This window comes from Enoplosus armatus, chromosome 20 (genome assembly GCF_043641665.1).
Source record: "Enoplosus armatus isolate fEnoArm2 chromosome 20, fEnoArm2.hap1, whole genome shotgun sequence".
Lineage (NCBI taxonomy): Eukaryota > Metazoa > Chordata > Actinopteri > Centrarchiformes > Enoplosidae > Enoplosus > Enoplosus armatus.
The window spans coordinates 6,484,739-6,773,096 of record NC_092199.1 but is presented as its reverse complement, the minus strand read 5'-3'; the positions used below and the strand labels follow the sequence as shown (position 1 = coordinate 6,773,096).

At 41.6% G+C, this 288,358-nt stretch overlaps 7 protein-coding genes and 2 long non-coding RNA genes across 11 annotated transcripts; 2 read left to right on the top strand and 7 right to left on the bottom strand.

Moving 5' to 3' along the window:
* Positions 1–8,353: 8,353 nt before the first annotated feature.
* mmp21 (matrix metallopeptidase 21) lies at positions 8,354–12,005 on the bottom strand. Its single transcript, XM_070926914.1, has 7 exons — positions 11,866–12,005; positions 10,805–11,724; positions 10,153–10,292; positions 9,905–10,046; positions 9,508–9,765; positions 9,199–9,371; positions 8,354–8,659 (listed from the first exon to the last, which is right to left on the bottom strand). The coding sequence occupies exons 1-7, from the start codon at positions 12,003–12,005 to the stop codon at positions 8,354–8,356; spliced, it is 2,079 nt and encodes a 692-aa protein (XP_070783015.1).
* Positions 12,006–12,447: 442 nt separating this feature from the next.
* On the bottom strand, positions 12,448–15,292 carry uros (uroporphyrinogen III synthase). 2 transcript variants are annotated; one of them, XM_070926917.1, is made up of 10 exons: positions 15,238–15,292; positions 14,694–14,777; positions 14,470–14,553; positions 14,263–14,359; positions 14,024–14,098; positions 13,507–13,581; positions 13,327–13,410; positions 13,110–13,195; positions 12,918–13,026; positions 12,448–12,823 (listed from the first exon to the last, which is right to left on the bottom strand). In XM_070926917.1, the coding sequence occupies exons 2-10, from the start codon at positions 14,754–14,756 to the stop codon at positions 12,738–12,740; spliced, it is 759 nt and encodes a 252-aa protein (XP_070783018.1). In that variant the 5' UTR covers positions 14,757–14,777; positions 15,238–15,292; the 3' UTR covers positions 12,448–12,737. The 2 variants fall into 2 exon arrangements, with proteins under 2 accessions (XP_070783018.1, XP_070783016.1); XM_070926915.1 differs by having other exon boundaries at positions 12,928–13,026.
* A 383-nt stretch (positions 15,293–15,675) lies between these two features.
* Positions 15,676–18,717, top strand: bccip (BRCA2 and CDKN1A interacting protein). The gene is made up of 7 exons (XM_070926988.1): positions 15,676–15,816; positions 16,263–16,337; positions 16,444–16,524; positions 16,621–16,707; positions 16,846–17,033; positions 17,519–17,687; positions 17,956–18,717. The coding sequence occupies exons 1-7, from the start codon at positions 15,676–15,678 to the stop codon at positions 18,124–18,126; spliced, it is 912 nt and encodes a 303-aa protein (XP_070783089.1). The 3' UTR covers positions 18,127–18,717.
* A 685-nt stretch (positions 18,718–19,402) lies between these two features.
* LOC139303464 (putative pre-mRNA-splicing factor ATP-dependent RNA helicase DHX32) lies at positions 19,403–25,746 on the bottom strand. The gene is made up of 11 exons (XM_070927296.1): positions 25,486–25,746; positions 24,369–24,562; positions 23,302–23,674; positions 22,970–23,209; positions 22,795–22,888; positions 22,490–22,639; positions 21,469–21,660; positions 21,126–21,266; positions 20,125–20,315; positions 19,847–20,037; positions 19,403–19,601 (listed from the first exon to the last, which is right to left on the bottom strand). The coding sequence occupies exons 1-11, from the start codon at positions 25,744–25,746 to the stop codon at positions 19,403–19,405; spliced, it is 2,226 nt and encodes a 741-aa protein (XP_070783397.1).
* Positions 25,747–29,050: 3,304 nt separating this feature from the next.
* LOC139303061 (disintegrin and metalloproteinase domain-containing protein 12-like) lies at positions 29,051–91,924 on the bottom strand. The gene is made up of 23 exons (XM_070926761.1): positions 91,819–91,924; positions 82,635–82,756; positions 80,987–81,060; positions 61,672–61,750; positions 57,745–57,821; positions 55,895–56,081; positions 51,272–51,337; positions 50,595–50,666; positions 50,077–50,246; positions 49,501–49,585; positions 47,417–47,565; positions 40,620–40,797; positions 38,128–38,217; positions 37,716–37,911; positions 37,523–37,631; positions 36,758–36,956; positions 35,341–35,418; positions 33,800–33,908; positions 33,435–33,570; positions 33,244–33,358; positions 31,877–32,119; positions 29,229–29,410; positions 29,051–29,120 (listed from the first exon to the last, which is right to left on the bottom strand). The coding sequence occupies exons 1-23, from the start codon at positions 91,922–91,924 to the stop codon at positions 29,051–29,053; spliced, it is 2,892 nt and encodes a 963-aa protein (XP_070782862.1).
* Positions 91,925–95,850: 3,926 nt separating this feature from the next.
* On the bottom strand, positions 95,851–98,950 carry LOC139302867 (uncharacterized). The gene is made up of 4 exons (XR_011598930.1): positions 98,926–98,950; positions 98,615–98,678; positions 98,000–98,090; positions 95,851–96,113 (listed from the first exon to the last, which is right to left on the bottom strand). It is a non-coding gene; the product is annotated as an uncharacterized lncRNA (long non-coding RNA).
* A 1,652-nt stretch (positions 98,951–100,602) lies between these two features.
* On the bottom strand, positions 100,603–102,736 carry LOC139302919 (uncharacterized). The gene is made up of 3 exons (XR_011598933.1): positions 102,720–102,736; positions 101,007–101,159; positions 100,603–100,689 (listed from the first exon to the last, which is right to left on the bottom strand). It is a non-coding gene; the product is annotated as an uncharacterized lncRNA (long non-coding RNA).
* Positions 102,737–113,505: 10,769 nt separating this feature from the next.
* dock1 (dedicator of cytokinesis 1) lies at positions 113,506–278,189 on the top strand. Of its 2 annotated transcripts, XM_070927702.1 has the most exons (53): positions 113,506–113,652; positions 132,021–132,104; positions 132,504–132,544; positions 132,663–132,718; positions 133,348–133,444; positions 134,022–134,170; positions 134,800–134,935; positions 136,414–136,571; positions 137,204–137,285; positions 137,787–137,922; positions 139,108–139,180; positions 140,932–141,071; positions 143,350–143,475; positions 143,851–143,975; positions 147,393–147,491; positions 148,298–148,370; positions 151,603–151,706; positions 152,287–152,470; positions 158,273–158,370; positions 160,134–160,223; positions 161,663–161,763; positions 161,873–162,001; positions 163,972–164,080; positions 165,241–165,252; positions 165,904–165,974; positions 169,455–169,561; positions 174,750–174,877; positions 177,224–177,319; positions 220,878–220,979; positions 222,464–222,558; positions 237,123–237,201; positions 238,096–238,196; positions 243,099–243,157; positions 243,771–243,919; positions 245,035–245,120; positions 245,504–245,660; positions 246,325–246,365; positions 246,755–246,845; positions 249,077–249,196; positions 250,478–250,567; positions 250,819–250,923; positions 256,189–256,330; positions 256,573–256,654; positions 258,633–258,717; positions 260,446–260,532; positions 262,321–262,497; positions 263,812–263,895; positions 270,186–270,323; positions 271,524–271,666; positions 272,312–272,510; positions 274,539–274,716; positions 275,891–276,042; positions 277,338–278,189. In XM_070927702.1, exons 1-53 carry the CDS (start codon positions 113,610–113,612, stop codon positions 277,431–277,433), a joined length of 5,685 nt encoding a protein of 1,894 aa, XP_070783803.1. In that variant the 5' UTR covers positions 113,506–113,609; the 3' UTR covers positions 277,434–278,189. The 2 variants fall into 2 exon arrangements, with proteins under 2 accessions (XP_070783803.1, XP_070783804.1); XM_070927703.1 differs by lacking the exon at positions 165,241–165,252 and having other exon boundaries at positions 140,992–141,071.
* LOC139303854 (inhibitory synaptic factor 2A) lies at positions 184,126–209,489 on the bottom strand. Its single transcript, XM_070927704.1, has 4 exons — positions 209,457–209,489; positions 198,576–199,821; positions 193,399–193,470; positions 184,126–184,309 (listed from the first exon to the last, which is right to left on the bottom strand). Exons 2-4 carry the CDS (start codon positions 199,814–199,816, stop codon positions 184,126–184,128), a joined length of 1,497 nt encoding a protein of 498 aa, XP_070783805.1. The 5' UTR covers positions 199,817–199,821; positions 209,457–209,489.
* Positions 278,190–288,358: the final 10,169 nt, after the last annotated feature.

Below are 288,358 nucleotides of genomic sequence, written 5' to 3'. Positions count from 1 at the left end.
TCCCAGCAAGATTCCTGCCTATTGAGTATTCCAAAATGTAATGCATGAACATTAAGGAGGAGAGCGCTTCCCCTCGAAAAAGACATAATTCTCTCATGCCTGACACACCACTTCCTGGAGCATAGGTTAGAATACACGCCACATCCTTCAAGGTGAAAAGCATGTAATATTTATTTTACTGATGCACTGTTTGGTACATATAAAAAAAAAAGACATTACCAACACCAGCCAGAGGTTGTAACATAATATAATCTCTCTGACACTGACATATGAAAAACATTCCTTAGCTGACATTCATGAATAATGGCAGCTGTTTGGAGAAGAACAACTCTGAGGTCTATTTTCAAATAGGTCTCAGCTGCGGTGCTGCAAAACAACTATCCTGCTGTTTGTGTTGAGCGGAGAGCTGTCTAGAAATGCATCTTTCATGAACACAGGATACCTGTAAACCTGTATGTTTAAGAAAAAACACACATACACCACAGGAAGGAACGGAGGAGAGGATATTTAAATCATGATTTGACTACACACACAGACAAATAAAGAAATGGATACTTCACATTGCAACACGATTTCGTCATGTGTCACAGGATGGAAACATGATGTTTCTATTGCAGCAAACATGTCAAAATTTTGTAAGGCTGCCCCAGAATAGAATCTCGGCGGTGAGAGTGGCAGTTATTCACTGAGTCCAGGATGAGTGTGAAAGGGTGGCCTATTCTCTGAGTGGGCTGGGGGCCTTGTTAAGGGTGGCAAGCATACAGGAAGTCCAGAGAGAGCTGAAGCCCTCGTAAGACCAAGTGAGGACAACATATCAGCCCTTTCCAAGTGACTGTAAGGCATATAGCTGTTGTTATTTTTGTAGTTGTGGCCATCATTTTCTTGTGGTTATGATATGGTAACTGCAGAGATCTGGGAACATGGCGGCATTGCTACAACGAAGTCGGATGTGGCAAGAGACACGAGCGGTCAGATGATCAGACAAGTTTTAAAAAGACCTTTTCCTCAGCAGACATTTTGACTTGTTACTGTAAGAAAAGCACGGGTGTTGACATTAATGACATTAATGATTGCTCCATCCTATTAAAGTGTGCCAACAAGCCATGACAGTGTGAGAGTAAACCAGCATCACAATTCCAGGACCCTGAAACTGAAGCAGCTAAATGGAATACAACCACCATTTATTTTATTATTTACACATATGATATGTCAAAATGTCTATAAGGCCTATAAGCAGTGTAGCCCAACAAAATACGTTGCTTGTAACTGCCCTATAAAACAAATATGAGCATTTTCTGATGTGATCATACTTTCTACGGCCACTAGAGGGCTTTGTCACTGTAACGTTAACAAATGTTTTGTTTAGCCAGATTCTCTAAAGCGCACCAGAAATGTTGATGATGACAACTACAGTATGTATGGTACATTAAAGTTAAACCAGGGAGAGTGTTAACTGTTTGGGATAATTACAAGGGACAGTTTGGGTATTAATTTTATCGTTCGCCTTAATTTTCTTTTCCAAATAAGTTTGGTGTTGAGTGTTTGCTTAAAACCTTTTTGATCATCAGAGAGCTCCTGTTTCTTACCTTCTTTTTAGCAATGTCGCCTTGTTCCCAGATCTCAGCACTTGGAGAGTACAATGTTGTTATTACAATACTACAAAAATAAATCCGGAGTTGTATTTAACCAGAATTATCCTATAAGTCTAAGGCAGCTATCAAAACTTTGATGCAGGAGCTAAGTGAAATAACCGGTGAACAGAAGCTAAAATGGAGGTTGTGTGATTTGTTGTGGTTGTTCATTGCGTATGAGTAGAAGATATGAACAGGCTTTAACGCTTAGGCGGGCTGAAAGTTAATCAATTCTGGAAAAGATGGAAGATTTCTGCAAATCTGACCATTTTTAAAAAAATTGATAATTGAAGTTGATAATAAAACAGGACTGTATTTGTATACATTATTCATTTTCATATTTTCCTACAGTCTAAAAGACATATGATATAGAAATATAGAAAATGTCTTCCGGCCCAAATTTAGGCTTTAAGTGAAACCTGGACACACACACATTCACACACTCACACACAGACTGGCATGTAACACAAAGTGTGACACCCTTCCCCCCAGTTAAGTAAGGGACTGTTCATACCCAACCATCACCCCCCCGAGTTAAACCCCATCTGTTCCTCTGGTAGAAAAGGGAGGAGAGAGAGAGAGAGAGGGTGGAGGAGAAAGAGGGGTGGGGGTGCTGAGGTGAGGAGAAAATCAGGGTGGGATCTGGAGACAGTCATAGGAGAGAGATGATGGTGGAGGAGGAGGAGGAGGAGGAGGAGGAGGAGGAGGAAAGACAAACCCTGATGCACGGCCACTTGAAGAATTCCTTGTTTGGTACGAGTGAATGTACAAGTAGTCTCATAAGCAGATGTGTTTCTGTGTCTCAGAGGAGAATAAAAGGGCTCATCAGATGTAGGCAATTCTGTTGACAGGTGGTAACAGCACCAAGCCATATTTTGTATGAGTGCATAAAGTTGGGACTTGTGATCACTGCATCAACAGAGACACTTGAAAGTAAATAAAATGACTCTATTGCTGCTACTGCTGCTGATGTACAAATTAATCAAAAGGCTCGTGGTGACAGCAGTGCTCCTTGACTTCTTGCAGACTGACTTGTTCACACGAATTACAAAACATATTTTCTCACTTGTCTTTATATCCAGTCATGCAGATTGTTTGGGGATATCTGTTTTGAGATATCTGAGATTCCTGTTGGCACCCGAATACAATGGAGGTGAAAGGAATTTCATTTGCTGCCTTAACAACAATGTGTCTGTCAAGAAACAATGTCCTGTTTATGGGATAATCCACACCGTCACTGTGTCAGCAGTTTTCAGTGGAGCTACTTTCTGGCAAAGAAATAGTCCCTTTAGAAACTGTCTGTATGGCTAGATACCACTAGAGGTTTTTTTTTGTAAACTGACATTTAAAAAAGTCAAGTAAACAAAACAGGTATGAAACTTGAAGATAGCTGAAGCATTAGATGCTCATTTTCATTTTTCCTCCTCCTTGACAAAGCCTGCCATGGCACGTACGTTTCCTGTCACTTTCCCAGGCTCCAAATGGATGTGGCAGTCGGGCAGTCACTTCTGTGTGGCCAAGCGTGGGACAGCTCGTCCCTCCCCCCTTGACCTGCAGCTGCCACTCAGACTGACATCACCAAAAAGCCCCTTGTTTTGTCTCTAAAACTCCGCCTAAACCAAAGGTTAAGGTTCAGTTTGCGGCGAGTGGGAGAAATTCCTCTGGGCAAATTACTGGGCCGACTGCGTTTATTGGGCGGATTGTTTGTGGCATGACAAACATATCCTTTTCCACACCCACTCTATTTGTTTATCAGGTATTTAGTCAATACCTAAATGCTGCATTATGCATGAGGCTACACAATGCTTAATTACTCTTGCATGATTTGGATTCCTCATTCAAATTAGTCTGTGATGATACATGGGTTATTCTCAAGAGGAGACATGTAATTACTGTACTATTTCCATTTGGCATAGTGACTCCTGCTTACACGTGTATCCAAGCAGGGATATAAAGTCAAAGATACTTGTTTTGTCATCTAAAAAAATGTTTTTACTGCAGACTTACACTGTTTTCCGTCACACAAAAAGAGGCTCTTCTTCTTCACGGTATAATGATGGCATGAGAGCTCGGTTTGTGAATTCCAAATCCTATTTACCTCTCCTCAACATTAAAGATCCTTAGTGAGGAGCACTTTGCTTGAAACTATTTGATGATAAAAGCTTTTGAAATATTGATTTGAATGTGAAATTGAGAGGCAGTCGCGAAGGCATCAGTCAGTGTTTTTCTCTTTTAATCCGAACTTCTTTATCTGAGGGCAAGAAGAGAAGCTGAAAGGGAGGAAGGAGGACACATGTGTGGGAACATCTGTGTGCGTACGTTTTCTTGTGAGAGTGCACATGTGTATGCATTTGTGCAAATGTGGGTGTATGTTTGTAAGTGTATGTGCAACTACATGTATTCCTGTGTGCATTTTAATGTGTGTCTCTTTTTGAGTGAGGTGAGAGACTGCTTGATTTTTGAACCACTGTAAACAAGCCAGAGCCTTGTTAACGATGCCACTCAGAGTTAATGCGCAAAACAACTTTCAACTCAAAATCCGCTTTTCAGGAAAGTCTGAATTCCACACTTATTACTGCAGAATAAATGCTGATCCGCACTCTACCTCAGTGTGGCGGTGGGATCTTTGGCAGCAGCTACAAATTCCCTTTCAAACATTGTGAAACATGGCGAAACATAGCGCATAGCGTGTGTATACCCAGGTAAATGTATTTCCATAATCTGTCATTTCAGGAAAAACACGCACACACACCAAACACATGTCAAAATTTCCACGGCAGGCCTCTGACATCAGGGGACACACACAGTTTGCGGTGAGTAAATGTAGTAGTCTTATTCCGCTCTCAAAATAACAAATGATACCCATCACAAAGATATCAACTGATAAAACCACAAAGATACCCCAAAAAACTACACATTGACAACCCAATATACAATATAAGCATTCATCTAAATTACACATTTCTCATACTACAACGAAGAAAAAACACAGGTATACGTAGAATTTAGTTCCCTGTTACATTTCAGACCAAGAGTTAAATCAAAATTTCAAATACATTTATGGGGTAAATGCTAAAGATGCATATAAACATGTGAAAAAATCAATAGATTGAAAAATGAATACCAATGTGCCATAAAAACTAGACACTGACAATTGCGGGTTCATACAGCAGTCCTGAGGCCTAGTTGAGCTACTTGTATGTGTTGAGGTTGCCCTCTACTGGCCCTCGTTTCTGTAGCATGAAAGATGCGTTTACCTGCTTGAAGGCATAAATTTATGATCCTACATTTACATTTTAATACAGCAGTTACAGCAGACTTCACAGTGGGTATAGATGCTAATCTATGGCCTGCCAAAGGTGCAGTGTAGTTTGATGAAGATAAAGTGCTCGTGTGTGTATATATATATAAATATGTAAGTATTTGAAAGGGTTCAAATGGAAATATGAGAATGTAAAGAACATATATTTTTATATTGTCTCCAAACTTTAGGATATTGTCTTCTTGTTTATTTGATGTGTTAAGGATAATGTTTTAATACTCAACTGTGTCTGAGAAAATAACCTGAGTGATGTCACAAGATATCTTGGCCCCTGCTGCTTCAGTTTCCACCATTCTTTTTTAAATGTATCTCCTGCAAGTCCCTAAACTTTATGGAAGTGGAGTACGCCTTTAAATTGATAAATGAATGGTAAAATACCTGTTCATTAGGAAAATGCATTGGCAGCGTCTTGTCAGACGAGGTTTCATGGTTAGGTTGCGTTGCATTTTGACTCAAGGTCAAAAGGGTCAAGTCAAGTTGAGATTTATCCCACTGTTGCCATATAATACAACTTAAACTGTGTAACACCCCTTTGATGACAAGACACCAGACAAATAAGTGGGTCTAAATTTCAGTTGGTGGGACACAATGCGTGAGGGGGGAGGAAATATCAAGGTACACCAGAGCTGGGTGAGGGAATGACACGCAGGATGTTGTTCCGTCCTCATGAGTCCTCTCCATGGCTACTGATCAATACTCTTGAAGTAATGGAATTGTTTATTTCTTTTCCTGATGAGGTTACCATTTCACTTGCTCTATTTCTACAAGGGCAGGCCGTGGACGGGGCATGAAAGATTTTCACTGTATTGTGTGAATATCATGACATGTACAATGAATAAAGTCTCAACTCAAGCATACGATAAATTGAAACTATTCAATATCTTTCCCACAAGGTGTGACTCACAGAAAAAATGACATCTTTTCTGTCACAGGGGAAATCCTGGAATTGTTTACTGTGTAAATGTTCTATGTTCCATGAACATATTGAAAGCGATATCATCCTTGAACTCACTATTAATTCAACCCTAGAGATCTGTGACAACAAGGATATCCGTGAAAGGCTGGAGCTCACAGACGAGAATGTTGAAGATATATTTAAATGCAACACGCTACTGTATCTATGCAGCAGTTTGTTGAGCCAATCCCATGGCACACACAAAGACACATTACTGTATGACACTCAGTTGAAATGATACTAGGAATGATTTATTCCCATGTTTTTCCCGCTGCTCTGAGACAGAAATGAGGCAACAGCACTGCAAGTTATTTCCACATCTTGGCAGAACTTGGGAGATTTTTGTTATATGAATGTGCTGCAGGAGTTTGGTCCCATTCTTCTGTTTCTGAAGTGCCTCCCATGTGGATTCCTGTGCCATGACACAGGTTTTTGTATCTCTTCAGGGCTGCTGCGGCTCGGGCTCCATCAGCATGACTGATCTCATTTATCCTAGTCGCATCCAAAGAGGCCCGCGGTGTGGGGAAGGGAGCTTCAATAGCAGCACTGTTAGTGCAAAAAGCACAGATCATTGAGCTGTGCAGCATGGCAGCCGGGGACTCGCATGTGTGAATAACAGTTTGTATTTAGGATTTCTCTGTATGGGGAACTCTGGGGTGCTGGAGATGTATGGTGCTTCATAATGGGATAAACAAACAGATCATAAGCCTCCACTGCATTGCATCATCTTATGTACTGGATTCAATGTTAGTCTATCAATAACTCCTGCTGAGATGTCAACCACACAGCAATGCACTGCAGCAACAAACATATGGCATATTATTCAAACAAATGTGACGTCATTCTGAATTACGTAATGCCTATTAGTTCTCTTGGAGGGATAATATGCATGTAAATATTGTAGTAATTTTGACCTCTACATTTTTAAGTCAACTTGAACTAAGAAGCCAGAAATGATGCCCACTGCTATTCATTCACTCAAATCCTAGATACCCTGGAAATGATGAGGAATCACGGAATATTATCTGAAAAAGACAAGCACACATCTTCAGCTGAGAGAGACAAACATTAATTTGTATGCCGTTAATGCCTTTACAGAGAGAGAAGCTCATTCTGTAAACGCGTGAGCAGACTCACCATCTCATGACATCCGTCTCTGTAGCCCCACTTGCCATGACATTTTGTTCCTTTGCTTGTAATTGATTTCTACTTTAATTTATTAATATAGCCTATGGAGCGCCTGGAGCACAACGCTAGTTATCTGGGGCCCACCGGGAGCTTAATCTCCTAAAATGAGCTGAATTAATAAGAGTGTTCAAGTAACATATTGATTACAGAATCAATGTCTGTTTCTTTGCATCGCGCTCAAATGATTACTATAAAATTGAACAGCATTAAGTAATATGGCAAGTCCTTTTTTCAATCATTTTTATTCAGTCTTTTCATCTCTCTCTGCTCTTTTTTGGATTGATAGCATGTAAATCTTTAACCATAGCTTTCATAACAAGAAGGATTTCAAAGAAACGGATCACTAGATAGATGTTTTCCACCACCTCCAGGTTTTTATTGATAAAGCTTATATTGTTTTCTACCAAATCAGCTCAAAAGCTCGTTGCATTGCAAGAGATGAATCACGAGCACGCATGGGATTTTTGTAAAGGGGAGTATCATGGTTTCCGGGTCACATGATATTCTTTCCAGCCTGCACACAGCTATGACTGCAGGTGATTTATCACGGGGCAGCGAGTGGATCTCGTGATAACTTTGTATCCTTCATACCAACATGTTGCCGAAATAAGAAACAATCTGAATGAATCCCTATTGTTAATCCACTGTGTGCAATATGTATAATGATGTACATTTTTACATCTTTATATAACATTTCTTTCTCCATAGCATTATGTCAAAAGACCACATGTTTTCATTCTATTTGTTTGCCCAGAAACCACTCGGTCTTCTGAATACATTTCCATTTTTATACATGCATAATAGTACAGACACTTTTACGTGTGTTTCTTCAGTATCTGACATGAGAAAGTATTTCTTCTTGTTGCATAAACATCCCCTTTTCTTTGCATTGTGCCATTCGAAAGCAGTTTCTCCACAGTGCACTTAAGCACATCAAGCCTAAAGGAGAGCAGCTCAGCAAAACAAGGTGTCTGTATAAAGAATGAGTTAACATTCTATAATTAAGTTTATTCTCAATAATGCTCTAAATATCTTCATCATAAGAGATCCTTTAGGAATGCTTTCATGCCAATATGCATTTGGCACAGAGCAGCTGATAGATTAATAACCAGCAGAAATATTCAGTTGTTTTTGTCTTTCAGGCCCTAAATTATAGATAAACATGACATAAAAGCACATATGACAACACACAAAAACAGTTGAATCAGTAGACCACCAAGTGTCAGCAGGGTTTAATGAATCTCTGCTTCAGCAACCTCAGCGGGTTAGTTTGAGTGCAGTGGGATGAACGTTGCAGATGTCGAACCAGTGCTGATCCACCTCCTTGTGTGGCAGCAGGCCATTTCGTGGCAGAAAGGGCCGGCGCCAGCGATTGCGGCTGCCCACCACCTGCCAGAAGCGCGTGCCCTTGAGTAGAAAGATTGCATTGTGGGTGTAGGAGAAGTAGGCAGCGTCGATGTTGCCATCTGGATGGTCTCCGCTCTCCACTGCGGGGAAAACATCTCTGATGTTTTTGGGGAAGCCTCTTGCCAAGCTGTTGGCATCCACGTTGAATGCGTACACCTGTTTGAACAGATAATTGTTTTGCCTCTTATATAGAAATCAATTCAATTACAACGCACAAACAAATCACAGAGGAAGTGTTTGTTTGCATGAATACATTCCCTCATAATGTTGAGATACAATGAATTAGCTTGGGCATTCGTCTTAGCATATTGTATATTCACTTGTTCTACAAACTAGTATTGTTAGATTACAAATCACATAAGGACACAGTAGCTGTAATGACAATGAATTCAGATTCAATTCAGATTTTGACAAAGGGTCCCTTTACAAGACAGGGCCACAAAATGATTAATGGGAAGGTAATAATGCAGGGCCCGCCTTAGTTGATATTATTATATTATATATTCCCTGACAAATAAGCAATTAATTGTATTACCAAAACTTGACTCAGAGTGAACCTGGGACTGGTGCCTGGGGGCCTTTTCACACAATCCCCAAGTCTATTGTTGTTTCTAACTAATGAACTAATCTATGTGCATCCTATGCACCTCCCCACTTATCATGCGTCAAAGAGAAGATAAGGATGCAATTCTTACAAGAGTGTTTTTGAAGAAGTAGATGTGGGAGTCCCTCCTGTCATAAAAGGCTGTGTCAATGGGACTGAACACCCCCGGGAAACCCTCAGAGATTAACCTCGGATAGCGGTGACCTTCAGGGTCCTGTCTGAACACCTGGTCATTCTCATTGTCATACCTCCAGAACTGAGTGCCTGTACACAAAAACAACATCCACCACATATATATTAACAGCTATTTTATGACAATGATTACCCTACTGGAAAACTACAGAGAATGTCTGTACGTACAGTATTTACATATGTAGGCTAGTACTTTTTTTAGGCCTACCTTTAAAGAAGTAAACTGCATCTCTTTTTCTGGACCACACATGCACATACGCATCTACTCCGTCCACAGGGATTCCACGCCAGCCAATCTGCAGCGCCACTGGATCTCCATAGCGTGTTCGGTTATTTCTGTTCTCATACAGCCAGTACCAGCCGTCTCTAATGAAATAGGTGTTAAAGCGGATGACCACCTCCCCATAAGGTGTCTTCTCCTTTCTGATCCAATCAAATACAGTGTTGAATCGACCTTTACAGCCACCTGGGTTCAAACACAAGAACATTATGGAAAACAAATTGGTTTTGTTTCAGTCTATTACTGTAGTAAGTATGTATATAAACCTCTGTTTCTCTCTGGGTCTGTGTGTATGTATCCACTAGATGGAGCTGTTACCAAGTACCATAGAGGTGCTGTATGGCTTTCCTGTCCAGCCAGTCCATCTCAAAGCCTGACTCGTTGGGCAGATAGCTGGGCTGCATTATAGAGCCAGGTCTGTAAATGTGGGGTAGACCCAGAACATGGCCGATCTCATGAACTGCCACCTAATAGAAAAAAGATAAAAAAACGTTGGTAAAATGAATGAGCTGTAACTGATTCTTTTTAAGTTATAACATCTCATGATCCCTGATCATACTGTTGTATGCGTACTTTGAGAAGGCTGATCCCACTGCCAGCATTGGGACCAGTGAAATGTTCGTCATCATCAAAGTGTATATCGCCCAGGAACCAGGCATGGGCAAATTCTTGACCAGTGCCATCAAACCTCTGATTGCAACCCAGATGCCTCCCTGTGTGGGATATAGTATCACAGAAAAAAGGTTTTGAATTGTTTTCTCTGTTCATTTGAATGAAACATTATCTACACACAGTGCAATATGTATAAATTAATCCATCCGGCTGTTCTGCAGTACAGACATAGAAAGCTTTATTGTACAAAACCAACACATTCCTGCTCTATGGAAGACTGATGATGGCTATTACAGCTGAAATATGTTGGTAAAAGCTATGGTATGGCTGTAGTCTACATTGCTCTCCAATAATGGCCAAATTATTTCATTTTATAATTTTACTGATGCACATTGGAGGAGCTTTTTTTCTCAAGTAATTTTAAAATGTGACTTGTGTATTTTCCATAAATATCTGAGTGAGTGAGTGAAAACCTCTGTAGTGTACTGGAACTTTACTTAATGTTGACATCATTTGATTTTTTATCAAATTGAAACACAAGATTAACCTTCACAGAGAAGTGAAGTTACCTTGAAACAAAGAGTAATAAAATATGATATAAATACTGGCCTACCTGTGCCAAAGCCCAGCCTGATATCAATATCCTCCAGTGGGGAACGTGTATCCTCCACAAACTCTAGCGGAGACACCTCACTCCACATCCTGAAGGCCAGTCTGAAGATGTACCTCTGGTCTTCAATAGACAACTGACTGCTGTAGCCTTCTCCTATCAACCTCCATTTCAACACCCTCTTCGAAAAGGCCATGTAACCTGTTTCACTCACCTCTCTCTTGTGCCTGTTTTTGGATACGAGAGTGGCAAGGTGACGTTTCCTGCGTCGCACTGCTTCGCTCTGACGGATGTTCATGCTGGTATTTACCATTTGACTGTCCGTGTTGATATCATCTGAGCTGTTTAGAGAAGTGTTATTTAAAATATGATCAAATAAGTTAAAGTCTTCTGTGTAATTCCTGCTGGTGCCATTGGAAATGCCTGTGAGAACACTTTCTGTTTCATTCAAATTGAACATGTCATCTTCAATGGAGTTAGAAGTACCAACAGAAGAAGTGTCACTGATTATATCACTTGTTGTGTTGTTACTGTCAGTCTCATTAAAAGTGTCACTGGAACTGTTTTCAATATCTGAGGCACTACTGTTCTCAGATGCCACAGGGGTGTTCAGGTCAGTCTCCTTGTCAGGGACTCCACATCTCGGTTTGTTCATTGCCATCTTGGTGGCCTCATCAAACACGCCAGTGACAAGCAGGCCAGATACCCTCTGAAACTCTTCCAGTGCTGAAATAAATGCTTGGCTCTCAGTTAGACTGTTGTGGTCATCTTGATCACCATCCCGAGGAGCATCCCTTGAATGATGCACTGAGGTTCCTTCCCGGATCGTGTCTTGAAGGTCATCCAGGAAGTCATCATCGAAAGAGGTGTCTGAATCTTCAAACTGGATCTCCTCCCAGTTCACAGGCTTAATGAATCCATATCTAGAGAGGAATAACTATAACAAGGCATGGGTTACATTATATGGTTCCTATAATCAATCGTAAAATGTCTAATCTAATAGATGCTGAAGTTTAACAAACAGGGAGCACTTGGAAAAATGTTTTTTTACCTCTGCTGTGTACTTGTCTGTTATAACCTCAGCTTGGTGAGAATTAAGGGTCTGCACATCAGAATGATCCCGATTATGGAAAAGTTTCTCTGCATCAGCTGAGCTAATGCTCGTCCAAAAAAGCAAAGTTATCAGCTGGATAAAAGTCAGCATCGTGGCATCAGTTTACTCGTATGACTACGTACAAGTGAGATGGCGGCGAGTAAGAAGCCACAGTGCTTTATAGGTAGAGCCCGAATTTCTCCACACCCATCTAAAGGTGTGACTCCCTGGAGGTATCCCACTTTCCTCAGCTTTGTGTGAAAAGTAAACCTGTCTTTACTGTTTCCAACTGCTCAATGCGACTGAATTGTGTGGATATGTTATACACGCTCCATTGGTTTTAAATGCACTGTTGTTGACCTGTGGAAAGAAGTTAAAACCATCACTTTCATGTGGACAATAACAGTTTAGGGCAGCCATGACATCTGCCGACACCTGCTTTGAATGGGACACAAACACACACACACACACACTCACACACACACACACACACACACACACACACACACACCCACACTTGAGTGTTTTACAATGAATAACCACCGACCAAACCTTCCATATCATCACAATGACCCAAGTTTATTTTCAAAAACAAACGCTACATTCACCTTATGGAGCAAGCTTCACATAAATAGAATTATAATTATATTCTCTTACATTTTTTAGGCTTTTATGGCACAAAAAGCTACCTTTTCTACTTTTTCTCAGTGCAAATTAGCTGACAAATGACAATACATATTTTACATAATATACAGAATATACAAAGAGAGAAGATAAAGTGGATGGATTTAAGAGCCTGTGGGTGGTTACTGTAGAGCTTTGGCTATCGCTGCTGCCAGGTGTTCAGGTGTTGGCTTTTCTGCAGTACAGCTCACACACAGGCCTTCTGCAGTCATAGCGTCTTGTGTAGTAGGCCCTATAGCTGCAAACTGGAAACAAAAAAGTTGAAGTGACTGTCAGAGGCACTGATGACCTGTTAAGTACTGAAGATTCATGCATTATTTTATGCGTGTGAATATGTACCTTGCCGTACCTTTATTTGAGTCAGCTGTTCACCCGACAGCCTCCGCACCACTTCCAGGCAAAACTTCACTCCTGACGGACTGAAGAAAGCTATGCTGGCTGGAGTGCCCTGTAAATGCACAGAAACATGAACAGTTGCTACATTTAGCACTCTCTAGCACTCTTTGAAATGCAGTAGGAGTGGGGCTTTACCTGCTCTGTGAAATAGTTCTTTAGGTTTTTCTCCAGATCTGGATGTTCAGCTGTTTGATAGACAGTCAGGGTCTCCAGGGGCACTCCTGGAAACAAAGAAACAGATCCCCGCAGTGATAAAGGTAACGCAATTAATATTTTATAATTAGTGTAACCCCAGTGGGACTTTTATCACCTTGAGTTTTAATCGTGAGGCACAACAGGGGAAAATGCTTACCATTGTCCCTTAAAGCCGTAGGCAAGACTTCTCTTTTGATTGAGCCACAGGGGAAAAAAAGTGGCGGAATATTTGTGTCCTCTCCTATGATGAGAATTAAATATAAGGTCATATTAGTCATCATAAATGTTCTATTAAACTCAACTATGAAGATTGTGGGAGGATAAAATCAGATCATACGTTCAATGACAACACGTGATAGGACCTCTGCTGTCCCTGTGTCCTCACCCAAAGGGTTCAGACCTAGATTTCGTACTGTGCAGGAAAAAACACAAAAAGGATTGGGATTAATAAGATATGGAGTGTTGATATGACCAACGTGCTGCTGAATAATTACACAAATAAATGAGTTAAATTTATTACAACACATAAAAAAACAGACAACAAAGAAAGCTACAAAAGAAAGAAGGCAACGCAAACATCATGAAGGTGCTGCACCTGCTCGTTTTCTAAAGACCAAATACATCTGCTGTGTGTCACAGCAAACTGTCACTTGTGTACAACCTATTTCCAAATGACTGAGGGTGGTAACATCACTTCACACACTTCTGTCAGCACCAGGTTCCTGCCACACTCTGCCAGAATTAGCATTAACATAACAAGGGTATATATATAAAAAGCACAATGCACAAAGACAGATTTTGTTTAGAAAATCTATTTTAAGTGAGAAGTGTTTTCATATGTGACAACAACTCACCTAATGCAGCAGTTGCCTTCCCAACCACATAGATGGACTTGGCGTTCCACTTGTCTTTCACAGAGCTGTTCCATTCTGAATAAATAATTACGACAAGGATAACATTTAATCAAGGAAATTGTTTCAGATCGCAGTTAGCAGTCCAGAAACACAGTACACAGACATTTAACCAAACACATCCTTTCAGGGGATTAAGACCATTATAACAAATGAAATGCAATTCCTTTTTATTCTCTCACCTTCCCTTCTTTCTTCTGCTTCTAAGCACATCTTCACAGCCTCCACTGCTCTTGGACTGGTAAATATAAGACCTCCATGTTTTTCTGGTTGGAAAAGCTGAAATAGGAGGACATCTTAGACAACAGATATGTGACACATAAAGCAATACATATGAAAATACATGAATGAAACAAATGCTAGTTCAATACTGTAACAATGGAATTTACCTTATCTGACAAGGTGTTTAATGAGACAAACTTGAAAGACAGCACAGGAATTAGGGTTGCTCTATGTCCATGTGATGCCAGCTCCTGTGGGATCAAAATAATACATTTGAATTTGCAGTGAAATGCAAAGCATCAAAAGTGGAATATTGCACAACTGCTGAGAATACATATATGAACACAGTACTGTTATAAACAAGTGGATTTCGGATTTTAAGTGCATCTACCTTAATGTAAGGATCAGGTCCAGACTCTCCATCTCTTGGCTCTTTGAGAAGCAGTACATGCATCTTGACAAAGACCTTAAAATACTGGATTAATAAAATAAATAGGGAAGAAGAATGCTGCTGTCACAAATGCAGCCAAAGTCAGAAACTCAAACCTGCAAAAACACTGACAACACAGGGTGTGAAGGCACAGCAAGCTAAGCTACACCCTAAAACTGTCATGTGCAACCTGCTGATAACAATACAGTCGAGTCACGGATATTAGACTGTTATGAGGAGCAAATTAAAAAGCAATAATGCCATACTTTCTAGTTGAATAGTTGTTGCTAGCTAAAACGTGGTTAATGTCTTCCTGTGTGTTATTGTTTACATTAGCAAGACACACTGAATGACAGTTTTAGCTACAGCAACCGCCCCCTTAATATAAGCTGTCCGTTGTGCCCAGTGACAATAAGCGACTAATTTATCTTGCTCGTGTGGTACAATGATATTAACTACAAAGGATACTCAAAAAAAGACAAAATATTGTACGAAATTCATGTACCTTGAATTTTCCCTACAGCTGAGTGCACGACGACTTCAGCCACGGTCAAGAAGGGGAAACATAACATTGACTATTCGACTAACCTCCCAAAAAAATCCAATTGTATGTGGAAAAACTATTTTTTATTCCATAATATTTCGACGTAATAATTAGACTGTATAATGAACATATCTATTCATAACAGTAACATAGTAGTTTACGAACTGTTTAAATAACTGTGCTCCCCTTTTTCTAAAATGGTTTATTCCTCTCCATCCACCATTCCAACGGGCGACAAGCCAACATTGCGGCTCCGACCGTTGCTACGGCAAGTGGCAAGTCATGTACATTTGTAGCCATAATGGCGGCTTCAGAGTTTCAGTTTCCTAACCGCTCTGTGGCTGAAGTTGAAGCTTTGTCCCGCCCACTCAGTTGACACGTGTGTTGCCTGTTTGCAGCATGGCTTCCTCTGCGAAAAGGAGAGCAGTAGGTTTGGGTGAAAATCCCGAGGAAAGTGAAAACAGCTCTGATGAGAGTCCAGAGGAGGATGATAATTCCGAGGAGGAAGACAGCGAGGCATCCGAGGAGGAAATTGATGAGGTAAAAGAAGAAACAATTATTTGAATGTGAATGATGTGCATGGCCTTGCTAGCCAGCTATTTAGCTAGCTAGCTAACTCAGCTGTCGCGTAATGATAACCTAATGGTTATTTACTGTTGCTGTCAACCAGGATTGAAGAGATGAACGTTAGCCTACGTAAACTAGATAAACTAGAATATCTTATTTACGTAGGTTAGTAACTTTATCGAAGTATGACTAACTTTACTCGAACTTACCGTAATAACCTAACGTTAAATTAAAGTATTTTACAGTGCACGTCAAATCCTACTTGAGTGAAACTAAAATGACTAATTCCCTTCATAAGTACACGAAACAACTACTCGCTTAAAGTAACAAAAGTACATTTAAGTAAATACTTTTCTCTCAGGCATGCAGGTTTCTGTTGCTGTTAACGGCTCTTTGCTTCGCTGTTGTTCCACATTCAGGAGGTCGTTGTGGACTTCGAAGCCCACGCCATTTCAGCCAACGACTTCAATGGCGTCAAGAAGCTCTTACAGCAGGTTTGGGACAGTATTTATGTTTGCATCTAAATGACCATGCTCTTATGTAATGTGTTGAGAGTAAGCATGCCCTCACTGATGTCCCTTCTGTTATGTTTTGATACAGGTCTTCCTGAAGGCTCATGTAAATACGTCAGAGATGACAGACATCATCATTCAACAGAATCATGTTGGAAGTGTCATCAAGGTGTGTTGCTCAATAGTTTAATCTCAAATTTCACGAATGACTTTTCAGCAGTTCTAGTTCTAACATGTACTAACTTGTCCCTCGACTTTGTTCCAGCAAGCGGAGGTGCCAGAGGACAGCGATGATGACGACCCAGATGAAGTGTTTGGCTTCATCACTATGCTCAACCTTACAGAGAGAAAGGTAACAGCACTAGCACACATCAACCTTACCTTACAGACTAATTGGCAACTGTGGGCTCTGATAATGTAGGAAATGAAAACATGCAATGATGGTGTAGAATTTCACTGTAGGTGTGTGTGTGTCTGATGCTGTTGGCAGGGTGTGCAATGTGTGGAGGAAGTGAAGGAGCTGATCGTGGATCAGTGTGAGAAGAACTCCACCCACAGCATGTCGGAACAGCTGGAGCAGATCCTCAGTGACACCAGCAAGCCTGTGGGGCTACTGCTGAGTGAGCGCTTCATCAATGTGCCTCCACAGATCGCCCTCCCACTGCACAAACAGCTCCAGTGAGTTCTACTCTGTCCCCTTATGTCCTCCTTGGTATTTCCTTTCAGGGAGAAATCTACTCCAAATCCTGTTAGGCAGCAGCCAATGTACATTTTTGTTTTCTCTTTTTTTATGGTAATGAGAATACATTGTCAGTGTAGCATTTGAGAGCAAAGAGACATTACCACTAAAACTATGTACGTTTATGTATGTTTTTGTCACACCATTGCATCCTCGGAGTGACACTGGAGCAAAACTTCTAATCCTTCTAAATTCCATCTGCCTCTGTACCTTGTTTGAACTGCTGGTTGTTGCTGAAGCTGTGTTGTTGACTGAAATGGATACTTGACCTGATGGTGCTTTGTAAATGGGAAAAACCTTCAAAGATAGGTTAACTACTTTTTATGAATGCATGTTGAAAATTGGGAATAGTTACTTATGATTCTAATGGCTGAAGGAGTATCCGAAGCATCCTTGTTCATGGAAATGTATTTCTGTCCTCCAGGGAAGAAATAATGGAAGCTCAGAGGACGAATAAGCCCAGTGGGAGGTGTCACTATTGTCTGATGATCAGCAAGACCTGCAAAGAGGCGAGCAAGACTATTCCAGCCAGGGGAGGAGCTCCCAAAGAGGAATACATGTTTGTCAATGCAGAGGAGGAATTCTTCTATGAGGTAAAGTCAAGTAAATGCAAGTGGAGTCTAAGATGCTAACTAAATGTTTGATGATTTCCACCCGGGGATCAATAAAGTATTTCTGATTCTGATAACATTCAGGGACCGCTTTACATACAGTATTCGGATTATAACATTTTGTAGTTCTCTACCTCCTAATTTTTTAAATGTATTTGTACTTTGAAAGAAGAAAGGAGTGATATAAAACATTTGTATTCATGTATAAATATTCGTGCAGATTGAAGCATTGTCTGTATTCTCCTTACAGCAAGCCATCGTGAAGTTCCACTACTCTGTCCAGGAAGAGGCAGATTCCTGTTTGAGCGGCAGGTGGTCGTTCGACGATGTACCCATGAAACCTTTCAGGACAGTGATGCTGATACCAACAGACAGAATGCCTGCCATTATGGACAAACTCAAAGAATACCTAACTGTGTGAACCTCACAATAAACTTAAGACACCTATGCACACATTTAAGACCTTCAGGCTGGTTCAATATACTCTTTAGAGACTCTAGAAGAAAATGTTTTGGTACTGTCAGCATCACTAGTGCCAGTATTGTAAACCTGACATTTAGTACATGTTGCGCCATTCTGGTGTCTTTTTTCATTTGAGATTTTTACAAGTTCCTGGTTCAATTTTAAGATACAAGGCAAAAGAAAATCACCATCTACCCTGCTTACAATGCAGAAATAGCAATGGTTATATCATGTGAATATGAATGGAAATACAGCACTAAGTCATGTTTTTTTTAAAGACTTGTTTATAACAAGATTATGAACCAAGACAATTGAATGATACATTTTTTGTGTTGAGTCCAGTCTCAGCAGATGCAGATTTTCCTTGATGACATAACTTGAAAGCAGATTTCCCGGATTGTTGACATGAAATCGAACATACTGTAGTTATTTGTGAAAGCGGGAGCCGTATCCTAAATGGAGTTTATTTGTGCTGAAGCACCATTCTACCGAGGACTTTGTAATTATTTCTGTAGATCTCTTGCAACTGGTTATTAATAAATGCATTATATATCTGCACACCTTGACCATCATTTGCTTTCTTAATCGGGCAGCATGACGAGTCATACAGAACGTGTCTCAAAACCTTAAAAGAAAAGTATGCTAACTCCTCTGAAAAGGACAGCTTTGCATAAGAAACAAGGGAAAGGAAGTAGGTGGCATCAAAGTGTTTGACCATCTCTTTGAATCTGCATCTTCCTGGTTATGTGCACAGGACGTGTGATGGGATGTTTTTTTTCTCCCTTTAAAGTACAGCAACAACCAACATCCATCTGCAGCTACTCTGCTGCTCATTAAAGTCTAAAAATCGAAAACAGCCGCCAGGATACTCAGTAATTACAGACAGTGTTGTAGGAGAAAAGGGTGAGAAACAAGTTCTTCAGATGTTAGCACTCAGGAAAAAAAGATGCACTGGCACAACTGTTATACTGGACCACAACTAATAAAAGGTGTTTATGATTTACTACATTCTGCAGCATGACAACTCACTAGACAACACCTTCACCTTCTGAAAAGGTCACCGTGTGATAGAATCAATGTCTTCTTTGCGCATGTACATGTCACCATCAGAACAACCTTTAAGCAATGTAACAACATTACAGTCCCTGATTTGCATTGACTATAAACATTTTACAAGCACACATGCATTTGGTGACGAGATTACAGCCCAGATTTTCACATTTAGGATTTCAAGATCATTGAATCACACATCTGTCGTAAGTCTGCGGCACCACTGAACAGCCGCTGTTGGCATCGCTGCTGATTGCGGCGGCTTTTTGTTTCTCATCTTTACATTTTCTGGATCCATCTGGGTCCAACATGTCTTGCAGTATGTCTTTGCTTTCACTAGGGGGCAGATTGTAGAAGAAGTACAGTGGTACCATTTGAATGAACCTAAAATGATGAAAAAGATGAAAAACAAATTAGAATATGGTTAATACTTTTTTTTTTTATCGTCAACTACTGTGGAGATTTTAAGAGGATTAAAATGTGACAAAATGGCTCAGTTTTACTGTGATAACAAAAACAACAGTTTGTCTCACCAATGTGGTGCATGACAACACAAGCCATGATAACTGGTTTGATCTGGTTGTACACACGACATATCTGATAGTGAGCTGAAAAAGGGATTGACTCACACTTGAGGGGAAATTTCAGAGACTGTTCTCATGCAGTTGTTCTCTGACAGGGTGTACTCGTGGAAAACAACCCACTCTGGCAGCCCCAGCTTGTGTGACTGAGCCCCGTAGCTGGAGAGCGGGTGTACCTGGGCCATGTGCTTGTGTGTCAGAATGAAGTAGTTTCCTGATCCGTCCACATCTCGAGCGATCTACGAATAGCAAAGACACTGTAAAGTTAAATACAATTAGATTGCTGGAGGCAAATTCATTAATACTGATTTTTGGTTTCCATATACCTGCATGAAGAACCCAGCGAGCAGAGCTCTTTTCATGTTGTGGGTGTTGGTCTTGGTTCCAAAGGAGGGCTCAGAGATGGGAAGCTCAATCCTGTTCAGAGTGTCAGTCAACTCTGATCTAATGGCCTCAGCTGTCTTCAGGGTGGAATGATCCAGGAAATAGTCCTGGCACCACTTTTCAGCACTGAAGTCTGAAACATATGGTGAAGTAGAATTTTGGTCAAAAATCGTGCCACAGTATGGAACTTAAAACTAAAATTAAAACTATATTTAAAACTGTTCAGCTTGGATGAGGTCCATTAGTGTCTAATACAATTAAAACATTTTTGTTAGTTTCATTTTTAATTCCCAACTACAAACAATTGTAAATGGATGGGAAAAAATGGTGACAATTGAAGGGTAATATGATCTACGTAAACCCTCTATGTCAAGCACCCTTTTTAAAATTTTAAAAGTAATATGGCAAACATCACCGAGTTGACAGCCTCTACAAATCAGGAGACCTGATCAAAATGTCCTACTTTACTGTCTTGTCCTGAATGTACATTTTGCCCCTGGTGTTTTGTTTTTTTTGTACTTTTTTTTATTATTGTTTTATATGATTTCGATATCAGGCTTTCCTCTATTTCTTATTGATTTATACACATTATATTTAAAAGTAATTCTAAAATAATTTCTTTAAATGTGCACTTTGACATTGTCTCAATTTTTAAATAACCTCGTCTCTTTGTTTGATATTCTTCTGTTTTTAATTCCTTGTAAAAAGAAAAGCACTTTGAAAGTGCCTCTCTATGAATTGTCCTCTATAAATAAACTTGCCTTGGTTTGACGACACTAGGTTATATGTTACAAAAGTTGTATTTGGTTTTTCCACAGTGAAGAACAGATTCAGAAACACTGCAGTAAAGATGCATCAGTGTCAGTATCACGCTATATTGCGGCATGTTAAAAATGTACTGTTTTACTGAGTAGATTGGTTCTGTTCACTAACTGTGTCCTACATTGTTCTCTCTGGCTTTGTTTGAAGGCGTTGTAGATGTTTATGAGGGTGAAGTGATCGCCTTCAGGGTGCTGGAACTTTCTGTGACACTGGACTGCCTCGTGGGTCATGCCAGAAGGTGGCTCCAGGAAGCAGCTTGGCGCTAAAACGACAAGGAAACAACGAGGTCAACTTCACTGAGACAAGCCACTCTTACCGAAGACCATCTGGTTCGGTGTCTGGGAGAAACTTTGTACATCTGCAAATGAGCTACCGGTCCATCTGGTGAATCTACAAACCCATCAAAGGATCTTCACTCTTGTAATGAATCAAACTAAAGCTAAACACATGGCACATGCACGTACCTGACAGCATTGCCGCAAGCGTCAACATCTCACTCACACAGTCAAACTCGCAGGATGCTACCAGCGCTTTGGCCATCTGAGGGTCCAGAGGGATTTCAGACATTATGATGCCAATCTCAGACAAGTTGCCATCGTCATCTAAAGCTGCGAGGTAATCCAGCTCCTCCAACGCCTGCATGAGACCCTCGGGATCTGCAACAAGGAATGAAACAGCATGAGTTTGATACATAAATTCCATAAATCAAAAATAGAGAATATATTCACAAAATTGTCTCATCTCTGTAACAAATATTATCCTTTTGTTTCTTGCTCAGTGTATGTAACTTTTGTGGGGGGAATTACTCATACTTAAAGCGACTATATGTAGAATTCCCACTGGGAGGCTCCCAATGCTCCCACAGTGGTAGTATCCAAAAAGGACACTATGACAGACGAAAAAACCCACAAAGACTTCACCAATTTTCAGCAGGATTGTCTCATTTTGATGCCATCACAAAAGTTCAAAGTTGCTCTAATCACATAAAATCCTGCACTTTAAGTTTTCCATTTCCCAAATAACTTGCAACAAAACATAATGATGTTAGGGCAAGTAACTTCCAAGCCAAATTCTGCAGGAATATGGAGATATTACAGTATATTTGGCCTGTACTTCCTCTCTATTGTACTCGTCTGGTGCTGCCCTAACGAGACATGTTGCATAATCGTTAATGAGCTGGCCCCTTTTTAGCCTGTTCTGTTCATGTTAGGGTGGGTCTGAGCTCAGACAATAGTTAGTAAGCAGGGTCCTGTCAGCTCAGCTAAATCATGGCTGACTGGGCCCAAACAGCTACACAGAGCAATCTGTACTTCTCATCTGTACTTCCACTAGCCAAAAAAACCCTCCCACAAACACCTCTCCGGCTGCGTTTCAGGGTGCAAGAGAGATGCCGTGTGGGAAACAGCAACCTGAGAATAAAAATGATTTGTTATCATGAATCATGTTTCAATGGTAATGTTGTGCAGTTTCCACTAGCAGGCTAACCTGGTCTGTCGATGAAATCGCACTGCCCAAGGCCGGCTATCTCCATCCTTTTTAGGAAAAGGACGGTTGGTGTAATGTTGGACTCCAAGATCTGTGGGGAGTTCTCTGCAGGATGCTGGCTGTCTTCTGGATACAAGCAGAAACATTTACCTAGGGAATAAATGGAAGTATATTCAGGAAATGCACTTAGTTGTGATTTTACATGAAAGTATTTTACTAACTCTGATGTTATTCCTCCAGCAGACATCAGAAAGAAACATTTAATCTTTTAAACTGGTTCAAGATCATCCAACAGTCAGACTTACCTGTAGGTCCAGACAGCTGCTTACGTAGGTCTGCCTGACATTGACTGATGGGTTGGAGTACCGCTGAGTTAGCTCTTATTCTTGGATTGTACACCTACAAAGTCCAAACCACATGCCAATTAATGTCAGCATATCACTCCTTTAAGGTAGATATGTTTTGTTGGAAATAATGTACCATCTTTTTCTGGACTCCTGTGTCAATGACAAAGTTGACAGACTCTGAAAACCACCACATATCCTCCCCCTGTTGGGTAGAGAGGAAAACCCTCCTGGACCTCTTGGAGCCCGGTTTCTCAGGCAGGACAGGCAGTAGCCCTCCCTTGCCTGGGCACAAAACCACAGACACCATCTGGCCCAGCTCCGCTCCCAGCCTGGTGCCTTCTCTCTGGAGGATGCTGTGGGCACAATGAACCTCCTGCACAAGAGATTACAAAGTAGGAGAGGAGAAATGTGTTAAACCAACCTCAGCTTTGGTCCAATGAAACCACTCAAAAAAATATCTCCTACCTCAGATGAGGCAAAAAACACGACAACATCTCCGTCCTCTTTGGTTCGATGGATCTCCAGCACCAGCCTCAGTGCCGAGTAGAAATAGTCTTTGTTGCCGCTGTTGCTGTGGACCACCTCAGCAGGAGACGAGGCCTCCAGACTGATGAGCGGGATGCTGCCGTAGTGGCTCAGCAGCTTGTCGGTCATGGGTGGGATGGCGAGGACTACCACTCTGAGCTCGGGCCTCTGCAGCAGGATGTCCTTGAGGAGACCCAGCAGTATGTCTGTGCTACCTGTCCTCTCGTGGGCCTGGTCAATGATAATGACCCCGTAGTGCTCCAGAAAAGGGTCTGACATCATCTCTCTCAGCAGCATATCATCAGTGCAGTACCTGAGTGATAGTGGAGGTATTATAAAGCAAGACTGTAGCAATACCTCTGAGTGTTTAAATGAAGAATTAATGTGTTTTATTGCTTATGAATTCAACAAAGACTGTTATCTCTACATTCAAAAGTTACATAGACTCCCTTTAAGTCAAGCCCATGCTGTCTTGCTGACGTAGTATAGTATACCAGTATAGGCATTGTTTACAAAGCGAAATTAGTGAAAAGTGACATTTAGGGCCGACTAGTTTTTATTATTAGTTAGTCTATAATTATTTTTATGATAAATTGTTTGAAATTAGTAAGAAATGTTCATTACAGGTTCCCAGAGCCAGAGATAATGTTTTCAGTGACATAAAACACAGTAAATCCTCACGTTTGAGAAGCCAGAACCAATGAATGTTTGCCATTTTGGCCAATAAATTACTTGATATTGTTCTGTCGACAAGGTGACAAGTTTTTTTATATATGGTGATGAGCATAATAAGTCGTATCCCTTCAGTCATCTAGACTGAAGCAGAGTCTTATGTGTGTGTGTGTACCATCCATGATGTGAATGAGGAGTATAGGCAAAGGGACAGATTAAGAGTGACAGAGATGGTTTGTGGATGATATTAGAATGACATTCGAGTGTGCTGCTGCTGCTGCTGCTGCTGCTGCTGCTGGCAGTGAAGTAGAGAGGCTGAGAGCTCGTCAACAAACCTCAGAACAGTGTCGGAGGAGCAGCAGGTCTCCAGAGGGATGGTGTAGCCTACTTCATGGCCTATGTTGACGTCCATTTCATCAGCCACGCGCAAGGCCAGATCCACAGCCTGCTGTCTGTTGGTCTGCGTGCACACAACCATGCCGTGCTGATACTGAGCAGACAGACAGAACTCTGCACACCACTGAGGGATCTGACAGAGAATAAAAACGAAATGTTGTTCACCTTTCGCACTTTAGAGTAATAATTCTCCATCAAAAAGAACATTTTCTATTCACATAAACTCAGTTTTCAGCGGCAAGTATCCTTTCAGGCTTGTTGCAACAGCTTTTGTTTAAGCACACAGCAAAACAAACAGTGACAGGAGATATCCTATGGTATTATCGCTCATAATGCAAAATTGCTTTGGCAGCATGAGGCGGCTCCAGCGGATCAGGGCTTAGCAGCAGGAGGTCCCCTAACACCCCTGCTGGAGGCTTTGTGAAGCTTGACTGTCAGGCAGGCTGGAGCTTGGACAGCCTCACAGTGACACAACAGCATCTGCTGAGCTGGGCAGCCTGTTCACACACAAGCTCACATAATGGTACTCCCTCCATAAGTCAAGGCAAAAAAAATAAAAAATCAATGTCACAGGAATCAGAACTATGTCAAAGAGAGAATTTGTGCTGCTCAGTAGATAAACAATGCAATGCTGGAGAGAAAAACACAAATACTTCACATTTAAATCAAATCAAGGGCAGCAGACCTCTCACATTTGCTGTTGGCTGAATAGGCTGGACTGAGCATGTGGTGACAAACTGCATGCAAGTCATAAATTGGGTTATGCTTTGGTATTTGGGTCCAGACTGAAGGAAGTCAGGAGGAAAATGAGCAGAGAACAGATGGAAAAGTAAAAGGAGATGCACTATCCTTTAACTCTAAAGCCCCAAGGTCACAAAGAAGCTCCGAAATCAGACTCCATGTGGATGAGGGCAACTGAAGCATCTACTTTGATCGAAGTTGAATGTGAACTTTTCTTTAATAAAATCCTTCCGAAAGACACTTGCCACTTTTTTCATCCTTCCTGGTTCCTTCTTTCCAAATAAGATTTTCATATTAGGGACCATAGAGTCTTACCTGTGTACTCCTCCCAGTCTTCGCTGTCCCAGACACAATAACCAGTTGGTTGTTTACCAGAGCATCCTCAAACTCGCACCTGACCTTCCAGACCGGCAGAGTCTTCCTCTCTTTTAGTAATTTGTAGTAACGTGAGGAAAAGGGCAATCCATCGAACTGATTTAACTCCAGATCATCTCCAAAGCCAAACGAATCTTCCGCAGGACAATCCTGACTTTCAGGCTGAATGTCAGGCTCCGCTGAATCATTTATCTCCGACATGACACATATATATATATACATATATTTGTCAATCCCTACGAGAGCGCCCAAAGGTTTTCTACCACTCTAGCTACGGGTCCATTTCGCTTTTTGTCGGAAATATACAAAAACCGAACCGTTTCCGTCCAATACAACGCCGACAACAGAACCTATATTCGCCCACTTGGACGGGAACACGTGATAAATGACCACAATCTCTCTACTCTGCTTCTTACCGGAGAAAACTGTATTTATTAAGCTGTTCAAAGTTTCAAGTTGTTCCGTTTGGGGCTGGCTGACGCGTAGTGCGCACCCGGCGCGTAATTTCTCCCCAGCGTGGCTTCGCACGTGTTTTGATTTGCATTGAGCTTCATATTGTCCAGGAGCCTGTCATAATCGCCTGCTTATCCAGAAGAATCACGTGTAAAGTATATGACTGAAGCGATGACTGTGACGCCAATGTTCCCAAGTATCCTCAAAAAGTTATCTTCCCTTTTCATGCCACTTAAAATAATTAATACATGAATAAATCCATGCAAGTTTTGGTGGAAGTCTTTTTTCCTAATAATTACTACATATTACATTATTATAATTATGACTCAGAAGGCCTGTCTCAAGTCATAATTATGAGATACTAAGCCATAAATATGAGATGATATCTAAAAGTATGAGAGCTTTTCTCAAAATGATGAGATCATTTGTCATAATTATGGTGAACATTTTTTTTTAATAATGAGCTGTTGACATTTTCAATAGATGTGAAACACCTAATGGAACTACTTTAACTCACTCAAACACTTCAGTTCACTCATTCAACCTTTAGCAGGCCGCAGCTTCTCCACAAGGGAGAGCTGTTCGGTCATTATCAGTCCAGTCCCACACATGGATGAGGTTATCTGAACCTTTCTAAATATCAATGAAGCTCATTAAGGCAACCAACCATCAAACAAGCCCAAATGTCTCAAAGCTACTGTCTGTAAAAAATACATGCTGATTCACACTGAAGTGTAGTTCAAATATTCAGCACTAAACACAGAATTTAGGCAACCTACATGTCAAATGTTTTAAAATAGTTTTTGGCCTTTCCATCCAAACCCCCTCCCTTTTTTTTTTGAACAAATAAAGTCTGTCTGGAGCTGCGACTGTGTAATTAGATGATGTTGGCAGACGCTGGTTTCAGGAGCCTCTCATCAGTGACACCGTGTGCCCTCGTTATCGTGTGGACCTGCTTTCGATTTCTCATTAGCAAAGTTGTTTTTCTCTCTCCATACAGTTGTTGTTGAACATCCTTTTAATCACACACACACTTGACTCCATCAAGTCAGCACCAGTGAATCCTGATGGGCAACGGTGAACACACAATAAGCTCAGCTGCTTCAGATGTCAGTGTTAAATGGTTAAACCAATTTGAAACTTCAAACCTTTCTGAAAATAAAGACTGCTGTAAAATGTTAAATTACACTTATTTTGTAAAAGAAATGCCAGAAGCTCTTGACAGATCGATACAAAGCTATTGCAGATATATATGTTAATACAGAATGAAATGTGTCTTTGTATTCTTACAAAGTAGGACTGCTGGAGCGAATAACAAGTCAGTAACAAAAATGTTCAGTGTTTGAAAAACAGATTTACTAATACTGCATGAATGTTCAAAATACCAGACACTGACACTTTAAGTGTTTTCTTTACATATGATGTATCAAACAATCATTATAAAAAAAAAGCATTCTCCATGGAAATGTGTTCACCTGTAACACAACATATGAGGAACACATGGACATAACATACAGTCAGGTGGACTCAAATACTGTCTATTAGTACATGAACACATAGCACTGAAAAAAAGCAAAGTAAACAAAGCAATGCATGTAAAACTAGTGCAGTATTAAAAAGATAAAAGTATCAAAAGTAACAAAAGTCAGTTTTCAGCCAACATATTTGTGAACAAGAGCTGTGCTTATTAAAGGAAATGCTGCTCAGTGTGTATGTGTATGTATATATGCTGCATTGCAATCCAGTAAAACAATAATTCTGCTAAAAATAATAAAACATTTTTCAATTACCACAAATCCAATTTATGCAGGATATATTTTGTATCTGGCATGTAGGTTGACTTTAAAAACACGAATCTCAACAGCCAAATTAAAAAGGTACAAAAAATAGAAAATATTAAAATAAAAAAAAGTAACTGCCACCATTACTGGTGGCTCAGTGATCACTGAGTAACCACTAAACTTCATTTCAGTGGCAGAACTGAATCCGCCCTTTACCATCACAGAAACAACATGATTTAAAATCCACACATGAACACTGTAGCCAGACACTGGCTGTTTACATGTGAGTGCCTCCATGACGCCTGTGTGGCCACAACTTTAAGAAAGTACTTAGTGAATCCATAATTTAATTACAGAGCTTCACCAAGAGTCCTCACTGTAGACAGGCACAGAGGGAAATTCTCAGCAAATAAGCAGAGGATTATTTCAGAGAAGTTTACTCTCTCTGAGAATGCTTCCTTGATCTTTGCTCATTTTAGATCTGTGTTCAGTTCACGCTTCAGTACCCAGATCCCTCAAGTGAGCTTCTTGGGGCTTGTTAATGAAAAGGAAACGGCAATGACGAGTCACAATTCAACTTTTCGAAATATAAATGCAGAGGAAACAGACCTGAATTTCAGCTGTCTGTGAAAGAAACAGCCCATCTTCCCCAGTTGCAGAACACATTGCAGAACTGTTGCAGTAAAATAACTTTTTCTTTTTTCTGTGGTTGTTTCAAGCCTCGTCAGGCTGGCTCAAAACTGCGTTACCCTTCAAGAAAAACCCCATTGGGTTCCAAATGAACTACAAGTGTAGTCTGAAGTTTTCTCTGTTCTCTTCTGTCATTGCACAATACTCTCTTTTAACTCTTCCTGTAGTGTACAGAACAAAACCATAATGTAAAGGGTTCCCTTCATTAAAACACACTTCACAACAACATTTCTGCAATCACAATTTCACAGATTGGCTTTATTTTTATCTCCCATCACTCTCCTTAATAAAAAAAACTGTGAAACTGATGCAAACAACAAATTAAAAAACTCTAAGTTGCTACCGTGTAGTAAAAGTGTCTAGCACAGTGCACTGCGTGGCAATAAATACAGAATATAAATACTTTACATGTACCTGAGCTCAGACTCGTAGCACCATTCAGAGACAGAGCACCAAAGGGACACGGCAGATCTCCTGATTCAAAACTCAGAGAAGCCACCATCTTTTTAAGGTTTTCAGAGTTTTCATAGTGCAAATTCTTTTAGTGTCTTATCACAACAATGTCCCTTTTGGCCAAAGTCTCAGCTGCTGTATTTGACGTTGGCAATTATGCAAGGCTTTGGTAGTGTTGGCGGTTGCTTGGGACTGGGTCTGGAGGAGGGAGAAAAGTGGTACAAATATGTAAAAATAATCTCCCAGTGAGTGATACATGCAAAAACAGTTTGTTTTTTAATAAAGTTGGTGAAAGTTGGAACTCACCTGTTGGGGCGTGGGATAGGGCGCACAGGTCTGGGTACACCAGGTATTGGTGCAGGGCCACAAACAACAGAGGGCCCTTGGACTACATTGTGGCCCTGCACTGCAGAGGGACTTCGAACCAGACGAGAGCTCCTTGGATCAGCAGGAAGGGGTTTCTGAGGAGGACTGGGTTTCTCCAACTCCTGACAAAGAACAGACACATCCAAATAATAACTGAGAATCTCCACCAGGTGGCACTCACAGCCAGACAATCATAGCTCAGGCCTGCTTGCCGAGTCCTCCTCTTCCAGGCATCCCAGGGCTGCCCTGCCCATGAAACTTGCAATGAGGGGAGCTGTCATGTGGTTTTAATCTTCACTTAAAGACTGAGGTCATGATAAAGGCCTGCTACCTAGCCCCCATCTGGTCTCCATTCACCTCCTCCTCTCCTCCTTGGTCGCAGAGAAGCCTCCTCAAACATCACAAAGAGGAAGGAGCCAAACAATCAAACACATCAAGAACATCATTCCTTTGTCAAAGTCAAATTTGATACCCTAATTTAATGTTTTCCTTGAAACCTGCACGCTGTCTAATGCAGGATGTGTCTCTCCTTTGCACACATAAGGTCAAGTATCATGACAATCTTCACTATTGAAGTACTGCTACTAATTCGTGATGAATTAGCAATGGGGCCAAACTTGAGCTCCATCCAAAAATATCAGAACAATATTAAATGGCAGTGAAGTGAAATGCAGGCAGATGAAAAGAGCACATCTAATAAGGTGATTTATAGGCACAAAATGTTTCTGCAGCTTCAGCTTAGAATAACTAAATGCATATCTCACAAAACCCAAGTCTGTCTAAAAGAAGAAAAGTCTGTCTAAAAACCTCCTGGCTCCATCAGGTGAAGCTCTCCCATTAGACAATGCTTCCATGCCCCCAGCAGAGAGCTTTCACTGTGGGGAGAAAAAAGGGCTTTGTCAACGTCTTGGAGCTGCCAAACAGCTGCTGAAGATACTGTCATTGAAGTCTGCTGCCAATAGGCATCACTTTCAGTTTCACACTTTGACATTAAATGGAAACAGCTGAGATGGAAAATCTACTTTCTGAAGTGGAACCGCTGCCAAGAGCTGCTGCACTTTACCTGTTGTACAGGTGTATGATAACCAAGAACCTTTGTAAAACTGAATGGAGTTCTGTCTTTAAAGCACGTAACATACTTCTTTAGAAGACACTTATCGTTCATGCTGTACTTGCTGTGTACTGTTCTTTAGAGTTGCTGTCTGCATTCTTCAAAAGGTTAAATTGTTACCATGACCATTAATGCATACTGCCCTTGATAAATAAACAGTGTAAAAAATAAGTAAGTACCATAATAGTACATTATAAAAACACATCTATCAGTGAAAATCCAAGGAGTAAATATGTCATGCTCTTGATGGAATACTGGTATCATATGCTGTCATATCATTTATTGGCTCCAGAACAGTGCTGCATTTTAAAGCCAGACCTCCTCTGTGACCCTCCATTAATCTGGACTAGGCAAGAATGTCATTATGTGTTTAACACACCTCTAATTAGCCTGATACTGGTGTGGCATCGCTGTGACCTCAGCTCCCCTGTGGCGTCATTTTCAGTGCTGTCCTTAAATGCTGGACTGCGATCCCTGACATAAATTACTTAGGGCTACTTTTTTTTCCATCGTCCTCTTTTCTTTCTTTTTTTTATAGTTTTTTGCAGTTTCTTTTAGGGCTTCAGCTAATGATTATTTTCATCTCTAAATTTCTTTACCGATTAATCAATAAAAATGTCTGAAATACGTAATAAATGACCAGTGGCAACGGTGATATCTTCAGATTGCTTGTTTTGTCCGACCAATACTCTAAAACCAAGAGGTATTCAATTTACAATGATATAAACTGAAAAAAAGAACAAATCCACAGGCTTGAGAGGCTGAAACCAGCAAATAAAAGGACTTTAAAAATGTATTGATTATCTTTGATTAATCGACTCATTATCTCAAGCCTCCTCTGTCTCTTTATCACTTTGTCTTTCTGCCCTCTCTCTCTCTCTGGGTCCCTCTGCCTCACTTGCCCACAGGGTACAAGTCAAACTGGATTAAAGGCAAATAAGACTCTTTGAGAATCACTGAGTGAGAGGGATTTAACACCAGGAACCTCTGGCTTTCTCTTCCCCTCAACTTTGACAGTCTGCAATGCCATAACTAAACTCCATGGAATACTAGTGGCAGCAAATTTACCACCCTGTGATATTTGGACATACTTGCTCACTCCAGTTGCTGTTTCATCTTTTCCGTCACCCCACCCCACCCCTCAGCAAGTCTGGCTCCATTTCCATTATTTATGTGGTGGTTTGTATTGTAGAATAGAAGTCTCGCTTGGATGACGCTAGCTCCCGGGTTAACCTCGTTATTTTATGAGACTGTGCATAACTGTCAACATGCATATACTATATAGGACACAAAAGAACCATGAAAACGGTCGGCATCACAACACACGTCTGAAGGTGCAGTGAGCAACATCATTTCCCTGGTTAGGTATTATAGGCTGTAGTAGTGAGTAAAAGTTCCCAGACCCAGTGGACAAATTACAGTGCGTAACATCATCAAATAAAATGTTTCCAACCTAGGGAACAGGGAACTCACTCACCATGACCATCCTGCAGGAGTTGTGGCGTGACGCACTGCGGAACGACGCCCCCCTGGGTGCGACGTGGATGTGGGGTGGAGGCACCGGGGGTCTCGGCTGCCCCGGGCCAGGGGAGAGGGACAGGGTGAGAGACAGAGGGACAGGGTGGCTGAGGTGAACGGGAGGGCACTGGGGCAGTCTGCGCAGGCTGTGGGAGGGGTAGGGGGCTGGTGGGAGCACCGCCTCTGGCCCCCGGTGAGGAGGCTGCAGAAAGATGAAAGACAGAACCAGATGAGTCAGTCAGAAGAGAAACCGTCTGCTTCGTATCAGAAACAGTCATGTTAACCTCCTCCTCTCCCTCTACCGCTCTTCCTGACGCTGTCAAAGATGTATAAATCAAACGCTCCCACTTATCTGCTCACTATTCCCAAACTCCTCTTCAGGTAACCTATCAAAGGGAAACACCAGGACTGTGCCATGAGCACTCATTTGGCCTCATTCAAAGGTGGACGCAGCTAAAGTGCCCACACACACCCCCATTGAGACAGATCAGACATAGAAGAGAGCCAGTATGTAAACCTGGCCAGATGTGCACAGCTCAAAAACACACAGTGTAACACATATAAAGGCACGCACACATGCGCTCATGCCGTGGTTTAACACAGCTCCTGACAACTGGAAAATGACCTCACCTGCACTGTGCTTGCATCAAACGGCCTTACATCCTTTCTCTTCTTACCGTTGACCCCAAATGAAAACCATATGCTACTAACTGAAAACACCAATCTCACAGTAATGCACAACAGCTTGCCTCACTCGAGTGCCACCATGCAGCGCAAAAAGTCAATTCTGACACAGCTCCTCCATTTCAGCACCCCTAACTCAATCGATCACAGGTCTCTTCCCATTACAAAGCATGTCAGGGCAGTAATGGAGTAGTTAAGGCATGCGGTGATGTAGGCACACAAGTCATTACAGCTAAATTCAAGCTCTGTCTCACAATTATCAGCAACAGGATGACTTCATATCTCAAGTAAGCCGCCGCATCAACATTCTTCATGTGGAAAACACGCAGATAAATCAATTTCTCTCTTGACATGCAGCTGTTAATGACAAGAACTGTATTCAAGTGTCGCGAACACAACGTTCACCACAGACTCCATTATCACTACCTCCTCCACATGTCCACACAGAGAGGGAGGATTTAATTGGATTTGAATGAGCTGCCATTTGTGTGAAAACAACATGTCAATCCTGCTGAGTGATTTGTGAATATCATAGCATGGAACATCTGCAGATACTGTGGAAAAGTCTTGTCTATCTGCTAAAGAAGTCTATCTGTGTGTTTGTGTTTGGCCTGTCAAGTAAAAGACGTGTGATCTAGTGACCTTGAAGATGGTGGCGCTGTGTGGCAGAGGCGGGGCCGGTCGAGACGGAGACGTCGTGCTCACTGATGGAGGCTGGTTAGGAGTGGATGGTCCGCTGATTGCAGCGCTGACTGATCTGGAATTCAAAGAAGAAATTATAGATCTTCTAGGATACTTACAAATGATTTAATTATGATGTTCTGAAAAAGCACCTGAGCTTCTCAATCGGGTTCTTTTTACTGGTGAAGAGCAGGCCCAGTAGAGTCTTTCTCTTGATGCAGATGATCAGACCAGCTCCCAGGACAGTGAGGAAAGCCACCAGGATGCCCACTGTCAGATTACCGCCGTCTACTCAGACACACACGGAGGTCAGAATTTATCTGTACACATTTCTGCAGAGTTTTGTGATGAAAACCACAGTTTTAAGACTCCTAAGACTCATTTTGCTCATGAGGCATTGATATGTTACTGTTTAAATGCTCATACATGCTGTGCCCAAACCCATACCCAACATAACATGACCTAAGCTACAATAATTCAGTTATTTGATGTACTTAAGTTGCAACAGTTGACTTACCGGCTAATCTGATGGGGCCACTGTCCACACTCCCTCCAAAACCTGCCTTGTCACAGAATGGAGGCGCCCAGTGCGCCTCGCAGTGACAGTTTTTGTTGTTGTTGCACACCTGCAGTGTATTAAAAGGACAATTAACTGTTAGATGAGCCCAAAATGCAGTCATCAGCTTGTCTCTTTGATGCTACGGTTGAGTATTTGCATAACACTACACTCATTTAATATGCAGCCTCTGCACTCATCAGGCTGCAGTGCATACACTTGAGGTGACAAATGAGTTATGGTTATGAAATTGGATGCAGACTTGAGTGACAACACAAGGGCTGCAACTAATGGTTATTTTCATGATGGATTCATATACAGTTATTTATTGTTTTTCAATAAATCCATTAATCTACAGAATTTCAAAAAGAAGATAAAATGCCTGTCACAACTTCCAGGAGCCTAACTTGATCAGAGAAAGCAGCAAATCCTCACATTTGAGCGTCTGGATTTCTGATTGAGAAATTACTTTAAATTAATAGATTATGAAAACGATTCTTCATTAATATTCTGTCAGCATTGTTTCAGCACTAGACACAGCAGACAACAAATAGTCATTATGCAGATGCTCTATGTGCTGCAAAGAGTAAGCAGAGTCAACCACCAGCCATCTCTGCCAGCTCCACGTGGCAAAGACGTCAGGTATTAAAACCAGAGCAGACTTTTTGCCTTATACCACATTTTCTCTCTCTCTCTCTTGTCTTCCTGTCCTGCAGAGTTGAGGAATAGCAAAGTCTAAGAGGATTCCCCAGCAGGGTAATATGGAGCAGGTGAGGGCCTCTTTCCAAGGCAACATCTTGATCTAATCTGTGCATGCAGGGGTGCCCTGTCTCATAGAGGAGCAACTTCCTTTTATTTCTGTGAATAAAACAGACCTCAGAGCTTTATAGATAGGTCTTAAATCCGAACTAGACAAACAAATGTGACCGTATGATAACTGGAGATGTTTCATTTTAAGAGACAGTAAAAGCTGTAGATTTGATGAAGGAGCAACTTTAGCACAGTCACAGTCAGGGACCTACCAGTGAACTTAATACCGCAAAGCCACATATTTCATCTCAAACAAGGACCACCCATAGACGTTTGATGGGTGGCATTTAAGAAAAATCCAATATCCATGCTCCCCAGCTCAAAGTCAAACTGTGTGTCACTGCTCCGAGCGTTTGGTCAAATAAAGCCTGGCCTTCAGATTTCGACACAGTTTTTGGGACAAGGACGACTGCCTGAGAGTATGATGAATGGCACTTAAAGCTGAGCATAAATGAAGCCATTATACCTAATTGATTGAACCTTTCAGCAACAAGAATGATTGATTGCAAGGCATCGTAATGGCTCCCTACCCACCGTATACAGGGTATTCTGAACATGTTACAGCCAAAATGAGCTTCTGTGCGATTCTGAGTGATTAAGTAAACAACTAACCTCGGTGGGGACTGGTTTTGAGACAGCTATCACATCAGGTCTTCACAACACTAAAATGTGATGAAAGGTGCTGTACTCACCCCCCGACCACTGCACTTGGCCGAGCACCCATGCACACCAAAAACACTGACGTTCTGGCACTGACGATTCAGACACATCTGAAGCAGACAAAGACATTAAGAATTGACATTGTGAGCTCAAAGAGCATTTCAGTAATATTCTAAACCATTTAATCTTTTAAGGGAAAAGACCAACAGATCCAGCTTTCAATTCCTTTTAATTTGCCACTGACAAACCGCTTCAGCTATAAAACAGCATAGCATGAAGTATAATTATGTTAACACTGGGATTTTTCTTGTATTAAAGCTTTTTTAAAAGTTGTGTGATGTGGACTGTGGGCTCCTTAAAGGCACCACACCCAAATACATCGATGCTGAATGTGAAGATGAACTTGGCAGCACTGGGCACAGAGTGTAATGCCAGAACCCTTGACAGATGAGGGCTGAGGCTAGATCCTCCTTGAGGGTGGAGGCTCATAGAGAAGTAAATTCGACTAAATGGAGAAAGTGTATCATTGGAGTGACCAATGGCTGAATTGATGACCACTGGAAGATGCCAAATAGACTGAATAATGGTAAGTCAATTAAGTGTCTGCGGCTGTGTGAGTCTGAAATGACAAGAGGACACACCCTGAAGATCTTCTTAGCGCGTCTTAGTCATGGCCTGTCACTCCACATCACTTTTTCCACTCTTATTTCCCAGCATTTGGGCAATATATTTATATTGTGTTTTCACACAGTCTTACAGATAGATATCATTGCTATTTAGCAGTGGTGGTAGAGGTATTCAAATCCTTAACTCAAAGGATAGAGTCACAGTTTTGTCTTAAAGCAATACTCACATGCCCATATGTACACTGAGAAAGTTTTTGGTTGCTGCGACGGGTGGATGGGGGACAAAATAATATGAGGCCGCTAATATGAAGCTTCAGCAGTCCAAGTTAGTCAAATAAGGAGGGTATTTAGTTAAAAAATCCCGCTTTGTGGTGCTATCCCTCCACTGAATCTCAACAAGGAATCACTGTCCGGGGAAACACATTAGTTTAATAGTGGCATATTATCAAATAGAGTGAATTGTTAGCTGATGCTAACTTGTATTACTTCATATACTGTTTAGTAGTTTAATCCATAACAAGGTGTCAAATTATATAATTTCATACCTTTAATTTACCTACTTATTTGCAAAGCAGCCAGATCCAGCGGTCAGGTAAATGCAGTGGAGTAAAAAGTACAATATTTCTCTCTGAAATGTAGTAGAGTAGAAATATAAAGTAGCAGAATATGGACCTTAATAAAGTACTTAGGTGCAGTACTAGTACTATTAGTAATGAACTACTTTCCACCACTGCTAATGAGTCACTTGTAGGCTGGATTGATTTGTGTGTTGAATGTGTATCTGCACTGGCTGTCTTTAACCGTCACAGGCCTCAGCTCTCACCATTCCATCTCCACACTTGGTGCCCGTCAGGACCAGGCCGGGATCTGGCATGTCATCGCCCAAGTAGACATGTGTACCTCGGCACAGTATCCTTCCCCCTTCCTGCAAGGGGATATTTGTTTCTATGGAAACAGCGTTGGTACCAATTACTGGGCGGTTAGCTCCTCCTTGACACTGGATTTTGCCACATTTAGCATCTCTGCAAGCAGAATGAACAACAGGGAGAATAACAATGTGATAATTAAATAACATGTCACTGTTTTCCCAAATGTGTATATATGCAATTATTTTTTCTCTCACTCTTGCTGCCCAATTAGGGAAACTGCAGAACAGGCAGCTTGTTTGTTCTGTTTTCAGACCACAACCTGAGATTTTGTGACACATCAAGTGACGCTGTAACCTTCAATTAGAGAATAACTAATAATCCATGGTTTTATGTTTACATTTTCTGATGAATAGTTACGTCCATAGTAATTTTCTGACATTGTATAGACTCTATACAATGTCAGAAAATTATGAAGAAAGTCCCAAGTTGCCGGAGCCCACGAGATGTCTTTAAATAGCTTATTTATCTGACCAACAGTGAAATACACAAAAATTCTCACATTTACAGTAGGAGGCTTTTCAGCAAAAGTAAGAGTGTTCAATTATGTTAATCATTTCTTTACACAGAGCAAGTGCAGTATATGCCCTTCACTGCATTCCACAACTGCAACTATGCAATTAAATGCATTCATTGGTTTCTATGGCAACGTCAGGTCTTACCGCGCATCACATTTGGCAAAGGAGCCTTTGGAGTCCTTGCCACAGTTGCCATAGGGGTCTCCTGCTGAGTTGACCCTTTCAAAGCAGATGCCTGGAGCTGGCTTTGCTCCTACAAAACACAATGAAACACATGAAAAAGCTGCCGACCATTATTGATTCAGTGCAATGCAGCGCAAGGGGGCCCTCCACATACCTTGGCCCCACAGCGTGATACATTGCTGCTCGTGAGTCTGACAGATGCCGTTATAACAGTAGCCATCCTTGTTGTGGCAGGCGTGGCCGTCATGCAGGTAGACATTGGAGGGGCAGTGAGGGCTGGTACCGGTGCAGAACTCAGGCAGATCACAGGAGTTGCTGGATTCACGGCATGGAGTACCTGCCGGCTTCAGCTGTACTCAAATGTTGACAGCAAGCGACAGTCATTAAGACAAAGACCCATAGTGAAGCTTATACAAATGTGCGGTGAGCTTAAAAGGGGAAATATCTAGCAAATGTTGTTAATGGTGCTGATTTAAGTTTAAAGTTAATCAGAGAAAATATCAAGATACCTGTGCAAAAACTGTGCAAAAAAAAAGAATTGGCTGGCTAATCAGTATACGTCCTACCTGACAGTCTTGGCAGCACTGTCCGTGTGCACAAACAGCGTCGCCCTTAAGGGTGCAGGTGGTAGCATTGCAGCAGGGATTCATACATTCCTTCAGACGGAAAAGAAAGAGAAAAGAAGGCAAGCAGAGAAACAGAATGTTAGTGAGGGAACAAAAGTAAAGAAGAATTAACTCGGCACAAAGAGATCATATTTCACCTCACAGCAAATGCTCAGACTTTGTTATCAGAAGGGATGCAGCCCTAGCAGAACTGTGTTCTTTAGCAACTAAAAAACCTGTCAGAGGAAAGGAAAAAGCCGTTTCTAGTTCTCTAAAAACAACAATGTTTCCATCGGACAGGACTTAAAAGCTCATTTAGACCCCTGGAACCATGAGCTGGATAGTGAGGGAAAAAGAAAACACACTGCATAAAATCCCCTCTACAAGCAAGCACAGTATTGTGTAATCTAGACAAATTGGCTAGTATCAAACAAAACACTGCCAATGGTGTAAGCAAAAGATTTGGTAAGACACCATCTGACCTTAAAATGAGTAAAAAAAGACTTGATACAGCCAATGAAACCTCAGAAATTCAAGATGAAGGTTCTTGAAACTAGACTGTCTTTTAATTCAGCTCAATATAGCAAATCATATTCTAACAGCGCTATATAGAAGTATCGGAAAAGAAAACCCAAATTCTTCTGCTTCTTTACGTCAACACTAGAAGATTGTAACGCACACAGATATTTACACTACCCTCCCCAAGCTAATCACACAACCTCTGTGCAGGTAGGAATAAGCAGCACGGTCGTTATCGCAGTCAGGAATGAAACCTACACAGCTTGAATATCCTACGAAGAAAAATCAAGACCAGTTCCCATGAAACAAGACCAAAGAGTAACTTAAAACTCCCTGAAAATCTTTGTTGACCTCCAGTGGTTTAACTTCTCACCTTGCTGCAGTGATGTACAGGTGTACTCCAGGACCCGGTGACATCACTGTTGGGTGTGGTTTCAGATGCAACACTGCACATTTCTGCCCACACCCATCAGCGATATGCTGCCTGTGGTCAGAGGTGAAACAGACTTTCAACCAGAGAGGGCAGTGAAACACTGCTTTTCAGCCTGGTGTTAAGTTACTCTTTAATACTCAAATGTGAAAAGTGGTTGATAGGATTATTTATGTTGGATAATGACAACCAAAAAAGATTGAGTCATCCTAAATTAAGATATTACGACATTCTTGAATTTCCTTTTTACAGTGCAGAGAGAGAGACACACACAGTATTTGTACCACATCATCCCTGTAACATTTCCCATCTCACCATGGAGACCCATCTGTTTCATGGAAGGCTTTATCATGAGCCATGTCCCCGCACCTATCAGCAACTCTCTGCCGTCTGATACAGAAGGAAGCTAGCATTCAATCAAGCCTCTGAGTTTAAGATGTGTATGCGTGGGTGTACGTATGCTTGTGCTTGTATGATCTCACACAGAGGCAGGCTGACTGGACCCCCGAGGGTCACTTCTCTCCCTCTTGCCATTAAGCCGCGGTCTGAACATACTGTACAGCCGAGTGCAGTAAGAGTCGGGGGGAAGTAGATGACTGGAGCTGGCAGGGGACACAGCTGACATGATGGGCCTTCCAGAACTTCTTTCAGCCTGAAAACCATTAAGGGCCTTTCCCATGGTCCCCGGGGCCAAAGGAGGTGGAGGAGTCGCGCTGAAAAGAAGTAGCCAGTGATTGTAAGGAATAGAACCCAGGCTTTTTAATGAGGCTTTTTAATGGTGGAGAGAGGTGCTGTATGAGCATTCTGATCTGGCTTGGATTGGCATGACGCCGCTCAACTCTGTGGAGAGCTTTATTATCGCTGCTGGCTCAGGCCTGCGGGGCTTATGTCAGTTCTTTGTTTTGAAGGACAAGGCCACTTTCAGCCTGACCCTGGCTGAAGCTCACAAAAAGACTGGCTGGGCATAAAGGTGTAAACAAATCGCGAAAGACAACAAGGCATTCTCTCACATAGGCTGTTATATAATTCAAAATATCCTTCCAAAGCATAATTGATGTCTCCTTCATATTTCATGAATCTGTTATTGTCAGCCTGCCTCTGCTGATTGTCAGTTGCATCATGATAAACTGTTTTATCATCCAACAGTCGGAGCAGTTAGCAACGTGTGCCACCATTATGTATGTGCATGACAATGCAGATTCATTTAAATAATTCACCAGTTGACAGGGCGAAGCTGTCAGCGATGTTTCCTCTTAGTGAATTGTATCACGATCAGACAACCCTCCTCCTAAACACCTCTTCAGTGCACAGAATGAATAGATTTACACTCATATCTCTGAGCTCATTTTCTGAAGACTATGTTTGCATTACGAGAGCTGTGTGAGGTGAACTATTTGTTTTTACTTTAGGAAATGTTGGTTTGTGCCATGCTTCTGTCAGGAAAGCTACAGAAACCACCGCGAGCACTTGAGAGACAAGTATGCATGACCTATAGCATCCTCACCTCAAGTTCTCCACAGTCGCACTCCTCTCCCTCCTCCACGTAGCCGTTGCCACATTTCTGCCCACCATAGAGCACCTTGACCTCAGGCATGTTGAAAAGACACATCCCGACGCCTTTTTCAAAACTGGCTGTCAGGTCCTTCTTGCTGCAGCTGCTGAACACTGTGGGGAACGGATACCTGCGAGTGAAAGAAACATCTTGTGAGTGACACAAACAGAGAGAGAGGAGGAAGACGATTGAGATCCCCCACAAGGGTCCTCCTCAGTCTGATGTAATCAGTGCTAATCACAAAATCAATTAACCACTAGAGTTCAGCAACCTCTCCAAAGCTCTATCAACATGCAAACGGCACAGGGCCCCGGCGACTTCTCCCTCCATGGAGGGAGGGAGATCTGATAAGACATATCTTATGAGACAGCAGATCATAAAAACTCAAACCAAAAAGTGCTTCCTTCGCAAGACTTGCAACACCCATAAATTTGGGAGAAACTGGGGATGGTGTGTTTTTAATATTTTTTTTGGAGCGGACCGAGAGGGTGGTCTGCTCTGTGGGGAAAGTGCACAGCCCAAGGCTTTGTCTGCCAAAAGCTTTGTTACAGACCTCATGTTGCTTTATTGAGCTTTTCTGTGATAATATAGTGCCTTAGATGACAGTGTGTGTGTGTGTGTGTGTGTGTGTGTACGTGTGTGTGTGTGAAGTGTGCATGAATATGTGCAGATTGTATCTTGTTCCCTATGTGGCTCTTGATAAAAAAGAGATGCCCAAATGTTTCTTTCAACAGGTCCGCAACCCACCCAACAGCTGGACGTCAGGAGTAGGCACAGTCGGACCGCATGCCTAATTTGCTCGTAAAACCTTTGCAGTCATTCATTTGAATGATTTTTTAATATAAAATGTGTCCATTTCAGAGTCATTTACAATTCAGAGCTGCAAGGAAAGTCCAGATAAGCACATTTTCTGCAGAGTAAATCAAACACATTCCATATATTCAGAGCATAATGTATTTTCCAAAATGACAGCATGTAAAATTGGCTAGTTAGTGTTTGTGGTCCGGAAAATGACAGTGTTGAACGGACAGCAAACATGTCATGGTTGTAGCACAACTGGTAACACCTACAAATCTTTCAGTAAGCATATTTCAAGAGGAGCTTGAAATGCATAATTCATACACACCCTGAGCTGCTGTGACACCAAGGGATAACAAAGCCATGTAACAGTCCTGTAAATGCAGCTCATTGATGTGTTTATGAGTGGCACATGAGTTTAAATGGAGTGGAGGCTGAGCCTTGAACTCAGGCTCATTGGCTGTCTTGATATAGAAGCGGTAAAATAACACCTTTTATATCTGAGTAGGAGGCATTTCTATGTAGTCGACAACTCTTTCAAACTGTGTTTTTCTCTGATTGGGTTTCACATCTAATGTGGCTCTAAATATGTCATGACACTCTGTGAGTGATTTGACATGACCTCATTCTTGGCTTGCACATATCCCGCTGCTCTCTAACATCTCAATACTATCCAGAGGTTCTGTGAGGTGAATGTGGGGTACCTCGAAGCAGATCTCTAGACATGCTGGATTAAAGCAAAAGATCACAGTGGATTCTTTAATGAAATTAAATGGCAAGAGGAAAGAGCAATAAGGAAAGCTGTAATAACAGCCATTATTGCGCCCTCTTTTCCCCCTCCTCCCCCCTGAGCTCCTCTGGGGATCTTGCTATGATGAACAGCTGTCAAGGCTGCTGTTCAACAGGCAGGCCACTTCCTTAGCAACTGCTGTTGTTGATTTCCTCTTTCCCCCAAAAGCCAAAAATTGCTTGCTCAAGTTGCACCCCCTCTTTTGCTGAATTCATTCAATTTCCATGAACTCAGCCCTGCTCTTCAGTTACCAGCCCATGCAATCCATGACAAACACACTCACATCCCTGTTTTTTTTGGGGTTTTTTTGTAACTCTGAGATACATGAGAGGCTCAGGATCCAGCTGTTCTTTATGAGAGGCAATACAGAAATAATTGGTCTACCCTGCAATGGTCTGGGGGTGGGAGGAGGGATAATGGCTGTGAAAAGGCAGAGGCACCAATGAATTACAGTGGATGGCATTTAGCAGCTGCAGTCCCCAGGGCTAGTAAAGCAGAGCCAGGGCCATTCACGGTGGGCACATCTGGGGCTCATGGCGAATCTAGACAACCACTCATCCCATGGGAGTCTGGGCCACCACCTCAAAAGAAAAGACCCAGTATGACTCTGTGACCTTTGGGCTTGTTCTCATCCGGTCCTGGCTTTACAAAGGATGAGTTTGTTGTTGTTTGTTTGTTTGTTGTTTTCCACCTGGTTGTGCTCCAGTTCCATTATGGGATCTTTATCCTAAAGTCAATGTTTGACAGTTCTCCTAAGCTTCAGCTCCTAAGCTTCAGCTCCTAAGCTTCAGAGGTACATCAGTTGATGGTTGTACTAACCATTCATTGTGACTAAGCTACGGCAATGACCAAACAAGGCTTTAAAGGATCTGTGGGAGGTCTGGTGATAAGGAATCATTCCCATATCTATTACAGGCCTCTATGATCTGCCTCACACTGTGATCAGACTATAGACATCTCACAGCCCTGCTGCTTTGACAAGGGGGTAGATGAGCTGTGACAGGTAACAGACACTTTTGTGGAGAGTTCAAGAAGAATTCATTAAAGACATGAGCAATGGATTAAATGGTATCTCTGACGATTCACGGACGGTTTCTTTTGTTCCTGTTTCTACTTTCCATTGACCTGCTGTCTGATCTACCCTGTCAATCTAAGTTAAAGACCCCAGTTTTATAAAGAAATTAATCCAAGACAAATTCTTTGGCCATCCAGAGAAGCAGCAAAATTATTTTAGCGTTTTATACTTCCAGCATTACTTGATGACACAGCTACTATTGGTTGTGATGATGGTGATTCATTAACAAAGTGTTGAGCATGCATATCAAAAACACTTTTACAGGTACAGGATAAAAATAAATAAAATGAAGCAGAAATGAAGCAAAAGATCTGCAATCAAAAGATCAGTCTAATAAATTCTATTTATTAGGAGCAATACTGACGACCTTCAGTAATGAAAGAAAAAACACCTTTCTTGTTGAATGTTGCATGACAAACACATGAAGGTCAAGTTTATATATGATTTTGCTGCAGACTATGATCATAAATCCAAACATATTTCCTCAGCCATTCGAATGCTCTTAAGGCACGGTATCACATTAAAATACACAGAGCCCTTTAACCCAAATTTAGCTGGGCAGGGCTCTCTCCTCTGAGCCTGCCTGTCCTTGTGCTTCAGATCACAGAGAATGCCGGGAAACCCATCCAGCACATCCTGCACAGCCAGTTTATGTCACATCTTTTCAGCCATAAAACACTGATCGGGCTATGAATCAGATCTGCCGGCCTTTCCAATGACGCATCTGCCAAAATATTTTCCACCATCCTTGAGAAGATTTTTAGAGAAAATTCAAAATGTGCAAATATGGATTGTGACCCTATCGTCATTCTGTTATCACAATTTTATTACAATTTGGAAGACCTTGATGTTCTGGCACGAATGTGAATGTTAATTCAAACCTGACTGTGACAACTGTAACTATGACAAATATTTCATACTTGCTTGAGTAATTCAAACCCTCAGTTGCTTCACTACACATTTAATATTCATTTTACAGCTTCCTTTGTGCATGTAGAGCCTGAGCTCTGGGCGATGACATTAGGTGATATGATCTTTTGTGGCCTTTGGTGCCTGGCAGTCTGGCCTTCGTTGTAGATACTGAAGAGCATTTTCACATTGATTTCCCTATGGACCCAATTAAACAAGGCATACTAGAGAGTTCCTGTTCTTCAGCGGGGCACGGGTCACATTTCCATGGCATGCCTTGGACTCTGACTCACTTTCTGGGATTCCTGATTATTTTATGACAAAGGAAATATGTCAATCTCTGCCTGATGGTGATCCCGTGCTGCAGTTATCATCTTACTTAGGGCCTGACCCATGAGTGAATTAACCCTGTCTTAATACTGCATCCTGGAGTCTATCTGTCCATCAACCTCAACATTTTTTTATGGGAACATATATGTACGATATACATGTCATATATCATGGCATTTATAAAAGATGTACAGAAAAGAACAATAGAAAACACGTCTTAAAGCAGACGATCAAACCTAGAGAGGTGGCACAATAAAACTGAACGACAATTTTGCCATTCAAACACCAATAGCGGTGGAGCTGCCATGCATTCTGCATAATCAGTGTCCTGCTCACGGACACTTCAACAAATGGACAGGAGGAGATGGAACCTCCCACCCTGGGATTAATGAAAGACCTGCTTTACCTCCTGAACCACAGACGAAGAGAAGTGAACCCTGTGCAGGTCCTGCATTGGTCTCTGAGAGATATGGATCTCTCATGTATATCTTCCTCTGTCCATGGAGCAGCCAGCAGCAGCTCAGTTGTTGTGTGTGTGTTTCTGTGAGGACGAGAGACACCAGCCTGTTCTCATTTAGAGCTAATGGGGGGATAGAGAGATGGATGGAGAGGGGGACGCGACAATTGGCCGTGACCAATGTGAGCAGGAAACAAGCTGTGCTCTGTGCAGATGTGCAACTGGCACTGGGACAGCTTGTAGTTTTACTACCCCCACCACCTACCCTTACCCCCTCCCCACCACCCCGGTATAATAATGATGAACTGGATCTCATTATGTCCTCCGCTCAATTCCTGAAGCCACAGCAAGGCCAGGAGAGCTTGATGGGTATCTTTCTGTACATATCAGCGACAATGAAGATATTCCTGTGCTCTATTTGATCAAAATGAAATATGATTTAAAACAGGAAAAACAAAACACAAGGTACTCCTCACTGACTGAGTGTAGGCGAGTTTTGCAAGTACTTTCAATTATTGAAAGCAGGGGCTGGTAATCAGTGAGGCTTTTGTTCCAACTCATCCAAGTCCTGGCCTTGTGAAGAGGCATTCTGTATAATCGTATTGTGCTTTGAAAAGAGCTGGTCCCCTGCCTAGAAAAACATGGCATTCAATGCTATAAACAAATAACCGTAGCAGCCGGGTGATGAACAACATTCAGGTGATTGCAGCAGAGCCCACGTGTGTGGCCACATGGCTTTTTAAAGCATGGAACTGCAAGTGGCTTGAGCTGGACCCACGGGAGATGTAGTACCGCCTCAGGCGGAGTATAAAGAGCTGACCTAGAATTAACTGAGGAAGTAGAATGAGGGAATACAGTTCCTAAACATCCTTATTTAAATGTATTGCTTCCTTAATCCTGGATTAAATAGCAGAGCAGCAACATGGAGCAATAAAGAGGTATAGAGGGGTTTATTTTTGAAACCAAGGACTAGATCATTTCTTTCTTTTGTCAGCTTGAATGAAAAAAAGCACAGGCTCTGTGGAGAGCAGAACAAAAAACGAAATATTCATGTCTTATTTTATTTCTCACCAGTCTATGTTTGTTACAAACAACATTTTTTCACATTTAGAGAGGTTCTTCACTGCTACGTACGACTTCAGATTCAGGTGTTTTAAAGGAGAGGTGATACGTTTTCCGTACATAAAAAGTGTATAATAGACAGTTTTCAAAGGTATTTAACTATTTATTTGGAGCTGCAGAGAGATTTTCCAACATTAAAGTTGCATGTGTGTCAAAGAATAGAATCCCTCTAACTGGCTGTGTATAAGGAAGAGAAGGAGACAGCCAGGGAGGGGCAGAGTAGGAGAAAGACAGAAACAAGCATTTCTTGCTCTTTTTTTACGTGTTCATCTTGTTGCCAATTTTAGGACAAAGTCCTTGACCAGGGATACCCTCAATCAGAGTTAAATATAAATCTACATCTTACTGCTGTGCTGTTTTATGAGTCTATAATCAAGAATAGTGTTACCCTGTTTCTCATGGGTCTGGTCCAAACTAAATACAAAGAGGTTGTTTCCAGCATAAACACCAATCTGAGGCTCCCACAGACCACTAGACCTTGGGCTGGAACTGATACCCACTGTTTCCACCCAGAACATATCTATTCCTCTGCTCCGTCCACTACAAGATGTAAGATATCACAATCCATATTGAGCAACTATTTAATTACAACACCTCCTGTCTTGATATGTTGTTGGATACAACATAATTGCATGGACTTAATTTCTGTTTGCACATTACATTAAGTGCAATATCTCACCAACACACTCATACTTTGTGTTCCATATGTGCAATAGACACTCTCTGCACTGCTTTATTTAGTCTGTTGGAGACCAGCTACGTTGTGTCAGGATAAGTAAAACTGTACTGTTTGGGCCATGCACTGCCACTGAACCATTGGCTTCCCATTCTGAATGAGTCATATTGCCTCAGGGCATTAACACAGCTGTTGAATCTGCCATAAACCCAACGGGCCAGCAGTTCAACGGCATTATTTGCTTACCGCTCGACAGACAATAAATTACAAATGGAGAGCATGTGGAATAATGTTTACATATGATCACAATCTTGCCGTATTTAATAAGTGACTTAATTAATGCAAACTTAATGATGGTTTGACATTATGATGATGCATTTTGGATGGTTTTGGAGTTAGACGTCATTTGTAAAGCCGGACCAAAATCGGCCTCACTGGAGTGCACTGGAGCAGTGAACGATAGCGTATGTCCTGAGGCTCATGACGGCCAAATGGCTGAAATGCAATCTTGGATACTGCAGTAAGGAGTAAGGAGCCAGCTATCTTGAAGATCTATTGACGCTCAATTGTGGAGATAAACGCTGTGACTCACCCGGTAGAGGGAGTCATGATGCAGCCTCCACGATCCACTGTCACCCTGCAGCCACACCCCCTTTCTGGCGTGTCATGGTTCATTCCAAAGTTGTGTCCGAGCTCGTGGGCCAGAGTGACCGCAGCGCCTAGGGGGTTGTCCGAATGGTCCTACAAAAAAGATCAATCATGCAGACACTGAACTGAACTGAACTTCATCTATACAATATATAATCTAAAACCGCTTTACTTTATGAGATTTATCGAGTATATTTCTGGGCTATACATGACGCTATAAGCAACGTCTCACAATAAAATGTGCTCACTTTACAGTTCTGTTGCAGCAAACAATAGCTAATTAAAAACATAACAAATAATAAAAAATGTAATGCTAGCCAAATTGTTGTTCCCCACAGGACCCACTGGAGAAACATTACTCAAAACAAGTGAGTGTAATTGCATATTGCCAAGATTAGACAAACAATGCTGCTGGATCTGTGCTTATCAGAGCGTTTCCTCTGCTCGACGTTGTGGCACCGAAATGAGAAATGAAACAGCAGACTGCGGGCTGTCACCTTCAGCTTGCTCGGCAAACTTTGGCAGAGCCAGATGTGCTGCTTCATCCACACAAATAAAGACACGAACCTCCTCTGAGCAGAACTAGCAAATAAGTTGAAAGACAGGAGGAAACTCTCAAAGGACAGCTCGAAAATCACACAGCCTATCAGGCAAAGATAACTGCGATGAAAGATTGTGAAGATGAAGCTACAGTGACACATAGTGAAAGCTGCTGATGGCTGCGTTGCCGAGATTTCCTGCAAGGTGTGTAAAACATGAACACATGAAGACTCCGGATAAATAATGTAGCGGCAGCAGCTATCAGCTCTTCATGGATGCAGAGCTGTGCGTCAGAGCACCTTGCCTCTAGAGTCTTCCGTCACTGTGCATTATTCAGTAGTGCTGTGCGAGTCGAGCTGAGACTGATGAACTGCTCTGCTGGGGGCTTTTGAAAGTAACGGTCATCAGCTGTCAGTACTTGCCGCGATTCAACTGTGCAGCCTGGATTCATGCAAAAAAAGAAAAAACCCTCTGATTCTGTTTCCGGGAAAATTCCAGACACCTTCACTGACTGATGAGGCTGAAGTGCTCAAGAGGGCACTGCATGCCACTGTCTGTCTTCTGTTTCACCACACCAATGAAATTAATGTAACATTTGAGGCTGGTAAATGACGACTCCAGATGGTTTGCGAATCAATGTTTAAGATTTAACTGCCTAGAAGAATAACAATGAGACCCATTGGAGGAAGTTGGCTAATGAGTTCAAAGGTACTCTGTAGACGAAAGGAGACAACTGAGACAACCGGGTCGTGATTTGCCCAGCAGAAGAGTCTGCGGTTGGAGACTAATCCTGTATGTCTCTGACCTGATGTATGTGTGTTTGCAGAGCTCTATCATAATGACCAAGTCCCCACTTTACCATCTGGGAGGACAAGATTGAAGAACCATCTGGGGACTAGCTGTAAACCTTACCACCCGCCAGCCAGGCCACAAGACAAACAGCCACTCAGAGACAGAGAGTATAAAATAATAGCATGACTTGCGCTAATACAACATGACTTGTGCATACAGTATTGGGTTGCAGTTCTGTAATGGGTGATCATTTACGACATGCCCTGACATTTTCTTTTGCTGTGCTATGCAGTACCCTTAAATTCATTCATTTGTTGCACCTCATTAAGAAGCAAAGGTTTCCTCTAGTGTAATCAATACACTCCCTGACTTATCAGCACATTTAAGTGGAGGGTACTATGCATACGCTTGGCTTTCCTGGAAAAAGACTCGATGATGTGTGTGCCCTGAAGTTTATACAAGTTAATATCAACTCTGAAATTCTTAGCTCAACCCTTACACAAGAGACTCAGGGGAGAAATATGAGAGTATTATGTCAGACAGGAGGGAGGTGGAGAACAAGTCAAAGGGTGGAGGGCAGCAAGAGGAAGAAGGAAAGGATAAAATAAGTCTCTCCACACTATATACTTTATTTTGTACTCCTTTGCCTTAGGATCCATAGCATGAGTACATTCTGTAGCACATAGGTTTACGTACCATGACGATTCCTCCCGACTGCTCTGCTGTGCACATACTCATGATGGGCGCCATACCAATGGTGGTGCCCTGGAAATAGACCCCACTAAAGGGGAGAAAACAGAGGTCATCACATCATCGCCATGAAGTATGTCTTCACACATCAGCTGTCAAGGTAAAGGTCCCCGGGAGAGTTTTTGAGTGGCGTTGTAGAGCAATGTTGTGATGACTGCGGAGGGTTGTAAAGCAAATATGTAGTGGATGCTAGTGTTAGGTTAGCATTTCAAAGCTAATGTTTTTTGGGGACTTTCTAACATGTGCTGGAAACATTTCATTGGTTACTAACTAGGCCTGCATGTAAAATCACCTTATGTGTAATAGTCATCCTAGTGGCTCTGAGAGGTACGTTGGTTATGAAAACCACACACACAAAAACACACTGTAGGGTAAGCACAGGAAGCAGCAGTCATACTAAAAAACATCATATTTAATTTTGCTAAATAAACAAATAAAACTTTTGTTTCTCAATAATTTCAAATAGTGATATGCATTTTGGAACACAACTATTACATGTGTATGCTACAGTACCAGAACTACCTGATTAGCTGGGCGTTGTCGTGAGGCTTCTGAGGCAGCAGCTTGACCTTCCTCCAGTCTAGGAACTCGTGCAAAGTGGTGAAGGGATCCTGGGTGACGGGACACTTGTCCACGTCACTCCAGACCTCCAGGCCCACCAGGGCAACACGGATATTCAGAGCCCTGTAGAACTGAAGGTTGAGGGGAGGAGGGGTTAGAGAGAGATACATGGTTGCTGGTTAAGGGCTCATGATCTGTCTCTCCTAACATTACTCTCTTCACTGTACATTACTTATTAAAACACAAATTCTATACAGTAGTCGCTCTGAACAAATCGTTAAACATTAATCAACGTACGACTTTCCATCTGAATAAATCATCTTTCGCCTCTGTTTTATTAAGTTATGGAATTGATCATCCATTCATAATCCAATCAGCATCTGCTCGCAGGTCGGTTAATTTGCACCCGGTTTGGTGTGACCTATAATAAATCACATTCCTATCCCATACCACATCCCCTCTGTTGATTTGATTGTTACCTTGTCCACGTAATTGGCGATCTCAGCCAGCCGCTGCTTGACCTTCTCCATGTCCTTGCCTTGCTTCTGAAACTGAACGACACCAGACAGAATAAAGCAAGGGGAAAAAGAGGTGATCCACCCTCTTGAATGTTTATTATCATCAAAGACATTATTTGGAGACGTATTAACACTGTGTCAGCTCTAGAAATGTCTTCACAGGGTGTCCCAGAGCTGTGCTACAATCACTGTCATGTTAATTCCACTGGCGCTTCTGCTGCAGTTGCTATCATCAAAGAGCTCCTCAGTGGAGCTTAGGCTTAAGAGATAACCTCAACCACCTTGTCTTATATCCAGCTTTTATTCAGTTTCTCTCGCTCCAAAGTATGACATTGACCTATAGTATATGTCTCATGTCAGCAAGGAACACTTGCCCTCTTCAAGATCTTAAGTCGGAGATCTGAGATAATCCAATCAATAATGGAATATTCTCATTTGTGAGTCAAGTGGTCAAATGATATATGCAGAGACTGGACAGTGAAACAAATGAGTAAGTGGACACATCAGAGGCGACCACAAGGCAATGGTGGAGCCATCTTATCTACTTCTCAAGGGGATGGAGGGGCCATGCGAGCACTTTTCCTGTGGGAATGGGCAGCAGAGGGTGAAGAGGTCGAGACTGTGTGACCTTTGCTTACCTCTCGGTTGTCAGCCACAATGATCAGCTCCACATACTTGGTTGTAGTCTGGGCGTGGCGTTTATGCTGCGAGGGGTGAGTGACAGGGAGTGGACAGGGAATAGGTGGGTGTAAAGGAGAAGTATAAAGGGGAAGTGACAGGGAGGCAAGAAAAAGCAGTAAATGGGAGAGGGAATAGAGGGTATAAAAGGGACAAACCGAGAGAGGAAGAGAGATGAGGAGGAAGAGAAGAGAAGAAGAAGGACATTAGGAGGACACACTTAACTGCAGCTTTCTGGAAAGGGCAGCCTAAATTTAGCTAAGGGCCACTCAATATGGCTTTTCACCTGAACTACACTACACAAAAGGCGGCAGAAATGAGAATCAGCACAAAGCAATCAGCTACACCTCACGTCTGACCCGGTAAGAGCCGCTAAGGTCACACCTACCCCCAATAACACCGTACAGGAGCCCGCTTACTGACTAATAAATCACAGTTTTTGGACAATGCTGCCTGCACTGGTGGCAGTGCACAGTATAAAAACACTTGCACCCCCAGCTGGAGTATGGGCTAGTGAGCATATGTCCAAATAGAAGCAAACTGGTTCACACATAAAATGAAGAGTTTTCAAATCTCTTCAGACTCTTTTGGTGTGATCAAAGACTGTCACAGTCCAATCAGGGGTCAGGGGATCACCAAATATTCCCCCTCTGGGGACCATGAATGTCCGAACAATATTTCATGGCAATCCCTCTCGTAGTTGTTAGATATTTCGGTCTAGACCAACGTGGTGGACTGACTGACTGACTGGCATTGCCATGCCAAGAGCTATGGTGCTAGCATGGCTCAAAATATAAAAAATGACTACATAATAACAAAACTGTTAAAAAAAAGAATATACTAAAAAATATTCAAAAATTGGAAACACGGCTCTTGTCCATGGAGCAGATGCTGCTCTCGTGCTGTGTGTTCACAGCAACTCACTTTAACTGCACATGGGTCTATCTCACCTGCACGCGCACACACACACACACACACACACACACACACACACACACACACACACACGAGTTCAGTCTTTCCACTCACATACACGCAGATCCCATACTATCCTGCTGGCTAAGTGTTCTGCCTTCACTCTATGGCCCGCTTTCAACCTGAGCCTCTTTATCCTTGCTGGCCTGGCAGCCTGGATCCTCTCTGCTCTTATCTGCCTCCTCCATAGATAAGCCAGGATGGGCAAGTGTGCTCTAAATGCACCCAATGGTGATAACCAAGTGTCTAGGAGGCCACTGGAGAGGAGGCACACACATGAACACTATGTTCAATCGACTCAGTGAAGAGCATCCCTGTTCTTAAATAGATTCCAACGAGTTAGAACTGTAGGTGTGAATCTTACACCCATATTTTACAACATGTTCTTTTCGTTGTGTCTATAAAACTGAAACTATCACTGGAAAAACATGTTTTTTTTGCACCCAATTCAATAGATGTATATAAATAAATTAATATCTTCAAATGTTTCTTACAAACGTCTACACATTTATCCCGTTTTACACACCACTGCTGCTTCAATATCAGAGAATCAAGACGAAGAAAGAGGCCAGTGTTCTTGTACAATATATATGGTGAGGAGAATTTAAGAACAAAGGCCAGCTAACTAGCCTCAGAGCTTTGTACCACATCTCACATTTGTAATTAAGCAAATGGAACTGGCTCAGGTGTGGATGAAGATTAAAACTGAATAATGGAGCTTTGTGATTAGATTCTGGTCACCATCCACAGTTTCCAAAGATCAAAAATGAATCTCCATGCTCAAACTCTATTTAGTTCAGGCTGGCATCCAACTTAGTTCTTTCAATCCATATGTATTATAATCACTTCAGAAATGATCCCTCCACATGTTATGTTCCGCCCCAGTATTCAGTCTACCATGGAAATCAAGACACTCTCAAAATGCCATTGCATGTTCAGGTTTGACTTCTTGGACAGCCAAATTTTCCATCTTGTGACAATAGAGATTTGCAGGAACTCATGTTGTTGATGTGCAGTTCCTGTCAGCTAGCCATCATATCTCTCTACCCTTCTCAGCCACATCTGACTCTCATCATCCAGGGGCACTCTGCCAACACGCCTCTTTATCTTTAGACCCTCAAGCAGGGCGCATCGTAGCTTATCAAAGCAGCAGCAGCCGCACATCTCGCCGCCCCTGTGTAACATGCTGAGGTGAGATGCCACCAAGTACAGCAAATCAGACTTTAAATTCTCACTTAATGATGTACCTTCTCTTTGCCACAAACAAGGCCTCTCGCTCAGTGACAGTTGAAAATATCCTTCACTGTCTTATCTGCTTTCACTTTTTTTTAATCACACATGGGATTACCATGTTTGACCACCTCCCTTATAAACCTCATCTGTCTTCACTTAGTAGAGATGTTTTCCCTTCTAACTCTGATTTAAACATTGATAAATAAATGAAAGGGGACACTGTGATCAGATTAAAGCATATTAAAGTACATGGAACAAAATGCAGGAGAATTAAACCATATTCTTCACTCTGGTATAAATCATCATTATGAGCCTTCCTTTGTTATCTTATTCCTCCTGTGTTTCTGTCAACCGGGAACTTCTGCATTGTGCTGTTGTCAGGATTTCTTCACTTGTGCTGAATCTTGCCAGCACTCTAATCATCAACAGAAATCAAACAGTATAGTAAAACATCAGATATACCCTATTACTGCATGAATAAATAAAAACGAACAATGTGAAAGGATGGGATGTTTTAGCCAGCGCAGCCATATGTTTGGCCTGCTCCCTAAAAACACACTCAACCTCGATATAAGCTTAATGAAATGATTAAACAATTGCACAAATAAAAATCAAGGAAATGGAAAGTCCCTCACATTCATGCTGCTACAGTTATGATGTGTGTGCCTACCCTCCCTTTGGGTCCTTGAGCATCTGTTTCATCTATTACACCACCTATCTCGCTGGCTCTTTGTATTGACCTGATAAATCAGCCGTGGTCGTCCACTCCTGCCATCCTTCACCCGTCAGATAGAGATCACTGGAGTCTGTGTTTTCCACTTATCAGCGCTCATCATCTTTAAAGCCCTATTCCCCCTGAGGATAGAGACCATGGTCCTTGTGATTTATCCCTCTGCTCAGTGGGGTAGTAAGGGGCTGAGTGTAGGGTGGTGTTTTTAAAAAGCAATCTGTTGAATTCTGGATGGACGGGTCCTGCTGATGGCATGATGTATAAGCATGCAGTCTGATCTCACTTTCAGAGCAAATGTTGCCACTTAACCAATGTACTTTCCACAGGCGTTTATCCACCCCCGCTCTACATACACTCCAGATCCCTAATGGACACCGTTGGATCAGATGGAAGCAATGAGTGAATGAATAATTCAACAAGTAGTAGCATCTCAAATACATAGCAGGCCACTTACCAATATCTACAATGCAAATTATCTTTTTAAAGGGGGTTAAGGTGAGCAATATTTTATATTCTGTGCAGTTGGAATCCAAATACTGGCTATAATAACAAAAATCAAGTGAGACATTTTTCACTTTGGCTGACTGATACAAGATTGTCTGTCTTCACGTCCTTTTCAGAGCAGTGTGATCAATACACCATCTCAAAGATTTGAGTGGCAAACACAAAGAAAGGCAGAGGCAAAGTCCTCAATTAGTTTCAAATGCAGGAAATCTGGGGAAGCTTAATGTGATGAGTATAAAAATTGGTCATAGAAAAAACAAAAACATTCTTCAGCGCTCCGAGGTTGAGCGAGGAGCAAAGGCATGTAAAAAGCCTTCATTTAGTCAGGAGTTTTAAAGGTTAGAAACACCGACCTCACGAGGTCCTCAGGGTTGAACTAATAAAAACAAATTGATGACACATGGTTCACTAAACAGACAATCCGCAGGAAGTAAACATCAATTAATCACATAATGAAATGATCACCGTACCACTCTCTACCCATTCATGATCTATACCCACTTTTAGGGCTGCCAGTGTTTTGTATTACAGGAATGACTACACGATGTAAAAAGACCAACATTAACACCTATTATACATACACATAATGGAGAAGTTGGAGTCTCCAACTAACCGACCCTGCATGTCTTTGGACTGTGGGAGGAAAACTGTGCAGGCACTCTGGACCTGGTCTAAAACGACTTGTTTCAGACAGATGATGAACTGAAAGGCTGCATAAAGGGCCAGTATAAGATAAATAAGAACTTTTTTGAACTGTGAATCATGCAAAGCTGCTCTAGTATAATCCCAGAGTAAAAATATACAGCTGAAATGAGCAACAATTTGCATTAAAATACAAATTTTTTAATAAATATTTCTCTCTTTCTACCAAAGAGAGCCTGAAGACACTTTCATTTATGTAATGTTAAAAAAAGAGGTTAAGGTGCTGACCATGAGCCCTTTGTTGCATGTCATTCCCCATCTCTCCCACCACTTGTTTTCTGTCGTCTCTCTACTCTCAACCCAGTAATGAAAGAATAAAATACTTTTTAAAAAGAAAGACAGAAAAGACGTAAGAAATCTCGAAGATCAAATCCCACCATCAGTACAGACAGTCTACTTGTAGCTGGAGATAAAATGCAGACAGTTTAACAATTCTTACCCTTGTGCTGAAAGCCCTGAACGGGCCGCTGTCTGCATGTTCAATGGGATAGGATATGTTGAAATCATGGCCACAGGTGCCAGGAGCAAAATTGAGGTGTTCAGCCGTGTAGATCCAGTGAGTCCCATCAGAGTGATCAACAGATGGTTCCAGTACATAGGATTTGCCTTCAAGAGATATGAAACCCCTGCAGAGAGAGGAGTGGACCACATGGGAAGATCTCTGAGACACAGTGCCGCTTCATATTCTATTTATTTATTTTTCTATTGAATTTTCATTGTGGAATTCAAATACTGGGATTGCACTGAAACACATCAGGTACGCAGCAAATAAAGAAACTAGAATGTTAATCTTGATTTGGCTGAAATCAAAGTAATCCTGACTTCTCTGTGACGTCCTAACGAAACCAGAAAAGATGATACATGATGATGAGTGCACTCATCTGTCAGTATAATGCTGTGTAATAATAGTGGCTACCACTTGAATTAGCACTTGATGATCAAGTGGTAGACATTCTGCTTTAAGAGTAATAGTACCTCTTAGTTTTTTCCATTGATGCAGCCTTTGTTTCCTCTTTCTTTTCTCATGTTTTAACAGCAGCCTCTGTGATTTAAAGTGACATCCTCATGCAGTGAGTCTCGATAAACTGTGAGATTCTCACAAACCTTGCACAATATTCACAACCACATGAACTCATACTAAACCCCCCCGAAAGCCTGAGCACTGCCAACCCAAACCAAGATCAATTTGTCTCGCTGAGCCGAGCAATGTGTAGCTCTCTGTCAAAAAAGCTCTGTGCATCTGTCGTTTTGCAGACAGGTTGCAGAAAAACTGAAATAAATAAATATATAATATGACCAAGGTCAAAAACAAGGGCTTCACAATCAGCCGAATCGCGAGACAGAGGGTGTAGACTTTTGGCTGGTTTGTGAAAACATTCCTGATGGTTTCCAATGATATTACTGCAATCATTACTCCTGTTTGACATCTGCAAACAGACTGTTTCCAGCACTGACACTCCTCACTTGTCTAAAGCCTTACAAAATGTCAGGTTCACTGCTTTTTAACAGTATATACAGGGTGTCATCTCAGCTTAATAATGAGGCAAAATTCATTATTTGGAGTTGTTGACATGCCATTCTTCAGAGCTGAAGATTTGAGACTTAGGACTTGGTCAAAAGTCAGACTATTTTATTACAACCATGTCTGATTGTCGTACTTTTGGTGACAATTTTAATGGTTTTGATGACATTGTGCTCACCAAAGTAACTGATCAGAGAGGTTGTAAACAAGCCAACAGTTTGGCCACATTATCTAAACGTCTTGATTTAGAGGTAAATCTGAAAGTGAGTATCAGAGATGTCAGCAATTATCACTCCTTGCACAAGAAAAAATCTCTGTGCTCTGTTTCTTGTCCTATGAGACTTCTTTTCAGCAATGTGGACAGTGAGACAATGGCCTTGTCTCATATTCACTGATAGAAAATAATCGAGACAGTGCCAGGCAGGTCTTAAATGTCCACAAACCATAAATATCTAGTTATTAAAGAAAGAACTTAGTCTCAACTACGTTATGGTTCAGATCTGAAGGGTTACATCTTGATTTGCAAGGATATGGGTATAGCTAATGAATGGATAGACTAGATTTGGACTTGTCTTGAATGACATGAGACTTGACTTGATTTGAACTTGTCCCTAACGACTTGAAAACACATCTGGCATTGTGTTAACTGCTTTAATTCCCCCAGCATTCATTCATTTCTGGCTACTTCTGTTCTTTAGTTGATCACAACTTTAGACCAGAGGTATTGTCATGACAAAAACGCAAGAATGAGTATCTGACACACTTACTTAACACCAGCACAGGTACTAAGGCTGACGTCCGAGTTGACGTGACCCTCCACCTCACCGTGGTAGTAGCAGTTTGCCTGAGGGAGCACAAACAAAAAGACTTCAGTATTTAAAATTCAAGACAGGAAGAATGGGACCAGTGTGAAACAAAACATGTCTTTAGGTTTACACACAGTTCAACCACACCAGTCCCAGCTGATAACTGTGAAATGTGAGCAAATTAACTCTGGGGGAATAGCCTTCTGCAGGGTTAGCAGAAGCCATTGCCACTCATCACCACAGGCTAATGATGGCTGAAACCTGTGCAGAGTTTCACATTTCCCAGCACAAGTTTTGCTTGCTGCTGCGTTCCCAGGTACCTTTCATGGACCACCTGTCAAGCTGCAGCAGGGAGTAAAGAAAGTGAATTAAGCCCATGTTTATTGAACTAGGCCTGGCAGCAAGAGGGCGGGGAGGAAGTGTCTGGTTTAGAGTGAAAACAGCCCTTCTGCTACGGTTAGACGGCCTCACTCAGGTGAGGTCTGACCAACGGCCCTTCTGCCACCCTGTTCTGGAAAACAAGGAAATGTGAGTTTTCCACCCCTCTTTGACTACCTCTAAATATAGAGTGCTGGCAGTAAATTTCAATGTCCGGCCTCATTCAAGGTGGCTAACCTCTGAAGGCTGCTGATTTTGCATATTCAGCGTCTGAATAGGTTTCTGGTGTCAAAGCAGATCCTTACTTAGCCTTCCATCACAGTAATCCTGCAATAAAACAGATAAACCAATCAAGGTTTTCTCACTTCTGACATGAGCTAGTTAAAGCAGCATTGATAAATAGGATCTTTCAGTTTTACCCCACAAATAAGGTTGGGGGTTCACTAGCATTTTCTAAAACCTGGATCTAGTATTGAATCTACTTATTGACTCTGAATCAAATTAATTTAGGTTTAGCTTTCAGTGATTTAGAGTAACATGTTTTAAAATAATTTAATATTTAAAGCTGCACCTATTCGTATTTTCTGTTAACAATGGATCAAATGACTAGTGATGGACCCAAAGAGAATTATCACCCAACTCTGTGTGTTTTAGCATCGCTTGGCTCACTTTTTGGTTTTATGTCCTACAACTTTACTTTTTTGGTTCAGTGTTAACACTCTCACCAATGTCGTTTCAAGCCATAGCGGTGGCAAAACAGCAGCTGTTTTCAAGCAAAAAAGTTAGTGACGAGCTGGTGAACATGGAGGAGCATTTAGCAGCAGATCAATCAGTCCATTTCAGTGTAGTTGAGATTTGTTTATACAGTCAAGAATTTCTTTAACTTAGAACCACATCCAAAATGGCAACTCTCCAAAGATGTTTAAATACTATAATTCTCAATTAGTTAGTTGCAAGCAAATTGGACCAGAAAAAAATGGTACCAATAAACATAATCCATGCAACATGTATGTTTTTTCCCAAAATGTATTTGGCAAAACAGTTTTGCTGCACATGAACGTAATTTTTTGTAGACAGGGTTGAAAAATGGATTTAGCTATCGGGACCCAAAACCTACCGCTGAAAAAACAATATCTTATTCAGAGGACATTCAAGAAGTGGACCCAAAGCCTTGAAAGCGCTCGTCTGTTTGGCCACTTTCCATATCTCTACCTAGAGGTGTACTGAAAGAGAACGATCCATTATAGCGAGGTAAAAAGGTGCAAAGAAAGGACAGCCCATTACATGAAATATGAAATTTTAGTGTTATGGGGAGGAGCAGGGCTGGATTTAGTGCACTGAGTTAATGCTACCACCTCATGTTTCTTTGATGAGATCATGACTGTGATGCATCGATATAAGGGATATGAATAGACTTTTTGTTTCTAAGGTTTCTGCAGAAAGAAATGAGAAAGTGCTTAGGTCTTCATATCTGGAATAAGGAAGATTAATAACTAATACCCAGATTATTGTGGGAGGCAACCCGGGTGTGAACATCACATTGTTTATCATAACTATGCATTTATTACTCCAAGTTAATATCCATGCAAGTGATTCATATTCCCATTCGATGGCTTTTGTTGCTCAATTATTGTATTGTACGTGGACTAAGATTTAATGAGAAAGGGAGAGGACATAAAACAGACAGAGGGAGGACTGACTCACGCTGAAGTCACTCCCAGCAGTACCTTGCCTTTGACACACAACTGAACCCTCTAGATCCCTTGCCCAGATCACTATATCAGTCTCCTCCCTGCCGGCAGGACAAATAAATGAACTACGGATCAGTCTCCAAAGATCTGGTCGTTTCCAGTAAAAAGACCCTCCCATGAAGAGCTGCGGTCATGAGAGAGGAATGAGAGGAGGGATGGAGGTCGAAAGATCTCCGTTAGTCTCCAAGCTGGTAAGACACAGGTTACTGGTCAATCCATTACATTTTATACACCCGTCTATCTCGTGCAGAGTTCATCAGCCGATTAATCAACTCGGGGATCGACAGAAAATCACGAGGAAGTCATTTGATGCAAACATGACACAAAACATGTCACACATTTGTTGGTTCAAGCTTCTCAAATGTGAGGCTTTGCTGCTTTCTTCCATTTTACATCATTTTCATTTGAATATTTTGGGCTGTTGATCAAAACAAGCAATATGAAGGAATATTCGATAGCGAAAACAACTGTTAGTTGCAGCTCTACACCCATTTATCCTTCCATCTAAACAACCATGCATGCCATGTTCTAGCTGTCTAAGTTGTGGACTCTCAGAGTCTCAGAGTCCACCCTGAGCTGACCCTCTGCAACTCCTTCATCGTCTTTATGCTTTGGAATGGCAGCCCTTCTGGTGAGCTGGCCGAGCCCAGGCAGCGATGGTCCAGCTCTGGTCTCACAGCAGTCTCCAGTGGAAAATACTGTTCATTTTACTGTGTGGGCTGGACATTATTGAATTATATTAATCTCCTCTTTTGTGGATTTCAGCATATGTAGGCCAGGCATTTTGTACACAGACCTCACAGGCTGTCTATTATTATGCTTTCTGGGTATCTGAACAAAAATTGGATGTTTAATTGCTTTCCAAACTGCAGATGATCAAATCGCTGAACTCAGGCAAGCAGGTGGAAGCTTTGAGGCATAGAAACTGTTCCATGTGGTCCAGCAACATCATACTGTACATGTAGTTTCCTAATAGTCTTTCTGTTTCTGAACCTCAAAATAAATATCCTTCGATAGAGGGATATTTATGGATCCTTGGAAGATTTTCAAGGTCCCATATTTGAAAGGAGAACATGTTTTGCTGGGGAAAATCCAACTGAGCTTAATGAAGATGAGAAATATTTATCACAAAAAATCAAGCAAATCACAAGAAATTGGAAGTTGACCACACCCCAAACTTGAATGGTTGGGGGAAAAAAATACAATTCAGGAAGTAATTAACCCATTACCCAATTTTTCAATCTCAATTTAACAAGCTCATAAATGCAATGATAGATACTGAATATCTCCCTCTTCACTGACTTCTGACGTGAACCTAGATGTTCACCAATATTTTCTTGCAGACCTGCTTAACAAAGATTTTTTTGGGATGGTTTGAAGTTCATCCATTATAAAAGACTTGAGCTGTTCTCTAAAACGGAGTCTCTTCTCTGACCTCTGTCCGCCTTTTAATTCATCAAATATGAATCTGCTGGCAAAGAAAAAAAACGAAAATGGGCCCACTCACCTACACAGGCTTCTTTATGAGCAAGACTACCCAATTCCAGGCAGTTTAAAAGTGGGTCTAACTGCAACATCACTTTTTCCTTACTTCCTCACTGACCCTAATAGGAGAACCCAACAAGAAGAAGTGTTCCACAAAGGACCTCATAAGAGCTGCTGGGTGGGTCATAAAGAAAACATCACAGATTCAAGATCATAAGTTTTATAGTGTCAGCCTAAAAAAATAACAGAAAATGAAAGGTCGTTTAAAACCTACCGTGAAGTTGTGAGAGCCTGTGACCGCACTGCCATCTTCCAGGTAATGGGTTTCTGTATAGTTACTTGCAAACAGCCCCCTAGAAAGGACAAACAAAGACAGCAAATGCTCAGAATTGACCCTAAGGAGCTTCATCCTAAAAAAATCAATCACAATGTCTTAAGCCATTCCACCACTGCCAGACTTGCATGAAACATAAACAGTGTGATGTGATTTAAAACACTGCTTTAGGAGAGCTTAAATTGAATTGAGCAGCTGGGGGCATCAAGGAAGAAAATGGATACAAAACACCCCCCCAAAAAACGTTTTCTATTAAACTACCACTTTCACACCACATGCATGCACCGTGACGAAGCATTCAATATCAATCCATAATTCATTCCATGTGATACCGTAGATCAGTAATTAGCTAACACGTTGCACACAATGAGCAGATGGACATATGTGATCGGATAAAAATGGGAATTGTGTTGACAGGAAAACAGTGAAGAAATCACTTTACGTTACACACGGGAATCAATAACACTATAAAGTGACTCTGAGGTTACCAAGTGATCCATTTACAGTTTATATCTGCAAAGCACAATAAATCAACACAGCAAATCTCTGCTGCAGGCAAAGGGAGGGATTCTGCTCTGCTCTCTCTTTCTTCCTACTTCTGTAAAAATTGATGAAATGGCAGCACAAATTCAGGGGTCACTACCACGTAGGGCTGGGAAGATAACCGCAATCTTGTTTATATGGCACCTTGTTGCTTTTTTTCCTTTAATTTCGACCAAGTACTTATCTCCATCATAGCAATCTCAGTTTTGCTATCACTGCTTCGCAATTAAAGCTTTCCACCAGCCAATCACTGTAAGGCTTTTACTGTGAAGCAGCAGTTCCCTGTAGTCTTCGTCAATATGTTGGTAAGTGCTTACTCCTGGGTGTGCAAAATGATGTCAGCTGTATATAAAGATATGGCCCTTTAAGCATTTTTTGTCAGCAAAGTTTATATATTGCAGGGAGGATGGTAGAAGAAGACGGCTACAGTGAGCTCCAATATGTCAATAATACTTTCACCAACGTAAATGATGACTTTTTATCGTGCCGTTCCTGATTTTTGTCGTGCGGTACCCACATCATGGACCCTGATGATACTTAACTCTATGGAACTATCAACTATGTGGTTATTCCTCATATGCATGATGTGAAAATACATTTCAAAAACGACTGTTACACAAGGTCCCACTTACTTTAAACCCCATCTCATGGCCTTCCTCAGCTGAGGGAGTTGCCAAGTTGTCATGGAGATGGTTTGGTTGTTATGACGTGACCGGAAACAAGAAGTAAGTTGGACCTTGTGGTAAGAATTTATTTGTCAAGCTGCTGTTTTCATGGTCAAGAATGAACCCTCAAGCTCCACCGGCATTTTGTCCCCAAAGGAAATTAATTTTCAGTTGTCTGACTCACAATCGCTCCATCAACAGTAAATTGCTAAATACGATACTTTGTTATGTACAGCATAGAAGTTGATTATTTATTTTGAATCCGAGCAAAGTTCAGCTGTTGTCCTCCAAGAAGCAGCATACTACAAACTTTTCAAGTCTATAGGGGGGTGATTATTTGACACTTAAAAGATAGATTTTTGGTTGAGTACACCACATAACCGGCGGACTGTGCTGTGCTGTCACTGTTACCATCACAGCCCTACTACGATGATGGCTGCCCTTCTCGTCACCTGGGGAGGTTTTCTGAGCAATGCTCCTTTCTCTGGCGGTGGGGAGGACACTCAGCAGGAGGCAAGAGGACCAACAGCAGAGATACATCAACAAATGAGCTAAGATCAAAAAAAGCTATGTGGACCCCTCCTGGGTTCATTATCACAGCATGTGTGTTTGTGCTCATGATTTGTACAAGTGAGGATGAGGGTGTCTGCACCTTTATGGTTCTGTGTGTGTACATACAGCGAGTGCATGTACAGTATTACACTGCAGGACACCAGCAGATGGTTGGCTGGTGCTAATCCACAGCAGAGGAACAAACCTCAGCAGGCAGCTGGATTCTCTTACTGACCTCACCGCTGACAACCCAGCTGGGAGTGTCAGATGTAACAACCCAGGGAGGGGGGGGGTATTTTGTTTGGGAGCTGTCAGCATGAGACACAATGCTTCCCCGCCCTCCACTCCTCTGCAGAGCCAAAGAGCTGGTAATAATCATTGGATCAAAGCGAGGCCAAAGAGTCGAGAGAGCCAAATAAAATGATGTGTTTCTTCAGTCTTAATTAGGTCTGCGCTCTCGGTCGGACACACAACCTCAACATCTGCCCACAACAGACAATCCAGTGTGGTGTGTGTGTGTGTGTGTGTGTGTGTGTGTGTGTGTGTGTGTGTGTGTGTGTGCGTCTGCCTCACTGCTTGCCTGTAACACTGGGTATAAAAGAACATATTACAGACACCCATGTGTCATCCATATGTTACTTTTTTTGTGACTTTCAATGAATGAGCACCATCTTGCTCTGAGAGAGGAAACACTGTTGTTGCAGGAATTAAACTGAGTTTTAGTCACTGTAGGGTATCAGACAAAATCTTAGTGGATTACAACAAAGACATTATTGTCAGTCTGTGTAACAGTGAGAACACATACCACTCATTTCCAGTTGACTCTCGGTTGGAGCGTCCTTGAATGCACCAGCAAGGAGAGTTTTCAAAACAGACCCTGCTCACAACTGCGTGCAGACATAGTATTTATTCTATTTAATGTACGTTTGACCAAATGAAGACCACTAAGCAAGTCTCACATCTCTTGCAGTTTAGTTCAAATCCACAACAGGTTCACCTACAAATAGGAATGCCTTTAAGGTGGACCTTAGTCCCCCGGAACGAGGAGGGTTGAGATCGGTTCCAGGCAAATTGATATCACATATCATGATAATACCATTTGTATCATTGAGTGAACAAAGTGCAGAAACACAAACCCTACCAATGTACCCAGCCAACAACACTTGTGGGTGTCTAATCCCACATGGCAGCAGCAGCCCACTGTTTATCCATCAGTGGGAAGTTAATGAGGCGTGGGGCAAGGGAGGGGACAGGGTCGCGTCCCCCATTTAAAAAGCATTACCCACAAGACAGGCCTCCGTCTCCGGGGAGACGCACCACGAGTCAACAAGATGATGCCACTTTCCAGCTGTTAATGCCACAGAGCCTGTCCTGAGCGTAGGCAGCCTGACACCCAAACAACCACAAATGTGAAAAGTGTGAAAGTGTGACACAACAGGAGGTAAATATTGCGGAGATGTGTGCTACTGCTGCATGAACTCGTCTCGAAACTCCGACAGAGAAAAATTTGTTAACTTCTCTGCATCTGTTCGACAGGTACAATTCCCATAATTACAGTTGTTGTGTTTACGTGTTGTCATGCTGTCTCCAGGCTGAAAAAGACTAAATAACTTTTTGAAAGAAAATACATTAGGTTGGGGGAAAGAGTCAGATTTGCCTGTCAGTAGATTTGACAACGCAGACAGAAAGACAATGAAGTCACTTCAAGCTAATCCTGAATGCCAGCTACTAAATGCCACTTCTGTTCTTCCTGCATTCAATTATCATATTTCTTCTGCTGTATCTCTGTTCAACATTGTCAGCCTCTTCTGTCTGTCTTTGTATAAGGAAATAACACCAGGATTTACACAATGTCTTATCTAAATGGAATATATTCACAGACAAAAATAAATGTCAAGGCGAGCCATTCAAATACATTCCCTGTTGACAATGTTCTAATTGAGAAAATAGACCACGCTGACCTTAGAAAATTAATCTCTTTGGTGATTTATCAACAAATTCCATCAGTCTTTTACATGTGGTCTTCATTGTTAGTGTTTGCTCTCCTCTTACGCATGTAAAGTCAATGTTGTGGCGTGTGAGATGTATCAATTGCAACAGGCTCGATGACTTGGAGTTAGTGCCTAATCCATCAACAGCAAAAGGGGGGTCTCATTTGTAGGTGAGTGCTGCATATGACCTAGAAAGAAAGGTCCTGAATGTCAGACATTCCACCTGGCAATCACGCCGGAGAAAGAATTTTCCAGCTTTTATATGCTAATGTAACATCGGTTTTCTATTCATTATGAATACACAATTGTACATGTAGTCTCGTACTGAAAACTTGTGATGTGATTATGGCAATAACAAAACACAGAAGCATACAGTACAGAAACGTCAAGAGCTGAGCCGAAGTCACGCACAGGCTGTAAAAACACGTTCTCAGTAGGGGGGAGACTGCTTGGGACACTTTTGATTGAAATCTTGGGGGAACAACAAAAAACGCTGAATTGATTATGTGACTGCAGGCCAAGAGGAGAAACTTTATTGTGAGAGAGAAAGTGTTCCCTACAAAACTGTTGTTAGGTGGCTTAAAGAAGTGGAGTCAGAGGCGTGGGCAAAATTACACAAGAGTAGAGTCAACCTTGGCCATGCCGTGGGCAGCATAGATCTGTTCTATTTGGCGGAATATAAAATAGTACATTTTTCAGTCAGTAGTCACAAATGGGTTTTCGACTTGCTCTGTCGGACTCTCCCACTTCTCTTGATAAGGTATCCAACCAGGCTGTGAGTATAATTGTGCAAGGAAAAGGTTAGCACTTACATATTCTGTGACAATAACAGAAGCTCTTCAAAAAGTACATCAACTTCCTTTTTGGGAGTACGTAAAGTGAATATCCTTAATTGACTTGCTATGACCAGTCATTGACACTATAGCCTTCATTACTATTGTTGGAATACAAGGTGGATCAATGTGCAGTGATTTCCCAGTCACAGGCTCCGATATGTCTCATTAAACTCAGACAACCTAATCAGGGATTTCTGGACAAATCCTAGAGTTAACTATGATAAATGAGGAGCTAGGCATTAGGTCTCCGGAGAGCAAGTAGCTCTCTAGCACTTGTAAGCCCTGCTCTGTAACGGAAAGTTATTTAGAACAGATGTAAATATAAACATTTAGAGCAGATGAAATCATCATCAAAGAAATACGTTTCTTATAAAACTTAATCTAGGAGCTCCAATTAGTACATTGCTTTTCAACAGAGAGACTCGTGAGGCAATGTGGTAGTAATAATGTCCCCCCCGCTTTTATGTGGCAAGTGGCAAAAACCCAGCATCGTGTGGAAAAAGTGGGATCATGTGCATGAAAACCTGCAATAGTGCAAACCCCCCAAGCTAAAAAAACCTTGTCTCAGTGTTAGTAACATTTTTTTTCCAGGAGCAAGGGAAGAGGGCCAGTCTCCCTGGCTGTGATCTGTCTGACATCAGACAGCGTTGCAGGCCGGTGCCAAGTGGAGCAGAGAAGCAGAATTCCCCCTGCTTACCCTGAGCTCAATGCAACTCCCAGTCTTCACTAAGCATGTCATGAACAGAGCCGTTAGAGCATGCCAGCCAATGATTTCTGCTCTAGGAGGAGGGAGGATGGAGGGAAAAAATTGCAAAAGAAGTCAAGGCAGATGGTTTTGACTTTATTCATATGAGCTGCCATGTTCAGTATAGAGCTAACATGCAGCTTGGTGGCACCCCATGGCTCTAAGACCAGCAGCAGCGGCTTGTGTCAAGAAAGCCTATCGTGTTGAAAGTTATTTTACACAGCGAAAGCAGGTGAGGCTTTATCCCAGTTTCACCTTATCATAACAGCCTCTTAATGATTCTTTACACCTGCGTGGCATCCCAGACTAGTTAGTTGGTCAGTGAGACGGTCAAACAGAATAGCCATTAGTAGCAGTGGCATGCAATTATTGCAGTGACTGTCACCTAGAGATTGATGTGGTTAAGCCCACGCATGCCCTGTGAAATCAATAAAGTGTCATCTCTGTGCAATGTCTGCGTGATGGATGACTCCACAGGATCCCAATTACAGAGATGGGATGATGAATACCACCCCAACAATGGATAAGATAATTGGAATTAGGACAGAAATGCAACACTAATCTTTGATAAAGTGTGAAGATAATGACGCAGACTATACTGAGATACACAAATAAGTTAGTTACTATCAAAAAAATGTATTATCTAATTTCTTAAATGTTTTAATTTCTCATACATCCAAGATGGTCAGCTAACCAAAAGGTCTACTGCCCTGTACTTTAAGATAATATAGACTTGTATATCATATACATTAAGAAGACATTTGGATCATGTCCACTACTACAACTATGTAAAGGCTGCGTATGGACATCAAGTAAGACTTGTGTGTGATCGGTGGAGCCCAGAGAGAGAGCCCAGAGAGGAATCAGAGATGTGCTGATAGCAACCTCATATCTCCAAGAATAAGACTGTCCTCACCAGAAAAACGGCAGCATTAGAAAGACCTACAGTGTGTTTATGCTCTCCCATCGAGCGAAGAACACTTTCTAAGCAAAAAAGTTGGAAGTGATGTGATACTGTTACACCACCACAAAAGCTCTTAGGTCAGAGTGGATGGTGGATGATAACCGTGACCACAATCTTACCCAAGCAGTTACAGTTGCCTTAACTTTCAGCCACAGAGATTTCAGCCACAGTGGGGGCAGACCAGGAAACGCTCATGATTTGTTTCTGGAACTGGCACATGGGTGATTCTTGGAAAGCACGGACAAACATGTCATTAAGGTATGATGACTTGTTTTCTTTATGCTGTCCCTCAGCACAGTTGCATCCTGTGTCACGTTAAGAACACATGCTGCTGCCTCACCATATTAAGGCAACACTTTGTCTCTTGCAGCGCCACAGTTCAGTGAGGAATGACACATAGTCCAACCATTCCAGTCTGACAAGCACAATGAAAACCTGGCAAAGTAATAAAAAGCCATATTTGTTTAACTTCTCACTGGTTATTTGGTTTTACGACTTATCTCTACGTGTGGGCGTGCTGTAAGAGTCACAAAAGCATAACTACAACCAGGATAACTACAGGAAAAGTGGAACTTTTGTTCCTTCGCCTGTTGTCACTTGTCGACATGTAACATCAAGTCACATTTGGCTCTCCTGTGTTCTCTCATTACACCGCAGTGTTTTGTCAACCAAAGGCATGCATGCATGCGCCAAATGGTGTCTTTGAGAGCGATCACCCTGCAAATCATCACCCGCTCACTCATGGTTTACAACAGGGCTCTCTCATTTCTTCTAAAAAAGACATTAATAGTCATTTTATTGCTCATGATATCACGATCCTCAAGGGCCAGGGAAAAGTAATCACGTGTGACGCAGTGTGAACTCCACACAGTGCTCCACTTCAGGTCAAGTGGAATGTGAAGCTTAAATATTTCGTATGCTTTCAATTAAACAAGAGACAACAATTAAATTGAACTTGTCGGAAAACAAATAAAAACAGAAACATTTTGGCAGTTTGTCCCAGGTGGATGTTTTTTTTCTTTGTTTTTTTTTCATGGCATGGTCCAGTGACACTGGTATCTGAAACTAATTATGCCGGGTGCCAAAGCAGAAGTCTCTTAAATCGCCTTTGTTGCCGTGGATCACTGGAGGGGAGATCCTTCATCCTGCTTACTACTCCTATCTGCCCCCCGGGGCTTCTATTCCTCTGTGGCAGAGAAGGCGCGCCTCTGCCCTGCCTCTTCATCTTCCTCAGTACGAGCTCCGCCTGTGTGTTTGCGTGCGGGGGTGTGGGAGAGAGAGGAAAGAGAGAGCGTGTCCCCGCTTGTGTGCAGGAATCACTGCATGTGCTGGTAGCTCAGTGTGATTTATGCGCGCCTGTGTGGGAGAATGTGTGTGTGCTTGTACACACGCAGATATCGCTGTATGTGCTGTTTCCACAGCACGGATTGTGTTTGTGCTCCACACACAGCAGGCTCATGGCTTATAGATCATGCAACACATTCTTTTCTTTCAACACTATCAGCAAACCACAACACTCCTCGCATGATTTCCTAAACTACTTATCCAACCCTCAGTGCCTGCATTGGAAATCAGGAAGGTGTTATAGAACTGTGAGGCTTTCCTGAAGTATTTTGCAAAATTTTAAAAGGCCTGTTAACCCAAATTGCAGTGAAACTTTCACCGGAACTACTTTCTACGAAATAAATAGTCCCTGTAAAATCTGTTCACAGTGAGGTCTGTGAGTAATGAGGATACCGTTTCTGGAAAGAGGTGCTGAATTTAAATGTTCTTTCCCCTTACATTATTGCACCACAAACCTTCATTGTATTGGGAGCGGAGGCAGAAATCCCAGAGACAGATACCTCATTTTGATATTCATGTCTTCTAGCCTGTAGCAAAATCAGGCAATATTGAAAGCCTGCAGATGGAAATTGACTCGATTTAATTCACATTCCTCTCTGTGGATACATTCCAAGTGGCAACAATAAGCTTTACGTGCAGCCTCGAAATAATTAATTTCATCACATCTTCTCTGTCTGCTTTCCACATCTTTTTATTTGCTTTGTTTAGTTTTTTTTAGATCATTATGTGGGTTAAGGCTGAGAACGGGAGGAGGTACCGAGGAGGGGTGAATGCAAAGTCATTTTCAGGACGGGTCATGCAAATACAACAGCTCTGAGCTTTCCCATTAATTCAAATGGTTTGCAAAGAACTGGCCCAAGGCCCAAAGCTCATCCATCTATATTCATTGCAACCTCATGCTTAAACTAATGAGCAACTAGGGAACTTCAAACAATCAAGCCTATCATTCTTTTCGCAAGGTAAATGCACATGCAAAAAAACTGCATTTCAATTAATTAAATCTGTCTGTACTTGTACGCCCCCTTTTTTTCCTGCCCTTCTCCCCCGTCTTGCACACCCTCAGGGAAATCAAACAATTAAGGCCTGAATACAAATTTACTCTCCCTCCCTTCATGTCTCTCACCCTTGTGATTGTGTCAGGGAGGGAGATGCCCTCCCTCTTTCTAGTAAAAGTCTGATTTTGATGTAATAGCTGGGTTTGGTTATGTATCCTGACCCTGTGTTCTTTTAGGAGATGATTAAGAGGAAAAGAAGGCTACAAGATTAGAGCTGCAGGAGACAAACAAAACAGCTAAATAATTTAAAGAGAAATGAACATTAGTGTAACGTGCAAGGCCAGAATCCTCATGCATTTGCAACAGGTGTGGTGTGTACTAAGACAAATTTATTGGGCAATACAATACGTTTCCCAACCCCTGAGCATTCATAAATCTCTACCAGCTTTCATCCAAACTGATTTCTGCAGTGAATGCTGACAAAAGATTCTGTTATGTCACGCTTCTTTAAATCAGCTCTCGACACCATTTCACCCCGTTTCTAAAGTTGCTGAATGATTTCCCAATAATGCACTACTAGCTCATCGATCATCCATGGTCCATTGATCCCTGTAAGGAATATAGATCCTGTTGTTCAGCTGATGCACTCTGGACGTGGAACATTATTGGCTTTCTCTATGAGATTGTTTGTATACATCCCATCATATATCAGAGCGTGCAGATGGAGTGCACAGCTGGGGCTCGTTCATTTTTACAGCGTCGATGACCCATTGAGCATAAAGAGAAGGTGTGCGTGGTTGATTTGCATCCACATACAGAGTGTCCATTTATTAGGCCCAGGACTGTAGAACTTCTGAGGTCATGAGTCTTGCACCCCCCCCCCCCCCCCACCCCGAACCCCTTTAGAACATTTTGACCTGACACAAAAAACAAAGAGCCATTTTAATTATTTGCATTTTTCATATTTTAACCATTCAGTTAACTATTAACTTGTCTTTTGTATGAATTTTATATCCCAACGTGAAGGTCTGAATGATGTTTAACAGCCTTCTCAACACCGCTCTGCTGGGGAAATACTGAATCATTTATTTACTTATTCATTTAAGAATTAATTATTATTAATTGTAGAATGTTAAAGGAATAGCTCCAGCAGCTGGTTAGCTTAGCTTAGCATGAAGACTGGAAACAGGGGGAAACAGCAAGCCGACTCTGTCCAAAGGTAACAAACCTTCCAGCACCTCAAAAGCTCACTAATTAACACGTTATATCTGGTTTGTATAATTAAAACCTAAAGTGTAATGGGGGATTATGTGTGGGACTATTTCTTGGCTGGGTGCAGAGACCTCCTGGAGCCTCCAATGGTTGCCTGGAAACCTCACGATGACGACCCCAGACTACTGGCTCCAGCTTCATATTGAAGTGACAGGTATGAGTGGGGTCGATCTTCTCATCTAATGCCAAGACAGTGAATAAATGTATTTCCCCAAAGTGTGGAACGACTCCTTTAAGTAAAAATAGAGAGGACATGCTCTCAGTGTCCTCAGTGTTAGTTATGTTCCTGCATCAGACAACTGGATCTACTCCTGCCAACTATATGCCTTGTTGTTTTTCAAGGACAACATATAGCTTTTCTCTCAGCTCATGTGTCAACAAATGCAGTTTCCTGCTTAACCCTCTGTGAATTTACAACCTGCCCGTGACCCCTCAGAAACTCTGTTGATGATTTTAAGGCAACTGTGTCATGGACTCGGGCCTCGAGTCCCTGCACCCCAAAGCAGTCCACAGCCTCTTTATCAAACACTGGCAGCTCCTATTGTTGTTGGCAGCTCACTCCTGTCCCCAGTGCTGGAGGAATTAGGTGAGAGTGAGTGAGGAGGAGTATGGGGGCCAACCAAAGGAGACCCTGCCGTGTCCCATACCCCAACAGGGAGTTATTAGAAGCTGCTGACGGCAAGAAAATAAGAAAGGAGGGAGAGACATGAAGGCAGGTAGACATAAGAGGAGGAGGACTGCCTTCACACTTCATCTGACAAAGCAAAAACACCAGAAACCTCCAATCCAGTCATCACACATCCTTCCCCTGCCCCCGTCTACTCCCTGTGTGCCCATCTCTCAGCACTGTGGGGCCTCAGACACATAACTTTAATGACGAGAGGGATGGGAAACCTAAAGCATCTGCTTTCTGCATGACATGAAGATGGGGGGAAGACTCCGCGCTCCAGGTCCCCGACTTTCTCTGCACCATTTCCTTTTATCACTAAGCTAAATTTAGTGATGAAAGAGGCATTTGAACTCTAACTCCTACACAGGTTTCCCATTGAGTCTTGTGTGGATTTGAAATTTTAAATGAGTCAAAGCAGGAACACAAAAGGAAAAAACGAGAGAGATTCATCAGAAGAGATGCTACCTTTTAGGGCAAAAAGGGGAAACTGCTGCTGAAGCTTTTTGCTGTGCTAGTCAACTGGAGCGGATGCTGTTTTTGCTTTCCATCCAGCATTCATTTATCACAAGGACACTGCTCTGCGTGAGCATGTGTAGGGCAACAGAAGGGGAAAAACCCTCCTAGATCAGCTGAAAGAGACAGGCTTCCTTCAGCCCAAATTTGACCATCTGACTGATGACCACGCGTGGCTTCTTCGCTCAGTCAGTGACCCCATGCGCAGGGAGTGCTGGTCATAGGAAGGTCAGTGGACTGTGAGAACGGAGGGAACAGGATGGAGGACAAGTAGAGCGAGCTCTCCCTCCCAGCTGACATTAACTCAAACTGTAACGCCGGCAAATCTATTTGTCTGTCTGTCAGAGGGAGGATGGAAGCCAGGACTGTGAGCCTGGACTGATTATCTTTATGGTCAGCAGCCACAGAGGTCGAAAACTTTGGCGGCTTTTGTTTATTCCCTTTGGCACCCCGGAGCCTTGAGAAAATGAGATTTCACTCGAATTTATGGATAACGTTTGCTTAAATAGGTGAAAGGGAGAGATTGTGAGCCAGACAAAAACAGAATCTGATGGAAAGAGCACAGAAAGGAAGATGAAGACAGAGGGCCTTGGCTAACGGATGTTAAAACTAACTTTTAAAATCTAATGTCCTCTAATAAAGCCACATTTTCTGGCAATTCATTTTCAAATGTTTTTTTACACTGTCTTACACTCCTGTGTAAATTCGGTGTTATTCCTTATAGGTATACAAATCAAATATATAATGACAGGGTGTGTGTTCATGCTCTACTTTCATAGCTGCATTTCAGCAATACATGAGCCCCTGGAGGTAGTGATTTTATTGTACTTGCTTATTTCCCCCATGTCTACATGGAAGACAGGGGACGACAGCGTGTTTACAGGTTCCCAGTTTCCATGTTTGGCTATTGTTGTCATGTATTAACAGTGAAAAACCCACTGAAATTACAGCACTTTGTTGATTTGTCTTTTTAATTTCAAAACTAGTGAAATATTATGTTTGCTCGTTCGTTTGCAGGATGAAAGTTTTAGGATTAAAAAGACACATTTTGTGAGTGTTTGGAAAGTCATTTCAGCACAGAGACACAAAACAAAATGTGAATCCATTAATTCTGTATGCTGTTCAGTGATGCCACATGGTGCAATCTAAATGGTACTTCTTATGTCTGATCGAGCCATAGGGGAGTCAAAGAAAACACATTCACAGGTTGGATGCTGAGTTGGAAATAATGTGCTTACACTTTATCAGCCGTCTGGAATATGTTGAAAAGTCTTGCAATAAATGCTCTCGCGGATAAAGCCTTACATTATGCTCCATTAAATCTTAGAAAGAAGTTATATGAAGGTCTGAAAATGAAACACATGGCCTAGTCTACTTTTTAAAAAAACCCTCTGTTCATAACTTTTGATTCAATCTTATCTTAAAAGACGCGTAGGCGCCTGCTCAAAATGACAGACTGGAATTCGCAGGTAAAATAAAATGTGTTATTGTTCAGCCTTTGAATTATTACTTTAACACCAAAATCTTGCACCCAGAATCATAATAATGCAATAGAGGGCTCTTAAAAGATGACTCAAAAAGAAGATGGGCGATGGCTGTCTGGTTGTCTCTCCACATCCACAGTCCACGTGTTTCTAAAATCATGAGCACTACCTGCACAGTAAATCTCAGCTCCCAGGGCCTCTAACAGGTTGGTCGCAGACTAATGGTTAAAGAAGAAAGTTTGGATCCCAGCTGTGGAAACAAAATCCTCTCCCCCTCCCTCATCATCTGCCTGTGAGCAAGGCACCAACCCCCCAGTTACCTAAAGATGAAAGCATGATCAGAAAGAAGAAAAAACTGTATTGTTTGTCTTTTTAAACACATGTACACTTGACTGCTAAACGCAGCCTCAATAACAACCTCCTTCGAAAAAGAGAGAAAGGGTCCCGTAGATAGGCATCTTTATCTGCGGGACCCTCTGTAAGCTCTCTGGTGAAGATAAGTGGTGAATGATGGCTCGTCCCCCCAGACAGAAACTGCAGCTGACAGTAGGTTTCAATTGGCTGTGTGCTTTGTGGTGAAGGGAGAGAGGCTGAGGAATAGATCTACCAGCTGGAGTCCTGAGACCCCTGTGGCTCGTCTGGAAAAAGGCTCAGATTGGAAAGGGGAAGACCCCTATCACTGCACAAAAGATCGTTTTAGACTTTTCAGTCTAAAACTCAGTCTTTTAATTTTTTTCAGTTAAAAAAATGTGTTTTGCTCAGTGTTACTTTACTGTGATGTTTGACCTTCACTGTGCAGAGTATTGTACATTCACCATTCACTGTTGCTGGGTTTTTTTTTTCACATTCATCTGCTGAAGAGGGAAAGTTTCTCTGCGCTCACCTTGAATTTGAATTCAATCTCCGTCTAATTTGCAATTTACACGAGAGTGATAGTAAATTAAAGTACTTATTTAGATGCTATCTACAGTTTAGTGAGAGAGATAGTGACATCAGGTGAACGGGTTGAGTTGTTTTTGGACTTTGAAGTAAGCTTGAAGGTTAAGTTGGGATGGAAAGCTTTCTAGACCAGTAAAAACACATTTATACAGACACACATACAAAACAGAACTTTAAAAAGGACACCGTGCATGTGCATCTCACGCTTCTTCATCTGAAAGAAGGGACAAGCCGTTCTAGGAGCTTTCCAGTGTTACTTGGTGCCTCCTAATTAATTAGGAACATGGAGTGACGAATCCACCTTATTAATTACTGCTCTAAGCTTGAAAATAATTGGAGCTTCTGAGAAGGTAATTCAAAAGAGGGAAGCTCCTTCCAAAAAATTCCCTTTTGAAGGAAGTAGTTAAAAGGCGCAGGCTCTGGACAGAGACAAGCCCATTTCCATGGCTTGTCTTTGAAACTAATGAATCCCAGTATATCGTGGCCTTGCAGCCGCAAGGGTAACCAGAAAGGTACAAAGGCTAGAGTTAACCTCAGTGCATCCTTCTCTTGGAAGTAAGGTTTGGTGGTTCTGAACGAATTTTAGAACATGGTGTGTGTGTTTGAATTGCGCTGATGAAAGAAAGTTTACGTGCATGTTTGTCCACAGAAGAAAGAGAATAAATGAGCACTGGCACAAGCATGCAGAAAATCCAAGTTTTTGAGTGTGTTCATATATAGGAGTATATCTATTCATGCTGATGGTCAGTGAGTGGACTGGGCTGTTAGTCACGGGCAGGCATGTTCTCTACATTACTGTGGACAGGGCACAAATTCACCCACTATCTAACTGCCCATGCGTCTCTATTTCTCTGGGAATGCTTGGCTAATAGGTCAGAGGACAAGTTGATTATGCACTGGCAGGGGACAGATGTGACCAGTAGGCTTCCGATAAGATAATTAGGAGCAAGGCTCTTACTAGATGTCATCTCCACAGTGATTACAGGAGCATAGCAGGAAGGGGACATAGACACACACAGAGACTTCAAATCATCAGTTTTATCTTCATCTCCTCCCATTACTTAAAAATGTTGAATTCTCATGTCGTGCTCGTCTCCAGCTCTACAATAACAAGAAGAAGCTTTCATTTTATTTCCAGTTAAGCATCAGAGAATTGGATACTAGTGTTGCTCAAGAAGAATGGCAAAATCAAAATGGGTTTTGGGTTCAAAACGATTCATAAAACGCGATGCAAGTTTAAAACTAAGATGTGAAAGTCTGTAATGCTTTGTACTTTGTATTGTTGGCATGTTTTAAAACTTTGTCATACTGGTATAAAACTTTCGGTCTTAATGTAAGAACAACAGATGACCCAATAAATGTCATTCTATTGGTCAAACATCATGTCAATCAATCCAAAAATTCACCTTGAAGGAACAAGGGTAAAGTCAAGAAAAGAGCATGTTTTCATCTTCTAATCATCTAATGACTTGGAGAAGGATTTGATGCACTCTTGTCTCACTCCTGACTTGATTACAAGAGTCATTAGGTTTGACGTTCCTTAAACAATCGCTACAAAGGAAAGATTTTTTTCCAGAATGGGTTGGTTATTTGTGCGGCGTCTTTAGCCTTCTGTTTGTTCAGTTCCCCAGGAGAGTCTGTTTCCTGTCCATGTTTTCAGTGAGACACGAGGACGTCTTCATTGAGAGAAGCAACCGGTCACAGGCCAGCAGCAGTCCGGTCTGAGATATGGAGTCAAATAACATCCCTAAAATCCAACACGCAAACTGGGACAAATTGTGTCTGGATCCTGTCCAGGCTGAATGTTATTGTTCTTCCAAACACCAGAGAGATAGAAAAAGAAGTTTGCACCAAGGCCTTTCAATCAGGAAACATATCCTCTGCCTGCCCTCTGTCCAGGGAAAAGGCCAGATTAGAGTGTGTGTATGCACATCTGTGTGTGTGCTCCTTTGTGTCTGTTTGTCTCGGAGCAAAAAACACTCCACAAGATGGATAGCCAGCCCTCCAGGTTCCTTATGCTTAAGGCCAAACAACATGATGAGCAGGGAGAAACCCCAAGTGCAGGCAACCAAGAACATCCTCCGCCCAGCCGACGAGCCACAGGCCTCGTTTCAGTGATCCTGCAGTCCATTAGAAAGGGAAACGTGGATGGAGAGCATGCTGCCTGCTCAGCTTGGGACTCATCTTGATATGCCTGGAGGCCTCACATTCAAAGCCGCAAAGCAGCAAGGGTTGCTCGAACAGCTTGGCCAGAAGTGGTTCCATACCCAGAGGTCAAAGCTGTCCACAAGGCTTCATGGTTTCTCTCCCCCAGCAAGGGCAAGAAACTGAATAAATGAGTGCCTCCACAAAGAAATTAATACCCTGACATGAAATGGTAAATGGATGCATATTTATAGGATTTTCCTACCTGAGCAGGACAAAGTGCTTTATAAAGTCTCTCATTCACCCAAGCACACACACTCACACAACTCACATGCAAATGGATTCCTCAAAATGTAATAAAGGACCTCAACATTCAAGTAAAGGTGCCATTTCACAAAGCAAAGGCCATGTGAAGCTTCTGCTTAGACAGTCATCTACTAACGTAAATTGATCAGAGATTAGATGCCACCAGGGATCAGACACCGTGGAGCAGATGAGGTGATCAGGCTTACCTTATGAACATCCTTTTTGCCGTAAATGCAACAGCCTGTTGCTACGTACACGTGCACTTTTCCAGTCAAGCATCATTAATTGCTGAGTGACACTACATGGGTGCATGAAATGGCAGCATTTCCACATGGAGAGGGACTTGATATTTCAGGCAGCCATCTTTTGAACCATTTGGAGCAGCAGTTCGCACGGTAGACATGTTGCTCCAGGCAGCGTGCGCCCTTTCCATCCCAAAAACAGGCTGGAAAGGGTGTCCGGGGATGTTGTAGGAATATCTGACGCCTGTGTCTCCTGCTTCCGCAGTCCTTAATGCCAAGGAGCAGACACACCAAGGAATGCTCCATATTGGCTCACTAGCTTTGTTCTATCAAGGATAGTTTTTGTCATGTTGCAGGTTGTCAAAATGTCATCAGTGCCACTGACACTACACAGCTCACCATCAGAGTGAGAAACTGTGATTTATTACAAGTAGACATTGAAAACAGCATCTTCTAGTGAAAACACTATAATAATACCAAAAGACAAGGTAACATTTACAATGTCACACTTACATGGTTATTTTTTTTTAACCTGTCACTGGGAGGAGACCATAGAGGAATATGATCAATTGTGACTTACTATACACAGATATCATGAGGAGAAATTATACAGTATGAGGTCAATAGTTCATGACTTCTTTTGTGAGTATTTGTCTCTTAAATTCCGATTTGCCATAAATGGACTGATGGTAAGCGACAGCTCAGCAGGCTGGATGGATTTGAAAGATGAGAATATCTGAATTCTTTGTAAGAATATGAATAAACCCGACTGCTGTTTGCTGCTCAGATCTTAGTATTTCAGTTTCATACGTCATGTAGTTAATGGAGGGGGATTTTTATTCCTTAACGCTGTTGACTCGGAGTACTAATAAGAAGTTTGGTTTATTGGACCACTGTTACAACAGGGATCAAGCTGAAGGTGAGACGTAGTTCTAACCTTCACAATATGTCAGTCACCGTGCCAAAGTAACACATTGCAGAGATTTAAAAAGACAGTAGGTTGGCTGTTTCTACTGTTTTTGGCCTGTAGTTGACCCATTTAACACATTGTGTTAAATAAGAATAACTTAAGTTTTCAACTAATAGTTCACTAATGGTTCTCTATAAACCAGAAAGGGAGTCATTTCAAGCAGTTTGCGATAACATGCACCTCAGCTTTTGTAGTCGACCTCTACTATTCTCTATTACACTGCAGGAGTGATGTGAGCTCAGACACACACTGAGCATGTTCACCCCTCAATGCAACAGCAATGATCGCATTCAGCTGGCAGCACACCTCACTCGCGTTTTGTTGCCAGCAATATTTATTAAACCAAGAACAAAAATAAATCCGGGGGTTTAATACAAATCATTTCATTCTGGACCAACTTTTTTCCTCCTCTACTGATGCCGGCTGTGTTTGAACAACTGGATTTCATCAGCGGCACGCAGCCAGCCTGCCAGCAACCTCAGACAAGAACCCTCACTTAATGTCAGCAAAGCAGGTTCAATTCTGGCTCCGGTGCACTGATCTGTGGAGCAAACTCACTCAACAACACACGTCCCGTTCAAATCCACGTCCTATTTGTGATTCGTCTTGTCAAACACGCATGGCATAAAGTAGCTTCTTTTTTGAGGTAGCATTTTGACTTATCGCAGAAGTGTGTGAGAATCCACAGATGATGAAAATCCATCCCTTGCCAGTAGTTAAAACTTGTAGTCCAGACATGCTGCAAGTGTCGGGAGTAAATTCTGACAGATTGGTATTTGGAAAGCACAGATGTTTGTTTGAGTAAAGTCTGTCCATCATGCTCAAGCTTATTAGCAAGATCTAGATTGCACCTCTCCATCGTCTCTGCTTGTTCCTCTTGGCCCGGGGTTTGAGCTCAACTGTGGACTTTACATTTAATGCTATTGGACAGCGATGACAGCCACGCTGGATGAGGATCATGAGGGAGATGCATGGGAATACAGGTTGTTTTTCCACTGCAGCTGATCACCGGGGAAAAGTTCCCATTCTGAAATGAAATGTTTTTACTGCAAGGGAACGTAATTCCCTGCTATAAATGGGGCTGGTGAAAATTTGACAATCTGCAAGTCAGCTTTGCAAAATCCCCACCTGTGCAAAGCAGGAATGTTATTCAACAGAAAGACTAAGTGTGATTTCCCATCAAAATATTTTCAAAGTGGGTAAGCCATAAAATTGCGGTTGCTGGTGTTGAAAGCTTTGTCCCACAGTCTGCAGGTGGAATTTACATATATTAAGTCTGGAAAACAAGTGAGATTCATGGCTGACTCTGACATAAAAACCCATCCGCTCTCTCTCTCTCTCTCTCTCTCTCTCTCTCTCTCTCTCTCTCTTTGCTTTTCTCTCTATCAGACAGACAGCTCTGCTTGTTCCTGGTTGCTCATGTGTGGCAGCAGAGCTGGATGGAAAACATATTGCTCCATCAATCAAGTCCCATTCTTCTCAGCAACACACTCGACACGGCGGTTGTCTGAGACCGAGGCCACATTCAGTCAGCCCTTGTGTAAAAATGCAAAGATGACAAATAGTCCTCCAAACAGATTGAGAGCTACGTCTCTGTCAAACTGTACCAATTCCGATAAGCTGATCTGTTTCAAATGATGTTCCCCCCTCCTTGCCAGTCCCTTGACTGACACTGTGTTGACAGTATCTTAATATACAGAGCGAGGAGTGTGTGCTGTGTTCAAACAAAGCCTCCTTCTCCCCTGTGTTATACCAATAGATCAAATGAAAAGATAGAGGGAGAAGAAGGAGGAAGATGTCGGTTTTCATCAATGTCTGGGTGATGTATTCAGGAATTTCTGTCTTTCAAGTCTTTGTTTCAGCACACGAAAAAGACCAAAGCACAGAGAGCACTGCCATGCCCGCACTAGCAGTGCAAGAGAGAAAGACTTCCTCCTTCCCCTTTGCCTGTTATGTGTGACACACAACTTGGCTGCGGCCCCAGCTGTAGCCCCTGGGCAGTGCATATGTCACCCATTTGTAGTCCAGAAAGCACTCAGTTCCGAGCTCAGGCCAAGTATGAATGGAGGGAACACTTACTCGTTTTTCTCCAGAGCCAAGAGCAGCTGTTGACCTTCCGTTTCAATCAAGAGCTTCAGTGATGCAGGGTGACTCTGAAGAGACAACAGACAGGAGAAGGGATGAGAAAGATTGGTGCTGGAGTCAGGCAGACAGCATTTTGATTGAGGAAAGACGGCTCTGGTTGCTGTTGCAAGTGTTGCAGCATTGGTTAGCATGGTCAACATTTAAGAAAATAAATGAAATCAGTGCTATGTGTGGCAATAACATAAAAAAAACGCAAATAGTTAAAATCTCCATTACAATCCTCATGAAACTGTGACTGAGCCACCCAGCGCTGTGAGGAAACATGCGAGACGACTGTTTTCAATTGATGAGAGCAGTCGGAAATCCTTATGAAGCGACTTTGAATCTTAGAACAAGAGCTGAGAGGATTAGCTTTATGTTTCTATTCCATTTGACAGTAATCCCGCAGAAAGCCACGAGTCCTCGCGCCCCTGAGTTACAACACTGAGAGAAACCGTGTGTCATGAGTCAGATGAAGTGGCAGTCAAGTCGTACATCACTTCAGTCAGTCGTGCTGTGCAACAAATACGACAGCATGTGTGCACACGCCCACACACACACACACACACACACACACACACACTCATTCACATGGCAACACATAACCTCTCTCCTCTCGGGTGCCGCGCTCTCACTCGGGCCCAGAAACACAAAAAAAAATCTTCTGTCTCACATTCTCCATATCGCTGGGCAACCACACACACACACACACACAAACACATTTCACACACGTAGTTCAATCTGGGTCAACTGTGGAGCGCTGCTCTGGGTTAAGTCATCCATCACCCCCCGTGGAGAAGAATGTCTAGTGGATCATGAGAGGATATGGAAGCAGAACACTTAAGGTTTTAGGCAGTATCATTGCACAAGCCATGTGGGACTAAACTTTCTGCTATTTTCTGTTCAGACAGCTCTCTATATGCAAGCTTTGACCTCCCTCACACTGCATAATGTTCATGACGGCTGACATTTATAACTTCAGGGACAATATAGATAACACACTGCATGTTTGTGCTCATTATTATATTAGTAATATATTCAAATTAGCACTTAATTTCACCTCCATTGTTCTTTAATTCACTGATCTGAGGTTTTGTTTTGTTTTTCGGGTAATAACATCCCAAAGAAACCTTGTGGCACCTTGTCTGTTTGGTTAAGCCAGAACAAATTAATTCACAAATGAATTGACTCGATAACACAACCTAGAAACGCAAGCTGTGTTTTTTAAGTCTGCCTGGCAGCCATGTATTTTGTTTTTGTAAAGTCTGGGATTATAACACCACACCGAGCCAAGGATTCCAGATTTCAAACATTTCATTAATGTTCCAGTGGGTTGTGTAGTGTTTTCCTTTCTAAGATGCAGATATTGTAGCGCTGTATGTGCTTTAAATGTACTGAACTGAACACAAAGAGACACAAATGACTGCTATCGCTGCCTGGCTGTATGTGGTCCTGCACCCTTTAACTTAGCTACAATAGAAGGTGCAGGGGACCATGAATATCAATACCAAATTTTATGACAGCTATGCTAAGTAATGTCAGGATATCTGGACCAGTGTAGGATAGACAAATGTGTTTAATTCTATCAACTACTACTTTTCACCTGGGATTTGAGCTGGCCGAGTGGTTTCCAGTCTTGTCCAACAAGCAGAAGAGGTACTGTAGTCCCATAGTGTTTCTGCTTCGCTGTTGGTCTGTGATGAACAGACGAGCTCAAAAGACTCCCTGTAAAAGAAAATACAAATACCATGTGAGAATACACAGAAAACTTCAAAGTGTTCCCGCTTTATTCTAAAATTCTAAAAAGACAAATTATTCTGTAAAACCAGAGCATGTCCATCTTCGTGGACACAAACAATAGGGACACTTTCTAAACTGATTTTCTACAAACAATACTGATAATGAATTCCTCCCCGCTATTAAGGGCCTGCGCCTGGTTTTCATTAACAACATCAGGACACAACCTGACAGTACAGCTGCCTTGTAATATAGTGTCATTTAAACAAAATCACTGTATTTGTATTTGATGGCTTTTCTGTGTCACAGCACACAAATAATGCTCTCTGAATGTTTTTGTTTTTTATAACTAACAATTATCTACGCTGACAAAACACCATCTCCAATACATTCTCGCCCTTCCTGAACATATGTTCACCTCCTTTTTATAGGCTGTCAGTAGAACAGAGCTTGTCTCCTCTCCCATTAAGACATGAATACAACAGCACTAATCAGCACTCTCACACATCAAGCAGTGAGAACCGTGAGCCTGTGGCGAAACCGCAACCACCCCCTCTGCCACTAAAGCGGCATAAATCTTCACAGTTCTACAGGAATGGAGAGTTTTGAGCGAAGAGGAAATGCAGCTGCTGCTGCTGTGACAACTCCTAACACAGGGCTAGTGTCCAGGATGCAGTGCAGGGATTAGACGTAGCTTTGGGGCATTGTTCCCAGCATGCTTTTATCTCCTCTCTCTCTGTTCTGACAGGGTGTTAACTGAGCCTCCGAATGGCTACAATTCTTGGAGCTTCGCTGCGTTGCCAGTCATTTAAGAACATATTCGTCCCCAAATCCAATACTGACGTCCCCAAGCGTGCCGGCAGGAGATGAAGTGCCAGAAAAACGACCACTATCCCAAGTAAACCTCCCACTTACAACCGAGACAGAAGCTGCAATCGCTCTAAATAGTACATCATGAGCACACAGAGAGACAGAATGCAATAGTGAGCCACTGGAGGACATTGCTAACAGGGTTCCTGCAGTAATCAGCTCCCCGCAGCGGGGAAGCTATTTCGGAACTTGGGTCTCTTACTAAAACAGCAGGGGTTGTTAGAGCCATTTGTTTCAGTGCAAACATCCTAAATCAAATGTTTGCTTGTTTTTTTTGTTTTCTTCCACTGATGCTCCATCGAGCGTTTCCTAACAGCAGGGAAACAGATTTAGTTTGAGGATGATGTCGGGGGACTTGTGAGAAGTTATGCGTGTGGTCTGAATATAATTTGTGGTGTGTTTTGAACTTGAAACTTTGTTACTTTTTCATTTTGAATCCCATTTCAAACAAACATAAACACAAAACACACTCAAGGGGACACACTCGTCACAGATTATTATTACTAGCAAATTCAAGGCTCTTCCTTCGAGGTTCACATCCCGTCTGTGTCTGTACGCATGACTCACCAAGCTAAATTGCTGAGTCTGCTTATTATCCAGCATTAAAAACCCAGGTCAGGCACAGTGCTCCCCAGCTGAGCTTTGTTCTGGTTCTCCTCTGAGGAAACCACCACTCTGGAGTTCATCACAGAGCCGCTCCAGCTGATAGCGGAAAGCCAGAGGTGACCAGCTCAGCAGTCCTCATCCAGCTCCAGCCTGATGATGAGAAGCAGGCACCGGCAAGGACGGGACGGCATCTCACACACAACAGCGGGAGAAGCATCCTACCCTCATTAGTCCTCGAAAACCACACCGTCTGGGGGAGGTGGGCATGTGGAGTAAGGGAACGCATGACAACCTCTGTGAAAAGTACGGACGAATAAACACAACCGATGAGGGAAAAAGAGAAAGGAGTTTTGACGGAGAAAGGTCAAGTCCACATTGTGGTCAGCAATTCATGAGGCTAACACACACACACACACAGATGGAACGGCCATCGCCTTTTTTGTGGCATGCTCCACATCAACTTTGAAGACGAGGTTCACAACCATACAGTGTTTGGTTCCCTGACTTCAAAGTCCGCAAGTGAATAACCATTTTGTTAATGTGGTGCGCTGCAAGGTTTAATTCCCGCTTATAAATGGAATTATATTAGTGGAAACAGTCTGCAGGCTCATTTTTTTCCCCTGCGTGCTTTGGAGAGACATTTGGTAAAGTTGGAGCAGAGCTGTGGTGTGTGGAGTGCGTAAGTGGCTTTTGTTAGCTAGAATGTTATAACAGCCACCAGCAGCACTAAGGGAGCGATAAAAGTGGCACCAGAACCCGAAGCCTTATTTATATGTTCAATAAAGGAGAGTGTAAACAGAGGTCTTAATAAAGCAGAGTTCTGGCCATGATCACCTCCCTTTATGCTCCAGAGTACACAAGGAGAGTTTGTGCCATTTATATTGCCTCCATAAAGTCAATGCTAGGTTGGAGGATTGTGACTGTGTGTGTGTGTTTGTTCGCGTGTGGGTGACTGAAATGTGCTACAGACCTATGACTGAAAAAGTAATAAATTTGTCTTTCCCTAGCAGTTTAGTACAACATCTATTATGTACTCCATTGCCGTTGTTTTGTTGTTTTACACACTGTAATACTGTATTGGTTGTAGCAGTGTAGCATATTCACACTAAGCATGGATTGAGTGATTTGCAGGTCAAAAGTTTAACCTCTTCAAGACTAAAAGCTCCTATAATTAAACAATCTGACCCATGCAACTTGCCAAATGGGGCTATAAAGGGTCACAAGACAAACAGATAGGACCCTGTGGTCTGTAGGTCAGTGGTTGGTTTTTTTGGTTTGTGACCCCTTAAAACAAGGCCTACTTGTCGCCCATCATCACTGGTTGCATGTGTCTGTTGGTTATGAGCAGATCAATGAAAGAGTAACTGTTTAATTTCACTCGTTTTTAGAGACATGAAGTGGCAAAATGATCAAGTCATTCACAAGAAAAATGAAGATAAGAAGAATTTTGTATGCGCAAATGATTTTGTTTGCTTTCCCAGTCCACAGCTTACAGTTCCTGATGGTATTTCACAGTGAATCATTTCTTGGTTTTATCAGCGCTCCCAATTGAATGTGTTCTCCACAGCCCGGGGAACAGATGACCTTCCTCAGTTCTTTGTAGATCCTTTCTTACTGCCCTTTCACAATTCCAGCTTTTCTCTTTCCCCCTCACTCCGTTCCACCAAAACAAACCAACAACTGTTCGGTTTTATTAAACCCCAGAGCCTGCTTTCTCGCAGAAGACCGCAAACTCTCTCCTTGACAGGCAACCATGAAATAATGTATTCATAACAATCTTTGCTTTTCCAACACAAATGGCATGCTGTTCTTTTCATCTGCACTCTTGATGAGGCCGCGCCCCCCACATGTGCACAGGTCCTCGCTGAGATGGGATACAGACTACACATACGTGCGCACATCAATAAAGAGCACGCCTAATCACAGTCACCCTTGCCTGATGGCTGGCGCAGGAAAAAGCACACAAGGACACACTCCAAAGTCACTTTGACAGCAATCCTGTCCGATCTTAAAAAACATGTCAGATTGAAAATGAAAAACAACGCCTTTGGCAGCTTGAATGAGAGTCTTTGACGTGCAAAATCCCTTGAATGTTACAAAAACAAGTGCGGAGGAGACACACTTGAGATGATTCCAGCATTGTCGGGGGGACGCTGTTTAGTTCCTATTCAAACCTCTAGAAGGAAATGGGCTTGAAATAAGAGCATGTGGAATTAATTAGGGTAGAGTGATGAATTTGAATTGGCTTGTTTCAAGCAGAACTATGACACAACAAACACGAAAAAGGTACAAAAAAAATAAAAAATGTGTCTTTCCCTGGTTCCATATGGAAGTGTGTTGTTGATAAAGAAAATATAATAAAATTATGACTTTTTCTGCATCAAGAGCATGTATCCACAGCCATATTTTATCCGGAAATATTCTTTAATCAGAGCACTGACCAGACTGAAGCCAGCAAAGTTTCTGAGCCAAAAATTGGTTCTGACATCAGCCCATGGGGGGAAAACTTGGTTAATGTTTATGGCTATTGCTCATTTAATAATGGGTGATTGACAGGCATATCACGAATTCAATTTATCCCCAATCAGAGTGGGCAAATTATGCTCAAACAGAATGGTGATCGAGAACAGGATGATGAATGATACATTGGGAGGAAGACCCATCAAGCACACACTCTTTCATAAATGACCTTGGAGACAAAAGCAATGAACTCCACTGCCGTTCCTTATCTCTTTCTCTTCTTCATCATCTCTTCCAGGCCTGTGACTAATCACTGTTCTATTGATTCTTTTTTTGATTAACTAATTAATGAATCCTTTTCTCTATAAAATGTCAAAGAATAGTGAAAAAGTTGTCTTCAAACTTTTTTTTTTAAAGAATATCCTTGGGACTGTTGATTTCAGAAAACAAGCAATTTCCGAACATCACCTTGGGCTCTGGGAACTTGTCTTCCTGACTGAATTTTACAGACTTAAAAACAGACGCTGATGGATGGACTAGATTATATAAAACAGAGAAAAGCAACAAATTCTCATGTTTGGGAAGCAGGACTTGAATGTTCTGTTGATCACCTAATTGACTACTCTTTCACCCTGCTCCATTAAACTTGTTCCTTGAGCCACGGTGCAGGGTTCATGGGGATTACAGAGCAAAGGTGAAAAGTGCCTGGTAATCTTGGCTTGACTCCACAGTAAACATCTGGCCCATTTGGGGGACATTATGTCAACACTCTGAGGGTTGCACTAGGAAACATGGAAACCTGTAGGTGACATCATGGTAATAGGAATCTGCACAAACTAAAAGGAGGGTCTCCTTAAATCAAATCTAATAAGGTAGCAGTGTGTCAAAAGTCACAGCAATCAGAGTTGTTAATGGTTGGATTTATTGGCGGATGATTTTTTTAGAGCATGCTTAGGGTCATAATCAAGCAGTTTAACACTGGGCTCCCTCTGCTGGTAAATAGCTCTTTTGTGTGTTCTCCGTCTCTCTGCCCCCACCTTGTATACTGAACTCATTTACTGTCACACTAGCCTGATGTCAGCACATAATTACTCTATGGGAAATAGATGGCCCTGCCGCAAAAATTTCCCTTGGCTCAGCAGGAGGTTAATGTTGTCCGAGAAGCAGTGCCGTCACGCCCCTGGCGGGTGACACCGTTACACCTCCCCTGCTGCGAGGGCTGTGCTCGCTGCCTGGCATGGAGCCTGTGTGCCTTAGCAACAAAAGGTCAGAGTCGGAGAGCTTCTGGAGCAGAGCTGTGTGAAAGTTTGTTAATATGGTCCCTATGATGGATTTCATTTACAGCACCCTGGAACCCCTCTCTGTCATGGGAAGCACATGTCTGGCGCACATACAAAGCACAAAAAAACAAAACCTCAAGCCACAGCAGAAAGACAGAAAGAGGGAAAAAAAGGAGGGGGGCGGGGGTGCAGCTGCTATATCGGAATAAATCCTCAAGCTATTGTACAGTATGAGGTGGCAACCATCTCACTCATTATCTCACAGGAGACAGTGTCTTTAAAAGTCACATAGCTCAAGGATTATAAGAACAAAGACTCTGACAAAGTTATTCCATTAATCGATCAGTTGATCTTAAGAAAACTGTGAGACATTGAATTTTAAATGTGAGGATTTGCTGATTTTTCTTTATATCTTTGTAAATTTAATATATTTTGTTTTTTTTATTTTAAGACATCAGCTCGAGCTCTCGACATTATAATATAAGTGAAGAACTGCTGTTTCCATTGGGTGTTTGAAAACCTGAAAACAACCAACCCAAACTTTTAACAATCTCGGATTGATCAAGGTTCTACTTGAAACTTTGGTGTATATGCAGCTATTTGATGTGCTGCTTGATCTGCTTTGCTTGAAAATACATCACAGGTCTGCCTGTGGAAGTCAGACAGATGCAGACAAAGCAGCTGGCAGCAGCAGAACTTTGTTTTGGGCTAATTTGTTAAAAACTCACCCAGGTAGGAGGTGACCTGTCTTGTTCCTGTTAACACGCCTGCCTATTAAGAAACATATCGCGGCTTGTCCCTTCTCGTTGTGGAATATTGAGGTGAAATCTGGGCGGATGCTGTATGCCAGGCTGGAAGATAGATTACCTGGAGCTAAGAATACAGTTCAGTTTCAAATCTCAGTGGAAGACAACGGCTGCGTGTTTATATGGAATCTAGTCAAACTGGGGAATGTTTCCCTTTGTACCTGTAGTATATTCATTTGGAATTGCAATTGATTCCTGTTCTTGATTCCTATTCTCTGATCTGGCAGGATTATAAAAAGTTAGATGCTGATATGATTTTGAAGTTGCAAACAAAATCAATAATTTAACACGCCATGCCATTTCAGTTTCCTGTAAATTAAAAATGTGCGACACAAGATGATATCTGCTAAAACTGCTTGGACGTTCATTATGCTACAACTAAAAGTAATGCAAAACTGAACACAAGAAGAGACCTGAACTTACTTATACTTAACTTGCTTATGAACTGTCAGTAATGATTTTGTGGAACACTGATGGGTGGAACTTGAGCTAACCCACATAGATTTGACACTGACAAGAGATATTTGAGCCAACTGGGCCCTCTGAGCAGACGAGAGAGAAGACGCTCAGGGAGAGCTGTGCTGATCTCAACTCTGACCTCTCTGGGTGTGAAAGTCCAATGAGAAAGTCCAGAGCCAGCATCAGGTTTCAGCTTGTGTGTTAAACCTTTGTTGGGGGGGGGGGGTCAAATGAGTCCAAGGCAGCTTCGAAGAAATTAATACAACACATGTAGGGTCAGGCCACATGAGCACAGTCCAGCTATTTTCCCCCTCCTATATAAATATCCCCACTGCGGAGCAGCAACTGGTTGATCAATCTGTCTTAATGCACAACCACACGTCGGCCAACTCTTCTTACCTGCCTCCTGGGTCTTAACTATCCTGTACAACTCATCTGGAAGATGCCTCTGACTTGAGATGGGTCACATCATAATGATAATGTCTCTCTGGGGGAGGACACTGTTTGCTAAAGGAATGTTTTACTACAGTCCAAAAATATATTCTCAGCTCAACTTTCATTTGTCTGAGCATGCAGCACGCAAGCTGCATGCAGCGCTCGAGGCGCAGAGAGTCATGTTGGCTGAAGCAGTACAGCTGGCTAGTGAATACTGGCTGACACTAAGTGTGTCAACCATCGGAGGAAATCATTCACAAATGATCCCCGACGAAGACAGAAACATGCATAAGACAGACAGGGAGAGGAAAACCGACAAGAAAGCTTAAGGAGCGGCGTCATGAAATATGTATGCCAACATGACGTTGCATGGAGCTGAACTGCTCCATCTTTTCTTAGCAGCCTTGAATTCCTGACAGCAAAGACAAACGTGCAGAGTCTGGAGACAGAGCAGAGCCTCATAAAAAGGGAGCACTAATGGTTCCCACTCATTATCCTTTAACGTGAAGTAAGCTGCAACTAATTATTTTCATTAATCGAACAGTTGTTCTGTCTATAAATAAAGTAAAAAATACTCACAAGTTCTGAAAGCCCAAGGTAACATTTTCAACTTGCCAACAGTCCAAAACATATTCAGTTTGAAATGATATAAGACAGAGAAAAACATTTTTGAGGTTGGAAACAGCGATTATTTGGTATTTTTACTTGTTTAAAGGACCTAAATGATTAAAGGATTATCAAAATTGTTGCTGATTAAGTTTTTGAACACAAAGATGGTTTCAACATTTACATGAAGTCAGAAATCACCCCAACTTTCACAACATTTGATTATTTTTGTCTTTTAAATGAAACTGCATCTCCTGTGGGTGTAAACAAGTACTTGCTCACACCACAACGCTCCATCCATTTATCTCAATCAGCCCGAATTACCCCCAAGCAGATAACTATCCTGCCAATAGAGATCAGCTCAGACTTTCCAAACCACACACTCTCAAATGAACTGGCGATGATGGTTTTTCAACGAGCACTGAGCCCCATGGGAGCGAATGAATGAATAAATGAGCAACTTCCTCACGCTTCGATCTCACTTTTACACATTTGCCCTCGCTGGTAATTAATTCCCAGGATTCCACAGTGAGTGTCGTGACTGGCAGTGTTTTCAGATGCAAAAGCATTCTGTAGGCGCCAACGCAGCAGCTCCTTCACTCACCACTGTTGCACATACTGTGTGTAGTGTCCTTGTTCAATCCCACCTAGGGCATTGAACACTGGTGACTGAGCTGTCATGAGCCACAGCCCAAAGGGTTGCGAACACAAACACAAACACACCCTGACATCTCTTTTGAAAATTTCCCCAGAGCTCTCAGGCAGCTATTTTTCATGTGTTGCTGGGATAAACAAGAATTTAAAGGTGTCTAAAAAGGTACTTGAATGCTTAGGTTCAAACCAACAATGTGACTTTTATTTTATGTTTGCCACTAAAATAACCCTGGAAATCATCCATAATTGAAAAATTGAAGTATGTTTGAAGTGCCTTGAAAAACTGAAGTGTGCTTAAAGCGCCTGCAAAATGCCTCAAGTGCTACCACTGATTACCAAAAAGAGTTTCAGCATCATCAATTATACAGTGTCTCCTCTCTTCTGAGGTACACACTGGATGGACCGCGAGCTAAAAAAAATTGTGTTCTGCTTTCCACACACTGATCTATTGGAGGGAATGAGAGAAAGCCATGAATTTAGAGAGCTTGTTTACACTGGAGATGTTTCACTCAGCCCAAACATGTGTTACAGATCTGTAAGTCTGATGTACTAACAAAGGCTTTCATAAAACATGATGTACCCAAAACAGCCAAAGGAGAGGCATGAATGAGGAATAGGCAGAATAGAGCAGAGTAGAGTGGAGTATACATACATCAAGCAAAATGCTCAGAGACAGATGCAGACAAGTTCATTTCAAGAAACCCATTATAGCTTTTTCTTCATGCTCCAGGTGAAAAGACTGTGCTTTTTTTTTATTTGACACCCACCCAGTTATAAAACAAATAATAAAACAAAATACTTCTGCACATGGATCTTTGATATAACAGGAAAAGCTAAATAAATGTGGCACCTTCTCCTCCTCTTCGCCTCTTACCTTCAGCAGATCTGGAGAGCACACTGTCACGCACCGATATGGAGACAGATAAAGCCTGAAGTGCTGTCAAAATGACAAACTTCAGACTCCGGCTCCCGGGATTCATGATGCCCGGCTGAAGCGTGGACGGGACTGGCCAACTGTTTCACTGCAGCCCAACCATCATATAATACACAGTCCACCAACAGCTGATGTGCAGGGGCGCCCCAAAATTAAACGACTTCCTGAAATATGATCAAGTATACGAGAGCCTTAAGGAAATCCCGACGACAGCTGATTCAGCTGCACTTTCCCCATTCAGAGATGTCCAAGTCAAACGCTGCCTCGCGCAAAAGAAGTGAGAAATGTGAGGCAAATGACGAGCGGGCGATGAAAACACTAACAAACACACAAGCCGCTGCTGTCTCAGACGCCCACAGGAATGACATCAATTCCAGGGCAATTACTGAAGAGAAGTGTTGTCTTATGAGTGGGGACCATGTGCTTCAACGAAGCGCTCCGCCAGGTCCTAAAGCCACCTCTAGCGCCCATAAGCGGTGAACGACCAACGTCAAGCGACCAGACACAAACTTCCGGTTCCAGTTTCAAAATAAAAACCCCAAATGACCATTAAAGTGCACTTTAATGTGCGTACAATGTGATTATAATAATGGATGTGTTAAACAGATAGGCAGCCACATGATTTTTTTTTTTAAATGTATAAATATTCGTCCTGACTAAATGTAGTAGTTTTACAAAATAATCTTGACTTTTTCTGGAGCCTTTACTGTGCTTTCATTGTGAGATTAAAAAGTACTCAATCAAGCAAACATGCCAAATGTTTGGCCATAATTTGTAAATTGAATATTTGAACATAATAGATTTTGGACTGTTGGTCTTGAACTTTGCATCGTCAGAACTTGTAAGTGGCATCTCTAAAAAGCTTGAGTCAAGATTATTTTATCACATATAGAGTTTTGCACAAATGTCTGCGACCTTGCAGACGTTCAATTTAACCCACAGGGCATTGTTCTCAAAACGGCATGGAAGGTGCGGGACACAGCGTTTTATTTTGAAAGCAAACCCCTTAACTTCCGGCCCCTCTCTTGGTATTCACTTGACGAACTTGACCCAACGGGCTTGATAAGCGCACACATACTGTAAGAGCCCACACTGGAGTGTAAATTTGAATAATATAGTCTACACAGCCCTCACTCACAGATGTTATTATGGATACATGTTGTTATTCAGTCGGAGTAAGCTCCAAGCAGCTGTGTGGGGGGGAAAAAATGCAGTCTTGCAAATCCAGTTGAATTTGTTGCATGCTGTGCTTGGTTCCTCACCAAATATTGGACAGTCTGTTGTCTTTGTATACACACTAGAAAGTGGCTTTACTTTGAAAACATCAATATTTTAGAATATCAGCATCAAATACACTCATGAGACGAAGAACAAGCTACCCAAGACTCTTGACAATTTGGGTCTATTATTGTTAAGACTCTACTTATCATCAAGGCACAGCGATGCACTAAAAGATGGCTGTGCATGGACCTATATGTGGACATGGCCCATTGAAACACTATGGCCAACTCAATTATGCTCTTCAGTGTGTACACGCTGCACTGCACCACACCACATGACCATCCACTTCAGAGGAGAATGCAGGCAGAAAAAGGGCAGATGTCCACATGCAGGCTGGGTTCCTGATATCTAACGGGAGAAAATCAAAGTACTGCATTCCCAGTACAGTGTGTTCCCAGCATGGAGACTTTAGGTAAAGTCACAGCAGCACATCCAATTGCTGCCTCACGCCGTTTGAAATATAGGAACTATAGGGTGCAGCCTAGCCATGATGCTCAGAAACCTCCATTTCTCAAAAGTCTTCCTTCAGAATCAAATATGAATGGAAATAAAAGAACACTGAGGAGTATTTCTCTGCATGCTGATTTTACTGGAACTCAGCATTCGGCTATGGGATGGTACAAAGAGCTGATCTTTTGCTCTTTTTGAGAACCAGGGGATGCTTGGAGGAAGATGATAAGGTGCAGGGAGGAGCAGGCAGTAAAATAGGACTTTCTGTTAGTGTGCTAGGACAGATAGTGCTCAATAATAAATCCCAGCTTTATGGAAGTTATTCCATCTAACCTCTGTTATTATGTCGACGCAATTGGGAGAAAAACCCCCCACAACTTTTCACCTGTGCTTAGAGGCACATTTATTGTCACATTTGGAAGAAAATCAAACAAGACATCTAAACACAACTCAAATACAAAATACATATAATCAAATTTAAATATAAAATACATAAAGTTGAAGAATGTTATATTGCATAGTAAAACCTTTGTAAAGTAGAATAGAGAAAAGACCACACACAATAAATAACCTTCCTCAAGCTGCAGTTATGGTTCATAGATTCTACTTTCTAGTCTAAAATTACTCATTCCTAAAAGAAGGAAACAATTATGAACCATGAGTGCTGCTTGAAGAAGGTTATTTGTCGTCCAAATACACCCACAGACATGAAATAGGGCTTACAAAAATAGTCAGTAGCACTCATCTGTCTTCTCCAACACATCAGTGCAAATTCAGATGGATGAAACAGCAAGACTATGGGAGAACTCCAACTAAAAGGCTGAAGAGTGAATAACGTTTAATTGATAACGAAAAGAGTGTCATCTCCGTTGTCTATTATTCCAAAAATAAATATTCACACTCTCACTTCTGATTTATGCCCCGCTCTATCATGTTGCCGAGCGGCACTCTGAGCACATTCACTTTGGATCAAAACACACAAATCTAAATCTGCAATGGCAGGCCCCGGTCCATCATGGGACAAAGACAGAGACAAAAGCTCCATTCAAATCGGCACTGTCCATTAACAGGGCATTTCCAGTGAGAAGAGGTCACATTCCTCACAGCTAATAGCTGGCACTGAATGACGGTAGAGCCCACTTCAGGCATCTTTCTGCTTATTGGTTGTATAATGAGGACGACGGTTGAAGACTGTCCTGGACGGGACTGTGAAGCATAATGAATGATTCTGTCTTATATCGCTGCCTCACATCACATGAGATCATGCGAAAGTGGCTGCGTGAGGACATCAGTGCTTTATCGTGCAGTGAGAGGTTACTCTGCATCGCATTACATGAAGTATTCTGGAAACGAAGGCAATCTGCAATCAAGTGAAAACCAGATAACACTGATACACAGCATACATTACTGGTTTAGATGTTACATCAAAAGCTTATCAGTCAGTGTGTTTAAGAAGCAGAACGTTGAGCCATGAGACAGTACATTCATTTTGGCCATCGTCATTTGTAACTGCATACAAGGGCGGCTAGGACAGCTGAGTCCCTGAGATGAGTATCTGTTTTCCTCAAAAGACAAATCTATGGCAATCTTTCAGAAACCCATTTATCAACACTTAGCGCTGTTTATGAAGGTATTTCCAGAATCCTTAAAGGGAAACCAGCGGTCTGGGAGGTCCCAGTGCAACGGGCCCAGTGCATTCTGGTTGTTGTAGGTTTTGAGCAAAAAGGAATACCACTGCCCCTTTTCGCTGCTCTCTGGTCATGTAGCACCAATTTATAAAATATTTGCTCCATGCATATACCCCTTTATGGACTCCTCTGCCGAAGTGTATCAAATATATTCTGTCATACTATTATACAATATATTATAGTACTATATTCTAATTTCAACCCATTTAAGCTGTCCCAAACTTCTACTCTGTTTCTTTATCCAAACAAAGATGGACGTATATCCTTGCTGGATTTGTACAACATATTAACAAAATAAAAAAAGTCTTATTATCAGGTATTTATCTGTGTTAACGTTATATTTATGTGGTGGATATGTGTCACTTCCACCTACCATCTTTTGTTGGATTTGGAAAGTAGATAACAGTAGAGTTGCAATAAGGGAAACAGGTTAAACCAAGTTTTTTTATGTGCATCAGTATATATTTTTTCATCTAGATGGGCAGAAGAGTCTTTGACAGTTCTGGGAAAACCCTCAAAACAGTGGTAAGTGATGTTAAATGACCTTCTGGGTTTTTGAAAGATTGCCATGGATTTTATCTTTCAGGAAAAACAGATGTCAAGCTCTGTAACTCAAATGTAAGGGCCTAAATGTTAAGGACAGCTAGAGTTAGCATGACCTACACTGATATTTGAATTCATATTCAGCACAGTCAATACGTTCACTTCATCAGTCTTCATCAGTTATACAATGCTACAGGCTCTGTCATGTCATCATCTTCATCTGTTTTCAGTCATTCAGCTGTTGCTCCTTTGAAGAATCTGATCCAACAGTTTCTGCAACAAGAAAACAAAATATTCAGATGACTAAGACACTTATGACAGAACGATGGCAATAGATCACCATTCTGGTCTTCACAAAAACCATGTGGCCTTTTTTCAATCCAGGCAAACACACACAAACACATACACTCTCGTCTAGCTGCAGATGGGAATCAAACAGTCCTGCACGGTAACAGGAGTGAAGCCTGGTCCCTGCCATCCTCTCACCCACACCGTTCAGGTTTCCAGCCCCTCTTTCAGGACCTGCTGGATCTCTGGCATCGTCCCTCTTCCCTGTCTTATCTGCCACAGCAGCAGTGTGGGTGGAGCAGCTGTGTGTGGGCACCCACGCTGTCTGCAGCTCGGCTGAATGGTGGCACTGCACTGTAGCTCTCTCTGCCACTGAAGGGCCTTTTGTTTCACCAGGAACACAGGCCTCATACACTCGGCACAATGAGACTGTTCACAGTTCCTCTCCATAATAAGAAAGGGTGCGTGGAGTGCAGTGTGAAAGAGAGCGACTAAAATTTCTCAAGCAAATCAAACTCTGTTCTGTAAAGGGTAATAATTATTGACCATACAATAAAAAATAACTCATAACACCCACTTCGCATGTTGAAATTGCCTCTGAAGTGTCGTTTTTTCAGCTTTTCAAATCAAGTGCAAGGAAATAGCAAAGGTTTGGCACCAGCGACCTCTGGTGGAATAATATAGTCATTGTTCTGAAGACAAAGACGAGCTCAAGAAATCCTTCAACAGCTTAAATATTCAATGTAATGTTACTCCTTTTGGTAATAAGCAGAGCTGACATTTACATCTTCTTCCCAGTGTTACATACAATCAGTACAGCAGCACAAAAATCAAACATCACCTCAATGACAAGTTACCAAAAGTAATATTCCTGCAACCCTACATTTATTATCATCAGATTTTGGAAGATTTGATTTAAAAAAACAAACATTATAAAGCTGTTGTTTAATTTGCTGATGTTGAATATGAGGTGGAGAAACAGTGACCAGACACTAAAAGGGAGAAAGACCCTAATCAATCACTGTTAATCAGAGAATAAACATCAGGCTCTGTTGTTATTGTAATTTGTGCCCATAAGGCCCACATGAAGAATATCCAGAAATACGCTGTGCATCCCATCTACCCCCTTTTTGTTTCTAAGGTTTTTGTAAAATGATCCTTTAAGTTCAACCTCATGTATCAATGCCAGTCTTTTCAGTTAACCGTGATGGAGTTGGTAAGCAATTTGAAGCCATTATTTTCAACCGTCGCACTGTTGGGAAGAGAGAGAAAAAGCGGCATTATTACTACAGCCCTTTAGTGATGGCCATTACTGCGAAATGATTCACCCTTTGCGAGGTTTAATTGAGCTTGTAGGAGAAAGGTGTGTTATTACGTGCTCAATTGCGTGTGGGTCATGTACACTATTAATGTTCTGCTCAGTGTCTCAGGCAAGTAGTTGTTAACATGGTGGCAGGCTGTTTTGAAGTTATTTGCTTTATTCCATATTTCTAATGATTTAGTGATTCAGTGCATCATTTTGCCTATATATCTATTTACAACAACTTCAGGGAGATCAAAATAGGCAGATCTGGTGCTTAAATGTTAAGGGATGTCCACTGGAACATAAGAATTTAGCTCAACTTATTCCACACTGCCTGTATCATATACTGCATACTGTGTATCAGGTGTACAAGAGCTCCAGCTCTTCAGTGAAACTATTTGATGTTTGCAAAGTGAAATATTAAAACCCAACATGTCTTTCGACATATTTGGAAACTTTGGGATCTTCACAAGAATTAAAAACAAAATACTGTTTGTTTGATGAATGATGTCTGTGACGTTTAATGGGTTTATTTATCTGTGTTCTGACAAAAAGATATGGAGATTACCTTTTTGAAAAGTTCAACTCGCTGTCTGTTGCTCAAACACGCCTCCCTCTTCTTCTCTTCCTCTTTTTTCCTCTTCACCTCCGCAAGCGTACTGTAACAAAATGATCATTTTGTATATTTCATGATTGTTGGTAGAGTTGCTGGTAAAGAAAAAAACTGTTGAAAGTTTATATTTAAAAAATAGTACCAACAATTATGTATCTATTATTCACAAACAATATTTGTCAAAGAAGAATTAAATCACCTACAATCCTTTAAACGAAGCTCTTTTATAGTTAAGTATTTTCTAATGGTGGGATACAGTCACTTACGCTTTCAAACTGTATATCAACTATATGCATTACTGTATTCTGTATAAATCCACAGTCTGAACACTCAGTCTAACATTTCTTGCTAATCAATATGTGGATCTGTCAGGATGGAAAACAAACAAGTGAGGCAAGGAAGAGAAAAACATAATTAGAGCAAAAGTCTTGGCAGAGAAACAAGAGCAGCATATTTTGTAAGGAGATGTCACTGATACAGGCTCTGCCTTCACACGTCGAAGAAAAACAAGAGATACAGATGAATCTGCATCTGACAGTCTGCCAAGGTAGAGATTGAGATGGAACTCACCGCTTAGATCTGAGCTGCGTCTCTTTCCCAGTAATGGCCTTATCTCTGGGTTTGAAAAGGTTATCTGGATGAAAACACGAGCATGTACGCACACATTCACACACGCACACACACAAACACAGATGCACACACACACATACACAATGCTGATTGAGTTGAAGGTTCAAAAGCATGGCAGTAAATCACACTAACTTTTCCTGATGTTTGAAGAGACTGAAAGCCTCATGTCTTACAGGAAAAAAAAGATTATTTTGCAATCTCCAGAAAGAACAGACACCCTCATCTAGAATAGGAACATGAATTCCACCTACTTTATGAAGCATAATTTTGTACCACCACCATGCAAGAACTGGGAGTTCCCAAACACATTTATACATGTTCATCAGATTGATGAAAACTAGTCATGTGATTTTTTTTTTTTAAAACTTGCTGAACTAGTCTGAGTCATTTTCCCAGCTGTCAGTGAAACCACTGGTGTATGTTTCTGCTACAGCCAGTAGAGGGCAGAGAGAGCTACAAAATCTCTGTCACAAATCTTTAAAGTCTTTATTGTTTACTGTGAAGCATGGCTCTCCGAATGGAAATCTTATTAGACAGAACACTGCATCGAGAGCTTAATGACATTTGAAGGTCACAGAAATATTTTTACTGAAATCCAATGCTGGCAATCATTCTGAAATCGTGCTATTCAATAGAGAAGCGCTTGCAGATATATATATATATATATATATATATATATATATATGCGTTAAATCCATTTGTTTCATATCTTACTTCAAGTGCTTTTTATTGTATTTAGTGTGTGCAGTTCTCAGTTCTCCCTGTCTTTCCCTCCTTCATGTTTTTTTCTTTACAGTTGGCCTAAAAATAGTTGGGCTTTTATTACATTTCAGATACTGACCTGTCATGTGATCCATCCCGAATATGATACATTACTTTCTTTATGATTTTCTGATATGTTGATTTATTTATTCATTTAGCTTTTCTATGCAATATCTGTAACTTAATTCATGTACAGAATCTTAATAAGGTGTTTGCCTGTAATTGAGTAGTTGTGGTGGATTACCCTGTCTAAAACTACAGCAAACTCAGTATTTTGGGTTTCAGTAGAGGATTTTAGTGGATTTAGCACACCTTCAAGTGAACAAAATAAACTTGAATATATTGTGGAATTGAGCAAAATGTTACATCAGCAGCTTAAATCCAAAAATATTGGAGCCTAGAAAAACAACACATATTGGCTGAAAACCCCCCTTGTTCTTTGTTCTGTGGCTGTATGTGTGTGATTGGTCATGTGGCAAACAGCCACTGCAGCTGCGATGGGACAATGGGCAGTACAGTGGATGAGAGAGGTGAGGGTTGCTGTCGGCACAGTACCGTTCAGAGAGGTAAATCGGGCACTGTGGGCTCTCCTCTGCCTGAGAGCAGCATCCTGTGGGTCTGCCGAATCTGCCTGCTCCCTCCTCCCCTGTGCCCTTCGCTCCAGCTCTCGCACTCTGCCCAGGGAACGACTGATGAAGTCTGGTCTGGACTTATGCAGTGCCTCCTGCCAAAACCAGAAACATATCGCTATGGTTGACGAAACATTTAAGCCCAACCCCCATTTCCACCTCCCCCTGCCCCAGAATATAGCCCTGAGGCATCCCATGGAAAACTCCAAAACCAGTATAAATGTGTCATTTCCTTTCGCTGACATTGTTGTGAATTTCATTGGTTGCCAGCCTGGGGGTCGAAAGCCCCAAAGGGAGTTTAGATAAACCTGACAGGTCAGATAATTAGAACATATGGATTTAAAATCCAAAATAAAATTTTGGTACAAAAAATGATTCATGCCAATTTTTTTATAATCTTTGTTTTACTTCCTCAGTCTCTAAAATTAAAACAAAAACTTCAACTTCACAGCCATCATTGTTTTATTAGCTATATAAATACCTCTGAACTTACCTGTAGAGAAATAGTTCCAGTTGACCTTTCAGGGTCAAGACTCAGTGGAACAAATGCAGCATGAGGCTGGTTGTGGCGCTGGACTGGGTTTTGATCTAGGCGTGACTTCATACATTTCCCCTCATCTGTCACTACCAAGGCAGAGAAAATCAAATTGTTTTCGTCTCATTTACACCTGGTTTGGCTTCTCATGCCTGAGCGCGATGCACAGTTGCTCAATAGCCCTCTGGGCCTGCCATGAGATATTACTTCTTGGTATGAATCAAATAGGCACAGTATGTAAGAATCAATGAATTTCACTGTTTCTGTATTGATTCAATCAAAGCTGGAGCTCTAAAAAAACAAGTGTTGAGCTTGCAGCATTTTCAGTTAATTGTAACAAAGATCAATGTTTTATAAGGTGAGAAATTATGATTACATATGAGGGGGAAGAGAGAGGTAATGGTACCAGTATTTCCCTGGGGTGACGCAGTGGAGTCCTTTTCAGAATTGGCATTTGGTGTTTTCTTCTGACTAAGTTGTCTTTGGAGTTTGATATTCGCTATGATCGCAGCTGCATTGAGAGCAAGCACTTCTTCTGAAGACCGGCGTGAGTGTGGATCTGAAAGGCAAGAGGACTTTGATGTAACTGAAGAGTAAGTAAAAAAGTGACACTGGCTGGTATTGAGCCACCATTTGGCAGCTGTGCACCACGGATTCTAACACAATTTCATAAAGTCCTTCCTCATTTCGAGGTTGACTATATCAAACATTGAATTTAAATTATGTTGCCTCAGGCCTCGGTAATTAATTGATGACACTGTTAATGAATGTGATTAAGGAATAATTAATTATTTCACGCAGAGAAAAGACATCATGAATAAAGAAGCATGCTTGCTCAGCATAAAAATCCCTCCTCATATTACTAATTCACCTGAATATTCAGCATTCTTAAACAATAGCTTTAGTTGTCTGTTTCAGCCATTTTACATAATCAAACAGCGTTTTTGTCACTTGAGGATATTCTACAAACTTACATCCATTCAGAACTATAGTCTTGAAACTTGGACTTCAGTCAGACTTGAAACTTGACTTCAGACTCAAAGCAAAAGCATTCAAGTCCATTTCTTTTAAATCCTGGAGCAATAAAAGATAAATAAGGCAGCAACAGTCAGGCCTTGCATGGCCCCACAGCTTACATATTTGATTTGGCTAAATCATTGAACAAACTTGCATCTTGATGTGCAATTTACTTGTGACGTGACTCGGACTACTTGAGGCGACTTGCCCCAAAACAATTTAAAACAACTCTGCATTCATTCCGTGGAGGCTAACCTTAACCTTAATTTTAAGGTAATGTGAGCTGTGGAGGTGCTTGGAGGCGGATTATTGTTTTTTACCTTTGGACAGAAACCAGGCTAGCTGCTTCCCCATTTCCAGTCTTTATGCTAAGCTAAGCTAACCATCTTCTGGCTGGAACCTCATATTCAATAGACAAATATGAGAGAGGTATTGATCTTATCATCTAATTCAAGGTAAAAAAGCAAATAAGTGTATTTACCAAAATTAACCTGAACCTCACTAACCTATAACCTATGCCTCAAATATTATAATATTATTCATGATTACGACAACGGAACACACCCAGATCTCATAGTGGCATTGCAGGATCTGGCTGCCGAAATTGATTCTAACACATCCTAATACTTTATTTTCACCATGTTTAGCAGCTTGTGATTTCCCTTCCTCCCCTGTGCTGTCAGTGAAAAGGGGGACTAGAATAGATTACATGCAAAGAGATGTGTGGGAAAATGAAAGAAGGTGAAAATGAGAAAGTGTCTGTAGGTGCCTCTGCAACTAGGCGATGCTATTTGGCACAGGCGCAGATATCTGGCGCTCGGTGAAAATATTTTCAATTGTGTCAATTGCACTCAAGGCAGCAGATAAAGGAATCATCTCAATACAATCTAATTATGCCTATCAATAAGACATCAAAGGTGAAAGACAATATCGAACCTGAGAGTTCAGCCCCAGAAGTGTGTAATGACTTTGAGCAAGAACACACAAATGGCAGAAAGGAAGTGTATATTTAGACATTGCCATCCTTTGAAAATGGAGATCAGAGACAAAGGGAGCCTGTGTGCTGACAAGAAGACTGTCAGAGTGGGACAGAGAAACCTACCCGGGGCCTTGATGAGAGTCAGACAGGGGGACGCTCTCCTCACTGCATTCTCTGGCGGCAATCTTTCTTTCTCACCTCCGTTTGGCTTAAGGGTTTCTGCCACTAGCTGACCTGCTTCTTTCACTGCTGTTTGAGGCATGATGAAACTACTGTCGGAGTTCACAGGGTTGATATTGGTCTCTTGTGGAAGTCCAAAGCTCCATTTCCTGGCAGCTGGTTGTGTCACATTCTCCTTGGTTGGCTCAGTGTGTCCAAACACATTGCCATAGCAGCTCAGCGGTCTGTGCGGCCTGTCCAATCTCTGTCCAACAGCCTTCGGAGAAACCTCTGAGGGGGTGGGTGCTGCTATAGCAGGCGGGGTGCTCACAAAAAGTCTCAGCGTGGACCTGTGTAGTATTCCACCATTTTTCTCTAGATCTGAAGTGGGTGTATCTGGTGCTACGGCAGTGTTTGACCTCTTTGTGGAATCCAGATGGTGATATGAAGGTGCTGCGTTGTGTTGTGAATGGTTTCCCTGCCTCCACATGCTGTTTTCCTTGTACACTCCTTCTGTGTAGCTGTGTCTGTACTCTGGGTGCCTCTTCCCAGACCCGACCTTGGCTGGACTGTAGCTCTCTCTGTGCTCTGTCACTTTGATGATAGTAGCCTTTCTTCTGTGGACCACTGTGTCCAAAGCATGGCTAGCTGGTGGGGTCCCCGCCCTTATTGTGCTTGGGACAGGGCTGGACATCACCCTTTGCTCTGTCACTTTGACGATAGTGGCCTTCCTCTGCACTGTGACCTGCCTGGCGTTTGGGTCCATGGATTGGTGGGCTGGTGGCAGAGAAGGGGATTCACTGGACTGGGAGGAGTGGTTGCAGGTGTTGGAGCCAGGCAAACTGGCAGATCTGCTCACTTTCCTGGAGGAGATGGTGATGGAGGAGAAACCGGCTTTGTTCTGAGGGATGATTGTAGTCACAGCAGAGCTTGTCTGTATGTGTGAGGGCTGTGAGCTCTGCAGCGGGGCTATTGCCCTTATAGGCTGAACATTGCTTGTCCTATGCAAAGGAGTATGTGACTTGTATGTCTCGGTGCTGTTTGTCCCTTGCAGCAGAGCGTGTGGTTCGCGGGGATCAGTATGCTTGAGGGGATCTATGCTGGTTGTTTTCATCAGAGGGGGCTTCTTGTTGGGGTCTGAGCTGGTCCCTGGGGGGAGCTCACTGGACTGACTGCCTCCAGGGAAAGCTGACACCCTGTTGGTATTCCAGCCTCTCCTCAGAGCTTGCCAGCCTACAGGTCTATCCCCTTCGTTAGCGGGAAAGCATTGTTTTTCTGGCACCTACAGCGTGTGGATAAAAGAGATTCTATGAGATAAATATCCTTAATTAATCATGGAAACCCCATCCCACCCTCCTGTTGTTGCCAATGTCTCTTGTTAAATGTTTTGTCGTTAATCAACACAATTTAACAAATGCTGTACATTCATCTTGCCAATTTGAGCTCCTGTTTTCAAGTGGCAAATGGAAAATGGAGCATAACCTCATTTAATATGACATGAGATATTGACAAGAGAGATGTCATATCTCTCTAATACTACATTAGACAGCAGGTCAGCTGTCTTGTCTTCCTTCAGGGCTTTGCTGTTTGTTCTTTAGTCAGATGACTCTCCCCATGCTTGACACAGTGAATGCCCCAGTGGCAATGGGAGCAGCAAGTAAAGCCAGCACACAGCGTGACTTATCCCTCACAGAATCACAATGAGACTCTATCCTCAATAGAAACTGAGAGGGCAAAAAGCAGAGATCCTGGTCATTGGCCTAGAGGATTCTGATGGTGTTTATGGAGCATGGAAAAATGCTGATCTGTCCCTGTTGCCAGCAGGTTTATGGTGTGACATACCTCCCCTCCCTGGCATCTAATTTCTCAGTGTTGGATAAGCAGCATGAGATTCAGCCATTTGTTATGTTTGAGAAATTTCAACAAGCTCTGACCATGCTTTAGCACCTTGTAGCTGTCAACAAAATACTTTTCACCAAAGAGTGTAAACTGTGAAGATAAAGGTAGCACTAAATAGTCTATTTATTTATCTAGATACTTGCTGGCGTTCACTTTCTCAAATTATGATAAAATTCATGTAAACACAAATCCATTGATTAGATAACTTAGACAGTGGCTATTAAGGTTGCACGTTCATTTGGTCCAGTTAGACCAGTTAAATCGTGTATAAGGCAACAATTAGACATTGTCGGTCATCTGTACAAAATGCCTAATCGTGCATTGCCTTGGGTAAATGCTACCGCAGGCAGGGAGCACACAGACACTGACATCTGTGGTGATAATGGTCCATAAAACAAAGAAGTGTGACATCAGCCAGTTGCCTTTGTGTTGATCATAAATCATTTCTTTTTTTTTATTTCAGTAACTGTTCTGCATTCGGATGAGGCACTGTTTATAGAAGCTTTGACCTGCTATATTGTCTCTGGTTTGTTAAGTATCTTTTATTAACTTAAATTCCACAATCTGCAAAGTTTTTCATATTTGATCCCTTGGACTGCTCTATCATAAGTGAGTGTAATTTCCCTCATCTTTTAAAGGGGTGGCTCGACACATGAGTGATTATTTATTGGCGTTTCTTCATGTAAATGAGACTCTCTAGTCACATACTGTAAATGAGGGGGTCAGAATGTGTGGGAGTCTAGGTGTCCAGGAGGTAAGTGAAAATGAAACTAAATTAAGTAACTTTCCTCTGTTGTATGTACGGACATTTATATTTTTTCTTCGTAGGAGTGAATTTAGACCTTTTTCAACACAGTGTCGATAAATGTGGCCCTTGGTATGTCCAATATTATGGGTGTCTTACCAAGCCAACACTGACACACTAAATCTATCATGGTTAGAAATTGGAGACAGTGGCCGAAGCATCGGAAAGCATAATATAAACATAGCACTAAGTTTAGAAGACGTATTTCACATCAGTATGCAGGCAGACATATTATGCACTCCCCAACACACACAGACCCAGAATCTGAATGTTCTACTATTGTAGTGCTATCTCCTGGTTTTATCCTGAGCTCAATGTAAAAATAAAGTCAAAAACAATCATATGAGAGGTGTTATCAGTTACCTGTTTAATAACGGGAGGGCCTTGATCAGGTGTCTGCCACGTCTTCACACCAAAAGCGCTCGGACTGGTGTGACTTCTCTCCACCTCTCCATCTATGTATCAAGGCAAAACAAATGACCCACTGTCTGTCACATTCCTCACGAGTCATGCTCTCTTACCCTCTCTTTTACACACACACACACACACACCAACGCACACACACATCAGGCAATCCTCTGACTGTATGGCAATGTTGACACTGTAAATAATTGACGTTGGCACAGCAAAGTGAATCTAGCACCACCCCGGAGCCACTTCTCCGCTTCCTCAGGAGACGTAGCAACTTGACTGGTCTGCCTCTCAGCCCTGACTGATACTCTATTGCCACCCTGACTGCCTGCCTGCCTGCATTTCCACCTGCTGCTGTTACCATGGCGACTGGCTCTCACTTTGGGATAACCCTTAAATGCTGTGTGGATAATCCGCAGTGTTTTTCATTTTAAGGGAGAAAAACAAGAGACAAGGTGAAAATTGCACCACTTTGCAAATGTGATTACAGCTGAAAAACACAGAAACGTGTCTTTAGAGGTGTCATAAAAGACTCTAGTCTTTCTGACATGTTGTTCCAGCTGCTGCCATCACTATATGTCTAATTTTTTTCTCTATACAGGGGCACACGCCAACTTCGGCCCTTCCAAAAGAGCTTCTTTCATTACCTCCACTAGCTGAGTTTATTTTCAGAATAAACAGCTGACTTTAATATCCCAGAGGAAAAATAAAGAAGCAAGGCCATATGGCAAATACCCTCTGAAGTCCCCACCCTCCCAATTTACTCCTCATCCTCATGAGTTTTATCTAAATAGTGAGTGTGAGCAGGGTGAAAATTGGCCAGCCTGTCTAAACATGAAGGCCCCCTGGAGCACAAGATCCAATTTTATTGTCATTTGCTCATTAACATCAGGTCATTTTAAGTTTGTTAAATGTGACTTTTATGGAGAGAGAGGGGGCACTAAGTGTATGCAATGAGACCTCGAGTCTGATTAAAACCATTTCGGCAAGGGTTGTCGGCAACAACCAGAAAAAAGAGAAAAAAAGGATGAGAAAGAGGAGGGATAATTTGCTAGCTGGAGTGTAACTGGGCCAGTCCTAGTTGGAAATAATTGTGGTTGGAATTTCTGATAGTTTCATTTGGTTTCAGATGGGGAATTGTGGATTTAAACGTGCTGACAGCTGAGGAAAAAGCAACTAGCATCAAAACAAGACATATTTGGATGCAGTCCTGCATAGAGGTTTTTGTTCTTTGTTCATCATATTTCTTCAACTCATTGCTGGGATTTCAGCCATGGCCAATTTTTCTACATGCACCTGCAGAGTATTATTATTCACTGTGAAGTAACTAGAAATCTGAATATTTACGGCCCATTTGATTGACTAGCAAGAGATTTATAATTGATTGAAGAGCATCACCAGAAATATTGTGTGTCAAATGCAAAACCACAGGTTGTTTTTTCTTCAATTATTCTTTGACATGATGGTTTATTGTGTTTCATCATGGTTATACAGTATATGCTCAGAAGGATTGGTACCTTTATTATAGACCATATGGAGATGGTAAATAATAATTAAGAAGATTCCAACCTTTCATTATGTCAACACATTCTGTGCTTGCAGATTTTAACTAACAGTCTATATGACGTTAAGAAGGTTTATAGCTCTTAAAAAACCTGTGCCTTCTCACAATGCTCCTTGGTGCCATGGATGGATCGCTTTGATTCCTGCAAGCAGCCTGAGTCTTGCCAAGATAATCTATGTATAAACAACGACAAGGTTGGAAGATCAAACCTCAGATCAAACCCAGAGAGTGTGGGGCTGCCATGTTCAAAGATTAACAGGGCTCCCTCTCCAATCAGTCTGCATCTCTCCTTATCTTTCTGCCTCTCGCTACCCAACCCCCCCACCCCCCTATCTCTTTTCGTCACTTTTTCTAGCCTAATAGTGCCGATTTCCTTTACCTGCAATCCTGCCAGAATACTATGGCACAACAGTCAGGAGCAATTGTTCTTGAAATGGACTTTGTTTTTGGGAGAGTTGTTTAGAGTGATCATCCAGTCAGTGTTGAGCATTTGAAAGAGGACAGGGACAACACTGCTGCAGGGAGCTGATTAGAGGCAGGTAAAGTGTGTGACAAGTCAGCCCTGAAATAAGCTCTTGTTCTCCCTTCGGCTAACGCGGCCCTGCAGTTACCCTGTGGCCATATTTGTTCTAGCAATGATCAGGTACTAAACAGCAATTGAAAGGAACCTTAGTGTGTTTAGGGGAATTGTCATGGTGCAAGAGAGTTAATTCATGTTTCTAAATTTGTTTTATGTATTGCTTTAACCCATAAGAACCCAGCCCCAAGGAAAATTATGGGGAGTACACCACAGACCAAGTGGACCACATTGAAGACATTTCTGATGGGGTTTTTTTATACTACCCCTTAATGTCAAAGATCTGTGATGTTACATATACGTTACATTGGGCGTTTATGGTAAATTTACTTGTTTTATTGTTTTATATTAATTTGTTCAAGAAATATGGTCAAAACAGGTTGACTGTATACAGGACACACTATTAAAGCATTAGAATCGTTAAATGGGTTTTAACTTACCTTTAGCATCAAAATACAGGCTTTTTGACATTAGTTGCTTCCTTCACTTGTGTTTACATGTCACACCGCCATTTTGAAAAGGTCCCGACCTGTCACAGTCACATGACTGTGACATGACCACCACACCAGGATGTTTCGTACATGTCACTTAGGGACTTAATGAGTTAAGATCAAGCACAAAGCTGTATAAGGAAGATTCTGGGGCCTTTGAAGTGCGTGTTACACTGGTGTCACCATGGGTTCTTATGGGTTAAGGTGTAACTCTTACATAATGGTCAAACTTGGAATTAAGAGTTATTGTAAACTGAGACAACTAATTGCATGTCAGTACATACCCTGGTGCCTATTGGCTGTTGTTCGACTCTTCTGAAATGTTGGAGTGATGGATTGTTTCAATTTCACCTGCAAAGAAAGGCCCATTAGAAGATCAGAATTCCACCAAAAAAGTACCTTTTCATCCGTATTACCTGGCCTAAAAAAGTTGATTGTTGTTTCTTAGAAAATCCGGGCATCTGATATGTTTAAAAGAACAGTTTGACATTTTGGGAAAAACGCTTATTTGCTTTCTTATTGAGAGTTAGATGAGAAGATCGATATCACTCTCAAGTTTGTATGATAAATATGAAGCCTGTGCTACCGCCAGCAGCCAGTTAGCTTAGCTTCTCACAAAGACTGAAAATCGGGAAAAAGCTAGCATGCCTCTGTCAAAACAAGGTAACAAAACATACCAACACCTCTAATGCTCACTAATTAACACCGTATATCTTGTTTATTTAAACCCTTATGAAAACTGGAGTGTAAAAAATTATGGGCTAGCTATTTCCCCTTGTTTCCAGTTGTTGTGCTAAGCTAGGCTAATCGGCAGCTCGATATGTACTGTACACCCATGAGAGCGGTCTAAGTGGTCGATCTCCTCATCTAACTCTCAGTAAACAATGCAATAAGTGTACTTATTCGTTTAAGCATAATCTCTCAGAACCCGGACTCATGAATATCAGTTAAACCAACTTTTTATTTAAGTTACTGTGGGGGAAAATCCCAAACAATCTCAAAACTGACTTCACATAATATTTCCTTTTCCAGTAAAGAGTCACAAGGGGAAGGGATGTGCTTTATGCATCAGTTCAGTCAAATCTCTGTACAGCACAACAATTTATTGATTTTGAAGTCATGTTATCAGTTCAGTAGGTAATACTCCCATTGAATTTTCTCTGGACATTGACTTGCATCCTCTCAGGGCACAAAGCTCAATCTTTGCTGCCTCGGCTCCAAATTAGTCGTAAACCTTTCGAGAATGCGTGAAGTTCCTGCAGAGTAAGCTGTTTTCAAAGGATGCCGGAGCTCTGCCTTCTCCCTGGGAAACAGAGACTTGACTACAAATGGCTCTCTGTGGCACTCTGGGTGTTTTAGTCTGCCTTGCCTGGCACTACGCACCATCACCTCCATTACACAGCACTTTACCTTCAGACTTGCAGCGCTTACAATGTCTCACTAACATGTAAGTCACAATCAGAAAGCCTAAGAGGATGTCAGTGCCAAATACAGGATAAATCAGTCCAGCGTCTTTACAAAGGCCTGTTTTAAAAGGTTGATACCCTAAAGAACCGACACAAAGGCTGTTCTACGAGATTTCTCTGAGAGGTGAATCCTGTATGCCCCAAAATAAATCTCCTATAAGAGTGAGGAGGCCAAAAAAATGAACTGGCTTCCTTACATTTAGAAAGTAAATGATGTAACTGTATGTATTTCTCTAAATTCTTAAAATCTCTCTAATCTAAATGCAGATTTAAGAATTCCAGAAACTTCTGTAGCATCAGAAAATGCTCTGACGGAAGACTTCATGAATATATGCTTAAGGTTTTGTTAGGTGTTATGTGTTTTACCTGGCCAGCAGAGTGGTCCAAAAACTGGTTTTGGTTGTTAGAATCAGGAACCATCACTTTTCTTTGGATTGGCAGCCATCCAATTTTGACTGGAGCAAGATAACTGAGTTGAGCCTGCTCCTTTCTTGGGGCCTGCATGATATGCGCTCTCTCCCAGCTTCCTCTGCGCTCTGGAGGAGAAAAAAACCCAGTTTGGAGAGACTCCTGGCTGCCCATCGAACTCTCACACAGGCTGGGACTCCCACATGAAGACGAGCCCCTGCTGAAGGAGGGAATCCCCGGCTGTCTCCAGGCACGTCCGGTTGGCTCTCTGTCGAGAGCAGACGTGGATGTTGTCCGATCATTGAAAGCTGGAACCTGATCATGAACAGGGGCTCTGAGAAGGTCGCTCTGCATCCTTTGCAGGTTCTCCAGCCAGCCGTCCAGCTGGCCTCCTTGAATGGCACTATGGGGCCGAGGTGCACGTGCGGGGCGAGAAACATGGGGTTCCCCATCTGGTATTAAGCTGTCCCAGTAGGACTCATCTCCTGACCTCCTCCATGCTGGCGCTCTTCGTAGGTGGGCAGCTGGCTTGCGGAGAGTCATCCCTCTGGAGCTCAGGTAACCACTCACAGCTCTCGAGTTTCAGCCCACGATAAAAGCCCCTTACAGTAGAGGTATTAATGAGAATCCCCTGGCTCAACTGGATCTCTTACCATACGGCATGCCAGAAATGTACTGAAAGAAATGAGTAGCTACAAGAATACTGGAGGTCATCTCTGTTACGGATCTGTTATGAGAAGGTATCAGAATACAGTTAAGAATGAGAAATAAGTGCAAATTATTCTCGATCACAAGACAAACTTCAACTTCCTGCTTTCATTACACCACTCCACAGAGCTGCTGAGACTATTACTTATCAGTTACTGAAAAAACATCCTTCTTTACCTGCTTCCAACTGTCCTCCCTCTTTACCGTTTAAGAAGTAAACACTCTCTGTCTTGAAACTAGGTGCTAGTGGGTACTGTCTCCAGTCAGGCATGTAGCACTGTGAGGGATGCTTTGGTGAACAAAAGAGTTACTGAGCACAAGGGCTGAACATCCAATACAGCGATGGAAAGAGACAGAGGGGTGGGCGGGCTTAAAGAAAAAACAAACACTTGTTGATGCAATGCGTGACGTAAAAGATCCCTATTTAAACAACGAACACCATCAACACTCAGCGTTTTAATCATCAAACTGTCTAATTTGGGGTTTATACAAGTCAGACACACCACGCAATGTTTAAAAGAGCGAAAAAAAACTTCTTGACATTCAGGCGTCCTTACAAATGATGGAGCATCACTAATGAGCAGATTATCCATGTTATTCCATGAGTCACTTACTGCTTCAGAAATCCTCTTTGTTGAATTCCCCCTGTTTCTGCTCTTCCCTGTGATCTCGTGGTTGGTGGCTGATGATGAGGCATTGCTATCCTCAAGCCTCTATCCAAGCCATGTGACTTTTGCAAGACCGTCTTAAAAAACGGGCCAGTGTCCTCTTGGATAAGTAACCGTGACCCACATGATGTCCCATAATGCATGAGCGAAGGGTATTTACAAGACAGAAGACTCGCTGCTAGCTGGAGGCAAAATTCTGCTTCAGATTTTATTTAGAGACCGTTAAACACAGATCTGCACAGATACAACTTCTTCCCCCAAAAAAACTTGCTTTGATGTTTAATGAATTTCAGAGTTTCTCAGTGGATTAACAGTCCCCAGATGTCTTTCAAAGCAACTTCAGTCCCTCTTGGTGGAATAACATTTTCCAAATGTCTTTCAAAGACAGAGATAAGACAGATATCTTAAATATCAATTGCTGTGACCTGTTTTAAGACACCTTATCAAGCTTAGACGCTACATGCAGAAGGAATATGCAATGATGTAAAGCAATTTGCATCTTTTTGTCTGCTCTGTCTGGGAGATAACATCAAAACAAATCAAAAACTCAATTGAGTAAGGGCAGATTTAAACAAAGAGGTAGCTTCTTGTGTATGAGAATTAATTTGAAAGCGCTGATGCCCTCTGCTGGCAATACATGACAAGAGGAGGAAGTGAGATGAAAGGAGGGCATGGGGTCATAAGTTTGAGAGACCTCTCTAAAAGATGGGATGCAACCACAGGATGCAACATTTGTGCAAACAGGATGAATAAAGATGAGTCTATTCAAATGCGTGCACCAGGTGCATCCCTCTGATGTCTCTTATTTAGCACCTGCAGATCTGAGGAACAATTCTTAGGGTTAGTTCAACACATCACTGCTCAGAATAACAGGCTCACTTAGGTTGCTTCAGCTTCACAAAGAAGGAAGGAAATGGACATAAACTACAGTGATTCTAATTTCGTGAGAGCCAATAAGAGGCCAACAATCTCTGTGTGTTTTACCATAAAGAAAAGTCACTGAAGGAAACATTACAGGAACACTATTAAATGTCTTTTAATGATAGGATTAAAATAAACTGAAACAGTATGTGTGTAATTAGAGTGGTTTTTACTATTTATTTCTTTATTTCAAGCTGAGTGAAGCTGAGTAATTTTGATAACTGCTTTATTGTCCCCAACAGTTCTATTATGCCGGTATAGAAAATAAAAAAAACATTTAATCCACATTGTACTTAGTACAGAACATTTAAATTCCACCTTACTTTTTAGACTTATCCATATGCAATCTCTTCTATATCTATGTGCTTGCCATTGTTTTTAGTAGTATTAGTAGCTTTGATCCCACATATTAATCCCATACTCTACTGAATCTGTGATCTTTCTTTTAGATATCTGTGTTTTGTGTATCTTTTTGCAAATATTATATAGTAATACAGAATAAAACCAAACCAAGCTATTAGTGTTGCCTTTTTTGTACATTTAAAATTCACAGTAGCCAAAAAGTTTACTATAAAAGTAATGTATCTGAAGAAAAAAATGAACATACAAGAGAATAAAATATTCTCTACAGAAGTTTGGTTTTGGTGTATTAGTGGATGTGATCATGTCATCTTTATAATAATATGCTGCCCATATAAAACTCAGTATAAACTGCAGCGGGACGCCTACTGTATGAACGCCTACAGGGTGAAAAAGTTGTGTTCCCTTCCTCCCCCTTGCGGACCGTCCTGTCAATGGTGGAAAATGGCTGCTCGGAGTAGCTCCCCAAAGCTCAGAGAAAACTGAAAAAAAAAAGTCTACATTAACAACAAGAGGTCACATCTGGACCTTTTCTAACAGGCTAGACGACAACCAGGGGAAGCCTCGACACGGAGAATGTCTCGCTGGGTGCCCACCAAAAAGGAAAAGTATGGTGTTGGTACGTAAGAAAACTTGCATGCTCCATCGTTAGCTCGTCCTAGCTCTCTGCTCTCAGATTGTATAAGTTTGGGAAAGATTGTGATTAGAAAGCGACCGGCTGCATTGTTTCCTCTGTGGCTGCATACGTGATTTTTCTTTTTGCCAAGTTTGCCTAAACGGTGGGAATGCAAATCTCATGAGTCGGGTATTTGCCTGCTTGTTTGCATGAAACGCAAAACAAGGAATGTCTGTCCTATTGTGAGGAAGAGGACTGTGTGTGGATTGGGAATTGTTAAGAGGCGCGCCTAGTTATAGCGCTGTTTCCTGTGTTATGGGGCCTCCGCTACAAACTAACCAGCTAAGAAGAGGCTACGCATGACTTGTAACTGTTTCGTTTGTTGCTTGTTTGTGTTTACTGCGCCGTCTTCTGCACAGAGAAAGCCTCTGTTGTTGGTTAATTATTGTCACTTCCTCTTTGCTTTGAAACCAGGCGTCCTGGTCTGAGAACAGTGTCCCGTTTAGCTTCCACTCTCTCCTGTAGGGGATTGTTGAACAACACTCAACATATACAATCACCAAGAATGTCTGTAACTACTGAAGTTATATTGAAGGGTCTAATTAGAAAAATGCTACGGGGCCAACTGTGTGACACTGAAAATAACATTCAATCTGTTTATTTAGGGCGTGTTTCCATCACATATCTCACAGTCATCTTGTACAATACAGCCACCGCATATCTTTGTATTTTTTTGTACTATGACAATGAGCTTTTCTTCAGGCGCTGATAAACCATTTCATTTAAAGGGCTTAAAAAAATGACATTAAACCACCCAGATTAGTTTATTTACATTTTGTCCTGTCTGTTAGTCATTTTGGCATTACATGTCATTTTTGAATACATTTCCATAACTGTTACACCGCAGCTAATACACATTTGTAATTAAGAATGTTTTATTGTTTTTCTTGTAGTATCACTTGACAAATTGATGGATTGTATATAAAGAAACTGGAAACAACCTCATAAACCACCCCGATGAAGGCAAGATAGCCAGAAACGATTAAAGCATGGTATATTGGAGAAGTATGAGTTGATTCATTTTGATATGAAATATGAGAGTAGCATAGTCCCTCACCGTGTTATACTTTAGTGCCTGAAATAATAGTGTAATGGAACTAATCCAGATTTTTCTGGGGATCCCCTGGAACATCCCGTTCAGTCAGCAATGTAGGAAATGACTCGTGTTTTCCTGGAGAATCTACTTTCACAACAATGGATTGTAATTTTAATGTGTGTAACGTACCCCACCACATGCATACTGAATCCCTTTTTTAGCTGCATCCATTAGTGGGACTGAGGGCTTGTGGCTGTATGAGGGAGGCTGATGCTGACTGATGGATGAGTTCAGCAGGTTACGCTAAAACTTTGAACTTTGTTCACGTTGTCTCTTGTCTCGCAGATGTGGTTTATATTATTGTGGTGTGTGTGTGTGTGTGAAAAGTATCCTATTCTGATGCCAACGATTGCCTCGATAGACTCTCAAATATCCATGAGATCTTGAAAGAGGAGGCTCTTCAAAAATCCTGGAGAAAATTCTCACGGGGCTGGGTGAATGTGAGAGTGGATGAGTCATTAGTAGAAAGAGAGGCAGCTGCCACATCACTGCTGCTGAGGATTGGTGGGGTGCACAGCCATTGCACTTTTAATACTTCATGTGTTGACCAAGAGGCACTAATGAGCACTCTGTGAGACCTCTTATTCTTGCAGCCCTCACTGTGGACCTATTTCTGTTTCAGCAAAACTTTTGTCATACCATTCACTACTCTCATAATGGCTCCATGGCTTTATTAGTGTATGCAGGAAACCCGTCTCCTTTAGTCTTTTCACAGCAGTATTAATAATAAATGCTTCTGTCTTCTTTCATAGAGCATGGCAGTGATAATAAAGGGCTTTGTTATCATACCAGCAGATTCACATTACAGTATTTGGATCATCGTGGAAGCAAGGCTTTGCACAGTAGCCAGCTCCAACACAATAACCAATATTGGAAATTAAACCATACGAGATTTGTGTCACAGTAAAAAACACAAATCAGGAATCCACTCATAGAAAAACAGCTCTATAGCACTAGAGGTCTAAAACTCCACAGGGAACTTTTAAGTACAATTTCGATGTGCTTTTTACGCTACTTTATACTTTTACTTCATTTCAGAGGCAAGTTTAACTACAGCTGTACCACTTACTTTGCTGGGAAATGCTTTTCTTACAAAAGATCATGATATAAGATTTGGTGCATTGTTATAGAGTATACTATCCATTTGTATATAAAAGTAGTTAAAATAAGCCTTATTTTGACCAGCTGCTACTGTAAAATCTTACTTGCACCTCAATGCAACAGTAATAATAATTCAGTGATACAATATATAGCAGTATGTCACTCACAGGGGCCATTCTTCTGCATAATGAGTACTTTTACTCATGATACTTGAAGGTTACCTTGCCAGTACTTCTGTGCTCTCACTTAACTTGCTCTCACTTGCTCTGGAGTATTTTCACGTTGTTCTGTTGCTATTTTTACTCACGTTAAGGATCTGAATCATTCCTCCATCACTGGTATACAGACATCAGTGACTTGTTCCCATTGAACAAGGTTTGGTATGTGCGCACTTTGACTTGATTTGTGGAAACTCATGTTCTTAGTGCATCTGGAATCCCTCCTTATCCCACCAGAGGCAACAAACTTTATTGCTTTTTACATTGTTTCTAAGGATAATTATTACCCAGAGGCAGGAGCTCGACTTCCTCCTCCGAACAATGTCTTCACTTCCACTGGCATGATCAGAATGCTGCCTATCAGCCCGGATTTAACTCAGCTGATCTGGTGAAATGACAGAATTCATCTGCATTCATGAGGCAGTCACACGCAGAAAGAATTATTGACTATTTTCAAATGGAAGTTGAGGTTTTGGGCTCAGGGCCTAACTTCATTCTTTGACCCGTATTCATATCATAAAAGAGGAGTAAGGTGATCCATTCATCAAATAAATGTTAAAATCATATCTCTCTTGACCTTGAGCTAATTTCATTACACAGTTCTTTTTTTGTCAAATGCCAACCAGCCCGGCATAAATCAAAGGGACCAGAAGTTTTGAAGCCTAGTTATTCTTGTGGCATCTGAAAAGTGATTTAACAGGGCCTCAGGGAAATGTTTTTTAACGTCTCTGGGTCCTGTGATGAATTAACCAGAAATACTTTTTGATGCTAATTTCAAGTGTTGTCTCATTAATTCTGTTTCATCAGGATGCTGCTGTTCCTTAAGAGAGACTTCAGAGGGTTGTGGTTCTAGAAAGCAAACCAGGGAACACTAAGCAACAGGACAATTTACTGTGTCTACACATCGCTGTTCAGACTTCAGCACAAATAACCCTTGAGAGCGTGTGCTGTCATGAGAAATGTTTTCCACCCCTCAGTATGTCTCCCTTTGTAATTTAGCTTTAAGTAATCTAACATAATACCAGCTTAGTACATAGAAAATGCCATGATTGTTCAAAATACATTTTGGCTTTTTTTTCTGGCTTGCAGTTGCAGATTTGGGCAGTAAGGAAATACTGCTTCCTGTAGGTCAGATCGCAGACTGGCAGCTTATCTGCGACAATTGGACACATATATATACACCCTAAGCTCCAAACGTTAGCTCTGGTGTGGCTGTGATTCATATTTTTAAACTGGTGTGCGGCAGACTGCAGGCCAACAGGACTGACAACCCGAGACAGCTCTCATTTGGAACAGGTTAGCGGTGAGTGACACATTGGGAGCAGAAAATAGAGACGCTCTGCTCTTGACTGAGGCCGTAAGAAATTTGTCAAGCCCCCGCCCTGCACCCAAGAAAACCACCTCCCACCCACAAGTGCAGTAAGCTAACAAATATGGTGGCAATTAAAACACAGTCTCGGTTACTACATAAATTCTAACCATGTGTTTTAAACTCCCCGCCTCTTATTTTGCCCTTGTCTTGTAGCCTGGGCTGAAGCAATTTGGTGTAAAATATGGGAGTGAAATCTGAGTCATTCCCTTTTATCAGTTTACTTCAGTTTTATATACTAGGAGCTATTTTCATTGCATTTCATTCAGAAAATGCCTTGTCTCACGTCTGTTGCAGGCTCAATAAATATTAAAATAGGAAAAGGTGCGGCTCTTGTCAGTGCTGCACTCCCTGTCAGATATCGCCGCTATTAATTCTGACATAACAAAGCATTCAACAATATTAACTACACAGGTTTAGAACAAGGCACCTGATTTTCTCTCCCGATGTTTAAACTTTGTCCAAGAAAAAAAAGCTGAGCTGACAAAATCTGAGACCAAGTGCTTTTACTAGAGTGAAATAAAGCAGCTGATAAATAGGCAGGAGAAGGAAGGAGATGCTGCGGAGACGAGCAGGAGAGGAGGTGATTTTTTTTCTTCTTGTCAGGAGGGTAACAAACAGTTTCATCTTTGTTTGGTCTGTGTTACAGCCAGGTGGTGTTTATGATCAGCCCGGCACCTATGCTCATAAATAAAACTACAAACAGAAATTGCTTGTGTTTTGCAGCACAGGGAGGAGATCAAATTAAAGGATGCACGGAGCCACAGTGTGGTATGATTTTTTTGTTGTTTTTTTGTCTCATCCTTTGGTGTGGTGACCAGTATGTGTGTGGTTATGTTTGGTAACAAGTGTTTTTATTAAGCACTGACTGTGAGAAGTGTGCAACTCTCTTGAGCGGTCACCTGGAGCCTGAATACTAAGCTAACACCATTATTTCCAATTTTATGAGTTTGTGCATCATGGTGTTGGATTATTTGTTTTTGTCGGCGTGCAGAATGCTGAATCCTCCCGCCACCTGGGACCTCATCCTGCCCAGGTTTTTTGTAATACAGCTGTGCTGCACTTATTGAGCTGCCCTACAGATCTGTGAACCAAACGTCAGCCAACTCTGCAGAAACATCTGAGAAACTTGATTTGTGACTTAGTTTAAAGGCACTGTCACATATCGGGTGCCAATTAGATCCCAATTTGAGCTAGCTTTGTGCTAAACCTCATGATTCATATCTAGTTTGGTTATTGTAAAATTAGAGATTCAAATGCATTGATCATGTACTCTTCATTGTCTCTGCATTCATTAGACACTGTTTCTTGGTCTTAGTCAAAACTTTGGCCATCATCCTCCTCTCCTCTCTTTGGAGGTCAGTATGACTTTGCTATTATTCATTCTGAAAAGGAATTATATATTAACTGTGGGCCGCGCTGCTTGGTGAGGCAATTCTAATAGTACAGCTCCCAATGGCTTGCTGTGAGATGGTGGCTAAGACAAATGACAGCTGGCCTATTTAATCAGTGCATAGCTAAGTGGTTCCACACTATTCCTTCTTGGCTCACCACTGAGACAAAGCTGGAACACTTCTACATCTTGTTTAAGTGTCGCTGTCACCCGAAAGGCTGAGGTGAGCGGGGGGGGGGGATAGACTGAAGCGGTTGTGAACAAGTTAACCTTGGATTTGCACAGGTGAAAATTTGATTTACCACTAATTACTACTAATTATAATGCAGTTCAGCCAGAATTTGTAACCACAGTTTTTACAAAGCTTGAATGTTTAACCTTTTTACAACAAAACATGACGCTGCTTCAGTGACAAAGAACGTGTAAATCTGGAAAGCAGCAAAAATGTATTGTTATGAATCAGAAATGAGTCAACGTTCGTACCCTTTGTAAGGGCTTTTTGTCCTCATTCTTGGTCTCAGCTGTTTTTGTTTTCACTGTAGGCCAGTTGGTGCTGACAAATGTTATCAGTATGTAGCCTACTTGTTTTCTACAAGATGTTTATCTACATCATAGGATACGACATATGTTGTTTAGACCTGAAGTACTCTTAAGAGCAAACCTTTGCTTACCTTCAGATGATACCAAAAAAATGATTTCACTTTCAGCTAAGCTATTAAAAGACTCATGATTGCTCAGTTACTTTAAATGTCATGTGGCAGACAGTCACACAGTTTGACTTTGCAGAGTGTCTTTATAGTGAAGGTTGACACAAGTAGGTGTGAGGTTGCGTGGACCTCCATGACAATTACAAAAGGCCGTGATGTTCCTTCTTGGCAGTTTGTCAAAGGCAGTGAGACATGAAGAGGAAAGCACGCACATCCACACACATCTTGGTTGATCCCGTATGATGACGCTGTATGTGCGAGCGGGTCGTCGCTATTGCTCGGCTACACAAGCAGGCGGTCTCCAGTACCCTCAGTATTGATTGTGGACATGCCAAGCAGCTTGTGCATCATCTGAAAAGAGTCCTGCTGTGCTGCTTTTGCTAGCTTGACAGATGGCTAATGGTGTGTAACACGTCAATGTGAAACAAAGGTCACTGATGTAGACGTGTTATTACATAATTTAGATCCAGCTGGATGAAATTAATATATGAGAACCTTTTAACTGTCATATTGTATCAGGCAAGCAGTTAATGTGATTGTATGAAGTCGTTGGTTCATATTTATAAACTTCAGCTTAGTTTAACATCTAAAGAGTTTCGTCTAAAACAATAGTCACCCCCAGATTTGAACCTTCTGTGACAAAATGACTACTGGCACAAATAATGTAATCTCAGAGAAAGACAAAGTAAGAAAAAAGCCTTTATTAGGGTGACATAGAAACAATGACATTCTTAGCCACAGTAATTTGACCGGCTTTATCAGAATCCAATCTAAAGGAGTAAGTGGAGTGATCATTCAATCAGAGTTGCCAGCAAGTGTGAAAGGAGTTACCAAGAAAAAACAACAAATCTCTGGGAAAAGAAGACCAGAAATCTGCTCTAATTGAACGAAACTTACAATCCAGACAGCGTTTTTACCAGGAAACTGTTTAGCCAAGGTGGTAATTCTGATCCTGATATATCCCGTCTCGTGATCAGTTTAATTATTAGGCTAGAGGATGGCCTGACCAATAGGCACGTCTGTGCTCTTTTCCCCTGACAGTTAAATTATATTTCATAAAAGTGTATTAATTGATTATGATGTTTGCAGAGGTGGTCTAGGTGGCAGGTGAAGTGACCCACCTCCACTATAAAACACTGCGGGAAGACCAGGTAGAACTTCCAACATCAGAAACTCAACACAGATCATCCAAACGTGTATTACTATTAATGTTTTATTTGTCCTTTTGCTTGCAAGCTATCCAGATCTATTTTTAAATGTGAGTTAAGATACTCAGCCATAAACATCCAGAACCATTTCTTTCCTTAGTTTAGTGTTTTCCTTCGTAGGAGACACAAGCTTAAGACAGAACAAGCAGTGCAATTACTTTACGGAAACAAAATTTAATGTGTGGGAATAAAAACTAGAGAAAAGAACTGGCAGTGAGTATAAGACTGTAAACTCAGTCTGTATTGAGTATTCTAAACAGCATCTAGCTGACCGCTCTGGCCGAGGCTTTATTCTATCAGAGTGATGAGCTTGCAGCTGAGCTGAGGCTGTGCCAGGCTGCCAGTGGGTGAGCTGACACTGGACGACCTGTCTGTTTCTGTGGGTCAAGCATGGGCTAAAAGGACTGGCTCCCTGGGAAAACTCACTTCCCAAGTACTTCAGAAGACAGTCTAGCTGTAAGCTGTTGGTAGGTATGACTCGGGGTGTATGTATAACTTGAAGACGAGTGCCAACGGCATCAACATGTAAGCTGTTATTAAAGTCCCATAAGCTGGAACACGTTCTCCACTGAACATATTTATTTTGCCTAAGTAAACTTCCCTAGAGTTATGTTTTCCAGTCATTATACTGTATTGGTTTTGAGTCTTCTAATCCCAGATGCTGAAATTCAGGCACAGCAGAAATCATCGGGCTCAACAACTCTGAGGCTTTTCAGGTTACAAAAATGTCAACATTAATATCAGCTGCAGTCCGTATTAATGTTGCATTTGTCACCTTTAAATGTCCCATGGGTTGTTTTGGGGACTTGTAATGGAGTTGTCAGTCATTGATTGTGGTCGCAGACGGGCTTTGGATTGCCACGTGCAGCAAGAGACAGCCTTTCAGTACAGCTGGCATTTGATGAAATGGCCTTTTGTGTGTTTGTATGTGTGTGGTTGTGTGTGTGTGTGTGTGTGTGTGTCTCTGGCTAAATACTTGATAAAGTCAGAGCCTTGCAGCTCAGATGTTGGTGGGCCCTGGAGGCAGTTTTAGAGATTTTCAGTGAGTGGCAGCTCCACTCTGTGATCAACCTTTGGGGAATTTAGATGAAGTAGTCTCCCTGCTGTATCTGACACCTCAGTCTCCCTTTTGTTTAAAAAAGGAAGGCCGAGATTGTGGAGACATGAAATGAATTTTCATCTGGCCATCACATTTTCTACCTGAACTTTTAAACTTAAGCCCTCGTCTGTATTTGCGTGTGAATTTGGATACAACGAGGTCAATTAAAGTGATACACATATCCAGCTACGATTATTTTCAATTAGGCTGCAGATTATTTTCTTGATTTATTTTGATCTATAAAATGTCAGGATATAGTGGAAAATGTCCATCATAATATCCAAAAGCCCAAGGTGTCCTCTTCAGATGTCTTTTTTTGTCAGAACAAAACCCAAAGCCATTCAATTTAATGTCACTTAAGACAAAGAAAACAATGAGAAATTACTAAAATGATTAATCGATTATCATAAATTTAAGATTATTATTAGTCAATGGAATAATTGTTTCAGCTCTACTGAACAGACAGACATATTCAACATCGGTTGAATGCATTTGCCAACAGCAGCTTGTGCACATTCAAGCTGTTTTTTACAGTCAAGTCTACAGTCCAGCTGATGAAGACCAATTAGTGTTTGTTACAATAGTAATATTTGTGATGCAAGATGCAAGAGTCACAAAACAATTGTTAATAACTTTGTTCTATGAAACCTTATTGGAAATGCTATATTTTGGTGTGTTCTGTGGTTTATACTGTACATGGATCATGATTCAGGCCCAAATTTATGATAATTGAAGGAAGGTTTTTGCTAAACTTGATTATCAGAACAGTAGAGCCATGCTTTTGCACTTTTCAGAAGTAATGGTGAAAAATATCTTGCCCGCATTGACATCAAACGCTTCACAGTCGTGTGTGAAACCACAAGCCCTACCTTTGAGCAGCCACGTAACCTAAGAGATACTGAAAGTAAACAGATAAATAAGGCTCTGCAAACGCGTCAGCAGAAGAACCTATCCTTTAAATACATCATTAGATGCATACTGTTTGGTTTTGCTGCAGACTGCAAATTGTTTACGAGAGCTCACGTCTGGACTGTGCTGCTCCAATTAAGTTGTTCAATGAAACAATTGATGGGGTGGTAAAGGTGATAATAATTTTGAAGGAAGGAATTTTGAGGGATTTATTATTCCAATCACAGTTTTTTTAGTTCTTCTTTAAAGCTTGTGCAGATGTGTAGTAGTGACAATTCATCTGAACTGATTAGACTGTTGCTTTGTTTGAAAAGAGATGGAATCAAGGTTCATTTGTAATTGTTAGGAGCCGTCCAACCAGCAAATGTATCCATCAGCCATTCATTTGGAAGTCAGGTTCACACTACCCAGCTTTGGTACTGTAGTAATACCAAGGTCCACTTTTCAAACATTTCAAACAAGGCCAAATGATGTTGTCAGTGGCTGGTGCACAATGTACATGTTCTTTCAAAAAGTACTTGTACTTCTTTGAAATCACAGGGTAAGCAGAGTGGTAGTTAATTTCAACAGTTTAAGGCGTTATGGCCAAATTAATTGTTGGATCTTTGTTTTCTCCGGGTGAGTAAACCAGTTGCTGTGGGTGGTGAAGAGATTCAGTCGATTATACTAATAAGTCAAGAAAGTTAATTGCCTTCATCTATTCCAGCAATTTAACACAGAATATTCTAGAGGTGTGCATGTAGAGCAGGTATACCTAGCTAATATTAAGAAATGTTTTCTTCAGCTAAATAAGAGCCAAGTGTTAGTGTTGCTGTCTCTGCTTCATCTACTCATTCACCAGTTGTCTTTTGAATGTTCCTCGCTGTGCAAGAATGCCAGTCTGTGCTTTGACAGTTTGATGTTGCCAGTTAGAAGCAGTGGGTGACTGCAGGCAACCTTTTCTAACATTGTTACTGATCTTCCAGACCTTCTTCTTTTCTGTAGGACATTTCAGGGTATTGATGCCATGCTGCTCTCTCATCACTGACAGTGTGTCTTCTGCTTCAGTAGAACACAGCCATATGAGTATAAATAACAGCATGAGAAACAGGTCCTAGGCATTTCTTGTTGCAAATGTCTGGTTTGCTCTACTTGCAAGGCTAGGTGCTGCAGATACCACCTGATGAAGGTCAAGCACTGTATCATTTGCTTGTCAGTGAAGTCACATTTTTGGCAAAGTGCCACCAAAGAGGTTTCAAAGTAAACTTGCTGAGTCAATTGCAGTTTCTTCAAATATTTGAAGGTAATTATGCACTCATTAGCATTTGTATCACAAGAGATGTAACACAGGGCAGGAAATAATTAGCAGCTTCTTGCTGTGCAAAAGGCTAATCTGTGTGGATTCTGCCAGTTTACTTCCCCATGCTGTGTATTGGCGTTTAGATGGAATAAATACAACCCTGTGATCTGTTCCCATTGTTTAACAAAAGATGCAAGATGCAACTTATGATATTACTGTGGTTGAAAACGTGGAAAATGTAAATCTTGCCTGCACCTAAGTCTTATAATATTATTTTCAAGATTATTTTAAAGGATTTGCCTGTTGAGTCGATGAGTCATACAGAAAGTATTCATTCTAAAGCTCATGAGATGTGTGTGCAAAGTGCAGACAGGTTTGCTTTGCACAGTCAGCGCAGATACTCATGTACCACCACAAATAACACCAGAGACCACTGTGTGTGAAACTCTGTGTGAAAAGCTTTGCTCAGTGCTCTGTAATGAGCCAAGTTCTGCTTGCTCTCCCTGTTGTATTGGGAAGATGATTTTCAATTAAAGGCTCTGCAGAGGCAATGGAAGCTGAGTTATCGGCCTGCGTTAGATTGTACACTGAGGCCTGTGTTGGAGCTTAGCGCATGGCAGGAAGTTCTGCCAAAAGGTATTACTGCTGTTGGCATCTAGATCTGGCACATTGTAATTTTCTCCACCTGCTCCTCACTTCACCTTACTTCTCTTTTCATGCCCCAAACCCGCCCACTTCCTCTGCTATACACTATTACATTTTTACAGTGTTCTGTTTCTCTGTTTACGTTATCTTTTTTTCTTTTAAGAGGTATTGTTAATCTTCCTGTGGTCATGAAAAGCATCAGTATTTCCTTCTGGCCAACTGGAAAAGCCCCATCTATTGTAATACAGTAATATCTCAAGTGGCATTTCCTGCTTGTTTCCAGTCAGAGGGAGGAGAAAACTGGTCTTACTAGTGAGCGAGAGACCTGGGGCTTTCCTTTCTCCCTGCTCAGCTGCTGTCGTATTAATTTCAGGTTAATTACAATAGCATTATCTCCACTTTCCAACTGCAGATAAAGCTAAAAGGCTGTTGTATATAATTGGTTTAAGAGGAAAAAGGGTGAGTTTGTTGGTATTTCACAATCCGGGGTTCACTGTCTGCATTTGCCTCTGAATTAGAACCATCAGGCTTCCGCCTGAACGCCTAAACCTCTTATTAAACCCTATTAGAGAGGGACTTGAAGTTAATTATCATGTTTCCCCCGCCTTGTACGTCACTGACAAAGCTCTTACTCCATCGGAGTGTTAGTTGATTGTCCGCTTTCTCTGTGCATGCCACTGCCTAATATAATAACAATAATATTGCAATATCTCAGCCAAACCCCAGCGGACTACATTGCTGTGTATTTTAATAACATACTTAGAGGCTTTTATTTCTTTTACAGTGTTTGAAATGATCTTCATTTCTTAAGTATAAAATAATTAAGGAATGGTTGTAATTTCCCAGTCCTTGAAATATTGTTAGACTCCCTTAAACAATCACATTCTTATATTCTGAATCACAACCTGCAAACCTACCTGAGTGCTCTCAGTATTATCAGTAGATTGTTGATACTTTTGTGTTCACCCTTTGTCTCATCACTGTTGTGCTGCAGGGACACGAGTGTTATTGTGAACTGTGGGAGTTTATTCATACAATTATCTCCTGCTAAAGGGCTGGTTCACACTCCATTTAAGACGATGAATTAAAACGTTCTTCACTTTTTTTCTGACATTTTATAGACAAAATGATTGATCAATTGATTTAGAGAATAATAAACAGATTAAATGATGATGGACTTCAGTGTTAGTTGCAGCCCCTTACATGCCAAGAAATGCAAAAAAGGGAAGAAGACATAGATGCAAACTATGCAGGATTTAAAATATTAAAAAAAGTTGGCTTTGCAAATGGGAGGAAGGAAATGCGTTCAGCACGTTAGACCAGGATACACACAATGAGTTTTTTTGTCAGTAACACTGAATGTAAACATAACTTTGGCTTGGTTGCAAGAAAACTCCACAGGGCACCTTTTAAGCTATTTTTCACTTTTGGCATTTAGAGTTGTTAAAAGCCAAACCTAAATAGATTTGTTAAGGATTTTGATTACACTGCTTTTGAACCCTACTTCAGAAACATTGCTTTCTTTAGTGTGCATCATTGTCAGTAGTAAGGGAGTCTGACAGAGGAGTTAGTTAAGAGTCCACAGACAGTGCAGGGATGCAGTAGAAACACCAGGTCCTTCTGCCCCCCCCCCCCCCCCCCCCCCCCCCTTCAGGCCAGTGTTCCTCCCGTTATCCTAACAGCACTTGGCAGATCCCTAAAGAATACCCGTCAGCTCTGCAGCAGAGCTCGCTGCAGCCAGCTCTGTCTCACCACCAGCAGGGCTCATCAGGAAAACACAGTAAACACCTGCAACAGCACCTCACTCAGCTCACATTTGTCCCATACAAATGACTACACCAGGTTGGTGTCAGACAAGGGTATGTTTGTTTCGTAATCCAGTCATGTCCTCCAAAGCATCACAGCCTCAAAAGGCTCATTTAAAAACATTTTGCATGTAAATGTCGGACATGAAGCCAAATTGAACCCCATATAGGAATGTATAGTACTTAAAATCTTGCCCTTGAAATCACTGAGATAATGGGGACATGGGTGGAAAAGAAATGTAGCATCTTCACTGTTGTAGCACCAGTCTCAAAAGACATTTGTCCCTAAATGAGGGAACATTTTCAGAATTGAGCCTGAAATGATGCCTCGTCTGGATATTACTATCTTCCCTCTAGAAATTTGAATTTAAACCGCTGTGTATTGAGGTGAGGTGATGCTTTAAAATGAATAAGCTCTTTTTTGAATCTTGTACTTGAAGTTTATATGGTCAAATGTATAATTAATTTGCTTTTAAGCAGCAAGAGGTATATCATTTTACATGCAGAACTCGTCAGTCAGTCTGGGTTAGTCATTTACAGTCAGATATGTCCTTCACAGAATACAGTATGTACTCTGTGTGTGTGTGTGTGTGTGTGTGTAACCCCTCTTTGCTGACTCCTCCGTCTTGCCTCGGAGACCCATAGTGCAGCTGGAGTGTAGTAATCATCCTCTATTCAATCCTGCTGCCTGGAAAAGGGCGTTCGCTGTCTGCTGTGTGCTTATTGAACTCCTCCTCATTCAAGTTAAGCACTGTATTAAATTCATATTCCTTGCTCAGTGTTACACAGTCACACAGTTCTTCCTCTTTCTCTCATACGTGATTGTCTTTCCCTGTCTGTCTCTCAGTCTTTCTTTGCCCTTGCACAAAAGGCAAAATCAATAGGCATGATTGGGATGATACAAGATCTTAATTAAGTTTGTACCAAAATAATCTACACATTATCATTCTCAGTTTTGAGATCAGGTGACGTGTCATATTGACGTATGTTAGTTTCGCTTCCATGAACACACCATAGACTCAAGACCTGAAACATCACAGGATCAGCTCAACAGTGTTACATTTTGTCAACAGCATAGGCAAGTAAAGATTAGTTTCTTTGAAAACTCATGTTGCCTATCGACTATTACAAGTGGAGCTGCAACAAGCAATTACTTTCATTCATGTGCTGATAATCTATTCGTTTGATTGATTAATTGTTTTGTTTACAACATGTTAGAAAATGGTGAAAAATGGCCTTTAAAATTTCCTAAAGCAGAAGATGATGTCACCAGATTGCTTGTTTTGTTTGACCAACAGTTTAAAACCCAAAGATATTCTGTTTATGATCACATGAGAAACGGAAAAGCAGAAAATTCTCACAACTGAGAAGCTGCCACAAAGGAACGTTTGGTACTTTTGCTTAAAAAAGCTGAAGCGATTAATCATAGTTGCTGATAGAAGAAAATCTCTGTAATGGTCCTTTTTTTAATATTGAAAAAAGTATTAACAGTATACAGCTCGCCAATCTCTCTCAGAAGTCATCCACATAGAGGTGTTGCTCAGGAGAAATGCTTTGAACTTATCGAATTTCAATGTGGAAGAAATAGACTAATAGCCTTTCGACAGGGCTGGGGAGCAGCAATGCTCTTTTGTAACAGAGCCTGGAGTGAACAATGTTGAAAATAGTGGAGGATGCACGGCAGGATCAACCAGATCAACTGTCAAACCTCAACAGGAAACCAGTGAGTTTTTGAGGAAAAAAAAACTCTCCCTTTCTGGTGATAGCAAAGCATCTTCATTAAGTGTGCATTGCATTTCGTTGTTGCATTAATTTAATTAATTTTGAGACTTTGAGGCCACCATGTGTGCAAATTTCTGATTTTGGTGATCCCAGTGGTGGTATAAAAAAGAGGTTGACGCTGCCTCTCACTTACTTACACATTGACTTGCTCTATATTAGTTGAGCTTGGAGTCCCATCACTCTGGCCAGACTGAGTTGCTGCAGAAATGTGATGTTGCTGCTTGACGTCATCTACCTGCTGCTAGACATTGCATGATTTTCTGCCTGTTTGGCTCCTCAAACGCCCGGCCCAACCCGACTGAGAGTTGCCTCATGCTCCACTCTGCCTTTTCCTCCTGAAGAATCCTGTTGTCTGGGATTTCCTGTCTAGCTCTCTCTGCAGGTTTACGGCCCACAGGGACTTCATACAAAACATCAAGAGCCTCAGTCTCTTTCCAATGAGCTTTTTCTCTGCTATTCTCTTTCCTCCCGTTTTCCCACCCCTTCCTTCATCGGCATACTGTATTTTCATCTGAGTGTAATGATATGTTATACTCTGCGTGGATTAGTGCAGGTTATTAGTGAACCCAAAGTGTAGAATTACAATCAGTCCAGTGTTTAGATGAGGCTGCTTATAATTGTGGAGAGGGCGTAGACGTGCGCTGGCTAAGTGGATAGGTCTGTAATCTGATTCCTCACTCGTTTCCTCTGATGATAATGTTCTCTGAGTTTGCAGAGCCTTATGCAAGAGGTTATGTATGCTAATGAGCCCCCGGCAAATGATGCTACTGTTTATCACATTTCCAGAAAATCATTTGCATGCCGTACACCAGGGAGAATATGGTCCACTTCCTCATCCTCTTCGTCTTCTTCCTCTGATGGGTTTTCGCTCCCTCACTGCTTCCGAATTGACATCAGTTTACTCTTGGGTATGCAAATACAGGTTTATGAGTAATCAGAGCTGTCATTCAACCCCCACGTGACAAAAATCACTTGGGTTCCTGTGTTAAATTGCACCATCATTGCCTCACATGTCAGGGTTGTGTTTGATGGTTGTCATTTACTCAGCATCTTGCCAGGCTGTCGTTTGTGTTCATTTTGTGATTGCACCTCTTGCCCAGTGAGAATCTCCCTGGGTCTCTGAGCTCCCATTTGTTTGATATGAGACCTAGTCTCATTGGCAGCGATGGCAGGGGCAGTTTTCCATTTTCTGATGAAATATGATGATTTATGCTCGGTTGACAGCGGTTTGTTTGGGATGTTCACTCTCAGCACCTGCTGTGTAGATAACATGCTGAATCAGCTGGACTTGTGACCCAGTTCCAAACAAACACACAGATGCAGCAGTTGATGGCTTTAGAGGCTTTTCTGGCTACTCTTAATGATGGTTTAATTGAGCGCGCCTCACCGTACACTGACTAGGCTGCTCTCTCATGGCTGCACACAGATTAATCCCACCTCCCTTTTGATTGTTTTGTTGCTTTCTCCCCCTGTAGGTACCTTTTGTATCCCAGCGTGGTACCACTGAATTCATTTCCTGGGGTCTTTGTTCCATTGTCAGCTCATGGCTCGTGTTCTGGTGGATTCGCTGGGCTCGTTGGATTGTTCTAGGGATCGCAAAATGCATTGTGGACATGCACGTGTATATGCACATACACTTGATAACAAAACAACACTGGGCTGAATGAAACAGGCTACACATGGCATTTCATGCCCTACACTAAACAGTGAAGTGGTTGGCTGCCTGACTTATGCTATACAAGCTGAACATCAGATACAGACTGTCAGAGGTATTGTATAACTGCACGGTCATTTTTGAGGATGGACTTTGTGGTGGTGTTAAGCAAACAGCCCATGAAAAAGTCAGCGTCGGTGAGGGTCCACTTGACCACTAACCAGTCTTCCAATTTGTGTTTTGCATATGTTGTCATTATTTTTTAGGCATTTCCTCTCGCCACATAATAAAAACATTTTCACTATGATTGCAAGTGTCTTGTAGCCTTTTATAAGTTGCCTTATGTTGCCTTAATAACTCAATTATACTTACAAGATTGTCTGACCTCTTCAATAGCTGACACATGCTGTACTGCTAATTGGAATTCTCTGTAATCAGAGCAGCCTTTGTAACTGTGATGCGACATAAGTCACTGCTTTATTCTTTAATGTGTTTTGCCCTGTACAGAATCAGAAACCCAAATAATCTGGTGGTTATTTTTTTTCAGTTAATTGATTAATTATTTGATCTCAGAAGAATCAATGATAATAGAAAATACCCAGGACTTGCCAAAAATATTTGAATTGCTTTCTTTGCCCGGCTGGTAGTTAAAAAACACAACACGCAAAGTAAAGCTTAAAAAGAAAAGTAGACTTCACTTACTTTCAGACGATCTGTGACAGGAAAGACTGTGTGGGAGATGAGTACATTTTACCTCCATAGCAAAAGACGGAACAAAAACAGAAATGCTTTGTTCAAGATAATTGTCCAACATAACCACTTAAGAGCTAAATGGTAACAAAAAAAAAACACATTACAGTGTGCCACATGATATGATAATCATCAGCTCCTCTGATGGCAGGTGATCGTGGGAGAAAACGGTCGATTCACTTGATGTGCCATCAGCATGCTGGGAAGGCTCCAGTGCCTGCGGCGAGGGTCTTTTTTTAATTAAAGCATCATTCACCTCTGGAAACCTCTGTTGAAGCGGCCCTGCATGCATTCCCTCAGCAGGACATGCATACACACACACACACGTGTTTCTCCCTGCAGGTGTCCCCTCAACACAGCCACCTGTCATTCTGTCAGAGTATAGGTTGTGTATAGGTTTTGTGTGCACTCGTGTGTGTGTGTGTGTGTGTGTGTGTGTGTGTGTGTGTGCGTGGGCCCTTGTAGAGTTTCTCAAAGACAGGTGTCGGTCATGGCTGGTTTGACAGCGACATGTTGTTAATCTCTCACTGAATGAGAGAACAAGTGTCACCAGTCAGAATTTTATCGTTGTTATAACATGACCTTGACATATTGATGGAGCTCTGACAGAAGATGTGAGAGGCTTTGTGTGTGTTGGCTGTTGAATCAATGGCACCAGAGAGAACAGCCTGCATTATGTTGGTAGATCTACAATATAATGTAGTCCACTGACGTCTTTATTGGGCCTAAAAGAAAAGGTTTTTATGCAGTACTGACTACTGATTAGAGTTTTTAATTTTGCCAAGGAGATTTAGATTTTCTGCCCAATTTGTTTTCTCTGTTTGTTTGTTTGCTAGCACGATATCACAGATACTTGTTAACAGGTTTAGTTCAAAATATGCTTTTGTAGTGTTGACCAGAGAACCTCACAAGCGTCTTCGTGTCACCTGTTTGTTTTGTCTGAGAACACCGAAGAAATTTAGGAACATTCCAATATTTTATATTCTCTCAGTCTCCGTCGTGCAATTCTGAGAAAATCTGTTTTCCACCAACGTTGTTGTTTTGGCGTTCTCCGTCATTATTGGTTTCTTTTCAGTGGGTGGTAGAAATGTGTTGATATTACAGCTTCGATGGTGCCAGGCCCAACCATCACTGTGTCAGACTGAGTGGGTGGACATCCTGTGGACGTGTGATGCCTCTACTACACATTGCAATGGCACACAATTAGCGCCACAAGGGAGCCAAACGCTTTATTGCCTTTTTCCTCCTCCTGTAATATCTTCTCCTCTTATATTGTCCTCTCTCATCTTTCTCCAGCAATCTATAACTATGATGCCCGGGGAGAGGAGGAGCTGTCGCTGCAGATTGGAGACACAGTGCACATACTTGAGACATATGAAGGTGAGAACAGGCTTACTGATGACACGCATGATCTAAGCTGACACGCCAATGTCGGACATTATTTTCCTGTCATCACTAGAACATTCTGTTTTGTCAAATCTTTTGTTCACGTGTTAAATAGGATAATATAATGATTATGATGGCGTGTTCCTGTAAATGCAGGCAGTGGCAACCCCACACTCTACACTGTCTGCTAGTGTTTCTTTGAGCGAGTCGAATTATATTCACAGTGTTATTTTCATCATCAACCATTCTTCATTATAAAGTGTTTCATGAAACAGTTTACCTTGTTAAAAAGTTAACTTTAATGCAGGTTTTATTGAGGTTTATTGTGATTCTTCTTGTGTACTTTGTTTGGGAAAAGCAGCTTACATTTAACATAATTCTGCTCTCCATTAGACTGGTACAGAGGACATAGGCTGAGGAGAAAATCCAAAAAGGTGAGTGGCCAGTAAACAAAGGATTTAGACACTGCTATCGGTGCTATGAGGTTCAGTTTTTCAGCTGTTCAACTTCTGTCCCAGTTGTACCATAATGTCTTATCTCTTCCTCTTCTAGGGCATATTTCCTGCTTGCTATGTACACCTGAAAGAGGCCACAGTCGAGGGCAGTGGGTTAGTATTTCTCCACTTCTGCTTTTGAATGACATGTACATTTATAAAAAAAAATTTTTTCACAAGCAAGAAAATCGCTTCTCCTTTCGTTGCATTTGTATGTAAGATGTAAGATTATTGAATTATATTATTATGTATTATGTATTGTTATTATTGTAGGATGAATATTGCAATTATCATTATTTTGGCAAAAAATGCATTGAGCTTAGGACAGCAACAAAAATCAAATAGGAAACAAATAGATAGGAAACAAATAGATAAGACTGACCTCCTGAGAAACTTGTTGCCGAGTTAAAATGTAAGTTGTATGTAGAGAGCCTCGGAGGTTGTTTCAGTGGAAAGATCTGCACTTGATATGATGTGACGTGTGTTTGTTGTTGCACAACTTGTGGCACTGTTTTGTTTTGGTCTGTCTTCTTGGATTTCACTTGCTCAATGCAAAAAAAAGATAAACCCCTAAGTCCTTGAATTCACCTCAGAAACTTGAGGAACAGATTTTTCTTTTTTCCCCCCAGAGAATTACAATTAAATGATTTGAACAAAGCAGTGAAATAAATATGAATTTACTCGGAGAGGACAGGGCAGGAAGGACACAGAATCACTAAATCAGTTTTGTTCACTCACCGCAGGCAAAAGGAGACGGTCATTCCCACTGAGCTGCCCCTCGTTCAGGAGGTTACCACCACACTGCGGGAGTGGGCTACAATATGGAGGGATTTATATGTGGTAAGCAAACCTGTCCTCCCTTGAGTGGAAACACACAATTCAATCTCAATTCACACAACACACACACACATTCATGTCAGATATGTTTTTTTGGGAGATAAGGCTATGTATGGATGTTAGAGGGCAAACAAACATTGTGTCATTAATGTCATTGGGATAATAAGTGACAGTTAATTACAGATATCTCAGTACTGACTTATGTGTGTATATACATACGTATATATATCTATATATATATATATAGATATATATATAGCTATATACAATGTTAATTGAATGTATATTTGACCCTTGTTTATCTTAATTCGATCATTTCAATATGTTGTTGTGTTTGTGTTTTTATTTATTTATTCAACTCTATTTTCATTTATCATTAAGATTTTGTTATCTTTAAATTTATAACAATCAGCTGAAAAAACATTGTAAATACTAAAAATGTGTGAATTATCATATTATCATATTTTACATTTAAAAGTATTTCAAGTAAATTCAGTATTGGTCAGGTGAGTTTTTCTTTTTGGACGCTCTGAATTACTCCGTCTAAGCTGTACACACGTTCATCCGTCTGTTTCCACAGGGGGACAAGCGTGAGATGTTCAACTCGGTCCGTGACATGATCTACGACCTCATCGAATGGCGTTCCCAGATCTTGTCCGGCACCCTCCCCCAGGACGAGCTCACCGAGCTCAAACAGAGAGTCACCTCCAAGATAGACTACGGCAACAAGTGAGGATCCGGTCTTTTAGAGGCTTTTAGCCTTGTCCTTCCCTCCCCACAGCTTATATCCCTTTATCCTCATATCTATCCGGTAGAATGACTCTTGTTGGAATAGGTCAGCAGTGTCAGTCAATAGAAAATGACAGGTCATCACTTAGCTTGAGGACAAACTGGAGGGATTTAGCTTCAGCAAACCCTACTATATTCCATCATGAAATGACAGGTCTTGCTGTATCTGCAGTGAGCCTAGAAAATCGGTTGAAAATGAAAATTATGAAGCTCCATTCTGCTCCTGTGATGAAACTTTGAACCTTTGGCCAGGTAGAGAAATGGCTTCTGCCTCTGCAGAAGCAGGGAGTGATGAGCTGATGAAATGCATTGACTGCATGTTGGCAGCATGCTGGGTTCTGCCCTGACTCCCTCTGTAGAGGAAACAGTTGAACAAAACAGGGGAGCTTTGAAAGAAAACAGTGGAGCTGAGGGAATATTATATGAAGATAAAATGAGGCAAAGGGAGTTAATGTGTGCCGTTTCCTCTGTCACAAATGCAACCACACATTTGCAGTATTCACCTCGTCTCTCATAGTATGCTATGTATGTTTTCATCTCGTTAACTCTCGCACCCACTTTTATGCAAGGTACTTGGATCTCGATCTGGTGGTCAGAGACAATGATGGAAACATACTGGACCCAGAGCTCACCAGCACCGTCAGCCTGTTCAGAGCACATGAGGCGGCCTCCAAACAAATTGAGGACCGGATTCAAGAGGAGAAGGTAAATATAGAGAGGACCTGGTCCTGCCTGTTTGACATTATTTTTACATCTGCAACTAAACTAAGATAAGTAAAAACACATTAGTGTACAGTGTGAATGAACATGGTAAACTGTGTGGTCACATCTTGGTCTCGTTTCTTCTGGATTGAATCTGAGAGTCTGAAATGTTATGCAGATATTCAAGGTCCCAAGACGGTAAATTCTTACTTTGGTGGCACCCTAACTTTTCATCTTGAGCAATCATCATGTCAAACTTTCCTTTTGTGCAGTACTTTGGTTAATGATACCTGCAAAACTGCCATGACCTCAGCTGTACTTATATTAAGTGTTAATTTGCAAATGCTAGTATTCTGACTCGCTAAACTAAGATGGTGAACATGGTATACATTATATATGAAGATATAAGCAGCATGTTAGCATTGTCACTGTGAGTATGTTAAATCACTTCTGTGTCTAAGCAGTCTCACAGAGCCACTTTCATGGCTGTGGTGTTGTTTTAAAAGTTATTTTACTGGTCAACTGTATTTTACTTTATTTACATAATTAATAAAGGCACCCTTGTTTAGATTTGGTTGTTCACATGTGACAATAATCCCACTGCTTCCAAACTGAGAATGAAGATAGTTTGCTTCATAAAGATAACTTGTTTCTTGACTGACTTCTGTCAAGTAACAGAGGCACAGGGTATAAGAATATCAAACAAACGGACAAGTGCATTTCCAGGTAAGAAAAATTCCACAAAATGCACAGCACCCCTGTCAATCTAGAGTGGAGTTTTGGCATTTGAACAACTAATATATATTAGTGGGGAAGATGGGGCCACTCCTGGTACACAAAGATGCTTGACTGCTTCTTCAGAAAGGCGGGAACTCAGCCAGATTCCCTGTCTATTTTACTTGGCATATCTGTGGCATCCCTCACCTGAATGTCAGTTGGCAGTATGTAGGAGTGCCAGACGGTAAGTGCCCTGCAGTTATGTGGTCTCATCTTACGTGACCTTTTCCTCCAGAGGGCTTTCTTGCATATGCATGGGCAATAAGAAAGTGTCCGGGTCAAAGTGATAAATATTAATGATTTGGCCCCAGCATATTTCTGAAGGGCGTCCAGAGAATCACACAATCAGTTCACCTTTTACTGCAGATGCAGATCTGGAGATCAAGCGATTATAAAGGCTTTTTATTCCAGTGTGGAATACATTATAAGGATGGATTTATGGACATTGTTAAATCTTGCTAAATTTTCAGAAAGACACAGAGGCACAGTGGCTGACATTCAATAATCCGGTGTGCATTTGCTAACCACACCCATGTAGAGTATCTCTTTCTTCATATGCTGATGTTGTCCAAGGGATCCTTGGGTCTTCTCCTGGGCTCATTGCTCAAACTACACAGGCCTGAGGTCTACTGTACCTGCATGTGACAAAAAGCTATGAAAGAATTGTCAATATTGAATGCAATACCTCTGTTTCCCTCCGACAGTCTCAGAAGCAGAATATTGATCTGACCAGGCAAGCAAAGTTTGCCTCCACACCAGCGTTTGCCCTCTTTGTGACTCTGAAGAATGTGGTGTGTAAGATTGGCGAGGACGCAGAGGTGCTCATGTCACTCTACGACCCAGTGGAGTCCAAGTTCATCAGGTAAAGCCATGGGTGCATATTGACTTTTCTCTCACACACTCTTTCTTTTCTTTCAAACACAGTTATGATTTAACATCGGGATGTTTTTGGCTTCTTCTAGTATTTTAGTTTTACCTTTACTATTGTTGCACTGACAACTGAATTCCAAGTTTCTATTTCTTGCTAGTGAAAAATTGTAAAGATGATGCACTTGTGTCTTGAACAGCTGTGAAATACCTTTTCTGTACACCCATGTTCTTCAATACTTGGCTGTAGCTCACACAGTGGGGATGCTTTTCATGGCAAACCACTGACGGACACTTGTACGCACATTCACACACATACCATGCAAGAAGGTGACCAGAACCAGTGCAGCCTGCTTCCCAGGGATTTGCTATTGTTTTAGGATTTTGACAACAAATTATCACAAGTAGAGCAGCTCGGCTGATGTTTCTTTTGCATCCAACATCAGTCATGCATTTTGTTTCCCAAGCGGATCAGTGTCTGGATTAACATTGAAGCTTCTGCAGCGTTGAAGGAAACTATAGTTAATGCAACTGATTGCCTTAATTCACTGTATCATAGTTGTTTCAATGTGAATATGAGAAATTGGTGAGAGTCCTGCTTTTATTTCTGTCATCTCTCCCTCACAGTGAAAACTACCTGGTGAAATGGTCAAGTTCAGGTCTGGTGAAAGACATAGACCAGCTTCATAACCTACGGGCGGTCTTCACGGTGAGTGTGTTTTGCTCGTATGTGTGTCCCTGTGTTTTGTGTGTGTTTGCTCGCCTGTGGTAGTCCACTGTTTATTCAGCCATGTTATGAGGCATGTGGGAGCCTGTTTGCGGAGCCTGTATTTGTTAAGCTCTCTCAGAAAGAGCCCCTCTCGCTGTATGTATTTACCAAGGCAGTCACCTCTATCTAATGGAAGCCCAAGGGCGGAAGGGTCAGCGTGCACCCACAGGGAGCACTTTGCTAGTGCTAGTTGGGAGGTATTGCCCACAGGAAATGAATCTGTGGACACAATCACAGATGTTGCTGGAGCAATTTGTGGTGAAACAAAGTTTGCCCTTAACACAAACTCATCTTCACCTAAGAAGGTGCTATGAATTAATCAATGCACCCTAGCATGGCTCTAGCCTAAAAAAAGATTTGTCTACCTAAAGTATAAGTTATCGGCTTAAAGGAAACAGCGGCGGCAGCTTTTCAAAGCTTTTCTTGTTTTTCACTCCTCAGGACTTAGGCAGTGAAGATCTGAAGAGAGAGAAGATCAGCTTTGTGTGTCAGATTGTCAGAGTGGGGCGCATGGAGCTACGAGACAACAACACCAAGAAGCTGACGTCAGGACTGAGAAGACCCTTTGGAGTGGCAGGTAAAGCAGACTGCGCAGACACTCAGTGATAACCTGCTGTTCCAAAAAGAGCTGCAAGGTATGAGTTGTGATACTGAAGTCAGAGGTTACCTTTTAAAAACACTTATTATCTCAGAACTCCTGAGTCCTTGCTCTGCTTGAATATCCCCATGTGCGTAAGCTTTGAGAACGGATGTCTTGTCTTGCCTTACAGTTCAAGGTTCAAGGTAAGTATTATGCCAAAGTCCTTGCCCAGATGAGTAAATATATTTGGCAAAAACTCATAGATATCCAGCTAAAGTAGAATTGGAGTTTGATTTATCTCCTGTTGGCAAGCTGCCAGGCGTATCATAAACTAATTAGATTGGCGTTTTGCCCACAGTTCTCCAACAGAGAAAATTATGCCCCTCTTTTGGTGTCTTTTTCCCAGTGCCACTTAAGGAGAAGGTAAATGACAGCCTGATTTATGATGGCTTATCTTTAGTCCTCATCATCACTGCTGCGGTGCGCAGCATGATGGAGAGCCTGATTTTTGAGATTTGCTTTTTGAGACAGTTGTAAAGGGCTTCGTATGTTTGACCTCTGGCCTGTAGGGTAATAGAGCTGTCACACACATACACTAATATCACTGAAGGTTCAGTGAACCTACTCTGAAGTAAAAAAGTCCCTCAAAATGGAATTCTAAGGCTGCATTCCAAATCAGATCAGCAGCGTGGTGTGGGAGCCTTTGAGCTCTGACGTCGGGTTGTGTTTCTTGAAAAGTTGAATCTGTCTCAACTTTTTTTTTCGCTGCCCCCCACAGTCACCACCGCTGCAGCCTAAACTGACTGCCCACATTCCAAATGAATGGGAGGACGCCTAATGATGTCACAGGGTCCTGGACTAAACCTGTTAATCATCACTTTTGAACTTTAAATGTGTTTTTAAAGTCCGATCAGAGATTTCCTTTCCTCTGCTTTTTGTGACCACCATGTTGGTCACAGAAATCAGAGTTGACTTGATTTCACTTGAGCACAAACATGCTTTCTCTGTCAAAGCCCTGCTTCTGCCTTAATTAGTGCTCATTGAAGAAGAGCCAACATTAGCTGCCCCCCCCCCCCCCCCTGCTGTGGCCTTACCATGTAGTTATCTGGATGTCTTTCACAGCTATGCTATACTCTGCAGGCATTGAGAATGTTTTAACCCTCTCTCCTTGTTTCTCCACAGTAATGGATGTCACTGACATCATAACGGGCAAAATGGACGATGAGGACAAGCAGCACTTTATCCCATTTCAGCCGTAAGTGGATTGTTCAGCTGCACCAAATAAATCACATTCATACATAAGGGTGCATAGAGTTCATTTAAGCTTGGGATAATGTTGCATAAAATTGCGCAGCTGATATAGTTTTGCTCTTAGACCTATTTCCATTATTTTGAGTATGTACAGTATGTCAAAGACACAGCAGTTGTATTTTTTAAAGTCTTGTATCCTTGACACATGGTAAGTGTGTGTGTAGGGGGGGTTTAAGACAGTAGCGCTCCCCTATTCCCTGCTGACTCAATTAAGGCAATCTCATTAACTGCTGCCATTCTCGTAGGACTACGTACAGAGCCAGAGTAACCTTTTCCTTAACGTGATTTCCTGCATAATTGGAAATGCTTCAGATTCAGGCAGTTTAGCTGGCGGATCACCTCACTTAACGGTTTTAACTGTGAGCATAAATCATGGAAATTAGAGCCTTCCAGTGTGAAGAGAAGAACAGGATCTACAAGGGGTTATTTATGTCCAAGTGTGAATATTTGCCACTGAATTTTAACTGATGGGAGTTTTGAAATAGCAGTTCCACAAGCCATTACTGGATGTGTTTTTAAGGCCAGCAGAGGCAGGAAGTGAAGGAGCCTTTTAAGGAAGGTTTGACATAGTGATGTAATATGGACTCCTGGCATCCAAACAGAAATGGAAATGGCTTTCAGAAATGGATATTATAGATCGAAACCTTGCTATAATAGTTTGTTGTTCTTGTTTTGCCCCGACACTCCTTCATTGTAAGTCCAAGACCGAGTTGACCTCATCTCTGGCATGTTGTCTGGAATCAAACCAACTTACATTTAGATAATGCATTTGCAGCAAAATTTCATGTTGTGCTGAAATGAACGATTAGTTGATAGACAGAAACCCCCACTGTGCCCAACTCTTTTATGCAAACACATTCAGAAATTGTATTATTGCAAATTTGAGGGGAAACCTGCCTTGTTCCTGTTGTCCTACAATGTTTTCTCCTGTGACTGTACAAACTTCTGCTGTCCCTTACTCTACTTCCTTGCTTGAATTAGTTTTGGATTCAAGGTTGGAGGCACTGAAGACATTTAGAGGTTCTTTTTCTGCCTCCTCCATGCTGACATCACCACTGTTTTCTCCTCCATGCTCTTCTTCTTCTGCTTGATTAGAGTCCTCTATACTGCAGATGCCATCCCTGCCCACTGCACACATTTCTCTCACAGCTGCCACACATGTGGTGCTTCCCAGATCACATCTGCTACTTTCTTATGCTCTGTACGTCCCTCGTTTCAATCAATCTGGTACTGTCTTCACCTGAAGCCATATGGAGTACAAAACATGATGTTATATTTTAGTTTGCTTTCTCACTAAAGCGGGGTGTTTTGGATTGGGTGAAGTGTGGAGCGTACAGCCTTAGGTATTAAGTTTCCTGCTTTGAAAACATCTTAAGACAGGTCAAGCTTCTCACTGCTACAGTGGCGCTATAAATGCTGACTGGGCATCATTTCCTAAACGATGATTTCTCTGTGTGTCTCTTTCATTACCCATCCTGCCCCACTGTTAACTGCTAACAAGCGGCTTTGTGTCTGTCACGGTATTCGCATCACTCTTCGGTGTGTCTCTCTCTGTTTCTCTCCGTCTCTCTTTCATCCCACTCCCCTCCTCACAACCATCACTTTGTGGCTCTTCTGCCCCTCTCCTCCTCCTCTTCCTCCTTCTCCGCCATCTCTTCTTCTCTGTGGTGTTTGCCTGTTGTGTGCATACTGCAGGCTAGCGTTGGATGACGCCATTCGCCACAAGCAGCTGAACATCTCACGTTTTTCACCCAGGGTGGCAGGGGAGAACGACTTCCTCCAGACAGTCATCAACAAAGTTATCACCGCCAAAGAGGTCAATCACAAGGGCCAAGGTACAGTGCAAGGTTCAGACACAAGAACCAAGGCCAAGGCGAAAACCTGTCGCACTACTCACAGGCTTTTATCAATAAAATGTGTGTCTTATATATGTTATGAAACGGTTATACTAAATGAGGAGCTGATAAAAATCCAACCTGGAGTGTGTGCTGTAATGTTTATGAAGATTTTTAGTCAACTAGGTCATCAAACATTCAGCAGTGCTTAGTTAAAGGCAGTTGGAATTGGTTGACATTAAAAGGAGGGGGAAGCCACACACTCATAACACTGATGCAATATTTTTATTTTGAATTCTATAATCAGTGTTTTGGCACATATTGCCTTCTTCAGGAAAGTGAGGAATGCAATATCTGCCAAAATGTTAATAGAATTAAAAAAACAACAACTAACAAACAAAAGTTTGCATCAGAGTTATGAGTGTGCAGCTTTCACCTCCACTCTACCTGCAAGCCAGCACCTCACTGGAATAGTGTGCACTTTCCTTCAGTTCTACATTGGCATTGATTTCTAATAGAATTGCATGGATTGTGAATTGCTGTTATCTACATAGAAAAAGTTCTTTATTCATCCTTTATTGCTATGAAATATTTTAAACTCTTAACAAATTATAATTAAGGTTACAGGGTAGTATTAAATATGCCAAATGTAACTTTAATTGCATCTTACTGAACTGTTATTTTCTGTCATAACACACACATTATGTATTCATACAGTACCATTACCCCCAACATCCATGCAGGGCATTGAGACTGTTCATCTTGCTAATAAGAACATAATTCTTGTCAAGTGCTCACACTATAAATCACTGCTCATGCTATAAATAGTTGCCCTCGCCACCATGACTGCAGGATCTAAGTAATCCAGCTGTTAATTAAGCTGGTGAGTCTTCAGACTAGATCTTATCAGTGATTTGACATCTGTGGTTAGAAGAACAACATTAGCCAACTAAGGGATTTGTGCTGGGGGAGGGAGGAAACAACATGACAGCCTCCATGGTATTGTCATGCCCTATGAAGATGTACTTGGATAAATGTCAGGTCTGCTCCGGCCCACAGTGGGAAGAACAGCGGAGCACCGAGAGCAGCTGTTTCGGTCACACTCGCATATCAAAAGGCTTCCAGCTTGGCTAGTGAGAGATGTGTCAGTTATAACAATATGAGGCCTGTGAAGTGAAAGTGAGTAAAGCTTCAGGGTTCACAAGCAGCACTCATTTTGGTGGCCTGGACTACAGGATGGCTGCTTTAATTGGATGCCTTGTTTTTAGTCATTTTCCGTCTTGTTCAGGAGTTTGTATCTATGCTGCTTGGTTTTTCCTGTGAGAATATTTAAGAGTGAGTGTGGTTACAGAGCTGAAGCTGGCACACCATGCAGTGTCTACAGAAAAGAAGCTTTCCATCCCAACCAGGAGAAAAGCAGAGCAGCTACTGGTGTTAAATTGTTCGGAAATATGACCCATGAAAGTCCCCTGAAGGCCCTTTGTTTCAGAATAGTTCAGAGCTGCAGAGTTTCCACACAAGCTTCACACTCTCAGGTCTTTTTATTCAAGTCCTGGGATTAGTGCACAATTTAAATATTCTACCATAAATGTTATTCATTCCTCCATAAAAACAAAGAGTCCCTAAAGAAGAAGTCTGGGGCACTGGGGACATTATCATGAATTTTGCAGTGGGACAAAAAAAAAAAAATCTTTTTTCAGATTTTCCCATTTAGGGTACCAAGTGCCTGTTTGCTATGGATAAATATTTGCTTCTTTTTCTCTCCCAGTATTAAAGCTCAGAATTTGCAATTACAGTGACATTATGTTATGTTTAGACTGGTAAGAACAACAATAGTCCTGCACAAAGGAAATGCATTGTGCTTTCTATACAGGTAGTATCAGGCATCAACCATCTGGTCTCAACACCTGAATTAAATATTTAGTTCTGTGATCTTTTTTTAATGTCACAATAAGATCTTTCAGGTCTTTGAGGTCACCGTATAGGGCTTTAGTTAGATTTAGTTTTTTCTCATTACAGTTATAGTGCACACTGCACTTTTAACTAAGCATAAGGAAAACTCTCACACACTTGTTCCCTCTGTTATTATGTTTTCCTGATCACATCCCTGAGGGTAGCTTCTATTTAGTGTCTTGCCCTAGAGCTGTTAGATGTCACTGACAGCGGGAAGCACAAGAAGAAATCTCTTTAGTATTTTCCTGGGGCAGTTTGCTCTTGTGCTGTCGTCTCCTGACGTTATCTTGGTCCCCTCCTCTCTTTGCCTTGAATGCCTCACCAGGCCTGTGGGTGACTCTGAAACTGCTTCCTGGAGACATCCATCAGATAAGGAAGGACTTCCCTCACCTGGTGGACCGATCAACAGCTGTGGCTCGCAAAATGGGCTTCCCTGAGATCATCATGCCAGGTTGAGTGTTTTTAAAAAGCTTTACCTTGGCTGGCTGGCTGGCTGTCTCTGAAAGTCTTCTTGTAAATATAATTGGCTGAACACATCCTTCATTCCAAAAGTGATTTAGATGTACTATTTCAGAAAATGTGAGTGAGGGAGAAAAGAACGTATCATACTTCATTAAAGTTTGATTCAGACATTAGTTATGTAATGGACTGAAGTCGGTCATATAGCATACAGTGGCAAATATCCACTTATCCGCCTAAAATGTAATGAGATATGCAGTAACAGTCATATATATATAAAAATTAATGGATGAAAGTAGAGCTCTACGAAGACTGTGAAAAGTGAGGATTTCCTCACATCTGACCTGTTTGTTTCTGTTTCTTAAAGGTGATGTACGAAATGATATCTACGTGACTCTGGTTCAGGGGGATTTTGACAAGGGGAGCAAGACCACGCCCAAAAATGTTGAGGTGACCATGTCTGTTTATGATGAGGACGGCAAGAAACTGGAGGTACGACTGAGGAATATTAACTTACTTCTTTGGTATTTTTCCTGGGTTCAGCTCATTCTCAGCATTCAGGACACAAGTGCTGGAGTCGATCGGTCTTTGGGACAGTCTGTGATTTAGCGGGCTTTCTTTAATCTCACACAGCTCAGCATGCTGCTTAACTGACCAGGACTCCTATAAAGCAGTGTGATACACAGGCCAGACTGTACGCCTTTGCCTCCTGTCAAAAATGACAGAATGCAAGATTGGTGCTTTGTGGTTGATTGACTAGCCTAAAATTTGGCTCAACACTGCAAGAATCAACCTTTATCATTGTCAGAGTCAGTTACACACCCAAGCATGCGGGCTGGCAATATGGGCAGCATAGTTTGAAAGTTGCAGGTGATGAGAGATGTGAAATTGACATTTCCCTTCTGGTATAATTACCTTTGCTAATGACGTTAGAAGGATAATTTTCTCTCCTGTCTGTTTGTTAGCAAGTCGTCTCAAAATGTTGTACATTTATCTGGATGAAATTTGCAGCCCTCGACACAGATGAGTTAATTATATTTTGGTGGTGGTCAGTAATTAACTATTTTAAGTTGTTCTTCATACCTGTTGTAGGCATTGAAAGGAAAGTTTGACATCCATGTTCTAGCGTAACACCATTAAGTGTATTGAATTTCAATAGAAAATCAAACCAGAAAGACACAAACAATCAAACATAAATCATTTGGTGGCTCCATGCAAGCTGGAGAATGTCTAATGGACTTTTGCTTCCGAGTGCTGTCGACTTTTTAATCATGTGCCAACCCATCAGTGTCCAGTGCCTTAATAAAGCTTTTGTTTCATCTAGTGTCTCTAGCCAGTGACCCCTTTCTCTGATGTTTAATTATTGTCACCCTGCTTGACTTCACTTGTTCTGCAGAGGCCATCAGTTAATGGGGCATATGAGAGCTTTAGAGCAGTTGGACATGAGGAGTATGTGGAAAGAACTGGGGCAGGAGGTGTGTGTCTATGGGAGTGTGTGCTCACGTGTCTGTGAATGTTCAGTTTTAATGTTGAAACAGTTTGCAGTGATCTTGAATTAGTTTTCATTATGTTAAGGTATATATATAATGATATGATATTTTGTTGCAAGGCTATTAAAATAAATCCTGCAGGTATTAATGCTATTACGTCCACATGGTATGCTTGTGTACTAGTGGGAACGGAGAGTTACAAGGGCTGATGATGGAGGAGTGATTGGAGATGACAGACCCCTGGTCATGGGGAGGCCTCCTGTAAACACTGAATCAGAATTGAGCGTTACTACCCTCAGCTTCCTCAATTATACACATTAGTCTTAGATTGAGAGGCATCGTCAGTGATTTGGCCCAGCAGGCAGAGGAAGTGTGCGGATCAGTTGTGATTATACTGTAAATGCAGTTCTGAAGTAGCAGAAAGCAAAAATTATCTTGACTTCTGCCGGATGGTACAGTATCTGAAAATGAAGACATTGCTTGGTTGTCTCATTGCTATACAAGTAGTCTAATTGTGAATATTTTTGGATGTTGGGATTGCAATATCATTTGTAATGCATCCTTTACATTTTTTTGTGTTTTTTTTCTGAAATTGCATTTATATTGTAGGCTCAGAATTAGAAACCATGTCTACTAGTCCATTTTAAGCATCTACCTGCAGCTACACTGTTTATTTTAGACATGGACATGTTGTGTATGAATAGGCTGTTTCACCTACAGTACAGCGAACAGGTTTGAGCCTAACACAAAAAGCTGAAAAAAGAACTAACATTCAGTGCACAACAGTTTTCGATATTCAGGGGTTAATGCGGCAGGTTCAGTGCCCCGCCCTACCCAGTCAGTGTCAGTGGAGCATTTAACTGTGTATATGTGGTGAAGGCTGTCAGAGGCTTTAGGCTGTAATAATTGGAGTCAGTGACAGCAGTCGACAGTGATCAAGTGACAGTGATCACATCTATGGGTGTCATGGCCATGTTGTCCTTGCAGTGCTGGAGCTCCCTTTGACATCCTGTCTTGCAACTTTTCTTAGAGCTGCTCAGTCTCATCTGTTCGGGTCTCCAGGGATCAGTGCTAATTGGTTAAAATCTCCCTCTTCCTTCCAGGATTTTAATTGGCTGAAAGGAAATTCTGTTCTGAGAAGAGACACTGCCCCTTACCGTCTGTTACTTTAATGTCTGAAGCCAATTTTTGATTATAGAAACTTTCTCTTTAATTCACCCTCACCTTAGATTGAACTACTACCTCAAAAGAAAAAAAAGTTTTGTTTTCATCAAGCCATTTATGTAATAGAATAAAGAAGCTTCCATACACAAGGCACTTGAGAATAGTAAAAATGTAATTGAAGCGAGTTTTGTAATAGGTTTACTTAGAAAGTTTTGTTTCTGTGGCTCTCTCTGGATGTTTCTGTCTCTGTCTCAGCCTTCTGATTCCCTCCATTTGATGTGTCCTTTGTCTTTCTGTCTCTGTGGTCTCTTTCTGCCTCTGGATTTAGTCATCCTTGCCCTGTTTCAAAGAGGATTTGTAATGTTGTGTAGTGAGAGACTGGACAGTGACCTCTCATCACCTTGACATATTAGCACACCCCCACAAACCCCTCTCACCTGCGGCTAGACCTTGGCCACTTTCCTCTCTTCCTTTCTCCAAAATCTGAAGCTGTCATGAATCCTGGCCATTTAGTGAAGGGGCAGAGTTGCTACAGCTAGCACCTGCCCCCCAGATCTGCTCAGCGTGGCTGGGGGAGACAGGGCCTGTTATTCCTCATAATTGTTGGTTGTCAGAAGCCATTAGTGTTGGAGTATTTTAGCAGCAGCGCACTAGCAGGCCAGGGAGTCAGCTGGAGTAGTGGGAGGAAAGAGGTAGGCTGGCTGAGCGCAGATTGATAGAAAACAAGGCATGTGTGCCATCCACTGTTACTCCATCATGCCAAATCGTGCCATATCCCCCAGGGGGGCGTGTAGTATTTTACATATGGACCCTGGCCTGTTGTAGAAACTCAGGGGACCCACTAGGAAGTCCAATTTACATGGCTGGATCCATCAGCACCAGCTGGTCCGCTTCCCTGCACCTGATTTCCCTCCACTTCCCTGCATGGGAGCTACGGCCCCTCCTTCTTAAATAATTAATTTCTAATTTATTTCTTATTTCCACAATGCTGTCATGAGATTGGCAGCCAACAGGCAGTTGCTCATGCATAAAGTGCATCCAGACTTTTAAAGGCCTTTCTTCTAGATTTAGGCTTTCTGCCCCAGGGACTACATTTTATGAAATAAGTGCTAGTCGATTTTCCACATGCTGTGAGTGTGCTAATGTTTTGACGGAGTGATAATAACATGATTTTGCTACTTTGAATGAACCTAGAGCTACAATAACCAGTCGTATTGTTTGATAACTTGATCTGTGTTTCCTCCTCTTCATCTAGAATGTGATCTTCCCCGGAGCTGGAGATGAGGGCATCAATGAGTACAAGTCTGTCATCTACTACCAAGTAAAGCAGCCACGCTGGTTTGAAACAATAAAGGTGTGTCTCTCTCCTTACCTCTACCTCCTTAATATTTATTTTTTGTTATCCTGAGTAATATTTTATTCATTGTTTCCCATCTTGACTGCAATACTGTCCTTTGATATAATTCTTCAATCCATTATTCATCACAACAAAAGTTTCCATCACCAGTCATTTGTACAAGCTTTGAAGAATAGAAAGACATTGATGAATATTAAACCATACAGTTGATTAAATGGTTAATGTGGTGGCAGCATGATACTGGACCACAAGTCCAGGACCACAGTGGTTTTGGTGGTCAGTGGTTTTGCATGTTTTATCTCACTTACCACGAATCACTTTACAATATGAGTGTGAGTGGGAGGTGCAATGACAGAAATAGTTAATTATAGGATGACATATCCAGCATCTGAATATTGATTTGATCATAATATAAATATATATGATTTGCCTCTTTAAAAATCGGACTTGCTCATTTTAAAAGAAAGGAATAATCCAGTTTTTTAAAAATTGTTTATTACTGATATTCAAGCAGCAAAGTTTGGATTAAGATATCTTGTGTCCACTTCCTGTTAGCATATGAATAAACACAGCTGTGACCAGTTTGTATAAACCCGTTAGGGTGGAGAAAAGATGCTCATTGCTTTCACTTTACATCACAACTAAACTGTTTGCAAACGATGCTGCTTTCCATTCTTTTCTGTACAGTATGAAAATTACAATTTGAGGCATATTCTGCTCCTGGTGCGTCCCTCAAAAATATCTGCTTTGTGAGTGTGTTCATGGGTGTAGGTGTCTCACACTCTTTCTGTCCCTTATCTCAGGTTGCTATTCCTATTGAAGACGTGAACCGGAGCCACTTGCGGTTCACCTTCCGCCACCGCTCATCACAGGACTGTGAGTACAAATGTCAGCGTCTGAATAATTTTTGTTTTGCCGATGACCAGCTGCACAATTGGCTGCTAATCTATCCACAGCAAAAATAATGGAAGATATCCAATCCAAGCAGATGTGTTGCACGGTGATAAATACTTTGAAGCTCACCCTTTGTCACATTAATCAGAGGCATTAGTCTGCCCCTGCACAAAGCAGCATCACGGAGTGGCTTGTCAGAGACTACAGCTGGGATGTGAAAAATGCCTGAGGGGACTCATTTGTTTATTGGGACCAGTGTCTAGCTGAATGTAGCCAGTGTTGTATGTCCTTCTGTTTTTTAACATCCTTTTTAATTTTGGAGGTGTAGAGGGCAGGGAAACCTGGTACTGGCCTTGCCATCCCATCTGCTTGCCACATGGCGAGGCCATCCCTCCAGCAGCAGGAGTGGTGCAGGGAAAATGATTTTGGAGGGGTAATGGGAGCCATGACAGGTGTATTTGTATAAAACAATCAATTCATATGGCACACAAGGCAAAGCAGAATTGGAGGATAACAGCGCGGGAAAGTATACCTTTTCCTGAGTAAAGTAATCTGCAGCTGCTGTCATCCTCCTGTTCCAAAATCCTTCAGCTCTGTTTGCTTCTCACCTGCATGCAGGTGGTTGACAGGAAATGGCCAGGTCTCAGAGCTCAGTGCTGGCTTATAATCCACTTGGAGAGCCTTCTTGTCATGCTTGGCACCTTGCTTCTGCAGCTAATGCTGTTACGAGGCATGCCTTTGAAACTCTGTGACTCGCTGTTATCTTGCTGTAACGGTTGCTTTAGAAACTGGCTCACCTCAAGTGACTGTGGGACTGCAGGGGCATGCTGATGCTGCCAAACTTTCACTTGTCACTGACAATTGACAATAGAGAGATATGTTGAAAAGGTGTAATGGCTTTCTTATATGGATTTGTGTATGGTGTGTGTCTGTGTATTTTCCGGTCAGTGAGTGTGTTTACAATAGTATCCCATCATAGAGACACCTGGTCATTCACATTCCTGTACACATGACTCTAACTCTATTCAAGTTTCTGATTGTCTGCATCTGTGCAGACATATCTCTTCTTGACTACTACTTCTAGACAGTTTTTGTTGTTTGTGCACTGACTAAGTAACCTCAGCAGTTGAGGATGAACCCACTTTGATGTCTGGCTGCCTGCAGACACTGTAGAAGCTATTGCATTTACCACTCCGGTGGATCTAGCTTCTCTATTCCATCACCAGTAATGGAAGACAAGAGTGCCAATTGATGCAATTTATCCTCCCTATCACCATGTGTCAGACTTAAACTTTCATCTCAATGTTTAAATGATTGTGGTCAAAACTGGAACAATAGTTAATGAACGTTTCTGAGACTAGGATGTTTACATGTGCAAACACATGACAGGGATACTCCAAACCTTGACCATGCCAAGGATACTAGTGTGCCTGTAAACACATTATTATTACCTATTCTGTAATCAGTTACTCTGTGATATTAATCATTTTAAGGCAGAATGCAGTTATCATTATATCATAAATATGTATTGTCTACATTCTACAAAATAGGGAAATACTTCACATGTAGAGAGGTTGAAGATTTTTTGAAGAATAGCAGAGTAGAGATAGTCTGTCAGAAGAAGTTCTTTCAGTTGTCTGCCTCTGCCGTCATCATCTTGTGTCCTTCCTGCTTCCTCCACTGCTCCTAGCTAGTGCTGAACTTTTAGTAGAAACACAGAGTGACAGAGCTGCTCATCAAGGCCACTTCTACAGCTCATGTGCTCAGTATCTCAGCCCCCTGGTTCAGAATCAGGCCAGCTTTAACACAGTGCATCAGACTACCACTCTAACATTGTCAGGCCTCATCAGACTGATGGCTGCTATCACAGATGCAACCGTGGCTGTAAGAGATCCCCGCCATCTTTTCGCTTCTGTTTCATCTGTCATTATACCGCTACCTGGTGAGTGGGGTAGAGGGTAGGCTGTAAAATGTGGCACAGTACACTCTACGTTAATCTGAAGTGACAGCCCACCTTAGAGGTGGAAGTCTGCAGAACTTCCACACAAACTTGACTTTGATTGGCTCCAAAAAAAGTAGCTCTGTCCTGAAAGTGACCTTTTTTGAGTTTTGAGCTCTCTGCTCTCCTTTGGAAGTCACTAATACATTTTTCTCAACTGGATGGCATGAGTATAGTGTTTTCCCTCCATTGGTTCCTCTCAATCCAGCCCAGCAATTATTCACCGGCGAGGCTGCAGGCAGCAAACCAATGAGGGGATTTATGCAGATAGAATGCGCAAGATACTTCGATGAATCATGTCTCCCTGCACGTAAATTTGAGCTTGTTGATCCACAATGATGATATATGTGGCCCCATCCAAACGCTTGGTTACAGGACAAAGTCATAACTCTCTTGCTTGTTTATGCAGTGCTTCCCCTCCACACCCCCAAACACAGTCACACACATGTGTGTGCACATACACACAAGCAATGAGCATCTCTTCTCCACCCTAGCAGGATTATACAAACTGGTCTCAGCTGCAAGTGTTTATTCATATGCTAACAGGAAGAGGACACACAAGATGTCTTCATCCATCATTTAAAAAAGTGAATTATGCCTTTCTTTTAAAATGAGCAAATATGTTTTTTATAAATCACATATATTTATATTATAATCAAATCAATATTCAGATGCTGGATGCATCAGCTTTTAATTAACCTTTAATTGACACCCATGTATAATTGCCCTTAATACAGTAGATGCCTCATTTAAGGAAAAAAAAACAAAAAAAACAACTCATGCCCAGATACAGTGACAGCATTAATGTAGACATCAGAAGGGAACAGTAGATCCTTGTGCCAACTCAGGAGCTGACTCAGGGCCTGTACTGCTGAGATTTACATTTGGGATTATCTGTTTTATTCGTTTGCTACCTTGTTAATGACTTGTTGTAAAGTCAGCCATGCAGCATGGGATGCAGTGGAGCCTGTCTCTAACAGCTCTCACGTTGTCGTTGTTGTTTTCCTGAAGATACACACTTTTCATATAAACACATACTATATATGTTTGTACATGAGATTTGGTCTATTTGTTTGCAAATATACACAAAAAGCAAAAGGAAATTAAATTATGTATGAACACAGTCAGTCTCTAATGTAAACAACAATGATCAACATCTCCTCCCATCTGGCTGTTTTCTGTCTCCCTCATGTGATTCTTTGCTTCCTCCCACAGCCAAAGACAAATCAGAGAAGATATTTGCCTTGTCCTTCGTGAAGTTGATGAGGTATGATGGGACGACTCTGAGGGATGGCGAGCATGATCTCATCGTGTACAAGGTAAATGTGAAATATCCCATAACACAGTTAGAAGTCAGTCTGTCGTGTTCTCGTATGTTTGTTACTGGCCCACGCTCCTCGTGTCATGACCACAACAGAGATGATTCTTGAGGTGAAAAATTGGCATGTCTTATTAGCAAGCTGCCATAATAATAGCTTCACTGCCTTCTATGGAGAATTGTGTAGTTGGTACGCATCAGCCCCCACAGTGAAATGAAATTACTTTCCAATTAAAACCCCTTGTATAATGATACCTTTGCGTTTTGGTGCCCATTTATGTTAATTAAAAAGTTAATTAACAAAAATTTCTCTTATGTTTTGCATTGCTGTTGTCAGTCAAAGTTGCTGTTTGGCAAAGAGTTTTGTTATTACTCTCACATGCAACAACTGGCTTAAAAACGGGTTCAGTGCTAGCATACAAAAGGAAAACGCATCTTGAAAAAAACATAGCACTTCATTACAACATAAACTGCAGATATGGATTTCAATTATTCTGCAAAAATGAATGAGCTCCTTTAACTACTTCAGTTAATTTATCAGCAATTTACAATTTATAACTGAGTCTTTCCTGGAAAACTAGGCAGAAGCAAAGAAGCTGGAGGACTCTTCTCTCTACCTGAACCTACCTGCTACAAAGCTGGAGCTGGAGGAGAAGGGCTACTCCTCCACCGGAAAAAGCACCCAGAACCTGGGCAACTGTACCATCAGCAAGGACTCCTTTCAGATCTCCACCCTGGTCTGCTCCACCAAGCTTACGCAGAATGGTAACAGCTTCTATGCTTCAATTAGTTGTTGTAACTTCTAGCAGAACTAATTCTAGCAGAACACAGGAAACTAAATTCCTCTTCAAGGCACTTCATATCGTTGCCCACCTTGTCGCAACCATTTATGTTGATAAATCAAAATTCTTTCACGTTACTTTTCACGGATGTAGTAGTGCATTTACACAGCCACCAGGATGAGACAGACTTTCGTTACCTGATTTGCTCTATGTTTTCTTTACATTGTTGTTTGCTAAACGTGAAACTGCTTCCTATTGGACCCCCAGGCTGTACAAGTAAAAAAGAAACGCAGGCGAACGTGTATACCGACGTCACCTTTGTGCATTTGCTTGTGAGCCCAGAGAAGCATAAACCATTCTCACATTCACTTGCAAAAAGAGCTCTCGCTAAAGAGAAATATATTTTTCAATATATTTTAGCCAAGTAGACCCTGGATTTTGAAACCAGCTTTGGACCGCAGTTTCTGACTTTCAAAGACAGATTATCCATGCACAGTAACCATACATCACTTAAAGTAGGACTCCGGGACCTTCACTCCTTTCACCTGGTCTTTACACGTGTCCACGTGTTGGACATTTGCCCTCACTCAAAGGTTTTCCTTCATCCTTTTATCCTTCTTGCCTGCTTTTTCTTCCTCAACTCCCTTCTATCAGTCAGTAGATTTCAGTCCATCTCTGCTGAGCGCACGACAGCTCTGCTCTGTCAATCTGGTGGACTATTGTTTTCATTTCCCAGGGTGCTGAGAAGATCTACACTTATTAAGCAAAGGAAATCCCCATCTCTGCCCTGTGGCTCATGGATTAAGGATTTTGGCCTCTTGTGTTCCCCCAGCCTTTATACATGTTTATAAATCCAAGCAGACATTACAGTAAACTCTTTTGGACGTGTTGGTATTTCCAGCCTGTGGTTGTCCCAGTGTGGACTGTGTGAAAAGCTTGTCTACTTGTCTCACTGTGTGTGAGTGGTCAAATGCTCCTAGCTCTGATTTCACAGTTACTCTAAACAGAGACATCCAGAGCGTCTGCTTTGCATTCCTCTGCGCCTGATGCTTTGTGCTTCTTTGTTTTTGTTGGTATGCAGGACTGAGTCACCATTTTAATTAGAGCCAAAATGAAGGCTTCCTCATTCGTCTCAGTGTTTTTTTGGCCACAGCCTGAAAGCGTGAGAGTGAAGAAGGGACAGATTCACTACAGGCTAACTTTGACTGGAATTGAAATTAATTCTTTTACTTGCCCAAAGCAACACCCAGTTTGAATAAGGAGTGCATCAAGCCCTTATGTTTTTATTCATGGTAACGCAAAGATAATTTTAAATAGTCAAGCAAGGGTGGAGTGAAAGGAAATGATTGGAGTGAACGGTTGAAGCAAATTGATGTTGTGTGTGGTCCAGCACTTTGCAGTCTTTTTGCAGTATCAGAACGCTCACAGAATAATCCTTGTCTATGCCTGCAGAAAGAAGCACTTTGGACCAGTTTTTACCTTCTTCAGGTGCTAAATATGAGACAGTCCCTTTGAAACTACACTTACAATAATAAAATAAGGCCAGAGGAGATCTGGTCTGGGAACATGGCGACATCGCTTTAAAGATCGCGCTACTTTGTAGCTTCACTAATGTGAATATGATGGACTCAGCATCTGAGGTTATAAACCTCAGATTATGTGACTTTAGTGTCTCCGCTCACATTACAGGTTGGGAGGAGTTGCAAAAGTTTTATGCCTCTTGCACTTCTGGAACCCTCTCTGAACCTTTTGGATGATTAAAAAAACACATGGTTGTTGATCTTGATGTGCTGACATTTTGGAAACACAGGATTTTCTCCTGACAGTTACTTTGAAGAAGAGCAACAGCTCTCTGTCTGCATTGATCTCTACCAGCCGCTTTACTAATGCGGAGGCCTTATGTGACCTTGTGGTAAATCTTTCCCGTCTAACAAAGACCTGTATGGGAGAAAAAGTAGATTTTTCAATTTTGCTCACCTAGATGTGGCCCTGATAACGTGCACAATGAAAGTCCATAAAGCCTCAGTAATGAGGTCACTGTGGACCCCAGAAAAATGTTGTGCTGCTGCTTACATTGTGTGAAAGAGGTGGGTGTTGCATGTTGTTACAGTAATGTTCCCTTTGAGAGTTATTAAGTTTAGTCTGCGGTATAAGTTGTCATTTAAATACAGTCGTGTGTGCCCTCCTACTCTGCTCAGTGGGTGGTGATGTCAGTGGATGAGCAGCCTCAATTATAGAAGCAGAACCCACCCACACTGATTACACTAGATAGATAAGTAATGTTAGTGGCCTTGTCTAAATTGTAGATGTACAGTATATAACATACAAGAAGAAATCAATCAAAACCATTCTCTCTATATATTTGTCCACCATGCTTTCCTGTCCATGCGTTCCCTTTTTCCCGGTGTGAGAGAGATGGGCAGCAGTGTGTGTCCTGGTGAGACGATTCAGTCCTATAGAGCAGCTCCACTGCTGATATTTACCTGGCACTTTGTGGTGGTAATTTGCAAGGCACCAATAGGTGCTCAGGGATCAGACTGCCTCGTCACTGCACACTGAGTTTGATTAAACAGAGAGGTTTGTGTGTGTGCGTGTGTGTGTGCGGGCCCCCCAGGATATGTCATCCCACGCCAAAGCTCTAGGAAAAGGTTTAAGTTCTTTTAATAAAGCAACGCAGAGCGAATCTATCTCTGGCTGTGCCAGAGTCTGCCTGCTTTATTAAAACCTAGAAGCTCTTTAAAACTCCCACCCAAACAGCTAACTCACTAGCTAGTCAGTCACCAAAACACTCACCCACTCACCCACTCACTCACTCACTCACTCACTCACTCACTCACCAACTCACCCACTCACTCACTCACTCACTCACTCACTCACCCTTCTATCTTCCTGTACAATTTCTCCATTTTTAAAAATGTTCCTTCTATTCTGATTTTTCATTTACAATTTTAGACACCTCTTTACCCTCCAACAGTGATTTGTAGTCACGTAGTTGATAGAGAAAACCACGTCTGAGAATCTATGGATTGTTAAAATAATTTGTCAAGAACAAACATTCATGTGCTTGTTCCATTTTTCAAATGTGGGGATGTGCTCCTTTTCTCTGTGGTATATTATTGTAAATGTACCCGGTTTGTTTTGGAGTGTTGGTCGGTCAGTGGTAAATGGTAAATGGACTGAATTTATGTACACTTTGATCCAAAGCTCTTTACAACTTGCCTCTCATTCCATTCACACACAAACTCACACACTGATGGCAGCGAGCTACCATGCAAGGTGCTGCCTGACCATTCGTTAGAATAAGAGGTCACCTTGGGCGCTGGGAAATTGTCATGGCCATTTGTCAGTATTTATTGAACAAATAATGAATTGATTCATTGTAAAAAATAATCGACATATTAATCGATGATGAAAATAATTGTTAGCTACAGCCCGAAGTGTGTCTAAACTGCTCCATCATCATCTCAGTTCATAGTCACCTCAGCCTAACTGCTTACTCACGAGACTTTTCTCCTGAAGACTTACTCCGTCAGAACGCCACTTGAGTGCCCCATGCAACAGACTGCTTGCTTCATACACATGGCACCTCATCCCTGATCCCCACATCTGAGATGAAACACTCTTTTTAATTAAGCTAGATTTATGCAGGCAGTCTCCCAGCGCTGGGAGCTCGTGTGAAGTGGCTTCTGGCTCTTCCCTGGGTATTTGCAGTTTGCTTCACTAAACGGAGGCTGGAGGAGAAGCAGAGATCTAATGACAGCAGAGCTGGGAGAGGACCTGGCCTGGTGAAAGATGTATTAACATCCTGTTCCTACCTTGGCTGGAAGGAGAAAAATATTTGATGAAAAAATAGTTTAGTAGAGTAGAGAAGTTGAGGTTTATACTGTGTGTGACGCTCCTCTTACATCACTGTGTTGAAAAAGCCTGCACTTTTAAACTTTTAAAAGCAAATACAAGGCTGTTACTATTAAAGAAAAAAAAGAATAAGCTAATAAGACTACTTAGTGGTTTTGTTTACTTGTAAAAATGAACAAAAACCGCTCTTGTCAGGCAGGATGTACTGTAAACAAACATTCAAATGGTAATGTGAAGTCTTTTGCATTTCAGTTGTGCAGTGACAATGTAACCTATTCTCCCAGAATTAATTATTCCACCACTCTCCATCTGCTGGTTTTGTAGCTTTTTAAAATTCATCTGCCTGCAAAGACATCCATTCTCAAGCAGATGTTATTTGTTGAAGGCACTCCCTTTCTTGTAACTCCCAGGCAAATCTCCCCCATACCCCGCCTCCCTGTCCCATGTGCTACAGAGTGTGTGGCCTCTAACAGCAGTGCCCCAGTGGGCCCAAGCTGCCTGATGATTTATTCTCATTTCATTCCATTTGTCTGTCTGAGGTGCTAAACCGTCAATTTTCACATCTATATCTCCTTAGGGAGGGGGGTCCCTGGTATTTTAGACAGGGTCTTTTGACTGAATCCCGATAGGTTGTCAGGTTTGCAGATGATAGGCATCCATCACAGTGTCGCCATGCTTGATTGGCTCTCCCATAGCCAATCATGCATGGCGAACAGAGAGCGAGCGCAGCTAGGAGCGAGGGTCCCAGAAAGGCCTGAGATGCTGGGAGTCAAGTAAGTCAGGCAGGGCTCCTCTGTAAACCATGTTTACCTGAGCTTAGCTGCCTTTTCTCTGCAGGCTTTGGTAAATAATACATCATGAATCTACTATAAGAAAGTTTCTCTTTCTGCCTTACATCAGGACTGGACTGCAGCTGGGACGATTAGTCAATCTATTATTTGATCAACAAAAAAAAAATAATGTGCAACTTTCTTTTTTACTTTTTTGTCGTTTTTAAGCAAATGCTAAATATTCCCTACTAGCTTTCCCGGTGCAATGAATTGCTGCTTTGTTTTATATTTTTGTAAATTGTAGACCTTTTGGGTTTTGAACGGACAAAACAAACAGTTGAGGACATCACCTTGGGCTCTGGAAAATTGTGATGGGCAATTTTCTGACATTTTATAGATGAATCAAGAAAATAGCCAGCAGATTAAGCAATATTGATTAATTAATCATGAGTTGTAGCGCTAGACTGGACTGACACTTGCACTTCCATAAAGTTGGAGGATTCCAGAAATAAAAAATAATAGTCATAATTGATGCAGCAGAGGGGGAGTAATCTCCAAGCTCAAGACAGGATCACCACAGAACACATTAGACACCTGTTTCACAGGCAGAGTAGTAAACTGATATTGATGTTAACAGTTGGTGAAGTTTGCCTCTAAACTGACTTATGTCTCTCTGACACCGTGTGTCTCCGCCTGGCTCACACCTTTTGAAAGACAAATGTCTGACTGGTGTTCACAGCGCTGGTATCGCCTTAACAAATCGACATGAGTGCATTTTTAAAGCTCCCAATCTGATAATCTGCCAAAGGTGGTCTAAACGAGCGATCCCGTGAGCGTGATTAATCGCATCATGACTCATCCGCATCCTGCCTAAATTCATTTTCCGTGATTAAAGTGAGAGGTCTAATAGAATGACACTCTATTTGGGAAATTTACAAACTGACTGTGTGTGTGTGTGTGTGTGTGTGTGTGTGTGTGTGTGTGTGTGTGTGTGCGTGCGTGTGGGAAACTTCTTAAACAAATGACTGACCTCAATACTTCAAATGTTCAACCTTAATTGTCATTTCTCGGTGCCTCTCCGTCTCTCTTCACGCTGATGAAGTTCCAGCTGTGCTCTGTAATAATGACTTGTTTTTTTATTTTTGTGTTGTGTTTTTCAGTGGACCTACTTGGCCTGCTGAAGTGGCGCTCCAACACCAGCCTGCTGCAGCAGAACCTGCGTCAGCTGATGAAGGTGGAAGGTGGCGAAGTCGTCAAGGTCAGAGGGTCGAAAGTCATCCTGCACTGTGCTGCCTACACGTTGCCTGTTGTCTTTTGTTTTGATGAGTCACAAAACTCTGGAGCAAAAACTAATGATCTTAACAAACCCTTTAAAATGTACCCCATCCTTTTGCCTGGATACAGATTAGCAAAAACATAAAGATCACAACAGCTGGTGACATAAACAATGCAGTCACTATCCTTAGTGTTCCTGAAAGCTACAGCTCCTTGGCAGCAATTTCACAAATGATTTCACTGCCTGTCGGAGTGAACAGGTTGCTAGTTTTTTTCCTCTTTATGTCTACAACAGGGAGGGAGCACACAGCACCACACACAGCGTACAGAAGGAGAGGAGATGACCTGCTGTCAGAAGTATAGGCAGGCCCTTTAAGTGCTCAGCGTGGGGCAGATGAATGAATCACTCTCTAGAGAAAGTTTTGCATGGCCTGGTTGGGGGTGTGGCAGATTGCAGTGTATCTGAGGAAGTCCATCACCCAGACAGTTTTGATCAGGCCAGATAGATGTGTCATCCACAGCTGGACCAGTTCATTAAACCACAGGGGTGTGATTATTATTACCACCACATTAGCACTCAATCTCTCCAAAGCGCTCCAAGGCTGTTGGCGTGCAAATAGATAACATTTTCATGTTGTCATTTAAAAGACAATTCATCAATAGGGTATGCATTGCTATGGGCGCATCCTGTGTATGAGATATTCTGCATAAAGATGTTTGAAAAGTGTTTTTCTCATAATACATTTTTTTCTATCCCTCTGATGTGATACTGTTTCTGAGTGAGCATGGCACTCCTCCCTCGTCTCTGCAATACAGTCTGGCCCGTGTGAGACTGAATTGAGCTTTAAACTCCCCGTAGCGCACGCTATGTTTGTTTCTCGTTGAGAACATGATGAATCTCATCCATTCTGAGATGACAGACCAAGCACAGTATAGAGCGATAGCTCTGTTTCCGACACTTTTACATCTGTTTTCACGTTGCCTCTGAATTGGCTGAGTAAATTGAGCATGTTTCCCCAGAGAGGAAGGGTGTATATAGTTAGTGTTTCTTGAGGTACTGCTGACAGCGAAATTATTACTGTCTTCATAGAACTACATTGACTCATGTTAACAGCTGCAAAGGGTGTGTAATGGGTAGCACATAGCACTGTCAGAGCAGGAGTTCACTTGCCATGTAGGTGCACCATACAGGTTATATGGGTTCATATTCAACATGTTTGCATTCCTAATATCTGGGATTAGGATTTGACAAGAATTCAATATTATTGTTTATCACTATTCAATGGATTCATATCCTGATCATAATTGAAAAAATATTAATATCAATACTAAGATAATAATGAATTTATCGCCCAGCTCTAATTAGGATGTATTTATTCACGAAATAGCGTTAACAGTGCCCAGGTCTCCAGGCTGCTGATTTTCAGCTTCAGCTCTCAAAAATACTTTAATTATTGAGATCCATACTTTTGACTGTTATCATGTATTTTTTGTCTTTCATCTTATACTGTTGTAATGTCTTGTTCCTCTTGACATTACAGATATATTCACTTGGCCTAAGGTCATTTATCACTTTAATGTCACCCGCTGAATGTGAAATGTCCACCCTAAAAGAAGAAAATGATTATCAATTTGACTCCGTTTGATTCAATGAGCATTGGTGCGTCTTTCCATATCCATGTTCTTTTTTGAGAGCGAGGTTTTATTGTTGGCCTGCCATAACATGCTGTGCATCTGTCATTCTAGTTTCTGCAAGACACTCTGGATGCTCTCTTCAACATCATGATGGAGAACTCTGACAGTGACACTTTTGATACTTTGGTGTTCGATGCCTTGGTAAGCAAAGAAGCAGGCAGTTACATCAGAGCAGAATTCATACCAGCAGAGGTCCTTGTCAGTAGGAATAAACACTCACATGGCTCACATGCAAATGTAATATGTTGTTAGATCTTTCATACGCTCTAACCCTTTTTTGACGGGCGTCTCTGCTCTGTGTGGTGGCCCTTTTGATATCACAACAAAACCTTCTTGTGTTGTTTTGTTTGTGCCACAAGTGTGCTACTTGCTGTTTTCTGTCCTAAGCTATAATTCTAAACTACAAACGGTAAACAACCCCTTGCTTTTTGTTTCTTGAGAGAACCGCAAACCATCAAAGTATTATAAGAATAATGAATCATCATAATAATTATTTAATATATGTACGGTATGTTTTAGCATGATGCATTTGCGCCATAGGGAAACATTTTTGATCTCACCAATTTCAAACAGCATGAGAAGAAAACGGGCCTCATCACTTTGCTAGGGCAAACATGCTTTGTGACAGGATGTGTTTAAAAATATGCAGAGTACACACCTTAACTCCCTACAAGAATGTTGAGTGTGTGCCAGGGGTGCGTCTCGGAGGAAAATGCCTCAACTAGTACACCTACCTGCATCTCTGCTAACACAACATTGCAGTGCAGTCCACAACAATTTGGACATTCGCATATGTTTTGACTTTTGAGCTTTAATAATATAATAAATACATATTTTTGGTTATAAAATACATATAATATATAATTTCTACAGTTTTAGTTAACAGTATGAATGTGAACTCTCTCAAACACTAAAGTTGATACTTCCTCTGTCTCATTGTCTCATTTTGCATCCCAGTCGATTACCGAGCCAAAACAATGTCAAAACAAAAAAATGTATCACTATCCCAATATTTATGGACTGCACTGTATATTGCAGCTCACAAACTGTTCCCTGTTGTTTGTAAATAAGAGCTGGGCTCATCATGCACAGCAGGAAGTGTAAACACACTACATCTTATGTGGTATCACTGCTGCATTGATCTGCATGAATTCGTAGCGCCGAGGTAGCATTTTCATTGATGTTGCTTGTCTAACATTTAAGGTCTCATTTTCCTGCAAGATCGAGCACGAAGAAGGCAAAAAGAAATCGGCTTGCTGAAATTCTGATTGCATAACTTTGTCATGTATTAAATCAAGTATTTGCAGCCAATGAGTTGACAGAACATCTGGCAGAATCCTATCCGCTAACATCATGGGGTACATCTCAGAAGAACAGTATTTTCTTTCAGAGAAAGGAGGTAGAATACCTAGATTATCTGCCGGCTAGAGAATTGACAGAAAATGGCGTTCTGCTCAAATGCAATCTTGTTTTATTTCCCAATCTGTTTCAACATATTGAGTAGGACAGGCAGTGTTTTCCTGCTCGCCATTATGAGTCGTGGTTTACATTTTAATGACTATGTCTTTGTTCTCTGACAGGTGTTCATAATTGGGCTTATAGCGGACAGAAAGTTCCAGCACTTTAACCCTGTTCTCGAGACATACATTCGAAAGCATTTCAGTGCCACACTGGCATACACGTGAGTTAATTACCCTCTGTGCAAATAGACCAAGGACATTCAGTAACAAATTATATCCCATTTTGTGATTAGCACATTTGTCAGACTCTCTGTATGATGTTGTTTGTAGGAAGCTGACCAAAGTCCTGAAGAACTATGTGGACAACGCTGAGAAGCTGACAGAGCAGCTGCTGAAGGCCATGAAGGCTCTGGAGTACATCTTCAAGTTCATCGTCCGCTCCAGAGTCCTCTTCAACCAGTATGTCCTGATGCACACATGCACATATTGTGACACTGTGACAAAGGCCAGTGTGTTGTTGACAACAGGGATAAATGTATATCAATATATTTTGATATATATCTTGGGTGTGTTCAAGAGTGGTCTAATGTATTTAAAACTTTAACTTCTTTAAATAGAATGTCTTTTGTTTACACATGGTGGTTTGCACAGCGCAGAAATGTGCTCAAATGATAAGTGACAACAAAAAAGTGCCATCATCATCATTAGTTTTGATGAGTTAAATACTAGATTGAATACACATACATGCAGACATACTCTTATTGTCCATACTTTTTGGACGCAGTATTTGTTGGTTGTCTTTATGATTTTTTTTGTATATTACTTGTTAATAGTTTTTGTTTTTGTTAATTGCTGTAGTTGTTCAGTGTTATTTCATAATAAAAATAAATATTGTGTGCAGCAGTATGCCACTGCTGTGGAATAATGTTGAAACAGGTAAAAGTGGATGATCCTTGGTTGAAGTAATTTCTATGGATGTATTTATAATTGGCTGTGGGGATGTTGAATGGATGATAGTGTTGTAGAGCCACAGAATGAAGCTGTTGGCGGCTGAGGGGCTGATGTATGATCCTGGTCTAATTGAGTGTGCAGAGTTTGATTGGTTTTCTGTTGGATGTCTAGAGGACGCTCTGTCCTTCACCTCACATATCCGACTACAGCAACGGCACTCTCACTTGTAGAGCTGTCCATGTACTTTTTGTGTGCCAATTGGTTTCTTTCGCAGTATACCTGAAAACAGCCACCACCCTTAAACCTGCTGTCTTTGTTTTGTCGTTGTTGAAGCACTTTCTTTGGTTGGTTGCCAGAATCAGCTCTGTAGGGCCACTGTTGCTGAGACAACTGTTAAGTTGTGTTTGTTGAAGTCTTTCATGCAGCTCTGACTCAAATGGCAGAGGAGACACTCTAATCACACCCTTTCCCCTGTGATTTGAAACTGTCCGGAGCTCACTCTGCTCCTTGGTGCTGCGGGTGAGAAGCAGCTTTAAGTAATTGTTGTTGTGGGAGCCCTGAGATGGATGCTTCTAATCCCATGATTTCTGTAAGCCCTCAACAGTGACTATCCTGTACCATGTAATACCTGCAGCCCCGTGAGAGATTGTGGCACCACAAAACCCACCTCTCTGGAAGAAAGCCAATGGAAATATGATGCAGTGGGAGCAATCTAAACACTTTACCCCTCTTTGACCTGCCTCCCTCTGCTTCAGTGTGTGCTTTCAAACTATTTCAATTTCTCTCACAAATCCTAATTTTTATTCTTTTAAATCTGAGTGATTGACACACTTAATTACTTTGCAGAGAGCACAACGTGGCTCATTTACAGTTCGGGAGATTTATGGGCTCTGCTAGTGGGATAAATGCATTTGCATTTTTTGGGGGATTATGAAGGAAGCCCTGCTTTGTGTCCCATGCACTCAGGAATTGGGGGAAGTGTTTTCTGCAATTGTTCTGTGATTATTGGCTTTTAGTCGCTACAGTCGCTGGGCAGCCTTTGCTCTACATAACCAAACTAGCAGAAGAGACATTAGTAATACTACGTCTCAGACAGATAAGAAAGGAAAGTCACTGAACCCTTACATGACATTTGCTTTCTGTTCCTCGTATAGTATTCCAGGAGAGTTATTAGCATAGATCATTAATTTTTCTGATTTTTGTTTCCACTTGACAGCAGGCAGGTGCTTCAGGGTCTTGTCGTGTTGTTTTAAATGCTAATCTGGCTGGCAGCAAGAGTGATGTCTGTGGTTCTGATTCAATAATATTTGCATTGATAACACACACGGGCCATTCTGCTGGCTGCTTTTAATGATTTAACAGGGAAGCATCAAACTCTTGTCATTTCCACTACGGGCGGGGCTGTTTACACAGGGATGAAACAAACAACAGCCTTGTGATCATCTGCCAATGTAATTCTCTACTTCATCTCCTCCCAGGCTCTATGAGAACAAAGGAGAGGCCGACTTCATGGAGTCCTTGAGGAACCTTTTCACATCTTTTAATGACATGATGAACAGTAATTCAGAGAACACTGGCATGGTGAAGGTAGGCTGACTATCACACAAGTCCAACTGCATGCTATCGCTCAAACTCCGTGCCAAGAAATATCTGCTGCTGCGTGAATAGTAAATAACTGCTGCTGCGTGAATAGTAAATAACTGCTGTTGTGTGAATAGTAAATAAATCTGCTGTGATTTGCTTGGATGACATACTCTGTAATTGGAGATGCATTTGTCTTGTTAGGTGCAGCTTATTATACATTAACATCAGGGTTCCTTATGTTCATTGATGGTCTCTATGTCCTGCTGTATTTGTTTTCACCTTTGTCACGTCTCTTTGTGTAGATTTTCCTGATCTTCACTCTCATTCGTTCTGAAATAAAATGAGGTATTTTAGAGGGAATCATAAATAGGTTAGGGAAAAAACTATAGCAACAACCAGTTGTGGTTTTAAGGGGGTTTGTGCCAGCACACACAAATAGTCCAGCACAAACAAGATATGTATTGATGAGCTTTAGCATCTGCAGCGACCGAAAATCAAACACTGAATTACTCAAAGTTTGCATGGAATGCTTTGTCAGATTTACTTATTCTCTGATCATATACATTATTTCCTGATTTAGATCAAAACGATGCTCATTTTAAGTTCTTGTTGGGCTGCTTCTGTTCAGGTAACATCAAACAGTGACACGTTCAAAAGTTCGGCTTATTTGTTAAGTTAACAAAAATGGAAAAAAGTATTTGTATTGGTACTGGTACAGGTATCAAAAACGATATGAGAACTTTGAGATATTGTACATTATATTTTACTATATGTCTACACAATATGAATACATGTAGTATAGAAAAGGCTAGACTTCTCAGTAGGAATTCATTTGTTTCTTCATCACAAGGGATCGTGGTCTCAGGCACTGCAGATTGAATTTTAAATACTTGTCAAGCGACATACTGTATTTGTTATTTATTGGATGTAGAAGGAGGGTGGTGTTATCAGTCAGTCAAGATGTTTAAATGTTAAGGCTTTTTTGTGCAGCCCTTAACTTTCAGCTTTTTCTTCCTTCCATACATTATGCATGTTAGTTCTGTGTTGGTTTCTCTTGTCTGTCTGTACTTCTATGTGTGTGTTTGTGTTTTTCCTCTCCCTCCTTTTCACTCTGACCTTGACTGTCCTGTGGCCTGGGGCTCCTCTGGCCTTCTGCTCTTTAGCTGCTCCTTAAGGTATTTATTTCACTGCCTTGCTCCTTCCGCCTTTAAGCTCTCTCCATTGTGTTTTCATTTCATTGTCCTTGACCCCAAACTCAGTGACTCCAGAACTGAAACAAACACACAAGCATATATTTTTTGGCCATTTTGTGCAGTGATGCACTCAAAACCACACATGCCCATGTGCACCCACCTATGCTTTCAGAGATATCTCAATCACAGTGTACATGCACCTTGGCACACCTACAGTAGATCCATGTGCACACTCAACCATAGGAGAAGCTCAGGAGTCAATTAGGAGTCAGTTGCTGTGTAATTGGGTGAGATATTAGCTTTACTGTCAGTAAATTAAAAACTGATCTTGAGGAACGGGCATGAAAGCGAGGAATCCTGGTTTCTTCCCAAGTCCGTCCTTGTGAAAGCACTGTGACAGGTAGAAGCTAATGAGCAGTCCCATCATACCTCAAGTCTGAATCCTGATGAACATCTGGACAGGCCGACACACATGCAGGGAAAACTTTGACAAACACACTGAGAACAAAAAAAACAACAACACCTTACTTGTGGAAAATACTGTATGACATAATGTGGGATGGAGTTGTTCACTAAATATCAATCAATGACAAAACAAATTAATAATGGTTTCTTTTATTGTTTCTGGTTAAGGGTGCTGCACTGAAGTACATTCCCACCATTGTCAACGATGTCAAGCTGGTCTTTGATCCAAAGGAACTGAGGTAATTTCATATGCTCCATTACATATTCTTACGCTCTGTTATTGTTAGGGTGACACCTTCAGTACACAATTATAATTTGAGGGGAAAGTATTCAATGGTAGAGGAGACCATACAGCTCTTTCTGTCTATAATTTGCATCATTTCTCAGACAGACGGGGGTGTTGCCGAAGAGCATGACAGCAGCTAATTAAAGCAAATGTTTAGAAAATGTTCAAATTGGACTTAAATGTCCTTTTGCTGTAGATTGAAAGGAGAAATCTTAATTGTTTTTGTTTTTCGAGGCGTCCTCTTGAATAAGAATTTCATGTTTAGATGTATCCCTAACAAGCTGATTGGATATTGTGCCACTGTAAAGACACCATTTATTTTTTACCTCTGGCTGTTTTTATTCAACAACTCAACATTCAGTGGCTGTACTGTGGTGGGCACTCGTTAAACATGCTCAGGTTGCCTTGGAAACCCACTGACTGCTCCACTCAAGTGTCCATTTCAGTTAATGTGGTCTACCGTGAATGTCGTGTGCTATAGCTTAATGCAGGTAAATTATATATTTATAACAATGTTGAACAAAACAGGACAGAAAACTTGATAATGGGTCCATTATAATCTGAATAACATTTTCTTACATTATAGAAATCAGTGGACTGTAAATGTCAAACAACCTTCATAACCTTTGACCAAAACTTAACTTCCATGTTTTATTGGGCCACTCTTCCAAAATATTCTTCAGACCTGAGAGGCACTTGTGCACTTGTGACAAATGAGTCATGGGTGTGTCCTTGACTTTCTGTCACATTTGAATGGCTTAAATCTGTTATGCTGAAAGGACACAGCACAAAAACAAACTCATTTATATTTACAAATATGTGAAGAAAGATTTTCTAATATATTCAGTGAAATACTTTTCAGCTCCAAGTGAGTCTTTAAAAACACATTTTGGTAAAGCATTTCATCATCTGTAAATATTTAGTGCAGATGAATATAGTCATACATGAGTCTCACTGATTTTGTCCTGATAGAAAGTAATACAATATGAAATAAAACCAGAAGCACAGTTCCACACCAGGCCATGATGATTGATGATTGAGGCTGTTGTTGAATCAAAAAAAGATGAGATGAGGTGCTGACAGGATCTGTCCACCTCCGCTTAATCAAATTACGGAGGGGAATTATTTTATTATTTCAACAACTATTTTACTAATCTGAAACACTCCCAACACTGGATCTATTGTTACGGCTGCTCAAAGACTGGCACAGGTGATGCTACTCCATGTGGGTATTTTCCAGACCTTGAAATGTGCTTTGCCTGTTCATTTGCAAGCACTCAGCAAGGAGTCCCTTCCATTTGCCCACGTCCAGCACCTGGGCAGCTGCCATTTCCACAGCAGATTCTGGGCCACACAGGACCGCCAAATCCCTGCCTCTGGCCTGCACTCCACTCCACCACTATCACAGCCCCAGTGAAGGGGCCTTTTGGTCAAAGGTGGAAGTCTTTCAGTCCATCTATTCGGCCCACCATGCACCGTTTTTCTGTTCAGCTCTCAGTGATTTTTTTTCCTCGCACTCCTTCTCGAATTTAGTCCACCAGAGTCTGTCCTTCTCTGTGTGACACTGATTGTTTCATTTCAACTGAATCAAAATGTTCAAAGTGCTCATTCTTAATTGTGTCATTAATGATAAGGCAGATTTTTTTTTTTTTTTTTCTTTTCTACATTTTTGGATTTTAAATGATAATTGTCTGGGACCTTCTCCACACTCCCTCCCTGCACTGTGCAGCCAAAGGAACCATATGTTCTCCCGTTCTCCAGCTATATGGTGAAGTGCAGTAATACACAAAAACTGGCACATTTGTGGGGTTGGAGAGACAGTTTGGACTGCTATCGAGAAATGTTGATTGAATTATTAGGTCACACTTGTCCTGGATGACAGTTCCAATAAATCTAATGATATATAGTATTTGTGTTGAAGTCACTTGGTCGAAAGATGGATTTTCACTCCATTAACAATGAGGTGAGACAGCATGACGAGCGCAATGCTACATGCTCTGCCATCTTTTCTATAGCTTGAGAGGAAACAACATAAGAAAAGCTTTGGATTTCAGCTTTAATTCTGAAAGCTGTGGTCCTTATGAACCATTCACTTAGCCACAAATCACAGCCCTGGCTCTTTTTCCTGCCTGAGCACAGGTGGCATCAGCTGTTCCTGTTGTTAGCGCAAACCTGGCTGAGCGGCTGAGCTGGATGCGACCAAATTGAAGCCTTGGGGGTGGGGGTGTTTCATCCCCTGCCAGAACCTTTTCTCTCCTCCTTGAGCCTCAGCTTGCCAACATAACGAGCATTCGGCCTCTTCATTGAGGAGAAAACTGTCAGCTTTATGTGTGTGCATAAATGTGGATTTATCTTTGAACTGCTGAATGCTCATAGTTTGATGTTGCTGAGCTATATGTTGGTTGTCTTAAGAAAATGAATCATCAGTTCAGAAATATTTAGTTGAATAGTGTGCATTGGCATACAAGGCTGTGCATAACTAGACATCCTTCAGGGCAACAGCTTTGTGAAGCAGAGAAGCAACATTTAACGTCTATTGAAGCCAGTGCAGGTGAAGATCTGTGTAGGTGTACTGACTTGACTGTTGGGGAACTCAGACTTTTATCATTTTATAAATAAGACGTTTGGAGACCTTAGCAACCATACTTCAAAAAAGGTCTAATTATCCAAAACTAGGAGGGCAGTCTTTCATCAATTTACAAATATTTTAACAAAACAATCTTAGCACAAGGTCTTACTTATTGGATTCATCTTGTGGCCTTCATCAGCAGTTTCTGCTCAGTTGTCGTGCAGATACTTGGTTGTTATCACGTGATCTAAATATGGATCATGTGATGAACTGACTAAACTCAGATTGTGCTGATGAAGGCCATGATATATGGCTAAAAGACAGAATCCTTAGAATTAGTGTTTTCAAGGTCAGTATGAAACCCTCAAGCTCGAGTTATGTATAATTTTAAATTACTAAAGCAATATATATATTTATTTATTGTGATATAGTACGTTTTCTGGATTGAGTTAGGAAACTGAAAAATGTCTGTTTTTGGTTAAATAAGTTGATAAATACGTGAGAAGTAAATGTACTTCATAATATAAATACAAAAGTCCAGTAAATTAATCACCGTCTTTGTCATTGATTTGCAACATTGACTGCTATCCTCTAATACAATCAGTGATAGCAAAGTCTATCTCTGGAAGCAAGCTGTTCTGAGAGTTCATCCTAGGTCAGTTCCTCTGGGTCGGTTGACAAATCTCTATTGTCTCACGATTTATATTGTTGTATCCTCCAACCCTTGCCAGAATATCTGAAAAGTACCTGTGTGGATGTGTAGAACCTTTTAATTGCGTTTTGGATGACTGCTCGTGAACCAACCCAAGATGCCTGATCAGTTTGACCTTTTTTGTCTTTATTGTCTTCCTCCTGTCTCTGCAGCAAGCTGTTCACCGAGTTCATCCAAAAGGTTCCCCTGGGTCGCCTGGTGAAGCAGAAGCTAGACTGTCTGATTGACATTGTCCACAGCGATCTCTTCACTCATCACGGTGAGAGCGCACACACACACACACACACACACACACACACACACACACACACGCTGTACTCACAGTTCTTTGGTGCAAGCGCCTTCACTCACGGCGCAGTAATATAGGCAATCACACACTCCACCTGCCTCCCCTAGGCAGCCCTGTACCAGCCCACAGGAAAGGTCATTGGTGAAGCGTAGTGGAAATCCCTCTTTCCTTGTCTCACCCAAACAGCACTCCACTGTCCTACACATTACACCAACACTTTCATAATACACTTGGGAACCATACTGTTGTATGTTTTGGCCATGTTGTATTAATGTCAAATATGAAGGGCAGGGATGTAGAGATAGTTAATGAGAACCTGTACTTCCAGTCTCTGCAGCCAGGCTAGCCTGCGGCGCCCTGCAGACAGGGCCCTGCTCCAGTGACGGTTGAGGGCCAAGCATTTTGCTGGAGGCAGCAGTCCTCTGAGGCCATGTTAGGTTAGGTCCTGTTTTAGGGACAAACACGCTCACACACATACTGTCCTGTGGTGGTAAATTAAATGCAAAGTTCCTAAGCCAATAAAATAGCAACAGTGATTTAATGCGGCTGGCAGGGACAACACATGCCTCAGAGCAGTCGACTAACATAAAGGAAGTGGACAACAATTACCCACTTGCATGGCTGCTCTCTGCCTCCATCAACAGCAGATGTTCACTGTTTTTCAGTGTTGATGTTCAAATGTTTAGCATGAATGTACAAAAAAACAGATGAAATGGAATTTGGACCGGGTGTAATGGGACATTTGTCCTATTGAATAATATCTGATATTGAACATAGCGCAGTGTGAATGTCTCTGCCTTCAACTTAATGATCCATAGCAACATAAAATATTCTGATTGGTTTGGTCAGTTTAGTGAGTAACTATTGAAGGGCAATGCTCAGTGCTTGGTCCTCTGGTCATTACTATTGATCTGTTGCTTTAATTGTGCACATGCAAAGCCTCCCTGATGCTTGTGAATGGGCTGTTGATCAGCAGTGGGATGTGTTCCCGTGATGTACATGTGGCCTCTTTCGCTGCTCATTTCCCACAACAGCTCCACACAGTAGTACTCCAGTAGTTTTTGAGGTGCATGTGTGTTTTAAAAACAGCTTAATTGCCAAGTAAAACTGTCCTTTCCACATCAGCATCAAGCTGAGCTCCACTTTGCAGATGTTTTATCACAGGTAATGACCACTGAGATGAGCAAATGAGTTAGCCAGGCCGCTTTCAAGGTGATCTAATCAGCTGTGGTAAGTGCATATGCTCATGGGACTCATTCTTGGATGCATCCTAATCCCCAGGTGGTCCCTTAAAGGTTCCCTTGCCAGGCACTCCCAAAGTGAAATGTACTGGAATGCTTGGAGCAAATGAAAATGCAACTACATAGATGCTCAACCCTCAACATGGTCTCCACACGCTCATCAATATGCACTGAATGTGTTCACTGATGGAAGTGTTTTCTTTCCTGTAGGCTGCACAGTGATTAACATATTAACTGTTTCTGTGTAAAAGCACGTCTTAAATTAGTATTTTCCTGTCTCTGATGGGCTTATTTCTGTTCAAAATGACAACTTTAGACAGTAAGATGACATCCCTTTCTCCATGGATATCATCTAAACATTTGAAATTCAAATTCCGTGTGTTGAATGTGATTGGTATGCGTACGCCATTCCCTACTCGGATGAAAACTTAATGTTCTCAGAAAAGAGTGGAGTTTTTTTATTTTGGAGTTGTGTCACCTTCACTGTTGATGATGTAAAAGGAGAGAGAGGGACGGGACGCATAAATCACTTGCAAATGGGCTCATTGGAAGAGAACAAATATGTCAGCTGCTCTCCTGGTCTGTGTTAAAGGGGAAAATCACTGTAGCGTCTAAAATCTGTTTGCGCTTGAAGTTTGAGGAGAGCGCTCATGGCCTAGCTTGATAGTTCCAGTCTGCTTGTCTCGCTCCCACCCTGCTACTTGTGTGTGTGTGTGTGTGTGTGTGTGTGTGTGTCCATTTATGCGTCTGCGTGTGTTTGTTACCACCTGGGTGTATTTTGAGTTTGGAGGAGGTGCAAAGGGAATGAGGATTGGACCCCTGTAAAAAACAAGGTATTAAACACTCCACACAATGTGTTAGACGCCCTCAGATAGGAGATTTGCTTTTGTGTTCAAGCCCTGGAAGATTACTGAGCACATCTACACGTATACATAAAAACACACAGTTTCGCTTTAAGCTCTATCAGGCGGATAGCTTGGTGCTCTATCCCACAGCACCAAGAATACTTCAGTGCAGACATGGCTGTCACTTTGTGTCAGGGCTAGCTAACACGTGACAAGTTTCTTCTCAGGTATTTGCCAGTGAAAGCTTTATGTGAATAATAGCTGTTTTGTAGAGCAACCTGTCCAAAATACTGCCATCAGACAGAGGAGATTATTAAGTAATGATTTGTGGACCCTTTTCAGATGTTTAGTCAGAGCATTTGTCCATCCTCTAAACTCTGTCAAAGTTTTACATTGGCAAAATGACAGGCATCGCATGTTTTGCTAGAGCCACTATACTGGGAGGAGGGTTAGGGTTATTGTTAATGGTACTCTAGAGATTGCAAAGCGGGTTGCTTTGCTTTCATCTAATGCCGCCAGCGGGACTCCACTCTTCCAACACATAAGAGCCTGAAAGGATGTTGCAAGAGAAATGATGGATTTGCAATGGATGGTCGTCATAGTCCGCAGAGGATAAATATTCTTGATTTTGACGACCTCCTGCCCTGTCCTGTAGCACCACACTCAGGCTAGATTATCTTTTTTTTTTTTAGATACTTCAAAATATGCAGGAAAGATTACCATGACATTTACTGAGCACAGTCACAAAGAGGGAACCCTTTTTGATTTAGGTGTCAGCTCAACCTTCATCTTGTGCCATCCATCTGCCTTTGTATGTAATATGTCTCAAAATGTAATTTGTGAATTACTGTGAAATTGAGAGAGCAATTTAATGATCCTGAAAGGATGAGCTTCATGTATTTTGGTCACAATGTTACCTTATCCATTGCACCACCCTTGAGCCCAAAAATCAGATGCAAATATTTGTACACTTTCATGCTCATCAGAGGATAAACTCATGATTTGGTGAACAACTTTCCTGTGGCGCCACCTTCAGGCCAAACTTTACAGGTTTCCCCAACAAATTGAAAGAATATAAAAATTGCAATGTTTTCTCTCCATTTTCCATTTTTCCATTTTTTTTAAAGTTTTAGTCTTGTTTATTAATTTCTTACAAACATCTCTCACTTGTTCTGATCTGTGTCATTTTATAACATAATTGCTAAATAATGATTAATCATTTGCACCCCATATTTAGTTGATTTACTATCTTCTAGAGAACCTCCCCCCCAGTTATTTTTACATTAGCTTTATTAAAAGCAATTTAAAATGAGTCCAGCAACCATGAGCGATTTCCTAGATTGGTAGAAGAGTATCATCCTGTAATTGATGAACTAATCAATGTCTGAATTAGAAATTTAATTTCAAGTTCTCCAGGAGTCTTTATTTGTTAAATTGCTAATTACTATGTAATGCATTCATTACCCTTTTATTACAGTGCCTCATCATGGCCTCTGTGTGGAACTCTGATTAATGCCAGTAATACTGACATGGAAACAGCTTCTGAGGACATGAAGACGTTCATTTCAGTCAAAGATGCTGTTCTGTGTTTATTTTGTGTTTCTTTTTTTGTTGGTGGATGTTGAGGTGAAAGCATTGACTCTTCCTTTCTTCATCTCTCTTCATGGAATCACTCCATACTGCTCAGTTTTACATGTAGTTCCTTTAGAAAGGAACACTGATTGGATTCATGTTCAACACCTCTGGGTGTTGTTTATGAAGAGGTCACCATAGTTCATGGTATTCATTATGCGTTACATCCCGCTGTTTGTCATTCGGCCTTGAGCAGCATTGACAATTGACAAAGCTTTATGTGTGCTGTGTGTGTTTTGATGAGTAATGAAGTTAAAATTGTATTTTGCCCCAGTTGATTGGCTTATTAAAGCTGTAACATTGTCTGTGAAGCAGAGAGATTGTATTGATTGTGAATTGAAATCCGTTGCTGGGTGGCCATTTAGAGTAGCGGTGTGCACATTGTCATTAAGATTGTTATTTGAAGAGTACTGTCCTTGTAGCCTGCCACTGTATTGGTGATGATTTCACTCAGTGTACTGCTCTTTTGTTCTCGTTCTTTTCTTTTAATATGACATTAATATCAATACTCTGCCTTTGTGTGTGTGAGGAAGACTGTTTCAGTGCACTGCATGGGGGCATAGAGAGGCGTTTTTTCTTTTTGTTTTCCTTTCTTGCAGAGGGATTATCAATTTATATTTATACCAGTTATATGTAGCAGTGGACAGAAAACTGATTTGCTTTCCCCTCCATAAATCTATAAAATACTCACTTAACCTCCTAAATGATACTCCCCCATCTTCTAAATTGAACCAACCTAACTCCAGTCCTTGTCCCTAGGCTTTAAATATGACCCACACACATACATAAATGCCACTAAGATTGGAATCGGATGGTTTAATAAAAAATATGATAATTTTGTGGCAGACTGCCTCCATGAGAATACTTTCTGGCTTATCGCTGCTGGTCCTCCATGTCCAATTGCCAACCAAATCTCTACCCTCTGCATATGGAAATTCACCTTTTGATGTTACCGTCAACATCGAGCTAACACTTTTGGTTGGGTTTAGTTGCATGTTGTGTAGAATTTTAATTGTGACTGTTGGTTTTTCACGCTGTTGATAAATGTAATGTTGAAATTGAATTAGCTGAGGTGGCGTCACTGGGTGGTTTGGTAATTCATTATTTTTCGTACCTGATATTGCAAGGGAGGTTTTCGATTGTGCTCTGAAAATGTTTTTGGCTCTGATTGGCTTTTGTTCCGGCAGTCGTGCTGTTGTACTGTAACAACTCTAAGGGATTTTTGGGAGCTTTTGCCACATTCAGTTTAATTAATGAATTTATTTTATACATTGTTTTAATTTAATCCTCTGAGCTGTGAGGAAGCCATTAACAAGCTGCATGCGTCTTCATTGAGAGCGTGTCGAGAGCATATGCTGTACTTGTGCCTTGTGCGATCCATCACCTGCTCCTTGTGTTGAGCGGCATTGTGAATGTGTGTATTTGGTGGTGTCCCTGCAGATTGCCGCGAGATCCTCCTGCCGCTGATGACGGACCAGCTGAAGTTCCACCTGGAGAAGCGGGAGGAACCGAAGGCTTGCTGCCAGCTGCTTAGTGACATCCTTGAGGTGCTCTACAGGAAGGATGTGGTGAGGAACACAACTCTCCAGCTTCCTGCACTTTTGTTTCCCTCTGGGATAAACAGTAACAAGGGGATCCAGGAGTCCCTCCATAAAGAAGAACATTTGGACTGTGGTTATTTTATTGAATAGCTAGTAATCAGTGTGCTGTTCTTAATTTATTTTATTGCCCTGCGTGCCCTGAAAGTTTTTTATAGCACTGTTAATTTACTCACCTGTAGAGTTGGCTATGCTCAGTAATTCATTGCTCAGGGTGGCTAGAGGCCATCTTCAACACCATGAACATGCTCCAAGAACATGATGATGAGCTCTGCCCTTGGTGTTTCATAGCCGGGTATGTAGCCAGTCAAAGCTAATGTTTGTTCTTTTCATAATCGATTCGATCGATAAAGTGAAAGAAAACAGCCACAAAGTTCCCACAGCTGAAGGTGACGTCTTCAGATTGCTTGTTTTGTTTGAGCAAGAATCCAAACCCCCAAAACATTAAATTCACAATTACATAAAATGGAGAAAAGCAGCAAATTTTCACAAGCTGAAATGAAAAATCCTTGATAAATGACTTCAAATAATGAATTGTCAAAGTTACAGAAATAACATTTTCACTGAAGTCTACATCCTTCACACTCGGGCGTGATGCTCAGACCTTGCACACAAAATAACACACATACACCCAAACACTCAGCTACTTCTCAAGAGTGTTTCATCCTTTTCCATGCCCAGACTCCTGATGTCCTCCCTGGGGCCCTCTCAGACTCCCCTTGCCATTGATCACCACGGCCTGGCCTCCCACACTCCACTCTGCTAGGGATTATCCACCTCTCCCACTGCCTTTCACACTTCTCCTCCTCCTCTTTGTCTCTTGTTTTGCTGCTTCCACTCCCTACCTTGCTCTCTCTTTCATACCTGTCCTGCACTACGCACTTCTATAAACTCAAGTGCACACATAGATTAGGAAAGGAACAGGATGGGAGAGAAAACCACTGTGGATACTTCTGACCACTTGAGAGTTATCAAGAGACTTATATCTTGTTAGGAATAAGGATCAAATTGTATATTTTCCCCTCAAATAGCTACAAAAACCGGAACTCTTCATATATATGTTTATATATTTATGAAGTCTATACAGACTGGGATTGTTTTCTAAAAAAACAGTGTGGGAGTCGTTCGTCGTGGGAATTGTGCATCACACTTGCTGCTTTGGAAGGCAATATCTGACACTCCCTCCTCAGATAGTTTATTCTCCCCAGTGCACAGACTCACAATTCCCCCACAGACAGGAAGATAGCAGGAAACAGCGCTATACCCACTCAAACTCACTAATAGGCAAGTCCAAGGAATATTGTCCCACTTATGACAACAACGCAACTGCCCCATGGGTGTTTCCCCCTCCAAAAGCTGGGATTTGCAATGTATGAATCATTTTTGCTACATTAGTCATATTTGTCAGGTCTTTTGCACAAAATGTCTTCAAAGTATCTTCAGAGTTTCAAGTTTTTGTAGAGCAGTATTAACATTTTATTCTATTAATAAATACAAACAGATTCTTTGTTTTGCAATGTCACAAAAAGCAGTAAAGACATCACAGTTTTTTTTAACCACTTTGTGCTTTTAGTTAGAAGGATATCTCAAAAACCTGTGGACAGATTTCAGTGAAATTTGGTGGAAAGTTGAGTCATGACCAAGAAACAAGCATTTTTGGTCATTTCATCACTTCGTGCATTTCTTGAAATTAAAAGAGGAATCTCCCATGAACCACTTCAACAGCATTTTCTTTGTGCCCTTATTCTATCTGTGGTGATGTGTTTTTGTTATTTGAGCAGACAACTTGCCAAAAGTACATGACAAGCTTTGACGACCATCTGAATCACCAACAGCCTCTCAGAATCGAGGTTTAAGGGTTCTGTCTAGACACTTCAGTTTGCACTGATATTCAATAGTCATTCACTCAAAATATCTTGTAAATCAGATGGAGGCAACAATTTTAAAATTAGAAGTCAAAAGCACAGACTGTAGTGCAGCAAAATGATGTTTTGCAACCATTGGTAAAACATTATTGTCCTCTTTTTTTCTGCCTGTAATGCTTTCAGTACAACCTTGTGTGCAGTATGACTCATGTAAATAATGTCTGCTCTGTCGGACGCGTTTATAGTCATTGTGGGAAATGTAGGAAAAGCAGGTTGTGAAAATGGATACACTAGAAAATACATCATCTAATGCTGCCAGATGCCGATAAAGTCTTTGAATCACTGAACGTCACTGTAGATTTTTTTTTCTCTCAAATGCTCATCATGTTACTCGTTTCACTGTCTCCTTCCCTATGTTTGTGTGTTGATATGTGAATGTGTGTTCTTGCAGGGTCCCACCCAGTGGCACGTTCAGATCATCATGGAGAAGCTGCTGAGGACTGTTAACAGGACAGTCATTTCTATGGGCCGCGATTCCCCTCACATCGTAAGTTTGTCTGATTCTCTGCAACTATTAGCTGCGCACCCACGACTAGTTCTCCTTCACTCTGTTTGTTTTTTTCTGGTTGTCACACACATGCATACTCGTACACACACACACACCAATTTAGAGGCCCCTGTACCACGACCAGCTTAACTCCCACAGGCCCACTGCAACTCCAAATCCATTCCAAAGCTATCATTAAAGGTCTACCTTGGCAGAATGCTTTCACACAACCTCAATCTAAGAGTGGCTTTGATCTGCTCATATCGTTCTCCAGCCAGCTGTTTGTGCACCGATCTGTGTATGCTTTGTTTTGCCGTTTCATGATTTATTTATGTGTGCGTTTGCCTGTTTGTGTGTCTGATCCCTCACTTATTAGAACATTTCTGAAGCTATGTGCTGTAATCTAATCAGTGTACCCCACCCCCCTCACTGCCGTTAGCATCCTCCGAATCACTCTCTCAGCTAGAGCTCGGTAGCAATTAATGCACTTATCAGTCATCGTATAAATATGCTGTCTGCTTGATGTGCGTGGCAAAGCCTTCATCCTTTTTCATGAGTCCAAAGAGTCCAATGAATGTCGGCATCTATATTCCTTGAGTCACGATTGTCAACTTCTGTATTCTTTGACATCCTGTTGATGCTTGTATTCATTAGAGCTGCATGTAGCTTGTGATGTGACTTTGAAAGTGAGACTTGGGTAATAAACATATGCCGTTTTTATGCAAGGTTTTATGATGGCGATTCCTCTGAGGGCGCTTAAAGGTACTTTTACTGCCCACTTAAATACAGCTAAGTGATGAGAGAGACATTTCCTTCTGGACAAATCAAGTATGTATAGGAAAATGAGTCGTATGATACTGGCTGATGACATTGATACTTTTACTGGTTGGCTTAGCATCCTTTCCCTCCTGTCTTGGAATATTTATCGTGTTTGTGTGTGTGTCTATGCTCAGCACCCTCTCCATCTGGGGAGCAGCAGGAAACGGCGTCACCTGTTTAAATGGAAGCTTATCTGCTTTTATTACCAGTCACTGAGCCACACCAGCAGAGAGTGATTTAATAAAGCCAACAGTGCCCAGAGTTATTATCACACACTAATCATGCACTGTGTGTTTGTCAGCGTGTGTGTGATGTCATAGTGCTAAAATACGTCCGCAGCTCTCATTCATGTGTCCTCTCTCTTCACTCTCTCTCTCGCATGCTTCCTTTCTTTCTAAGTTACAGTGAAGTGATTTTGTCTTGTAGAGATTCTCTAGCTGGTCCTTCATTCCATCTCGCCCTCTGTCCAAAGGTATTACAGCAATGCACCAAGCTAATTGTGTAAATGGGGAGACCTGTTGTGTAATAGATCGGCAGCATAATGTAAAGCTAATGAATCTGTGAGTTGAGCTGAGGCCTCCCTGCTGCCCCTTCTCTCCCAGCCAGCTGCCTGGAGGGGGTCTAGGACTCCCACTTACTCTCCCTCTCTCCCTCCTCCAATCTTTTCATTTCTATGCCAGGCATACAGATTCTGCATCTTCCCGCCTGGCTCAGGGTCAGAGAGTTTGCAAAGTAGGATTTGGAAAAGAAGACCAGCTGTCTTTGCGGCTCACCGTCTACTGTTGCCGTTTTTTCCGCTGTTATTTTTCACTGCAGTGGGATCCTTTTGATCATGTTTTTCAGATATGGAACTTACCTACCACTTTGTCTAAAAGGCTATCAACACTGAAGGCTGCACACGCAGGTCTCCTTTCTGCTCTATTATACTAAGTGCATCCATATCAGCGTCCCCCTGTGGTGTAGGTGAAATGGCGTCCCCTGTTTCAAGCAGTGGCTGCTGAATGGCGAGAAAGCAGACCAGCCTCCTTTCTGGCTAATGAAACTGCTCTACCCATGACCTTCTGGGGTCCTTATTGAAAGTATCTACTTTGTATACACGTGCTGCCGCTGCCCTCTACCTTACTTCACTCCCTTATACACAGCTTGCTTTTATTGTCCCCACTGACCCCTGCCTTTTGTCAGCTGCCGTCTCTATAGGTAGCTAGCCGCTGTACTTGACTGCCTTGACATTTCTAAGTACCTGCATAATATCAGTCAGCGTGCAGTGTCCTTTTACCCAGTGGGAGTTGGAGGTCACATCAAAGCCTTGTCTTTCTGAAACCACTATGGCTCTATACATTATACAGCACTTGAACAGACAGAACAGACAAAAGCTGCATTTGAAGCAGGTCCTCAAATCACTATTTAATGATCAATAAGGTTGGTGTGAATTTTTAACAGCTATGAGACCCAGTTCGTGCAGCTGGAAGTGTCGTAGCTTTCTAATCAGAGGACTGTTGTTGCAGCCACTGGGTACTGCTGCCTACTCTGCAGGCAGGTTGCGCGCTGCTGCTCACACAACACGGCAGCCAACCACCGACCTTGTTCTTCTGAGTGGCAGCCTCTTACATTTAGATTTATGCATTAACGTTCTACTCTGTCTCCCGCCTCTCTCGCTCTCTCTCTCTCCGTATCGTCTCTTTCCTTTCTCCTCCCTTCTGGTGGTGGTGGACACAGAATGTTGATGAGGATGATCACAGTGACGGCTTGGGGGGCGTCGGTTTTGTTGTGTGTGTGTGTGTTGTCACCGCAGTGCTACGCCTGTTGGCAACTTAGACACAGCATCGCCACACATTTGCATCGTTGGACATCCTAGCAGGCTATATCTTTATATTCATGTCCACCCTCACACGGGTTGAGGTGAGTCCTTGTGAATACATTTACATTAGGATAGCAGCAGAAACATTTTGGCTGTCCCAGCTGAAATCACCAAGTTTCTACCTTTAATGCCCTTGAATTACATTTCCTCTAGTTTAAGTCCTGCAGATACACATGGATAAGAAGCTGCAGCTGAAAAAATCTGTGTGACACACTTGTCTCCTGCTTTTAAAGTTCCAACCAAACCAATAAAACTAACCTGTGTATTTTTTCTCTTTCTGTCATGTTATCCAAACTGACCTTTGCATATTTTGTTATGCATTGTCAGCAAACACCTAAATGTCAAAATGAATAATATAGTGTACCTAACAGACTTGAGGATAAATTGGAGACAGTGGAGATTGTTACAGTTGGCTTTACCTCAGTGTTGTCTAAAAGACCTATTGAACTTTTCATAGCTGTAGTTTTGGTAGTTGTGGTGATAGTTGGCTTTAGTGCTTCATGGTTATCCTGACGATTTTCCTGCAGTATGCAGAAGGATTGGAGTGGAGAGCTGCAGAGGAAGGACTCTGTGTTATTGATTGACAGTATGGGGCTGACCATCTATAGGGGCTGGAGCTCATTCTTTGCTGAATGCACTCACTGACCGAATACATTGCAACAAAGCCATCTCAGTGACGTCTAGTCAGATCAGAACCCTCTCTGTACCACTCACTCTCTTTCTATCTCTGTATTTATATCTGTTTCTGTCCAAATATTCCTCTCAGCAGCTCCTTGCTTCTCTCTTTCTGTCTTCTCTCCCTCTCCCTCTCTCCTGCTGGCCAGATTGCTGCAGAGCTCTTACAGAAAAGAAGCATAGTGAGATGTGGCACTGCATCATAATGCCTCAAACATGCACTTATCACTCACTCGCTGCACCTCTCCACTCCTCTCCTGTGCTGAAACTTGGACTGAGAGTTCTCTTGGGTTTATTGACCCGACGATAACTCATGTCAGGCGTGTGCTCACTGTCAACACTGTGTGAAAACCACTGGGACTCACATGGTGATGTTTGTCACCTTCAAATTATAGAGGACTGCGGTTAAAGGTTGTAAGAATGCGAGATGTGAAGCTGCACTGGGTGTCTTGTTTGTACCCTCAGTACTGTCCTGTAAACATTCACCCGAGGGAAGCCCTGTGGAGATGTCTCTTCTACAGGGGAGAGGAGGTGGAGCAGTATTGCCCTGGAGCAATATTGGTTCTTGCAGCTTCCTCCATGTGAGGGTGACTCTGCATCTCTGGGGCATTTACTCAAAGCTTTGTCCCCAGTTTACCTCATGGTTTCACCTCGTTGCTGGTCTGCACCAACATCAGGCAGGTGCACACACACCAACGCACGAACGTGCCCGAAAGTCCATAGACGGCATTAAAGTGAGGATGATAAGGGCAAGAACTGTGCTGTGAGTATAAGCTTTGGATCAGAAGCAGGTTCTAAGGCAGGTTGACATCCTGCACCAGAAGCACTTTGCTGCTTATCCCTCTGTTGTATTCTGCTCTCGTGTTATGCCACCATACAACATCAAAGAGATACAGGGCTGATTTTAGGTGTATTTTCAAGCTTATTTCCTGCTTTTCATCTCACAAGATTGCAGAGTTGATTGTTTTGCATACAGAGTTTTCAAACTAAGCACAAGTGAAATCCTAAATTATAGGGTTGGTTCACCCAAATTGCAAAAAGACATATTTCATCCCATAGTAGTGTTTAGCCACGCAGATACTTGTAGTTTTGTTTGCTTACCTTTTGAGATATTTGTCTCTGGTATTTCTGCAATTGAGGTGAATGACATTTTGTTTGTGGCGCTCACAGCATTGAAGAAATTACATTTAAACATTTCAAAAGCAACATATCTTTCCAGAAGCAGTGACACTGGGTAATTAAGACATCACAATCCAGGGCAAATATATATAATATCTATTTAAGATGGTGCTAAAAGCTACATACGATTAGAGGTGAGTGAGAAAATATCTTTTTTTTGTCATCTGGGTTAGCCGACCCTTTGACTAATATGCTAGAATGCTACGCAAATGATACTCCGTCTTCTTCAGACTTTGAGAGCTCTGTAGATGTCTGTTTTTATTTTTTATATTTTGCATATTAAATGTCTTTATTTTTGTTTCTTTTTTAAAAAAACAGTATAAAATACACAGTATTGCACATAATAAATCAATTGCACTTCTTTAAGGTACAGATAAACATCTACTTCTCTCTTGATGCTACAGCGTAACTACTGAAAGAAACCAACCCCGCATGTACAAGAGTGGAGGTGTGAATCACATGTAGCCAACAGAAAGCAGCATGTTGGAGCTTGTGAAGGTCAAACCAGTGATCTATTAGTTTGCTAGGTAATGTTGTGACAGTAGATAAAGACGTTTCTTTTATGCCCTTGATACCACTTTGGCACATGTCCTGTGTTTTTTGGGCAGTGTTTTTGGCTTTGAGAGAGATTTCGGTGTTACGCTCCTGCAGGCGTTGTTAACCTAATGTTATTTCCTTTTAGATATTTGCTGCTTTTCCACTCATTAAAATGGTATTAGCCCTATTTGATGCTATACAACATATATTTATATATAGTAAATGCAAATATTATTTTGGCTGTACATAGTCTTTGAACCCAGTATGGCGTCACTACATGAGTTTTTACTTTACAGTTGAATAGATTGGAAGCGATGAGGAGGGGGGGGAAAGAAAAAAAAAAACTTTTAAGTTATTCTCTTTAAAAATTGTTTCTTTAAAAGCTAGAAAATATCCTGCAAAATCCGAGGGTTGTAAAAAGCATGCAAGGCCACACACCTGCCACCCTGCACTGTAGAAGCCCTGGTTGTGATCAGAAGTGGCACATTCAGTCTTTCTGGCTTGGTTTCAGTAGCTGATGCAGGATACTGCAGCAATACAATCACAGCTATCTTCTGTTACCCCTCACGTGTGCTAAGAACCGACATTATTTATTATACTTGGTTGCGTGACTGAAACAATAAAGGATCGTTAAACTTTTTTTGAACCAGAACTCTCTATAGTTTCATACTGATGAAGTTTGACTATGGATTCCCTCTTTTCTATGTTGGTTATTGGGTTTCAGTGACCAGATGCATTGTGAGGTTAGTAAGAACTAAGTTTGATGTATGAAAAGGAATTGAGAATCTGAAATGATTTTCCCCCTATGCACTGTAGTTTTTGAATGCACAGCCCCCTTCACAGCTCAAATAAATATATTCCACTAAACCTTAAAGTGAATGTATGTAGATATATATTATATAGAAAAAAGTACATTGACGTCTAACTTGCAAATGTTATTAAGAAAATAAGTGTTATTTATTCATTCTTTACTTCAAAGTCAGTTGATTCAAGGAGACATTTTAGCGATGGATAGAAAGTTGATCATAGAATTCCAATAAACATCTCTGACTTCTTTGTCCTTTAGGTCTCTTCTTTAGATATTATGAAAGTCTTCAATCTGTCATGGTTAGTCGGTAATCTACATGTGAGTTAATACTCAAAATAGTTCTTTTTAATTATTCTGGAGAAAAGGTATCCTGAACAGTGTTAATTGTGCTTTGCAGTACGGTGATATGCTGTTGATGTAGACCTCAGAGCATCGTGGTTGATTTGCCAACCTCTCCTGGAGGCTGGGAAAAAAGACAAAGTCCCAACTGGTGAATAGAAATGTGATGGTCACTGAACCATTATCATAGAATAGGACCCCATAGACGTCAGCTAGAAAAATATATGCAAATAGACAGAGGGAAATCAAATTTGTCTTCTCACCTTGCTGATCTCCAAATATGTTGCCCTGGTGTAATTTCACACCCTGTTTGAAGAAATTAGTTCAAAATATCTCTGAATCCATTTTTGGTAAGCATGACATTTAGATTTTTCCATGGAAACTTGTGTCCCATTACACATCCAGTCATCTCTGAGAAGGGGTTCAGTATCCAGTGGTTGAGCTCTCCATTAACACTGGGTACCAGGTCTACGAAAAGCCAAGTAGATGTGATAAAACAGAACACGATGGATAAACCAAACGAGTATGGACGACCAGGCGGACGCATAAATCCTGTGCATCAGTAGTGGGGGAGGAGACGGTCCTGTGTTTTCACAGGAACCAAAGTTTCCAGCGAGCGTGCTTCTTGGAGTCAGCTTTGGACTTGCGTTTTGGGGTGGAGGTGAAGGCCTCCTGGGGGTAAGGCAGGGGGGCGAAGTGGGCGTCGTCTGTAGGGCAAAGCCTCTTCATCAGTGGCTGCAGCTTGTCCTCCTGCTGCTTGAAGTCCAGCTCCACACTGCAGCCCAGAAACAGAGAGAGAGACACAATCAGCTCCAACAGTAGGTAACCGCTACGTGCAGGTATTAACACCACCTCGTCCAGTTGCTGTTACATTACATTCTAAATAACGTAATCTATCATATATTTCATTGTATTTTAATAGAACGCCTCCCTGTTTTCTGTTTTCTCTACTGCTTTCTTTGTTCATTTGCTGTTGCTGCTGTTAATGCAACCTAAACACTATCTTCACATGAGTTAGATTAAAGCCCACCAAGCAGTAATAATCCCTGCTGTTTCCAGGAAGACTTAGTGAGTAATAATAGTATTTCTCTTATATTCATAGCAATAGAATGGTGAGTATAGCACCATTATAGTTATTGTACTGATTGAATAAATGCTGTGGAAAATGTGAATTACGGTGAGTTTATTACCTGAGTCATTTTTACTTATTTTTTATTTATTTTCCTGGCTTTTATTTTGAGCCAGCCTTTACTTCTCTGAGCAGGCTGCAAACCTGGCCAATATTTGAATACTGGCTTTTATTTGATACATTTTTCTGTGTATATTCTTCCTCCATCGTCACTGAGACCACTCAGGTTTCTTTCCCCTTCACGCTTCTTTTAATCTTGACATGTTTTGACTGCCACACTCCCCCTCTAACCACATTAAGTATCTATGCTGTGGCCTGTTCTCACTTGACCCTTCACAGGCATCTGTCACAGCACTGCTCATCCTGGTGAAGCGACCTACATTTCTCGTTTACTTCAACCTTATTCGCAGTAAAAATCTCCCAATTCAGACTGTTTTTGATTGCATCTGGCTGCCCACTTTGGCTGCTGCAGTTGCTGCTACTGTTGTCTTTGTTATTTGCATTCTTATCGTGTTTCACAAAAGCGAGAGGGAAGCCCATTAGTATTTTTCCCATTGAGGAGTGCTGGGTCACTGGAGGGGGTGTTGAACTGAAGATCATTTGCTTTGCTAAAACTGAGATCAGAGCCTGGGTATTGATGTGAGCCTTTACGGATTTTAGTTTGTATCATGTTGCTTTGATCCCTGCACAATATTACAACATCAGCAAAAGGTAATAGTGATACAGAATGATTCAATTTGTGGGATTTTTGTACGCACACCCCACAAACATGGAGTCTTTTCCTTCTCGGTGTACTCCACGTTTCTCCAGGGTGCTAGGGGATTTATCTGGACCAGGCATCATTGTAATCCCATGCTCGCGCACATCTGACTACTGCTAAGTGAAACTCAGATTAGAGCCTCAGATGTGTGTATAAGTGTATAGGGACTTTAATCTGCTAAAGCTTCCTCCAGCGACTAGCTTGAGTCGGGCTGGTGGGGACTCTGACGGACAGACTTACATAATGGCAGCAGGATCCACTTCATGAATACCGCAGTTTGACTGGCTAGACGCTACCGTTTACCACTGTGAGAGATTATGCAGTGTCAAGGTGAGCTGGGCGGTAGGCTGCGTGCTCCAATTGAAATACAAGGCATCTCTAATAAGCGTCTGTTGCAACACAAAAGAGATTTATAAAAAGTTTTTTTTTAACAAACTACGTTGAACAGAATTACATCAATAGAAGTACTGGATATTGGTAATGATTAATATTACAGGTGAGCTCTAGGTGCAGATTGTTCTGTCTGTTGTATCTCAAAGAGCCAAATGATCATTTCCACACCATACGCATGAGGATTTAAAGGTGGGACAATTTCAAATAAGGTGTCACAGTAGAATACAGCAGTTCTTATTATGTACAGAGATGATTTTGGCATTGATTAGAACAGAACAGACGTAAATGTGGGTGTCTGACAGTGACTCAAGTGAATGTTTGGTGCTGAACCAGACACTCAGCACTTTGCATTTGTTTGACTCAGGCCTTTACATGGGGCCGAGAACACTGCAGCTGTTAGCAATAAATCACAGGCTGTTAATTACACTGGTATAAATTCTCTTCACTTTGTGTGAAGTTTGTTAAGAGTTTGTGTTAACGCACGTTTGTCTGCATGTGAAAACGGTTGCATGTGTGCATCAGTAAGTTAGGCTGTGCTTTGTGCACCCAAGCAAACTGTAATTCTCTTGATTGGTTTGGTTCATGCAGGTCCTTGAACCGTTACACTTTTTGACGTTCTGGCAAAGAGAGTTTTCCTGAGGTGTCTCCAAAATGAAATCTTTGCTTTGCAGTAACTCATGCCTTGATATCATTTCACCCAGTCTATCACTGCTCTCTTTACTCAAACTCTACTATTCAAAGTCTTTCTGGCACACAACTGGTCCAAAATTCAGCGGGCCAGGCTTTTAGCTGGTGCCAGGAAAAGAGACCATATTACTTCTTTTTTTTTTTTTTTTTTACCTTGCCCTGGTCTTGAATCAAGTTTAGATTTGGATTTCAAGATACATTTCAGACCTTCTAGCCCCCTGTGCACCTCAGAATGTTCCCTGAAGTCCGCCAATAAGCTGCTCTCATTTCTGCCCCCCCCCCATTTTGAAGGGCATTTTGAAGGGTTTTGGTTTTGATCTTTTCGCTGTCTAACATTTACTGATTCTTTTTATTGACACCAGTTTTAGATTTTTTTTTTTTCCTTTGGTCAGGCCCAAGAGAACTGAACTACATGTACACAGCCCTCAGAGTCATGATGTATAATAAGATCACGATTTCTTCTGAAGTCAAACTCAAGCTCAATTATTAAACGTAATTCATGGGCTGCAAAATGAACAGTCTCTTGCAGCTCAAATAAATGTAGTAACGCAGCATCAAAGGATTCTGTGATCAATGACTGTGTGTTTGTCAGAGTCTAATGAGTCTGTGGTGGTGTCATTGGTGATGCTGTATGCAGAGTATTTCATTGTGCCTTTTTCATCTCTTGAAAAACCTTCAATTAATACTCCGCACAGAGTGACAGATCTCTCTACCTTTTTTTCCTGGTATGTTTGGGGAAGTACTGTAGCTTAACGCTGTGTCAGATACACACACACACACACACACACACACACACACTGCCCTTCAGTGTAAGCCTCTAATACTGCCAAGACTTTTGTTGCTGTGCATCCATGGCTACAGGTTATTGCCCTGCATGGACACACCATTTAACCTCATTAAAAAAATCTATTATTTTTATGCTTCAATCATCAGACGTATTTTCAATTTATGCTCTGCATTATCAGTGCATTCAGTTCATAGTGCTCGTGTGCAGTTACATAAGAATTATTTTAGGATTACTTGTCTATCTTACTTATTACTTATCTACGTAGTGTTCTCTTGTATCCCTCTTAACCTTAAATTCAGCTCTTCTTAATCTCAGAGATACTTGAAAGTGTTATATCAAGTATGATATCAAGGTTAAGACTAACCAACACTAAATGTTGGGAGGAGATGGGACACAAAGGAGTCAACCATCCATTCTGACCATTTTTGTGAAAGTATGCCAGATCAGGCTACTTCCACCTCTGCTACTGAGAGAGGACAGTTATTAGTTGCACAGCTGCAAGAGGTTGTTTGTCGGGAAAACACATGTTGTTTTAAGTGTTTCAGCAAATAACCACAACTGTCATTTTTCTGTTGGGGAAGGTCTATATTTATGATACATCTGGTACAATCCTGTAGCAGTGATGTGATTAAACTTCAGCTGTAGATCCAGATCTTGAGTAAATGGCAGCGGCGAGGGATTAACCTGCGAGAGCGGTCTCGAATTAATGGTTCAAACAACATTGTGAACATTGCAAGTTTTGAATCTATGCTTCGACCTTTTGTTGCGTATCAATCCCTCCCTCTCTGTCATGTTTCTTGTCAGATCCCGTGCTACGCTGCCCAGCCAAACATAAATGTCACGACATGATTTTAGAAGATGAAAGTTCACACTGACATCTGAGCTCACATGCTGAAACCCTGTTTATACATCTCAATATCTATATGAAGTATAGCCTTGGTTAAACATGTCTACATGCCTCACCTGTCACATGTTTACGCACTGTTCACACCACTTATCCCACTTGATACCGTGTATGTGATGATCACTATTCAGATGCAGTCATTTGAGTGCCCTTTCAGCTCCACATGCTACCTGTATCAGTGCTCAGTCACAGTATTTTTAATAAAGCTCTATAGCTGTATTGTAGTCTGACTAAATCCATGAACACACTCTCCCAAAGATCCTCAGCGTACATATTTTAACAACCTGTAGACTCACAATGCTCAGAACACAACGATGGTCACGGTTACTGTTTATTTTATCTTAGCCTGAGTTATTTTTGTGAAGCTGAATCCACTCTTTAATTAAATTTGCTGCTCTTAATCAAATACATAGCTTTCGATCTGCCTGCAGAATCATACGAAGTCGAGGTAAAGGGTTAGGTGGTGTGGTTTGGGAACAGCATAGCAAGAAAACTTAAATGTCACGGAAAAGAAAAGAAAAAATCTGCATAATTGGGGGGGGGGGCAGAGTGAAAAGATAATCATCTAATCTTTGAAACATAGTCAAAAGGCATTTTAATAAAAGATTTATTAGTCTCTACCCGACCCAGCTATAAGCATCTCCTTGGTGAACTGTCACGGGCCGTGCTACGTCGCTCCACATTGTGATTTTTTGCTGAAAGCGAAAAGTGAAGCGGTGTTGGCATTTTCCTGTCCCTTAGCTGCCACTCCCCTGAGTGGGTTGTTGGATCGGAACAAATTGAAGACGGCACTTTGGACCGCGTCAGTCTTTAACCTCTCTCCCCCACTTGTTCTGGCTCTGTCTTTGTCTCTCTCTCACTCACTCCCACTCTCTTTCTGTCATGTTCCTGCTCTCCAAAAAGTGGGTATACAAGAAAGAAAAAAAAAAGGAAAAAAAGAAAGAAACTTGTCCACTCCTCATACCACGCCTAACGTCTGACTTCAACTCATTCATCAACATACACACCTGTGAGTCTTTATCTCTCGCCGTCTCCTCCATCCTCTCTCTGTCTCACTGCTTCACATTCTCACCCTGCCTGCCTTTTTGTTCCCTTATCTTCCCCGGGTGTGAATGTGCTCTTCCCGACTGTCCTCACTGTCCCCTCACACTGTCTGTCCTACAGAGGATCACTCTTGTAGCTATGGTAACCGGCTTGCCACCATGTTGGAAAACATCATTATGCTTGCACAAAAAGAGATATCTTCCTCCGGCAGAGTCGTACGGTAGGACAGCCTTGCTGCTCAGTAATTTCCATATGTTATAATGTAATCAGCTCTTCAGCCTTTAGCAACGCTTAATTGATTTTCATAGCCTCGCACAATAGATTGGAGATGTTTTCCTCCTTTTAAATACCCATTCCTTTGTTAGATTTTTTTTATTATCTATTTGCACTGCACAGTGTTATTTAAAGAATGTTTAACCATCAGATAGTTAGTTTAATGATCAGCTGCGGTTCCCTGTTTCTGAATTAATCGCAAGACATGCAAGCTATTGACAAAATGAGACTGGAGTCCATTGTGAACACTGATACCCAGTGGTGGGGACCTCCCCATTCGACTTCCTTAATCACAACCACTTAAATCTATCTCCCTGTTTGATCAGCACATTAGCCCATATAAATGCAATATGAGGAAAATGAGATTACAGGGTTTCTGCATCAAGACGCATCACGACTTAACGGCTGTGGTATTGAAATAAGTGTAATGCATTTCAAATCCCCAGCTTTTCTGCACCATCCTGCCTGCCTCATTTTCTTCCTTTCCAGCCGCTTTCTGTATTTGTCTGTCATGCTTACTGTCACTCGGCCAACTTTACACTTGCTCTCTGACTTCTTTTCTTTTCTTTTTTTTCCTTCCCCTCCTCTCCCCACCTTTTCTGAGTAACAGATATTACATCACCTGGCAAGATGGAATGAATTGCAATAATCTTTTCATCCCTTTCTCTCCTATTCTGTTTCAATGTCATGCACATTGTATTAAGCATTGAATCCCCAAGTTCATTTGAACACACACTGTTAGCTGTTAGGAGGAGATAACATATTCTGGAGAAACTGCAAGATAGAGAGAGAAAGTTACTGAGGGGAGGATAAAAGAAAGACTGACTGAGTTCAGGATGTTTTGAAATGAGGAAAGTGGGACCAGACAAGGACATGAAACCACAGCAGCTTGTGTATTCTGTTTGAAGTCCATGCCCATAGACTGTAGCACTGTATTGATCTGGTGCTGTTGTTATGCTAAGGATAGGCTCTGAGATGATGCCCTATACTGTTGGACAAATTGATTATGCTGAAGAGTGCATGGCTGGCTCCTTACCGGGCTGCATTAAAATGATTTATGGACCCATATGTCCACTTCGGTCATGAGACCAGCTTCATCATAAACACAAGATTTAGGGGTTTGGCCCTGACACAAAGACACATACATACACACCAAAAAAATCCTAATAGATATTAGAGACAGCTGTTCTTCCCACGTACAGTGTGTGTTCCTTCATGGCTCTGCTTCCTATCCTGTGTTCCTCCACCTCCAGAGAGGTTGTTTTCATGGAGATCTAAGTAATTAGATTGCCATTTAATCCTCCTGCCTGTGTGAATACAACTGCTATATTTGATTCTGTGTCCAATCAACACAATTTACCATGCCAAGCGAGACTCTTAAAGGAGAACTCAGATCAATTTAACAGATTTCTCACTTAGAAATTTCTGCCCTTTATCAAGATGAAATCCTGCCAGGCGCCGGCTAGGTTTGTCAAAAACAAGCCTTCTATTTTGTATCGAGTTTCTGTTTTTCTTCACTTCCTCCGCAAGCGAAGCGTTTCAATTGATTGTGGCAGGTCTAGGAAGCTGAGTGATGTTAGTATAGTGCCTGTTGTTGTTGACAGTTGTCATTGTCCCAAGCCATGGGACACATCTGACCTGACTTCGTCTGTGACACCTTTTATATAATGTTCAATCACTTTCTCTTTGGGGATTCAAGTACAGGTAAGAAAAATCTAGATTAGACAGATATGTTGGACAACTCACTGACATGTGTTTCTAATTGGCTCATATTCAAATGGGCACGCTAAATCATAGCTTTTATTGCAGCCTGCATTTTGCATATTTTAAACCTTCATTGGGAATTCAGGTCATGGCGATATTTAAATGAAACACCTTTCCCAACACACCGGTGATCAGTAGAGGTACACTATGAGCTGCCAAGAATACCTTGACAAGAAGAACCTTAGAATGGAATTGCTCACATTTTTTAAATTTAGATGCGTTATTATCACACTGCAGTTTGTGCTCACAGATATGGAGGGATGGTTAGTGAACGCAGAGGCTGGCACGGCAGGGCAAGCACAGTTACTCTCAGTCGGGCAGAGCTGAGATGGAGGATAGGTAGACCAGAGGGAGGGACCTTCTCTTCCCCAGGGCCAAATCACACTGAGTTAGCATTTAACGTGGTGCTGACTAATTTATAATACCAGGCAAGCTCCCGTCTCGGCAGTCTGTCCTATTTCATCCATCCTTTAACCCTGTGCTCAACCTATTGCCTCTTAATTCCCCCATGCCATGTTGTGCTATTCCAGTGTCCTTCACACCATGTGCCATAATTCAGCTCACTTCACTTTGTCTTGCTGTCATTGAGTTGTTGTAAAAGCGGCCATTCTTGTCCACCCTGCGGCTATACGGGGGACCTACCGCGATTTAAACACACTCCACTTTACGACACGATGCACCTTCTTCAGCTCAAACATCAGAGGGAACGGAGCTGTGCCCTGTTCCTTCATTTTCAGGAGCCGATTGAAGTTTGGCCAGTGGCTTATCAGTTATTGAGAGCAGTAGATAGAAAATGATTTAAATGGCTCTTCAGAGGCGAAATGCCGACTGAGTGAACCAGCAGTGTCCACTAAAAACAGTTTTATTGATCGCCTCTCTCCCTCCTACTCTTTAAATATCTCGTCTCTCTCATCTTCCTCCCCTCTCCTGTTCTTTTTGACTGTTGCAATCACACTTTTTCTAAGCACCAAAGAGAAAAACAGCCAGACACACATACACACATGCACATACAGGTTGTGTCATGCAATTCTAACTGTGAGCAAAGAGCCCTCAGTCCCTCAGAGACTGTCAGTCTCATTGTGTATCAAAGAGGACGGCTCTTGCCTGACAGAGGTGTTGAGACCTGCAAGGCTGTGTTGGTAGGTCAGGGCCACTGACTGAAAGCGAGCTGACCCCACACACTTTCTTATCAGAGCTGTAACTAGAGTTTATTTTGGTCATGTGAGTAATCTATGGATTTCTTGGTCAGTCAGTCAGTTCACCACTTTAGTCCAAACGTATGAATCCGTGATTTGTTTAGTCTTTAAAATGTCAAAAAATAGTTCACAAGTTCTGAGAGCCCAGAAGGACCACAAGTCAAAAACTGAAAGGGATTTCATTTATAGCAAATCGTCACTTCTGAGAAGCAGACAGTTTTTTCTTGATAAGCCACTGAAACATTGAACTAATTATCCAAATTGATGCCAATTCATTTTCTGATGACCGACTAATCGATAGATCATTAGTGTCTCAGCATCATTTCACATACTTTCACAAAGAAACCTAGGCAGCAAAGTATATCAATCAATACTTACACACACACACACACACACACACATACACGTACACCTTGATGAAGAGAGAACTATGTACCCTGGTAGACTAATGACTTTGGACTCACATCTGTACTGGTTGTCAAATAAATTGAACTGAATGTGAAAGTATGCAGAGACTCAGTTGGCTTGGCAACAGCACACAGTGATGATATTTATGTTCGGACGCTAATTAATTTCACCTTTCGCAGCCCTGTGCTCACTCTTTCTATAGCATGTATTCTCTCTACTTTTCAACCTTGTGCCTTTTTGTCTCTGAATCCAGCTAACCTTACACCTGCTACGCACCCTTCAGTGGATGAAGGGACAGGGAGAGAGTCTGACAAAGATGCATAGATTCAGAGAGAGAGCGTGGTGTGTAAATGTCACACGTCCCCATGTGCTCATTAACAGCATCCACATTAGTCTTGCACCCCCTGCCCCTTCCCCTCCCCTCTCCACTGTCCCCTTTCCACCTGTTCACTTTCCCTCAAGGAGAAAGGACAGGGCACATTTGGATCGTCGTGTCTTTGAAGAGAAATGGCCACTAACCTGTAAATAATGCATGCGCTGTTCCGGCATGTGTCACAGTTGGCCGTGTCCTGTCCGGTTCGATAGGAGAGTCTGCGGGGAAGATAAGAGTCGTGAATGAGTAATTACAGGACTTGTTAAGCTGCTCCCTCACACCTTCCTTTCTCATCTTGTTTGTCGTCCCTCGTTAGCAGGGCTGCAGTAAATGAGGGTGATGAGGAGTCATGGTGTCCTCCTGAGTGGCCTGTGTCCGGCAGCCAGGGCAGAAAGAGCACGGTGTGGGCCATTAGCTGTGGTTGACTGATTGGAGGTCAGATAAGGCAAAGTAGTATACAGGATGACTTTCTGCGCTGCATTGAAAGGTAGTTTTGTGTCAGGATTGTTACATTACAAATGTTCTCATTAAAACAATAGGTTGGGCTGCATTTAATGATTATTTTCATTATCGATTAACCACTTGATTATTTTTTTGGATAGAAAATGTGAGAAAACTGCCTTACACAATTTACCAGATCCCAATGTGACATCCTCTATCCCTCCTCGACTTTTCCCAATATCAAGCCTTTTTACTCACCAGAGAAACCCCACCATTGATTCATCGATTCTATTCAGGATGGTGTTGTAAAGCATACAGTGAGAGTTATCTTCAGTGTGAACCATTTATTACCTGAAAAGAGTCATTTGGAAATTAAATGGATCCTCTAAGCAGATCAAATGTGACAATTTTATTTAGGACAGCAGCCCTTAACACAGGCATCTTAATATCATTGTGATATTGATGCACCAATTTCACATTCAAACCCATCAATATCCTATTATATTATATCCTGTGTGTCCTCATGCCGTTCTATTATCAGTTGTCTCTGAGATAAAATATTATCATGAACCAAGGTCCCATTATAGATCCTTGTTTCTCACAGGGCAGCTAAAGACCAGGTGATGGTCCTGAATGGAGGCTCAATGGCTTTCTTATTGGATTAGCATGTGGAAATGTGCATATTGATTGACAACAAGTGTTTCTCTTTGTAATTTATTACAATAGACGTACTGTGGGTTCACTTCACCAATGACATGGACCTCTCCTGGTTAGTTTTTATTGTTATGACCTGCGCTACAAGGACTCTTGTAAACCCAGTACAGATGTCAAACATTTTGTGGCTATTATTTTCCTTCATCAACCATTCTCCAAGTGGTTATACGGAGTCACACATTGTAGCTACCAAATACAACCACCGTCATGCTAAAGCGGTTTGATGAGAGCATTTGTAGGTGTTGTAAGCATTTGCTTATTGACTTTGTCTTTCCGGGATCAATCAGCCAGCGTCTCGAGTATCTCATTGGTAGACAGGTGTGAAATCTGTGCAACTGACTTAATCACAGCAAAAAGCACACTGTATGTCAGTTCACCCATATTTCACACATTTGTTCACCAGTGGTACCCAGCTGTGGAGATAGGTATATGTTTGTTTTTTTTTGCTTGTTTGGGTGAACCAACCCTTTCACAACCACAATCTGTCATAAGTCAGGGTTTCTCAAATTAACATTGCTGCAAAAGCCGGATTCTCCTCATTGAGGTTAATGTGCTAACTTTCACATTTAGTTCCCGTCTCTCATCTTTACAGTATTTGAGACACTTTTCAAATCCCTTTCTGGGACTCTTGTCACACTGCCCATAAGGTGCGGCACCAATAAAAATGAAACCGCTAACATACATTTCCCCTTATCTACTCCATTCTGTGCTATGTGCTCTGACAGGTATATTAGAGGTGTTGATATCAATATTGTTATTTAAGGCTGTCGCAGAATGAGGTAATGGGGAGAGTCTGAGAGGAGGATGAGTGCAGTGATGTCACGACGTGTACTTGAAGTTTGCAGCTTGGATTAATTGTAATTAAGGGGCTTGCCATTGGAGGGGCGGGTGTCAGTGCAGTGGAGAAGTTCAAGCCCAGATGTGCCGATCGATAAGCAGCCAATGGGGTGACGGCAACTGGATTGCGTCCTTTGAACAACTCACCCTTACTCTCTCTTTCTCTCACCCTCATGCTGTCTAGATCTCTTTCTCCCTCTCTCTCTCTCGTCCTTCCTTACCCATCTCCCACACTGACTTGATAAGAGAAAATAAGAGAGCAGAGCTCATTTCGGCAGACCTCCCTGGGGAGAGCGAAGCCAAAAGTGCCATTAACAGTATATTTATTCACCCTACCCCCTTTGTGCTACTAGGTGAGCTCTCCCAAAGGTCACTGAGTGGGTGGGAGTCCAAAGGCATAAAAACAAGCACACATACACAGTGTTAATAGACTAGGCTAGCAACAAGTCCGCATGAGGGTGATTAATTGGGTCTGGCCTGCCAACACTGGCTGATGATGCAGCATATTTATTCCAGAGCTTTGAGCTGTTGGATGCAACCAATGATGTACTCCTAGAGCTGCATTGTGCCCTTCCCGCTGTGTTGTATGCCCTGGGCAGGGCTGCACTTGAGGGATATATGTGTGTTTGTGCTTGCATGCCTGGTTTGTGGGGACATAAGTCAATATGCTCTAAACTCATTTTGTTTCCTCAGTAGATTGCTAAGAGCTGCTCATATAATCTGGAAAGTTCCAATAATACAATAACCAAGGGAGATGTAGCCTTGCCCTTCCAGTCGCTCTAGAAACATCCAATCACAGAGCCAAAAATTCTGATTCAATAGTTCACTTTTGGATTCTGACTCAGTTTTAGATGAATTCAGCAACTATGCTGTAACGGTTTATTCTCAATTGCAATGATGAAATTGCTGTAGTTTTATTTGTTTCTTCACCATAAAAAACTTTCCATGGTTTCTATGTTGAGGAACATTGGGGTTATCATTAAAAAACTTTGAAAAATGACTTCAGGGACTAGTGGTTCCTCCCACTTTGCAACTCTATTGTCCTTCTCTTTCTCCCTCTTTTTCCTTTCCACACACCTGTTGTTTTCCTCCTGCGGTCACACAGATCTGAGGAATGGAGGAGAAATAAAAGTGAAAATTTAATGATCACTATTGCCAGTTTCTAGTTGAAATGGCTTTTTGATCTTGGCTGATTTGAATCTTGGTTCTGCAGTTTGTTTTACCAGAGAACAACTAAAGACTCCACTCCTTTTTATCACGCGTACCAAAGCTTTATTTTTATTTTTCCATTTATTTTCCGTGTGTGTGTGTGTGTGTGTGTGTGTGTGTGTGTGTGTGTGTGTGTGTGTGTGTGTGTCTTTTTTTGTGTGGAGTGGGATTGTGTTTTTTTACTAGTTTCAGCACATTAGCCTTGGAATTTCAATTTGTGTCTGGGCAGCATGTCATGAACACATGCGTAGTGATGAATGCACACAATGTTGCATTTCCTTCAGTGAAAAATGAATGTCATAACACAAGAGGTTATATATCAGATGTAATTGCACTCACAGTTCACCTATAGCCTGTGGACACTCGTATTTGTCACTGACATTTATGTAAGGGGTGTTTGAAGCTAATGTAGTGTGACTAAAGCTGCATTAGAATATTTGCTTGGCTTGCTAAAAATCCAACTTTGTAAATTGGATATATGTACAGGAAGAAGACGACTGTTCTTGTATAGAAAAGTAGAGGTTCTGATGGATTACAAGAGGCTTATACTGCTCACTGACTTTAAATTAAATGTAGGCTTTTGTAATTAATGCATGGAAACACAATTTGATTGTTTCTTCATGTATATGACCAGATGGCACCATTAAAAGGTAATCACTAATTTTTATTTACAAATTAAGCCTCTCCTTGCCTCTCCTCTCTTCTCCTACCTGCCACTTTAGACACATCTGATAGAGCTGCCAGCCAGATATGCTTGGCAACACAGCACCACATGGCCGCGTACTTTTCCACACACAACACACTTTTATGAGTTTGGTGATAAGGAGATCAAGGCTGCCTTGTGCAAGGATAATTGCCTTTGTATGTAAACTCAAACTGTTGTAAGATCTGTTCCTTGCTTAAGCCCAGTTGAATAGAGGTTTTACCATGTTGTTGAGTCAAGTTGATATGGATATGGCTTTCATACACTTAAAAGCATTTGTGGTTGTGTGCTCCTTGGTTATAAGCTTGACAGGTGTGTGTGTGTGTAACTCCCACAGGTTTTGGACTCCAGGTTGATATGATGTTGATTATATGGATTTTCTCACTCCGTACTTCACCACAGTGCTGGTCAAAACAGATAGGGATCTGAGTGCAGAGCCCCAGCAATTCACTCAACAAATTGGTCATTTTGTTTGCTTCATCCCTTTGGATAGACAATCCTCTATTTCAGCGGACTATATGCTATCTGCAGCGCCTTTTGTATATACTCAGTATCCATTGGACAGTAAACCTTGGACTTACTTATATAAACACGGTGTGCAGCTAAGGGTAAGGCCAATTATTAAACATCTAGATTCATATTTTTAGCAAAAAAAATACCTTGAAAGTGTCACTTAATGATTTAATGTCATCCTTATAGTTATATCATTTTTTTTTTTTTAGCATCATGATAATTAAATTCCCTTATTCAGACATATGAATTCTAAAGGAAACTGCTGGCTGATATAGGCTGCATGACCACTAATACTGATCTCACAAACATGGTTTCAGTGGCTGAATCTGTTCCATTCAAAAAAGTAAGAACATGTCTTCCATTTCCTAGCCTAGGGTTGAATCTAGTTTAAAGGCCACATTCATAGTGGCAGCGTTTCATATGATGGGTCATCAAACCACTTGGACCAAATTGAGTGAGATGATTGTCTGTAAATAAGTTGTGCAGCAGCTCCCTCATATCTGGAGGGAAATCATCACAAAGGGACATTGTGCTGTAATAGCACTGCAGGGCACATCCAGGTGAGAGCCGCATCATCCCACCTACATGCTACTGTGATCTCTTTTTCAACACTCTCGGGTTCAGTCAAAGCTCTGCTGAACAGCTCTCACACATGCAAGCTTGTCCCTATGATCTAGAAATAATATGACACATCAAGAGGGTACCTTTCCTGTCCATGCTAAATCATGAATGTGCTATGTGTCACTGATGTGAATACCAAGGCCTTTTTTCAAATATGAGCTGTAGATATATGACATTTCTGTTTTTGCCAACGCATGCTTGACACCAGTGTAAAGTAGGGAGCCACCAAAAGTAAAACCTGTGCATCTCTAGTGTAAAGCACAGGCTATAAGTGAGATGGCTTACCCTTCTCTGTGGGCCTCCCCCTTCTCCAGTTCCTGGATGACCCCGAGCAGCACCTTGATGGTCTCTTGGCTGGAGCTAATGAGATTTTCCATGACCTGGAGCTGTGCTTTAACATCCCCGTCCGGATTCATAGGCACTATTTGCTTACAGGCCTCCTGTGTTTGGTCGGACGGTGCCCCACCAGCCTCACCACCTCCGCAGGGCGACAGAGGCTCTTCCATGCCCCGTAGAGGCCGGGCAGATAACTGTCCTGTGTGGCACTGTGCCTGTGTTGTACAGCCTCTGCTGGAACGTGGTAGTGTCTCACTCTGCAGGCCGTTGAGCTGCAGGGCTTTCTTCCGCTTGCTCCGCACAGACGGACTGTCCAGGCACTCCACCTGTGTAAGGGAGTTCCAGGCAATGGGGCCCGTAACCTTGGAGGCCCTGTCCGGCAGGGTTCGGGACGAGCCCTCCTCCAGATTGAGCATCTGCCTCTTGGTCGAGCGATCTGTATCGGCCTCCCTGTGTTGTAATCCTGTCCTGGCTTTGGATGGGACACTGCAGAGCTGGTACTCTGCCTGTGCTCCAGCTCCGCTTCCTCTCTGTGTGTCTGTAAGGCAGTCTGTGTCTGCAGAGCAACTGAGCAGCAGAGCGTCAGAGCACAGGCCATCAGGTGCAGTGTGCTGCTCCACTGTGGCAATGCACTCATTAGTATGGAGCAGAGCCTTGGTCCTCCGGACTCCACTCCCCCCGCAGGCTCCCTCCTCCTCCTCCTCCTCCTCCTCATCTAAACCCTGTTCAGCAGCCTTGGACTGCTTCACCTCCATGACAAAACCGTTGTTCTGACCTTTATAAGTTTCCACGGCCGCCACGTGTTTAAAGGTGTGGCCTTTCTTGCGCTCAAAGGGAAAGGTCTGATAGCGTTTCTTCAGGTCAGGGGATGTTTGCACGCCTGTGCTCCTCGTGACGTTTGGGATGGATCTGCGGGCAGGGACAGTCATGTACTTGCGATACGCCACTTTGTAAGAGATCGGCTTGCCACCTTTCCCCGCTGCCTGCAACTCCGCCTCCCTTTGCTCGTTCTGTGCCTCACAGATATCCTTGAAACGCACTTGCAGGGCCTTGTTTCTCTTCCTCACCTGTCGACTTGCTTCCAGGGAATACTTCACCTCCAGCGCCAGCGAGGTGGAGGGCAAGGGCGCTGCCTCAGAGTCAGACTCTGAGTTGGTGAGCATGCATTTGCCACCCTCCTTGCTCACCATGTTTCCTGAGAGGCATGGAGAAAGGCGCTGTGTTAATCATCAGTAATGAATGGCTTAGACAAAGACCCTTGCCTCACTGTTACATCCCACTTGACAGATCAAGAAGGGAGGGAGGGAGAAGGGAGGAGCCTGTGCAGTTATTTAATGACTATTATTAAAAAATGCTTTTACCAGACACTCATCATAATGCATGCCAAAAAGCATAACACATTTTAAAGAGCAGATTTGTCACATATTTTAAGTCACCTCCCTTGATAATTGAGTATAACAGCTTTAGTGTAACATTTGACACTGAAAGCGTGATAATGTCACGCAAGTGTAAAGTTTCCGTATGCATGTATATTTACCCTTATAAGAAGACCTTTCAGTTCCTTTTTATTGCGTGTTTGTGAAGGTCTTTTATACTTGCCAATCCTTCTGTGTTTATTTACTGAAAAACTGCAAGGGTTATGATTTCAGCATCCCCTAAAAATAATCCTAGACAGATTTCCATGATGCATTTAATCTTCTTTTCTGTGAAACCAATAACTCCAATTTCAGCATAATTTTCATCCGTTTCTCATCGCCAGTTAAAGCATCTTTCACCACCAGTTCCTCCTCCTCCTCTCCCACTTAGTCTAAGTTGATGAGTGTTTGTGTCTCCATTTGTATGGGAGCTTTTTCAGTGGCTATCAGTCACTATCAGACACTGCACTTACAATCATACACACTCTCACACACTTAAATACACTTAGTTAACAGTACAAGATACTTTTGACTACTTCTGAAGACTATGTGTGAAGTTTGCAGTTTCCATTGTTCATTATGTTCTTTTCACTGGCTGACCTTTCCCTCTCACAGTTAATAATTAAGTAAAAATAGGATTTTGGGCCTATCTGAGGGTACATTTACACTCCTCTAGCATATGTGAGTATGACGTCTGTTCATTTTCCATTTTCTAAATCAGCAGAGACAAGAGAATATGCTGAAAGATGAGGAAACAGACACACCTTTGGCAGAGAACTGTACAACAACCCCCTAAAGAGAAACATCCTAAACAGAGATAATATGACTTAACTTTATGGTAGTGGTACGGTAGTGGCATCCCAACTCAGTTAGCCTCTGATGCTCTGACAGAAATATAATTCTGCTGATTTACAATAAGCAAACACTCCATGCTCATATAGATGCAAAATCCGTTAGGACAATTATCCTTCTCAGCTTACCTGCCATGACTGTTCTCTGTCAGCAGGGAATGACTTCCTATTTTAAACCTGTCTGGTTATTTACCAGGGAGCTATAGAATGGACATTTTGTCTCACTGCCTTCTCTATCACATTATTGCCCTGGCTCTGTATTATTAAATTATAGTCTTAGTCTCTGGCTCTGTTTGGAAAGAGACAGCGACCTATCTCTATCGATCTCATCTAAGATCTGACATAACAGTCTCATCTATAGACATTAATGCCCTCTTGTAGACACGCTGTATCTGTATGGCAATTTTACATGTTGGCATCGATCAGTATTTTTTTTGCAAAAGATACTCAATCAGCAATTTGCCTACCTACATAATAACATTTTCTCAGCATGAATATATGAATAAAAGCCGTCATATTGTCAGTAAAGGCATGCCCAATTTATATTGTTATTTGTTATACCTGTTACTACACCTAACTTTCAGAGTAGCCTGTCTCATGTGCCAGATGCCAAATATCTCATGGACTCTATCTGTAAAGGTCCTGTCATGTTTCAACTCCCTTATCCCTATTTTTTTCATTAAAGAAACCCATGTTTGAAGCTTAAAAAGGCATTACAAACATGACAGTCCTCCCCTGAAACAGCCCAAACATTCCCCCGTAATGTCACTGAAAACACTGTCTGAGAGCAGCACAGCATGCCCATATAGACAGGTTAGAGAAGGCAGCTTTCTGCGGTGCAGGCAGATGTTTGTTTGAGTCTCAACAGACAGGTAATTACTGATGTGATCAAATGACCAGGGAGTACAGTGCAATGCATTTTTGTGGGAACTGTCTATAAGCCCAACACAGAAGACATTAGGAAAGGTATCCTGCCAACAGTAACAAGGATATCACAATACAGTGAAATATCAGAGTGTGTATCAATAACATCACAAAAATCTAATTGTTGATTTTTATTGTGTCCCACCCCTACAAAACATACTGTGATGAGTAAGATAAGATAAGATAATCCTTTATTGATCCCTCAGCTGGGAAATTTGCAAATACGAGATTAAACTGTTACTCTACATCCCCTCTCCAAATGAGTGTGGTGAATACCTGTTGTTATGTTATAAGCTAGGCCCAAATTAAACATTATATTCAATATGTGCAAAATTATATCTGATTAAAATTCAAGATGCCACCCTGTTCTAAACCATCAAATATTGAGACATGAATGCAGTTTGTCAGCACAAACAGCAACAGTGTTTTCTCATTACTTTCTACTCTCCCTTCCGTACACACATGCTCCACAATGCATACAGTTTCTTGGTATCGTATCATATCCTCATTTAAATTTGATCCCTTTTGACATGTCAGCACTGTAAGGCTGAATGCTGTGTCCCCGGCTCCACATATCTGATTTGTTACCCATTGGGTTTGGACCCGGGAAACTGTAGCAGCACTCGTATCTCACCTCCGGCTGGAACACCACCCCCTGGCCTCTTGCATAAACAGTATGACTCATCACGCAAGGCTCTAACAACAGCCCCTTTTTAGGGTGGCCCTGATCCCTTTTTTTCAATTTGGGGGCAAGTAAGTGAAGTGAACTGACCCACTATTTTCTACCCAGTAGGACAGACCAAAAACAGACCTCACAGGGTCATGTGCGCATGGCAAAACACATCAGACATGTTCACATCTGACCTCGTTTTAGCAGCACAGCTCACATGGCTGTCATGCTAGCACTATGGGTCATTATTTGGGTTATTTCTTGGGACACAAGTGCATTTTGTCTATGATGAAAGCCTGTTTAGCACAGCTGGTTCTTGGGAAGATTTTCTCCGCTAATTCAGCCATTCTTTGAAGCTTTGGACTGCTGCAAGGACAATCCAGATTACTGCAGTAATGCAGTTCATTATTCTTTAATGGAAATGGTCTTAATGCTCAGAGCACGCGCTCATTTAATGTCACACACCTTGAATTTAAAAATGGGTCCCCATTACTTGCATTATTTTAAACTGCGTATGAGTCAGCAGTTTTGTGAATGGCAGTTGCCTAATTGAACTTTTGGTTGCCGGGGGTAAAATCTAAAAAGGTGGAAATTTCAGTGTCCTGATGCAACCTGGGAACTGAATGTTTACCGTAACTTTGAGCCTGACTAATTTTGTTTTATCACTTCTGCTCCACCGAAGGGAAAATTCATTAATATACAATGCGTCACAAAACCGGTGAATTGATTAAACGCTGGAAATATGGCTATACATGTCAATTAGCAACAGCTGCCTAAACAGCCCTTCTTGTGTAAGCATGTGTCAGAGTGTTTCATTGAGCTTTTCCGTTATCTCTTACATTATTTAAATCTTTTCCCAATTTATGCACAGATTATGTTTTAGCCGTTTGATTGGCAGCTTAGAACAAATAGTATAGCAGTAAGCCATTTAGTCTTACACCATATGGGCACATAATTCAGTGTACTTTTGATCTGGCTGTTTTTCATGTTTCATGTTTTGGCCTTTTTAGTTGTAGTTGAGAGAACTTCCAACTTTTTGGCAACAGTTTGGAGAAGGTCCTTTCCTGATTCAACATAACAATGCCCCTTTCACAAAGCAATGTTGGTTCTGTGTTTTGTGTGAACTTAACTGGTCTGACTTCAACCCCATCCAACACCTTTGGGACTGGAACTCTGACTGTGAGTCAGACCCCACATCAGTGGTCAGCCTCACTAATGCTCTCGTGGCTGAGTGGGAGCACATCCTTGCAGCCAGGTTCCAACATTTCGTTGAAAGCCATCCCAGAATAGTGGACACTATTATAGTAACATATTAATACCCATGTTTGGATTGAGATGTTCAACAATCTCATACTGTAAGGATGTAATGTTTGGCAATACATTTGACAATATAGTGTATAAATGCTCGGCTTCTCAAACTTCCCAATGATGACTCAACTGTGTTTTTTATTGCATAAAATTCACAAAGACAAAGCCAGCACTGCATTTCTGAATTAGAGACAAAGTGAGCTTGAAGTCTGCCCTTGTGCTACATGATCAACAGAAAAGTGTCTGCTCTCCTATCGCTGCGGTTTTACATGATTACAGCTCAGCACGTCTCAGATGCTGCTTGAACAAATGAGTGTGGCTGTAACATCACAGTCATGGAAGTTCCAAACTCTACTGTAATCCAGCTTTATCTACTCGTGTTTTGTTTTCCTCTTTTCTCTCCTCTGTCAGCTTCCTCTCATAATTACACGGGGCTTAGTAGTGTTTTGAAAAGTCTTTGATCTGTCTCTTAAGAGCACACTGATTATGCAGTAAAAAGATATGCAGGCTAGTAGTTTACTTTAGATCGTGTTGGTAAGGCCATTTGACAGGTGGTTGTATCGTTGGGTTTTTATTTTCTATTTCTCTGTGCTGCAGCATGTGAGCAAGCTTGGGTGCACCCATGCTCTCAGGGTGTGATGTGAGGGTATATATAGCTGAATGATTGACTGTACAGGTCAGTGTTGAGGGATAACCACAGTACAGTGCATTAGGCCGACACCAAATGCAGCAAATCCTTTGTCTGTTAATGGTAGCTTAATGCCGTCGGATGGAATGTCACTGGAAATCACAGGATTTTAAGGGATTGTCTTTCTAGTACGGCTGCATGATATTGGAAAAAACTGGCATTGCGATATATATTGCGATATGAAAGAACACAGGAAATGTCACCAGATACATGCAGTGTGTTATTTATGTACAGATATACAATTAACAATCATAATTTTCGTCATTTGGGTACTTTAACAGTCTATCCTCACGTGGAGAGGTATTTTGGAAAAACAACACGTTTCTTAATAAACGTTACAAATGGACTTGTGTGTCGCAGTTGTGTTATTTACATCTACTATTTCTAACGATGGTCAACGATGTAATAGCAACATGGCTTAGATTGAAACTACTCTTCCTAAACTGGTCAACAAACCTTGTGAATAATGCCACATTTTTTGGCTTACAGAAATAATGCCCAGTAGTTGTTAAGCGTTGCTGTTCCATTTATGTTATGGTTTAATATGGTATCGTAGTAGTTATGAATATTAACATAAACTTAGCGTTTGTTTTGGTGTCTGATGTCTGATGCTGTGACGGGATAAATCCAGATTTGCTGTTAATCCACAGCACTCAGAATATCCTTTTATGTTAAGTTCCTACCATATGCGCATCATTTATTGAAAAAAGGCACATATGCATTACATATATTGTCATATATTGTCACTGTTATATTTTATATTTATAATCAATATATATTTATATTACTTCCAGTTGTGTACTTGAAGCTCTCACAAAATAAAATGTGTGTGGGAGAGAGAAAGACAAGCATGAGATACTGCAGTTATAGTACAAGACTTTAAACAGGCTAATGTCTCTCATTGAGCCTCCCGAGCCTTAGAGTGTTTGCTGTACACGTCATTAGTATTTTTTTTCCACCCCTACTCTGTATGATGCTATAAATCACTATTATGAAACAACTCAGTATACTATATGTCACTCTGCTGCTGTTTTCATGGAGGATTTCTTATCCTTGGACTGTAGCCTACGGACATTGTAGCCTTACATTTGTTACTCACTTTGTCCCCACTGAATTGTTTCTTGTATTGTACTTCATTTCCTTACTCACTGTAGTAAGTTGGCTTTGTGCGCTACGCTTGCACCCAGGTGGATTCTCGGGGGCTTGATGGATTCACAGGAAGCCTGTAATCCATACGTCAGTGAACATACAAGCTAGATGGAGATCTGACTTCAGGAAAGGATGTATGCTGCAGAGGCTGCCTGCTCTAATCAGAATGCATCAGATCATTTCTTCCTTTCCTCTCATCTTCGTCTTTCTACAGAACATGATATTGCTCTTCTTTCCGTTTTTTTTTTTGTTCTCTTCCTGTCATTCTTTCCCCTTTGTTGCTTTCCCTCTCAGTGTCTTTCTGTCTCTCCCTCTCTCATTGCCTTCTAGACACACTGAGGTTTCAAAGCTGATGGGTAACTAGAGAACTCCCCTGCTGCTCTCAGAGTCCTCCTAGTCATCCCTAGCATAGAAGAAAAGACACACACACCAGGATGGAAAAGAGAAGAGGGAAAGACTAGAATAAACAGGTGGAGGGGAGAAAAGATGTAGAGCACTGTGCTTGGATGGAGCAGAATTGAATGTGAGGAAGATAGACAGAGATAGTCGTTCGTAGTAATCTCATGAAAGCCGTATAGTGGAGGTAGAGGGAGATTTTCTATTTTCAGCTGTTTAGTGAAGACCTTCCTCAGTATGCAAGACTCTCCATGGAACATGGATCTGTTGAGGTCCAATTAGTCTTAAAATCAAAACTACATGTCAGGCTTGTAGCTAACAGTCTTTCCCAGATGGATTTGATGTGAGTGACAGTATGAGTATCTTTTAAAGTGACTGTTCGCAGGACACATACAGTTACTGATCGTTCAGCCCTTCAGAGTCCTTCAGATGTTTCATCTCACCTTTGCGTTCATGCTCATTTTTCAGAGAGCACAGAGTTAAAGGTTCACTGTGGAGTCTCAGGCCTCTAGTAGCTCTATACAGCTTTTTGTTCTGAGTGGGTCCCTGTTTTGTTTGTCTCGTGCACGCAGTAACTACTACAAACTAGTAAACATAGATGTAAGCAATGCTGCATTTAAAATATTTGCTCTGCAATTGTTTTTTGAGGAAGGAAATGCACTCAACACACTTGTTAGACCTCAAGGATACACACAATGCGTTTTGGTGAGACTGAGAGCTTTTTTTTGTTTACAAGGAAACTGCACAAGGCAACTTTTAAAGATTCAAATTCACATTGAGCCTTCCATCGTGCATGACAGCTGACCCTGTCCTCAGACATCCACCTGCTGATATCAATAAGCTGTATCAAGCAGTAGTCACAATGCTGCTCTTAAGAACCTCAAGTCACAAGTTATTAGATAACTTGTTTGACATTTACATGACATATGTTATAAAGTGCAAAACACTTACTTGTTCAAGCTTCTCAAATATGAGAGTTTGCTGCTTTTTCCTCTTTTATGTATTTGGAAATTACATACATTATTAATCTGTGGGGTTTTGACTTGAGGTTGCAGCACTAAACATGATAAAACAATAGACATATGTGCGTAGACTCTACTTTTTCCCATCTGCTGTTCCTCTGCCTCTGGGCCTGTCGGAGCCCCAGCTGACTGGGCCCCTACTGCAAAGCAGTGGGGAACACATGCTTTACACACACACACACCAGCGCACACTGACAACAACACCCAGGTGGGATCAGGTGCGAAGAGTCTTTTTCTGTATGCAACAGACGTACGAAGTCACTCACTCTCTCACACACACACACACACACACACACACACACACACACACACTCACACTCACACTCACACTCACACACCACCTCCTCCTCTTCAACAACAGACGCACGCGATTCACCTCAACTGCGTGGCTTTGTTGTGGCGCTCCCAGGGAAAAAAATCTGACTCTTAATGAATAATCCTATTAGCACATGAAAGGTAACATCTGGCTTGTTCCAAAAGCAGTCATTCTTTTATAGGAGAGCAATTTGTTTTCTGGATGAATGAGTACCCCTCCCAGCGAGCAGGGGCACGGCAGGCAAATGCCCACTTCACCATTCGTGTGGAAACCCTGCACTCTCCTTCACCCCCCCCTCCCACCCTCTCACCCTCACAAACTCTGCCATATTTGCTTGATTTGGGGAGGGAAGTGTCTTGAAAAAAAAATTCCCAAAAATGCTGCTTGTGCAGGCCAACTCTATTACATTTCTCCCTGCCAGTCCTCTCTGTTGTGTGCATGACATCTCTTTTTTTAAAAAGCTTGCTGTAGCTTTGTTCTACCTTTCCATCATCATGCACCTCTGCATGTGGAGTGATTGTGCACAGGGGTGGCATGCACACACTCCTTTCTTGTGTGCGGCAGAACTGTCCGTTTTCCTCTTCCTTCTCTCTAGAGCATTACTGTGTGAGGTGCAGACTGATATCACCGTTTCCTAAACATAAAGATTAACTTTGAAGCGGTGGGCCATCACGCCCAGCACTCCTGGACGTCCGTGCCCAGTTCTCACAGAGGCGGCACGAAGGTTAAAGGAAGACTGGCGGTGACTGATGAAGGGGAACATGTCCTTTCTTTTTTCTTGAGCAACCTCATACTTTCATCCCACCCTGTAATTTTGTATAATTGTATTTACATTATATAAATAAGGCTGTGACAGCAGGTATATACTTTTCATGTCACTCTTGAGTGTCAGCACAACACCCTAATCGCAGAAATAAAAAAAGAAATTCAATATCCTCCCCTGACATCCTCTCTCTATTATTTCTCACAGACAGTCACTTTTACCCTCGCTCTATATCTCTTTCTCTTTATCTATCTTCATCTGTTTCCTTCAGTCCTCCTCTCAGTGTCTGCGCAAAGTGAAATAGAGCAGAAGGGAGATTGTATCAGAGCGTTGATGTGAGATAGGGTTGAAGGGGAGACGGCTAGCGATGGCAGGAGGTTTGTGGGGACGAGTGGGAGTGACATGCGTTTTGTGTGGCAACTGAAGGACAGTGAGATGTGAGGGTTCTAGGCGACCCATACTCTCTCTTTCTCTCTCTCTCTCCCTCACACACATCTGCACATATACACACACCCATGCTCCAATAATCTTTAAGGAGGTGGTGACTTCACCCAGTCTATTAATCTAGATTAGTCTTTAGTTTAGGTCCTTCATCAGATGCAGCCAACTGTCTGATATCCAGCTCTCATTACCTATTCCTCTGTGCTGCAAACTACCTGCCTTCAAATCACTGCCGCCTCCATACATGGGACAACAGCTTCATGCAACAATTCTGCAATTTTTCTTTTGGTTAAGAAAGATAGCAGTGTGTTTTATGTAACGCTCACTCAGCTGCAAAACTGAGAGGAAATGCAGCATCATGCAAGCCCTTCTACGCAAGCACTGTTTTAGCTATGTATGCGAAGCCAGTCAGGTTAAATCTGGATCACAATCCTCTCGGAAACAGAAAACTAACCTGCCAGATCTGATAAATGTCAGTGGCAGAGAGTCCCCCCCCCCCCCCTCATATTTAACTGAGATATAAACATTTTCCATGTTTAAAGTTTTCTGAACTGACTGGATCGTCTCTTAAACTCAGCACCAGCACATTCCACAACCCCTGCCTGAAATCTCCCTTAACCACTTCACAGCAGAGGCAACTAAGCATAAAATCAATCTGAGATTTACCTCTTTTCATCTGCCACACGTATTTGATATTTGATCAGCCGACTAAAAGGGAAAATCTTCCGATAACATTCCCTGTGGCTTATCCCGGGCTCAGTCCCACAGAGCGAGCAGATCCCTCAGATTTCCCTGTCCAGAGGTTATTTGAACTGACTTTCCCCCTTGCAGTTGCAGACTGAGAGGTGAAATAGAGGAGAGGACAAGAGCAGAGAGGAGCAACTCACCTCAGACTGTGAATTACTGACGTACAGGATGCGATAGTCTAGATCCCTGGTTGTGCCCGTGCATGCCCGTTTCCTTGGTGGATTAGAGGCGAGCTGGAAGAGGAGGCTATGCCATGGCAGAAGTTAAGAAGCTAGGCAGGCAGCGGCACGCAGGCAGAGCAGCAGCGGCAGTAGTTAGAGTAGTTGTTGCACATCGGCGTCCTCTGATCCAGTGGCGTGAGGTTCCTCTAAGCCCCAGTCAGAGTCAACACTCCCCCTCTCTTTTCCTCCTCTCCACCCGCTCTCCTCTGTTCCCCTTTCCTTTCTTTGCACGGCGTCGGCAGGGGCTCTCACTCACTCACACATGCATACACACACACTCACACACGCGCAGGCATACACACACACACACACACACACACACACGCACGCACTCAGTGGCTAAACTCCGGACGCCTCAGCGACGGAGCCCACGCAGGCAGAATATCCCCATCGTGCCGCTGCAGTTCTCCTCTCTGGCTTTCTCCTCTTTTCTGCATGTGTGCATCAGAGTGTGTGTGGAGAGAGAGAGACAGAGAGAGAGAGAGAGAGAGAGACAGAGAGAGAGAGAGAGAGAGAGAGAGAGAGACAGAGAGAGAGAGAGAGAGAGAGACAGAGAGAGAGGGTGGGGGGGGGTTAAGTGAGAGGGGGAGGGAGCATAGGAGAGAGAGAGCAGAGGGAGGAGGGAAGGTTGCAGTGGAGAAAGTACAGCTGTGGTATTGGCTACATCTGGCAGGTTCATGCATCATCCCTTTATCTCATCATCAGCTAAAGCAGTTTGGTCAGTGACCTCACGTCCGTGGAGACCATATGCACATCAGAACTTGCTTTTCTTCCTTTGTCAGAAGCAGAACAATTAAACTCCAACTTTGAATGGATCTGTTCAGACTGCACTTCTCTTCACAGCTCTACAGCCCCGCGGGCGAGTGCTTGTCCCAACAAAGACACAGACTGATGTGTTTATGAGATCTCCAGACTGCATGTACACCTGTGTCTTGGCGTCTCTATAGAGTGATGCTCGTCATGTATTATCAACTTAGTCTGACTCACAGGAGGTAGGCTGTGGGTATAAGTCTGCCACTGGCCGTCTATTTCAGGCGGATTTCTTCTCCCTTTCTGCTATCTGCGTGATACGGTTTTCAAAGTCCCCATCACCACGTGAAACAACAATAACAACCTCCAAGCTTACAACCTACACTCTGAAAATGGCAAGCTTTGACAAAGATTAATTGTACAATAAGGTATGATCCATCGGTGAATGATTGTAAGAATATGTTTAAAAGGGACATTCTTGCATGTTTGCTCACCAGTTATGGAAAAAGTTCCATCTTCTAAGCATGGCCTGTCGTCTGCAGCGAGCTAGCAAGGGTAAACACAAAGACATGGCGTGAAAATGCCAGGGTTTTGTCCACATTGGTTGCGATAATGGAGGACCAGGTGAAAACCCTGCAGTTATATTTGTCTTTTTTTGGACAGTAAAAATTGTTTCACATAGTCGCCAAGAGTCTGTTACTGTTTTATGTGCCGTTTTCTTTCGAATGGATTTTGCCAATTTAATGCCAGCACTGTCGCTGCATCCTGGGCTTAGCACCACCCAAGATGATTGGGATTGGTTTAAAGAAATACAAACATGCCAGAGTGTTTTTTTTCTCCTTTATACCAGAATGACAATGGGTTCACCTTTCTCCAGCCCTTGCACAGGGCTAAAACAAAGTGTGGAGGTCTGGCTATGCGTGACTATCAACCTTGAGAGTTTAATTCCAAGTCCATTCACCTTCTGTTGTTTCAATTTCCCTGAGTCCTCACAGCTCTTTACTTTGTGTGTGAAGAAGATTCCATCTGCTTGTCCCCCACGCTCAAGAGTTTGCCTCATCTCCTCATAGCTCTTTATCCATCTGTCAGGGGCTAGTTAGTAGTTAACACCGTTTATGCAGGAGAAGACTCATTTTTCTTTTGCGTTTCCCTTTTAGACTTAATTGGATTTGCGGTGTACCATTGTAGTGCTCAATGAACAAAATAACGAGGGAGGGAAATACCACTCTTGGTGAAACCTTCATCATTTGAAAGTGGATTTGTAAATGCCTGGTTTGATGTTTTCGGAGCCATAGCTCGCCCTCATGCTCTCGCAGGGAAACCCCTAGTTCTGCTTTAAGCCTCAGGTACCATGGTAATGAGCTGTAGCTCTCCAGACAGAAGCTATGTGTAGTTTTGCATTTAAGTGTGTGTGTTAGTATATGTGATTTTTTTTTTTTCATATACCCTGTGTTTACCAGTGAACCAGCAGACAAACAACGTTGATAATGCATACGGTAAAGACGGACAAAATCATATTATATATGGTATTCAGCTTTAATCCACTCTAAGCCATCTTGTTTTAGATGCTGAACTTAGATGGAGCCATAATGCATTCACCTTTGTTTAGCAGGCATTTCATCTCATCATCATTAAATCCTGTTTGCTGTTGTGGTCCCATTTTTCCACTGGCATTGAACACATTTATGACACAGGATATCTGTCATATTGGTGACCTAAAATGGTTGAACCTTGAATATGAAGTTCAAAATTGCATGTCGCATGAAGCATGTCGGTATGATAAAACTGTAGTGTTTTTTATATGTTTTCAGCTGGTTAGATATGATGGAAACTAGAAATTGAGAGCAAAATCTATGTTGTGTACATACACAAACAAAATGCTTTAGTTTGGTGTTTTGTATTTGCCAACCAGAGTGTGTTTGTCAGTGAATCATAGGGCATTTGTAAATTTGTTTGTTTGTTACGTTCAGGCAGGAAATTAGCTGCATACAAATATATCGTGCTAAATTATTAGGCATTCTTCATAGTTAAAATGAAAAAGATTTTGTAGATCTTTATAAGTCTTTTTAAGCTCTTAAAATCATCAGTCAAGCTCCATCTTTTGATTTTTTCATAAAAGAAAAAGAAGCCGTAATAATAACGTTGGACTTTAAATCTAAATACCAAAACTTTCAGTGTCCTCAATATACTGGTCAAAAACAAAAACAAAAAAGTATATATGCGAGAAAGAATGCTTGACAGCTCTCTGGATGATAAGTACACAATTCAGTTGCAGCCAGCAGGACAGCTGATCCAGCTGTGGACGAAAGTGCCATAACATTTTTTAGAGAATGAAAGGGGAGACGTGACTGAATTACAGCTGAGTCTCAGGTTCACCTCACACTTAAATCCATTAGACCTCCTTCCCTTGTTTACTACTGTCACTGCGTCACAGCTCTCTTAGCCGAGCCCTTTATGACACATGTGAATAACAGAAAGTTTTGTTATTCTTTGTTCATCCCCTCGCCTCGTCTCGCTTCTCTACAACGTGACATAAAATACCCCAGCTTCCTGACTGACTGACTGACTGACTGACTGACTGCGCCTTCAAGGTGCTGAACACTGCACTCACACTCACAGCACAGTTTTATGAGACTGGCTTCTTGTTTTGGAGTGACAGCAACATATCTGCTTCACAGCCTTGTTATTGCTCTGCAAGGCAACGACAAGCTGCAGGTTTGACACAGGAGAAAGCTGAGGAATGTTTGTAAAGATTTGACCTTGGACCACGTCTGTGCTTGGCGAGTGTTTTAGATTTGAACCCAGGGTTAATGGCATTCGTTTAATGGATAGAACTCCTCTGGGAGGTGATGTCTACTGTATGTGTGGTTGGAATAGGCTTTGCCATTTTCTTTTATTGGAATCTGCTCAGCGATCTGCTTGTGTAAGCAAACAGCTTCTCAGATGGATAAACCGGTGGCAGCAGACAAGTCAGTGTAGTGACTCCTCTCCTATTGATTTCATTACCTCGAAGCCAAGCCCTCGGGGGACTCCTATTTGGTGTCCTTGTCCCCTACATGTATGGTATACACAGTGCTATGGTCAGAGGAAGATCCAGACCCAATCCTCAATTTTTTTGGTTCAGTTCCACAAAAATATCTCTACTGTTACTATCAAATACAGGCAAAATGGCAAACGAGAGAGAGAGAGAGAGAGAGAAGACGTGAAACATACAAAACATGCGCCTCTTCTATTGTAGATAAAGCGTTCATATCATTCTGCCACTCTTGGTTAATGGACAAATACCTTCTCTGATTTGAGTTGTTACTGGTTCCACGGCACAGGAGCCCTCCTCTCACACTGCTTTTTCTTCGGTTCATTATGCGGTGACACTCATGTCACACTGCTAATTGGTGTCGTATGTGTTACCAGTACCCAGTGGAATAGTAAACGGTCTTTTCATTGGATTTTTTTCCCGCTCTCTCGTCTAGATTTTCCTGATTTTCTCATTGCCCTTGTTTTGTAGAAAGGATACCTGAAAACTGGTATGGCTCCCCCCTTCCCCAATAATGAATAATGCAAAAAAATATCAAATGCACCTAAACATCTAAACTGTCCTTCTACTGATTGCCAGATTACATACGTATGCTACTTTCATTTTAGTAACCTCACTGTTGCCACTTCAATCTGTCCTCCTGAGTGCATTCATCCACACAGAGCACATTAGAGCGTTGAGTGTCATATCCGTATGAAACCGAATTACTAGATGGTGAAGAGAGCTGTCAATTTATGGTAGCTTAGATCTCGTGAAAGAGAAAGGGAAAGTTTTGTGTGTGTGTGTATTTCAGCTGTCAGGCTGACAGGCTGGGGCAGCGCTACTGCACAGCACACATGCGCTGCCCCAGCAAGTCTCAGAGTGAGAAGCAAAGCTGAAAATGTGCCTAGCAGATACGTCAGCGAGAGTCTGTCCCCATCTGCTGCAGTCTTTTGGTCTTTTCATCAAACGTGTGTACAAAGCTGGCTCCAAGCCTGTCATCTAGATCTAGAACATCTAGAGTATTAAGCAAGTTAAAACAAAGTAAAGCTCAGCACAAGCATGCAAGTAATAGGGGGGATATTAGGTGAAAATGTGATCTTATTAAGGGTTAAAGTTGATTCGAAATATAACGTCAGGATACCTGCAGTTTACTTTGTGCAAATTTGGCATCACCAACTCTACTCTGTTATTTGGAAATGCCAAAAAAATTTCAGATTTTCTAGCTCTGCCTCAGACCCAGTGAGTACCAAGAGCTAATTCAAAGTGTTGTCTGCCTCCAACCACAATATTTAAAGCTGGTTTTGACCTTTAGTAACAAATAGCCTGAGCTATCTGGACAGCGTGTTATGGCTTCAAGACATGACAACACATTATTGACCTACACAATCCCCTTCATGCTCCAGTCCATCCTCACAATCTGCCACACTTGCCAGGTGATGCTCAGTAACATCTATTTCCTCTCCAGTGAATGATGTATGCTTGGCATTGGACACACACACCGATTTCTTTTGAAAGAAAGTCGCGTTGGCTCAATGGAGTTTCCTGTATAAATTAAGGTGTCTGTTCAAAGAGGTATTGTGCTTTGATGTATTAGAGTGTGAAAGTGCTTCCTCAAGCTTGTCTAAGTTGGATGCTGTCTGAATGAATGGCATAACGGGTCACTTTCATGGCTGGCTGCCCAGGTTTTCCGTGGTTATTATTTATCCTTATGTATTCTGAAGTGTTTATCTAGACGTCACAATGCATTACGCCAAACGCTGCCGAAGAAGAAAATGAAGTGTGAATGGTGTCAGCTGGCCTCGAACAGGTCCTCCACTCGTTTTCCATTGGCTGACCCGCCAGCCTGCCACCTTGTTGGCCTGATGTTGGAGCCAAGTGGGCTCGCTGTTGAATCCCGCAGCAGTGGCCAAGTACCTTGCATGTGTCAGCACTGCCTCCCTTTGACAAGCCAGTGTGAAAAGTGCTCAAGTGCGGCTGCCTTTCCAGCCTCTCTGTTCTTTGGCACTGTGTGTGTGATAGTGGTGTGTAAAGAAAAAGGAGGTGGAAGGATGGATTTACACTCTTGGTACAGAAGCAGTAATCCACAATACACTATGTAGTGATTTTAGAGTAACTGCATCAAGTCATTATTGCTTCTATAAAACAACAACAGCATACAGTTCTTAAAATCAAGTGCTATTTTTTTTTTGGGATAAATAATAGTTATATTATGATACACTTCAGTGGAATCTTATTCTATTGTGTTGTTTTACAAAATTCAGTTTTCGAGAATGAATGAAAATTAGTTGTGAAAGTTCTGGGGTTTTTTTTACATTTGTGAAGCGTTTTGTCTTATGTAACGCCTAAAAGCAGAACACAGTTGATTGCTTTCAATTGTATTACATTTAAACTTGTACATTTGCCATATTATTATTATTATCATTATTATTAGTAGTAGTAGTACTATTATTTGACTGTTGTGAAAGAACAGGTTTATGTTTATGTTGCAGAAGAGACTTGCCCTTGTGCATTATAAAGGAGGCTGATTCACCGTTATGGTTATGCATTTTTATATTTATGTTTTTCTCCCCTTTTTTTTTTTTTCGATCAGGGACTATTGATGTCATTTGAATTCTCCTCATAAATCACCTCAGTTGAACATTTTTGAATCTCAGCTCCGACAATGCTTTCTCAGAATGAGGAGACAAATTGAAGAGAATACAAATTTAGATCTTATTGTGTTGCCTGTGCCTCTGCCAGCAAACCCCATCATCCTGTAGTCAATGCTTCTCTTTCTTCTGTACCCTCAAAGCCTCCATGACGTAGCAGTGTGGATCACTTGTGTTTGCATAGGAGGTCTCAGATTAAATGGTGTAGTGGCAATGTGAGGTTTTCTGTGTGCTAGTGTAATTTCCATCGTAATGAGCCAGCAAATTCATATTTCATCAGGCCTGAAGCTAATAGAGAGAAAGACGGAGTCATTTTTGGTCCCTGTTGGTCACACCCCCCCTTCATCTTTCTCTCTTCTCCTGTGTCAGTATTCTCTCCTCCAGAGACGGGTTGAGGCTCAGTCTACATCTCCAGAGGCCGGCGTGCCATTTCCCCACTGGCTTAATTAAAGGCTTAACACAATGCTCTGTTTATAAGGCAACCCTTCACTACTAGAACAAACATCAATTTTTTGCTTCTCTGCTGTCAGGCGCTAAAGTGAGATGAATTATCCGAGAGATGGGAGCTAGAGAGCGGCGTATGATGGATCTGGCCCTGCCCTCTAATCACTACTTTTTCATTTCCGCTAAGATTCTGCCTCATTTGCCCTCAAGCATAAGATGGATATGGAGGCAGGATTTCGGAAATCTGCAGCTTCTGGACGCTGTGATAGATATCAATAGTAAAGTTTCCGTTTATTGTTGTTTTAGCTTGAGAAATTGTTTCGGTAGATAAATGCTTGAGATTGATGACGGCTCAATTGGTGGCCATTAAATGACTGACTTCCGTAAGCATCTTGAGCGTTTTTGTCTTGTCCTTCAGGCGCTTCGTCATCTCCTTTGGAAGCTCAAAGAAAATGATGATTTCTTGCTTTGCTCATGACCTTTTGTATTTGAAGTCATGAGCTTTGTATCAAATCGCTCCCTTGTTTTTTAGATATTTTTTATTCACTGTTCCCTCCATGACAAACACAGGATAGGAAACTCTGTTATAAAATTGGGGTTTCACACACTATTAATCATCATCATTTTGCATCATCACTGATGAGTAAAGTGTTTCATAACTGCAATTTATCTCTGTCATCTCCGGCACTAAGGGGCAAAGTGTACATGTACATGCTTTGGACACTACAGTGTTTTCTTTTAAGGAGCAGCTGATTTGATTTAGATAACAACATGACTTTTCCTTTTTTTTTCCTGCACTCAGCCCAATCTTTACATTTTTTGCCCCACAAATGCAGAAGGCATCAAACTTAAAGTAACCTTGTACATAAAAAAAACAATTAAAACAGTTGTGTCTGGATTTCTTAACCTGTCCCTCTCTGTTTCCTTTTCCTGTCTTTTTTTTGTTGTTGTTATTGTTAGGCAGGTAGCTGAAACAGTATTTTGTGGTTCTCCCTCTTTTACTACCAGCGCTCTCAGCAGATCCTCAGTGTGTCACATACCTCTGTCGCCCAACACCAACATCAGAATTGATAGGCCCGCTTGTGACTAATGAGGGAGAGACTTCCTCTCTGGACCCTTCTTTTTTAGCCTGCTTTATTTGATGTCCTTCCATCCTTTCTCCCTCCTTGGAAAAATAAATTAATAAACACATTGTCATGGTAACGGTACCAGGTTTATCCCAGCAATGAAAGTGGAAAGAAGAGCCATAAGAGAACAGGTTGGCCTTTGAGTTCTTCTGGTTCACTCCAAACTCCGCTTGTCACTAGTAGACCTGTGGAATCAGCTGTATGACAGCGAAGGCTATCACGCTGCTCTTCTCTGCACCCATCAACTCAGAGCCGGAGACCTCAGAGGAGCACACCTGAACTTTTCCTTTAGCCGTCATGCCCCACATCTCTATTTCTCGCATTATCCCTTAACAGCTGGTGTGGCATGTGTTCCTGTTCCGCATTTAGATCTTAATTGCTGCACAGTGAAATGTCTGAATCCCTTTTTCTGAGAGAGATTCTCTGCCTGTATCTTCCACTCTGAAACCACATCAGGCTGTATCTATGGTAGGTAGATCCCTCACCTATATTTGATTTGCCACCAGGATTTGCCAGCTGATCCTACAGCCTCTAGCAGCAATTACATCTGTTTGGAAGCTTAAGATTCATTCATGCAACACATTACAGCAATAAAATCAATAGTAACATTGGCATATGTATGCAAGTGCTGTTGGCAGTCCTGATTGAATGTTGGGAGTAAGCTTAAGGGGCTTATGCTACTGTATGCAGCTCTGGAGCCTTATGGCAAGTCCCACACTGGGTCTTACAGCATGTAAAGTTTGCTCTGAAGGCTCTTTATCTCGGGAATTCATTCAGAGCTGAGGAGATAGAAAGAATGAACAAATGTGGGATACCCTCCAGCTGATCTAGCCTCTCTAGTCTGCGTGGTGAGGGGAGTTGCTGCAACAGCCGCTGTTGACTTCTTAAGACTGCTGCCTGCTTTGAACCCCTTGCTCCTTTTATTAATAAAGTGACTGCCCAATGTCCGCCCCTCACCCCAGTTACTCATGGATCTGGGAAAATGAGTTTGAAAGAAGAAAGATGGGTTCGACAGCCTAAAAAAACAAGTCTTTGAATAATGCTGCTTTTGCCAGGGAACTGTACGTTAAATCTTTCCCTCCCAAGACCAATGCCACTAACCTACCTTTAATTCAGCACTAGAAGTTATCCATATGCTTCTGATTAAGTAACTTCATCCTTTATTCTCCAGTTAAGAGAATACGAAGCTACAGAAGTATGAGAGAGCCGTCTCTTTACACACTTTATACACACTTGTCTCTTCGGTACTTTCTAATCAGGCTCTGGCTAAATTTGTTCTCCATCTTTAATGCCGAGGAACTGAGGCTAGCTGAGACTTACATGCCCTCGCAGATGAAAGAGTCTTTGCCCTCTGTGCTTTAGGAAAACATTTCCATATTAATATAACATGAGTCACACTGGTTTCTGTGAAGCATTACTGAGAGGGAAGTGAAGCAGTCATCAGCTCCACATAGCATAACAAAGTAAAAGGGCAAGAAACATGAATAAATGATGTTTGCTTTAGTGATTGTTTTGGCGTCTTTTGCATGATTATCGTATTGTTAGTGCTGATGTGGTAAGCGTAGTTGCCATACATATTAATCATTATTATAATTAACCTTTGTCAAAAAATATTACAGTGGGCTACACTGAAAACTAAGCAGCAATAACAATAACCTCAAAAAGAGGAGAAAACTGAATTTGAGAGAGAGGTGCGTGCGTGTGCGTGCGTGCGTGCGTGCGTGCGTGCGTGCGTGCGTGCGTACGTGCGTGCGTGCGTTCGTGCGTGCATGTGCGTGCATGTGCGTGCGTGTGTGTGCGTGTGTGCGTGTGCGTGCGTGTGTGCGTGCGTGTGTGTGCGTCTGTAAGCGTTCAGCATCGTTTCAGCTCTGCCTTGCTTTGGAGGGTCAGGCCTAATTACAGCTCAAGGAGAGGTTCTCCAGCGAAACAGAATGCCTTGTGAGGATTAACTACCATGAAGCAGCTGAGTTATATCCGTCGCATGAGGGCTGCACTAACAGAGTCCTCACTTCGCAGAGGTAGTCCCTGTCCAGATTAAAGTCCCAACCTGGATTTTGTTCAGGTGATTAGTTATGGAATGATACTCGCTTGTGGAAAATGGGTTAGTATTATTGTAACCAAATCTCACTGTAGCTCAAATTCACTCTATTTTACAGATGACATGAATAAATATAAACCTTTCACTTCTTACAAATGTGTATTAAATCTGCCTTGTGCATCTGTGTTTGTGTGAAGAAATAAATCACTTTAAAAATATGTCTTTCGAGATGTATTTAATTGGGAAAGTTTCCTTTTGGCCTTAGTTTTTCTTCCCCCTTCCCAGTTTCTCGTGGGTCATTGCTTTTGTTAGTTGAAGTTGTGTGTTGTGAGTCGGGATCCAGCGATATGATGCTCACTTCAGCGGTTTTTGAGTTGGAGATAAACAGTCACCTGTAATGCTTGTGCATCTTAATGCTTATCAGCCCTTTGACTTGTTAATCTGGATGTGCTTTCATGCGTTCTTTGACAAAGCGGTTTTAATTACTTTCTCTTATCTTTGGTGCTTTTTCTTTGATTTGCTAGTTGAGGTAAAACTGCCTGAGAGTATTCCAATAATAATACTATATTGTCTCCTATTCTACACAAGTATTTATACAAAGTGTGTAACTTATTGTTGAGATTTATTTTTAATGTGCACCCCATCTTTTGTTTGTTTAATAACAGCCTAATGAATGCACTTACAACATCATCTCTTTGCCATCTGTGTCTTTCTACTTTTCTTTTGTTCCTGTATGAGTCTCTTGGTAGCTGATTATCATGATTCTCTGTCTGAATCCTTATGAATGCTTTATTAATCTATTCCTTGAATTTCTCACACAACCTCAAGAAGTACGAACTCCATCTAGTCACACTAACTAACACAAGGGCCCCTCCAAAAATATGCATTTCCAGTTCCTCTCCCAGTTCTTTCCTCCAGTATGCCTCTGCCTTTGTCCAGACACATCACTGGCATGACACCTAACTACCACCAGCCTCTCTCCACCCAGCCTACCACACGCTTGCCTTCCCTTATCTGCTCTCTGCAGCACACAGGATAGCGCACTGCAAAGTGAAGACAGCACTTTAGGGACCACACAGGCATTATAATCAGTGGAGACAAAGACCTGGGGAGTGGAGGGCTGTAGGTTAATGAGATCAGCCACTGTGTGAGGGTGCCTACCTTTCCAAACCTGGGAAGCCAGGCCTGCTTCAGTACTCAGATCCAATCAACTCAGCTAGTCAGTATCCATCTAAATCACAGGCACAGAGTCATTCTACCCTCAGCCTTCAATTTGAACTTGATTGTGTATTGAATGCACTCCTTTCTCTTCTGCAGGGGAGCTTCGTGGCCAGCATGACCGCCACACTGAGGCAGATGGACGACTATCATTACGCTCATCTGATCAGCACCTTTGGCAAGATAAGGAGCGATGTGGTGGTGAGTGCATCTTATCAGTGTGTCCGTGTCTACGAGACGAGATACCTCAGGATACAGTGTCATGTAATAACTTAAAATGCGGGCCTGTATCAGTTTGCTCTGTCTTTTCTAGTAATCAGAAGTTAGATTAGATATGTTAGGAAAATGTTTTTCCTCCACAATAAAGTATGAAATTGAATTTCTGTTAGTCCTTGCTCTCGGGCTGCTACATGTACAGCATGCTCTTGATGATAGTAACTCCTCAGGGAAGCAGATCATTCGTTGTAGCCAACAAGTTGTGGAGGAGGGATGAATCTCATTGATGTTATGGATTTCAGCTCTGAATAATTCCTCCCTCAAAGCAGTATTTCTCTAGTATCTACTGTCAGATTAGCATTACGTGACTCTACTCTGACAAGTGGGAAAATCCCACTGTTTGCTTTTACCCCAACAAAGACTTTTGAGCCTCACAGGTAGAACAAGAATCTGATTTATATTACAGGTTATATTACAGGTAAAGCTTTATAATCTAAGTAGACAGGGATTTTGGCTTCACTTGCAGCACATTCTGCTTTTATTTGGTCTAAAATGAAACGGTATTTGTACTTAGTGTTGTTTGATTGAGCTTGTATATGCTGCTAGATAGTATTTATGTATGTACTTATTTTTATTGGAGCATTTATGATATTTTTCAGGTGACTATAAAAAGAAATCAACATGAATATAACTCACTGACCTTCATGATTGTACACGGGGCTTGTTTGAGGCTGCCTGTCTAGTTGTATCCATAGCAAGATAAACAATCACTGTGATGAAGCTGGATCTTTTTCACAGATTTATTGTTCCTGAAGCTGGCGTGGGCCATATCCACATTTCAGAACTGGCTGTAGCCCAAAGGACTTTGTTGTTTTGCAGTTGTTCTCAAAACACGCCACCACAAAGCTCAGGGATTCATCCAGGAGTGAAACATCTACTGCCAGAAATAGATTTACATGCATATTTATGTGTTAGGTATTTATCTGCTACTGATATTAAGAGAAAACTATTAAGGGTGTGACAGTGGAGTAAAAAAGAAAAGAGCCCGAAACTTCACGTTGGAAAAAAGTTGCTGACAGGGTATGAAGTTAAGGAGGGTGAATTTGAAGTCTTGTTGCTGTAGAGAAAGTAGAGCTGAGCATCTCTTAGTAGTATAACTGAACCCAGTTATCAAGTTGTCATGTGATGCTTTAATAGCTGATAATTATAGGAATAGTTTTCCTGCAGGAAGTAAAGCAGCTGTAGTCTTATTGTACTACAACATTTGAGCATTAAGGACACGCTGGATTATTGGTCTCAAGTACCACCTGCAAAAGGAAAATATATGAGTCACCTTGACCTTAAAAACTAATCTAAAAGCTGTTTCTGCCTGAAAGCCACAAACTACTAACAGTTCATTTCAGATTGCTCTTATCTTGGAGGTGGGAAGAATAACAGTTTTCATTTTGAAAACTTTCTCTCTCTTACAGGATTTCCTAATGGAAACATTTATCATGTTTAAAGATCTCATTGGGAAAAACGTCTACCCCTCAGACTGGGTCATAATGAACATGATGCAAAATAAGTAAGTACGAGACCGCTACACACACACAAGCACACACATAAAGCATGCTTTTTTAAACTCACTACACTGTTGTTGCTAAGGAACAGCAGTCAGAAGTGGGTAAGGGTATTTTCTAATGTTTTTCTCTTCATGCAAATATCGGCACAAGGCCTCAGCAGTGTAGCAATCAGATGAGCAGTCAGCGCAGCCGCAAACAATCACATGAATTATAGATGCTCGGGTGTATGCTGCCTGCTAATCTCCAAACTTAGTCTCAGCATCTCTTTACTTTGTTGCTTGTTGTGCTGCCGCGGCCTTCTGTTTTATTAATGTGAACCTTGCCTGATTCCATTTTTGTTGAAAATATAAAAAGAGATGAAATGTGCTTTGCAGTTTAAGAGTTTAGTCAAGAACTGTGCATAGTGCACTTGTCAGAGGAAGTTAGAGCTAGAAAAGTATTTAAGTATTAAGTATTTTGTGATTTTGTTTTTTTTTAGTACTTCCATTTGTATCTTTTCAGAAGAGACATGTACCAGAATGTGTTGTAATGCTCAATTATGCAATGGCGCAGCAACAGCTGTCAGACGAAAACCTTAAGTCCATTTTTCGACAGCGAAAAAAGAAAATTCCTTCTTCCCCAACAGCATCCATGTATTATTGAAAACTGCTAGATGTGTTCTGAACGGTAGTTAAAGATCCATGGTCACTGTGAAACATTGCACAACTACAACATTGTTATTGTTAAAAAGAATCAAAGTTGATGCAGCAGAACCAGAGATATCGTCTTTTTTATTCCACACATTCTTCTTCCTTGTCAAACCTGGCGCCTAAATGATCCACAATGCAACTCAACCGCTAAAAGTACGGTCAATGATTTGGGTGTTATGCTAGTAGTGGCTAATGTATCCTCTAGCCTCAAGCAGAGATGATGAGCGGGCTACAGGGGTCATGTAACATCACTTCTGTCTAACCCCCCCCTCAGATTTAGTTCATTTTCAAAATTGTAGTCTTCAGCCCCAAACAACACTGACTGAAGTGACATCTCTTGAGCCAATTTATCAGATTGGAGCCACAAATATAATATGTATATTTTTGTTTATTCCACATATGCAGTAGTTCTCCCTAAGACCTATAAACAGACTTTGATTTGTAAAAGTTCGCCTGTAATGGAACATGCATCATGCAAAAATGATGAGGAGCACCAAAATTGAAAAACAGGGCTTTTTCACATTATGACAGAGTACCTGGAGGTGTATCTGTTGGAGCACAGCTTCAAAGTGGCCATTTACGGCAGGTGCAGAGCTTATAGAGAGAGCCCCTTGTTGACTGTGAGCACAGTGACTCCCTGCCCACTCCTTCCAAAACTATTCCAACATCACCAGCCAGGATATTTGACTAGAGATTGCATTGCAATTTTGGTTGTATTGCTTTCATCAGTCCGTTTGATTGCAACAAGCCAGATTCCTCTTGGAATTCACGCTGGTCCCCCTAAAAACATCATCAGCCACCTGGGTAACAATGCAGAAGACATCGGTGTAGCTTGGTGATGATGCTCCCCTGTGCCCGACAGGTGTGCAAATCACATCTGTTCTGCTGTCGACTGAGCTGCAGTGTTAGGGAATAGAAACATGCAGTCCTGACCCTCCTAAGCCACACACACACACACACACACACACACACACACACACACACAACACAACACATGCTCCCACGTGCTTGCGCTGGACTAACAAGCTTGTTCAAACACTCCATACCCGCTGTGATCCTGCGCTTTCTGGAGCAGCTTCAGGGATGTGACGAGCATCACTGAGCTCCCAGCAGTTCATTTTCAGATCATGCCTGGTGACGTATGAAATGTTTTACTTTTGACTCGCAGACTAGAGGCCAGTGTGTCATTTCCCATGCATCAGCAGGAGCTTCCCCAATTGAACCTTTTGTCTACTTGCACTTGTTTGTGACAGCCATTCTGCATTCTAGTCAGTGCATTCAGCCACTTGCTTGTGTTCAATCATTGTTCAACTCAATGAAAAATAAGCCTGTCAAAGTCTGACTCATCTCACAGTCTTTATATTTGAGCCTGTTTGAATACTGCAGGTGTCGACTTTGCGACAAATTAGCAAAACTCCTCCATTTGTCGTCATCCGTCAGTGCGTGTTTGATCAGTTGTTTCCTGCTCCCCACAGTGAGAACCCAAGGTGACACTTTCATTCATCCCATGAGAGAGCTATAAATATTTTGTATTAACACTAGCAAGAGCATAGAAGCTGTGTGCATGCATCATGCCCTGTTGCTGCGCACTCTTTGATTGCCAGAGCACTGGAGATTGATTGAATTCACGGCAGTCTCTGCAAACTTAAAAGTCACGTCTCGGAGGCTGCGACATTAATGTAGGACCACCACTGCATCCTAATGTTCATTTATATTTTTAAAGCTCTGTTGATTTCTTCATTTCTTGTTTTTAGACTCAAAAAGAACTGAAAATATATACCTCTGACATATTATCCCCTTATAAAATTGGTTTGGCTGACATGGCTGTTTTTTTCAATTCAAATATTTACTCTCCTTTTCGCCCTGTTTTGGTCTCCACCAACTCCTAAGAACAATATTTCCCTCTTTACCTCTACCTGTTCGACTGTAATCACCAGCTACTTGTTAACTTTGTCAGTCTGCCCATTAGTGCTGGGCAGGTAGTATGCAGTGGGTTTATCTGAGCTTGTTTGTTGAAAACAGCTGCCTGCTGCTGCTGGAAAAAGGACTAATGAGAGCGATGACACTGACCGATACAGGGAATGTGCCATAAATCCAGAACAAATAGCTGAAAGATGTTATAAAGCTAAGGATTAACTGCAGAGTTGGGTGATATTTCTCTTAAAGTTCCCCACTATAAACAACAGTCATTTGTTCCAATGTGTACATAAACGTCATGGTTAGTATACCTTTTAAAATAATTGCTTGTTGCTGTTTTCGTCAAGTGCTTTAAAGCATGCTCTTTTCTTTTTTTTTTAGCAACGTCAAAAGTCAGTTGCCACATTTTAGAACGTTTTAAAATACATTTGCAAGCCTCGTGAAGTATATTTGAATATCCCTCAGTCCTTCCTCACAGTGTTTTGATTCTGGGCAATCCACACAAGCCGCATTCAGCAAACAGATAGCCACCCACGGCACCAGCAGACGGTTCTTTCATGTCCACACGTTATGATAGCACCACTAATGAGATGGGCATCGGCAGTAGCAGCAGTCGTTTCCTCCCACTCCTTCTTCTCCACCCATTGCCTCTTACTTCCTCCAGGTTGCAAACTGATTTATGGGCTCTAATTGCCCCGGGGACAGCAGCATCAGGCTGGTTAGCCACTGACTGCCATTTCCCCCATGCCAACTGGCCATGGCTTACTAGTGACAGCTAATTGGCAGTAAAGATGGACACACACTTGTTCTCCAAGATGACAGGGAACACATTTGCTCACTAAGGACATGGTTAGCTGAGACTTTGATTATGTGAATCCTAATCCAGATATTGGGGTCATATATGTTATTTGGTGCCCAAAACATTTGGCATTTTAGCCATCTTTGTTGCAGATTCACGATAGAAGGAAACAAGAAGATTTGATGTGAGGGGTCCTTGAAAAAATTAAGTACTTAAAGTAAGTATCAAACAATTTAAGCTCTTCTTTAAACATGGCGATACCACAAAAGCTTCAGGAAAGCAGATTTAACACTTGATGTGACTTTATTCTTGCCTTTTTAAAGGTACAAGTGCCCTGCAGGTAAACCTTGATTTTTGTTAAAGAGCGCTTCCTGAATTAGCACAAGCTGGCATTTGCAGAAGCACTGTCGTTTTTCTCCCAGGGATGACAAACCTTGCATCACATGCTTTACAAGACAACAGCTGCTGGCTGCTTTGTACAGTCAGCTAAATGTGCTCCCTTACAGATTTGCATAGTAAACTTTTCAAGAGCTTGAACCTCATAGCCCGAGATGTGCTGAATTGCGGCATACTAAGTGCAGTCATCATCATCAATCTGAACAATGTTCATTGGCAATGTGTTTTTCTTTTCTTCCACTTATAAGGTGAAGCATTTGAGCAGCTGTGGATGTTGGAGCAACCAAAAGATTTAATTAACAGATTGAGTAAAAATTATGTTAGATGATCAACTATAATTAGTGATATTTAACAAACTGATAGTGTTGAGTCTTTTTTATCCCAGTCTAAAGGCTTAACTCTTTAGCTGCTCAAATTACTCTAAAAAGAAAGACAGGTTAAAGGTTAAAATCAAGTTTTAAAAGTTATGATCCACTGTGTTATCCAGACAACACAGGGTGAACCGAAACCAAACAGCTGTTTTCTTGCATTCACTGTATTATTTCGTCTTTTTTCAACATGCAAGAGAATACATAACACGTCTTTTTCATGCCTTGCAGGCTTACTGGGGCACATGATCAAACTTTTAATATATTAGATTTGAGTTAACATCAGATGACCTTCTCATAATCAGTTCATTTCCCCAAATGACACCAAAAGTTTCTTGCGGCGCTGTTAATTATGTGTAAGAATAGTAGATTGAGAGATGAATGGGGCGTTCTCAGAGAGCCCAGCGTGCCAGATGAAAAGATGAAAGCCCAGATGAGCTGAAGAGGCAGCTCTTTAACTCGATAACCCATGCCATCAGTCCCTCACAGACTCATTAGGAGAGGGTTTCTGAAGCTGGATGGCTGCTGTTTGGAGTTCTCTCCATGACTAATCCAGGACCTGAAGGGCAGGTCTGGAAGGCAGGAAGGAAGGAGGACTCACAGAGAGTGAAAAGACTGCCAATGATGTTGTGATCCTGTTTGCCCCCATAGAACCCACCACCCACCAAGATTAAAAAAACAGTGCCTGTGGGCTCATGGTTAGCTGATTTGACATAACCCTCTTAAGGAATGTGTTTTTGAAAGAGTGCTCGTTGAAAACCTCACAACTTAACATTTGTGGTTACTTTGAGACGAGTTGCATGGTCCTGTGGGTCTCAATACATTGCAAGATTCTTGAAGTCCTTTCAACGAGGCTTCATTGCCTAAAAAATGTTTAATATAAATTTCTGAAAAGCTGGCATTTTAGAGATATGAAGTTTACACCTGACACTGTTGTATGTACTTTTCCCAATCATCAGGTGGTAAGAACAGGCCGAAACCTAAACAAACAAATAGATCTGACATCTAAACCTTGACAAAACAAAAGCAGGGCCCACAGTGTCAAATCAGTTGAAAAACAGATTCAGTTCGTTGGCCCGGTCCACACTGCCTTCAACTCCTCTGCTGTTGGTTGGCCTGTAACCCGTGATGGTCCTCATTCCACTCCAGACCTCTCTGGTGTTGTTCTGCTGGAGTTTCCACTCCAGCTTCCTCCTGTACTTCTCCTGGGCCTCCCTGATCTTTACCTTCAGTTCCCCCTGGATCGTTCTCACCTCCTCCTTGTTGCCAGCTCTGAAAGCCCTCTTCTTTTTATTCGGGATGGCCTTGATGGCCTTTGTCACCCATGGCTTGTTGTTTGAATAACAATGGACAGTCCTTGCTGGGACAGTGGAGTCCACACAGAAGTTGATGTAATCCGTGATACACTCTGTGAGCCCATCAATGTCCTCTCCATGCGGCTCACAGAGTGCCTGCCAGTCAGTCACCTCAAAACATCCCTGAAGTGTCTCATAAGCCTCCTCCGGCCTTCTCCTCACTGTCCATAACAGGGGTTGAGCTGCACTAGGTTGTGGTCTGACCTACCCAGAGGGGGGAGGGGAGAGGAGCTGTATGCATGCTTTACGTTAGCATACAGCAAGTCCAGGGTCCTCTCCTCTCTAGTAGCTCACATACTGAGTGAATGCTGCATGTAGCTACATAGGTGATTGATAATAAGCCTCCCAAATGATCTGTGCACACTCATTCTAATGCACACTACCAGCGCTTTTCAAGCCTCAGCCTTTTGGTATTGTGAGCTGAAAAGAAAAGCCTGACCTTTACTTTGCTTTGCCACTATGCTGCTTTGTTAATGTGCTGACAGTTGTCTACTCTCACTCTTGTGTGTGGTTTGTGTCTGTATGTTGGAGCCCTGATTGCTAATTCTGCAATAATGAGATTAAGACACAGCTTTACAGAGGAACCATGGGAGAACCATGAAACATGGTTTGTGACATAGTGCTGCATACTGCACTGCATCACCAGCTGCTGCTAGCTTTATGGGTATTTGTTTGCCAACATGCCAGTGTAGGGTAGAAGCTTTTAGTTAATCTTCCATCTCCGTACATACTCAGGTGTAAATGTCAAACACACAGACTGCTCAGAGGGTACCACTTGGAGTTTGTGTTAATGTCTGTCACTGTGTGTATCTGCTTGACGATGAGCCTTTGCCCAGGAAAGTAATATTGTTTTGCCCACGGAGTGCAGTGCACTTGAGTGGCTGTGATTGTGCCCAGTCAGTTGGCCTTTAAATAGTGCCCCCTGAAGAGCGATTACATCCAGTGTGATTTCTCTCAACATGGTTTTATCAAAGTCATTATCAAGAAGCAGCAGGGTGGATTACTGTGAAGGAAAACTATCTGTCAACTGGACATACTACATCAGAGCTCTAAGTGGAAGTATTCAGATCATGTACTAAAGTGAAAGTAGCAATACCACAATGTAAATAATACTCCATTAGAAGTGAAAGTCCTGCATATACAGAATTCCCCCTTTCAGTTGTATTATTATACTATTAGGTTAATATTGCAGGTGTCTTTTTTGTGTTAGTTGTCAAGGTAGAGCTAATTTTCAGTGTTTTTTTTTAGGAGTTGCATCAGAATTTATAAGATGATCATATATTTGTACAGTAAATTCTTAATCTGAAAAGTAGCTTGTAATTCTAGCTGTCAAATGACTGCATTTCATAGGGAAACGTTGTACTTTTCACTCCACTCCAGAGGAGTAGAAGAATTAAAGAGCAGAAAATGGAAATTAGGTACCTCAAATCTGTACAGTACTCCACCTCTGTTTTGTCGATGACCCTGACTTTTTATTTTCTTGTGCTGACAAGCAAAATTACATGTTTTTCTGACGGGTATAAAATAAGGATCACTTACTCCACTAAGGCAGATGCTTCGTTGGAGACCCAGTGAATATGCTGCAGCTCATTTCGGTCTTTCCTCTCTGAACACAGCTGACATGTTTGCTGTACACTCGATGAATGCTCCTCTCACTTTGATAACCCAATTACTTCTGTCTTTAGATCAACAGTGTGTCAAACCAAATGGCCCCATTTCACGACTGCATATCTGATGTGTATTTAATGTGGCATTCAAACCAGCATTGATGCACACTGCTATCAACATTGACTAAAAGGGCACCCATGGCATGAATGTCAGTCTGCTAATATGCCAATGCCCTATATAATCCTCTCTAATACACTGCTTCTAACTGCTGTCGAGGGTATGCATCCATGTAAACCGTTTTAACTCCATGAAACATGTCTATGTCTTCATCTAAAGATAGTTTGAAAATCTTCTTTTGAGTTTTGTGTGCAAAATGTCCATATGCTTTTATTCTTCACTCTCTTGGTTTCTACAGGCACATCATTTGTATTTAAAAGAAATCGTGGAAAAAAAGACAAAATGTTAAAAGTTTAAACTGTTAGAATCTGTTTTAATTGCTTCGTGATTCATCTGATAACTTTGAATAGGCCTCATTATCTCATCCATTGCTCAACATGAACTTCAGCAACACTGACTCCTGTGCAGAAAGTGGGAGTTTTCCTACTCGCTAATATTTGGAGTTCAGCCTGTGTTGCCTCATTAGCAATCCGTTCACCTCTTCACAAACTTTTGGCCTGGATGAAAAGCCTTAGCTGTCATTGTTACATCTCAGATCTCTGTGTTTATAGGTTGGCGGAAGCTAGCGCTCTTCAGCTCTGACACTGCCATCGCAGCCTGGTGCTGCCAAGTCAAAGAGACTGTAGTTTTTTTCCCCCACAGTGTTCGCATGGCAGACAGGAGCTCATTGGCCCATGGGGTCAGTCAGAAATCATATCTTTTCCACTGTCATTTTATACAGCCTCACAGACACATTATATGTCTGCGAACTCACAAACACACATAGCTGGTATTTTTATATATTATATATTCCTGTAAAGCTCTCATTTTTTTAATCATTGACTGTATGTACCTACATATTCATAATAGTATTTGTATATTACCTTTCTTAAAAATAATGCTATATATGTCACTTATGATATCAATAGAATCACAACAAAACCAACCAACAAAACCAACCAACCAAATTTATCATCAGTTAGTTTAAAGAAAGTTATTGAGGCAGTCAACATTTAATGTTTGCTTGCCAGTTTTTAGCCATGCTCGCAGCATTGCTCTAGTGATGGCAACGTCAGCCGATCCGCCACTTTGGTTCGGACTGAAATATCTCTACAACTTTTGGATGGATTGGCATGACATTTTGTACAAACACTCATGGTCCCCAGAGGATGAATCTGAATGACTTTGGTAATCCCCTGACGTTTCCTGTAGTGCCACCAGCAGTTTGATATTTGTGTTGTTTTAGTGACATGTCTTGACAACTATCGGATGGATTGCCATGAAATTTGGTACAGATATACATGGCACTGAGAGGATGATTCCTAATGATTTTGGTGAGCCCCTGACCTTAGCTCTAGCACCACCAGCTGATCAAAGTTTTCACTCATCCTGTGAAATACCTCAACATCTACTAGATAGATTAATGACATTCCCATCAGCCTCTGTTATTTGTTTTAGTGCAAATTAGCAAATGTTGGCAGGCTAACGCAGTAAACTAAGATAACAGGGTAAAATGTATACCTGCTAAACATCAACATGTTGGATGCTCAAACTACAGAAAAGATGATAGAGTATCTAGCATCAAGTTTGCTGTGGCTTGGCATTGCCAACTGGCATGTGCAGCCCGACAACCTCCATGAGGTTCAAGTTAATGTTGTGTTGTTAGAGTTTCAGCACACTCCACCATTCACCACTCCTTTAATTAAAGGGCATAATGGAATTCCGCTTGAAGATAGAAGACCCATTTTGTATTTTGGTGGAAAGATTTTATTTTGGCACCGTCATCCCAGCTAGGTTGAAGAGCTCTTTATTGCTAAGTGGTTTGAATGTTGAAGTGAGGAGTTCTTTTTCCCTCAGTGTAAATGGAAAGGTCTAACAGATGAGAGTAGTCCTTTGACTCACCCCAGTGATATTTTTGAGTCATTAGAGCTTCCCTGGGGTGTGCTGCTCAGTATAAATTCTTACAGCCTCGTTTATCTCCAAAGCCATGATCAACTTTAATAAGAATCAGATGCACTGTATTTAAGATGCACTAGAGGAAAGCTGCCACGCAGTGAGAATTTGAAGGAAAACATGTTGACAGATAAATAGATCTAATATTAGATCAGGTGTCTGAAATAAAGGTAATCTAATTTAATAAATTGGTCTGATAATGAATGTTTTTGACCTTGGCCTTATCTCTGAGCACAGGCAGATACGCCAGCTATTCAGCAATAGTATGCAAATAGATCGTGATCATTATCGTGGATGCTCTCTGAACTCAATTAGCAAGTATGATCTGCTGATAACTTTTCATTAGCATATATGCTAGGTGTCTGTGGTGCAGATCATCCAACGGAGCTCAAGTTTGTGTACCACGGCTGCAGGTAGTTAGCTGATATAAGAAACATTTAAAAAGCAACGAGGGTATGAAAAGCAAGTCCTCTGTTGTCTGGGCTGAAATGTAAATGTACAGCACACCCATCAATCAGAAGTAATGGAGGTGATTTTTCTGACGCTGACAGCTGATGGAGCATATTTATCATCATGATGCCATATGTATACAGTGTCAGAAGGACTCTAATGTGTAGGAGGTGCTATCTTGCTCTTGCACTGCCTAATTAACAAGGTGAAGGATCTCCAAGTTATGTTTGTGTCTCCCTAAGCAGAAAATAGGGAAGCCCGTGATTTCTGGAGATGATTAGAGTGTTACTTTGATTTCCCTACTGAACTTTAGATGAAAAAACAGAGAGCAGCAAGAGGGCAGGGTCTTTTTAGGAATTACACATTTCTAGGGTGTCCCCAGAAATGCTTGATGTCTTCGCTGAAGGGGCAAAGCAAACACTAAATCCTTTGGATGAGTCTATGATTACATTTATAGTAGCAGCTTAAAATTCCCACCATTTAACATTTTGCTTGTAATGAAGTTATAAAGAACTGGTTTCATCATGTGTCTCCCTCTGCATCTGAGCATCTTATTTCCCTCTGCAGCATGACGACCAGCCATCACAGATGTTGCAAGGCAGCCAAGAATCTTCCCCCTGGCATTTGGCTTTGTTAATAATGCAAGCTTAAAAGAGCAGTGGCACCACAGGCTGTATATGCATATACAGTTAATGTTCGCCATGCAGACAGTTTTGATTCACACTCATATTGCTGTGTCTCTGCAGAGAATATTTCCTGAAATCAATATCAATAATTATAGACTGTACAGTAATGGCATATTTTTATGAATAATTCGTCTTGGACTAACTCAAGTACAGACAGAGTAGAGTTGTTGTTAGTATATCACATTTATTTAAGGACCACAATTTTAAAATGTCATACTTTTAAGCCCACATTAGAAAAATATATTCAAAAGTTCAAGAAATTAGCTCTGAATGGCTTTAATCTTGTTTGAAATGGCCTCTTTGGAGTGTCTTAGTCAGAGCCCACTGTGAGGGAGAGTATATTCTATTTTCATCCGCCTCATTAAGTTTTTCACTTTAATTAATGGCAGGATGTGCTCACAGAGGAACTGTCCTGTCTGTTCGTTAAAGTCCATTATATGTCTGAGCTCAGGCAGACTGCTGGCTTCAAATAGGCTTTTAGGTAATGGAGTTAACATTATCGTGTGAACTGCAACATGAGAGGGAGGCACATAAAACATGTTTATGGAAAGGGCCTCACGTTAGCATACTGATACTGCGGATCAGTCATGTAGAGAGCACAGGAGATTTCATCTGCCCGCATCATCAACCAATTGTTGGGGAACGGTGAAGGAGTGCCGCTGCTGGAATGAGAGATGGAACAGAAATGGTTGATTACAGCTACATTTTGCCTGTTGAGTTGATATTAAGCCAGAAGCGGTGAAGAGTATTGATCTTGCTCTTTTCCTCACTGTGTGACCCAGCAGTGGGAGCTGTGTCCTACCTTGGTAATGTCTGTAGAACTTTTTGATTAGAAATGAGTTTAGTTTGACCATCACGCCATTCACCTGTAAGCTGGCCTCTGTCAATGTACTGCAATTGAATTTAGTTAAAGTTGAAGCTGTGATTAGTGATGTTTCATTACCATGTCTGTGCATTAGAACGCTGATCGTGTTATAATGCAGATTTAGGTTTTGTAGGTCAGTAGATGAGTCTGTGGTCGTCCAGTTAGATACATCATATAGATAAGGCCCATCCGTTTTATTTTTCATTCATTTTTCACTGGGAAAAAAGGAATTTTCTTTTTGGGATTGCTTGAGATGCACCTTAAAGTTATTGTGTTTCTTGCTACAAGAAGACTCTAATCCATACATTTTTTCAATGCTAAATAAAATGTGTAAGAGTGTTTGTACAGAAATATTTTCACATGGATTTTTGTACTCTAATTTCATTATTTAACTTTATTGTTTATCTAACCGGAACTATGCACAATACGTTTTTTGCACCAGATGTACGGTAGCTGAAAGCCAGTTTTAATCTGTGGTCCCTCGGTGGAGGCTGCCAGTGATGTTCAGGTTAAAACGTCAACAGTAACAGAACAGACAGTAGCTGTGAACTAACAACAAGTGCGCTTCACAACAAACACAACATCATTAATACCAGACTCTAGTTCCCAGCTTGCCATCATTAACACCTGCAGACTAAAGCCTAATTATAATTAAACAATTTGTAAGAATGAGAATTTTCAACTAGTATCAATGCAATCTTTAACCATGGCCAATGTAACTTGGTGACTGCTGTTCTGAGTATCCCTAAGCCATTTTTTGCTATAGTCACCTCAAGATAAACAGTATTTAATGAAAATAATGAGCCCCACACATTGAACAGTAATATTTCTCAGCCCACAGGTGCAGTGGACAGAAACACATTTTATCATTAGTCCAGTGTTAAGCGTATCAACTATATTGACATGTTCACAGCTGCAGAAAATTGAGTGAGGTGTGCTGAGGGGGAGCCTGTGCTAGTGCAGACAGGATGGTGGTAATAGGCTGTCTGAGTGCTTAGGAGATGGGAGGGGGGTCTCCCACTCTGAGGCCAGAGAGCCAGAGAAATGGACTTCTAATGGCTTATCCAAAGGTGTTAAATGACAGTTAACCTTTCCAGCTAATGATTAAGGTGACTCTTAATATGTATCACACATCGGCCCCAGATAGCATTTAGTCAGCAATGGAGATAAATGTGCGACATGAATATTGTATAGCTTTAAAACACCCCAGATCCCACAGGATTGCCGTCTCAACAGTGATGGTTATTCCTGTTCAAGGTCAGTGAGGCAGTGAGGGAAACCCCAGCCCTGGTAGCACCCTTATTGCCACGCAGCTGAAACATAAAGTTAAGAGACTCCAACAGATGATGTGAGGAAATGCCGATTCCCACAGCGAGACCCAGTTCGGGGAACGGTGTAGCTCATTCCATGACAAAGGCAGAAAGCCCTCTTGGAGCTGCCTGTGCAGCAGATGTCCGCTCATCTGCCAGTGTCGGTTACACAAGCGTTACATCTTCATGCCGCTTTATTGCCTGCTCATGAAACCCTGATGCAATCCACTTAAGTGGCATAACAACTGTCCTTGTATAACCTTGCCATTGTTTTTATCACACATTGTGATGTATCTTCATATAATGCCTTGGGCAATCATTTGTTGCAGTTTGTTTATTGATTAGTAGTTGTGTGGAAAACACTCACACCAACTGAAGCAGGGACTAAGATTGTGAAACCTCAAGAACCTGGGGTTTTAAATAAAGCAAGTCAGATTGCTCAATATGCTGTGCTATGCCTACACTCATGATAAAGGCTTTTTTTTTCTCGGTGGGTTATTCTTCAAGATTAGTACGCACATTGTTGTATGGCTGGTTCCGCCAGGGAATGAAGTTAAATAGCGGATGGGCCTCTGACTCTGTAAGTAGCAATCATAATTCGCCTCTAAAAGCTTCGTGCCACTTAAGTTATTAACATTTAATTTTGCAACATCAGAGTGGATTAACCCATCAGACAGTGTTCTCATTAAGGTCTACTCATTGCATCTTTTTTCGTGAGTGCCTACAGCCCTTTTGTACCTCAGTCTGCCAAAGAGAAAGATTCAACCTGTGTTTCACCTCTGTTGGAAGTGTATATTTCTTCACACGGTCAAAGATTTCTAGAAGTGCAAACCACTAATGTTTTTTTCGTCTTGTCTGGCTACAGCTTTAAAACTGCAGTTTTCCAATGAAATACTTGGGCGTTTCTAAAAAATACAATATAAATCTAGTGCCAATGTTTAGGTCACATGCAGGAAGTAGTCCCGTTTTCGAAGGGTGGTGGATGGGTGTGCAATGTGCTCGACTTTTGACATCAAAAAACACAATTCTCATCCATGACTATAATCTTTTGCCCACCTTAACCAAGTAGTTTTGTTGCCTAGCGCTACCTATACCTAAGAAAAACACTTCTGTTTGTTTATGTATTTTTGTTCAGAGCACAGAAATAATACCTGTTCCCTGCAGCAACTGGAACCATGAAAAGATTCATGATAGAAGACCTTCGACAACAAAAACTCAATGAAAGAAAGAATGCATAAATATGAGAAAAATGTACATTTGATTCTTTCACGATGAGTTTGACTGAACTTTGCCTTTTTATTATCATAATATTTTCATTATTGTCAGTTAAGTGGACTTCAGTTTATCATCGGCCTTATTGCTTTTGTAACTATAAGGAACATCTTGTATACATTGGAGTATGTCAAGTGCTGTTTGTTTTGTATCTTGTGTTTGTGTACCTGGGTTCTGCAGATGGAAAGTAGCTGTCAGCTAAAGATGGTACAAATCTTCTCTTCTCTTTAATTGAGATGAATGTGTTTTGGAATGTGTCCATAAGAAATAACTCCTCAGCCACCACTAGTGTCCTAGAGGTGGTATACTGTGTATGTATGAGGCAGCGGCAATAATACATGATGGTTTGATCCGTTAAGTGGCGTAAAAAAAAGTAAATATTTTTAAAAAATCATAATATTGCCTTATGGCCTTACAATGTAAATGCAATCCATTAAAATCCAACATACAACAATGAGTTCAAACATTGCAAGCATTTTCTCTGCAGGTTGTTACATGACATTTTGTTGTGAGTTCAAGTGTTGTGTACTTTGGTGTTTGCATGGGGCGTGAATATGAATATCTGGGGGCTACTTGATCAACAAGCAAAGTGGTTTCAATGGGGAATGCACAGAGTTGAGTGACCTTTAAGCTGATGTAATTAGAAACTATACAACGTAAATACCTTTATTTTAAGTTAAGGAAACAACTTAGCATAAGTAAGAAGACTAGATCCAAACGCTTTGCTCTCGTCTCTCTGCAGAGTCTTCCTACGGGCCATCAATCAGTATGCAGCAGTACTGAACAAGAAATTTCTGGATCAAACCAACTTTGAGCTACAGGTAAGAGCTGAGCCGATGAAAGCCTTTTCTTTTCTTTTTTTAAATAACCTTGATTGCGCCCCCCCCCCCCCCCCCCCCACACACACACACACACACACACACACACACACACACACACACACCATTTCAAAGACAATATTCTTTTAGTCAAGGCAACATTGGATTATGATTTTAAGAGCAATTAACAGCAGTTCTGGAAAAGATTTAGATGGCATTTTTGTAAGTCATCATTTCTCTGCAGTTTCACACTGAGGCTGTTTTTAATGTGCAGCATTGTTGGACCCTCTGAATAGAAAAAAAAGATGAAGGCAGAAGACATAAAAATTGTGGAGAGGGAACATCAATTACGGTGTAATGGTCAGCAATTTCATGTGCATTTCAGAATATTTTAACCTGCTCCCCCACCCCCAGAATAGATTGACCTTTGCTGCTGTGTAAATGTTTGACATATTGAAGAATGTCAATGTTACCAACAACTAAACTGCTCTGAGCTTTTAAAGCCTTTATGGATTGATTATTTTAACACTGCTTTAGTGAGACTTATAGCACTTGGAGCTCTCTTTCTGGTGCATGAATAAAGTGTTTCCTTATTTTAAACTACATCTCAGTGGTGTAAAGATCATTTAAATTTGCATGCATGGACTATTTGCACAGCAGTGAAAAATGGTTGCTACAGTAGCATCTCTTTTAGCTGCTGTCAACGTCTGGCCTAAATCACCAACCTCTCCGTCCACTGGGACAGCCCGACATCCATCTCATCTACACCTTTTGAAAATGAAACCGTAAAGCTTTCCAGCCCACACAGTGTGGTGCGGTACTGACTGAGTTAAATGTTCTTTTTATTCTTTTAACACCACACATCTCCGTCTGTCTCTCTGTCTTTATGTGGCTCAGCTGTGGAACAACTACTTTCACCTGGCTGTAGCCTTCCTCACCCAGGAGTCATTGCAGCTGGAGAACTTCTCAAGCGACAAAAGAGCCAAGATCTTCCACAAGTGAGTACAGGCGCTCTCTCAATCCACAGGACGTCCTCATTGTACGCCAACACAGCCCAAGCTCCCTCCCCAGAATGAAGCAGGCTTTATATAATTCATCACACGGAGGCTCACAGGGATACCCAACACCCCCTTGGCTCCAGTAGAGGCTGCACTAGTTGTTTGCCCTTCTGAACAAAGCAGAACAGCCTCGTAGTAACTCCAGGGGTTATGGAGAGCATACCTTGTACTCAAATCCCAGGTATCAGACGAAGTTGGGAATTCTCTCCGGGTATTAAGATACAGGTCTTTGGTTTCTCCTCAAAGCATCTCCTACAGTACAGTGTTTTTCCCCCCTTTTACTCCCTCAACGGATAAAGGGGAGACATTTTGATATCATGCTGAGTTTTTAAGTGGCTGAAGTTTGAAATCCACAAAGTTTAGATATTTATTGCTTCTTAAAATCCACTTGAAGACCTAACCGTCCTTTCAGCTTTCAGTTCAGAGAGCGGTTTCGCTCATCCACTGCCTGTATCTACAAAAAGCCATTCATCTACATTAGTATTTCTCGTAGAGTCTGGTAATGCAGCCAAACGTGTAAATGCTTTCTGGGCAGACGTGGTGCATATTGGCTCTCATCTTCATTTGGAGGAGCTTTTGTCACTAAAGCATACATCCCACTGGCCCGTGCTTGACAGCGAGACTCCTTGTTGGTCAGTGCTTTATTATCAGCCTTGATAAACTCCCACACAAACAGCCACACACAGTAAACAAGACATTCCCAGCCACCCCCACCCTGCCTTTCTCGACTTGTCTGCCTTCCAAGAAAGAAACGGCTTTTTGATTCACATACACAAGAACTGTCATTCCTGGTGTAAGTGCAGAAAAGGGCCAATCTCTGCCGTGCTATTTCCACTCTGTTTATTTGACATTTTTAAATATGTCATTCAAACATAACTACGTAGCTTCCAGAGCAAGCGATGGGGATATTATACAGAGTTTGTCAATTTCTGTTTTACCCACTCTTTCTGCCTCTATCCGCCCACTCTCTGTCTCTGTGTCTGTCTCCCTCCACCTACCACTCACCTGCTCTCTTTTACCTCTCCCTCATCCCGTTTCCCTGTGTGCTGGCGCATGAACTGTCAGTGCTGTCTGCAATACCAATTATTGTGCCTTGCTCGGGAGCAGAGAACAGAAGGGGTGAAATCAGAGATGTGTGGCTCTTTAGTGCTCTGCGTCGGCTTTTCTCCTGCGTCACACATGTCTGCCAGCGCTGTTACTGAAGTTCTGGTCTATTACAGGGGTCTGTGTGATCTTCATTTCCTTCTCACACTCAGACCACCAGGCTAACCTGTCTTTATGGACGTACTGCTTGGCCTTAATAGGAGGATAAATGCATTCCTGTTCGTAGCCATGTTGCTACAGACCTCAGCAACAACTTTGATGAATACAATGTTATTATAACTGACGAAAATAAGATCAAATATTTGTGAAAACAGAAACCATTCACGTAGAAGGTGTCTGGCCAGAGACCGTGGAAATGCAGCCACAAACACACACATAGACAGAGCTGGATAAATGAGCATGCAGCAATGCCATTGTCATGATATGAGTGATGAGGAGAGGGAGTGTCATATTGTCAGGTTTTGTCAATATCTCACACTTCCTTTGCTTCAGGCTGTGATCACATCTCATCTGTTCTTACAGGCCACTGCTTGTCAATCATTTGTTTTGTTTCTGTATCTGCCACTCTCTCTTTATTTTCGCCTCCATCTCTTCTGTTTGCATCACCTCATGCCTCCACATCCATTTCCTCCTTTCTCCTCTCGATCTTGATCTTTGTCCCCCTGACCCAATTGCATTACACAGCACAAGCTGCTGAGAGCCCCAGATCCACTCTCAGCTCACCACCGCTGTCCCTCTGTACACACGTTATTCTTAGTTAACCTCTCTGAGAGCTTTCCACCCAGCAGCTGACAGGTATGTGTTGTAGGTCCTGACAGCCGACAGTCATAGCTGCCTGTCTGGCTGCCTACAGGAGTGTGACAGAACAGCACTCTGCATCTGTCTCAGCTTGGATGAGGACATGATGTCTCCTGAGCCATTATCTGCATGCCTAAATGTAGAGACGCAAACCCGTATTATCCTACACATGTATGCTATGAGCACCATCATGCACACAGATATGCACAGGAATAAATTATAAAACAGACACCTTAAAGTGCGAATGAGAGGCAAAAAAAGACGAAGATGTAATACATAATGCATCACCATTTCTCTTTTTTTTGCATGCAGCTTTGCTGTAATTTATAGAGGCGGGCATCTATTTATATTTTATCATCTTGCCAATACTCTGCTTGAAGATCAATCCTTGAACACCTCCTTTGACAGCTAAATATGGTAAAGTGTTTTGACCTGGCCAGGCTGCAAAGAGGTGACGCAGCTTCTTTGTTAAGGATTCTTTCAATGCTCATCTCCTCCCTGTCACAGTACATTAGTGTGTCTTTGTACGATATTGGCAAAACAATCAATTGGGTTTCAGAATTCCATAAGGGCTGCAGGGTGCTCTGAAATGTCACAATGTGTTAAGGAGGCTCTGAATAGATATTAATTAGAGGTCAGGCTTAGACCTCGAACTCTCATCGTTTTACTTCTCTGCAATGTCATGCCAAGGTGTCATGCCATCAGTGTGCTAGGAAGAGAGGAGACAGAGGTGCCACTGAGCCTCCATCAGTCACTCAGTGTGATAGTCCCGATGTCAGACAGGCCTGCTTCTTGGCATGGGCAAACAATGCAGTCGCCTGCAGTGCCACCAGCAGAAGAGGGCATGAGTCTGAAGGAAGGAAAAAGATATTGATGACTCTGACACCACATTTAAATGCCCCTGAAAGTGCTGTCAGGTATTTGATTTATAAATAAACCAATACTCACTAATTTCCTTACTCAGTCCGCTCGCTTTAAAAGAGCAGTTTGTGAAATCTACTTTGCTCTTTTGGGTTTAATTCACCGGCTGTTGTTAGAATGAGTGAAATCAGCAATACATCTTTACAATTACACACACACACACAGTTAATTTTTTAAAATATAACAACAACAACTCTAGAATAGCATAAAAAGAGACCATTCAAATTTTATTTTAAACCATTTAGCCAGCTTTTGTGCAAGGTTGTGAGGTAGTTTCAACCAAATGAAAACAGTTAAGCAAAGTTACCCAGTAGTATAACGTGATCTATAATTGTATGTCAGGCACTTTTTGACATTTTAATTTCAATAAATGCTCAAACAGGTCATAGAACAGTCAGTAACACGGCACGGCAGTTTTATCCATCGACTTTGTGCGCAACTTCTTCTGTTTTAGCTGTCTTCTCATCTACGTAATCACAAGACTTGGTTGAGGGCAGAGACTTTAACTGTTTGGCTCTGCTTCAAAACAGAACCACAATATTGCAGTTCAGTGCAGTTATTCCCCACGGTGAGCCAGCAGTGAAAATTCATCTGACTATGCTAAAGCATGCTATATCAGGTCAGTGGGAATAGGGTAAAAACAGTCACAAATAGCTCTTCATTGTGTCCCCCATATTCTTATCTTAAAACATAAAATCTTAAAACAATTTCAGGCTTGGACTTACTCTCTTTTCTTATCGAATGTCCAATCAGTTTTCAAACAACTAAATCCATTACTTCTGTTTCATGTGAGCAGTTTCACAGGATCGGGTCTCGCTTTCTGCCTCTCTGCTCATTGTTTCCACTCCTGTTAGTCTCTTCATCATTCACTGTCTGTCTTTCCATCCTCTCCACTTGACTATTTGTCCTTTCGGTGACCTGGGCCCGTGTGGCAGGCAGGGAGATGGGCTCCAAGCTGCCATGGAGATTGGCCTAGACCTAGACATGGCAGAGCTGATCAGCTTATAAGCCCTCATTCGCAAAAAGCTACACAAAAAGTCAGGGCGGGAGTGAGCCTTCCAGCTTCTTTTGCAAATCTTTGTGCCCTTTATATAAGGGCACTCGACACACTAAGACAACCTCAAAGAACTAGTACCAACAAAGACTGTCTGGTCAAACACGTCTCATTTCTTTTGCCTTCTGTCCTCTGTGTGTTCAAATGCATACAGAGCAGAAGACAGATCAAGCCTGCATGTGTGTATGTTGCGAACTTGCATGGGCGGAAATAACTCATTAGTGTGCATTTGTATTAAATAGAACATCACGGAAAGACAAATCAAACTACCATACCATGGTCAGGCCGCTGCCAATGTGTATAAAGTCTCGTTATGTGCTTATGTAACAGGTGTCATTCAGACATCGATGAGATAGATTCAAGAAACCATTTATTTCTCTCCGAATGAAGACAACAGGAAACGCACATATTCCATATTGTCTATATTGCTCGGTCACTGCTCATCTAGACCTCCATCAGAGCAAAGCAGCACTCAGAGGGGCTATGAAATACATTTTTAACTCTGTGACGCCTTGAATAAAAGAAAATATGTCTGATTAAAAAATAGCAACTGTCACTTGGTCGTTGTTTTGTGTTGCATCTCACTTCCTTACGCTGCACTGTGTTTCAGATGTCCACTGGAAACCCGAAAGAAGCATCCATATTTAGTGTTTAGTTCACTTTTCCTTGATTTTTGGGCTCATTCTCTCTAAATCTCTTGCTTCGACTGAAATCTTCGTATTATAAGCAACAACATTGACATTGGTTCTGACAGCTGCGGCACAGCTGAAACATGGCACAGCCATTCATACATGCAGTATGTTGCAGTGCATTAGGCAGTTAGAATTGTCAGCAAACGCTAATTTGCACAATTTGATTTACACATGAGACTTTCTCTAAATCTGTTGGACTCCAAGTCATTTTATCTTCTATGCCCTGATTTGACTGTAGCTTGAGTAACATTTGATCCTGTTTTTTTGTTTCAGGTACCAGGACATGAGAAGACAAATTGGCTTTGAAATCAGGGATATGTGGTACAATCTAGGTAATTTAAGCATCATACAAACTGCAGTAGAACGGCAGCAATTGACGCGTGTTTAAGTGTTGTTTTCTCAAAGTCTGTTTATGATTATCTGCCAACTAAGTACCCTTGCTCTCATTACAAGTCAACCCAGCAGAACAGCAGCTAAATATAGACAATCATGTGTTAATTAGCGTTATGTTATGTGATGACAGAGACTCAGCAGTCAAGTCTCAATGGAATGAGATTGTAGTACGGCTATTGGGGTCTTAGATTTGAGCACCTGCGCCTTCCTAAAAGTCTTCTCATGGTAATCTACACCATCTGATCCCTTTAATTAGAGCTTTCCACCAGATTAGATTGACTCATTCACTGCGTTTTTAATAAGCCCCTTGCTATTTTTTACCTGAGGTGTTTGGTTTGAAGTTATTTACCGCATGATTGTCATGGAAGATTCTAATGAGAGGTGACTTGATAAACATGGGGAGCCAGATCTCTTTTTTGTTTGCTACTTTTAAATCTGCAGCACATTAAGGATTATTGATGCCCTGTTAGGATCCCATGTTGTACTTGTTTTGTCCAAATTGAAGTTTACGAATGAGTTTTCTGTGCATTTATATGTAAATGTCTCCCTCAGGACCCCACAAGATAAAATTCATTCCAGAGATGGTGGGTCCTATCCTGGAGATGACACTAGTTCCTGAGATCGAGTTGCGAAAGGCCACCATCGCCATCTTCTTCGACATGATGCAGTGCGAGTTCCACTTCACGTGCAGCTTCCAGCGGGTGCGTCCTCAGGAACATGACAAAACAAAAGGACTTTATGGAAAAGTGGATGTTGGTGTGGGAATCTGAGGAGGAGTAAACAGGGCAGAGGGATAGTCCATCTGAGAAAAAGTTTCATAGTCACAAGCTTGCTTGTAATTCTGCAAGTATCATTTTGTTTGTGCTGCGATTATAAACAGCCACGGTAAGTGGAACTTAATGTTATGCCCCGTTACGGTGCAAAATTAAGCCTTTCTGCATGAGGAAATCTGTTTGGCTACAGCTGTTCTGCCTTAAGATGTCTCAGGCAGTTTTCAGCTTTGTGATGTTTGTGTAGGCTCCCGAAGTATGTGATGCTTATTGTACTTGTATCAAATTGTAAAGCAGTAATAGCTTCCAAATATCTCTGCTGACCCTTGTAGTCCTGTGAAGACAGTGGTAGTTTAACCAACATCCCTCTGTCAAGGGAAGGGAGCGCTGCTAATTAGTCAATGTGTCACTCAGGATCTGGCTCATTGGAGATAAATGACACTTTCCTATTCTTTACCTTTAGTGAAATGTCATCAATTTAACTTCGGCCTGACCCCTTTTTATGCTGTAAGCCAGTAGTTTTCCCTCACTGCGTCTCTCACTTTCTCCATGTGTGTTGTAAATCCTTGGCTTAACAGAGAGCAGCATTTATATCTTTTCTTACTTGGCTGCTCCTGTTCTGTATTTGTGCCTGTCCAGCACACGAGCAAATCAAGCAGTCAGTGAAAATTGGTTTGTTTCAGCACAATAAAACCTCTTATTTTATACAGCTGCTTTATACAAATACCAGAGAAACAAGGCCCATGTATCACTGTCAGAAGCTGAAGCAGCGACAGAGGAAAAAGTAAAGGGGATGTGTCTCCTGATGCAGTCTTGTTCTGTGTTCTAACCAAATTTATACAGATAAAGAAAAGCATTAATGATAAACAGAAAATACCCAGTCACAACCAGCTGGGCTGTAAGAGAGGGACGATTAAAGCCGAAGCACAGATCCCCTCAGCCAAGCCTTGATGCAGAGAGAGAGCGAGAGTGAGACAGGGAGATGGCGTTAATGAATTGAAAAATTAGCTTCACTGATTATTTACGCCTGCTCTGTCTAATTGCAGTTTGAAAACGAGATCATCACCAAGCTGGATCACGAGGTGGAGGGGGGCCGCGGAGACGAGCAGTACAAAGTTCTCTTTCAGAAAATGTAAGTGCTGATTAATGGACAGGATTATTCCTGAGCTTCTCACAAGTTAGATAATGCTAATTGCAACATAGCACTCCTCAAAATAATCACAGTCTGCTGATGATCACACAACTTCTCATCACAGCTTGCCACTGTGATATTTGCTTACCGCGCAGTTGGATGCTAACTCTGCTTTAATGAGCAAAAGAAAATAACGTTTCCCCAAATCCTTAGTGGCAAAAGTTTGACATTTTAAACTGTTGAAGAACCTCTTATACATGCTTCACATTATTTGTTTTCCTCTCTGCCCCTGGCTTTTCTTCCTCCACGTCCTCAACCACACGCACACACAAAACACCACTGCACACCTCCACTCCAAACAAACACAACAAAACACACACCAGTTTACTGGAGCACTGCAGGAAGCACAAGTACCTGGCCAAGACGGGCGAGAACTTCGTCACTCTGGTGGTTCGTCTGCTGGAGAGGTTGCTGGACTACAGGACCATCATGCACGACGAGAACAAAGAAAACCGCATGAGCTGCACCGTCAACGTGCTCGTAAGTCGGTTTCTTTTCTGAGGCCCAGCCATGATGACACATAGTCACATGGGGGAATCTATAAAACACTCCAACAATAGTTATCTACAAGGTCTATATTAGGTATTGTTCATAGTCTATTGTTGTCAACAAAATGACCATAATGACATGCAACTACCTGCAGAAAAGAAACAATAACAACCACCTCCACATGTCACAGTGCATTAAGATGTTATCACAGAGCAGCTCACCTGAAACACCTCTCGTCTGCAATGTGACATTTCATGTGGGAGCACAGAAATGTCAATTTTGTCTCACGTGACTACTGGCATTGAACTACAGGCCTGTGGCCTATATTCAGCATTTGCCTGAGTCATGTTGTGCCAGGTTGTATAAAATGTAAGTTTTCAGTTTTAGCCTGGAGGGTTACTGTGTGACTGCCTACCGCTGTGATTCTGATATCAGCCAACCTACTTTTCCTTAATAGATACTTTGTCTGCCTGCTGCAAGCCAGGACCTTGTTATTTATCCATATTTTTGAAGATGAATTTGTCACTCCGCCAAAATATTGTTCTTTTATAAATATAAAAAAAATAATCTACGGCCCAGTGATTTCTAGCTTTATGCAGTGGAAGCAGTATAATGGCATTGTTGTTTTAATGGTTTGTGTCTTTTCTTCCTGTAGAACTTTTACAAGGAGATAGACAGAGAGGAGATGTACATCAGGTAAGACAAAGTCATTTCCAGCCTTGTGACTGTTAAGCATGTTCAAGTTTCGGGATACAGAAACATATAATACTTTAGGAGACTCTGTGCTGTGAGATTCAATTTAGCTAAATTTGTACCTGCCAAAGACTAAATGCTGTACATATTGGCTCTTTTCCTCCCAGCTGTAAGTCCCCAGAGATCCAGAATAAAATATTTGATTTTGTTAAAACACATTTCCATTTCAACAATTTCATCAGTCAGAGTTTTCCATCTGTCTGTCAAGCGTTATTTGAGGTAATAGAGGCTGTCAAGGCGCATCAGTCTAGCAGAGTTAACTTTCTGTCTGTTGTTAAAGTGTGAAAAGCCCACCTAGGCATGACCCATAAATCATTGCTATTTCCTTCCAGGTACCTGTACAAGCTGTGTGACCTCCACAAAGAGTGTGACAACTACACTGAGGCTGCCTACACTCTGCTGCTACACGCCAAACTGCTCAAGGTAAACAGACACAATCCCAACAACAAATAGGTACGCAAGAAGCACACTCTGTAAAAAACTTCAAACAGCATTGATCACAGAACCCAAATACACTGTTAAGCTATTGTCAAGCGGATGGCATTTAACCTCAGGCATTAAACAAGTGTGTGTCTGGCAATTTGAATGTGTACAGGATTTAGCGAGATAGGGCCGCATCCCTTTAATCCCACCGCGGCATGAGATGGCTGCTAAGAGGGCAGAATTGCTGAGCAGCGTCTTTTTCACCTTGCGTAGTCGATGCAAATCCCGGCTAGTATCTGATCTTTCCTGAAAAAAAACTAAGACACAGTTTAAACAGCCACCTGAGGTGCTTCACGATAAAGGTGTACTTTTACTGTCCTCCCTGTCAGCTGGAAACAAAGAATCCTCTACTGTAGATCACATGGTTCAGCGCAAGGCCCCTGTGGTTTAAGGTGGAAAAGGGGGGCAGGTTTGTACCCCACTTTTAGTGCAATTATATTCTAAATTAGATACATAAATATTTATAAGCTATCATGAAGCATTTCTTTTAAGATCAGACCTTTTTGTTATCGTAGGCCTGCTCTAGGCCTCGAAAGTTTATATCTCTGCCAAAAATATACCACAGCCACACACAGAACTCCTCACACAAAGAGCTGCCGTCTCTATTCCCAGTCGGGGTTTGGTATACCCTGAATTTGGAATTGTTCCTCTCTGCCTTTTATCCAAAATGGTTGCACCCAACATCTCTCACAGTATTTGCATAAATAGCTGGCTGCTTCAGCCTTTGTACAGGTCCCGACAGGGGAGAGCAGGCTGTGACTGAATCGCTTTTTCCTCGCTGAACAGTCACAGTAGCATTAGCAAGAGTTGTTTTCTTTATTATTATTTTAATTCTGCTCATCTCCCAGCAGCTGTGCCATTCCTGACCATAGCACACCTTCAGAGAGGGATTCATTATTATATTATGGAAAGTGGTTAATTTCGTTCCACCAGAGTCTGGATAAATCATTTCTTCTCCAATAAGCTGTCCAATGTAATCTTTGAAGTCTCTGTCCTCCTTTTGTATCCACACACAGACACGTGTAAACAAGCTTCAATGAGGATGAATGATGGATACATAATTCTGCATCCACCAGCAGTTATAGAGTAAAACTGGCTCCTGTTGTAATAATTAATCCTCCATTCATGGTTGATGAATTTACAGCATTTTGTGTGTTGTCAGAGATTTATCAGCACTTTAGTTCTGTCGATGCAGGGTCACTGGCCATCCATGAATAAAGAGAGATCCTTTCTACCATGTAAATGCTGCAGTCCAGCTGTGAAGGAATCAATAACCTGATCCAAAGCCTCCCAACATCCCTCTTCAGGCCACAGCAACAGTGTGCAGAATAATTACTTTTTCACCCATCTCCAGCGCAGGCTATGCAAAGTCCTTGGCTTTGCTCCTCAAATGTGGTCCTCACACAAAACCTGGTCAGATTTTCACAGAGATCTGATCTCTTCAGGTTACTCACAACACCACAAAATCCCAATTAAGACTGGCTGGTAATGAATCAGTCCTGGCAGGACGCATAGGATTACGCTTCCTCGACACAGAGGCCAATCAGATCGTCCATCTCCCTATTAGCCAAGCTTCTCTAGCCTGTCAGAAACCTCATTATTCTCCATGCAGGGTGAAGAAAAGGCATGATGGAGTACACGGTCAGCACAAAAGGATGCCACTGCAGTCTTGTTGTTTCTTTTTTTGCAGCATTCTTCCTTGTCTGCCATTGTTTACAAAATCAAGCAGAATTTGTAATTAACATGATTACGCTGCTGCATGACTCAATTGTATCTGATGTTTATTAGCATACGTGATGCTTCTCTCTGCTCCCCCAGCTCCACTTCACTGGACTGGCCTCCAGTGGGCTAGTCTACTGGAGCACTATTTTGGGTTGTGGGGGATTCTTGTGCTAAATACTATAACAGCAAGTATCAGCCACAGAAAGCTTTGTATTGTACTGATGCTCTCCCTGAGCCATTCAATATGTATCGACGCCTGTTTCATTGCCCATGTCTCAAGTTTCCATCTTGCCCTGCCAGAGTGTAGGACAGCTTTAAAAAGAATTACACATCAATCTCACCCATTTGCATTGGCTATAACTCAGTGATTGATTTCTTGTCACCTGTTCCCCTTTTGCTCTGTATCGTATTGCACAGTGTTGACCCCAATGCTAACTTGTCCTCTGTAGTGGTCAGACGAGCAATGTGCAGCCCACCTGACCCAGAGAGATGGCTACCAGGCCACCACTCAAGGACAGCTTAAGGACCAGCTCTACCAGCAGATTATCAATTACTTCGACAAGGGCAAGGTAAGAGACACACACACGTTCTGACACACACAGGAGTGGTCATTATCATGATAAATCCTGGACTCTGAGGATGCTATTTTTAGCCGCTGTTATCTCTGTTAAATACCTCTTCTGGCATGAGAAGGAAGGTTTTGAGGAAGAGCTGCTGAATTGAAGTTTTATATTCCTTTTCTACAGAACGGGGATTGTAAATAATCCTCTTCTTTTAGCTGATGCTCTTATGGACGAAGGCGCATATCAGACCACACAAGCATTAATGTGCCTCCTTTGTGTTTTCCCCCTACCTTTCAGGAAAAACCCTTTCTCGTTGTCCTTTTTTCTCGTTTTCCTTCATACCACTTCAGCGACTTGAATGCCGTCTCTGTGTGATGCCACTCTATTGTGTTTGAAGGGCAGGTCATTCATATGTGCCAGATTGAGAAAATGTTCTAGTTGCGTAGGACCTGATTACTGTGCTATTCTTCTACACTCCTCATATTTTATTCCAGAGGAGAAAAAATGTTTTTCAGCCTGTGAGCCTAGCCTGGAATGGATCTGCAGGACGGCAGCCAGAGCTTCTCAGAGATGATGTCCCAAGGCTTTGCATGTGTCATCAGTGTTGGGGTGCAGCCGCCACTCTTGGTTCTATAGCCAACTGTCATTCAGCAGGATATGGCCAGGGAGAGAACAAATTGAAAGAGCCTTGGCTAAACATACACACACAAACACATGATCAGGAAGTGTTGCAGTGGCTGTAAGAAAACATCAACACTCCAGAAAGGCGTGGGGGTGGGTATCAACTGAGGACAGTTTCTAAGAGTGTCATCGGCATCATCCAGAAAGCAGTCCCAGATGGACCCCCTCCGCTCTCACTGATGGCAGGCTGATCTGAGTAGCAGTCTGGACTCGGCCCACCTCCAGCCTGGCCCAGATCAGTTCAGCCCAAACTAGTCTGTCAGGAAGCCTCTTAGAAGCCTTTCAACATGTTCGAGTGGCTCGCATCTATCTGTGACACCACTCCACTGGATTGGATGAGTCTCGAGGGGAAATTCATCACTGTGATAAATTTGCTTCTCCCAGATTGCGTCTGAGTTTTAGTGTTTTAGATCAAAGAAAGAAAACAAAAGAATGTTGACATGATAAGATGAATTCACATTTTATTTATTTTCAAAAAGGCTTATATTGAATACCTGAGAGAGATGATGTGCTTTATTCAGCTGGCTGAAAAAGGAATGCTTTATCTCAGCTTGGATCTTGATAATTAATTCATTTACTAACTGTCTCTGTTTATGTGTCCCATAGATGTGGGAGGAGGCAATCATTTTGGGAAAGGAACTGGCTGAACAGTACGAGAATGAAATGTTTGACTTTGAGCAGCTTAGTGCATCCTTGGTAAGTACTATTATTTTTGTGTTTGACTTAAATGTCATAAATGGAGTCATTTCAGCATATGGACTATGGCTATTCAAGGAAGGACTGTGATTTGTTTATTTTATTTATTTAACCAGGAAAGCCTCATTGTCACAAGATCAGAACTAAACAAAAATGCATTTGTAAAATTTGCAAATAAAATCACCAATAAGGATCACATTAAAGAAAAAGTGTACCTTGACACTGAAGCTTGCCATTGTATCTCCCTACAGCGGAAGCAAGCCCAGTTCTACGAGAACATTGTGAAGGTCATCCGGCCCAAACCAGACTACTTTGCCGTAGGCTATTACGGCATGGGGTTCCCCTCCTTCCTACGCGTGAGTACTCGCATCAACATACATCCCCCACAACTCTCAGCATACCACACATGGCTGATAGCAGTGTGGGTGAGCCACTTGTCAAAACAGATGATCAATAGGTTTACCAGCGCTTACTCAGTTCTCAGGCTTAGCCGTCAATACATGTGTTTCACACATCTCGCTCCCACGGTTGTTTTGGCGGGACTCACTTGTTCAACATCCCACCTGGTCTGCACTCACCGAAAAGAAACTGAATCACAGAAGCTCTTCCATGTGTGGGCTATAGAGTAGATCCAGAATACTGTGCTGGACAGATGCCCTTCAGTGTGGGAAAATGGGTCTCCTGGAAAAAAAAAGTGTGAATTGAAAATAATCTCTGTCTCTCCCTCCAAGCCTCTTCCTCTCTCATTCATGGTTCATCTCCCAGCTCCTGTATCTAATATCTGCCTGTCATTAGTTTGTACTGCATAAGTCACTCTGTCAGCTGGTCAGTTAGTCAATCCTAAAAGTTCCCCCCAAAATCTTCCATTGCTGGATATAGCTTTAAAAAACTGTGGAGCCCAGAAGTATGGCCACAAGAAACAACCCAATCTTGTTTGTCCAATCAAAAGCCTGCTCACGCTGCAAACACTGCCTCTAATTCCATCACCTGAACTTCTGCTGAACAACCCTTTCTCCACGCCGTGAGCGTGGTCTGCATCACAAGGTGTCCCATCACCGCCTGCGCAGTGAAACCGTGAGCCCAATACAAAATGAAAGGAAGCGATATGGTCTCGTTGTAAATTGCTTTTGGTGGCTGCTGAGTCATGGGTTATAATCCAAAAACATTTTGGTAGTTGGTTCTTTACTCCCAATCTTCTTGCAAGTGGTGGCACCGTACAGTGGAAGCCATCCTGGTTTCTTTAAATGACCATTAGTTGGCCATTGATCATTATGAATATGAACACTAATGAAACTGAATAATCACCCCCAAGTCTATCTATAACCCCTACCAAGTACATTTGACCGCTAAACCCGAGCTGATCTGTATTTCCCCTCTAAATGTCCTGGCTGGCCTTGTGCCAATCTGATCACAGCTTATCACTAATTTAGTGTGCGTGTAACAGGTGTTTGATATCTCCTCACCGGCCTTACTCAGTGTCTGAGGCGCTACTGTGTGCGTATCGGACCTCTTTTGCTCTCTGTCTGTGAAGGGTGTCCTGTTCTGTCCACATATCAGTTTTTATTTAAACAGAAAAAAAATCAACTCATGTAGAAATTTCTCTTTGTGATGCTGTGACGCAGTGGGCTTAATGTTAGGTCAGAGCTTTTTTCCACATCTTCTTATAAGAAGAAAAATGGCAGTGCTGGCGAAGGACAAGCTCTTTGCTTTTAATATATTCCCTGCTACAGCTGTTTTTAGGCTGTCTTCTGACTTGCTGCTGAAGGTGTTGTTTTCCTGTCTAGGAGGAATTCAAGCCATTTTTATCACATAAGCAAAACACTAAATGGCCCAAAAGTCCTCACGGACTAAGATGACGTGAAAGTCCAGTTTCAACAACTGTGATCCCCTGATCATACCCTTTCATTCTATTATGAAGAACAGCCTTTTCACAGGGGTCTTTTGCTACTCTCCGATCTCCATGTGCCCCTCCTAACCCCTTTCATCTGGCAGGGCAGAAACTCCATTACAGACAGGGCAAGCTGCGCTGGCCTAATCTAACTGGCTGTTTAAACAGCCTTTGAGGACAGCTTTGAGTTCTCTTTTTTCCTTTCTTTTTATTCTTTTGGAGGCAGTTTGACCTGACCCTGATAACCAGGGCAGGTCTATGCCTGTTTGCCTTCGCCAATAGGAATCTGCGCTTAATTTACCCATCTATTGTCTTTTTAAATAGTGGCATTCCTCATGCAACAGTAGATACCAGGTAGTCTGCAAGCTGGCCTTGAATACTCAGGCCAGTAAATATTACCCTCTATTGCAACCTAGTTTTTCCCTAATTATTTTCCTGCTGTGCGTACAAGCTTATTAAGTGCTGTTGAATGAGTACAGCCAAACAGATGTAAAGTGTATTTATGGCTCTTACATTGTCCTGCTGAATTTGTACATCCTCTTGGCATATTTTATAGTTATGTTGATTTCTGTGTGAGTACATAGGGAAGTATTCAAGTATGGGTTACTTATTAAGATAAATATAGTTTAGAGGGTTTTTGTTTCGCACCCCACATTGCTGTTTGTGTTGCAGCATCGCAGTGTCCGCGGGGAAAAGTCAATTATGTGAGAAAATCAATACTCTGATAAAGGCGTTTTGTATCCTCCCCGCTTTAAGAATTGATTTTATGCAAGAGTGTTTAATTCGGCTGCTTATGATTTATTAGTTGTTAATATGGTTAGACACTAGGGTACTTGCTAACTGTAAAATGCTCCAGATCATGTCATTTGTTTAGATTTGCAGACACAAGTAAGCCATTGGTCCCAGTTATTTTCCTTTTCATGTAGTTCTGTGTTGTTTGTTTCCATCGATGTGTACTTTTAGAGACTGTTAAATTCTTCTGTTACCAGCAAAACAAACATTGTTTAAAACAAAATCTCCTATCTCATTATTTCAACCTTGAAAGTCACAATATCTTGTCAAGAAGCTTTGAAGCAGGACGTCAAACTTCTGTTTCATTTCAGTTTCTTTCAGCTTTTTAGACACGTTAAAAGTATTCTAAGTATTTCAAAGACAGATTTCCTCTGCAATTGTTTCTCTCACTTTACATCCAGTCGCCGTATTTCTCCTCCTCTCCCTTCTCCTCCTATCAATCCTAAACTTTACTTAATCCCCGTATTGAGTTTCCTGTGAGCGCTCAGCTTAAAGAGCAGTTGAGGGTGTGTGAAAGTTGGTTTGAAATATGTATCCTAACACACCACATTCGGAGACGCTCAGATATGAGCTGTCATGTTCTATCATTCAAAATGTTCCTCAGACAGACCCCTGAGCACACTCAGGGAGATGAAGCAACGTTCCTGGCTCATACATTCTTAGGAGCACTCTGTTCACTCTACTCATATAACTTATTTTTGTTTTGGAATAAAACAAGGATGACCTTTTTATGAGCCTCTGTCTGTTAAACCTTATCTGATTCTGCAGTTTGAAAGGAAGTATCCATATATTTTACAGTTTCTTACTGGGAAACTACCACTACCAAGAGGATGAGTCTTATTGTCCTTTTCCCCATGTGTTAGAAATCTTCTTGTTACAAGAATGTCCAAGGAGCTTAAATCCTGACCGTATGTGTTTCATTTGGACTTGATGACATTGCGGCTATATGAACTGTGGCTGCTTTGTCTCTTGGCTGTATGAAATTGCCTTTTTACCCACCAGCCAAGAAAGAAAAGACAATTTTAGCAGGCATTATTATCTCAATGACAGTGATTTTCTTTTCCAGGACTAGCCAATGTAGGTTTGAGGGTAATGAAAATGAGAATTGTGACATTGACATTACTGTATACACGACCAGAATGCTCAACAAAATAATGGGAAGCTTCTGTCCTCTTGTGAATAAGCATACAATATGCAGTGAAGGAAAAAGATAAAATATCCTTGATCAGATTTGATTGATTTAGAGAAAATATATGAAGTAAATCTCGCACTCGTTATTCACCATCAGAAAATTGCGGCAGAGTATTGTCAGGCAGGTTTAGAGGATTCTCCTGCGGTTGGAAGAGATGACTCTGGAAATCAATGTGCTTTTGTCAACTTATCTATCAAAGCAAATTTGAGAATGGCCCCAGGCATATTTCATGGCTGCAATTCCTTTAATTAATTGGGGAATTGAGATGTGTGCTGTGCATGAGCATAGGGGCTTGCTATGTGCGAGCAATTATGGTCAATGAAAGAAAGAAGGAAATGCAAAAATGGCTAGGCTATTGTAGCATGCCGTTACTGTATGTGTCTGCAGCAAGTATGGTAGCTAACCATTATCCTGTGGACTAGAAGCATCAGAAGATTCTGGATACAGAATAAGGACAATATTTAACGAATATCCGGGGGGCTGTGCAAAGAAAAGAAAAGGTACCATGTATTTAGAAAATAGGAAAAAATAAAAAAAGAAGAAAAAGCATAACACACAATCAATATATATTTCTGTTGACGACCAAACAACAGTGTGAATGAAGATGGGAATACCCCCTTTACTACACAACACAATTATTAGTGTATCTTAGTTCGTTCATCAGCACAGGCAAGGCAATCCAAGGAATTTGTTCATTAAGTCAATTAGGGTTTAAGTCAAAGTCCGAAGGGAATGGGAGTGTGCTGGGAAAAGTGTGGGATATGGATGAATGGTGCGAGTCTCTGGCTGCAGTGTATCCTACCACTCTGGCAGGAAAATGATGATTGTTGCTGAGCTTGATTCTTGTTCCGTGAAGATTAGGCTCCCGGTCTTATCAGTTGGAATAGCTTGTGATCAAAGTGAGGCAAACAAGGTCAGAACTCTCTTTCACCAACCACTGACTTTTTTTGTATTAATTCTAAATACAAGAGGATAATAATACACTTCAATAATACATTATGAATATTAACACTGTTACTATTTCATTGCATTCCACATGATGATGATAATGAATGACACTAGTAATTCATCGTTACTGGAAACGTGATGGAGATCAAGCTGCTAAGAGGGTGTGAAGAGGGCCCATCCTCAGGTGCCAAGATCTTACCACACTGATTTTGAAATTGGCAAGATGTCTGCACCATTACAGTGGTTTGAAGGCATCCTCATCAGTAGCTGCAGTTTGCCGCAGCTGTTTGTGAAAGAGCCCCCGGTAAAATGGTAGTAGCCATTTACAGTCTGCCAGTTCCCTAAAACAGAAGTCCTCCCCAAGAAAGCCCACTCTGAACTCAGCGGGGATTGACTGCTCTATGAATCGGTGCCAAGAACTTCCTGTCACCCTCATTTCCAAGTATTTAATATGGAGATTATGATAATGTATTTTAACCCAGCCACAGTACCCGGCCAAGTAAATTTACAAATCAAAGCCACTTTCATCCATGTAACTTTCTTTTAATATTACATTTTTGTCATTGTCCCACATCTGTCCTTTCAGCTAACATTGAATGACTTTTAGCTACTGGATCTAATCTTCTTGTGAAATGGTCTATGAAATGACGCTGTTTGCAGTCAATACTGCCATATTCATAAAATAGGCACAATGTACCTTATGTCTACGTAATGTGTGCAAATTAGCACCTGCTTGCATGATTGCATGTCTGCCTTTTTGTACATTTCCAAGCTCTCATTGTTTTGTTTATCGACCTTCAGAACAAAATGTTCATCTACCGTGGAAAGGAGTACGAGCGCAGAGAGGATTTCGAAGCACGTCTTCTCACACAGTTTCCCAACGCAGAGAAGATGAAGACGACCACACCACCCAGCGAGGACACAAAGTGTTCTTCTGGACAGTGTATCCTCAGCACGAATCATTGATTTGTTTTAAACAGTGTAGTGGAAGATGTGGTTTTATTTTTGTTTATAAACTTTTGTTAGAATAATTGTTCAAATTTCATCAGGTTGTCCACAAAATGAAAGGAAATATGTGTTTTATACTCCACAAAGTGATGCCGCATACATACAGGTCCTAATTAAGTGTATTTCATTCATTTGAGTTCAACAGTTTCATTTATTTCCTTGACGTTTCTGCTGAAGACATCCAGTGTTTCACAGTGAAACCCATCCTAGACCTGCCTGCCAAGTTCCAGAACAAGCCTGTCTCTGAACAAATAGTGAGGTAAGCAGGATATCCTCGCTCCGCACACGTTCATTTCTTTACAATTACAAAGCGTGTTACTCAAAGTCACACAGCAGGTATTTCAATCCAACAAGCCCAGTTTACTTCCCCCAGTCACTCAAAAACAATTTAGAGAGCTTGTGATGACATGCAAAAGTATATTAGCATTTTTAAGAGTGCGGTGCATTGATGGCTGCTGTGGTGCAAGTGATTAAATCTTGATGTAAATGTGTGTCTGTGTAGAACAAACAGCGGTTGACCTTCTTGTCGTTTTTGTGGTTATTAACTTGCACCAGCCATCTGCCATTAGTCACTGTGCCAAGTACAACATTGTTTCTCTGACATCATTAATACCTTTGTGTCGCGCAGGGGCCCACTGCAAACAGTGGGGCCCCTGCACTCCCACTTGTTTGCCCAATCTGTACGCCAGCCGTCACCCACTGCATCGCTCAGCTGTGCAAATTCACTTTGATATGCCACCCAACGCATCAATGGACATAATTAAAAGAAGACATTTACTTGGAAAACCTTTAGGCAAATATACCTGCGCACTGATCTTATCACAAGCCTGCACCATTGGTCACATCCCCCTGCAAGCAGCCCTGTTGGCTTATTTGCTAACTGTGTCTGATTGGAATATGTAACTCTGTTAATAGCCTAGATTAGACAGCCGTGTTTAGAGAGTGATAGAGGACTGTTCCACACCAACTGTCTGTCCGTCTCTCTTTCTCTGCCAACTCTGCTCTCTCTGTTTCTTTCTCTCACCATGCTTTTTCCAGTTGTCGCTCTCTCTCTGTGCCTATCTCTCTGTTTTCTCTCATTTATTCCCTCATTCAGTGCAAAAGAGCAACGATGCATAGCAATGTGACTGAGCTGTTAGAGCCAAAGGGTCACAAGCAGCAGGCAGAGCACACCCCCTCTGACCTTGCTTTGTCCAGGCCATGCTACTGCATCATCTCTAGCCCGCCAGCTAATGACATGTAAAAGGCTTAATTGGGGTAGCACAGCTGATTTAAAGCTGCTTTATTAATCTGTTTATTAGATCAGAAGCTCAGAGGCTCTGTTTTTTAGGTTAATGCAACACTTTCTCAGCTAATTTGGGTACAGGTCTCATCATGTTCATTAAGTAGTGTGTTGCCCTTTGTAACCAAGCACCAAGTGAACATCTGATTGTCTGTATAATATAAATGGCTCAAGTACCAGTAAGACCTGAGCACAATTTCTCTGTGTAGTTTAAATGCCACAAACGCTTTGTGAGGTCTGTTCAAAACATTAACTGTCCTTTTAGTAGAAAAAAATTCAAAAGTCCCATGTGGATCCCATCTGCACACACTTTTCCCTGCTACTGCAAACATAAAAGGGCAGTGGCTTTGGAACGGCACTGATTCCTTTCATATTTTATTCATAATTGTTTGCTAATAAAGGCAAACCATGCTCTTCAAACCATATGGCATTGTTTTAGGAATGCGAAATGCAATATGCTGTGTGAAGATAATAGATGTGTACTCATTTCCCCAGGAGAGTGTGAATGGATTTCTGTCGGCAAGAGAGAGATGGAAAAAATAGCAAGTAATGCATCTATGTGGGGGACCATGTATGTGCCCGGGCAGCTGCTCCCACAGCCACTATGTAACACCATCATTTTCCTAGAGTGAAAAGTCTATTAACCTGATGAGGCAAAGTTCATCCCTGCTAGGCGTGTTCGCGTATGCTGCAGCTTCTCTACATGCCTGACATGTCGGACTAACTTCAGTGACATATGTGACCCAAAATTAAATTTATTTACCATGTAGATGAGCCTGTGCCTTAGGCAGCTAGTCAAAACAATCATGCTAAATGCCACAGTTCCTGGCAGAGCTAGCCTGGAGGGGGCCTGTCCTGTGCTTGACCTGAAGCAAAGCAATCAACCTTTGAATCACGCTGTAGATTGTCCATAACAGTTTTAATTTACTCAGGTGCTGATTTTCTCCCTCCCCAGCTTCTACACAGTAAATGAAGTCCATAAATTCCAGTATTCCAAGCCAGTGAGGAAGGGAGAGAAGGATCCTGACAACGAGTTTGCGGTAATTGTCTTTTTTATAGCTTGTCCATTTTATTCTTTTATGTATCATTTGTTAACTTATAATTAACAGCATAATTGTCATGCTCTTCTAAATGATCAATTGATTAAGCCAGTTTACTTGGTATTCAGCCATAATATAGAACATAGCTTCTCCAGGGTACGTATGTATTCATTTTCAAGTTTTAGAAATAAGTACCAGGCTGCAACTAGGCACCTACGTTTGTTTGCCATAGTTGACAAAATAATAGTTGCTGAATTTTAATCATTTATGGTTGGAGTGATAATGGTTCTGTGTATTTATATCCCATTTTTTAGTTTTGACAAGTTATACCTAGAATAGGTAAACATTTGTTACATAACAAGGATTTATTTTTTCTCTCAAAGATTTCTTGTTTGTATCTCACTCACACACACACAGATAAACCAGAGACATCCACAAAGTATATATAAATATATACATACAACAGATTTTGCAAGGAACAAGTGACTCAGCTCCACTAAATAAATTGCACATTTACAAGATAATGTACTTAGTAGGGTAAATTACAGTTGGCAGAATAATAATCTCCAAGCTTGATCAAATACTTTGTCAGTGTTCTCTGATGCAGCAATCGGAGTAAAGCTGAAACAGGCTTTTACATTTTTTCCTTTCCTGTGTGTTTGTCTCGATATCGCTACTGTTTTGTAATTTATTATAGGATGCTGCTGGATTATTGTTTGAGGTTTATGCTCTACACATTTCACAGTCTAGTTTCTAGTTTTCCAGCGAAGTAAATCAATAGCGGAGCAGAACTCTCATTTACATAGGCAGGATATTTTACACCAAGCAAGAGGGATACAGAGGATTTTGATTTTATTTTTATTTTTAAACACAAGAAAAATGGTTGCCAACAAGAGGATCCAGACTAAATAAAATTGTTGACAGTGATCCAAATCTGGCTGCCTAATGCAACTAGTACAGCCGAGTCCTCATTTTTAGTACATCTGATGAATTATGTTTTGTGCACACTTAATATCCAGATTGCAAACGACAGTGACGACAAATTAAACCCATTCACTATTTCCTTTGTGTGTTTACTGTGTCATGACTTCAGCAGAGTAGGATGATGTATTTAGCTCATCTCAGACTTACTATTTATTATGTTGACAGACAGATAGGACTCTCTCCGTCCTGACAGAGAGGTGATGAATACCATTTGCTGGATATATTGCATCTGTCAAACACATTAAACATGTCAATATAGACACAGCTTTGTAATTTGCCACCTCTCCAACGCGACTTATGAAGATGCTCTAAAGCTGACTCTCTACTTTAATTGTTCAAATTGGGATATTGTTTTTTTCGTTTTCTTCCGGCACACGAATAAAAAGGTTTAAATGTTGAAACCCTCTTGCAAGGGAAATCATCATCTCCTGTGGTGTGTGTTTTTCGTCTTATGATTTAAAGTCATTATTTGATGTATTGGAGGAGATTCCATCTTATTCGGGCTGTCTGTATGCGGGCCTTAATGAGACACATCCTTCCTACCAGCACACCTTCAATGGGCTGTGATTGATCCACCATTACATCATTTTACTCTCATTCATGCAACAACGGCTTGTTTCAATGCAGTTTGGCACAAAAACACCAGCAAATGTATGTTTAAAGTGCCTTGTCTTGTCAGTTTAGTTCTGCGCTGTGTTCCTTTTTCAGAGTTGTGACGTTGTGTGTTTTTCATTTTGTCAACAGAACATGTGGATTGAAAGGACCACATACGCGACAGCATACAAACTTCCAGGCATCCTACGCTGGTTTGAAGTCAAGTCAGTCTCCACAGTGAGTATGAAGGGCCTGGTGTGCCAGCCAGGCCTCCTAATCAGATGAGGATCTGCAGCCTTGCTCAGAGGCAATCGATATGATTTGTCCACTTAAGCTGTATAGACAGCCGTGTGGACACAGGCGTGCCACTCCCCAGACTAACGACAGGGCACGTTCCCTCTCTGCCAGAGGGCCCACATTGATTCACCAAGCACTCCTTAAGGCCTGTGTCCACTGAAAATAGCTACACAGCACAAATACAACAAGAGGAGAGTTCAGAACTCACTCACTGTTGATTTGCCTGTTATAGAATTACCTGGATTGCTGTATTGAAAACACGTTGATGAGTGGATGGTGTGACTGCAACAAATTTAGTGTTTACTGTAGCACTTGGAATGGGAACATGTCCCCTCCATCCCACTGAAACTGCATTAAAATTTCATCATTGTAGCTCTGTTGCTTTGACTAATTAAAATGCACGTCTGGTGTCCCGTTTTGGGCTAAGATGTTTTCTGTTGGAAGAGGGAGTGTGGAGAAATAAGCACAGTGATACAAGTTGGAGCACAAGAGCAGGTTACAGTATCACTTAAAGCCAAGACACCCGCTTCATCCTTTTAATGTGTCATTAGTTTGTCCCAAAACAAATGCGCTACTTAGCGTAATTAGCCTGGCTAAGTATTCCGCAATCAATTACTCTTTATTTGTCGCTTTGATTAGTCACTTTCATGGTTGTGCTGGTGAAAGCTTTGGAAAAGGGGCACTTGTCTCCCTCTTCTTGGAGGTTATGTTTAGCCAGGGTGTTTACTACAGTCTGCTCACTCTGCATTCATAGCCGCCGTTCAAATAGCACCACATGACACCCACACACCAGGCAGCTTGAGCATTTCGCTCACCACAGTGATCCTTCTGGTCACTACATCTACCACCATCATTTCACTACAGAGATTTGACCCCCACCCCCACCCCCCCACCCCCCTAAACTCCTGAGTCCATGTAGTGAAGTGTTATTCTCCATTGCCACACTAATTCAAAGCAGAGGCCTCTTCCTTCAGGCTGGGTTGGAAACATACTGTCAGGAGCAGCTTGCCCTCCAGATGAGCCAGGGAGAGGCCAGGTCCCCGAGGTCAGACTCTCTATTTAAAGCTTAATGACTGGGCTGAGATTCACCAAGCTAAAGCTGACCATCTGACAATGCTTTTTATCAAGCTGGCCTGAGACATACCGGCACAGATTGGAGATTTGTCTCCCTGGCACAACATCTTTGTTTTTGGCCGGGGTCTAAATCTGACATTTACTCAACAATCCACTCATGTTTCCTCTAAATTCTTACTAGCAGGCTGCAAGGAGGGGATATTTTTTCATCCAAAGTAATGAGATTGCCCCCACATGGAGTTACACAGGTTGAGTTGGAATTTGCTTCCACACAGTAGTGGAATTAAAGACAGCATTTCAGTGGACAGTATTTTATTCATCCTTTCTTAGAATTGCCAATCATATTTTGTTGACATGGGAATTGAAATTCTCCTACACCAACGCACCATCCATCTTCATTTGACAGTTGCAGGTTCATGTGAAAAATGATTCATTGCTTCTCTATCCTACATGATTTCTGTGTGTATTTAAGGGTTCCTAAGCCCATGTTCTAATAACCTTTCCCTAGTTCTTGGACACAAAATGTTTCTGCTTGATTGTTGGGATTACAGAGACGGTAGTGATAGTACTATATGTGTTTATACAGTATATACTGAAACAGGCCATTGAGTGCTGAGATTATTTGATAACATCTTCACTCACCGTGCTACACAGGAAGAGATCAGTCCACTGGAGAACGCCATGGAAACGATGCAGCTGACCAATGAGAAGATCAGCAGCATGGTGCAGAGGCATCTCAGCGATCCCAACCTTCCCATCAATCCCCTCTCCATGCTGCTGAATGGGATTGTGGACCCAGCTGTCATGGGAGGTTTTACCAACTATGAGAAGGTAGTCAATGTAAAAACAGTGCTGGATTTATTTGATCCTTGTATTTTCTCAACCTGTTTACCTGTATGTCCATTTTGAGCTTGGCTCTACTTTAACAGAAGCCTTGAAGGAATAATTTGTCATTTTGGGAAATACTTTTTTGTTCACGTTAGATGAGAAGATCAATTCCACTGCACCCCGGAAGTCACTGCACCCGGCCAAGAAATAGTCCAGCACATAACCCCCTATAACACACAACTTTTTACACTTTACGCTTTGTTGTTTTAAGATTATACAAACGAGACGGAACGTGTTAATTTGTGAGCTTTAGAGGTACTGATTAGCAGATATTATTACCTTTTGACAGAGCCAGGCTAGCTGTTTCTATTCTTTATGCTAAGCTAAGCTAACTGCCTGCTGCTCCAGCTTCACATCTATCATACAGACATGAGGGTGGTATCAATCTTTCAAACTATCAAAAAGAAAGTGACTATGCATATATTATAACAATTCCAACACAATTTATATTCCTGAAAAAGAAATGCTTGTGGTATATAATGCATATTAAGGCAAATAAGGTAATAATACACTTCATCAATTTCTAATATATCAAAAAATATTCAAAACTAATTCAAATGAACCACATTTGATTTCATGCTGTGAAATCTAATCAGAATCTCATACATATTTCAACTCCTAGAACCTCTCATGCCATCAGCCTGAATTTTTTGATCACTATACTTGACAATGCATTCACATATTGTTTGCCTCCCAATGTCATGGGTCATCATCAATCCATTTTTTTGTGACCTGGACTTTCTTTTGAAAGGCTCAACTCTTCCTTGTATCCTCTTTTTCATCACATTTCTCACTGGTTTGTGAGCTGCACACTCTATTCAACACAATAGCGACTCGTGGAAAGAGAAACTCTTTTTACCTTTTGCGTTTGATGATAAAAAAAGTGATAGCCTGTTGGTTTCCCAGCATATATCACAACCTGGAATAGATTCATATTGGTCTTGTGAAACGGTGCAGTATGAGTCAGAGGTGGAGCGACGTGAAGTCTTTGCCCTCAGGTCACTCCTTCATCTCAGTGAAATAGTGCAGGTGGTGGAGGAGAGACGGATGTCTTGACTACATTTTTCTCATCTTAACAGCCCCTCCCAATGCTTTCCCCCTTAACTCGCCAGTTTTTTTCTCCCCCGTTTCCCATTTTGTCACAAACTTCTCCACATTTCACATTGTTCCTTCCGTCTTCCCCTGAACTTAACTCCGTCTTTTTCTCCCTTCATACAAACTTACTTACTCCAGTATCACTTTCTCCCTCTTCTCCAGGCCTTCTTCAACGATAAGTACATGCAGGAACATCCAGAGGACCTTGAGAAAATCGAGAAGCTGAAGGACCTTATCGCCTGGCAGGTAAAGCACCAGTCTGTCTTGCCAAAGATGTCAGGGTTCACGGAAAAAGAGTCATGACCTGCTTTATACATGCTTCCTACCTGTTTCATTTCATCATATTCCATGGTATTTCTTTTTCCACAGCACATGTAAAGAGAAGAGAAAGTCTACATAGCCTATAGCGAGCATGATTAGATGGTATGGAGGAGCATGAGAGGCATGAAATATGAATTTATGCCACTTGGCCTTTCAGCATAATTGAGCTTTCTTAATTGGCATGAATTTGCTTTGGGCTATTCACTTAGCCTTTTAGGTGCTGAAAACCTAGTAGTAATATAAGTTACTATGGTTTAAATTATTAGTTAAAGAGTTTCAGCACCAGAAATAGTGCTGTGCTGTGCACCACCCACTAAGGCCCCTGTGGACACCAGGCAGTGTGTCTTGACATCTTAAAGTCCTTCATATACATAGTGGAGAGTTTGAATGCTGAAGGATACTTGTTCTGTTCTGTATATTGTGGCATTTATACCTGAAATGTTGTCACCTTACTAAAGCGCTACTGCTGCAAAAAAACAAAACAAATAAAAAGTCACTCTGAAAGGTTACAGCTGAAAATATAATACCTTTAGAAGAACTTGTGAGAGCACTGCCAAGAGTGTCCAATGACAGTAACTGAAGTGAGCAGGGGGAAACGTGCGTTAAAGAGTTCAGTGGAGATAATAGGGAGGGAGAGTGCTGAAGCAAACATTCTGAAGTTAGGGAGGATGCTCCACTGCGTGAAGAGACAACGAGAGATCAGCATTGGCGGTTTTGCGAGCTCTGCACCCTCACTGAGCCTGAAGGAAGTGCACACACAGCAGGCAGGAAATACACATACACACACATTGTGGGAATACATCACAACACGTGCTGTTTAACAGCTTACTATGAAACTCAACAGACTTTACCTCATTTGTGGCTCATTTTTGATTTATAAACTCATGGCTATCTTTGCTTTCTTGAGGAATAACAAAAACTTCCTCCCTTTGGGATTTTAGAAAGCTGTTTTTGTTTCTTTTATTACTCTCTCTCAACCTTTTAGCTCTGAGCTAAGGGTCATTTTAATACCCAGGAAGTCATGGTTTCCTGCGTTATGGTTCACCCAGGAATTGAGCACAGGTAGAAGAAGTTTCTCTGTCTGCTTCCTATCGCTAGTTGCAAGGAAAAAGGAAGTTAATTGAATTTGCAATAGTTCCCCTCTCCGTTGTTGTAAAATAGGTCAACTTTGTGTTGTGCATCTCTGGTAGAACTCAGCCGAATCTGAAAAGTTAGGTTCTTTAGTGTTTGTGAAACCTTTTGTCTTGTAAGGTACGATGACTCACACAGGAATATTCCCGTCTTATTGGCTTCTTGTTTAGTCTTTGAGCTTGATGTCGTTCGTGATGCTGCTTACATAGTTTTGCCTTAGAAGTAAGACAGTTTTTTATAATTACTATTTCCCATATTAGTTGTTACTCTAGTTTTTCCATATTCATTTTTTGAAGACATTCAAATTGTGTGAACATGAGGAAATGTAGGATATCTGACTGAAGTAGAAGTTGACAAAGCAGGTGAGGGTAACCTAAAAATAAACGTGTCGCTACTTCATTGCTCCTGGAAAGAAGTGAATATCACAAATACATTATATCTGACAAGGTTGGAGTATGCAACTAGATTTTACCTTTAACACCTATCAGTTATTTTTATATCCATCTAGAAGCAAAGGCACTGAACAATAATGTCTGTAAGACTACCTTTGTTTCAGCTTTCCAGTGTGATGCTCAGATGCGAAAGAGCCAAATCCATTTCAGCATTAATTTGAGATTTCAGCTGGACGAGAATAGTGTTAAGATCACACTGCAATTTTGAAATGATCCTCCACCCACAATCCACAGTACTAGTTAGCAGGAGCTTTGTTGTGCACCCCAGTCGCACCAGTACAAGATAAACAAGTTGTTCTGTCTTGGTAGAGGTGTCAGGTTAAAAATGTCTTTCACATCATGCTAACTTGGTGTTTGAAATCATGGTGGTATGTATCTTCCATAAGCACAAGAAGACACGATTGAAGTTGTGTGGTGTGATATGTTTTCCGAGCCCACGCCAAACATACACGAAGGGGACTTTTAAAGAGATGACTAAGGCAGAGTTGTTGATTTGAAATGGTATCAGCTGTCTCCTTGCCAGAGACCAGCATGCTTGTTTATCTCATGTCTTGAATCTGTCTAAATGAGACAAATGAAGGCGAGTCTGCTCCAGTGAACAAACTAAACGGTTCGAAATGAGCCAGCGTGTACTGTTATTCTGAAATACCCATTGTCCTCGTATAGTAATTAGAGAGGAAATGAGCAACTGGAAATCAGGAAATTAGGTATTGTAAAAAGCTCCCTGGCAAATACAAAGTAGGTGCTTTCTCTGATGTTTCTAGTTATAATTAGCAAACACTCGAGACAGATGCTTAAATTAGTACCCAAAACTTCTCACTGTGGCATGATCCACTCTATTAAAAGTGGTTAAGGGTAGCTGAGTGATTAATAAATTGAATCACTGACCTAACTGGGGCATTTTCACCAGGGCATCAACAGCATATTCACATGCATATAAACAGAATCTTTCAGTGACAATTCTGTTGTCTTTATGGTGTCTTTTGGTCTTAAGGTTTTTGCTTGTGCTTTTGGTCCCTTCTTCTCATAAATAGTAGAGTCTGTCTGCTTATTAGTCTGACTCACCACTGGCTGTGTACGTCTTTGAGACCTTTGTGACCTTCATGAAAGGTCTTAATATGTCATCATAGCCTTAATGGCATCTCAAAGGCAATGTGGGTGTCCCAGCACCCTAGGGTGTGGCACAGAAGTCTGCTCACTGTGCATTAGAGAGGGATAGAGTGACAGGGTTCGGCTAAGAACACTGGGCTCTGAGAGACAGTGCTGATATTAAACAGCATTTCTTTCATACTTCTTGTCAGCTTATAGCATTCGCCTGGCTTCATTTGTAATCACTGCGTGTCCACAAAGTGCAGCTTGAAAGGTGAATGTTTAGTTCAAAGGTTTGCTTGGAAATATGATGGGAGAATGTGCATATACATAAGGAAACATCAACCCTGCATTTATGTAAGTTCTGGAAGTACAGAAAAATAAAACTGGCAACTTTGATGGTAGTATTTTGTAAAAATTTGTGTCGTTGTTCTAAATGTTGTCTAGTTCTCTCCCAATTTACAATAAACCACATTTAAGGCTGCAGTAAATTATTTTTGCCCAGAGTTACTAGCGGTTTATCGAGTGTTCCTGGTTAACTTGTTTGGGCCCGACACCTAATTGACAGACATTTCCACCATTGAGCATCTGTGTCTTACCTATACGTAATTATTTTCATGGTGTCCGTTGGCACTAGTTGTACATCAATGGCAGCTGTTCAGCTAATTAAATCATTGGCTGGTTGAATCAATGGCATAGAAAAATAATGCTTTTATCTTTCGCGTGTTCAACTCTATTTAAAAGCCACCCATTTACTATATGGCACATTGCTGTTTTGTGCTGGGAAGGTAACATCAGCGTACACTCTGCTTGTCTGATTTTGTTGGCTAGCTGTCTACAGTTTTATACGAGTTTAATACTCAACCTCTTGTATTGCCACAAGTATTTCTCACTATCAGGAAAGAAATCCCAATGTGTCCCCATGACATGTGCTTTTTGGCATTTTTAAATTTGCTGTCTAGCCATTTCTTCTGCCAATATTTGTCCAAAATCTGGCTTTTAAAGCTGGCCCTGTAACTGTTGCTGTGACATGTGGCGGACCAAACAAATCCTCTGGCCTTGCCTCACTTTCAACTAGCTTTTCAGTATCTCACACAGAAATTTCTATCTGTCACTCCATCTTTTCTCCTATAAAAAGAACAAAATGTTCCCATTTCCCAGTCCATACTACATTCTAACACTATACAGTGCATTGCAGTATGCATTGTCACTCTTTGTAAGCTAACGTTTAGAGTGGAATCTATGCTGGGTTATTATAAATGCAGCCACAGGTCTCCAGTGTTTAATTATTGGATATTAACATCAGCCTCACATGAGGTAATATTTCTTACTGATATCCTAAGTCATAAACCTGCTGCCTCTGTTAGACTGCTGGAGAGGAATAAAAACTTTTTTTTACGTTGGTACATGTAATAATTAAACCACTGAAGGTGTGTGTGTGTGTGTGTCTGTGTGTGTGTGTGTGTTAGCAACCTTGAGCCTAAGTGTCTTCCACGAGGAGCTTATCTCTGTGCAGCCACCAAGCAGAATTCTGTTGCCATGCCGCCACTCAGTCGCACTCAATCATCCTGAGGTCTATAAAAAGATGTGGGTATCCTGGGAGACGTGAATCTTGCCTCAGCTTTCACTTTCACTGTTTTTTCTCCCCGTTTCTGTCTTTTTCATCTCATAACACTTCTCCCTCTGACTCCTCTCCCTCCCCTTTCTCTTACTCCTAACCTCTTTTCCCTCTGCCTCTCTTTCCTTCACCTTTTCCCCCTCAGCCTCCTGCTCTCCTCTCCCCTCTCCTTCAAGAGGTCCCAGTGGTGATGATGAAGGTGCTCAATATCAGGGGAAATCCTCGCAGGGTGTCTGTAGCCTTCTCTCATTTATCTTTCTGTGCCAGAGCTTTGGGTCTGTGGAGCACAGCACAGTAACTAACATTCAGTGAGTGAAATATCCTCGATTTTAGACACTGCGATACATGCTCAGTATCTCTTTCCAAGCTGATCTGCTCACTGTGTGCTTGTCCAATCATAGGATGCTGTTTAATGTATTAGTGCAGTGTATTACACATACATAAGAACCTGAGTGTGTCTGATTTTTCAATCAGTAACATTGTAGATGTGTTGCTGCATTAGTATTTTTTCTCTCCCTGTTAATGAGCCCACATGTTGAAACGAGTGTAAATAAAACATGCACCGTTTGAGATTATTACAAAAGGTTGCATCACGAAAACTGAATTGGTGTTGTGTGCCAGCTGACTGAAGTCAGTTCTTGCTGTAGAAAGGCTAGCGGTTTCTAGGGAATCAGAGGTTAGCACACACACATCTTCTTCTCTTTACTGGCCCTCCTATACCAAGTGCTTCACACACTTCTTTGTACTCTGAGCGGTTCCATTTGCTCAGGGCTCAGGTGAATATGTTAGCCGTAAAAGCTACCGACTGAAGATGTGGCACAAGATGCACTCTGCAGTTTAGTGTTTCCTTGTTTTTCAAATGTGCAAATGCACCACTCTGAGTGGGGCCGATTAATATAAACTTTTGAATTGAACCTCCTCTAATGTGGTTTATTTTTTTTGTTTTTACTTATTCATAAGCTTAAAAGCATAAGCTGCTTTCCTTTCACCTTTTAACACTGTTTCTCACTTTAAGCAGTGAAACAGTCAGGGAATATTTTCACAGTTGCCATGGGAAAGAAAAGGTCTGCTATTACCACAGTGGACTGTAACACCTTTGCTGGTTTCTGCTAGTTGTTGTGCAGTTATTCGCTGCCTTGCCACAGCCAAAGGCTGGCATGTAGCACTGAAACACCAGGTTCTGGAAAAAAAAAAACTTAACCTGTGATTTCAACCAGGATAGAAAAAAAAAACCTGTCAAATGCTGGCTCCCCGAGGGATGACGCTTCCTCTTGCCAGATTTAGTCAGCAGAGCTTGCTGACACCGACTGTGGCACTGGGGTTTCCTAATTACTAGTTTTCAGCAGTTTCAGTCTCTCCCTCGCTCTTGCTCTCTCCGTCTCCCCCCCTCCTTCTACCTGAGCTGTCTCTCTTATGTGTTTAGATTTTGCTATTCACCAGCTGCCTACAGTATGAGAGGCGGCAGTATGCAGGAAAGGGTGCATTGCGTCTTTATTTGCGTCAGAGGTGGAGAGGAAAACATCCATAACATGCAGTACATACCTATACAAGTGATCTGTCTATGCTTCCTCATTGCCTTGTTTAATATACCTGTGTTTTGATGTGTTGATGGTGGTGGGAGGCAGGGGGAGGGAATGTCATGGCAACAGCTTTCTCTAATATAGTCTACTTCCACCTGGATACGGTTGCAGTGATATTTCCTCTTTGTGCACACAGACACACACTCACACAGACTGATGTACAATCACTGCTTGTGCTGAGTATGCACAGCCAATGGGCCAAAGGTCATGTGAGTTAAATTGGATTTATGTGGCGGGACAGTAGCGTATCCCTCTGATGAATGAAAAACCGACATGTAGCTAACCTCTCTTCTCTCCAGGGTATGTTGGACGAAGGTTTCTCACACTACTGTTTTGCCCCGCCAGGTCCCACACCTCGCAGAAGGTGTTCGCATCCACGGAGAGAAGGTCACAGAGGCGCTGAGGCCTTTCCACGACCGCTTGGAGGCCTGCTTCAAGCAACTGCGGGAGAAGGTGGAGAAACAGTATGGGGTAAAGGCCCTGGTAAGCTTTTGCCTGTTTGAGATCTTTCTTTTACATGAAAAGTGCTTTGTATCTCAGTGTGGTCATTTTTAGCAGGCACTAATGGAATCCGCTGCCTCTCTTTTATTTCTTCTGGCGTGTTTGGCTGAAGATTTCTAATAAATGGATATGTAACATATGTTATACCTTTCAGAAATCCATTGTGTAGGATTTATGTATTGTATGGTTGGCGTGGTGGTTAATTAATGGACACGAATCACTTTTAGCTGAAGTCAGCTCATGTGTAGTGGGATGCTGCTGGGGACTTCCTCCCATCGCTCTCCTCCTTTGCAGATTTAATTGTTGCTTGGCCAAGCGGTTCCCTCAATCTTGCCTGAGGTAAAGGGGCCCTTGCTGAATTTATAGGAAGAGGGTGGTGACCTTTCAAACGAGGGTAAAGCCATCACTTTCCAGGGTGTGATAATAAGGTCATCCTATCACATGTGTGATGGCCTCTTTCTTTCCCTTGAAAAGACTCTTTAATGCAAAAGGGTTCATTGTTTGAGTTACTGTTGCCAGATTTTTTTCTTCCAGCAGGTTCCTTTTACAGAAATGAATCGCTATTTTTGTCTTTTCCCCTAACTTTATGTTTATGATTATGCTGCTGCGTTTATAGCTTCATACTGTAAATAGGCTTAGAATGATACTGGGCATGACAGGCACCCATCCTGAATGTATATCTCCTGGATCCCTCTAATCTTAAATTCTTTCTAAATAGAAGTACAAATGAACCTGGAGTGTATATTGTGATAAACTTAAGCAGCTGCTGCCATGGTATAAAGCTGCTGAAGTCAATGCAGAAGTGTTTTAAGTTTAAGTTTTAAGAAGAGGTGCTACTCTCTGGTCTGTAGACACTCCAAAAAATATGATTTTTTAATAAAATCAGTTATTTTAGTAGTTTAGTAGGAGTAGTTTCAATTTGACTTCAAATAGCCACATTAGCGGTGAGCCTCTATGGATGGTAATATCAGTCCACTGCTTTGTTCCAGACTGAAATATGTCAACAACAACTGGATGAAATGCCCTTCGATTTTGTCATGAAACTTGTCACAGAGGCTACATCTATTTCTTTCTACAGTCACAAACTAAAGCATAGAAGAGAATGTGTATTTATATTGACTAACGTTTAAGCTGACTTCTTTCTGTGTGTGTATCTGTTTTTCTTTTTCTCTGCGGTGTCAGCCGGCAGCAGACGAGCGGCGGGGACCTCGTCCTCACTCCATGGTGCGCTCCTTCACCATGCCCTCCTCCCAGAGGCCGCTGTCAGTGGCTTCAGTCACCTCCATCTCCTCTGACAACTCCCCCTCCAGGCCTGGCTCAGATGGGTAACACCTGGTTTACAGTTCTTCGGGGCATGAAATACCATACATCCTCCTCGGCTTTGGGTCATCCCATTTGAGCAGTTTAAAATTTGTTTTTGGATTACTGTCTTGTAATAATCCCTGTCGTTATTTCGATAAGTCAGTCTCAGGCCTCATTGTACAGAGATTCCATTTTCATTTTAAACCTAAGAGGATTTCTGAGGATGTGCTTATGCAATTTTTTGAAGAATTAACTATGCTTTTTTGTCGAGTTCATGAAGACTGTACTTGTCATATAAAAGATAAATCCTTACCAACTTAATTTGAAAATGTGAGTACTAACATTTATGCTATGAACTATTTCAGTTATTCCCATTTGACTATACTCCAGATAAGAAAACACACAGCGGTGTTGGATAGTTTTTCATGTAGGGACCCCTGATGGAGGAGTACCTCAGCATCTCCTCTAGTATGAGTCAGTATATTATACAAAGTTCAAGGTTCAAGGTATTGAAGGCTGTATTAAAAGATAAGTACATACAGAGAACAATGAGAGTTTATCCTGCATCCCAAGCCAGTCATAGATTGATAAAACTACCTCAGATGCACAGACGAGGAAGGAGATGAACACTGTTTGAATGGACCGTTATCATATTCACTTTGTTTCAGTTTTGCCCTGGAGCCTCTCCTGCCAAAGAAGCTGCACACCAAGTCTCAGGACAAGCTGGACCGGGATGAGCCCGAGAGGGAGCGCAAAGACAAAAAGAAGGAGAAGAGGAACAGTAAGCACCAGGAGATCTTTGACAAAGAGATGAAGACCACGGAGATCCCTCTGCAGCCCGCTGAAGCTGTCATACTGTCAGAGACGGTACTGAAAAAGTGACCTGTATAATACAATTACTTCACCTATGTTTTGTTCTTTCTCTCTCTTCTCCCCTTTTCTCTTCTCTCCTCTTCTCCATCCTATAGTAAATCTGCACTCTCCCTTTCCTTTTGTTTTTTTACTTTTGCTTTCCTGAAGCATTCTGTATTATCCCGCTCTCCTTTTCTTTTCTCTCATGTAAATGTTTATGGTTCACAAAGAAGAAAGTAGGAGTGACGTTAAAGGCAGAACAAAATCATTTGATATGTGCACATACTGTATTTAGGGGTTTTGAGAAACCTTTTTCCAGTCTTTCTTGTGGATTCCTTGATATTCATGATTCCTAATGGTCAGGAAAGGTGACACTTCTTTAAGTGCCACCATCAGGCCATCACCATTCTTGAACACAAGAATAATCGAAATCTAATAGGCGGATAGCCATGAAATTTGCTGAGCACATTCATGCTCCCAAAGTCTGAACCATTTCCATTTTGGACTCTCCGAGAGCTTTTCTCCAGTGGCTCCAGTGGGTCAAGTTGTTAAGCTTGTACACAAGATAATTAAGTAGTAGATTATCATCAAATGTGCTGTGTGTAATCATGGTCCTCGGAGGAGGAATCCTGATGATTTTACTGAACCTCTGACTGCTCTTCTAGAGTAACTTGATGTAGGACATCATACAGCATACATACATTAATGTGCCACAGAGTAGTGGAAGACCTCTGTTGAATTTGGTGTTTTGTGGCGTTATCCTGAAGTCAGATTCTGACCTTTTAGTCTCTTTAGCAGCAAGTCTCTAAGAAAAGCAAAATCAAAGGTATTTTTTTCATTCTATCAAAAATATTTATATTATGGGTTGCAGTTAGCAATGTATCATGGCTTACATATCTACCACTCAACTGCCCCCCTCCCCTGCTCTCTTTGAACTCTACATATCTTTACCTCCCCCCGCTCTCTGCTGTGCTCATGTCCCTCTTTACCATCGCTGTTTCCATTACAGTAGACAGGTACCACTATGTTCAGCATGCCCAGTGGGAATGCTCCCTGGCTAACGGTATTAAGATAAGAGCAGGAATGGGATCCAAAAGAGGCCCCTGGCAGTGGTGGAGCCGTCTGGCTTGTGATAGGAGCCTCCTGCCTCAGGGGTCAAGGGTAGAGCACCTAGGGGTCTCTGGTAGTCACCAGGCAGTTGTAGGCTAAAGTAGTTTTAGTTGAAGTTATAATCTGGAGCACATTGTTATTTTCAGTGTCTCCCTCGTGGCTGACTGTTTGAGTTTGGCCAATTACAAAGTTGTTTGTTAATGTAGCCTACAGTGTGGAATAGCCCTGAGGACATATCTTTTCATATCCAAATCCAGCCATAATAAAGCTGGGAGAACACAGTCTTGCATGCAAACAATGATTTGTAACCACAAATAAGATATTGCAACCCAACAAGCACATTTATCCAAATGGTTTCTCCTTTGGGAATACAAATAGCCGACTTAATATGCATGTGGATACACACACAACAGTCCCAATGGAGATGTGAAACTAATTTTTTGTTTTAAAGGGTAACTACACCCTCAAATTCTGCTAGAGCCCTCTCTCCCTCTCAACCTCGTGGCTACGCAGTGTGTGGGTCAGGGAACAGGGGGAAGACTGACACTGATTTGAGGGCGTTAAAGTTATTTGAAAAAAAAAAAAAAAATTCATGACATAGATTGTCCTAAAAGGTCGACTCTGTCTGCATTGGCCTCGCAAGGTTCAGGGCTGATTTAAAACAATAGATGGCGTGCAGAGCCATTTTCAACCCATGAAATGCAGATTTTTCTATAAAATTGGTAATAAATGTCAATATTGATAATGAATAATCAATAATTAGCCTTTATTGATCATCTGTTATGTGTCATCATAGACTCAACTAATTTGCCAGACAGTACATTTTGTTCTCAGTTCTGTTTTATTGGCTTGCGGTGAGATTTGGATTGTTTTACTTTGAGCACTCAGTAATGACTCAATCCTTCTTTTCTTTGTCTGTGCATGACCACTCAGATCAGCCCCCTGCGGCCTCAGAGACCAAGGAGTCAAGTTCTCAACCAGATCGGTGGAGACCGTCGCCTCTCCGTGTCCCCTGGACCCCCTTCTTCTTCCTCCAACTCCTCCTCCTCACCGGGACCCCCACCCATCACACCCAGGAGCAAACTCTCCTTTAGCCTGCTCACTGTTTCCAGTAAGAGCAATCTTAATTTACTCTCACTGCCATTCAAACACACACTCAGCTAAGAGGTTGTCTCTGCCTCATGCCTCTTGTATCACTGTTTCCACATGCCCTGGTACACATTATGGTGTTCAGTTTGAACTAAAACATAGCGCTATGTGTCATATTAGCTACACTTCTTCATATGACCGTGCAAATCATAACTGTCAGCATCACACATTTACCTCTAAATGTGTCTCTTTGTCACTGGGCTGGCTGCTAACACCTCATAATGGGCTCAATGGCCATATTAGGGATGTTTATTAGCAACTAATACATCAAATTCACATGCGTTGCTTACTCTCTTAAAGGCTTAAAATGAAACATTTCACCTGATGAGAAATGCTGAGATGCAAATGTATTACTGGACCGAATCAGTTTCATCCCCCCCTCTTTAAGTCACAGGAGAAGCACTCCCTCGATTCAGTATTGCACTTCTATAAAGTTGGGGGACATTTAGTTTAAAAAAAATAGAATGATCAAAATCAGTGCAAAAGAGGCCGAGATAACCTGACTTTTAGTTGATTGTTTGGGTCAAGCTCCAAAAACAATGGCTGCGACACTCCCCATAGTGCCACTTTAATAGCATAGCAACTGATATCTTTTTTTAGATCCTCCCTGCCTGGTAAATACCAAAGTCTTTCAAATTATATGCCCTCAGTTTGGAATACAGGCTTTTCATTATAAATTCGTGGTAACACTGAACTAACACCCCATCGTTAGTATAAATAATTTATTAAATGTTTATATAGTGCTTATACATGTATATTAACCGGGGGTTAAAGTAAAGTGTGTGCCAAGGGTAATCCTATTGAAACCATCAGGGTTGAGCATTAAATTCATACTTGACCTTGGAAATAATATTTTTAAAATCTTCAATCTACTTACAGGCTTTTTAAGCCACAGAAGACATTATACAACTGAGTAGTATCCTCCATGAGTTCCTTTAACTGTGTGCTGGAATTTTACTGTTAAATTTCATTTTCTCAGATATTTTCTTGTTTCTTTAAAACATACAATTAGTCTTAATGATAGGGAATTCAACAGAAATAGGCCATGTGATCTATTTTGGGTCCCAGCTGTATTGTTTAACAAACACCAAGTAGTTTGATGACGAATGTGAGCTGATGAGCGGCCTCTTGCACAGATCTGGAGCTGAACGGGATGGGCTTCTCTGACAAAGGTGAAACCCCTCCTCCGCTGCCTGTGAAAGGCAGCACGGCTGATTACGGCAACCTGCTAGATAATCAAGACTTGACGAGTCCCACGACGCCTCCACCACCCCCGCCACATCAAAGGGTAGGTGTTTTAATTAGGGCTGAGAGGAGCTCCTTAATGATGCATGGCACTTATAATGAAACAAGGGGCTGCTACGCGCACTTGACATTCGGGTCACCCTCCTCCACTATCCCCTACCTCTGTACGTCCTGTGCTAATGTGCTTGCGTTAATGTGTGTGTGTGCATGTTTCACACTCACATTTGTGCTTTTACTGCATTTGTGTGTCATTTTTGTAATGTGTGTCACAGAAGAGTGTAGGTATCAGTCAGTTAGCAGCAAAGGCCTGCACCCGCCTGTCCACCCCGCTGTTATTTATACTTGTTCCTCCCAGCCGGCCCGACGCTCAGACGTGATTGATTGGATGATTACTTTACCTCTCACATCCATCAGGAGCTCTCCCGCTGTTAATCAGCGGCTCGTCTCTCCACACTCACCGACGTCTACGCTAGCCATCCTCTCGCCACTCTGTTAACTAATCTTATTTATCCACTGACACGGCCCGTGGACAGGTAGTAGAACGGAGCCTCTGCACACAGTGTGGCAACTCGGCTGACAGTAGCGTAGTGAGAGCAGATGTTCAGAGACTGAGTGACAGCCGCTTCATTTACAGTCCTTGATGGAGGCAGAGGTGAGGTCATTCATGAGCATTACGCCTTGTCTTGTTTCTGTTGTGAACTCCGGTGTCTGGCGTGCGTGCATGTGGACAGAATAGCTCAAACATTTCAGATTTAAATTTTGATTTTAGGTATCTAACAAAATCCTCTTTGTCTTTCTAAAAGATCTCATGATCTTCAGCCACTATTATCTTAAAGCCCCAGTCTGGAATTGTTTGACCACATAAATATGGAGTAAAATTAACATTTTGTGTTTCACAGTTACTATAGGCTCGTTCTCTTGTGGTTTTTGCAAACATTATTGATTAAAAAAAAACTTACCATCAACAGAAAACATTAATAGCTTAGATTTAGGTGTCTAGTGTTGTGACAGGATCAGGCTACATGATATCAGCCAATATTGATATCCAATAGGCGTGGGGTGTCTTGAAGGAAAATTAGCTTCCATACAACAATTTGAATATCATAATGAAAGATTTGCAAGATATGATTGGTTGAGGCTCAACACGTAGTCTGACAATTTAAGGGACCATCACCTAATCTGACATAGTGACCATCTTAAATGAAAGAAAATGTTGTGTAAGCTGATCCAGGCATTAGTCCCTGTATTAATCACTATTAATGTTTTTTAAGTGGAAAGCCAGGTTGTCCTTATTTGAGAAAATTACCATTTCAAGGTTACTGTTTTGTCTGTTTGCAGCACATTCCACCTCCTCTGCCCAGCAAGACCCCTCCTCCACCTCCTCCCAAGACCACCAGGAAACAGGCCTCCATCGATTCAGGAATTGTACAGTGAACAAAGACGCTGACAGTAGGACCAAACAACACACTGACAACACAACAAAAACATCAACAGTAACCACCCGCCCCAAAAAAAGTGCCTGTTTTTACCCACACATTCCTCGCTCCCTGTCCCAGCTTGACAAGATGAATACCTCACTGCATCCCGCCCCTTCTTATCATTTATTTCTTCCTTTCTTGTTTTGCCTTCAGTTTGACGATGATGCAGTCTGCAACAGGGAGCATGTTGCACAGATGAGTAGTCATTGAATTTATAGATACTGTCTACCATGCCACTTCAAGTCTTTATCAGGACGCTGTTTTCAGACAGATAAGCTCGGACCAGCAGCTTTCCAATACTGACCCTCTCTCAAGTATATGAGAGCACATAGCTCATTAAAGAATAATTCCCGTCTCTTTTATTCATATTCCCACTATGTACAGAGGTTTGTATATATGATTTTATTTTATTTCAGGTTTTTTGTATGTGATTTGATCATGACTCTTTTTGTATTAACGTATCATTAGTTTAAGTGGCATTTATATGAAACAAAAAAGGGCTTGTAGGTTTTGAATTGACAGGGACTTTACAGAGTTGGTATGTGAGAACCTATCATGGATTTTATTGGTAAAAATTTTGGAGTGCACATACAACTAACTCCTATCGCATTATCATTGTTCAGACCTTGTCCTAGATTGCTGTAACCTTGGATTTCAATAATATTGACTGTTCTCAATTCACTACTGACACAACTTCTGAATAAACTTTCAAATGTATGTATTTTTAAAAAAGACCATGTCTGCCTCATTATTTTGGTCTACAGCGAGAGATGCCGAAAATAGATGCGAGTGTTTTCATATTTCTGAAATCCAAAACAAACTGGCAATCTGTACGCGTTTCCTCGCTTCAACTGTACACCCCGTAAACGAAGCTTTCCGCCTGCTTGATTGACAGCCATCACAGCAGCCACTTCATTATCAACACACAGGCGTTTTATACCGGGACATGTTCCGCCACAGAATGACTTCTATATAGGCTAATGAAATCTCATTTACATAATGTGTCCGTTCACCGAGCGACCATTTCTCTTTTTCAGAGCTCAAAGTGTGAATCTGGAATGTGCTCCATATTTGAAGAATAGTTTAGTTTAGCAGCGTAGATGAGCCAACAAACCACAGGTGCCAGCTTTGTCCAGCTTCATGCAGTCTTGAATTCTGCTTTTATAGAAACAGCTGAAGGTCATACTTAAATTTCTCTATTAAAATCTGTGGTTTCTTCCGACTGCTGCAGCGTAATAACACATCATGTGAAGAAGTGAATCTTTTTTTTTTACGGTTTTGTTTAATTTTGTTGTTTGAAAATTATAGATTGGGTGTCATGGGACTCCCATCCAAGGCACACAGGCTGACATGTTTTTTCTCAGCTTTTTTATGCTTGATGGGTTTAATGTATTTAGACTCCAAATTAATGATTGGCGTTTGAACCATTAAGTAAGTGTATAATTATCCATTGTGCAGCAACTTTAAATTGAATTACACTTTGATTAGTTTAGTAATATGTGCATTACTTTGGGTATTGGTGGAATAACTTGACTAATATAAAGTTCAGTGACATTTGAGGCTTACAGTTTTTGGGAAATATGGTCTTTAATCATACTGCCTTTCCATACTGTGTACCTTGTTTTAGATACTTTTAACAATCAGCACAGTTTTAATAATTGAAAGGACATCTTCTGCTTTTCCCCATGCACCTTTTGTTAGTTCCCATATTAAGGAAACTAACTCATTAGTTGAACATATATTTGTTTTTTTCACCCGTTTTCAGCTGTTATTTGTGCTCCAGTGACTCGAAGCTGCTGTAAAATTGTGCTGTTGAACCCTCAATTTCATCATTTGCACATTTTGTGAATGCATTCACAGGCCCTGTTTTCTGTACCAAAAAAACAGCTTGTGGGACCTTTTTGAAGTGTTTGCCCCAGGTGGTTCATATTCCTCTGCTCTCCTATTCTGCTGACACTTTGTGAGTGGGTGTCCGCCTGAAGGGAAATGCTCAAACTGTAGCATCTGTTGTTTGAAGGTGTTTTTTTTTTTCTCAACATCTCAAGAAAGTTGGGGTTTATATAGCTCTTGTCCTAATTAGGAACACTGAATGACATCTTTTCCCTTGGTGTTTTATTTTGGAAAAGCATTCATAAGAGACTACTTGTAACACTGTAGCTCGTGGGTGGTTTTAACATATTTTGTCAGACTATAAAATGTCTCATTAATATGTTGGTAATTCACCCGCTATCAAAAGGCAGAATTCACTGCGGTTTCTGAATTGTTCATCAATAAACCATGTAAATAATTTGACTTGTGTATGTAAGAACCAATGTTCTAAGGGGCTAGAATGAATCAGAAATGTGGTAAAGTTTTGAAAAATCATTGTTATATAAGTTGATACTCATCTGCAGTCTATTCCATTTCCTGTCATGCTTCCTGTACCGATCCCCCGAGCTCCCGCTTCCCTCACGTGTGTGTGTATAGACAAACTGTAAAATCCATTAAATCCTGGTGAAGACCGATCATTGTTGTGCACATGTTACCGTGGCTGAATACAAGGTACAGTATGTGCAACATAGTACATGTTCAAAGGAATTGCTCTGCAAACGCGGAAGGAAATGGAGTAAGAAATATTCAATAAAAATGCAAGTTTTACTATCATACCAGTGTTATTTTCTCTCAGGGTTTCCCTCTTCCGCCGTTCCTTCTTCCAGTTCCACTTAAGGCTTGATGGCCTGACTCCTTCTGAGGGCCATTACCATAGCTTCAGTGCAGTACCATACTCTGCTTACAATAACAAAAACATGATGGTGTTCATTAAAGCCTTTGCTTAGAGTGTGTAAGTTGCCACACAAGAAAATTAATAGCCACTAACTAATCAACAGCTCCTAATCGCCGATCAGTTTGAATCTGGAAGGTCCAACAGCTGCTTAGTCAATGTAACAAACAAATCTGCGACAAGGTTACCGTCACACAACAAGTACAACGAGGTCAATCGTAAAAAAAATGGCACAGCTGTAAATCTGCCTGGAGGAGGCCTGTGGAGGTTGTAGACACTGTGCATACAACAACTGTTGCCCCTGTGATTCACCAAGAGCAGTTTTATGGAAAAATGGCACAAAGAGAAAGCTACTTGACGTAGCACACCATGATGCCAGGTTGTGGAAGCATCATGCTGTGGGTGCGTTTCTCTGCAGCCAGGGAGGTTTGTGAAGGCAAAAGGAACATAAATGCAGCAAAATATATAGAAATCCTGGAGAAAAAACCTGCTGCAACCTGCAAGAGAAGCACGATTTGGAAGATTTATTTTCCAGCAAGATAATGACCCAAAATATGAAGACAAAGCTACACCGTGATGGCTTCAGAACAACGTTAATGTCCTAGAGTCTAGACCTCCATCCAATGTTTTTGTGGCAATAATAAACCTTATAGTAAACTTAATTTCTCTTTTGTTAAAATAGTGAGATAACAAGACAAAAAACAAAACAAAATGGGTTTTTTTAAATCAGGCTACAGCAGAGTTGAGTCTATGACTTGAGGGGAGTTAATACTTACGCAATCAATCACTAAGTTGTTTATATTTGTACTTAATTTAGATCAATTTTACAGATTTGTTTTCTCAGGCATTAAAAAGTTTTAGGGTGAAGAGTGTCAAAGTTTTATTACATCCACAGTGATTTAAAGTTGTAAAACAATAAAACGTGAAGAAGTCCAAAGGGGTGTCCAATACTTTTCTTTTTTATAGTCACTGTAACCTGCTTATCAGATTGCAATGATAAGTTCATTCTCTCCAATCGTGAGATGGGAATGAAAAGTTTCATCAATGGCATAATTCACTTATCAAGAATACCCAGTGCACACTCAATATCTGGCCTTACAATTGAAAAGGGATTTAGGGTGAAGCATTTCAGCAGTGGTAATATTACATAGTTAACTGGCAGCTATTTCAATAGGCTCTCAGTGATTTGTGCTCAGGCATTATGCTTCACCCTCTCTCTCCTCAAAGCATAGGGAAATGCATCGCTTAATTGAGAGGATTTCCAGAGGCTTTGTGGGGGGAAAGCTGTGAGCCAGCTCCTTCTCTCCAGGAGAAATGTATTTACAACGCACTCTATCCCCATCTCATTTGTCATTTCATCCTGGAATAATGTGTATATTTTCCTTCCCTCTTGACACACTTTCATTTGCTGGGAGGCTGCAAATGTGCACGCTTCTCTTTAAATGTCTCCTTCGCATAATGAAAGAGGACAACATTTCCATAAATCAACAGCTGTGCATATATCCAATCACAACTGTCTGTGAGGTTTGCATTGCTTTTTTTCCCCCTAAACGGAGACTCACTACAAGTAATGGACATGGTTAGCAGTTGCTTTTACGCTGTTAATGTAGGCAGATATTCATAGAATACATAGCTTTTCAGAAGTTAACAGTTCTGGTACACAGACTCATTTTTGTTTGGGTTAATGTTATTGTCTGTTACTGTTGCGTAATTGCCAACAGAAATGTATGAGCAAGATAAATATAGGTTAGGTTCTGTGGATGTATGTTGTTTAGTATAAATTAAGTCTACAGCCATGCTAGCCCCTCTGCAAGGCTGTACTTAAGGCTAAATGTGAATGTCAGCATGCACAAGGACAATGCTAACATAACATAACCGACATTGCCATTCATAGAGCCATGTCGCATTTGCCTAGCATGGCAAAGAATTTCATGATGGATAAAGTTGTGGTGTGACAAAGGCAGCAGTTGTTTGATGCAAATGTAAAACTTTCTGGTTTACATATCATGTAAATATGATGTCCTGCATCCCGCCTCTCTTTCTGCTGGTATTTACTCATGCTGTTTACAGTTAACTGTCTCGTAAAGAAAATGAATCTTAACAGTAACATGGTAATTGCTATTCTAAATGTCAACCTGTCTAGAAATGAAAAAGATCCTTGTAAGCAAACATGTAGCTTCACCAGCAGTCAATAGATGTCAGCATGACAGTGGAGAGTTGTGTGTAGCTTTCACTGATGGTGTCATGCAGGAACCATAAGGCCCCTTTCTATCTCACCAGAGTTGTCACTGAGTGGTTCAGTAAACTGACTGAATGAATTGTGTTCAATGACAGAGCAAACATCACTTGCATGGCGAGAACAAGGCTCGTGTTATTTTACTCTATTGTGTGAGCATCTCCATTTCTCTCCGCAAATATGAACTAAACATTGACATTGAGTCAATTCAGCCGCTCGCTTCAACATCACATCAGTGATTTCTGAAGACTCTTTGTTCGGTTTCTTTATGAATCATTGAGGACATGATGCTGTAGAATTATTTTAATTGTTGTCCTCATGTAAAAGCAAAACAACCTGTTAGGGTTAAAAATGAAAAAAAACAAAGCAATGAATAAAAGTTAGTTGTTGAATGTTGTCGATCAATCAAGAAAATTAATTGGCAACAATTTTGATAGTTGATTTATTGAGTTTTTTTTCAAGTCATCTATGATAGTAAACTCAGTTTCTTTGTGTTTTAAACTGCTTTAAACTGTTTTAAAAACAAGCAATTTGAGTAATTGAATTGGGCTTTGGGGATTTCTTTTCTACTATTTTAGAAATATATACACAACAGCACAATACAGCCTGAAATGATAATGGTCGTAAAACTAAAAAAAAAAAAACCTTTACAAGACCAGGGCCACAAGGTTAGCTAATGAAGGACACATCCTAGCTGATATTGCACAATGGCCCCTTGGACAGTTGCACTCTACCCAGTTGGTGATCCAGACTTTCTGGTGGAAATAAACACTGGTGATAACCGCGGTAATTACTGATAGAAACTGATTTTGAGTTACTGTTCGTGAAGTTTCAGATGTCTTCACTATTAAAAGTGTGAGATTTTGCTGATAGCAAACTGTCCTTTGAGCACGTTTCTAATCTGTCGAAAGCGCTTAAAGTAAACACCTGCACTGGTAGCTGTGAGCCAAGCCTTTGATTGAACACTTTAATGCTGTTTTTCTGTACTGCCTCCAACTTTACACACTCCAGACAGACACTCCATCACTCTCTTATCCTGAGTGGCCGTCACAAACGGCTCTTACAAGCACAGAGACTAGTCGACACTGGACTATAAAGCATAGGAGATGAATGTTGGCATTTTAAATCTGAGCCTGTTAGTGCGCGTGTTATTTTGTGCTGCATTCAGCACTAAATACAAAATGTACATTCTGTACAGAGGCTTATTATCTTGGTTTGAGGGAGAGAGCCAAGTGGTGGTGATCTATATTAGCTGAGGCTATTATGAAGCACTGGGTTTTCCCAGGCAGTCGGTGAGACGTGTTGCTAGGAAACATACCTAGAGATCGGGGGTGGAGAACTGGTTTGATGAGGAGGGAGAGTTCCCAGCTACTTTCAGCTTCACATGAAAATAACTAAGAAATGCCACAGGCATGATGTCCAATAGCTGCATATTGATTTGAGCCGGTTAATTAAATCTTTGTAATTTGGTCTTTTTGATCTCATGTCTCATATTTTTGAGCTGCTTCAGATGTATTTCAAATAGCTGGATATTTTTTGTAGATTCCCACCAATGTGATATAACTAAGACTCTACTGAGAGCAAGGGACTGTTTTCATTATAGTTCTGACTGTTAAATGGCAAAATGTGATGAATTATCATACACATCAATGCTTACATCTGACATTATGATACACTGGCATCTTGTTGACCTTTTCAGAGCAGAATATGTTTATTATTATTGTAATATGATACATATTTCTAAAGCAGCAAGGTAAACAATGAGCACTATTAGTGTTGGAGAACTGTAAAGGCTGTAAAGACCAAATCCTGTGTAATCAGTTAACTTCCAGACAGCTGAACAGATGTCATCACTTTCACTTTAAACTCTAAAGCCTCTGTAATTTCTTAAATTCTGTGTGATTAAAATCAATACTCTGATCAGATTCTTCTGGATTTTGATATATTTTGCCTCCTGGAGAGCTGCACAGCATGGTTGATAGATGGGTGTTGTAAAGATATTGGTTTATTGAGTAATGCTGAAGGTATCTTGTCTAAAGCAATGCTGCCCTCATCTGGATAACACCTTCAGTGCATCCTGCAGGCCACATCACACTGCCTGGGTGAGTAATTACCAAAGTGACATAACCCTTTGGTTTGTATGTATATAATTTTAAGGTCAAATTAATAGTCTCGACACTGTCAGCACCCTACGACATCAAATCATGTCCACAGTGTCTTTGCACCAGTGAGTCGCAGCAGCAGTTATTTAATGTGTGATGGAATTTTAGAGTTGAAATATCTCCGCTTACAAAATTTCATGACCCTCCCCATGCCAAGTTTCTGTATTTTAAAGACCACTCTAGGAGAGTATATTTACCCTCTCTGCAGCTGGTGATGAGCCCAGCAGAGTGTGATTTTTGCTTCTAACAGACCAGTACCATCTGATCTCTCCACGGATGTAATCAGGAACAGAGGTGTAAATCTGCCCAGCGGAGGAGAGAATTAAGCTAATGCAACCAGCAGCAGCGAAGCAGAAGGCCAGGCCGGTTGTATTTCTCCCTCGGTCAGCGTGCTGTCTGCACGGCTGCCCCCGTAGCTCCTGGAGACAGACTGTCAGGGCCAAACAGTAATTGGTCAGAGGGGACTGCAGAGAGAGGAACGTCTAATTGCTAAGAGACATATCCTCCTCCTTGGGCCTCGCAGGTAGACGAATACCTTGAGATATTTATGTGCTCAAGATAGGTTGAGAATTTTGACCCAAATGCCTTGGAAGCAAACTTAGTCCCCCTCCACTCAAAAAAATGTTTTGCTTTTTGCTGGGTCACTTGGATGTTTGGACTTGGCACTGTGCAGAATGGTGAATGTGCACAAGATGATTTTGTGCCATCACAACTAGTTTAGAAGCTAGCAGTCCAATATGTGTGAACTGGGAACGTGAAGCATCCGGTGCACACACACTGGGAAATTACTTTTCTCTTAATTAAAATATTTTCAGATTCATAGATTCTGGATTTTCAGTGAGGGAGAAAGAGCAAGTGTAATTTTCAGAATTTTTAACTAGGTAATTTGAGTTTTTTTGGTTTCAAAAATATGCAGTATAATCCACGCAGAATGTTTTTATATATCTTGAAACAAATCTGTGTTTTCATTATCACACATTATTTGTATAGAAGTATATTGTTGGCCTTTCAACTTGAGTTCTTTATACAGAGGCCTTGCATTATGCGACAGCTAAATGTGGGTTTAAAATGTTGTGCGTTATTTTCTTGACATCCATATAAGTCAAAAAATGACACGGTGTGAAATTTAAAACATTTAGTAAGAAAAGTAAGGAGATTGTTCTTACAAATACCCAATATTCACCCCTTTAAACTCTTGAAATGGGTTCAGGAAAAAGTGCAAAGCTCAGCTAGAGATCCTATTATAAATGTGTCTTGCGGTGGATGTGTCTTTGCCATCTTGAAGAATAAAGACCATTGAGTGTAGAAATGAAGGATGCTCCGAGGCCAGATAGTTCCTCTGCCTGCCAAGTTTCACATCACGCTTGAAGTGTCTTTAATCTCCTGCACAGTCAGACCTGCTGAGGAATTAACTTTCTGCAAAGTATTCGGCAAGACCAGCCTTTATTTCCACATGTCACTCTGCATCCAGGCTGAGCATGAAATAGCATCCACACTGTGTTGTCTGTGTTGCTTTGTTCCTCCACTAGGGGGAGACTCTGAGAAGGACAAGCCCCCTGGCTACACAAAGGGATGATTTTGTTGACAGTCAGAATTAATGACTTTATCTGGGCCTCTCATAATTTTATTGGCCTTAAGTGGATCTAGTAGTCTGGTAATTACTTCAAAGCAATAAACATTTAGCAGATGTCTAATTCATACCGCCACATGGTTAAAGCCAAGGCTGTTTGCAGAAAACAGGCCTTATTAACCCCGAGGGGCTTTTTGTTGATTCCAGCGAGTATTTAGCTGTAATCCCAGAAGTAAAATGTGCTGATACATGAACGGAGAAGTGGCAGTGTGGGTGATTCTCCTGTCACCTGCAGCAGTGATGCTCTCTCTGCTCTCAGCCTGAAGGGGCCTGTGGTGGCTCTGCCCTGCCTCTCTGACCCCGTCGTGATTGACTTGATCTCCCAAAGAAAAGCTCCCATGACCTCAAAAAGCTCAAGGAAACAGGGGATGAAGACAGACATGGCAGAGCAACAATAGACACCCCCCCACACACACACACACACATACACAGTCAGCATGTTTGAATTATTACTTTACAATGACACGGGGGCTTGAGGTTGTCATGTTGAGCCACATTTGACATCTCTGGACTTAATCTGAGAGGAAAGAAGACATGAAAACTGTGATTGATGGCTGCTTCAGCACAATAATACTCCTGATTTCTGATGTCTGTCTATATTTTAATCAAACCCAATTCAAAAGAACTAACAGTGATATGACGATAACATAACAAAAAAATACAAAAAAGTCCTTATAGCACTTTAAAAAACGAAATAAATCAATCATATATTAAATTTAAAAGCCATAAGGGACAATGATACCTCAGCAACACAGAACTCCCCTTTAGATTATGAAGGTTGTGTTTCAGATCCAGCTGTCCAGTCAGCAGTCAGCTGTAATTAGCTGTACTGGGTGTTGGACACCTGACAGGTTGTGTTGTTTTCATCTGGGGGTTAAATGCCACTTCCCCCCGTGGAGTCCACTGCTTGCCGCTGCTGTACAGCCTGTGGTCGGGACAACACCTTGGAGCCACACAATTACATCAAGGTCATGGAGAGGAGGAATGTTCTGCCGATTAGTGCGGGAGTCCGACAGCAGCCTGCAGAGCCCTCTCGTCACGGGGATGACAACAGATTGATAAATTCAAATCAACAACGGACTTGTTGGATTCTCTTGTACATTTTAATTTCAGCCGTGTGAGTCCTGAACACGCCACAGAGAAGGCTCCAGGCCTAAATGCCCAGATGCAGAAAATTAAATATCTGGGGAATATTAGTCTGCGGCGGTTGTGTTAAATTAGAGTCTAACAGAGAAGCTTTACAGGGCGACTGAAGTATCGGTGGGCTGTTATCATCTTTTCCACTTTCCTCTCAATCGAAACTCGGACCACTTGCCTGCCAGAGGTCGGCTCTAGAAACCTCTAGAGTTGGCATTGTCCCCCCGACCAAGTGAATAAAATGAGTGTTGGAGCAGATTATCATTTGTATGTGTTAAATCCCTTTAGCTCCATATCCGCACAGTATATGAAACACACTGGCCTGGTGTTTATTCCTCTTTACAGTTGAAGCAGCACGTTTAATGGATGCTGCAATGATCCTCTTTTTTTTCTCTCACATAATTTGAATTTTAGAACATTTCACAGTTATTATACCATAAAGGTTTAAGGTTTTACTTCCAATTTCAGTTATTAAAAACAAATTTTATTTACCTCATTCAAAGGTTAAAGTAGGAGAAAACCTGTTTACTTTTAATTTATTGTAAAATTCACAGAGTTGAATGCAACAGAAATGAATTACACATCAGACCGTGTTTTTATTACAGGGCAGATAGACTGTTTTCCTTGGAAGCCTGCTGGGGGTGTTTTTTTTCCACGAGTCACTTGTTGACACTAAACCTGCGGCACTTGTGAAGTGTTTATTGCAAACGAATTTCTTTTAAGAGACGGTGGCTTTTTACAAACACATGCGGGCCTTCGCTGTTTGGGTTTGACACGGCCCTGCAGAAAGTTCAACAGGTTCAGACATGGTGCCAATCAGTGAGCAAAGACATGTGAATTCATCATCATTCAAAATCATTATTTATTGTTCATCAGTGAAATGTATTTTTAGATGCACATTCATATGAAATGGATAGTGATCTGTTTGTGCCAGATACACTTGAAGTCTTTAAAG

Coding starts and splice junctions, on each gene's coding strand:
- mmp21 (XM_070926914.1), bottom strand. CDS start 12,005: ATGCTGACTTTTATCCAGCTGATAACTTTGCTTTTTTGGACGAGCATT. Junction 10,293..10,804: donor CAGGCTGGGCTTTGGCACAG/GTAGGCCAGTAT, acceptor TATCCCACACAG/GGAGGCATCTGGGTTGCAAT. Junction 9,766..9,904: donor AGCCATACAGCACCTCTATG/GTACTTGGTAAC, acceptor GTTTGAACCCAG/GTGGCTGTAAAGGTCGATTC.
- uros (XM_070926915.1), bottom strand. CDS start 14,756: ATGCATGTACTGCTTCTCAAAGAGCCAAGAGATGGAGAGTCTGGACCT. Junction 13,411..13,506: donor ATCACGTGTTGTCATTGAAC/GTATGATCTGAT, acceptor TTCTCATCATAG/GAGAGGACACAAATATTCCG. Junction 12,824..12,927: donor AACAGCTGACTCAAATAAAG/GTACGGCAAGGT, acceptor TTTTGTTTCCAG/TTTGCAGCTATAGGGCCTAC.
- bccip (XM_070926988.1), top strand. CDS start 15,676: ATGGCTTCCTCTGCGAAAAGGAGAGCAGTAGGTTTGGGTGAAAATCCC. Junction 16,708..16,845: donor TCAACCTTACAGAGAGAAAG/GTAACAGCACTA, acceptor TGCTGTTGGCAG/GGTGTGCAATGTGTGGAGGA. Junction 17,034..17,518: donor CCACTGCACAAACAGCTCCA/GTGAGTTCTACT, acceptor TCTGTCCTCCAG/GGAAGAAATAATGGAAGCTC.
- LOC139303464 (XM_070927296.1), bottom strand. CDS start 25,746: ATGTCGGAGATAAATGATTCAGCGGAGCCTGACATTCAGCCTGAAAGT. Junction 21,661..22,489: donor CGATTTCATCGACAGACCAG/GTTAGCCTGCTA, acceptor TCCTTGTTGCAG/ATCCCGAGGGTCTCATGCAG. Junction 20,038..20,124: donor TCGCTGGGTTCTTCATGCAG/GTATATGGAAAC, acceptor TGCTATTCGTAG/ATCGCTCGAGATGTGGACGG.
- LOC139303061 (XM_070926761.1), bottom strand. CDS start 91,924: ATGAATCCCGGGAGCCGGAGTCTGAAGTTTGTCATTTTGACAGCACTT. Junction 81,061..82,634: donor TCGGCCAGCTCAAATCCCAG/GTGAAAAGTAGT, acceptor TTGTCTCTTCAG/AGTCACCCTGCATCACTGAA. Junction 37,632..37,715: donor TATCACGCTGTGGGGCCAAG/GTATGTGGAGGG, acceptor TGTGTTTTGTAG/GAGCAAAGCCAGCTCCAGGC.
- dock1 (XM_070927702.1), top strand. CDS start 113,610: ATGTCTCGCTGGGTGCCCACCAAAAAGGAAAAGTATGGTGTTG. Junction 237,202..238,095: donor AAACCAACTTTGAGCTACAG/GTAAGAGCTGAG, acceptor TATGTGGCTCAG/CTGTGGAACAACTACTTTCA. Junction 270,324..271,523: donor AGTATGGGGTAAAGGCCCTG/GTAAGCTTTTGC, acceptor CTGCGGTGTCAG/CCGGCAGCAGACGAGCGGCG.
- LOC139303854 (XM_070927704.1), bottom strand. CDS start 199,816: ATGGTGAGCAAGGAGGGTGGCAAATGCATGCTCACCAACTCAGAGTCT. Junction 193,471..198,575: donor GGGGAGGCCCACAGAGAAGG/GTAAGCCATCTC, acceptor TCTTCCCCGCAG/ACTCTCCTATCGAACCGGAC. Junction 184,310..193,398: donor AGCGCATGCATTATTTACAG/GTTAGTGGCCAT, acceptor TCTGGGCTGCAG/TGTGGAGCTGGACTTCAAGC.